Below are 288,358 nucleotides of genomic sequence, written 5' to 3' on the forward strand. Positions count from 1 at the left end.
TAAAAACGTAACTTAAAAAAAATTAACCCAAAGGCTGGGTTCGTCCATATTTGACCCAAATTTGGGGTAAAAAACATAAAACAAAAACATTTTGTGGAGTGTTCCCGGTTCCGGTTGACCTAATTTATGCTGCCTAATAATCTTTTTAAAGGATTTGAATTATATAAATTGATAATGTGCTATATGTAGGCTGGGATAAAGAGATGTGTCTTTAATCTAGATTTAATCTGACAGAGTGTGTCTGCTTCCCGGACAATGTTAGGAAGATTGTTCCAGGGTTTTGGTGCTAAATAGGAAAAGGATCTCCCGCCTGCAGTCGATTTTGATATTCTAGGTATTATCAACTGGCCGGAGCGTTAAGAGCTCGCTGTGGCACTGTGGCAGTGTGAATAAATTGTGGTTTATTTGATTCTCGTTGCTTTTGTAGCATTTATTTGGGTAACACTTTATTTTACAGTTACCATATAAATAACTATGCATAATTACATGCAACTAACCCTCAACAAATCCTAACCTTATGCTTAATATTACTCAGTGCTTAAATATATAATTGCACTGTAACATAATAAAGCGTAACCATTATTTGTTTTGAAATGCTATTTTTGATGCTAAAATGATTTTATGATGCTGTTATAAAATCATTCAATCAGAATCACAGCTCATCAAAACACACACCATTTGCACAACTGCAGTCCATAAATCCATCATTCCCAGAATCCAGAAGAAGACTGAAGCTGTGGATCGATCACACATCTCCGAGACAGCTGTCGTCTCGTGAGGCTGCGGATGTGTGCTTTCAAAGAACATATCAACTGCGAACGACACGCCAAATAAAACCTGTTCCCTCATTTCAGCCGGACCGGTTCACACAGGGACGCCAAACTACCCGTTCTCAAAGGAAGGATGGGTCTGGCCTTCAACAAACACCCACAAGAATCAATCGAAAAACCGACAGGGTTTCACAAAATGAGTGTTTGCACACCCCTGGGGGCTCGTACGGGAACTGCAGGGGTTGGTGAGTCCTAAATAAAAATCGTGCATGTGCGATTCACTTTATTTTATATGCATTTGCATAATTTCCCAAATTTATGTGGACATAAACCGAATTTCACCAGTATTTGTGAGGATTTGAAATGTCAGAAGCTCAAGGAATTTAGGATATAAATATTGGTAAAAATAATATTACTTTATGATCTGTAAATTCTGTAAATTAGGCTACAACAGTAATATATTTATATTTATGAGTTAATAATAATAATAAAAGGGGCCTAATTGGTTCAAGCAGCAGAAATATGAGGCTGTTGTTATATCAAATCACAAAATAATTGTAATACAATTTTTCGGACATATACATATATATATATATATATATATATATATATATATATATATATATATGTAAAACAATCAATATAAAATATTGATAAAAATAAAAATTACATTTTTTAAGCATTTCATTAATTAATAACTAATTGTACATTAAAATATGTCACACAGTCATTTAAAATTCAACAAATGCATAAACACAGTACATATATATCATTATTTTATATTAAAATATTATATTTATTATATATTATTATATATTAAATATTATTTATATATAAAATAATATTATATTAATATTATTATATTTATTATGTATTATTATATATTAAATATTAAAATATTTTATTTTAATATATCATTATTTTATTCACAGTCAATGTGCAAACCACTGAAAATAAGGCTGTATTTTCTTTTTGTGAATTTATAAAGACTTTTTGTGACTTGAGAGTAAGCTGACGTCTATCGCTCACCTTTCTCAACTCTTTGTGCTCACGATCAATATCTTCTCTCTCTCAACGCTCGGCAGAAGAAAGCGAGAGTAGCTGGTATAGATTTATTCGCAGTGATTCTGGTGTTCTGCGACTCATCCCGCAGTGACAGTGATGGACGGCCTATTGACAGCATCTAGTTGTTGCGAATAATTGCAACAGATAGAAGAGAGTGTACAACACTAAAGCGTATAGATTAAGTTGAGCTGGAGTAAAAGAAGGCATCAAGTGGTCTTATCACTTGACCACCAGGATCACGGAGAGAGATTTATGAAGGTTATCAACGCTGACCTCTGTGTAGAAGCCGTTCATCAGTCAAGACGTTCAGATAATCCCCGCCAGAAGGATCTCCATCATTAAGTGTAATGCCACTGGAATTAAACATCTATTACAACTCCAGTACAATAACGACACACGGTTTCACTTGAAAGGACCTCACAACAGAAGCTGCCACTATTAATAAAATTAATAATTTGCCCCAAAAATTCAAGATATGAGGCTAAAATGTTCTTGTTTTTAATATCTATGAGAAATAGCAAGAGTGCTGTTTTCAAAATATCAGCAGCACATTTACAAATGTCATATTGAATTTATACAACAGTTCAATAAACAAGTAGCTCATATTAGGCGACTTACATTTTAGACTGTTTTACTTCTATTTTGCCGAGGAAAATTGTTCCAAACGGCAGATCCGCCGCGCGTCTTCACACAACAGTTCAGTTTCGCTACTGAATGAACGTATTGGTCTTTGAATGATTCAATGACTCACTCATAAAGACAGTCACTCAGAATGAATCAGCCATTTTGAACGAATCTCTTGAGTGAATGATTCAATGATTCAATGACTAACTTGTTAAGACAACAGCCCCTTTCCCGGTAAATTAACGTAAAATCGAAATCAAAATACCGGTAAACTCTCTGATGATGTCATTAACCGGAAGTTTATACCTTGTTCCTGAAGAAGGCTAGTTATTTTATCATACATGACAGTATCGCTAACTGTTCCTCAAAGTTATTGACAATCTCTTCGTCCGCCCGGACGAGGAGTAGCGCTTTAGTTTCTGTCTCAACATTGCCAGAACCATTTTACATTTTACCATTTTATATTTGAAAAGGTCCTGTTCACACATGATCGGTTACCGGTAATTTACCAGTAAAGACTATATGAAAGGGGTTATTGATTTGCCACTCCCTGCTGGTGGTTTTAGTTTAATTTTCATTTTAGCTGAGAGAGTGACGAAGATTCAATGTTGTTGTTTTTTTTCCGGTCATGATTGTAAGAAAGAGATAGAATGCGTTTATAAATAGACAATTGAGCCTTCGTAGGGAGTTTGAATGACAGGCGATCTGACCAATCATAATCCTCCATCTACTGAATCCACCATTTTATCCGACAAAGCCGTCAGGAGAGTTAGTAGATTAACGTTGGAGGATTTAAACTTGACAAACTGTGTGTACTGGCATCTTTCCACGGTTAAAACAACATTCCTTCTGATGTTCATTCGTGTTTATTTGATGCTCTAAAGAAACTAGAACGAAGAGATGATCAGATCACGAGCGGCTTTAACGGAGTGATCTGTCACACACATTAAAGAGACACAAAACGCTATTTATTGTTTAAATGTCTTTAAAAAATTACTCAATTTATCCCTAAAACCGTATTCTGGACAAATGTGGGCAAAATAGTTTTTTATTTATTTTTAAAAAATACTTCCCTTGATCTGAGCGGTACAAGACTTGGCTACTTTTACTAAGTTTGCCTCCTGAACACACTTTTTTTTTTTTGACTCAATTCTACAATGTTAAGTGGGTGAAAAAAACCTCCTTAATCTTGTATTTGGGTCAAAAATGGGCACCCATAGAAATGAATGGGAAAAAGTGTAATTTAGAGCATTCTAAAAGTCACTTCATCTTTAAGGTTTTAGCTCTAATAACTTATTGGAATGATATTTTAATGTAGTTAAAAAATTAAAAAAATAAAACATAAAAATACGCATAATTTGCATAGAAAATATGGTACTTTTTAAAGTAAATAAATTCAAAAATACCCCCCCCCCCAAAAAAAAAAAAAAAAAATCACCAAATGGATAAATAGATAGACAAAATTTTATCGAAGACAGTGATATAACATTTATAATAAATAAATAAAAATTAGGACACCTGAGTCCTCTGTGCCCACATTTGTCCACAATTACAGGATTAAGGGCTATAAAGTGAATGCGGTTTACATGTTGCGACTTTGTTTTATATCAAAAGTATGTGTGTGTTTCACTGCGTGAGAACATGGTGTGTGTGAGAGGGGGCGTGGCTTGTCGGACATAGCAACAGCAACTAAAAGGGGGCGGGTCTTTGCGAACGGCCAATAAAGAGTGAAATTGTTAAATATAACAGTTATAATAAAGTAATTGCAGTCCCACTACTAACTATATGTCTTTGTTTTGTCAACTGTTTCTTTCAATCGCAAAGACCGACCCTACAAGAAGCGTGTGATTTACAATGAAGATTCGTTTCACAGTTTAGGGTCATTGTTGGGAAACAGTGTCTAAAAATGTGTGGCACCATCGTCCCTTCCAATATTTAGATTACTGTTTGAATCTTAGCTTAAAGGGATACTGCACTTTTTTTGGAAATAGGCTCATTTTACTCATCCCTCAAAGTTAAACAGTTGGGTTTTACCGTTTTCCAATCATTTTAGCCGATTTTCTGATATTTTGAAGCATATCAGTAACCAGACAGTTTCTGGTCTCATTGACTTCCATAGTATACTTTTTTTTTTCCTACTATGGAAGTCAATGAGACCAGAAACTGTCTGGTTACTGATATGCTTCAAAATATCAGAAAATCGGCTAAAATGATTGGAAAACGGTAAAACCCAACTGTTTAACTCTGAGGGAGTGGTAAAATGAGCCTATTTCCAAATGTTTGACGTGCTTACAGTATTATTGTTCCCGACTCTAACTCTAAAGTTAAAAACTCTAAAGAGCCACAATATTTCAAGCCATCACCGTAAGTTCCCCCAGTAGATAGATGAGTAAATTGTATGACTCAGTTTCAGTGTGCCGTTAATGAATCACAAAATAGACTTGAGATTATGAACATTTTTGGTTTAGTGTCACAGCATAGACAAAATCTAATTCTCTAGAAAAAAACATAGATGTGTTGAAGCCACATACTGCGAAACGTTCGGGTCTCATCTTTTATTGTAAAACTGGAAGAAATATATATCCCAGGCAACACTATATTACATTATACAATAAAAGTTTCTATACAACCAATGCTAATAAATCACTTGGGTGAACCGGGACCTCAGGAATCTGGATTTGTTTTAATGTTTGTTACAGATACTTAGTTCACTAAAATTATGACATTTCAACTTGGTTCTACATCCCATGAAGCACATCTGTGAATTAAGTAAAGCCACTATCTTTCCGAACAGTGTAACATTTCACAATTTTACAGCAAATCAACACACACACATGAACAGAACATGGTGCCGCTTGACCACGAGACAAGCTGAGAACAAGACGAGAACTTTGCTGGTGTGGTCAGTTTCACGACATACGTGTAGAGAGAGAAATAAAATCATCAAATCATCAGAAAACAAAAGTAGCAATTACTGGGTTGCAAAACGTCAACATTTCAACAGTTATTGCCTTAATGCTGAAAACTGTGTTGCATAGAGATAGAGATTAACCAGCACAAAGACAGCTAAAAGACTGTTATTTCAAATAAAGAAATACAAATCATTGAGTTTAGGCCCTTGGCATTTTGTCGGGATTGAAATGTTGAGAGAGCGTAGTGTGAATTTAATGTCTATATGTGAATCAAACTGAAGAACAAGTGGTGCCAACATACACACACACTTAAGGACCAGGTTTTATTCGCCATACAAAATGTACTTTGGGAGAAACTAATCACATACACAGAATTAAGCAATAAAAGCCAGACCAAATACACCACATGAACATTTTCATTGTTATTATCTGATGCTCGACTTGCCATATTAATTTAGAAAATGCACTTAATTATCAGAATATACTAATCAAAATGAAAAAGATTACAACAACATAAATAAAGCCTTTGGTTCTTGACCTACTGATTGGTAACACATTGAATGAGCCTCAGCTCTTAATAAAGGTTTTCATGACAAACATAAACAGAGGTTGAGGTCTATAACACACTGAAGAAACAAATGTACACGATGAGGACAAGAACAGGCTGAACCAGTCTGGGGACAATAGAGTTTAATGAAGACAAATGGAGGAGGACTTAAATGTGACTCAATGAGGCACGGGATGCTTCAGTTCTGCCTCGTTGGCAAAAGTCAGGCTGGAATTTCAGTGCTAAAAAGAACTGTGAACACACACACACACACACACACACTCTCACACACAATGCAGATAATTTAAAACAATGGCATATTGTGTGCAGGACATACTGTAATATTATATAAAACATGTGCAGCTAGTTTAGTCTTGAAAAAAAAATCATTTTACGTTCACCACTTTTAATGTTGGTCGTTTCTTTCAAGCCATTTCCCTCTTAAATTGGACACACAATGTTCACAATGTTCTTCTCTTACAAGAGCATTAAATTGTTTGTGACTCTGGTTTGTGAAGGACACAAACTCAAATCACTCTACGGTTAATATACGATGAGCACATTTATTGAATGATTGTTAGCCCACTGAGTTTAATTAGGTTTGTTTGGGCCTTAAATTGATCAATGTCCAATGTGATGCTCGTTGCGGTCTAACCATCTGGCTTTCTAAAGTAATGGTGTAGTCATGCATATCTGACTGAGCCTGAAAGCACACTGAATTGCCAATTTAGCCATTTTGTCTCAAACGGGGTGATTTAAAGCTGCGCTTGTGGTCGTCTCAGTAGTGATGATGTGTGTTCAGTGCAACAGTGCTCTAATTTACCTCATGACAGCGTGTTGACAGAATTACTTGCGAGCTTGTGTCCGCCACAGAGTAAAGTCCTAATTATCTTTTTTATTTTTAATCTCACAGCTCTGACTTTTCTTTTCAATTGCAAGATCTTAACTCGCAATTACGAGAAAATGCCAGAATTCAGCTGACTTTATTCCTCAGTATATATCTCGCAATTCCTACTTTATAACGCAGAAGCTATAAAAGCAATCCGAAACAAACGGCGTTAGCTTGTGTCTTCAGTAAACAATAGCTGTCATTTCACAATCTATAGGTTAACTATAGACCCGATATAGTCCGGCTATCGGTAACCCATTTCTAGCCAAAATAACCTTAAATTTGGTTACATGTCGTTTTTGCCAAAATAACTTGCGAGATGTATGATGTCCAATCATATAAGTGAAGTGAACAGTGATTGCAAGGTGATTGGTTTGATTTCTATGACATGTTCTACGCGTAGCCAGTGCGTCTATTCTTGTGTGGTTAGTAGGGTTGGGTATCGTTTGAATTTGAACGATTCTGATTCCGATTGCGATTCCTTGTTTCGATTCCGGTTCCTAACGATTCTCGATTCCGATTCTTTTAAGAGGCAGGGTCAAAAAAGTTTAGTTAACCTTGCCAACCAACGGCCTTTCTGAAGGAAATGATCCTTTCTGAAGGAAATACTCCTTTTGTAAAAATACTCCTTTTGTCACAAATTTTGCATTTTGCCGAGATTTCATTATTTTCAGAAAAGTGAAGCCACACTTTGGATCACCGACGTAAGCTACTCATGTTCGACTCGCGTGGTTATGCCAACACTTCCGGTAGACACTTCTTCGTTGGTGTTGTTCAGCGGTTTCTTCTTCCGCTCGGCGGACTGTTAATATCGAAACTAGGAATCGAAATTTTAACTTTTGAACGATTCCAGGAAAAACGAAAAGTTAGTCTCGGTTCCAATCGATACTCGATTCTCGATACCCAACCCTAGTGGTTAGACGTCCAAATTTTACATAATTTTAGCCTGGACATCAGGGATGTGTTTGGACGGCTATTAGACACCTTTTAAATGCAAAATTGTTTGCTGGGATTGTAGATTGGGGTTGGACACCATGGTGCAGGTGTGGCTACGTATGTACGCCTTTCCTGAATTGCTATTCTCCTGGTAGTTCTAGAGAGTTTGCCAGTTGGCCAGGCCGGTATGGTCCACGGACCTGATGTCTCTCCCTGGGAGATTCCCATCAGGAAGGACATTCTGTCATAATCGGCAGAAATATGGAAGCTGAGGATTTGGTCACTGAGATGAACCAACTCTTGAACTCTGGTCTCTCAACCGAGCTCATTGAGACCATCTTAAACTCAACAAGGAAAATTTATTCCTTTAGACTTTTCACTTTATGGTGGAGAGAAAACCAGTAGGACCTGCTAGACTATCCCCCTCCACGCTTAAGGTTTACAATATTTAGCTTCCCAGTTGGCAACATAGTGTCTGCCCAGATCTGGTACGCATTGAATCGACATGTACCAGATGTGGGCCGGATCTGGGCACTATTTTGCTGTCTGGGTTACCATGCACCTTTGGGTGTTTGATCTTTGGGGAGACCCTGTGGTATCTTGTTTCCTTGTTCTAGAGGCTGATATTCATGCGAGAGTTCCAGCCTGGTATTTGCCTGTGATTTTAGAGTGATTGTCCCTGGCACCATTTGAGCCCATTGAAGCCGTTTCAGAGAAGTTCCTTGTATTCAAGACAGCTTACTTGATTACCATCCCCTCTCTTAAAAGGGTAGGAGATCTGCAGGCCCTCTCTGCTGCCTCTTCCTGCCTAGAGTTTGCTCCTGATGGGGTCAACCCTAGACCGGGAACACAGCATGCTCAGTTGTTTTGCACACCTTTTATCGTCCTCCATTTCAGTTGGTGCAAGAGAAACTAAACTTGGTTTGCCCTGTTAGGGCACTAGAGTGTGGTTCACCCAGACAGGGTTCCCAAAGGATAAGCAAGTGGATTAATGAGCCTATTACTATGGCTCTATAGCTTACGAGGCACGTGACCTCCCTTCGCCTCTAGTCATAAGGGCCCATTCTACTAGGAGCATGCTGGCCTCTAAGGCTTTATTGTCAGGAGTTTCCATCTAAGAGACAGTGTTGTAGTCGAGACCACCTCACTCGAGTCCGAGTCGACACCGAGACCAGAGAGAGTCGAGTCCGAGTCAAGACCGAGACCAGAGACGGTCGAGTCCGATTCGAGACCGAGACCAGTGAGGGTTGATTACCTAATTTACTTTTATTTACTTAGAGAAATCCTTTTTTTTTTTTTTTTTTACTGAATTTACTCGAGTTTAAAAAATATGATCAGTTTAGGGTAAAAAGGCCACATAGTAGGTGGTGTTAAAAGTAATTTTATTACAATTTGTCATGCGCAGTTGCGCACTAAAATCACCAATCACTGGGTGTGTCAATCAATTTGAAGAAATATTTTATTAACATACATTAATAATCATCAAAAATATTTTTAATTGAACTCGAGTGGACTCGGGAATAATTCCGAGTCCTAAAAAAAAAATGTTCGAGTACGAGTCAATTCCGAGTCCAAATGGACACGAGTCCATGACAAGACCAAGACCATTAAAATATGGTCTCGAGACCGAGTCCGAGTCTCGAGTACTACAACACTGCTAAGAGGTGTGCGATGCGGTGGGCTGTGCCTCTCCGCACACATTAATCAGATTCTACCTAGACAGAAGCATAGTGTCGGCCTAGATCCAGTCCACATCTGGTACCAAATGTGGCCGGATCTGGGTACTGCCTGGATTTGGATTGCAGTGGGTATTAAACGTTCCCATAGCGTCAACAATCTGACGAAGCATTGAGTTCTCTCGAAAGGGAAAGTCTCGGTTACAACTGTAACTCTGGTTCCCTGAAAAGGGAATGAGACTCCCCGAATGTCTGCGATTGACTTACTTCAGTCAATCAGAAGCTGACGCTGTTTGTTTCAGGAATCCTTTATAGCTTCAGAGAAGTTCCTTGCTTTCTTGCTCACTATCCCCTCTCTTAAAAGGGTAGGAGCTCTGCAGGCCCTCTCTGTTGCCTCCTCCTGCCTAGAGTTTGCTCCCGATGGGGTAAACCCTAGACCAGGTTACTTGACTAACATGGCATGCTCAGTTGTTTTGCACGCCTTTTATCCTCCATTTCAGTTGGTGGACCAAGAGAAACTAAACTTGGGTTGCCCAGTTAGGGGACTTGAATGTTTCGTCCACCGCTCTGCCCAGTGGCGTAAGATTGACCAGCAGCTGGTATGCTTTGACAGGGTTCCTAAAGAATAAGCAAGTGGATTGTTAAAGCTATTACTCTGGCTTATGAGGCACGTGACCTTACTTTGTCTCTAGTTGTAAGTCCCATTGTACTAGGGGTATGCCTGCCTTTAAGACTTTATTGTCAGGAGTTTCCCTACATCAGATTCTACCCAGACAGCAGCATAGTGTCGGCTCCGATCCGGCCCACATCTGGTCCGTGTTGAATCCATGTGTACCAGATGTGGCCCGGATCTGGAAACTATGTTGTTGTCTGGATACAGCCTGGATATTAATGTTCCCAAAGTGTCAACAATCTGACGAAGCGTTGAGTTCTCTCGAAAGGGAAAGTCTCAGTTACAACTGTAAGAGAAAGGGAAAGGCTTACGAGGCGCCTTCCTGAAAAGGGAATGAGACTCTGTGCTGCCTTGTCATACTTCCCGCATGCCTGCATGTGACATATTTCAGCCAATCAGAAGCTGTCGCTGTTTGTTTCAGGTATCCTTTATAGCTTCCGCGGTACGCTGCCTTGTGTCACGGGGTCACGTTGCACCAATGAGATTAAGATGATTCAACACGTGTTTTAGATGGCTTACAAAGAGGAAAATGCTAAATGTTACCCTAATATGTTTATTATTAAGCGTTGTACTAATAATACTAAAAACAAACGGACAATAAGCCGTTGAAACGTGAAGCCCGAAACACTGGGACGATGCAAACAACACAATCTTTCTACATGGACATCAACAGACATGGCACTGATGGACAGTGACTGTATATCACAAGTGAACACAATGAAAAAAGAAAAAACTTAAAAAAGCATTGTGCATAGTTCAGTCATCACCTAACCTTTCTGCTGCTTAACACTATTTCTGCTAACAACGAAGTGCAAAAAATGTACATCTCTCATTAAATTAGCTCACTGTTGCACTGAAGGGTGTTCCATTCATTCGTTCCCTTGTTCTATAAGGTTTGTTGAATATGTGTGCATGTGTGTGTACTTATACAGAAACCCGTGTTCGTTTTAACTCACTACTAGGGTCAAGTCCATTGGCATCCCTTAAAGGTTTTCCCGAGCTTTGGCCCAGTCGGCCGACGCAATCCTCTGCAGAACCGGCCCGCGGTACGCCACTCATACCTCACCCACCCACACCACTGTGTTCCCTCTCTTGATGTCTGACACCTCACAGTGAGGGCCGCTCTGTTTGCCGTCCAGAACGAACAGGGACTCGGTCGACGACGTGACCAAGTAGCGTCCAAACACCCCGCTGGAGACCACCACCCTATTGGTGTCTCCCCAAGGCCAACTTGTGGCTGGAATCGGATCCTTGACATTCTGAAGGGCTTTTTCTCTTCCCGTCGCCAGGTCCGAGAAAACCAGCTCCGAGCCCTGAGCCGAAGAGGTCACGACCACGTACTGGTTGGCCTCCGTGAAGGAGGGCTGAAACTCCAAGTCTGCGAGTTGAATCGAGACATCCACTTCATGGCTGATCTGCAGCTCACCGCTGAAGGAGACGGTCTGGACTTGGAGTTTGCCACGCCGCTTATCCACGGAGACGACGAAACGCCCGTCTGGAGAGACGAACGGCTGGCCGTTGATGTTGGGATTGGGCCCGATGACTGTGTCGCTTACGCTGTCAATGAGAAGCTGTGAGCTCGGAGACGAACTGTTCTGGACTTGGCACTCGATAAAATAGTAGCCGCTTAAATGTGTGTAGGCCATGCTGGCGGGAATACAGCTGTAGTTCTTCAGACTGATGGTCTTGACGAGGCGGAGGGTCTCAAGGTCGATTTTATGCACCGCAGGCTCCCGTTTTAAGTAGACAAAGCCAAACCTAAGATGACAATTGTCAAAGACAGGTTAATGATCTTTTTGGTGATTTATTAAGTGCTGGCCTGTTAATTACAACCATCATTTCACTCACTTCCAATTTTTGGAAGAATTATGTTGAAAATCGGACAGAGGTCAGACGATGGTTTCGTACCTTACGTGGGTGATAATGAGGTTGGTGGGAGGGATGTAGAAATCCTCCACTCTTTCAAACGGAGTGTGAAGGATCTGACGCTGCTCCACTGCACTCGCAGACGTGATCACCTCAGAAACAGAAACAAGAGAAACTAATATTACAATCATGTAGACTGTCTTAAATCAGACCGGATGAGCAAAGATCTTAAAAGAATAAACAACATATTCTGTTGTAATATAACAAATGAAATAATCTATGAAAACAGTGTGCTTTCAGTAATGATGCTTTGATATTTTATCTGAATTTACTCTAGATAGTGCTGTGAAACTGCCCGTGATGAGTGTTTAATCATGCTCATGGTGTTTTCCCAACTCCCTTTACAGTTAATCATCATGTCTAATTGTATAATACTGAAACAGAATAATTTAAAACATAGCTACTCCTCTAGTCAGTATTCAATCAAATTTAATTCATCTTTAATGGTAACACTTTAGTTTAGGATCCAATTCTCACTTTGAACTAGTGGCTTATTAGCATGCATACAGCTCAGACCCCATTGCAAATCAGGTTTCCTGACAAAATGAACCGAATTTTAGTAGTTTGCAATGAACAAATCAAGCAAAAGTAATTGAAATAGCTCAACACAACAAATGCTTCAAGTGCTTTCCCCAAATTCAACTGACAATGCAACGTTTGATGACTTCTGCAGTCTCAAAATGATTCAAGTCGCCTGACTTGATTTCCCCCCATCCGGGTTAGTTTTTGTTTTATTTTTTGCCCTTCATCTCTGTAAAATTGAGTCCACGCCTCATTCCTTCACCCAACCCTGACAATATCTGCAAGTAAAGTTCTTTAAAATTTCTTTTAAGATTTAAAGTGCACATTCAATACAATTAAGTACACTTTCATTTCACAAGGGTATAAAACCGAGCCATTCATCACACCAAATTTGTATTTATAATATGTGTAACCCCTACACCCGGGTCCTACGCGACCTGCTCCGAGCGGGCCTCGAACGCGCGTCTCTGGCGTGAGAGTTGGGCGCTCTAATGCTACGTTCACACCGAACGCGAATAGTGCGTCAAATTCGCGTCTACCGTGTCTAGTTTGACGCTTGACCATTTTGAAGCGAAATTTACGCGCATCTCACGCGTCAAAATCGAAATCTGTTGTCGGCCATCTTTTTTTTATGTTGATTGAGCATTCATCGAGAGATTCACTTTATTTCCTCTGGGGAGCTAGAACAGCGGCGTGGGGATCATCGTCGCCATATTTGTGTCCGCCGGACTCTTCAGAGGCGAACCGTTTGCAGAGTTTCACCGTTTGCTCGCTCCAGGAGCTGCGCTGGATGACGGCCGCTGTCAGTGGTACTTCCGCCTGTCCCGCGCCCAGTTTGATGACCTGTTGTCCCGCATCAGAGCGAGGATCACCCTCGCCCTCATCCATCTAATCTAGCTGTCATTTAATTTTGTTTTGATGATAAATAGAGCCAGCCTCCAAAAGTTATTAACCGTGATTTTTTTCTCTCTCACGTCCAGACACGAACTTATGCACATGTATGTTGGTTGTCTTTACATCATAAAACTATTTCATATAATCTAGATATGGAATGAATAACATTCAATACAAAAGGAACATGTCTTGTATAATGAAATAAAGTTTTAATGCCCTGTTTACACAAGAACGCTCGCGGGTGAAAACGTAAAAATATTTTATCGGATGTGCCTTTCGTTTACACGCCAACTGCATTTTTGAGCCTCAAAAACGCCAAAAAAGTGAAACCACCCTCCAGAGTGGAAATCTTAAAAACGCTCCACCGCCGCGTTCCCGTGTAAACGGTAAAAACGCAAAAGTCTGCTTGACGGTGAAAGTTGTACGCAGGCGCGTGGGACTTGGTGTTGTTGTAGTATGCAGTCCTAGCCGTCTGAAGTGCATACTGCATTGAATTTCACACACTTTTGCGTCTCCGTTTGCACGCGGATTTCCCACACAAAACGCTCGTCTAAACGCAGAATAAAAAAAGATGACGCAACGCCACTTTTGCGTTTTCTCTTCAGAATCGTTTCCGTGTAAACATAGCCTAAGTGATAAAATATTTGCTATAAGAATCCCACCATGCATTTAGTCATCATATTACAAAATAATTTATTGAAGCATCCAGATTCTTCATCACGTGAGAAAGCAGCAGGCTCCTGATTGGTTAACGCGGCGCGAATTGACGCCAAAGTTCAGATTTTTCAACTCGGGCGGCAGACGCGTGAATGCACAAATAGCACTAATTAAATCATTCGTGCTTAACGCGCCAGATGCTCAATTCGCGCAAACTTGATGCGCGAATGAGGTGTATTCGCGTCTTCCGCGCCGCGCTCTACGACTCATTCGTGCCGCAGGAATTTTTTACGCGCGTAACGCGTCTTTGCATTGACATCTTTGCGCCTGAAGCGCTATTCGCGTCCGGTGTGAACGCACTATTACAAAGAGGCTAAAGACTGCAGCTGCTAGTGTCTGTCGCTAGAGTGCTGATTGAGATCAGAGGAGTGAGGTTTACTTGCACAGCAACTACCAGCTGGCCTCCGTTACATTTGTCATAGGATATTTAGCAGCTTAATTCACAAGGATTATTCTGAAACCGCTTGGAAACTACGCCTCTAGAGAAAACGCTGTTTTCGGCTTGTTCATAAGTGGCCAGCGCAGCTGATTATGAAGGCAAACTATGAGTTGTTGGTTTGTGATCAGTGTGATGAGAGCCGGATCGGAGCCAAGCGCACACTCTCCTCAGGCCTAATTTGTTTAATCTAATGAGCTGACAAGCAGGTTCAGATGTTTGACTAAGAATATTGAGCCATTTAAAAAAATGGGTTTGATATTTCACCTCTCGAGCTGGGTACTGCCTCCGGGCCCGACAAATTGCCCATGCCCGGGTCAATTGCACGCATTCAAAATGAGTTGAATATTATCAAGCCATTTATTTGTGGTGTGGATCCATATCCCCTGCAGCCGATTATGCAGCTTCCCGTTAAAAGTGCTCTTTAGCATTTCTGAGTGATTCATAGCAAACGTCTTCATTATTCCGCGTGGCATGGCGCTCATGCTGAACAAGCAAATACACCTGAGGACTTTACCGCTATTTAATAAAACGTGAATTATTCATGTGTATGGGGGCTGGAAATACACATTGTTTGTAAAAATAAAAAGCCTTTCATTTGCTCTGTCTTTGAGGGTGTGTGTTTCTCAGACGTGAGGACGGTGCTGATCAAACCTGGCGGAGAAGAAAGTGGATATTTCTACAGCGTCTCATTTGCATACAGTTCTAGTCAAGGGGTCTACCTGACGGGGAACTGAAATGAATATGCATGCAAAGACTGTCACACATTTACACCTAACCTCAAGCACCACTGATTGAACTCTCAGGCTAAACAACATGAATGTGTGAGCTTTCTCATTTGTTTGAGAGTCTAAGCTCACCTGTAGCGTGGAGCGGGACTTCAGCAGGTCTCTCCAGCTCAACACCCACAGCTGATCGTGAGATTTGTCGTAGAAGAGTTTGACGGGCATGGCGTCTGTTTCCACAGCCTGTCATTCCAACAGAGAGAGAGGGAAATTCATTCACTTGCTTGTCAAGAGCAACTGCGGATTTATTCTGGCAAGTGACCAAATAAAGGATGTGGTTTCGGAATAAATGTGAGCATGAAGCAGAACCAGAACTCTCCATGGCCCGGTTTACAGCTGGTATTGAGATGTGTTTTGGGGGATCGGATCACAGGTAGACGTGGAGAATTTGTTCGAAATTTTCCATGCACTTAAATATGTTAAACTGCAGTTCATTAATTTGTGTTGAAGCTACTCTAAAAAAACTGAAACTGCACATGTTGAAACTGAAATGCATGTAAAAGAGACTAAGCTGAAAGATTTCAAGTTCTTTAACTTGCAAAAGAAACAACTTCTCTTTAGATGCAACAGAGATCTCATTAGTAGTTGGACAACACTGGATGTTGTTAGCATGATTGTCGGGATCATATGGCGTTGTCTGTTCGTCGCTCAGTCCCTGTGATCATGTTAGAGGGATTTATCAGGCATGACCCAGTGACATCCACACGACCCTCGACACGCTCTGCTTTCTGAGAGCGCTTTCATCTTACGCTTTCCATTGTTCTGTTGCTGTGCATTATTGATTCTTCATTCATACAAGAAAAAAACATTCATTTATTTTGCAGCATTGGATAAGAGAACGAGTAAAATCTGAGGAGAAAACATGATGTGACAAAAAAATCTAGTCCAAAATCTTAGTCGATTCCCTTGAAACAGAGGAGAACACGACTTTTGCCAAATTAGCGTCGGCCCAGATCCGGGCCACATCCAGCACAAAAGCGTACCAGATGTGGGCCGACAATATGTTGCTGTCTGGGTCTCATATGATATAAATCGATATAAATATGAGACAAAAATTCATAAAGGGAAGTGTGTCGTTCATGAACCCGTTCATTGCGTGTCACATGACAAATGAACCAAAGTCTCCGAAGGTAAATTAATATTCTTAGGTAATTAATATGGTCCCTGTAAATTATCTCTGGCTGCATTATAATGATTTCTTAATTAAAAGATAGCATACGTGGATGTTTTTGTGGAACTTGGCTGTGAAAAGCATAACATTTGAAGCCACATAAATGAACGAAACGACTCGAATAAAGATTGATCAAACGAACGAGAGAGTCAGTAAAATGACCAATCCCCATCACTAATACAGGGGCATTTTAGGGTCATTACAGGCCACATACACATAACTGGGTATTTGGAGAAATTAATTTCCCTTAATTTCCATTTTCAATAATAACATCATGCACAAAACATTGTTTTCAAAAAAGTTGTAATTTACATCACTCGCATAAACACGCCGTCTTTGATCATAACTCTGCCGAACTGGGCAGTCACATGACGTGAAGCATTTTCTGGCACATAATGTGACGTTTGAGAAGCTAAAACCCCAGCTGTGTCCGAAATCGAATACTTCCCTACTATATAGTATGCGAAAAACAGTACGCCAGCAGAGTAGTATGTCCGAAATCATAGAATTAAAAAAACAGTACCCGGATGACCTAATACTCCCGGCGAGATTCTGAAGTGCGCATACGATGGACACTTTACTACCCCATGATGCCACGGGAGAGGAGTTGTTGTCATTATATTTGAAAATGGCGGAAACCGGAGACGCGGCTGTAACGTTAGCAGATAAACACAGACACACATGCGTATCTCTATTGATTCATTCATGTTTATTTATCGATGGTAACATCACAAGCAAATAATTGGCTTCTTCCTTGCCAAAAATCAACATCGTCATTGTTCATAGGGGTTGTGTGTGTGTTTTATGAGGTAAAATTTATTAGGTAAATAAATGTTATTTGAGAAATTCCGCAAAATACGTAATCCGCGATCAGCTGACCGACGCCTCCTCTTGATTGTCGGCTCGGACCACGTAAAAACAGATGAAAACAGGAAGCAGAACTAAAAACAGCGCGACGTTACGTCTGTTATGACAGCGTATGTCCTACTCTATTCAAGACTAGGGTTGGGTATCGAGAATCGAGTATCGATTGGAACCGAGACTAACTTTTCGTTTTTCCCGGAATCGTTCAAAAGTAAAAATTTCGATTCCTAGTTTCGATATTCACAGTCCGCCGAGCGGAAGAAGAAACCGCTGAACAACACCAACGAAGAAGCGTCTACCGGAAGTGTTGGCATAACCGCGCGAGTCGAACATGAGTAGCTTACGTCGGCGATCCAAAGTGTGGCTTCGCTTTTCTAAAAATAACGAAATCTCGGCAAAATGCAAAATTTGTGACAAAAGGAGTATTTTTACAGAAGGAGTATTTCCTTCAGAAAGACCATTGGTTAGCAAGGTTAGCTAAACTTTTTTGACCCTGCCTCTTAAAAGAATCGGAATCGAGAATCGTTAGGAACCGGAATCGAAACAAGGAATCGGAATCAGAATCGTTCAAATTCAAACGATACCCAACCCTATTCAAGACCAATCCGTACGAATTCGACGAATGATTAAAAAGTGTCTAATTCGTACTAATCCGTACGACCTCACTCGTACGAATTCGTACGATTTGTCTAAACCCATGTGATGGGTAGGTTTAGGGGCGGGGTCAGGGGTAGGTAATTTGTACAAATTCATACGAATTGGCCAATTCGTAAAATATGTACGATTTAGCAAAATCGTACTGATTCGTGCGAGTAAGGTCGTATGAATTGTTACGAATTAGACACTTTTCAATCATTCGTCGAATTCGTACGATTTGGCCGTGAGATCGGGTTGGTCACACGATAACATCATGGTGCATGTAGTACGTCCGGACTCATTGATACTAGCCAAATCCTTACTATATAGAACGTACGAAGTACTTATTTAAATATAGTACCTACTCGCATAGTACGTGATTTCGGACGCAGCCCCGTTTCTCTCAGTCGACACGGCCACACAAAGCCGGCGTTATCAGAAATCTTTTTAGAAATAATTGTGATAAAATTGTTTCTTTGATAAAAACGGGGTTTTCGTGTAAATGAGAGGCCAAACCGCCGGGAAATATCTGCGTCTTCTCTTCGTGTAAACGGGGCAGTGGTGGAATGTAACGAAGTACAAATACTTCGTTACTTTACTTAAGTACATTTTTCACGTATCTTTACTTTACTTAAGTAGAATAAATAGTGCATACTTTTTACTTTTACTTCGTTACATTTTGCAGCAATTATTCTACTTTCTACTCCACTACATTTCTACAACTTCTGATCAGTTTTTCCCCTGCCAAAACGTAATCTGACCGTCCGTTCGTTGCACGTTTGTCTCACCAGTGACGTTTGGTTGCCATGGATATATCAACCCGGTCACACTAAATGCGTCTCGCACGCAGTGCGTTTATCGTGCAATTTATACGCGAAAATTAGTTTTTACGTGCATAGAAAACACACCGTGTGTAATATACGTTTGGTTAGGATTATGGCAAGCCAAGAGGTTCAGAATTACACCATAAATTAATCGCTTTTACTGCCATAGTTATTAACATATAGTAAGGATAAGCATGATATTGCCTAATTGCAAGCTTGTTTCAGAAATGGTGACAACATTTTTTTCCATCATTATTGAACATCATTATAGGAGTATTAGGTTGAATGAGTTAGAATTAAATGTTTTATTAATCATTAGAAAATAGACATTAAGAAAATAAATTATGCAAGTACTTTTACTTTTAATACTTAAAGTACATTTAAAATCAGGTACTTTTTACTTTTTACTTAAGTATGGTTGTCATTGTGTTACTTCTACTTTTACTAAAGTAAATATTCATCTGGTTATTTGTACTTTTACTTCAGTACTGAGATTCTGTACTTCCTCCACCACTGAAACAGGGCAATAGTTGTTTTCTAGGCTTTATCATGCAGTGAGGAACACAGTGTCGGCAGAGATCCGGCCCGCATCTGGTGCGTGTTGATTCCACACGTCCCGGACGTGGGCCGGATCTGGGTCGGATCTGGGTTGAGAGATGGGAAAGCCGGATACGCACCTGCACGACTCTCTGCGCCTGTGTGTCGATCAGCAGGAGTCTGTTGTGGAGCGGCTGGGTCACGTACACGTACTTCTCCCTCACGCTGACCGCGGACGCCCACACACACTCGTGTGGAGAGACGCCCACGCTTCTGGGACACAGCTCGTCCTGCAGGGACATATGGACACACACACGTTTGCATTATAGGAATATTTTGATCATTCACTCATCCTCCACGTCATCCGAGATGTTCATGTCTGGAAATGAAGGTTTGTGAGGAACACACTCCAGGATGTTTCTCCATATAGTGTCTTCAATGGGGTCCAACGGGTCGAAGGTCAGATGTGAGTTTCAAAGTCTCGACAGGAATAAGAGTCTGATCTGTGCTTATTTTATAAACAAAATAAAAATTAATATAATTATTTTTTTACCACAAATGAAATGTGTTCCTCAAAAACCTTTAAATCTTTTCCACTGAAGAAAGAAAGACATGAGCATCTCGGATGACGTGTGGGAGAGTAAAGGATCTTTTTAAGTGAAATACTTAATTCTTATTTCTTCCCATTGTTTTGAGGCCAGGACTTACATCACTACCCAGAATCCTCTCTGTCCGCGCGATGCGTCTGCGGATCTCACAGTTGCCAGGCTGCAGTATAATGATCCCTTCGCTGGAGAAGATGTAGAACATGTTCCCCACACTGAGCCCTTCAACAACACACAGGTGCATTGATCACACACACACACACACACACACACACACACACACACACACACACACCATTACTCGTCTTCTAAGAGAAAACAACACCATTCCTAACAATCTGGCTGTCACACGGTTAGACAGCAGAAAGTGCATTTGCAGGTCTGTCACCGGGCAGAACACACCAGCTGCTAATGAGTGTGTGTTCACGTGATGCTCTCAGAAAGCAGAAGGTGTAAAAACACACACGGTTATGCTGCGTCTGACCAGTGTTAGCGCTCATCTCGAGGACTGTCGTGCTACTGCAGTCTAAACCCTCTTGTGTTGAGCTTCTTTACAATTGTTTACTTCACTGGAATGGTACGAAACTTGGTAAAGGTTTTAGCACTTGCTGTGTGAAAACACACACACACACACACACACACAATCATGGACATGATTTGAAAAGGTTAAATGTTACTGTTAAAAATAGTCACACTATTGTCAAAAACATACATTTTCTGAGATATCAACCTCGGATTCGGAACAAAACTCGCTTAGATTTATGGCTTCGGTTTTCTAGCAGTTTTAGAGTACAACAAAAATGCTGGGTTGTTTTATTCCAATTTTGGGTCAAATATGGACAAACTCAAACATTGGGTTAAAAATGTCATTTAAAAATGTAACCCAATGGCTGGGTTTGTCCATATTTGAACCAAAATTGGGTTAAAACAACCCAGCATTTTTTAGAGTACATATAGAAATTTCATAATATTTCATTAAAAAAAAAAAAAAAAAACACATAATTTTTTAAGTTCACTTTTTAAACTTTTTTTCACACAAAACTTCTGTCTGTCGCTCTAAAGCATTCAAGATTTATGACAGTTTAAGTTGGACATAACATTTTTAGGTCTATGCTCAAAAAGTGAATAAATGTATTATAAAAACAGTGTAAATACAATTTAGTATATAAAAAAAATACCCTGAAAATACCAAATATTAATAAAAAAAATTTATCAAACTAAAATATAGTGCAAAAGTCATTTTATACAGTTAAATGAGGAAAGCATCAAATAGAAAAAATAAAAAGTAGCTTTAGAAAGAAATAATTTATTTGATCCAACATAGAATTTATTATTAACGGCCATGTAAATGATGATTTTTTTTTTTGTGAACTATCCCTTTAATAGGTATTTATTATTATAGACGCTTAATCCATCATGTTTACATTGAAAACTCTGTGTGAAACGTTTGTTCTGTGTGAAACGTTCAGTATCCTAATGACTGGAGCTGGAGACACACACACACACACACACACACACACACACACACACACACACACACACACACACACACTGGATGAACGTGACACATTAGGGCTTTCCACACTTGTAGCAGTTAACCCTGGGTCATTCTGAACACTGGCTAATATGGAAAAAAGTCAGAATTATCTTTTTTTTTTTTTATTCTGTGGCGAAAACAAGCTTTCATTCAAATGAGTCAATTATTGACATAAAATGTAAGTTGTGGATCAATGCTCAGGTTATTAGCAGGAATGAAATCTCTGACTTACACAGATTGAGACACTGTAAGGACAGATTAGTGTTGTTTTTTTCCAATGAGAAGGCAAGCTGAATTGCTCTCATTTGTGTCTCTTCTCTGCACTATGGCCAGGTACGACACACACAGAGAGAGAAACGCCCTTTGCCGTGGCAGGATCGGATAAGAGATCATGAGTAGCTCATCGCTTCATGGTAATGACTAGGGGTGTAGCGATCCCCTCATGTCACGATTACATATTATTGTAATATTCCAAGACAGCACAGACAATAGAGACACCAGAATAACAATATTCATGATTCTGAAGCTGAAAATACTGAATTATTGTAGATGAATATGATGATCTCTGTCACTGACTAGACATATTTAATATAATGGAGGACACTTTTACTGGTAACATCAGACATCTGGCATTATCAGGACACAAATAGTCCCCCATTGCATTATTATACATTAAATTCAACATTATACAGTATACTGACACTAAAACACTGTAAACTTGAATCCACAGTACATATCGTCACTATCATCGATCCATATTGTTGCATTTTTATTATGACACGCATAGTAATGATATTAAACTAGTCTTTCACCAAATAATACTTCATTACCCAAACAGCAAACAGATCTGGCCCATATCCGGTACACATGTGTACCAGATGTGTCCCGTATCTGCAGTCTGGGTAACTTAAAGGAGTAGTTCACTTAAAAAAAAAACAAACAAAAAAACAACAAACTTTTGCTGATAATTTACTCGCCCCCGTGTCATCCAAGATGTCCATGTCTTTCTTTCTTCAGTCGAAAAGAAATGAAGGTTTTTGATGAAAACATTCCAGGATTTTCTCCATATAATGGACTTCAATGGGGACCAAACGGTTCAAGGTCCAAATGAGAGTTTCAGTGCAAACTGTTCAAAGGGCTTTAAACGACACCAGACGATGAATAAGGCTCTTATCAAGCGAAACGATCGCTCATTTAATAAATAAATAACAAAGTTTAAGTTTTATAAGCTCAAATGCTCGCCTTGCTCTGTTCTGTGATGCGCGTTCGTGACTCTCCTGTTCGAAAATGAATCTTTTTCCGAATCAATTGGTTGATTCAACGAACGAAACGAACAAATTGACTCGGAAAAAGATTTGTTAATTTTGAACGAGTTCGAATCACAGAACAGAGCAAGGCGAGCATTTGAGCTTATAAAACTTAAAACTTGATTTATTTATTTATTATTAAATGAGCGATCGTTTAGCTTGATTAGACCCTTATTCATCATCTGGAATCGTTTAAAGCCCTTTGAACAGTTTGCACTGAAACTGTCTTTTGGTTCCCATTGAAGTCCATTATATGGAGAAAATCCTGGAATGTTTTCATCAAAAACCTTAATTTCTTTTCGACTGAAGAAAGAAAGACATGGACATCTTGGATGACACGGGGGTGAGTGAATAATCAGCAAAAGTTTTTTATTTAAAAAGTGAACTACTCCTTTAACTTTATGCTGTTACGACACAGTAATACATGTTTCAGATATGCCAGGATTTGTTCATTTCAGTAAGAACTTATTCAATCCATGCACACAGTCTCTCAAAATGTTTTTTTCTTCAATAAAATACATTAATCAGACATATAATCAGACGTGTATTTACCTTCCTCCCTCCAGAGAATGTTGGCCACTGGATGGACAGCATGAGGAAACACAGAGCAGAGTTAGTGCGTGAGGAACGCAATGATAGTGATTTACATTAATAAGATCCCCATAACAGATCTGCTAATAAAGGCCCTGAAGGTGGAAATGTGCTGCTGGATTACAGGAACTTCATTTCAGTATCACCCTGTCCTGAATCTCTGAGATTCCTCCGTCTCACTTTACTTGAAGACTATAAGGGGTGTGCATAAGACAATTATGACATTTTTAATGGAAATATGACATTGTTTGAGATGTCTTTGTCATGACACCTTGACATAAACCAATACATCATAACCTGTCAGTGTCGTTGTCATGACAACATGACATTACTAAGACAACACAACCTGTCATAAACATGACATAGCAGATTAATGATCAAACTTAAGAAAGCACCATCGCTTTATGGGTTAACATTACATTAAACAGTCAGGTGGTTGGTGATCCTGAAATATTAAAAGTGAAACTTTACACTTTATTTTCATAATAACCTCATGAAATATCATCCTGCTTCATTTTTCGAGATATTAAATTGGCCTTGAGGTCTCTCCGCTCCCAAACACGAGGGTTAACATATAAAAGGCTTATTCAAAGGTCTTATCCGAGATGATTTGAATGCAAAAATAACCAGCCTTTGTCCTCTTCGCGTGGGACTCGTCACCTGTCTTTTATGAGGCCCTTTATATTCAACAAAGACATTGTGTTACAGAAAATATGACGGATGGACATTTTATTATAACACTCTGATGGAGCTCATGGACAGAAAACACTACTTTTATTCCTTAGTTTTATCTGATGCTGATGCAAGTCTTACTGACACGTACTACTATCATAAAGAAATAAGGCACTGATGCATGATTTACACCCCTTCGGTAATAATGTCGGGTTAAGGTTGTATTGTATTGCTCCACTAAGGCCATTTACTGACATAATCAGATCTACAGACCTTCATTTCACTGTAATTGAACACTGTAAATTTAACAGTCCAGAAAATGTCTATAACTTTAGAAACAGGGCTTGGCTTATGAACACCAGAGGGTTGTTCACATCTGTACGACCATTAAAACCGTATTAATGACAAACTGCCCTTCCCGCATTGGTGACTTCATTACACGTGTAAACCCTTCACCAGTATAATGACTGAACCAGCAACCCATACGATAGTGTGCAAGAGTTTACTATAAAGAGCTTTTTCTCCCTGATTTAAAGGGATAGTTCACCCCAAAATGGAAAATGTGTCATTTACTCACTCCTTAAGGAAGCAAACACACTCTAGACTCTTTAACCTAGCGTAAACTTAACATACTATCAGTTAAATGATTGTTAGGCTGCATAAATAAGGTCAGCCGGAACACTTTGCATATTTAAACATTAAATTACAGAAAACTTGCTTAACCCCTTAAGTGTCACCCCCCCCCCCCCCTTTTTTTCAAACTTAAATTGTTGTAATTCAAGAATGCTTTGGAATATAGACATAAAAATGGTCTCGTTTTAAAGAAGACATTTGGCAGATTTTTGTAGAAGTGAAATAAATTAAGAATGTGAAACAGAAGAAAAGTTATGGAAGTTTGAGTTTATGAAAATGTAGAATATAAAAAAAATTTAATTATTCATATTTTATATAAAATATATTTTTTCAAAACCTGGCGACTCTAAAACTACTAAAAAAATCAGTTGCAAAAGTTGCGTTTCAAATTTTAGGTTGATATCTCAAAAAATGAGCTTTCAGTGAGATTTTGTTTGGGCGCAGTACCGAACGCTTCCACTAGGGCACAACCAGACTCCATTACTGCCCATATAAGGGCGTCTCCATTTCCATATGAAATAATAATTATTATAATTATAAAATAATTGAATGGAGGCTTTCTTTTGAACTCTTGGCGTGAAAACAAACAGGTTTCTACCCTTCTTTCATGATTTTTCACGTTCGTCACAATTTCAAAATAAAGGTCTGAACACGCCTTAGAGTATGAAAATATTCTTGTTGCAAATTGATAAATTACGGCTCCTGTGTAATACATTTTGAAAATCAATCACCATATATGAAAACTAGAGATAAGCTTTCAAATGATATATAGTTTTTCAAGATTAGTTTAGGCTTAGATACTGTTTTAAAAATGTAATGGATTTGGGCCCCCCAGTGGGCCCGTGACACTTAAGGGGTTAATGTATGTAATCAACTGGGAAAGTTTGATGGTGATATCTGAAGTATCTCGCCTTAAATATGACCTTTTTTAGTGTAAGCTCCAGAGCCGGACAGTATCGGAGTACATTTACTTTAGTACAGTACTTAAGTACAATTTTGAGGGATCTGTACTTTACTCGAGTATCATTTTTGGGGAGTACTCATGACTTTACTCAAGTATATTTGAGAGGGAAATATTGTACTCTTTACTCCAATACATTTCTATCCATAAGCGTGAGTAAAAAGTAACTACTTTTAAAAAAATAATGGAAATAAGAAAAATCTCGGAAACCCTCAGATTGCTGTTTCCCTCTCAAACGTGATTGGATTGTGCAGCTGCCACTGATTGGGACAACCTATCAGCAATCACACTTCAGCTTTCCGCCAAAGTCAACTCCATGGTCAGATTTAGATAAGAAACCAATGGATGAAGACGCAGCAGGTCCATCCCGGGAATCTCGCCAAACTATTTCAATTTTCTGAATTTTCTGAAATGTTAAATAAAGCAACATGGTAAAAAGATGAATATGACTTGATTTTACTTTCAATTCCTTTTACATTCTTCAAGGTATAACTTTAACATTTTTCATAACTCCAAGTAGGACGTTTCTGTTCATAAATGTAAGCACTGTGGCAGTAGTAATGCAATATTTAGAAAATGTACTCTTATACTCTTGATACTCAAGTACTTTAGTACTTTTACTCAAGTACACATCTGACTGTAGTATTTAGCAAGGGGTATCTGTACTTTTACTCAAGTAATAAAGCTGTGTACTCTGTGTAATCTTTTGCTGGAACAGATTCTACATCATCACTCACGTGTCTTACGCGCCGAATCCTCCACAAACAGAGATGAGATGTCTTCATCCACGCCGACCTCGTTTCTGGCGATGCATGTGTAAGCCCCAGTGTCTTCGTAACGCACACTCCCGATGTGAAGCTCACTGCCATTCGCTGAAGAAACACAACACAGAGTTAGATGAGCCAGTGCATTTACTGCGTAATCTTATATTCCCCATCTCTTCCCTGCTCAAACATCCAGCATAGACCGGCTCTTACCAGCATAAACCAGCCTGGACCAACACAGGACTCATGCTGGATTGTTAACACTAGGAGTGTGCAGCAGAGTCAGTTTAACCCTCAGGTGCTCTTCGTTTCAGAGTCACACTTGTTATCTTCCCGGTCAAAAGTGACCGAACACCTAAAAATTTAATTTCCTCCATCCCAGTAAAACCAATGCAATTTATTTTTGTTCTATACTATTTATTCTTCGTAATTTAGTATTTTGATTGAATTTATTAATATTTATGCAATATATTAATGGTCTATTTTTGCCATGGAAATATATATATATATTTCTATATATATATTATTTTTTTCAAAAAATTATTCATGCAGATTTTTAGTTTAATATAGAGTCTAGACCTTCAGAAAATTAGGACCATCTGGTTACAGTATAGAGAAAAAGCGTAGAATCATGGTGTAACCCCTAAATGGCATGTACAGCTCGTGGAGAAGCATTTTTTTTTTTTTTTTTGGTGGTGGATTTGAATATATAGTTGAAACAATCTCAAAAATTATTTTTTATTTAAAATTTTTTTTTAAAAAAAATAAAATTTTTTTTTGAAGTTTTGTGTTTTTGTCAATTTCGCATTAATTTCCTAAAGGGGGTCATTTTTGACCAAAAACCACAAGTGTGACTATTTTTTTAAGACCACTTAGCCTGCTCGGATCATGACTTCATTTTTTTTTTTGTATTCACATACATAATGCCATAAAAGTCACCAAGTTTTGTAACATTCCGATGAAGCTGTGATTTTTAGAAATTTCAAAACAGAAAATGTTTCAGTCTTGACCAAAGAGCACCTGAGGGTTAAATAGACATATAGTTGTAAATGTGTATGAAGTGGTGTTTTAATTAATATTACTCTGGCAGGCTCTGACACACAGAGATGGCCAATTCAGAAAAAAATTCAGTTTGCACTCATTCATTTTAGTGATTTTACAGGATTATGTAAAATATTGTGCTATGAACGCCTGGCTCAGCTGTTATCCAGCAAACGGGAAGAGTGAGTGTGTCTTCCTATTATTCGCTAGAATTCATTATTCAATTTAAAGCCATTATCCGTGCCTTTCTGAATAAGGTTTTTGGCTTCGGGCACATCCCTAGTAAACACACACACACACACACACCAAAGAAAAAGCGCCTCCAACAAAATCAACAAGCACCTACAGGGCAATAACATAAATCTCAAAAGTAACTTCGAAGTGTTTGTTCGTACGGTCCACCAATAACATTTTTCATTGGCAGAGCTTTTGGGTGAAGGATTCCTCAAGCCCATAAAGGCTTCCCTGTGGTGCTGCTAATACTGCGCCCAGTTATAAAGCCCAATACTGGGATTTATTGACTGTTTGTTTTTCAGCAGAAATGTTTCTTTCAAAAATGACCAAAGGAAGGAAAGTTGCCATGACTTGAACTTTTTCTTTTAAATTAGGTTTCTTTTGTCAAGTAACCTAAAAATGTGTTTCATGTGGTGGCATCTAAATTTAGCCAAAGTAAGATGTAAAACTGCTGAATAAACAGATGAGAATGATGCGTGGCACAGGATGAGGATTATCAAATGAACTTTAAGAAACACTCCACCACAACCGTGTAGCCCTCAAACCGTATTTACTTTATAGCCCTTAATCCTGTAATTGTGGACAAATGTGGGCACAGATGTGATCCTAATTTTTAATTATTATAAATGTTATATCACTGTCTTCGATAAAGTTTTGTCTATCCTTTTGTGGTGTTTTTTTTATTTTGGGGGTATTTTTGAATTTATTTACTTAATAAAGTACCCTATTTTTTATGTAAATTATGCTTGTTTTTATTTTTTTTTAACTACATTAAAATATCATTCCAATAATTTCTTAGAGCTAAACCTAAAGATGAAGTTACTTTGCTGTCGCCGGCTGTCTTATTTTGTAAGGCTCTAAATTACAGTTTTTCCCATTCATTTCTATGGATGACCCAAATACAAGATTAAGGAGGTTTTTCACCCAATTAACATTGTAGAATTGAGTCCAAAAAAATGTGTGTGTTAAGGAGGCAAACTTAGGAAAAGAAGCCAAAACTTGTACCGCTCAGATCAAGGGAAGTCTTTTTTAAAAATACTTATTTAAAAAAAAAAAAAATACAAAATTTAGAAAATGTATATATTTATATCATTTTATGTAGTTAATCAATATCACACGAAGAGTGCCATTTCAGTTTTTCTTCTCCAAAAATCAGCATGTGATATTAACAGTTTAATAAACAATAATTTAATTACAACTACAAAATGTCGCAGAATAATGTAATATATGAACGAATAATAGCCTATAAAGAGCCTTTGTGCCGGAAGCGAAAGGCTTCGTTCTTGTCATTATAGAATCTTTTTTAGCATAAAAGGTTCTTTAGAATTGAGTAAAGAACTCTATGCTTCATATATACACTGTAAAAATGAATACGCTTTATCTAATCAATAAAATTGTGGCAACAAGCAATATAATTAATTAAACTGAACAAATTCGAATTGAGTAATAATTAATCAAATTATTCCTTAAAAGTTAACCATTTAAAATGAGTAAAGTTTACACCAAAAAATATCTGAATAACAGACAGACGTCAAAGATTAATTAGGAACTGTTTATTTTATATTGCCAACATTGAAGACTCCTGATGTTAACAAGCTGAATCGCTGAAGGAGAAACCTAAAACAAACACCGATCACCATAATGGCGACTTTTAAGGAATTAATTTGAATAATTATTACTCAATTCTAATTTGTTAAATTGATCTGTTGCCCCATTTTTTTAAAGCGCATTCATTTAATGAACCTTTTTTTTTTCTAAGAGTGCACATATAAAGTGGGATCACAGTTTTTACTTTGTGCTTTGTGAGATTTGAAGGCTTGTTGGCATATTTTTGAGCTCTCTCTCTCTCTCTCACACACACACACACACACACAAGATGCTACAGTTCATGATGTTACTTTGATGATGTTCTGCTTTTATTCTTATTGAGCTTTGATGCTAATTAAATTCAGTTATAAAAGCATAGCAAATGACTCCCATTACCAAATGGATTTCATGAATGAATAATTCTTCAGGGTCTCTGACAACATTTCGGTTGCAGGATTGCTGTGTCTCAGTCGTGATGGGACGCACATCAGTGTCCACCCAAACCACATACACACCTCTGCACCTGCGAACACTGGCGACATCACCTTCATGACATCATCCATCACTTCATCCCCCGACGACGCTGGGATTCGGGCACCGAAAGATTCAGCGTTTGAAGTAATAATGAGCATGACGATAATAACGCTGCTTTATGGAGGAACACACAATCTCCAAATCAAAGCGGTGCTTGTAAACTGAGAACGGCTGATGTTGTGTGTGTGTGTGTGTGTGTGTGTGTGACACCTCAGGACGACCGCTCTCGAAGTTCAACGCGTCTCAGATGCTGTCTTGATCACAACACAAGCGTCTCTGAACGCTGTGTGTGTGTGTCACTCGAGCGCTTTCATGTGCCAAAGATCACACACACATGCAGCGGAGTTCTCTCTCTCTCTCACTTCACCTTTATTCTCTCATCTCTAGCACTCCACTTTCCTGTCCTTCTATTGATCTCCTCCTATCTATCCTCCAATCACAGACTCCATTCAAACTCGTCATATTTCCACATCAAATGTACTGCAAGTGGATTATAGACATGAAATTATAATTAGCCTTTTGCATAGAATTATTATGCATGCTGTATTTGTGAGCTCATATTAATTCAGAGCCTTTAAAACATTCATTTGTCACACCGCAGGGGCATTTCAACTCCACAAGACAAAAGAAATTGCCACCATTTCCAAGTCCGCATATTCAGGATATGCATTTTCTTTCATACAGTATATATTCATATTCAATTCAATCTCACAAAAGTAATGTTACATTGATTTGTGCACTGAATGCTGAGACAAGATTTACAGCTAAACCGAATGAGGAAATATGAGGCGTGATCTGTGATGAAAACAACAATCAAGGTGAATATCTCTATTTATTATGCACAAAAAGTGAATATTAGAAATGTGAAAAATATAATTTCCCCCACTAATGCTATTGACTACAATATATGATGTCAGAGATATGGCCAGTGAGATGTGTTGATCAACTCACAGTTTAATGCAGTTTAATCGCATGTGTGAAATGTAATTTTTAGATTTTATCATCGTTATTTAGTCAACCTTGTCCTGTTTTTGTTTAGTCAGACTTTAGTCACATTTTCGTCATGGTTCATAATGGTTAAATTGATAATCACTAGGGCTGTCAAGTGATTAATCGCGATTAATCGCATCCAAAATAAAAGTGTTTGTGTTTACATAATATATGTGGGTGCGCTTTGTGTAATTATTTTGTATATATATATATATATATATTAGGGCTGTGCAAAAGTTAATTGTGATTAATCGCATCCAAAATAAAAGTCTGTGTTTACATAATATATTTGTGTGTGCTGTATATAATTATTTTCTACAAATAAATACCTATGCATGCCATGCATGTATATATTTAAGAATTATTTGCGCTTAAATTCTGTATATATTTATAAATACATAATCTATATTATTTAAATATTTTATATATGAATAACACATTTTCTTAAATATATACATGCATGTGTGTGTATTTATATATACAAAATAATTATATACAGCACACACAAATATATTATGTAAACACAGACTTTGATTTTGGATGCGATTAATCGCAATTAATTTTTGCACAGCCCTAATATATATATATATGAAGAGTTCAGATGCAAAAGCCTCTAAATGCCATTTGAAATTTTCTTCTTTAATGATGATTTTTATCAAAATTGTATATTTAAGTTCAGTAATTTCACTTAAATGGCAATGATAATTACCTATTAATTGTTATTTAAGTGAAATTATTGAACTTAAATATACAAGTTTCATAAAAATCATCATTAAAGAAGAAAATTTCAAATGGCATTTAGAGGCTTTTGCATCTGAACTCTTCATATATATATATAAAAATAAATACACACATGCATGTATATTTAAGAAAAAAAATTATTTATATATAAAATATTTATATTTATATATAATATAAATTATATAAATATACAGTATACACATGAAAATATTTCTTAAATATATACAAGCATGTGTGTGTATTTATATGTATACAAAATAATTATACACCATGCACCAACATATTGTATATTATGTAAACTTTTATTTTGGATGCGATTAATCGCGATTAATCGTTTGACAGCCCAAATAATCACAATTATTTTGCACAAATATTATAATCGCAACGATTGTTCTCATTTTAGTTTGTTTGTTTTTACAAATCAAGAGAATGTCGACTCATATCCCAACCGCATCTATATATTAAAGACTATTTATTATGTAAATGAACACACTTTTTCATCATAGTCTTCGTTAACAAAATGAAACATGGGAGTTTATTTCCTAAAAGGAGAAAGTGCCTGTAACCGGAAAAACACACCAAAACAATATTAGTTTCGTTAACCTAAAAATATCTAAAATATTTGAATTACCTTACATTAATGTTTCAATAATTTAGCAACACATATTTAATCTTTATTTAGTGTTGAAGTGTTTTATTTTGATTGTTTTCATTCATATTTTAACGATTTAATAATTGTTAGCTTTTCCTCGAGTCGAACCCCAGGTGATTGTTGACCTCGCTTTATCTACGAGTTTAAATCACGACTCGTTACAAGTCTATCCATCTTTCCAGAAATACTCATTTGACACAAAATGACACACTGTGTGTCCGCACTGAGCTGGGCCTGTCGTCAGTCATACTGTGAAAGTGATCTTTTATCTCGATGTTGTACATATTTCTGTGGACACAAACAGAAACAGGAGAGCTTTAAAAGAACACAATAAATTATTAATGTGAGCATGAAAACCAAGTGAAATGAAAGCAGACAGAAACACACACACACACACAAGAGGATAATGAATGGCCAGAGAAACACAAATGCTCATCTAAACCACTTCCACTAACATTCTGCGTTATATTAAATCTCTTAAAGAATAAATAAATATCCAGAACCGCTGGAAAAACGATGGAGCTGAAACAAATAAATGAGAGAAATGAGACCTTGAAGCTCTCGTCTTTTTTATCCAGGACTTGAGCAGCACAAACATCTGATGCAAATAACAGCCTATTACAGGGTGTAATGGACCGCACTCGACCAATAAAGTGCTCTAATAAGGGCTAGTCTGTAAACAATACTGCACTCCTGCTGGAAACACACACCTCTTCAGAAGAGCGTTTGCATGCGCCCGCCATCGTCATTTCATGCACTGTTTTTATCATCATCATCATCATCATCATCATCGCCCTACAGGATCCGCAGGTTCACTCCCACAGCGCGCGAGCGACGACTAGAAATATTCCTGTATTTATAAAGACTCATTGCATTATAAGAACAGCGATCGGTACATTTAAATTATTTTTACTCAAGCATTTGCTTTTTCAACGTGCATGCTCATAATCAATTATAGACTGATTTATAAGTGTTCATTATTCAGTCAGAAGGTTCAATTAATGTATCTATAAAGATGCAACCTGAATTGCTATAATGGTATTATATTATAGTTGCAATGACTTTAGTAATTATAACTTATTTCTGTCAAATAAGTCAATATATAGTTATTAATAGCCACGTTGTGTTCTTATAAATACCTATTGTGAGTAATAATACAGTTACTAATCTCTTTAATTGCATCATTGATGCTTTAAGTAAAATGAAAATGCAATTTTCCTAAAGCGAATGATGTTCCCATACATTTTAAGTAGGGCTGTCAAACGATTAATCGCATCCAAAATAAAAGTTTGTGTGTACATAATATATGTGGGTACACTGTGTATGATTATATATATATATATAAATACACACATGCTTGTATATATTTAAGAAATATTTTCATGTATATACTTATATTAGTACTTATATTATATATAAATATTTTATATATAAATGATATTTTTTTCTTAAATATGCATGTGTGTGTATTTATATATATACAAAATAATTATACACCGTGCACCCACATATATTATGTACACACAAACTTTTATTTTGGATGCGATTAATCACAATTAATCGTTTGACAGCCCTAATTTTAGGTTAAATGTTACTAATGTAACTAATGGACAATAATAAAATAATTAAAAAAAAAACATAAATTATAAATACAAATAGTTGAAAAAAATCTATTTTCAATCTTAGCAAAACACTGCAACAATATTTTTTAAAGTATAATTCCAAACGGCTATAAGCAAAACCATTCATAAATCAAAATGAGCATTCATGACCTCTAATGCAAACATTAGCCATAAAGACATAATTGATAACCATTTGGTACAGCAAACAAGTGTTTTTGGGTCTATTTGATCTTTTATAAATCAGTGTATATTATGAACATGCACATTGAAATAGCAAATGCATGACTTACTATAAAAATAATATAAAAGGTCATACTGAGTCTTTATAAATATATATATATATATAGAATAGTAATACTTATAAATAAGTATAAATGATTTATTATATGGTCTTCATAGAAAGTGTTACCAAATATTTTTTTTCATACGCCGCCCATTACACATCAGTCTGTTTATCTCCCCGTCTGTGTTTATCTGATTCCCCAGAGGAAGGGCAGAGGGTCGTACCGAGAAGAGAGATCTGCTTGGATGCGTGTGGCTGCAGGTCCAGGCCGTTCTTCAGCCAGGAGAGTTTGGGGTTTGGAAGACCGTCTGCATGGCAGTGCAAGCTGGCAGCGACACCGGGTTCCTGGGCCTGAGTCTCCGGGTACACCAGGATGACTGGAGGCACTAGAAGGACAAAGAGATAAAAAAAAGAGACTGTGAAACAAAAGAGAAAGTCATTCAATTCCAGAACAATTGCTTTGTTTTGGATTCCCTGCTTTGTGTTATTCAGAAATGGTCATTTAATGACACGAATGAGAGATGAGGTTGGGGGGGGGGATTGAGCAACAAACACGTCCCGCTCAAGGCTGCTCGTTCAGCTGTATCTCTCTTCAATTAGAGCGACTCTACTGACAAAACAAGCTTGCGAACAATCACATGTATTGTCCCCGTTAATTGAAAATTCTCCCAGTATTTTCCTCTCACGAATATATTAAAGGATTTTTATCTTTGTTTCAATACAGGGTTTGTTTATATCCCTTCATCTCCCTGAGTGAAAAAATATGCCTAAAGGTTTGAACAACCTAAAGATAGAAAAAACTATTTCCTTTATCAACACAATTTCAGAAAAGGTTTGAAATGCTACAAATTCATAAACACTCACGATTGAAGGATTAAGGATATTAGGAACGCCTGTTCGATTTCTCATTAATGCAATTATCTAATCAACCAATCACATGGCAGTGTGTTCAATGCATTTAGGGGTGTGGTCCTGGTCAAGACAATCTCCTGAATGGCATCGTCAGAACGGGAAAGAAAGGGGATTTAAGTGATTTTGAGCGTGGCATGGTTGTTGGTGTCTGAGTATTTCACAATCTGCTCAGTTATTGGGATTTTCACACACAACCATTTCTAGGGTTTACAAAGAATGGAGTGAAAAGGGAAAAACATCCAGTATGGGTCAGTCCTGTGGGCCAAAATGCCTTGTTGATGCGAGAGGTCAGAGGAGAATGGGCCGACTGATTCAAGCTGATAGAAGAGCAACTTTGACTGAAATAACCACTCGTTACAACCGAGGTATGCAGCAAAGACACAACACACACAACCTTGAACAGCAGAAGACCCCACCGGGTACCACTCATCTCCACTATAAACAGGAGAAAGAGGCCACAATTTGCAAGAGCTCACCAAAACTGGACAGTTGAAGACTGGAAAATGTTGCCTGGTCTGATGAGTCTCGATTTCTGTCAGAATTTGGCGTAAACAGAATGAGAACATGGATCATCATGCCTTGTTCCCACTGTGCAGGCTGGTGGTGGTGGTGTAATGGTGTGGAGATGTTTTCTTGGCACACTTTAGGCCCCTTAGTGCCAATTGGGCATCGTTTAAACGCCACGGCCTACCTGAGCATTTTTTCTGACCATGTCCATCCCTTTATGGCCACCATGTCCATCCTCTGATGGCTACTTCCAGCAGGATAATGCACCATGTCTCAAAGCTGGAATCATTTCAAACTGGTTTCTTGAACATGTCAATGAGTTGACTGTACCAAAATGGCCGCCACAGTCACCAGATCTCAACCCAATAGAGCATCTTTGGGATGTGGTGGAACGGGAGCTTCATCCCACAAATCTCCATCAACTGCAAGATGCTATCCTATCAATATGGGCCAACATTTCTAAAGAATGCTTTCAGCACCTTGTTGAATCAATGCCACGGAGAATTAAGGCAGTTTTGAAGGCGAAAGGGCATACCCACGGCTAAAGCAGGGTTCTCTTTCTAAAATGATATGCTAGTTTCCCAAACTCTCTGTAGCCATCATTGCTGCATGAATGCTTCTGGGTTTTTCAATATAAACTTTACAGCTTTACATCCTATCTGGACAACAGCTCGTAAGCGGCACTCTCCTCACGCTGTGCCGTAACCAGCGGTGTACCACAGGGTTCAGTCCTGGGCCCGCTGCTCTTCTCCATCCACTCCAATAGAGGCCAACAGTGATGTCCAGGGGGGATATTTTGTTTCTAATATGAGAAAAATATTTTATATTTTCGAAACATTTTTAAATACTCAAGTCGCAAATACAGATTGTTTCAAAGCAGCTTTACAGTGATAACAGGAAAATAATGCAACAGAGTTTGTTTCTGTTGTACAGCAGACCTAGAAGAGAATAGCGTCTCATTTCTGTTGTATAAAAAGTTATTAATTTAGTTAATTTATCTATACCGCTGCTTAAGAGAAAACCGTGATGTCATCGTCCAGCTCAGTTCAGTTCTTATATAATGGTGCTAATACAGAAGATCAATAATATTGTTGCCCAAACTAAGCAAGTTAAGCCCGACAGTGGCAAGGAACCCAAACTCCATCAGGTGGCAGAATGGAGAAGAAAAACCTCGGGAGAAACAAGGCTCAAATCAATTTAATCAAAAAATTTGGTTAAGGTATTTATCTGACAAAAGCAGCTACAGCTTTTATTTTACTATAATCAGTTATGCATTCATAATTTATTTTTATGACAGCCCGGCCACCAAAAATGATCTGCACAATTTGGTATGTTTCAGTGCGTTGTTATCACAAATGAAACAATCGACTCCATGTGCAAATATGCTTACAAAATCAACATTTCTTTTTTTTAACATTTGAAAAATAAATAAATTCCTAGGTCGGACATCACCCTTCGGCCACTACCATAAAATGTAAGTCCTGGAACGTTGTTCTTCTGATGAGATGTAAACGCAATGTAAGATGAAAATGAACACATGAAAAGATGTGTTTTCAAATCAATCTGGATTGCAATGTGCATCATACTGTATTACCGCCACGCTTAACCTTTAGATTGTTTTTGTAATGACTACAGTGATTTATGGTTGCACTTAACAGAATGTGCACTTGTGTGTACTTACATAAGAAAGTACTGGTTAATGTAAGTCAACTACATGGGTTAAGGTTAGGTTTTTACCCAATTACTGTAACTACTATAATTAGTACATAGTATGTAGATAGGGAGAACAGGACTATAAAGTAAAGTGGACAGACATTGAAACAGCGTTCATGAAAAGCAAAGGTGAAATATGAAAGAGTCTACTACTAACCATTCACCTGGAGCACGTGGGTTTGGGACAGATCCTCATAGCCGTACGCGTGACAGCTGTAGTTCCCCATGTGAATCGTAGTCACCTTAGTAATGTAGAGCGAGCCGTCGTCGCCAAAGTCCTGGTTGAACGGGAATAAAGAGACGGAGAGTAAAACAGCAGGAAGGCATGGGATGAATGGACTATGAATCAGCGGCGTCCCATGAGCGAGCCGGAGAAGGGGTTTGTTCCTCACTGTCATGCTCTCTCAGGCTGATAAATGGTAAGGGTTAAAAATATAGCCAGCATTAGCGTGATTAATGAAGCCTGTTGTGGTTTTGTGAGGATGCGTCCCCTCATCTGGGGTTTTGGGCCGACTCGAGGGGGATTAAAACACTAAACTGTTTTGTAGTTATATGAGTTTGGCGAGGGTAAATGATTTAAGGACACGAAATCTCGCTCTTAAACCCTAACACACCTGCAGCTTTATAGGGCTCGGGAACAAAACCGCGATTTGTTTGTTTAGGAGGTCGTCCCTAATCCAGCGAGATGGATGATCAGCTCCTGGAAAAACACTCGTTTGCCTCCGAGTGCTGAAGTTTTAGGATTATGAAGAGGGCAGAAGTGACTCTCTTCCAAGGACACGGATGCTCTTGGAAACCCAACCACAAAAACTAATGACTTTTTTTATTAAATATAGATTATGTGACCGATAACACTTCACCGATATTGTGCCGCGTAACGGATTCCATCACTGTGTTGCCCGCCACTTTCTGATGAAATGTAATTAAGAGTTTGTCATTCAAATTTTTAAATCAATGTCTCGTGATGAGGTTTAACCGAAATAACAGCACCACGACTACAGTTAATAAACGCCTAATTAACACTGGGGAAATTTAGCTGGCATTAGATTCGGAATCGGAGATGAGTGTTCGTCTCACAACTCTGCCAATTTATCTCTGGTGCGGTACTGAGGGAGCTGTTTAAACGAATAAAACATTAGATACGCTTTTTATTGGCAATTTCCTCCACTAAATGTTTCTGAGCTGCATTCGCACGCTTCAGATCACACAACAGACCGCAGGTGGATTGAGGTCATGACACTGGCTTGAGCGTCTTCTGTTTGAACCCTCAGCAGTTCATTTACTCCTGTGTCAGTGGTGTGTTGTGTTGCGGAGATTCACATCCCACAGGATCCCCTGAAAAACATCTTCACTGCTTCAAATGTGTGTATTTCAGAAACATATATGGCATTAAAAACGTTTTGATTTGAGATTAAAATCAGGACACTTCTAAGACAACAACCATGCGTGGAATACGAGCCCGTTCTCATCCCAAAGCGCCATATGGGACGCTTTTGCAAAAGCGTAAATATCCAACGCACATGGCACCCTTTAACGTAAAATGAGACGCAGATATATTTGGGCAGAAGGCGCCCCCTAGTGGTCTAACCCTTACCCTACACCATACCTAAACTTAACCATAACCGAAGCGTCTCATTAGACGTTAAAGGGTGCCATGTGCGTTGGATATTTACGCTTTTGCAAAAGCGTCCTATATGGCGCTTTGGGATGAGAACGCGTTGGGAATACACACATGTGGCCCGTTGTTCTGCCAATTTTTGCAGCCTTGTCGAAAAATGCTACCGTAGCGCGAATTGATCACAGAATGCCGATTAAAGTCGTATGAAATACAATTATAATACAATTCTAAGTTATGAGTAGCTACTGTGGACTACTGTTTTTATTTTTAAAACAGTGTGAAAAGTAAAAATGATCATAAAATATTCATCTTTGACTTGTCAAAGTACACCTTTCCTCATAGTAACTGAAACTTTCAGCTATTCCTTTTCAGCTGGCTGACTGTACAAATATTTATATGATAGTAAGCATTTTTTAAAGGGAAATTATACATTATGCCAGGAAAATTTACCTTTTGTAAAAAATAAAAAAATAATAAGTAAAAAAATGGAGTCTGCACATACGCATGACTGGTAAGTAGCAAATCTCGATGGGTAGCATGAATTGTCAGAACACCGGATCTGAGCCGACACCGTCTATGTTGTTGTCTGGGTTGTTCAGTCTACATTAAGATTTATTAGACATTCATTGAAATTTAAATATGCCTTTTTCTCTGAGAGGTACAAGACGCATCTGCCTAGAGCTTATGAAAACCCCAAATTCAAAATTAGAATATTGTGAAAAGGTTTTCATAAGCCATAATCATCAAAATTATAACAAATAAAGGCTTAAAGTATCTCAGGGGTTGATTCAGAGAAGACAGACGAAGAACGTGGTAAACACTTTCTTTAATCACAGAGACTCGGGACACACGGACAATGAACTGAATGCAGACAGGCACTTAAAAACACAGTGATGATGATACATTAACGACAGGCAGCTGTGAGGAAGGTGATTAGTGTCCATGGAAACAGATTGTGGCGGGAAACACACGTGACAAATCAAAACAAACTGAAAGTCAAAAGAGCCTCTTGTAATGAGTCTATATAATGTATTAGTTTCAGCCTTTAAGTTGAATTACTGAAATAAATGAACTTTTGCATGACATTCAATTTTTTTTTTAGTTTCACCTGTAAAATAATGCTTTTAATAAATAGTAAAAAATAAATAAATAAATGCAACATCGAAATGTAGCACTGTGTAAACTTCTCAAGCATCGTTAGCCAAATATGGTCTTAAGTTCCGGCGTTATCAGCATAGTTAAACGAGTCGGTGTTTCCGGAAACCATCGTTCCAACGAACATCGCAAAGTTGTGTGGTTTGAACGACAGCTCTCGACCTGTGGTTAGAGGCATCGTTTCTATATTGCAACACATTTGGAGGTAATAAATCCTTATCTTGAGCAAAATAAGCAAGCTGACATTCAGTACAACCGGTGTCTTTTATTTAGAATACTTACAAATGGAATTTACGTCTTTTAGTTTGTCAAAAGATTTGAAGTAACGTGTTTGAAGAGTGCGCGTGTGCGAACGTGCTCTACTATGTAAGAACGAGCCAAATATTGAGTCTGGTAATAAAGCAAAACAACTGAGAAAAATCTGAAATAGTCCTCAGATGACATGTTTGTAATTTATATTAAAAAAACTCTACCGTTAATTGGATCTCAAACAGTTTCATTAAAAGTAGTTATTACTCCACCACGTGCGAAACCAACGTGGCTGAACGATACTTTGCGACAATGGGTTTCGGGAAACAGTCGTGATTTCTCCAACTACTATGGTAGTGCTACGTCGTTGTACGGGAAACGCACCCCTGGATATCAGCTCATAAGCGGCACTCTCCTCACGCTGTGCCGTAACCAGCGGTGTACCACAGGGTTCAGTCCTGGGCCCGCTGCTCTTCTGCATCCACTCCAGTTCCCAATTACAATAAAGGCCAAAAGTGATGTTTGGAAGGGATGTTTGTTTTTATGACCCTACAAGTTTGAATAAACCATTAAAAAATTCAGAACATGTTTTAAATATTAGGGAAGGACAAAACACTGATCTTGGTTGAGATATTTATCTGACAAATTGACTGAAATCAGCTGGACTGACACAAACTGTAAACGATCCAACCCAGACAGAAACATAGGGAATCAACGTGTACCAGATGTGGGCCGGATCAGTCAGGGTACTATAACGCAAACCCTAAAACTCTAGTTACTATACAGCTATAAACAGGCACCTCATTTTAAAGAGCATTCAACAGCAAGAAGCATGTAGAATAAATTCTTCTTTTCCCCTGGGAAACCGTCTGAGGAATCAGACGCAATCAATGCCCTCACAAATCAAACACAGTTACACATGCTGAACATCAGGGGCAAGACACAATCACGTATTTACAACCAAAGTTTATGTAGACACCTTCAACATTTCTCACATTATTATCAGTTTATTCTCTATAGTTATGATGAAAATGGTGATAAATATGAGCAGAACTCAGTGGATATTGGACTGGTTTTGTCCGTCCTTCTGTTGGACTCTCACACATGAATTATGTTGAATATCTGTTCAATTTAACTACACAATTCGATAATACCAGTTTAGCTCAACCAGTGACCAAGCAATGCTTCATAGGGAGGCGTTTTGCATTCAGTTGAAGAAGAAAAAAAAAACAACTACTCATTTTCATGAGAAAAAAGTTTTTGCTCTGTTTTTCTGAATTAATGAGTTAATTTTTCAAGGAAATTTTTTTCTGTGTTTTTCTGAATTAACGTTAATTAAGAGCAAAAACTTTTTTTCTCATGTAAAATTAACTCGTTAATTCAGAAAAACAGAGCAAAATCTTTTTTTCTCATGAAAAATTAACTCGTTAATTCAGAAAAACAGAGCAAAAACGTTTTTCTCATGAAAAATTCACTTGTTAATTCAGAAAACAGAGCAAAAACTTTTTTTCTCATGAAAAATTAACTCGTTAATTCAGAAAAACAGAGCAAACACGTTTTTCTCATGAAAAACTAACTTGTTAATTCAGAAAACAGAGCAAAAACTTTTTTTTCTCATGAAAAATTAACTTGTTAATTCAGAAAAACAGAGCAAAAACGTTTTTCTCATGAAAAATTAACTTGTTAATTCAGAAAACAGAGCAAAAACTTTTTTTCTCATGAAAAATTAACTCGTTAATTCAGAAAAACAGAGCAAAAACTTTTTTCTCATGAAAAATTAACTCATTAATTCAGAAAAACAGAGCAATTTTTTTTCTCATGAAAAATTAACTCATTAATTGAGAAAAACAGAGCAAAAACTTTTTCCATGAAAAATTATCTCGTAATTCTGAGATAATTAACTTGTTAATTCAGAAAAACAGATTAGATTTTTTTTCTTCAAGTGAATGCAATACGCCTCTGTAGCTTCATGATTCATGAGCAATTACAGAAAACATGATCAGCTCAAAGTGGAGGAATCATTTTTGGTCCCAAATGTTGGTATTTTTTACTGGTAGTCACTGTTTGAAGAATATTTGTGTAAAATATGTTGACCTTATTTTGCTCTCCACAATTAACTATATTGTCCTGATCACACTAGTAAAAAAATAAAAAACATTCCATCTGGTGTCTGAATCATTTTTGGTTTGTCTGCGTTTACTGTAAAGAACACAATCGTCTTCCGCAGCGTCCCTCTCGTTCAGCACTCTTCACCGGTCCTCGTTGACCCGCGCGTCGCCGTCGACTGGGTCAGTGTTGCAGCGTTCAGCAAACACTTCATTAACATGCAATTAGAGTATTGTAATGAGCGAGCGCAGAAACACAACCCCATGCTGTCAGGAACCCAGGTGAGCTAAACACAAGCGAGACACAGCTCATTAAACACTACGAGCATGTCCGCTTCTCCAAACCTGCAGTCCTTCGAAATCAGCACGACTCCTGAGAACTTATTTACAATTACATCATGATAAAATGAAGTGGAGGAAACACAAATATGTTTCGTAATTGCAAACGGAAAGTGTGCCTCAGAACGCAGAGCATGTGTCCTGATAATGAACATTAACATTTGTAATTTGTTTTGGCATGAGCTTCAATTCTCTAACGTTCTGATTAATTGGTGAAAATCAATGCAACCGGCCCCGACTGAGCCTCGTGCTCCGGGTGATTATCAGATATGCAGCAGCTGCCCAATTAACAGGAGGATGAAATCATTTCACATCAGGAAAGAAACTCGGCATGGTTTCTCACCTTGAGAAGGTGTTCTTCTCGGTCCCACAACATTAATCTGAGGCCACGTTTACACAAAGCAAAACGAATATTTCCCCCTTCTCCATTTTCAAAAATAACATCGTTCACACACCCGCATAAATACGCCTTCGAGCGCCATCATAACTACGCCAAACCTATTGGCGGCAGTGTAGGGGTTAAGCCACGCAAGCCAATCAGAATCCTCAGAATCGTCAAGAGAGAACCTAAAACGCCGTTTCTCCCAGTTCACACGACAACACATAACCGGCGTTTTCAGAAATCTCCACTTTGGCCGGAGTTTTTAGAAATATCGTTTTCCGTGATAAAAACGGGGTTTTGGTGTAAACGAGAGGCCAAACCGCGGAAATATCTGTGCTTTCCCTTCGTGTAAACGGGGCCTGAAATACGCCATTGCATGTAGGATGCATTAACAAAGTTATGCTGTACATAAAGCACAAGACGTTATGCAGGGTTTCCAGAAAGGATCAGGTCAATATTTCACGTACGTAAGGGGCTCCGGAAAGATGTCATTGTGTTTTGTGGTGTATTTCTCTAGCAGTGATTATTCATGTTGAACCTCTTGAATTAGAATAATCTTTGTGAATTTGGTCTGCCACACCATTTTTTCTCAGCATACATTTAGATAAGAGTCAACAACACAGAACAACGAAAGACGGTTTTAACTGAAAGGTTTTTTTTATGACTACGTGCACTCTTATAACGCGATTATCAGTCCCTCCAGAAAAACGCGATTATGCGATCACTGAATTCAATGCAAAATCAGCCAAAGACCGCATATTTATGCGGGGGCCGCATTTTTTCAAATACGCCGCACTTTCGCCGCATAAATTGCCGATTTCTGTGCAAAATATGCGGGGTTTGCATAATTTCATAATCCTCGCATTTTCGTTGCAAAAAAAGTCACATGTATCTTAGCAGAAAGTTGAAAAATGTTGCGTTTGCTTCACACAAGAGCAGCCATTTCCCCCTGTTTCCATGGGAACGTTATCAAGTGACGCAATTACGCGACGCCGGACAGACTCACGAGGCGATTGACGTCTCACAAATCGAACTCGTATAACTGTCTGTCACACGTTCTACCGTCACATCGTTACTTAATAAACAACATAAGATAAAAGAAGTAGCATCAAAGAGAAATTACCCGCACACATGGGGTGTTCGACAGTTTAACAGGGAGCGCGCAGCTCTTAAAGGGGCCACACCTTATTTACACTCTTACAGTCTGAAATAAAACAAGATGAGAAATTAAATATTCCCAGCACTTTCTATGATGTAGTATGCTTGCTTATCAAAGGAAGTAATAAGAAATGACTCTTACATTAGCCTAGTGACAACGGGATGTTGGGGGAATCACTTTTTTTTCTCTTTTTCATCAAACTGCAACTTTTTGCAAGTTCCCTCAATTTTTGCAAATTCCTGCAATTTCATCGCATAAAATTGCATAAATTTACGGTATGATGCTGGCAACCACAGCTGCCAGTAGTTTACCGCCTAATCCATCAATTTTTGCCCGCAACAATCACAAAAAAACTCCGCAAAATTTTTGGAAGGACTGAATACTATTATGGTAAATGTTATATATAAATCGCACATTTTTTCACAAATTTTTGGAAATTACCACCACAAAATCAGTCATTTTGATCGCAAAAATCACAAAAAAAAAATTGTGAAATCCTGGAGGGACTGGATTATAGTGTGATTTGGGTAATCGTCAGGGTTCTGTTTCCAGTTTGCACGAGACGAACGCTCTCCTGTTTTACGCGAGTTGTTTTGCAGTGTTCGGATGTCGGCACTTCGGTCTAGTCTGGTTGCATCTTGAGTCGTTTACTTATGCCTTGCAGTACCTAAAATCTGAAAGGTAACATTGCGATTAATCTTAACCTGATTTTAATTACAACAAAAAGGCATGGAAACACTTTAATGGCATGTATTTCACTTTGACTGTGCATTTCAGGGGTGCTGAAGAAACCGAGTTAATATTGACAATGTTGAATATAATGCGGTATATTGGTCAAAAATATTGGTCATCATCAGTGGTGGGCACTATGAGAATATTACCGGTAAAAATAACCTTGATTCTTAGCGAATAATCAGAATGGTGACCTCTTACTGAGATTAAGCCTTTATATTACTCTGATTATTGGAAATCATCACATTATTGGTGCTCTCAGCTTTTAAATGTTGTTTTATACCATAACTGATGGCCAAAACTATGTTTCCCATCCCCGGTTTACTCGTTCATTTAGCTTTATATATATATATATATATATATATATATATGAAGAGTTCAGATGCAAAAGCCTCTAAATGCCATTTGAAATTTTCTTCTAGAATGGTCATTTTTATCAAGCTTGTATATTTAAGTTCAGTAATTTCACTTAAATAACAATTAATAGGTAATCTTCATTGCCATTTAAGTGAGATCACTGAACTTAAATATACAAGCTTGATAAAAATGATCATTTTAGAAGAAAATTTCAAATGGCACTTAGAGGCTTTTGCATCTGAACTCTTCATATATATATATATATATATATATATATATATATCAAGTGATGGATGTAATCATTATGTTCTGGGGTATTTGAGGAAATAAGTGTCTACGTTTACCACCTTATTCCAAAGGCAGGCGTATTTATGTTATATTTCATATATGTTATAATCTTATTAAGTTACAGGTTTGTTTTATTATCATCCCTGGTCTCCAGACTGTGTGTCTGTGTATGCTTGATTAGTCACAGTGTGCAGGCATCACGCCTTTAGGTTTCATTGTTCATTCGATTGATGCGCAGGACTGGTATGCCTTTAGTGACTATAACCTAGCATTGCTATTAATTCAGATCAAGAATTAATATCACATGATTTTGTGATTTCATTAGTTCATTTTGGTATTTGATTTGTGTTTTCATTGCAGGTTTACAACCGAACTAACATCCTAAATTACGTCACTCATATCCAGCTGACAGGCTAGCATAGCGGTAGCATTCAGGCTACCTAGTTTGTAGATGATTTTGTAGTATTGTGCATGCGTGACTCGAGTTGTATCCGCTGTACTTGTCCTGAAACCCTTCCAGTGGGGAGTTTATTGAGTTATAGCAGGTAGCTTAGTTAAAGGCCTGGACACTCACATTGATGTCCTCTAGATCCAGGAAGTTGAGGATGATGCCGTTCCTCTTCCAGATGATGGGGGGCCTCAGGGTGCCCTGGATGGCACAGGACAGCACCGCGCTCAGGCCCACGGTCACTGTTGTGACGCTCAGACGCTTCTCGTCCGCTAGACTGAGCTGGACCACCTCTGCAACACACAACAACATCATAACCATCCACAGTGTCAAAAAATAAAAATATTTTCTTTCTTCACTTAGTTTGTCTTAAAGCAAATAATACTCCACATAGAAAAACTAAATAAAAGAAACAATTTTGTTTAAAAAGTATTTTGGCTTGACACCAGAACAAGCTTGTTGGTGTTGTGTCGGTGTTGTGTTTGCCTTGTGTCAGTGTCTGTGTTGGTGTTGTGTCGGTGTTGTGTCAGTGTCTGTGTTGTGTCTGTGTTGGTATTGTGTAGGTGTTGTGTCGGTGTAGTGTCGGTGTAGTGTTGGTGTTGTGTCTGTGTTGTGTCTGTGTTGTGTCTGTGTTGTGTCTGTGTTGGTATTGTGTAGGTGTTGTGTCGGTGTAGTGTTGGTGTTGTGTCAGTGTCTGTGTCGGTGTTGTGTCTGTGTTGTGTTAGTGTTGTGTCGGTGTTGTGTCAGTGTCTGTGTCGGTGTTGTGTCTGTGTTGTGTCAGTGTCTGTGTTGGTGTTGTGTCTGTGTTGTGTCGGTGTAGTGTCGGTGTTGTGTCTGTGTTGTGTCTGTGTTGTGTCGGTGTTGTGTCTGTGTTGTGTCTGTGTTGTGTCTGTGTTGTGTCTGTGTTGTGTCGGTGTTGTGTTGGTGTTGTGTTGGTGTTGTGTTGGAGTTGTGTCGGTGTTGTGTCAGTTTTGTGTTGGTGTTAGTGTTGGTGTTGTGTTGGTGTTGTGTTGGTGTTGTGTAGGTGTAGTGTTGGTGTTGTGTCTGTGTTGGTCGGTGTTGTGTCGGTGTTGTGTCGGGGTTGTGTTGGAGTTGTGTTGGTGTTGTGTCAGTTTTGTGTTGGTGTTAGTGTTGTGTCGGTGTAGTGTCGGTGTCTGTGTCTGTGTTGTGTAAGTGTCTGTGTCGGTGTTGTGTCTGTGTTGTGTCTGTGTTGTGTCAGTGTCTGTGTTGGTGTTGTGTCTGTGTTGTGTCGGTGTAGTGTCTGTGTTGTGTCTGTGTTGTGTCGGTGTTGTGTTGGTGTTGTGTTGGTGTTGTGTTGGAGTTGTGTCGGTGTTGTGTCAGTTTTGTGTTGGTGTTAGTGTTGGTGTTGTGTTGGTGTTGTGTTGGTGTTGTGTTGGTGTTGTGTAGGTGTAGTGTTGGTGTTGTGTCTGTGTTGGTCGGTGTTGTGTCGGTGTTGTGTCGGGGTTGTGTTGGAGTTGTGTTGGTGTTGTGTCAGTTTTGTGTTGGTGTTAGTGTTGTGTCGGTGTAGTGTCGGTGTCTGTGTCTGTGTTGTGTTGGTGTTGTGTCGGTGTTGTGTCAGTGTCTGTGTTGTGTCTGTGTTGTGTCTGTGTTGTGTCGGTGTTGTGTCGGTGTTGTGTTAGTGTTGGTGTTGTATCGGTGTTGTGTTGGTGTTGGTGTTGTGTCTGTGTTGTGTCTGTGTTGTGTCGGTGTTGTGTTAGTGTTAGTGTTGTGTCGGTGTAGTGTCGGTGTCTGTGTTGTGTTGGTGTTGTATCGGTGTTGTGTCAGTGTCTGTGTTGTGTCTGTGTTGTGTCTGTGTTGTGTCGGTGTTGTGTTAGTGTTGGTGTTGTGTCGGTGTTGTGTTAGTTTTGGTGTTGTGTCAGTGTCTGTGTTGTGTTGGTGTTGTGTCGCTGTTGTGTCAGTGTCTGTGTTGTGTTATGTTAGTGTTGTGTCTGTGTTGTGTCGGTGTTGTGTTAGTATTGGTGTTGTGTTGCTGTTGTGTCAGTGTCTGTGTTGTGTTAGTGTTGTGTTGGTGTTGTGTCGGTGTTGTGTTAGTGTTGTGTTGGTGTTGTGTCGGTGTTGTGTTAGTGTTGTGTTGGTGTTGTGTCGGTGTTGTGTCGGTGTTGTGTTAGTGTTGTGTTGGTGTTGTGTCGGTGTTGTGTTAGTGTTGTGTAGGTGTTGTGTTAGTATTGGTGTTGTGTCGCTGTTGAGTCAGTGTCTGTGTTGTGTCTGTGTTGTGTTGGTGTTGTGTTGGTGTTGTGTCGGTGTTGTGTTAGTGTTGTGTAGGTGTTGTGTTAGTATTGGTGTTGTGTCGCTGTTGAGTCAGTGTCTGTGTTGTGTCGGTGTTGTGTTAGTGTTGTGTTAGTGTTGTGTCGGTGTTGTGTCTGTGTTGTGTCTGTGTTGTGTCGGTGTTGTGTTGGTGTTGTGTTATTGTTGTGTCGGTGTTGTGTCGGTGTTGTGTCTGTGTTGTGTCGGTGTTGTGTTGGTGTTGTGTCTGTGTTGTGTCGGTGTTGTGTCGGTGTTGTGTTAGTGTTGTGTTATTGTTGTGTTAGTGTTGTGTCGGTGTTGTGTTGGTGTTGTGTTAGTGTTGTGTTGGTGTTGTGTTATTGTTGTGTTAGTGTTGTGTTAGGTGTGCTGACAGCAGTGTAAACATCTGCATGCTGGTGTCCGTCTGCGTTCTGCTCTCTGGAGCGCGCTCTTTTGAGGGATCTCCTGACAGTTGCAGGTTGCTTTAATGCCTTCAGATGAGAAGAGGTCATTTGTGCGATGTGAAGCAGAGCACTGTGGAGCTGAACACATCGATTTGCTCTGGTTAGAGGGAACACCTGCCAGTCAAACCTGAGCGCGAGAGGAACGTCCCAAACACGCTTTACACACGTCACGTCCTCCACTGAAGCTAATGCAGCATTCGCCTCACAGACCACTGCACTGACTCAGCAACAACTAATGCTCTTCTGCATCACTGAAAACTGGCCAATGCATTTTTATATGGTTCTCTAGAAAACAATATCCCTGTCTTCATTTATAGAACATAAGGCCGGTTTCACAGACGAGGCTTAAGATATGCTATAGGCAAGCTTGTTCCTGCCACAGAATAAAAAATAAAAGGGTAAGATCTCACAATTTACATCTTGTAATTCTGACTTTTCTGAGTTGCATGATATAAAGTCGCAATTGCGAGATATAAAGTCAAATTACCTGTGAAATCAGTTTCAAGTAAACTGTGCTGCGGATATTCTGTATCATAACAACGAAATCTCAACGGAAAAAACGCTGCGCTGCCAAAACACTCTTAAGCGTCTTCAGCAGAGCGTCTAGTGTTTTCAGCAGGCTATAAACACTTTGGTGGACACTCGGCCTAAGAATAGCATGTCGTCAGAGGAAGTTTTACAAAAGAAAAGACAACTGCGCACAAGTTCTTCTCAGCCCTCAAACCCCATAAACCCCCAAACAGCTTTACAGAAAATACAAAACCTAGCGTCTCCCTTTCATGATTCAGCAGATGCTTCTCGCTTTACTTCTCATTTTTAGCCTCCAGCAACAAAATAACTCTCCATTTCCCAGGAACCATGTTGAGTTTTTTCCCAACAGAAGAGGCCCGGTTTAAGATTGTTTACCACAGTCTTTCTCTCTGTCTCTCTCCCACACACACACACACACACACACACACGACTCCCGCTGGATAAGGTTGACATGACACTATCTCTGCAATGATTCTTTGTGTTCCTCTCGCTCCAAAATAGGTCCTCCTCACAAATTATCGACTTTCTTGGGATTTTCAAAGTATCGATCCATCAGAGCTGTGTGTTATTGCAAAGGCAAGGCTGCTCGTTTCCCACAGAAATGAAGGATTCCTGCAGAGTTTGTTTTTTTAGATGAACGCTGAACACAAGTCAGAGAGGAAACAGCCTGAGTGTCTTTATACACATACAACATCATAGCAGAAGAAAAATCTACAGTGAGATAAAGTCCCTGTTTTCACGACCTAAGCTCATGGTCTAAAGCGCATGGCTCGAGTGCACTTAGAGCACGTCCGGATCCACTTCTGCTAGTTTATCAGCCGGACAAATGGTCGGCACTCCCGGTGCATAGTCTAAAACCAATATATAGTTGAGGAAACCAATGTATCTAAACCAATATATAGTTGAGGAAACCAATGTATCTAAACCAATATATAGTTGAGGAAACCAATGTATCTAAACCAATATATAGTTGAGGAAACCAATGTATCTAAACCAATATATAGTTGAGGAAACCAATGTATCTAAAACCAATATATAGTAGAGGAAACCAAAAACCAGTATATAGTTGAGGAAACCAATGTATCTAAAACCAATATATAGTTGAGGAAACCAATGTATCTAAAACCAATATATAGTTGAGGAAACCAATGTCTCTAAACCAATGTATAGTAGAGGGAACCAATGTATCTAAACCAATGCATAGTTGAGGAAACCAATGTATCTAAACCAATATATAGTTGAGGAAACCAATGTATCTAAAACCAATGTATAGTTGAGGAAACCAATGTATCTAAACCAGTATATAGTTGAGGAAACCAATGTATCTAAAACCAATATATAGTTGAGGAAACCAATGTATCTAAAACCAGTATATAGTTGAGGAAACCAATGTATCTAAAACCAATATATAGTTGAGGAAACCAATGTATCTAAACCAATATATTGTTGAGGAAACCAATGTATCTAAACCAATATATAGTTGAGGAAACCAATGTATCTAAACCAATATATAGTTGAGGAAACCAATGTATCTAAACCAATATATAGTTGAGGAAACCAATGTATCTAAAACCAATATATAGTTGAGGAAACCAATGTATCTAAAACCAATATATAGTTGAGGAAACCAATGTCTCTAAACCAATGTATAGTAGAGGGAACCAATGTATCTAAACCAATGCATAGTTGAGGAAACCAATGTATCTAAACCAATATATAGTTGAGGAAACCAATGTATCTAAAACCAATGTATAGTTGAGGAAACCAATGTATCTAAACCAGTATATAGTTGAGGAAACCAATGTATCTAAAACCAATATATAGTTGAGGAAACCAATGTATCTAAAACCAGTATATAGTTGAGGAAACCAATGTATCTAAAACCAATATATAGTAGAGGGAACCAATGTATCTAAACCAATATATAGTTGAGGAAACCAATGTATCTAAAACCAATATATAGTTGAGGAAACCAATGTATCTAAAACCAATATATAGTTGAGGAAACCAATGTATCTAAAACCAATATATAGTTGAGGAAACCTATGTATCTAAAACCAATATATAGTTGAGGAAACCAATGTATCTAAAACCAATATATAGTTTAGGAAACCAATGTATCTAAAACCAATATATAGTTGAGGAAACCAATGTATCTAAAACCAATATATAGTTGAGGAAACCAATTTATCTAAAACCAATATATAGTTGAGGAAACCAATGTATCTAAACCAATATATAGGAGAGGAAACCAAAGTATCTAAAACCAATATATAGTAGAGGGAACCAATGTATCAAAACCAATATATAGTTGAGGAAACCAATGTATCTAAAACCAATATATAGTTGAGGAAACCAAATATATCTAAACCAATATATAGGAAAGGAAACCAATGTATCTAAACCAATATATAGTTGAGGAAACCAATGTATCTAAACCAATATATAGTTGAGGAAACCAATGTATCTAAACCAATGTATAGTTGAGGAAACCAATGTATCTAAACCAATATATAGTTGAGGAAACCAATGTATCTAAACCAGTATATAGATGAGGAAACCAATGTATCTAAACCAGTATATAGATGAGGAAACCAATGTATCTAAAACCAATATATAGTTGAGGAAACCAAATATATCTAAACCAATATATAGGAAAGGAAACCAATGTATCTAAACCAATATATAGTTGAGGAAACCAATATATCTAAACCAATATATAGTTGAGGAAACCAATGTATCTAAACCAATATATAGATGAGGAAACCAATGTATCTAAACCAGTATATAGATGAGGAAACCAATGTATCTAAACCAGTATATAGATGAGGAAACCAATGTATCTAAACCAATATATAGTTGAGGAAACCAATGTATCTAAAACCAATATATAGTTGAGGAAACCAATGTATCTAAACCAATATATAGGAGAGGAAACCAATGTATCTAAAACCAATATATAGTAGAGGGAACCAATGTATCTAAACCAATATATAGTTGAGGAAACCAATGTATCTAAAACCAATATATAGTTGAGGAAACCAAATATATCTAAACCAATATATAGGAAAGGAAACCAATGTATCTAAACCAATATATAGTTGAGGAAACCAATGTATCTAAACCAATATATAGTTGAGGAAACCAATGTATCTAAACCAATATATAGTTGAGGAAACCAATGTATCTAAACCAATGTATAGTTGAGGAAACCAATGTATCTAAACCAATATATAGTTGAGGAAACCAATGTATCTAAACCAGTATATAGATGAGGAAACCAATGTATCTAAACCAATGTATAGTTGAGGAAACCAATGTATCTAAACCAGTATATAGATGAGGAAACCAATGTATCTAAAACCAATATATAGTTGAGGAAACCAAATATATCTAAACCAATATATAGGAAAGGAAACCAATGTATCTAAACCAATATATAGTTGAGGAAACCAATGTATCTAAACCAATATATAGTTGAGGAAACCAATATATCTAAACCAATATATAGTTGAGGAAACCAATGTATCTAAACCAATATATAGTTGAGGAAACCAATGTATCTAAACCAGTATATAGATGAGGAAACCAATGTATCTAAACCAATGTATAGTAGAGGGAACCAATGTATCTAAACCAATATATAGGAGAGGAAACCAATGTATCTAAAACCAATATATAGTAGAGGGAACCAATGTATCTAAACCAATATATAGTTGAGGAAACCAATGTATCTAAACCAATATATAGGAGAGGAAACCAATGTATCTAAAACCAATATATAGTAGAGGGAACCAATGTATCTAAACCAATATATAGTTGAGGAAACCAATGTATCTAAAACCAATATATAGTTGAGGAAACCAAATATATCTAAACCAATATATAGGAAAGGAAACCAATGTATCTAAACCAATATATAGTTGAGGAAACCAATGTATCTAAACCAATATATAGTTGAGGAAACCAATGTATCTAAACCAATATATAGGAAAGGAAACCAATGTATCTAAACCAATATATAGTTGAGGAAACCAATATATCTAAACCAATATATAGTTGAGGAAACCAATGTATCTAAACCAATGTATAGTTGAGGAAACCAATGTATCTAAACCAATATATAGTTGAGGAAACCAATGTATCTAAACCAGTATATAGATGAGGAAACCAATGTATCTAAACCAATGTATAGTTGAGGAAACCAATGTATCTAAACCAGTATATAGTTGAGGAAACCAATGTATCTAAACCAATATATAGTTGAGGAAACCAATGTATCTAAACCAATATATAGTTGAGGAAACCAATGTATCTAAACCAATATATAGTTGAGGAAACCAATGTATCTAAAACCAATATATAGTAGAGGGAACCAATGTATCTAAACCAATATATAGTTGAGGAAACCAATGTATCTAAACCAATATATAGATGAGGAAACCAATGTATCTAAACCAATGTATAGTAGAGGGAACCAATGTATCTAAACCAATATATAGTTGAGGAAACCAATGTATCTAAACCAATATATAGTTGAGGAAACCAATGTATCTAAACCAGTATATAGATGAGGAAACCAATGTATCTAAACCAATGTATAGTAGAGGGAACCAATGTATCTAAACCAATATATAGTTGAGGAAACCAATGTATCTAAACCAATGTATAGTTGAGGAAACCAATGTATCTAAACCAATATATAGTTGAGGAAACCAATGTATCTAAACCAGTATATAGATGAGGAAACCAATGTATCTAAACCAATATATAGTTGAGGAAACCAATGTATCTAAACCAATATATAGTTGAGGAAACCAATATATCTAAACCAATATATAGTTGAGGAAACCAATGTATCTAAACCAATATATAGATGAGGAAACCAATGTATCTAAACCAATGTATAGTAGAGGGAACCAATGTATCTAAACCAATATATAGTTGAGGAAACCAATGTATCTAAACCAGTATATAGATGAGGAAACCAATGTATCTAAACCAATGTATAGTTGAGGAAACCAATGTATCTAAACCAATGTATAGTTGAGGAAACCAATGTATTTAAACCAATATATAGTTCAGGAAACCAATATCTAAATCAATATAGTTGTGGAAACCAATGCAAATTTGAGGAGCCCAATGTTTACTTGAACAAACCAGTGTATAAAGGAGCAAACCCATGTACACTTGATCGGACCGATGTATCTAAACCAATATACTGTATATGTCTGATTATTATACTATTGAATTATAAACCAATGCGTTTGTCATCAAACCATACATTCAACCACTAGACCAATCCATATTCACACAACACACATGTATTATTTCCTGAACGGCTTCCAATAGTTAAGATATTACTAGTCTCACATTTATAGAGTGTTTATATGAGGTCTCATGAGACACACGAGAGCTGTCAGATCTCTCGCACTCACACGGATTTATTAAAGGCTTTCAGTTTCTGTGCCTGAAATAAGATTAAAAAAATATCACACCAACTCCCCCATAAAGCACAACACCTGCTGGCTGCAAACACTACTAAAGAGTGCAAACAGCATAAGTGCAGCACTGCTAACACACACACACACACACACACCCGCCTGCGCAGAACAACTTCTGTCACACTGAACTGCTCTTATTTCTTTATATAGTTGTGTAGATTTAAACATACGTTCATGCCTCTGAGGAAATATGAACATATGAAACATGCTGAGATTTGTGGTGTACAAACACACACTCATACACTCGCATACACACACACACAGACACACACATATTTTAAACTTGATAACATGACTTGATTTACTTGGTTGTGGTTGGTCACTTCATCACTGGCCAGTCAAAAATCTTTGCATGCTGAGGCTAAACTGTTCATTTATAATCACCAGTATCATTCATCCCATGCTAATCGTGTCTCTGTTATTAATCAAATCTGAACAGCTAACTGCAGTCCTGCAGATGCCTCAGAAGTCTCTGGGAGTGTAAAAAAAAAAAAGGAAATTGGTAGTTTATCTCTCAGAAATCTGAAATTGCTAGTTTGTATCTCACAATTTTATACTGAAAAAAGGAGACCAATTCTAACTTTATTCACAGAATTGTAACTTTATTTCTTATAATTGTGATATAAAGTCACAGTTCTGTGAAATAAACTAGCAAATGTAAAACAAAATCAGCTCATAATTCTAACATTTTTTCGTTCTTAGAACATTTTTTCTGTTCTTTCTTAGAACTGTAATGAGAAAAAAGTCAGCTCACAATTTATAACTCACAATTGACTTTATAACACACAATGGCAATGCAATTTGCGAGTATATATGTTTTTCTTTAAGACATAAACTGACTTTATATCTCGCAATTGCATGTTTATATCCACACAGTGGCGGCATTAAGCATCTGGGGGCCCGTTTCAATAACTAATATGGGGCCTTGCCCACATAAAACATAAACTTAATAGAGCAGAAAAAGCAAGGGTTCCTGTTGGTTTGCATCAATGGTGTATTATTTTATTAAGTGCACTTTAGCTTCATGAACAGGCAGCTCAACATAGAAATAATCCAACCTTATTTGATTAAAACAATATATAACTACACTCACCTATAGGATTATTAGGAACACCTGTTCAATTGCTCATTAATGCAATTATCTAATCAACCAATCACATGGCAGTTGCTTCAATGCATTTAGGGGTGTGGTCCTGGTCAAGACAATCTCCTGAACTCCAAACTGAATGTCAGAATGGGAAAGAAAGGAGATTTAAGCGATTTCGAGCGTGGCATGGTTGTTGGTGTCTGAGTATTTCACAATCTGCTCAGTTACTGGGATTTTCACACACAACCATTTCTAGGGTTTACAAAGAATGGAGTGAAAAGGGAAAAACATCCAGTGTGCGGCAGTCCTACGGGCGAAAATGCCTTGTTGATGCGAGAGGTCAGAGGAGAATGGGCCGACTGATTCAAGCTGATAGAAGAGCAACTTTGACTGAAATAACCACTCGTTACAACCGAGGTATGCAGCAAAGACACAACACACACAACCTTGAGGCGGATGGGCTACAACAGCAGAAGACCCCACCGGGTCCCACTCATCTCCACTACAAATAGGAGAAAGAGGCCACAATTTGCAAGAGCTCACCAAAACTGGACAGTTGAAGACTGGAAAATGTTGCCTGGTCTGATGAGTCTCGATTTCTGTCAGAATTTGGCGTAAACAGAATGAGAACATGGACCCATCATGCCTTGTTCCCACTGTGCAGGCTGGTGGTGGTGGTGTCATGGTGTGGGGGATGTTTTAATGGCACACTTTAGGCCCCTTAGTGCCAATTGGGCATCGTTTAAACGCCACGGCCTACCTGAGCATTGTTTCTGACCATGTCCATCCCTTTATGGCCACCATGTCCCCATCCTCTGATGGCTACTTCCAGCAGGATAATGCACCATGTCTCAAAGCTGGAATCATTTCAGATTGGTTTCTTGAACATGTCAATGAGTTGACTGTACCAAAATGGCCGCCACAGTCACCAGATCTCAACCCAATAGAGCATCTTTGGGATGTGGTGGAACGGGAGCTTCATCCCACAAATCTCCATCAACTGCAAGATGCGATCCTATCAATATGAGCCAACATTTCTAAAGAATGCTTTCAGCACCTTGTTGAATCAATGCCACGGAGAATTAATGCGAAAGAGTGTCAAACACAGTATTAGTGTGTGTTCCTAATAATCCTTTAGGTGAGTGTATACAGCGTATAAGCCTCGTCCTTTAAAGCAGGATAAGTTCACAGTTATATTTTCAGCTGTCTGGGATGACTTAAAAAAAACAGCTCAAACATCCCCTCAACTTGAGTGAGAGCGACCCGGACGATCAGCGAATGCTGAGATATTCAGCTCAATAAAATGATCCTGCCAGAAGAATTGCGTGATGTCTTGATCATGGCCTGTATCATCTCAGTGAGCTTCATGAGGGGTTACACATGCGCTATAAGGTGAATTTAATGTTTTCCAATGTCTGAGAAACCGTATCCGTATTAATGCAGCATCTTCTCTCTGTGGATGTGCTGACCAGCAGAAGGAGATCCTCACGAGGACGAAGCTCTGAGATTCTGGAGGAGAATATCACATTGGTGATTAAACACTCACGGGTGTAAAGACGAGCACACGCAAGGAATGCTGACACTTCTCCCACCATCTCGCCCAGAAGGGCCAACTCAATTATCAAGCGAATTCATTTTCATTCTATGAAATAAAAATGACATGACACTAGCAACACTAGCGAGTGTGTTCTTGGAGACTGCATTTAAAAAAAAAGAAAAAACATGAATATAAATGTCTTAAGCTGGATGCCCTGAAATGCTTTTTATCCTTTTTTCCCTTCCCTAATCCCTCTCTTCTCATAGACGAGTGCAGCAGGTGAAGACTGATAAGAAAACTGTTGCTCCTCGTCCTCCTACAACATGCCTCCGAGACACAGAAAACTGACTGAAGAACGATGGCACTCATAACAGCGATCCCACGCTCACTGAAAACATGGAGATTTTTAAACTGTTGTTGTCCAGGCCCGGAAAAGTGGAAAACGAATATACATTAGTCAAACTATAGTGTGCATATACACTACATACAGTCCATGGACTTTGTTCCAATTTATTCCAATCAACCAATCAGGGGTCGTGCTTCACTATCACGGTACGCCATCGTTGAAGGATCCACTAGCTCGTCACGACTGATTCCCCAAACCATTTTGTCGCCAATTGTCGCCGTTGGTTAATGACGTCATGCAGGTGTTGGAGTGATAACTACTGTTAATGAATCTGGTTGAGATTAATGCGAGATTAACACACTCCGTCGCTCACACACACCTCTGAGATGCTGTTTGCGAATGTTCGTTAGAACGATGGTTTCGGGAAAGACTCGTTGAACTGATGATAACGATGGAACTAGCGACCAAAGTTGGCGAACGATGCTCTTGCAAAACACACTCTTTTTAAAATTAGTATTGTTGCGTTCAGGACTCAACAAACTATATATTCATCAGGCTAATGTGGCATTAACATCTGCTCTGTTCTATAGGTCTATCAGATGGGCAGATGTTCACGCACAGATGCCACAACCAATAAAACGTCTTGACCAAGAAATTGTGGCAATATTTGGATAAAAGCTTCTGAAAAATGACTAGACTCTTCAGGTGAACAGTATTTATCAATACCAACACCTTTCCTCTGATCACTGTTGGGACACTTATTTCCCGGAAGTTGAACTTTACCAAAACATTTCCCACGATATAAGTCATTTTCAACCACAGTGAAGAACGGCTACACATTACTGCCTGAACTCAGAGATGCTACTCTCAATAAAAGTGTAAATGTTTAACTCACATCAGACTCTTATTATTCACTGAAGACAACTGATCGTATCTTCATTGATGTCTTATGAGAATTGTTTACTTTGCTTACAACAACAAACCCAAATATTATCTAAATCTCTTGAATTATCCAATCATTTCAGACTTTTCACCTCCGATTTCACATTTAAATCTCTTACTGTAACAAAACCGACTGATATTTTTCAATCCGTTAATTGTAAAATATAACATAACTAGAAATACATCCGCATATCATCATTATATGAAATCTTATCGCCCACTAAAACTGGCTCTATGGTAAGGCATCAAGTCAGTCAGTCATATTTATTTATAGATCACATTTCATAGACATATACACTAGACCTCACCTTGGGGTTCTAAGCATGCGTCAAAACCGCCGCCATCTTGAAACAGGGGTCTTGTTATAGGAAGTAGCTAGGTAACGCTGCTATCTCTGCCTTTACTTCGAATTCATTGATGGTGGCGGACTTTTGTGCAGCGTATGATGTTCACGGATGAAATTTGAATGAATGTTTTTTTTTTTTTTTAAATAAAAAAAATTATTTCTGGAATCAATGATAAATACATGTCTGACCGTTGGAACAAACCAAAAAAAACAAACAAGAAAAATCGCATTCATGATGATTTATGGTGATTTATTTCCGTTAGACCTGTGTCTACTACATTGACGCTGATGCATTAAAGTGGAGGGGCTCCCCTGTTCAAGATGGCGGCTCTATTGACGCATTCGTTCCAATGAACTGCCGTATCCAAGGTGAGGTCTAGTGTATATGTCTATGATCACATTTCAGAACTACAGCTGTTGGCCAAAGTGAGGTACACAGTCTATTTGTATTTTGCACAGCATTTTGCATCAAGGCATTATAGACATAACAGTTTAACTTTCTGTAAAGCTTCTTTAAATCAATGTGTATTGTGAGAGTTATAGAAATACACTTGACTTGATGCCCTGCAACAGCTCACACATCCACCGTTTCCAATAGCAGAGTGGGCCGATTACAGTCTCCATATTCCATTATCTTTCCAAACGAATGAAAACAGACTCCGGGTAAATTACCATTGATTATTTTATTATAAACACTCTTGGTCTGACAGTAAGCAGAAATGATGTTTACCGGCACAAAATGCTTAAACGAGCCAGCGTTGAATGACCATGAACTGATTCTTTCATTTCCTGCTCTAATAAACTGCTCTCGCTGCAATAAAGACTTTCATTACCAACCAAATAAAAAATATGAGTGTGTTCAATGCTCAAACACAACAAAAACATATACTTTGTAATGAATTGGACACTTATCTCATTGTGTGCTGTATTCACAGTTTATTGTAATACTTGTTTTCAATGCATCCGGCTTAAATTGCCATTTTTACTCCTCTACTTTAACAATACATTCTGGGCTCTATCTTGCAGACGGCGCAAATGACTTTATACACTGACGCATGTATCATTCGAATTTTGCACATGTGCAAAGTGGGCTTTTCCCTATATTTTGCAGTTCCAGAAAACAATTGCGCCACATCAGCAATGGTGGGGGGGGGGGGGGGGGATGGGGTCTATGCAAATAGGGTGGAGTCTGTCAGCAGTGGTGGGGCGGGTCTATGCAAAAAGGGTGGAGTCTGTTAGCAGAAGTAGGCGGAGTATATGCTAATAGGGCGGAGTCTTCTACAGTGGTGGGCGGGGCCTATGCTAAAGGCGGAGTGTGTAAGCAGTGACGGGACGGGTCTATGAAAAAAGGGCGGAGTCTGTAAAATCCACCAACAGAAATAGGCTGATTATATGCTAATAGGGTGGAGTCCGTCAGCAGTGGTGGGCGGGGTCTATGCAAAAAGGGCGGAGTCAGTCAGCAGAAACCAATACATAGTTGAGGAAACCAATGTCTCTAAACCAGTAAATAGTTGAGGAAACCAATGTATCTAAACCAGTATATAGTTGAGGAAAACTATGTATCTAAACCAATATATAGTTGAGGAAAACTATGTATCTAAACCAGTAAATAGTTGAGGAAACCAATGTATCTAAACCAGTATATAGTTGAGGAAACCAATGTATCTAAACCAATATATAGTTGAGGAAAACTATGTATCTAAACCAATAAACAGTTGAGGAAACAAATGTATCTAAACCAGTATATAGTTGAGGAAACCAATGTCTCTAAACCAGTAAATAGTTGAGGAAACCAATGTATCTAAACCAGTATATAGTTGAGGAAAACTATGTATCTAAACCAATATATAGTTGAGGAAAACTATGTATCTAAACCAGTAAATAGTTGAGGAAACCAATGTATCTAAACCAGTATATAGTTGAGGAAACCAATGTATCTAAACCAATATATAGTTGAGGAAACCAATGTATCTAAACCAGTATATAGTTGAGGAAACCAATGTATCTAAACCAATATATAGTTGAGGAAACCAATGTATCTAAACCAGTATATAGTTGAGGAAACCAATGTATCTAAACCAATATATAGTTGAGGAAACCAATGTATCTAAACCAGTATATAGTTGAGGAAACCAATGTATCTAAACCAATATATAGTTGAGGAAACCAATGTATCTAAACCAGTATATAGTTGAGGAAACCAATGTATCTAAACCAATATATAGTTGAGGAAACCAATGTATCTAAACCAATATATAGTTGAGGAAACCAATGTATCTAAACCAGTATATAGTTGAGGAAACCAATGTATCTAAACCAATATATAGTTGAGGAAAACTATGTATCTAAACCAATATATAGTTGAGGAAAACTATGTATCTAAACCAGTAAATAGTTGAGGAAACCAATGTATCTAAACCAGTATATAGTTGAGGAAACCAATGTATCTAAACCAATATATAGTTGAGGAAACCAATGTATCTAAACCAATATATAGTTGAGGAAACAAATGTATCTAAACCAATGCTAACAGGGTGGAGTCCGTCAGCAGTGGTGGGTGGGGTCTGTGCAAAAAGGGTGGATTCAGTCACCAGTAGTGGGCGGGGCCTAATCATATGTGACTTCACAAACGCAATAATCAGCAAACAGCTTCTTTTGAGACACTGCTTATGATTTATGGGGATTAAAAAAGAGGAGTTGGTGGATTTTAAGCATTATAGGGTGGTTGTGTCCCCTTTAAGCAGTATTTTTATTTTTTTTTCCTCACGAGTTTTTTTTAGAATTATTAAATGACTTCCCCATGAGCCTTTAACACAGAACATCACACACATTAGCAGCAGCGTGTCAGGGATCAGCAGGGTCGTCTCAGGTATCATGTTGTGTCAGGCTCGCGTGGCAGATGTCATCACTCATGATACCCGACAGCAGTCAGGTGACTCGTACAGATGTTTATGAACACACTAATGCGATTGCTCAGGGATCGCTTCTGTGCGTCCTGAACAACGGTATTTAGACCAAGCACATTAAGGGTCTGAACGCAGCAGATTGCACTGGGGAAACAGACACGATAGATTAGAGATCATGGTTTAACAGCAGCCCACCGCATTCTCCTGCACAGGCACTAACAGAAAACCAGCTATGTGTTTTCCACAGTTAATCAGTTTTTGAAAAGCGCAATATCAAGAGAAAAGGTCAATCTAACCTTGCTCTAGGAGTTTCCTCTTCTCTGATCAAATATAAGGTCTAAAAACCATTTTGTTGCAATATGACAGCAGAAATCCCTTCCTCCGCCCGGCTTAGAGCGGGTCTCAGACGTAATGACAGAGCTGGATACACTCAAATGCAGGAGATTGCTTTTTGTTGCTTCTAGACCAAACACTGCGTTAATCGATACAATTCCAGATCCGCTGCATGAAGCGTAAACAATTAGCAGTGACGCCTGTCATGTGTAAAATTAACAGGGAAAACCACATCAAACTCTCGTTTCAATACGTACAGTGTGCTCCATCCATTAATGACCATAAAAAGCTAAATTTGATTTTTTTTTTCCATTTTTCTGATGACGAGAGAACGCTAAAAAGTTTAGGATTTTGAAAAATTAAATTCCTAGACCTAGAAATATTATAATGTAACATGAGGCTGGTCATATAGATAATCAGGTTTACAGTAGTTCCAGTGCTACTGTAAATCGGAAACGAGAAATTCATGTTTTCCTCAGTTTGTTGCGGAGTTACTGTGTTTCGGGGTCCCGAAAAGGGTTTTTGAAAGCGATATTGTTATTGTCTCTGGGTAAACTACAAACATGTGAATGCCGCCATCTGTATGTGTGTTATGTGTTCTGTCTATAGCGTTTCTTTACAAAATGATATCGCCATCTACTGGCCTGGCAGCAGAATACAGCGCTTATTGTCGTTTTCGTGGATTCGTGCGAACGGGGATCGTTTTACAATGTTGTCGTCTGTACAAGAAAAACACAAAGGAATACGTTTTCTGTTTGTAGTACATTGTTGTCATGTAAACACTAGGGTTGGGTATCGAGAATCGAGTATCGATTGGAACCGAGACTAACTTTTCGTTTTTCCCGGAATCGTTCAAAAGTTAAAATTTCGATTCCTATAGTTTCACATTCGATTCACAGTCCACCGATTGGAAGAAGAAACCGCTGAACAACACCAACGAAGAAGCGTCTACCGGAAGTGTTGGCATAACCGCGCGAGTCGAACATTAGTAGCTTACGTCGGCGATCCAAAGTGTGGCTTCACTTTTCTAAAAATAACGAAATCTCGACAAAATGCAAAATTTGTGACAAAAGGAGTATTTTTACAGAAGGAGTATTTCCTTCAGAAAGGCCGTTGGTTAGCAAGGTTAGCTAAACTTTTTTGACCCTGCCTCTTAAAAGAATCGGAATCGAGAATCGTTAGGAACCGGAATCGAAACAAGGAATCGGAATCGGAATCAGAATCGTTCAAATTCAAACGATACCCAACCCTAGTAAACACACCCAAAAAGTTCACAAAACAGAGCAATACACCAATACACGTACTTGGGGGGAAAGAAAACACCATCAACAATGGTGCCGAGTGAAAATACCATTATAATACAGAATGCCATTTATTCTTGTGATCAAAGCTGAATTTTAAACTGTGATATATTTTGTTTTTCAGGATTCTTTGATGTTCAAAAGAACAGCATTTATTTAAAATATAATATTTTGAAGGATTCAATGCGTTCCAGATGTGGGTCGGATCTGGGCCGACACTAATGTTGCTGTGTGGGTTTAAATGTCTTTACTGTCACTTTTGATCAATTTAATGTCTCCTTGATGGATGAGAGTTTTAAACTCTTTGCATTGTAAATGCATTGCATGAAATTACTATTTAAAATGTTAATAGATGATACTTAAAGACATGTGATAATAAAAATAAAAAAGTGGGTCTGGAGTCCACTCTACGTCTTAAAATTGCATGTTCTTTGAACAGTACAGTATGGTAAAATACAGTTTATACAGAGAGTTACAGCATTTCTCATATAGTAAAATGTCTGACCTCAGCTGTTTAATGACTATAATAACAGATAACATGACCACACCGCTCAATGCAATAATCATAGAATTTTGGTTTAAAATAAAAGTGCTATCAAATTTGAAAATATCTTATATTTTGCTAGAAGCCAGTCAAATTAGACAGCTTGCTCTATTCCTAAAAGCAAACATTCAAAGACAGTAGGAGAAAACACTGCAGCGCAATTATGAAGAGGAATTAGATGATACTGAAATGTGGAGCTAACTGATTCGATATTGTGGAAATATGATTTGCGTCACACAGTCAAAACAATGTGGAGATTTATGAGCAGTGGTGTGGAGGAGGGTGATGTGACGGCAGTCAAAGTGATGTTGACGTCTCACCACACTCGTGTCAAACTCAATCAGAAGTGCTGACAAGCTATTATAAACCTGTTGGCAGTTTGCATTAGATTCACAGCTATAATGGGATAATGAGCGGCCCGGGGTTTTCACTTAATTACATGTCAGCAAGGATGCATTGTGTGATAGCTGCTAACCTCAAGACATATATGACGATCTTTCACACAAACTTGACACGCATCACAGACAATACTCTTTTAGTGTATTTGGACAAACGTCCTGCTTCAGTGTGTTTCTAATGTCAAATCTGCACTGATTTTATCAAGTAAACATGAGAATAACTTTGATGTTGTTAGTCATATTTCAGCATGAACCCGTATTGGACTGAACTAACTCAGGTTTACTTGATTATCCAGACATTATTTATTTTTTTGAACAATCATGATTATCATGCTTTGTCCTCTCAATCATTGCATTAAAATTACAGAGCTTTGATCATAAAACTAAGCATTTAAATATCATCTTACTAAGACATTTTTGGCAGATATCGATATTTATATGTATTTTATGGCAGTATCTGCTAAATATCTCATAGATTTACATCACATGCATCAGCATTTGATCTCAACTTTTGTCCATATTCATATCAGCATCTGCACTAAATTGCATATTTTTGCTCAGATTGAGCCTTTGAATAAAACAGAGCTGTTTTTTCCCTTCATGTTATAAACTATGTAAGCCAACAAAATGAAATATGAAAGCGACTTTCACTGTACTGTCAGAGGCCCAATTAAAGCAACACTGTAAGTCTGAACACTGCACAATCAATCAGCCAATAATCATTGCTCAAAACGGCTGAATTATGGAATAATCAGTCGGGCAAAGTGCTTCTCGAATTTCTCTCCACGTGCAATCAAGCTGGACTGATTGCTGATTCACTTAAGGCATTTTCCCATCCGGGGACTCGTCTAACTAAAGGGATCATCTTCGACCTGTGGATGTGTGGTATCAGCAGCATCACCCAGTTGCCACAGCAACAGCTATGAATGCATGATGCTTTTAGACTGACATGCCATGATTGTGTGGTTCGAGAGGTGCTGATTGTTGTCTGTGGTGCTCAGATGTCTGCGTTTTAACATCACACTCACAGTACAAAAGCACACTCACTATTTAAAGCAATAAGACTTGTCCTGCCATCATTTACTTTGAAACATTTTTGAATAATTTGTTTTTTAAACTAATTATTCAGTGTATATCAAACTACCAAAGTCATGTGATTCCAGTAAACGAGGCTTGGTTATATCATAACTGTTTAAAAATGTTTAGAAATGCCAATGGCTCGCGATCATCTCTGTGAACCCATAAAACATTGCTTAATAAAGCATCATAAATTTGTAGACATTTTAATGACATAATTAAAAGGAACAGTTTCAGCTCATAGAAACACACATTAGCTTATAGTATGCCCGACAATTTAATAAAATAACACACATTCTGTCATATTTAATAGTATTAAATGATTTGTTAATTGCATTTTAATATTACACGTACATGAAAATATTTGTAACTTGTAAAAGGCATTTTTATGGATGTTTGGGCTTTTTGTGCGTTTCCAGTATTTCGAAACAGTGAATCATTTTGTGAATTGATTTAAAGTTTTGAAAAGCTTTGTTTCTCCCATCACTATCAAAAAGCTGTCTTTATCATAAATCCACAACACTCAGGAGATCTCAGGAGAAAATGTAGGGAAAAACGCAAAAAAACACAAAACTGACAGAACATGACTGCGAACTAAGCGCTATATTAACACACAGCAAGCGAGGAAACACAACGACACTCAGGCCAAAGTTACGGGTAACTACAGTATGGACACTAATGAGGGAGTAATAACTATGAAAACCTAAACTAAGAGTGGAAAAAAAGGATCTAAAGAAAAAAAAACATAACAGAATGCCAAAATAAAAACAAACTGCGCCACTTAAATATTAAAATCTTATGTGTTTGGTCAAAACATGAGGAATATTGAGGATGAAATGTCATATCGATCACAAGTTCAGTATGGAGTACCACAAGGCTCAGTACTAGGACCGTTGCTCCTTTTGGCGCAAGGCAAGCAGTGAAGGATTGCAATCGGATCATTAAGAAAAGAAATACTTTCTGAGATGGACTGGCCCTTTTTGACTAATAATTTTAAGTGGCTAAGCAAATCAAATCACAGTTCATAATCATTTGTTTTAGGGATGGAAGGAAATGTTCTGTTTAATTTTGATGCACCCAATGAGATTTTATTAAGTTGAAATTTACCCTAGTATTTACTGATCTTGTGTTGAATAGCTCACCAACGTGAGTTGCAGCAGAAGAAAGTATAGTAGAAACGTTCGGCTGTCGTGTTCCTTAAACAAAAGTAGTTCATAAGCAACTAAAATAAAAATATATCATCCGATTCCCACACACAAAGGCTAGAGCCACATGCTATTAGCAAACTGTACATTCCCATCACCAGGGAGGAGGAAAAAAAGGTGAAAGCCTTTGTTACACATCCTATTCTCCTTGTTTCAAAATTATTCTACAGAAATGTAGATGCAAATGTAAGGTTTGTTATTCTACAGACAAAAAAGCATGACTTTACGACGGCACTGATCTGTTTATCAAATTTTAAGTGGTCAAACAGAAACCACTTAAAATTTGTAAGTGAAGTAAATCTGAGTATCGTCAGCATACAACTGAAAAGATACTCCGTGTTTGTTAAAAATAGTAGCCAAAGGTAGCAAATATAGAATAAACAATACCGGCCCAAGGATTGATCCCTGTGGGACTCCGCAGTTCAGAGGTATACTAGAGGAGGATTGATGCCCGATACGGACACTAAAACACCTGTTGGTCAGATAGGAGCGGAACCACTGCAAGACTATGCCTCGAAAACCCACAGATGTCTCCAGACGTCGCAGCAGGACCTTGTGATCAACTAAGTCAAATGCAGCACTTAAATCTAATAAAACTAGAGCCAGTGATTTCCCAGAATCAGTTGCAGTGAAAATATCACTTGAAACTCTTAAGAGAGCAGATTCGGTACTGTATAAAGCTTCAAAACCAGATTGAAAAATTTCATGGAGAGAATTTACGGATAAGTATGATTGTAATTGAATCAGCACAACTCTCTCGATGATTTTCGAGATAAAAGGTAAGTTAGAGATAGGACGAAAGTTACAGAGATTTATATTGTTGAGAAGTGGGTATATGGTTAGGGTAGGGGTTGGTTACCCAGACAGCAAACTGACATTGAATCAACGTGGAAACGACGTCTCTCATGACATCGAAACAACGTTGATTTTGCTCATCGAATTAACGTTGAACCAACGTCAGACGCGGCATTCTTCAAAGCTAAATGAAATCGAAAATTGGTTTGCTTTCATAACGTTGAAACAACGCGTTGATTTCAAGTTGATTTTCCGTTAGTTTTGAAAGAATGACGCGTCTGACGTTGGTTCAACGTTAATTCGATGAGCAAAACAATGTCAGATCAACGTTGTTTCGATGTCATATTTCCACGTTGATTCAATGTCAGGTACTCCGAAACATCTATGGAAGTATAAATATTCATAAAGTCATAATATTGCATTTCTATTTTTACAATTGCATGCAAAAAATGAAATGCGTCTTGATCGGATGAATAAAGCAAACAAATGAAAGTAACGGCGTACACTGCATGTCGAAAAATGACTCTAAAGGGCTCCTGAGCGCTGAAAAGTGACCACAGGTCTTAACCAAGCGTCAATATGTGTTGAGTTGGGATTGAGAATGTGTTGCTGTGGTAGATATTTACATCTGACTAACAACACAACAACACTTCAACTACCACTTCACCTCGTCAGTTCAGTCAGTGACAAGGAGAGAGATGCAGTTAGAGAGTCAGAACAGTGCTCAGAGTTAAAGTGAAAATTAAGCTTTTAATGTTGTTTATGCGTCTATGTGGTGTTTTTAATACGCTTTAACACACACCATGTGTAAGTTCATAAGTCGACAGCATTGCTGAGTGTTTTGAACCAAAGACAGTCTCAAACACACGGTGTGAAATCGCTGGTGTTTCTGACGTCACAAACCAACTTCGTCAAGCCGCACATACTAAATGAGGCAAGGGTGTCGAGTTACATTCAAGATATTTTAAGGCATGAAGAATTTATTTCAAGGAAAACCTTTTTAAATTTCAAGGAAAACCTTTGCCAGCAGCCATATCACCCTGTAGCCCAAGACTGGTTGCCCACTAAAGCTAAGCAGGGCTGAGCCTGGTTAGTACCTGGATGGGAGACCTTCTGAGAAAACCAGGTTGCTGCTGGAAGAGGGGTTAGTGAGGCCAGCAGGGGGTGCTCACCCTGTGGTCTGTGTGGGTCCTAACACCCCAGTAAAGTGATGGGGACACTATGCTGTCAAAAGAGCACCGTCCTTCGGATGAGACGTTAAACCGAGGTCCTGACTCTCTGTGGTCATAAAAAATCCCAGGATGTCTTTCGAAAGAGTAGGGGTGTAACCCCGGCATCCTGGCCAAATTTTCCCAGTAGCCTCTGTCCATCATGGCCTCCTAATCATCCCCATATACACCAATTGGCTTCATCACTGTCTCCTCTCCACCAGTAAGCTGGTGTGTGGTGAGCGTTCTGGCGCAATATGGCTGCCGTCGCATCATCCAGGTGGATGCTGCACATTGGTGGTGGTTGAGGAGATCCCCCCCTCTATGTGAAGCGCTTTGAGTTTCCAGAAAAAAAAAGCGCTATATAAATGTAATGAATTATTATTATTATTATTATTAAATATGTCATTTTGGTGATCAAAGATGAGTTTGAAGGAAAGTACAGTATCTGCCAGACCGTGAAGCGTTGCATCATGACCATTTTCTGCCTCGGTGACAAGAGGCTGAACACTGAAGCCTTTCAGCAGATTAGAGAGTCTTTCTGCTGCCAGTGTGTGTGTGTGTGTGTGTGTGTGTGTGTGAAGGTGGCGGTGCTAGGAAGAGCTGAACAGTCCATCGCCTGAAGCATTTGTTTGAAGTCAGACTCTAGCTCAGGCCTGCAGAAGGAATAAATCAATGCAGCTACGGTAATGAATTATTTCCTTCTTGCAGACCAAGTCGGAGGCTGGGATAAAAGAAGCCCACATGCGGAGCCGCCAGCAGCCGGGAGCCGCTCCTCGGTCATCAGAATGCTGCGCTCGTGAGAGAAACTGCCGACCCTCCACTAAACGCTCTTTTCTGCGCTGTCAAAGATCACATGCCGAATAATAATGACTTTCTTAAGCGCTGGAGTCATCAAGAACGCGGTATAACTTGAGAAATTACAAACTTGACCTCCATTTTGGTCAATCTACAGGAAACTAGGAGTTAGGGTTATTAAAGTTAATTGAAACTAAAAGCCAGTAAAAAAAATTTGTAGCGTGAAGTAAAGTAAATGTTAACTGAAGTTAAATAAATTTAATAAATAAAAAAAACGTGAACTCCCTCGTAATCTTTTTTGGTCTTTTCCAATCCACCAATAGCGAACCACATCCATCCAACTATCCAAAGAATTCCCCATGGATAAAATCAAGATACTTTAGGGAAGAAAAGACGGTTGCAATGTCCCTGTTGCGCCGATTTTTAAAGGATTAGTTCACTTTTGAAAAAACTTTTGCTGATAACTTACTCACCCCCATGTCATCCAAGATGTCCATGTCTTTCTTTCCTCAGTCGAAAAGAAATTTAGGTTTTTGATGAAAACATTCCAGGATTTTTCTCCATATAATGGACTTCAATGGGAACCGGATGGTTCAAGTATCAAAAGACGGTTAACAACAGTTTCAGATGGAGCTTCAAATGTCTTTAAACGACACCAGACGATGAATAAGGGTCTTATCATGCGAAACGAGCGGTTATTTCAAAACTTATTCCAAAAATTGCTCTATTCTGTGAGGCGCGTTTGTAACGTCACGTATTACGTAATTAAGTTCAAAAGGTCACGGGCGACGTAGCCGGAAGTTCAGAATCAAAATCGTCCGACATCGTTGTTTTTCCTTTTAATTCCTTTTTTTGTAAACGCCGTTTGAGTTAGTTTGCACGTTCAACCTATGCGTTCAACTTGTAAACACTGACTCTGTACTTCCGGCTACGTCGCCCGTGACCTTTTGAACGTAATTACGTAATACGTGACGTTACAAACGCGCCTCACAGAATAGAGCAAGGCTAGCATTTGTCCTTAGAAAAGTTACATTTTTGGAATAAGTTTTGAAATAAGCGATCGTTTCGCATGATAAGACCCTTATTCATCGTCTGGTGTCGTTTAAAGACATTTGAAGCTGCATCTGAAACAGTTTTTAACCGTCTTTTGATACTTGAACCGTTTGGTTCCCATTGAAATCCATTATATGGAGAAAATCCTGGAATGTTTTCATCAAAAACCTTAATTTCTTTTCGACTGAAGAAAGAAAGACATGGACATCTTGGATGACACGGGGGTGAGTAAATTATCAGCAAAAGTTTTTTTAAAAGTGAACTCCTTTAAACTGTCTCTTTGCAAGACTTGGATCAGGAGTCAATGTTCAATTACTTGGATTTAGGGCAAAAACCTTGATCGATACAACGCTAAAGATTATCTTCCAATAATGACTCTTTTCAAGACTTGGCAAGCAGAGCACAAGCCGTTTTTTTGTGTTGGTATAGCCTATTTTGGAGCTCGACAGCTGTGACAGGACGGAGAAGAGCTATATACAAACCTGTTCACACACACACACACACAGGTTTGAGAGTGATAAAGCAACGGCAGCATTTCATCTTTGAGTCAACTATTCAATATCATTTAATCTACTGTAAGCATGTCTCCAGATATACTGTAAGTGTGAGACCCAGCACAGCTCTCCTGATTCGAGGAATGATTCATGAATGACTCAAACTGACAGTTTACAAAGATGCAGCAAACATGTGCTTTTATCAAACCTTTTGCCAGCCTGTGAAACACGTTAAGCTTTGGGAGAATTCCCACACACTTGCCCTGATCGCGTGGCACACACACACATCAGATCTTTCCAGAGACTCTTCCGGATGACTCACGACGTTACAGCGCGCATGGCTGACTTTATTCTGGCTGACAGCTGGCTCTTCACATCGGGCCACAATAGATTCAGGACAGGACATGACTATATCAGCAATGACAGCGGAGGCTTGTGTCCATCTGTTATCAGGACGAAAGGGGATTAAAACTTAACGCCGCCTCAAGACGTGCTGAAATTAATTCAACTCGCGTGACTGGCCTGATCACAGGAACGCTTCAGGTGCAATTATACGCAAAAGCTGATTTAGGTGAACAGCAACTTCACAGAACAAGAGCTCCGGGTTCCTGCCAGAGTGAATACACACGTCTCCTAAAGCAGACGAGAAAACCAAACCACAAGACAAACGTGCGTCTCAAACTCAGACTGGAGTGCAATGATTACTTTATTCACGAACACAGATCCTTGAGCTTAAATCTGTTGAATGCACACTTAACTTCAACAATTAAAAGTACATACTAAACTAACATGTTGACTAACATACTAAAGCACTTAAAGTAATTTTAACTTTAGTGTGTTATTCAATATTAGATTTAAATGTAATACATATCAAGTGTGGTACTGTAAATTGCATCTTCATCTTTAACCCTCTGGTGCTCTTCATGTGGCGGGCAAAAATGACCAAATGTACTATATTGTACTTTTAAGTTGGATAATGTTTTTTATTTAATATTTTGAATTCATTTTATGGTCCTAAATTATAGTTATAACCCATTTATTCACATTTTGATCATATGAAAAGTAACTTATTAAAACTTATTACAAAGTTCCCAAACGCTTCCCCTAGATGAAATTCGTCTCCCAATTATTGACAGCAAACAATACAATTATGACTTTTTTTTTTCAGGACCATTTAACCTTTATCAGATCATGTCGATGATTTTGTGAAAAAAAAAAAAATACTTTTTGTCTCAGAATTGCGAGTTTATTTTTTTTAACTGGCTTATTTCTTGCAATTCTGAGACAAAAAGTATTTTTTTCCCCTTAGAATGGGACTTTATTCTGAGAAAGTGTAAGTCAGAATTGCAAGAAACAAGCCAGTCCAAAAAATAAACTTGCAATTCTGACTTACACTTTCTCAGAATAAAGTCCCATTCTAAGGGAAAAAATATTTTTTGTCTCAGAATTGCGAGTTTACATCTCAAAATTCTGACTTTAAAACAAGCAATTGTGACTTTACATCATGCAATTCTGAGTTTCTATACTACATTTGCGATTTATAAAGTCAGAATTGCAGATATAAACAAGCAATTCTGAGAAACAATGTCAGAATTTTGCAATTATTGTATTATCTCTCACAACTGAGAGTATTTATCTCACAATTCTGACTTTCTATACTACATTTGCGAGTTATAAAGTCAGAATTATAAGATATAAAGTCGCAAATGTGTGTTATAAAGTCAGAATTTTGCAATTATTGCATTATCTCTCACATTTGTGACTTTATATCTCACAATTCTGACTTTAAATCTCAATTCTGACATATTTTCTCAGAATAAAATCCCATTCTAGGGAAAAAAAACAACTTTTTCTCAGAATTGCGAGTTTATATCCAAAACTTCTGACTTTATAACACGCAATTGCGACTTTACGTCATGCAATTCTGAGTTTCTATACTACATTTGCGATTTATAAAGTCAGAATTGCGAGATATGAACATGCAATTCTGAGAAACAATGTCAGAATTTTGCAATTATCTCTCGCAATTGAGAGTATATATCTCACAATTCTGACTTTCTATACTACATTTGCGAGTTATAAAGTCAGAATTGCGAGATATGAACATGCAATTCTGAGAAACAATGCCAGAAATTTGCAATTATTGTATTATCTCTCGCAACTGAGAGTATACTGTACATCTCACAATTCTGACTTTATATCATGCAATTCTGACTTTCTATACTACATTTGTGAGTTATAAAGTCAGAATTTTGGCATATAAAGTCACAATTGTGTGTTCTGAAGTCAGAATTGCACAAGTATTGCATTATTTATACTTTATATCTCACAATTGAGACTTTAAATCTCAATTCTGACTTTATATCTCACAATTCTGACCTTAAATCTCAATTCTGATATATTTTCTCAGAATAAAGTCCCATTCTAGGGAAAAAAAAACAAACTTTTTGTCTCAGAATTGCGAGTTGCGATCTCAAAATTCTGACTCTATAACACACAATTGTGACTGTATATCATGCAATTCTGACTTTCTATACAACATTTGTGTGTTATAAAGTACGAATTTTTAATTATCTCTCGCAATTGTGACTTTATATAGATACAAGGTCAGAATTGCAAGATTTAAACTTGCAATTGTGATAAAAAGTCGCTATTGCCTTTTTAATTTAGCGTTCTGCGGCGGAAACGATCTTCCAGGGTCCTGTTTGCGTTGCCGACGCCTGTAGGTTTGTTCTGCTGATCTGTGGATGTGACTCGGGGGGTTTTCATCTGACACACACCATCTGAGGAAACACATTTACTGTTGTAGTGTCTTCAAATCCCACTTATCATTAGTCTTGGTTTCTGCGACTGTTGTGGTATTTCTGTCTTGGAAACTGAGCCTTATCGTTGGGCTTATATGTTTTATTTCTGGTATAAGCACTGAAATCCAGCACTGTCAGATTAGTTCAAGCTGCAGTCTTTTCAGATTAATATTATATGAGCGATTTGGCACTTTATTAAACCTAATGCACAAACTCTAACGTGAGGTGTATTGAACAAGAGCTACAAAGACTCAAGCTTTGCAGACTTTTTGACAGATGACTTCTCTAGATGTGAATGTTGGCTAATGATAGGAATCTGGCCACATAGCCTACTTGTGTTTTTAAAACACCTTCTTTGGCCCAATCGGGCACCATTTTATGAATGCAATCCCAGAATGCATTCTGACAAGCTCAGTGACAGATTTGAGAAAAAGCGGTTTATCCAACTTATTTTTCACGTACTGTAAGAGCAGGACGGACATTTGTGACACGGGTGTTTCTGGTAGTTCTTTTACCTGCACAAAAACAGCTTATTGCAAACTGGTATTTGTTATCATATTTAAATCTCATTATCATAAATACACTGGTTTGTAGCACAAATACTTGTAATATTTCCCTATAGCACCTAATCAAGCAGAAATCTCGCATATTTGCTAAAGGTATAAATAAGGTCACTCGATAGCAAAAAGTGTAAACAAAAATAGTAAATGTAATCTTTTGGACAATTACTTTGTTAAAAAAATGTAATGTTCATTAGATTATTAGCTTGATGTTTATTACCTTTTTTGTAGTACAATTTTGGTTTATTTATTTAATCGTTGGCTTTTAAGCATAGATGCATTGAGCAACAGAATTCAGTGTTTTTAATGACAACTGTCTTCAAGAACACGTGACAATGCTGAATGCTCAATACATCTCAAAACTCATTATTGTGTCTCTAAAAATTATTATGCATGACATGCCTTTACAGACTCTCCATAACCAGTGAATGACTGGGTAGTAACCAGCTTGAGTCCACTTACCACCTGAGACAACATGAAAACTTCCCATAATGAACATAACGATGACGTCTAAACGACAGAACGACCAAATATGTGCATGTTTCCTCTCAAATATCACAGCATAGGAAAGTTGAATAACACGTGTAAAGCAATTTTGTCAGACAAAAAAAAAAAAAGTGTGTTTCTCTTACAAGCAACCAGAGGAGCATGAAGTGGGATCTCCTCAGGGATGTGTGTTTGCACGGAAACAATTTCAGCAATGATCCTTTCTCACGAGATATTCCAGATGACATCCCAGCGCAGCAACACGGTTAACCTTGAGAAAAACTCGAGCGATGCCATGTGTTATACCAACACTGGCCAATGGACACTTAACACTCATCATTACACAGGGAAATGACTGGCGCTGGTTAATGGAGTCGGATCTTAACGGGTCACACATCACCTCTAACACCGTGATTTATATCCGCGTGGAATGGATGTATAATTTTAGTTCCAGTTGCTGATTGGGGAAGCTGAGACTGTGAATTGCATTGCCAATTCCTGAAACGAATGAAACGAGAGCATTTGCTTTATGCGGCGTGGGACGATGGATGATACGAGATAATCTCGGCTTGCCATCTCATCTCTCTTTCCCGCCAAAAGCACTCATCTCTCATCATCGGGCCTTGATTAGCATGCATTGGCCAAAAGGATCAGGTGCAGATGTGTTTCAGAGAGCGGTGTAATGGAGAACCCTGCGGACACGGGGAGAGAAGGCCGGTGATGGACTCACGGAAAGCGGTGTAGAGCTCCTGAAGGGTCAGGTGACCGTCGTTGTTGTAGTCGTCGTAACGCAGGAGGTCCTGCATGCTGCACTCCATCAAGATGTTTTCCAGATGCTCCTTTATGGAGATCTGTGAAAGAACAGGAGTTGAACAGCGTTATTGATCAGCTCTTGTCTTATAGCTCAGCCTAGATGTTCTTGATGCAGATTGGTTTGAACACATGCTATGAGTGTTAACCCTCAGGTGCTCTTCGTTTCGGAGTCACACTTGTTATCTTCCCGGTCAAAAGTGACCGGACACCTAAAAATTAAATTTCCTCCATCCCAGTAAAACCAATGCAATTTATTTTTGTTCTATAATATTTATTCTTTTTAATTTAGTATTTTGAGACAATTTGATTGAATTTATTAATATTTATGCAATATTTATTGTCTATTTTTGCCATGGATATATATATATATATATATATATATACTAATTTTTTCAAAAAAATTATTAATGCAGTATTTTAGTTTAATATAGAGTCTAGGCCTTCAGAAAAAAAATATTTTTTGAAGAAGATTTGAACCATCTGGTTACAGTATAGAGAAAAAGCGTAGATTTTTTTTTTTTTTTTGGTGGATTTGAATATATAGTTGAAACAATCTCAAAAACGATTTTTTTTATAAAAAAAAAATAAATAAAAATTTGTGAATTTTTACATTTTTGTCAATTTCCCATTCATTTCCTATAGTGGTCATTTTTGACCAAAGACCACAAGTGTGACTATTTTTTTAAGACCACTTAGCATGCTCAGATCGTGACCTCAATTTTTTTTTTTTTTTGTATGTTCACATACATAATGCCATAAAAGTCACCAAGTTTCATAACATTCCGATGAAGCTGTGATTTTTAGAAATTCAAAACAGAACATTTTTCGGTCAGAAATGACCGAAGAGCACCTGAGTATTAATGGAAGAAGCTGCAAAACCAAGAACCAAGGAGGAAGCTAGCAGAAGCTGAACAAAAAAAGGGTAAGTTCTAAGTTAACTGGTTTAATTCAAAGCAAATCCACTGAATCCACCTCAATACATTTAATTATATCAACAAAATCATTTAATTGTGTAGAAATACCCAGACCATTCTCATCCCAAGGCGTCATATACAACGCTTTTGCCAATGCATAGACTTCCAACACACATGGCGCCCTTTAGCGTCAATATGAGACGCAGATATACTGTATAAGGGGCAGAAGGAGCCTCCTAGTGGTCTAACCCTAACACTACACCACACCTAAACCTACCCATAACCAAAGTGTTATGTTGACGCTAAAGGGTGCCATGTATGTTGGATGTCTACGCTTTGGAAAAATCATCAGTATATTGCGCGTGTTACAAAGAGAATGCGTTGGAATAGCTCTCCAATGTAAGAATGACACGAAACCTCTTTTTACAGTGTGTGACTCAATTACTGTACTGAAGAAAAAAACCAGAGGACTTCAGTATCAATGCACTGTAATATTGCTTCAACGTTTGTTTTCTAAAGCCCTATTCGCACGGGATTAGTACAGTATTACCTGGGGACCACGTGTGAATTTGAAATCACCCACATCTGAATTTGATGTGGCGCATTCGCACGGGATAAGCGAAGCCTGTGATTTTACTCGAATTTACTGACTTATCCCACGGATATGATGTCATTAGGCTATAGCTTTGAAATGTCTTGTCATTATTATGTTGTATATAGCCTAATAAACAGAAGAATTGTCCTTACCGTATGCTGCTAAACATGTCATTCATCTCCATTTATTTGTTCTTTTTGTTTTTGCTCTTCTGATGGTTTTCAGCTTTCTCTTTCTGCAAATTGTAGCCTATACCCGTATTTTCCGCACTTTAAGGTGCAACGGATTATAAGGCGCACCTTCAATGAATGACCTATTTTAGAACATTTTTCATATATAGGGCATAGCGGATTATAAAGCGCATGAGATGAATGCAACGACCCGGTTAATGTGAACGGGGTGCGCTTTATGAACGCAAGCAGTGTGTTTGTTCGTGTGTATAAATCGCTCCGGATTATAAAGCGCACTGTCGTTTTTTGAGAAAATTAAAGACTTTATAGTGCCAGAAAATATGACCCCGCACCCAAAATACTATCAAAACACTCCAACTCAGCCTCTATTCTTCGCGTAAGATGGATAAAAAGAAGCCGATGAAACAAAAACCTTGAAAAAGTGATTTACGATCCGGCCAAATCACAGAGATGTCGATTCGCACGGGAGTAATATCATCACAGGACCTCGGTGTTCGGCGAAATATAGTAGGTAATTTGCAGGGGAATTTTTACTTTACAAATTACAGACATAGCCGATTCGCACGGGATTAAGATCTCAGACAACCTCCGCAATTATTACTAATTACTACAGGTCACCGGATAATACTAATCCCGTGCGAATAGGGCTTTAGTGGATGATTTAAGATAATATGCCGGTAAAATTGTAAAACTCAAATGAATGTGCATGTGTGTGTGTCTCAGAATAACCCCCTTCGGGCTGATGAAGAGCTGATCCTGATCACCCCGGCCGTCGGGTTTATTCTGAGATACGATCCGGCTGGATGTCCATCATGGCTTCCACCCGTTCAGAGTGAAGGTGCTCTCACCTCTGCCAGCTCTTCACTGCTCAGACGGCCGTCCTGGTCTCGGTCGATATACTTGAACATGGTGTCCACCAGCGCCCTCCTCTGGTCCATGGCGTCCGGTTCCCCGCTCGGGGCGGCCCGGGGCTGCATGTCCAACAGCATGTTCTTCAGCTTGTTGTACTCCGCCATGGTGCACGTGTCGCCTGCAAACACACACCACAAGAACGTCATTATCCGGATGCGAGCGAAGGCGAACGAGGAGCCGATTTGCATTTATGCACGGACGTTCAACGTGGGGGTCCCGATTAATTGACTGTAATCCTGCGATTTACACTGAAAAACAAAAGGTGAACGTTCTCCCTCCGACACTTCAGCTGTATCGCCGTCGAGGAGGGATTAACAAGCGTGTTTTAAACTGTCACATTAATTCCCACGCGGCTCCGCAGCACTTATGTCGATGAAAGACGGCGGGGAGAATGAGAACCGTGATTAATCAAGTGTGCTAGTGACTGTTTACGCCTTACTGGCAATAAAATTATGCAAACACAGCCCACCCGCTGAGCCGCTCTCTAAGACCCCGGAGTGGGAGGGAGACGGTTTGGTGTATCCGGCAGCGGACGGAGGCGGCGTGCACAAGGCTTTGCTCGACTGATGAGAAGAGGAAATATGATATGAATAAGTCATTAGGAGACATCCCTCTATGAGGAGTCTCACCGCCGCGACGATGGCAGTGACTGCGGGAACGTCTGATCACGGCGGGAGGATTCGATCTTCACCGTCTCAAACACACACGAGTCTTTGGATCATCTGAACCCAAGGCCACGCTCACACTTTAATCAGAGCAATGCAGTCTTCTCCTTTCCTTAATTATTTAGCAAACATTTGTGACAATCATGACAAATGTTCTTTATTATTAATGCCACACAGACTTTTTTTTAATTATTATTTCCTATTTTTTTCTGTAAATATTGGTGGATTTGAAACTTCTTGGGGGGCTTCTTCACTATTCGTCAAAGCCGGGGACAATTTTTGAAACCCAGTATAATAACTACATGCTAATAAGCATGAGTAAACAGTTAGTTCGTCATTTATAAAGCATTAATAGACATTAATAAGCAGTTTATAAATACAGCTATAGATTTGATTTAAAAGCATATCTATAATTTGTTTAATAATTGTATTTTCATCCTTTATTAATGATCAATTTATGATTTATAAATGATGAATTGGATATTTTTTAAACCAGATACAGTATTTAAGAGTTGTCAGTGGTTCATAAGATTACTTAGAACGTGTACGTAAATGATTAATAAACGCATTCATACAGCTTATTATTCAGACATATAGTGTTGGTTACTGAATGTGTCAATAAATGCTTTATTAACATGTATTTATGCTGTAATTCAGGGTTAATCCGGGTAGTTATAAAGCATTTAGTAGTGGTCAGTTAACGATGTTTGTAAGCTCATCTAAAGTGAGGACTATTCATGCCTTGTAAAGCATTTATAAAGGAGATTTAAAGGCTGTTAAATATTTCTATGTTCTTCTGTATCACTGTGTTGTGTTTGGTACATTTTACTGTTTAAAAGATTGATGAATCCCCTTTATAAATGCTTAATAAGTCATAAATAGTCCTTACTTTAGATGAGATCACAAAATAGTTAACTGACCTCTACTAAATGCTTTATAGCTACCTGCGTTTACTACGTTTACTTATACTTTCTAAGTGATCTTATGAATGACTGACAACTCTTAAACAACTGGTTTGTTAATAATGCTATACTTCATTTAGAAATTATTAATTGATCATTAACAAAGGATGAACATACAATTATTTAACATTATAGATATGCTTATAAATCAAGAAGAAAAGCATTTATAGCTGTATTTGTAAACTGCTTATGAATGTCTTTTGATGCTTTATAAGTGATGAATTAACTGTTTACTCATGCTTAACTAATGATTAATGGTGTGCAGTTATTATAAAGTGTAACCATGATTGTATATTTCTCATTTGGTCCTTTTGTACAATTTCACCTGGTCCATAATGTCAAGTTTGGCTAAAAATCAGTAACTGCAAACTTGAATCTGACTGAATAAATTGTTATTTTTGTGGTTTATTTAATTATTTGTGTGTGTGTGTGGTTGTGTTTGGTGCTGTCCTGTGATTGTACTATTTATTTGTCTGTAAAACTGGATGGGATATATAAAAACAACTACAATAAAAATATTTGTCTGGGTCAAATATGGACAAACCCAAGCATTGGTTTACATTTTCAAGCGGACAGTTGGGGTTGTCCATATTTGACCCAAACATGTGTTGAAACAGGCATTTTTAGAGTGTATGTAGTATTTTATTTGACTCATTTAAAAAAAAAAATTGAATTTAGCTCTGCTAAAACTTTCAGTAGCACCTCAATGCAATACAGATGCAATACTTAATTCTGACTTTATATCTCGCAATTCTGACTTTATATCTCTTAATTCTGACTTTATATCTCGCAATTCTGACTTTATATCTCGCAATTCTGACTTTATATCAAGCAATTCTGACTTTATATCTCGCAATTCTGACTTTATATCTCACAATTCTGACTTTATATCTCGCAATTCTGACTTTATATCTCTTAATTCTGACTTTATATCTCGCAATTCTGACTTTATATCTCGCAATTCTGACTTTATATCTCTTAATTCTGACTTTATATCTCGCAATTCTGACTTTATATCTCGCAATTCTGACTTTATATCTCGCAATTCTGACTTTATATCTCGCAATTCTGACTTTATATCTCGCAATTCTGACTTTATATCTCGCAATTCTGACTTTTTATCTCACAATTCTGACTTTATATCTCGCAATTCTGACTTTATATCTCACAATTCTGACTTTATATCTCACAATTCTGACTTTTTATCTCACAATTCTGACTTTATATCTCTTAATTCTGACTTTATATCTCGCAATTCTGACTTTTTATCTCACAATTCTGACTTTATATCTCGCAATTCTGACTTTATATCTCACAATTCTGACTTTATATCTCACAATTCTGACTTTTTATCTCACAATTCTGACTTTATATCTCTTAATTCTGACTTTATATCTCGCAATTCTGACTTTTTATCACGCAATTCTGACTTTATATCTCACAATTCTGACTTTATATCCCACAATTCTGACTTTATATCTCACAATTCTGACTTTATATCCCACAATTCTGACTTTATATCCCACAATTCTGACTTTATATCCCACAATTCTGACTTTATATCTCGCAATTCTGACTTTGTATCTCACAATTCTGACTTTGTATCTCACAATTCTGACTTTATATCTCGCAATTCTGACTTTATATCTCACAATTCTGACTTTATATCTCGCAATTCTGACTTTATATCTCACAATTCTGACTTTATATCTCGCAATTCTGACTTTATATCTCACAATTCTGACTTTGTATCTCACAATTCTGACTTTATATCTCGCAATTCTGACTTTATATCTCGCAATTCTGACTTTATATCTCACAATTCTGACTTTATATCTCACAATTCTGACTTTATATCTCACAATTCTGACTTTATATCCCACAATTCTGACTTTATATCTCAAAATTCTGACTTTATATCTCACAATTCTGACTTTATATCTCGCAATTCTGACTTTATATCCCACAATTCTGACTTTATATCCCACAATTCTGACTTTATATCTCGCAATTCTGACTTTGTATCTCACAATTCTGACTTTATATCTCACAATTCTGACTTTATATCTCGCAATTCTGACTTTATATCTCACAATTCTGACTTTATATCTCTCAATTCTGACTTTATATCTCGCAATTCTGACTTTATATCTCGCAATTCTGACTTTATATCTCTCAATTCTGACTTTATATCTCGCAATTCTGACTTTATATCTCATTAGAGGATTAGTAGACTGTCAGCTTAATATCTGCTAACACTTTATTTTGTTGGTCCCTCAACAGACATTCAACCGACTATAAGTAACTTAGCGACTACAAGTAAACTAATTCTACAAACCCGAACCCTAACCCCTAACCATAACCCAACAGTCTACTGTAATATACTAATACTCTAATGACAGTTAGTTGACATGTAGTTGAAAGGTTACTTATAATTATTAGAACGTCTAAAGTGACTATCGAAATAAAGTGTAACCAGTGAATCTGGAAATAAAGTAAAATAACTGAGAAAAATGATAGTCGTCATATTTTGAATTAATAGCAAAACATCTTAAACAGATTGATTCCCAGTAGTTATTACTCCAACACCTGCGTGACATCATTAACCAACACGGTTGAACGACCAATTTGTGACAATATGGTGAAACATTCGTGACGAGCTAGTGGATTCTTCAACGATGTCACACTGTGATAGAGAAGCACGAGTTACAGCGTTTTATAGGAAACACACACCCCAGAACGAGAGATCACAAGCTCTTCCGATTTCTCTGGGTTTTCTGACCTTCAGCTCATTTCTATTTGCATCTCTCTTCTACCAAGAAAGAGCAATTCATTGGCATTTAGCATGTCTATCGGAGACTTGATGGGAATGTAAAGATGTTATCTAATCAAACGGCAGTTTAATCATCAGGAGCTCTTGTGTTCCCGTACGTGAGGTCGTGGAGATAACTATTCAGCAGCTCACTAATGATTATATGTAAATCCACTTATTCATACAATACATAGACTATTCGGTACATCAGTTCATGAGACGACAATGAATTAAAGACTGAATGCCACATGGAGAACAACTGCTTCATTGAGATGCTAATGAATCAAAATCATTCGTTTCTCCCATCGGCGTAGCTAAGATCATATTTTGGACTTGAATAAACCAGTTGGGATGTGATTGTGATTTTTTCTCAGTGGTAATCGCCGAGAGCAAAGCATGAGAATGAATCCTCTTGAAGTTAGAAAGGAGCGTGCATTTAGTTCAGTGTCTGTGTATTAGTGGCCGTTAACAGTCAGACAGTCAGTTTCTGTACATCTATAAGGTTATGAGCAATACGGCTATAATCCCTGTGGATAAATGTCACAAGCGCTGAATATATTTCGGTCTCAACTAGTGGTTGCAATTATCCTGTCCTGTCAGCCATGGCATTTAAGATTAAAACACGGCATTCGCAACTTCAAATGTTAAAAGCATGTCATAAATGCCAAATATGAATGGCCTCGTCTCAGTTAATCTACACCTGAGCGATGCGTGCGGTGACACCAGCTACGGGGATCCTCTGGACAACTGGACAATCCCGCAAACGCACAGACTCCTGACCTGTCCAGAACTGACATCTGAAGGGTTTGTAGGGACAGTAAATGGATTAAGAGGACTTTATTACACTGCAGGACCGTGTGTGTGTGTGTGTGTGTGTGTGTGTGTGTGTGTGCACTTCAGTCAATAGAGCCTTTGGCCTTTGGAGACCTGTGGGTTTAAGATGGACTAACTACAGTTGCTGGATTCAGAGGCTCACTCTGTGGATGAGAAAACACACACACACACACACACCTATCAATCATGATGACCAGCGAGTGAGAAAGACAATACACACCTCCAAAAGAAGCACTTACTATAGAAATAATGCACTTTAAAATTACTGCTGGGCAATGATTAGTCACAATTAATCGCATCCAAAAGTTTGTGTTTACATAACATATGTATAATTATTTTGAATATATAAACACACACACATATGTATATATTTAACCCTTGTGCTGCATTAGATTTTTAACACCGTTGAGTGCATTAAGGACCAAAAATGGCCACATATTAAACATTGCCTAAAATATTATATGTTATTATTATTTTCCACTTTTACCAAGTTAAATCTTTTAACCAGCATCAGTCCTCATCATAACTACCAAAAATGTATTCAATTTCAGGATTTTAACCCTTTAATCACCAGTTTTGTTTGCGAAACCATCGATTTGTATAAGAGGAAAAAACACAAAAATTCAATTATTTTCAATAAACTAAATGCAAAGAGAAAACTTTAGATTTGGATTATCACAGTCCCACTTTGCAAAAAATCCCACTTAGCGCGTTAGAGACCAAAAATGGCCACCTATTAAACATTGCCTATTGCCTAAAATAAGGTGCATTTCCACCCATAGGGAATAAATATGTAGTGACGTCATCACTATATAATGCAAATATAATGCTTTTGCTTCAAAATGAAAGGATGTTTGTGCAAAAATCATGTTTCATGTATTACTGACAGCCTCAGATTTAAACAACGTTTTAATGGGTTTCAATGGGCCATTTTTGGTCTTTATGGTGCTGAGTGTTACTATTTGATCTACACAGTGTGTGTTATACATATTTTGCAAAATGGGATCACATTTTTTACATGTATCCAAAAAGTCACAATTTTGCCAAATTTCATACCATTTGCATTAAAACAGCCAAAATGGTCAAAGAAATTAAACTGCAAAAGACCAAAAATGTCCCTAATGCAGCATAAGGGTTAAGAAAAAAATGTTATTTATATAAAACATTTATATATAATGTATACATATATACAGTATATACATGGAAATATTTCTTAAATATATACATGCACGTATATAAAATAAAAATATAGATATACACTCCAACCAGCTGTTGGGTTAAATTGATAGATTACATTTTTTTAATCCAACAATTGGGTTCGCCCATATTTGACCCAAAATTGACACACATATTATGTAAACACAAACTTAATCACGATTAACCATTGCCCAGCACTATTTAAAATATTACACTCTAATGAGTAATACTTTACAATAAAGGTAATCATACTAATAACTGAATTAATACTTAGTGGACTGTAAAAAATGCTGGGTTGTTTTAACCCAAAAATGGGGTCTAATATGGACGAATCCAGCCTTCGGGTTAAATGTTTAAATTACATTTTTAACCCAACGTTTGGGTTTGTCCATATTTGACCCAAATGTGGGTTAAAACAACCCAGCATTGTTTAGAGTGTATATGATTAGTAAAGATATAATCTACTCATGAGGCAATGAAGAGCTATCCTGGAGTCATAAAGATGAATAAAGGCAGCCTTAAAATATGACAATAATACATTTCAAAGTCAAACTATTTCCCATTCCTTGTTACAGAGCCTGGTTTATTTAAGTAAATGTTAACATGTACTAGATCCTCCTCCTTATCCAATAAAACAATAAACACTAATAATCTGTTCTATATTATTGTCTTTCCCATCAAACTCAACCTATACTGTGACTTACTAGTACATGTTTGATAGATATGCATTGCTAACATTTAGGGGTTACCTAAATAAACTGGACGCCATAACAAGGAACAAGATTTTTTTTATTTGTATTATTGTCATATTTGCAGCTTCGTCATAAACATCACTGAAAGGCACAGGATTAGTTTGTCATTATTTTCACTGACTCCTTATCCAACACTAAATCCACTAATAATTGATCTTTAAAGGTCTTAATCTGTTTTTGCGATATCAAACTCAACCTACTGTGACTTGTACATGATATCAGTGTAGCAATTACTATTACTGTTCAATCAAAGCTCATTACTTTCTAACTCTAAAGTACCGTGTGTGAATATTGTAAATGTGTGATCATTTACTCACACTCATTCCAAACTCATAAGACTTTAATAATATCTTGATTTGTGTTTGAACGATTAACACTGAAATCTGAGAGATAAACCAAAGTCTCGTAAGAAGACTCGGATTCAACCTTCTTTATTTTAAGATCTCTTTACGAATGTTTTGAACCCTCAGAGTTTAGTGGAGGGACAGAAAGCCCTCAGATTTCATTAAACATCTTCACTGGTGTTCTGGTCTTGTAACGACACGAGGGAGAGCAAATATTGAGCGATTTTTCCTTTTTAGGTGAACTACCCCTTTAAAGAAAGCAAACAGCAATATCAGACACATGTTTCTCTCAGCGAATATCGTACTCCATCATCATTATCAATAGCAGGACTGTTGCTCTCGAGTCACTCTCACTCCCCCATTCACCCCTTAGGAACCACTTTACAATATGCTAGACAAAAAAATAAAGAGAAAAAGCAATAAACTCAGAAGTGCAATTCCATTGTCAAGGTGAGAGACATCCGAGAACAAGCAGGACACCACACACACACACACACACACACACACACACGTTGATTAATCTGAACGCTCTTCACCACAGTAGTGTGTGTGTCCCGATGCGATCTCTTTCCTCGAGGGCTTTCTAGACTGATTTACAGAGCCAGACTCGCTCAGGTCAGCACAGCTAATGAACGATCTCATTACCCAATCAGCATTCAGCTCTCAACAATCGAGTCTCGTTCATTATTGTATCTGGGTCAAACGTGTCCCTCAGCGTCGGACAAACCCTCACAGACACGCACAGTTATGAATCAATGGAAGCTGTGTGAATTAACCGTTATTGTGTTTTACGGGCGACGGAGAACAACATTTCAGCAGTTTACGGTTTTCGTCATACTCGAGAATATGAGTCTGAATCTCCTTCGCTGGGCTTTGATTATGAGGCGTGTCGTAACCGAACCAGGACAAAAAAAACAACCTCTGCACTCAATTGGATAGTCGGTAGACCTACCAACCAATCAGAGCAACGCATAAGTCAACTCCTTTGCATAGCGCAGTTTTCAAATACAGAACGCAGCCTAACTTTATTTATTTTAGAAGTTAAATAACGAGTGTTGCTTCTTTTACTTGCTTCTCCATGAGTGCCACCAAAGGAGAAACCACAACGACCACAGGCTTTTCATTACGTCCCATCTTCTTAACGACCGTCAGAGCCAGCTGATAAGTTACACTTTTGCCGAATCATGTTGGAAGGACGCCAAAAATATCTTTCCGATCGACAAATGCCTTGATTGCAGTTCTCTGTTTGTCTATTAAAATGAATGCGCTGTCGATTTATTTTACAAAAGACGCGACAGCGTAATCTATACATCTCAATTCTCCCGCTGCAGTCATCTCTGACAAGCGCTCTTTGATAACGTGATGATTACGTCCCTGCAGATCATCTGTCCATCATCGTATAAAGCCCGCCCTGGCAATTTGATTGGCCTGTTCATTTCTTGACTGATCATAATTTCTCCTCAATGGAGCGAGTCCTACGGAGGCGTATTGCATTCACTTGAAGAAAAAAAAATCTACTCTGTTTTTATGAATTAATGAGTTAATTTTTCATGAGAAAAAAAATTGCTCTGTTTTTCTGAATTAATGACTTAATTTTTCATGAGAAATTTTTTTTTCTCAGTTTTTTCTGAATTAACGAGTTAATTTTTCATGAGAAATTTTTTTTTTGCTCTGTTTTTCTGAATTAATGAGTTAATTTTTCATGAGAAAAAAAATTGCTCTGTTTTTCTGAATTAATGACTTAATTTTTCATGAGAAATTTTTTTTTTCTCAGTTTTTTCTGAATTAACGAGTTAATTTTTCATGAGAATTTTTTTTTTCTCAGTTTTTCTGAATTAATGAGTTAATTTTTCGTGAGAAAAAAAGTTTTTGCTCTGTTTTTTCTGAATTAACTCGTTAATTCAGAAAAACAGAGCAAAAAAAAAAAAAATTCCATGAAAAATTAACTCATTAATTCAGAAAAACAGAGCAAAAAAAAATTCTCATGAAAAATTAACTCGTTAATTCAGAAAAACAGAGCAAAAAAAAAAATTCTCATGAAAAATTAACTCGTTAATTCAGAAAAACAGAGCAAAAAAAAAATTCTCATGAAAAATTAACTCATTAATTCAGAAAAACAGAGAAAAAATTTTTTTTCTCATGAAAAATTAACTCGTTAATTCAGGAAAACAGAGTAGATTTTTTTTCTTCAAGTGAATGCAATACGCCTCCGTAGAGTCCAGACCGAACTTCCCGTCCAAAAAATGTTGTGGGCGGAGTTCTGGCTGGCATCCAGGCTACTCAACACCTCCATGATGTGACGTATTTCAGACTTCAATAATGGGAAGGTTTGGCGTTTCTCCTGGTGGACTGATGTGACGTGTTACGCGTGTTTCATACATGTGTTTCGCTGAACTGATGAGAAGTGCACATTACTATCATTATGTTTAACATCCACAAAGACTTGTAAACACGGTACAGTCATGAATGTGCAACAGTCGAGCTCCAGAAGTAAGAACAACCCTTTGTTTGGGTAGTTTTCTTGTGTTACCCAGACGTAACAACCCAGTGTTTGGGTAGTTTTGTTGTTTGTTTTATGCCATTGTTGACATAACTATGGGTAGTATAACGGCTAACTAGATGTTCGTTTTGATTAGGGTTGGGTATCGAGAATCGAGTATCGATTGGACCCGAGACTAACTTTTCGTTTTTCCCGGAATCGTTCAAAAGTTAAAATTTCGATTCCTAGTTTCGATATTCACAGTCCGCCGAGCGGAAGAAGAAACCGCTGAACAACACCAACGAAGAAGCGTCTACCGGAAGTGTAGGCATAACCACGCGAGTCGAACATGAGTAGCTTACGTCGGCGATCCAAAGTGTGGCTTCACTTTTCTAAAAATAACGAAATCTCGGCAAAATGAAAAATTTGTGACAAAAGGAGTATTTTTACAGAAGGAGTATTTCCTTCTGAAAGGCCGTTGGTTAGCAAGGTTAGCTAAAAAATTTTGACCCTGCCTCTTAAAAGAATCGGAATCGAGAATCGTTAGGAACCGGAATCGAAACAAGGAATCGGAATCGGAATCAGAATCGTTCAAATTCAAACGATACCCAACCCTAGTTTTGATACAGTAAATTGTAACCGGATACGTTGACTGCCTGTTGCTATGGTTACTCACTGCTGATGTCGCCCATAGCTGTCAACCCTCCCGTTTTTTCCGGGTTTCTCACGTATTTTATCTCTGTTCCCGCTGTCTTCCCATTTTAGTATTTTTATAAAATATCCCGTATTTTTACGCTCTGATTGTGTGAGACGTACAAGCTCGGACCTATTCGGCTTGAAGTCGTTCATACTCGGATGCAGGCCGCGCGACCGTTTTTATTTTAATGTCTATGGTTTTTATTTCGACTCCCATGTTAACAGATTAGAGCTTGCACAGTGCCTGCGTGACACGCGCAAACGTGTGAATGCTAGAAATAGAACCAGAGATGCCTATTTTTCATGTGACACGCAAAGCGTGTTGGAAAAAAAACAAAACAAACAAAAAAAAAAACGAAGTTTATATGTCAAAAATGTCCATTATTTTTGCCTATATATATTTTCATGTCATTTTTTTTAAAACAATCGAGTCCTGGTGTCCACTACAGAGGTCATCGCATAACATAGGAATAAAATATCTTTTTTTTTATATAAATTTCTTATGCTCTTAATAATGAAAAAAAAATCCCTTATTTTGTTGATGGATTCCGGGAAATCTCCCTTATTTTCACTGTTCAATGTTGACAGCTATGGTCGCCAGCGCATTTATTTATTAATTTCGAACAGTCCTCTATAACTTTTTTTAAGGGAAACCCTGCAGCCAATCAGAATCGAGAATTCCCCCAGACCATGGTATAAATGTAAGATAATGTAGGACACTCCTACTGGTGACATCATCAGACATTTGGCATTATCAGGACCACAAATATTCCCCCATTGCATTATATAAAGTAGTTTAATGTAGTACTGACACTAAAACTCGGTGAATATATACTGTCACTATCTATAATACATATTGATGCATTTTTTCCTGTTGCAACATGATCATTAACACCCAAAAGGATATAAATCCAAACTGCCTAATGTTACCGACTGAAATGTTGAACCCATGAAGAGGAGACGGACTCGTTGATGGACTCCATCTGGGTTTTTATCATCGTTCCATGGATGAAATATGTGACCACAAAAACATGCGTATTGCATGTTCAGATATATTTATACAGCAAAATATTTAGTGGGCCAAGAAAGTTTTGTGATAACTGCTGGAAACTTAAAAAAAGCAAACACTGGTGGGGAAAGAGTGCAACACCCACTGTGTGTCAGGATCACGAGCTCGTTCCTGTCGCCCGTCGAGGAGTAAACTATAAACTCAGGACAAGCTCTGCTTTTATGCATTGTGCAAATGTTATGCCAAAGCCTCCATTTTTTTTTTTTTTTGTCTTTTTCAGTTCCTTCCCCTCCTTCAATTAATATGCCGCCACAAAGCGTGCTCCATTACCCAGAGAGACAGTGGGGGAAATGTGCTTTGACTGATAATACCAACACATGTTTCCCCCGGAGCAGCTTCATCTCCCACAATCCTCGTCATCGCTCGGCTGGCTAATCTCAGCACAATGAGGGAAGTTGAGCTCCATTGACTGAACTCTTAATTAAAACCCAGACAAGAGTATCTCATTCTCAACACTTCCATTAGGCTGGAATGAAAGGATCTGAGCGAACACACACACATGCACACACACACACACACGCAATTTAATGAGGACATTCCATAGACATAATGGTTTTTATACTGTACAAACTGTATATTCTCTCCCCTTACATTAACCCTACCCAGCATATAAAACTTTATGCATTTTTACATTTTTAAAAAGTCTTAATTTTTATATCAGATTTATAAACGAGGACATCCCTAAAGGAAGGTTTGTGGAGATTTTAACAGGATTTTTGTCACTTCTGGGAACAAATTTGTCTCAAAAATATAATAGCACACACAGACACAGACACACAACACACACATATAAAAGGCAACATTACAGATAGCTGCTAAAGGACTAAACTGCCATTTTTGAGATATAATAACCAGACAAAAGAGCCAAGGAAGTCAAGCGAAACTCATTTGGAAACATTCGTCTGTCAAGTAACGGTTACTGCACATTTCTGTCGTGTCCATTTGCGTGATGTCAGTGTATCCATATGCAAAAGTATGCACACAGTGTGTTGGGAGTGGGGTAAGATGAGCCGGTGGGTAAGTTGACCCACCCCCTTTATCTCGGCAACTGTACACTTTTATTGTCATGTGACCATATATTTTGGACCCACCCATCATTTCTGCCAGACTGTGAAAAAGAGAAACCCATGAGAGGAGTGGAAGGCACCCATAAACTTAAAGAACTTAAACATTTATTTAAAAATGCCTTTGGCTGGTCAAAGTACAATTTTAGCATAGCATATAGACTATATACAAATTTGTTCAGGTTTAAAAATATTTCTGATGTATATTGGTGATTTTGCAACGTATAAAACCATGCAAATCCTTTAGCTAAATATTAGTCTGAATAGGTAAGATAGCTAGTTTTGTCCAAAAAGGCAGCTATGGGGCGAAGTGAACCAAATACTGTGGGGTAAATTGAGCCAGTGTTTTAACTTACCCCACCATATGACACTGTACTTAAAATATCTGAAGTATAAACTGGTATAATTTCAATGTGATATTGTACAACTGGTTTATTTTTTCAGTTTAAGTTTATTTGATAGGACCAATGTACAAGTTCACCAAATCCTTCTCTAAAAAGAACCAAGAAATGGTTAATCATATATTAAATTAGTTTTAAAAAGAGTACATTTTGGTTTTGATTCAGATTCAGTCGGAGGGCCAGCTTACACCCAGATGGTGCAACTTACCCACTGACTCGGATCAACTTACCCCTAGCCTGGGGTAAATTGAGCCATACAGGAAAACTTTTTACAAGAAGCCATATTTTTAGAACCGTTTCTCATAGATGTATTCTGATCTGAGAAGTAAAATATGGCTCATATTACCCCCCCGCCCCCTAATTATTTGTTATAATTGTGATTTATTATAATCAAAATAACAAATAAAGGCTTGAAATATCTCACTTTGCATGTAATGAGTCTATATAATATATTAGTTTCACCTTTTAAGTTGAATTACTGAAATAAATGAACTTTTGCATGATATTCTAATTTTTCCAGTTTCACCTGTATACACACACACACACACACACACACACACACATAGACCCTCTGAAAGTGAGTTGTCACAGCGAAGGCACAAATGAAGTGTTGGAACAAAAATACAGATGTCAAACTCAGTCTGTTCTGGTTTTCACAAGCTTCCCACGGCCCTGAGTTTCTCGACAGGCTGTCAATCGCTTCGCCACAGTCGGTCTCGCGGGACTGCAGTTTTCACTCAATTATTCTGAAGGGAACTCGCTACATGAAAACACACATCCAATTAGCACACCGAACAGAAAACTCATTTTACAGGTGTTTGGAGCGATGAAACTCCATGCATGTATGTTTCGACAGCAAACACACGCAATAAAACTGAGCAACATTTCCCAAGCCACTTCAGATAGCAATACTGCCCCAAATATAGTCAGCTCCTGCAACACACCTTATTATCTTTAAACCTGCAACTTTTCATGCCTCATTACTTACATGCGTTAGAACTACACATAGAAACGGCCCATTGTGGTGATACGGGAACATGTCCTACTTGGGTAGATCACATCAGCAAGGACATAATACATAAGCACACGTCAAACTCAAGAGTGCTTTGGACCTTTCTAAATGGAGCAGAACTGCCAAAATATAATTGCCAGTCTCCTGTGCAATATTACACATGAAAAGGTCTGTCAAATGTGTAATTCCTCTCCGAGTTCTGCTCAGAGATGGTCTTAGCCACAGGGAGGAGATCAAAATGTGGATCATGTGAAATCAAGGCAAGCTGAAATGTACGGAGGCCCACATGCATAGACACATGCATACGCTGTAAAAAGTATCCGTGATTTTAACAGTAAAAGACTGTAAAAATGCTACAGTGCAAAACTGTTAATTGGTGAACAGAAAGTTTCCGTACTTTATACGGTAAATAACTGTGATATAATTTTACAGTAAAATACCGTTAAATTTACAGTTTTTGAAAGTGAAAAAGAACAAATCGTTGTATAACTTACAGTGAAAAAACGTAAATTGACATTCCCACAATTCCCTGTGTGACACTTCACATTTGATGTATTTTTGTTGAAATAACTATACTTCCTCATAGATTTATTGTTTTTTTTCTAATCTGTTATGTACATTAGAGTTTTATGTTACATTTAATGTTGTTCAATTAATGTTTATTGCATTTTTTAATTTCATGTGTGTTACCATGATGGTGTTTAATGTTTGTGTGAATAAGTAATCACTTATGATGAGCTGTAACTCTCATCACTGCTGTGATGATTGATGGTTGTCAGTGTACTACAATGGTCTAAAACAGATATCAATAAGTTGGTAAATCAACATTTTATCAGAAAATAAAATACGGTTTATTACTGTAAATTTTAAGTTAAGTCTGTAAAACCATTAACGTTCCTACCGTATTTTTAACGGTAAAGTTCTGACAACCACAGCTGCCGGTTTTTTACCGTAAAATTTACCGTTTATTTTTTACAGTGTATATACTGTATCACGGTCATGGATTAAGATTTCATTTAATTGTTTGGTCCCACTTTATATTAAGTGGCTTTAAGTACTATGTACTTACATTAAACAATAAGTACAATGTATTATTTTGTTCCTGTTGTATTGTAAAACACTTTTGCTGCTATTGAGCTGTGATGGGGGTAAGGTTAGGGACAGGTGTGGTGGTATGGGTCGGTTTAAGGGTAAGTTAAGGTGTGAGGGGAGGGTCAACTGTGTAATTACAAATGTAATTAAAATAAAGTAATTATAGCTGTAATTACATGCTGGTATTTTTAAAATATAAGTACAATGTAAAAACATGTATGTACACAATAACTCCATTGTATCAAATTATTAATTTCAATGTAAGTACATAGTACTTAAAGCCACTTAATATAAAGTGGGACCAATTGGGTCAGTAAATTGTATGGGAGTGACAATGTATCACAATATAACGCAATACAAAAATGCTTGAATATGTATCGTGGACAGCGAAAATATGTATTGAGTATAATTTGAAATTCAAAATTGAAATTTCTGTTTGAGAAAACATTCAAGTTTTCAGAGTGTAGGTGTGAGTACTACTGTACATTAATCTACTATATATAATGTTGAATTTAATGTATAATAATGCAATGAGGGACTATTTGTGTCCTGATAATGCTAAATGTCTGATGTTACCGGTAAAAAAGTCCTAAAAAATATTAAATATGTCTAGTCAGTGACAGAGATCATCATATTCATCTACAATAATTCAGTATTTTCAGCTTCCGAATCATGAGTATTGTTATTCTGGTGTCTCTATTGTCTGTGCTTTGGGTCCAAGACTATTCATTTACACACACAATGTAACACCAGATTTAGCATTTTAATCAACAGTTAATTTTTAGTTAACATTTTATCATATGTCTTGGAGTATCGCGATAATATCGAATCCTGAGTTCAGTGTCGTGGCATGTGACGAATCGTGACGGGATCGTTAAACCCTTACTAAATTGTGGGTGACTCTTGATCAGTGTTGGGTGTAACTAGTTATTAAGTAATTAGTTACTGTAATTTAATTACTTTTCCCTTGAAAATGTAAAGTAAGGGATTACTCTTCATTTAATTACAGTTACTTCTGATGTAATTGAGGTAAATACTGTGTATAGATCAATCCGATCTAACAGCGATTCGTATGCATTTTATGAGGTGTCTAAATATTACGACCGCACTCGTACAAATTCGTATGAATTATTGTAAAATATGTATGAAAAAAGTGTGAAATGTCATGAGATCAGACATGGGTTTAACATCAAAATGTATTGTCTGATGCTAAAAAGTATGTTTTTATAATGGTCAGTTTAAGGATAATTCATGCAATTTTATAGTATTTATTTGAAAGAATTAAAACAGATTCATGTCTATCCTTGTATTATTCAGCTGGTTGAGATTGATATGGGATTTTGAAAGTAATTAGTAATTAAAAGTAATTAAATACTTTTTAGAGAGAGTAATCCGTACAAGTAATCTAATTACACTGTTGAAGAGGTAATTAGTAACTAGTAGTTAATTGCTTTTTTAGAGTAACTTACCCAACACTGCTCTTGATACAGTGTGTGTCATGGCGGTTCGGGTGACCTTTGAAACAGTGTGTGTTACGCCGGTTCTGGGAAGGACGCTGAGAGGCTTGTTGAACAGTGTGGATTAGTGTGTGTGATCTAGTTTCTTCATCAGGGTCTACGGATACCTGTCATCTCTGCCCTCTCGTGTCTAACATCATGATGATTTCCTTCTGTTCCAGCAGCTGTGGCTTTCAAACTCTGTCACCTTACATGAACACCAGCGTGAGCGCGGTCTGATACCAGCGGCCCGTCGCGCCGTGATTTAATAACCCAATGACACTTTCACTTTGCTGCTGTTCTTCCTGAAACAGATCTCCTCCTCACAATGAATTTAGCAGTATGGCAGGCTGATAGCAGGGGTTGTGCCAACCTCAGACAACACACACACACACACCAGTGAATAATGCAAATCTCAATAAGTAATGTACTTGCGACCCAGAGGGAATATGACCAGATGCCTGAGCACCTGCTGAAGCATCTAGTTGTCACGCTTGTTTGCTTTCATTTACGAGTGCAAGTAAACAGCTTTAAGAATCATATTTGACGTGATGATCCACCTTAATTCCAGACTTGCTTAGTAATTCAAGCTGTTTTGTTGTGTTGGTAAACTAGTGCACATGAATGCTGATGCTGTACTTTTAATCTCTGGCAGCAATACTTCAGTTCATTATGAAAATATTGTCAATAAGAATCACGGCATAAAGCAGTCCCTCCAGGATTTCACGATTTTTTTTTTGTGATTTTTGCGATCAAAATGACTGATTTTGTCGTGGTAATTTCCAAAAATTTGTGAAAAAAATGTGCGATTTATATATAACATTATACTATTACCATAATAGTATTCAGTCCTTCCAGAAAAACGCAGAGTTTTTTTGTGATTGTTGCGGGCAAAAATTGGTTGATTACACGGCCCGTTTTCTTTAAAAATGCGATGGAATATATATTTATATTTATGCAATTTTATGCGATGAAATTGCAGGAACTTGCAAAAATTGCGGTTTGATGAAAAAGAGAAAAAGTGATTCCCCCAACACCCTGTTCTCACTAGGCTAATGTAAGAGTCATTTCTTATTACTTCCTTTGATAAGCAAGCATACTACATCATAGAAAGTGCTGGGAATATTTAATTTCTCATCTTGTTTTATTTCAGACTGTAACGAGTGTAAATAAGGTGTGGCCCCTTTAAGAGCTGCGCGCTCCCTGTTGAACTGTCGAACACCCCATGTGTGCGGGTAATTTCTGTTTGATGCTACTACTTTTATCTTATGTTGTTTATTAAGTAACGATGTGACGGTAGAACGTGTGACAGACAGTTATACGAGTTCGATTTGTGAGATGTCGATCGCCTCCGTGAGTCTGTCTGGCGTCGCGTAATTACGTCACTTCATAACGTTCCCATGGAAACAGGGGGAAACGGCTGCTCTTGTGTGAAGCAAACGCAACATTTTTCAACTTTCTGCTAAGATACATGTGACTTTTTTTGCAACGAAAATGCGAGGATTATGAAATTATGCAAACCCCGCATATTTTGCACGGAAATCGGCAATTTATGTGGCGAAAGTGCGGCGTATTTGAAAAAATGCGGCCCCCGCTTTGGACTTTGACTTTGGCTGATTTTGCTGATCGCATAATCGCGTTTTTCTGGAGGGACTGATAAAGTGTGTATCATATGCACGCGACAACTACGTAACATATACACGTAAAAACTGTTTTTGCCGTATAAATGGCACGAGGAACGACTTCCGTTGTATAGATAGGCACTTTCATATATTAAAATATAGTTAACAAACTTTCTCTGTCCTGTCATCATTTTGAAAGCCAAAAGCACCTTCTGTTTCTGCAACAACGTCCGAGAGCCAAATGACACCAGCTGCTCTGACAGCCCAGGCCACGGGGAACAAAGGGCTTTTGGCAGGGGTCCCCTCTCGATAATGCACAAGAAATAGCCACTTTATCTGGAGGAAGATGTAGATCTCGGACTCAATGGGAACAATCATGGGCTCTTGAGACCTCACCTGACCAGCTTGTGCTATTTTCACAATCCTTGAGGAGAAGGATGGGTTACGTCAGGGGTGATCCTCCTTCTCTATCCCTCATCACTCCTTCAGCCAAAGCAAACCCAGACACACTTCATGCGCCACAGCTACCCTTCACTAATATCCACCTCAAAAATGCTTGTTCAACACAATCCTTTATAATTTCTCTGTTAGAGAATGTCCAAGTCAAAAAATAAGATTAATTGATACTGTTTATTAAAGAGAGTAATATTATAACATAATAGCACTATCATGTGCATTATATTTATTCAAATAACTGCAGCCTTGAGTAGGTATGCAGTGCAATGCATTATTGCTGTAAATGTATTGATAAAAGTAGTGCATTCAATATTTAGATTCATATATACACTCTGAACAATGCTGGGTTGTTTTAACCCAAATTTGGGTCAAATATAGACAAACCCAAATGTTGGGTTAAAAATGTAATTTAAAATTTCAACCCAACTTCAACTTTCGCTTTTAACTGTACATTTTTTTTTAATTACATTTTCAACCCAACATTTGGGTTTGTCCATATTTGACCCAAATTTGGGTTGAAACAACTCAGCCTTTTTAGAGTGTAACATAAATTATGTATAAATATATGTGCAATATACACTCTAAAAAATGCTGGGTTGTTTTAACCCAATTTTGGGTCAAATATGGACAAACCCGAAGTGTTGGGTTAAAAATGTAATGTAAAAATTTAACCCACCGGCTGGGTTAGTCCATATTTGACCCAAAGTTGGGTTAAAAAAACCCAGCATTTTTTAGAGTGTACATGCAAATATTTCTTAAATGTATATATATATATATATATATATATATATATACACACAAAATAATTATACACAGTACACACATATACTGTATATAATTTAAACACAAACACATTCATTTATAAATTGGTTTATTTACATTTTTACAACCGATTAAAAAGTGCTAATCATGTTCCTTCATAACAGACATTCCAAAAGACAATGCCAATTATCATTATAAATGTGGATATCATTTATTATATCAAAAAAGCACCCAGAATACTGAGACTGAAATGGCGAGTAAATGATTTGGTGAAGTAATACTTTTTAAGCACTGAATCTAGCAGAAACGCCAACATTAACAGTGGATTTAGAAATGGTTCTGGCAGACGTCGCAGGTTTGGCTTCGGCTCACAGAGATCGACTGTAATCTGACAGGTTTTCCGCTCGTCTGCATGAAGTTCAGCAGTTTGATCCAAATGGACACGCATTATTAGAGTGGAAAATACTGTTTACACAACTTCATCATAAACACAAACATACTTCGTTCATATTGTACCAAAAAAATATTAATTTTTTAATTTAAATATTTTTTTAAATGGCTAAATATCTCAAATAATATGTATGCATATGCCATACACTGTCGCTCAAAATTTTGGGATCGGTAAGATCTTTTATGTTTTTAAATGAAGTCACTTCTGCTCTCCAAGGCTGCATTTACTTGATTAAAAAAAATAAAAAAAAATTAAAATTAAAATAATAATATTGTTAAATATTATTAAAATTTAAAATAACTCTTATCTATTCAAATTAAAGTGTAATTTATCCCAGTGATCAAAGCTGAATTATCAGTATTATTACTCCAGTCTTCAGAGTCACATGATCCTTCAGAAATCACTCTAATATGAGGATCTGATGCTCAATAAACATTTATGATTATTATCAATGTTGAAAACAGTTGTGTTCATATTTATTCCAGGATTTTTGATGAATATAATGTTCAAAAGAACAGCAATTATTTAAAATAGAAAGCTTCTGTAACATTAAACACTACCGTTCAAAAGTTTGGGGTCAGTAAGATTTTTTTGTTTGGAAAGAAATGAAAGAAATGAATACTTTTATTCAGCAATGATTTAGCAAACATTTATAATATTCAAAAGATTCCTACAAGTATAATTCCCTTCTGAAGGGCCGTAACTCCTTCATCTGAGATGAATTATAAGTATTTCCAGTTAATTAGGTGCACTTTCCCCAGTTCTCTCTCTCAGGCCGGCTGTAGGAATGGAAGATAATCCCTTAAATCCAGTGACAAGAAACCATGCGATCCCAATTATCTACGAAGCAAAGGGTGAATGAAAAGAGAGAAATGGCTTCGGTGTTGACATCCATCACAAGCACTTTCTGGAGATGCGTGAACATGTGATGACTGTAATTATTGTGGCGCTCCTCACGGCAAACCGAAGGTGTTTGGGGAAATAGGAGACAGATTGTAGCAAAGGTGACAGAAGTATTGATCCCAATCTAAAGTGTTTGACCAGCGCTGGCAATCCTCCCTCTGATGAGCGATTCTCCAGCGTAACTCAAACCTCTCAAACACAGAAATGTAATTGCAGGATGTCCCAGTGATCGGAGCGATCCGATATCGGGAACGGTTAGGGCTGAAGTACTGCCAAGGCACGCTTTGAGAGCGAGAGGAGGGAAAACTAAATCAATGACTACTTTTTTTTTTCTCCCCCAGGAGTTACAAAATGACAAATTACAGATGAGATGTTATTCTCTATACTCTACATGGCATTTCAATTCTTCAGATCAATAATAATAAAGCTAATTCATCATACACTAACTTAAAGGTGCAATGTGTAACATTTTTGAGTGTCTATTATCGGAAATGCAATACGACATCCATAACTATGTTTTCAGTGGTGTATAAAGAACTTACTTAATAAACCGTGATGTTTTTATTATCTTAGAATTAGGGTTGTCGCGGTAACCACAATATTGTAGTACCGCGCGTCTGATAAGTCAACCGCAGAGGATTGCACGTAACCGCAGCGACCGCGATATTCACGTTTTTTTTTTTTTTTTATAAGGCTATACCCTTCTTGTTTTGAGCTTAATGCATGTGTATTGAATGTTAAACAAGTTCATAATGATAACAAGACTGTTTATCAAGGTGATGTGTAGCCTACAGGCTTCACACAGACAGTGAGTGAGAGAGATCGGCAGAGCGCGTGCGATTACCTGCGATTATCTGTCTTTGAAGTCGTGAAAACCTTGTCGTGTCAAAGGGAAGCGAAATATTTGTCGCATCATCATTTTAACAGGTATTTCCCCATAAATGCAGCGCTGGTCAGCATCCCACAGCACAAGGAAGCCGCGGGGAAATAAAATCAGTGAGTCACGCATTGAATCAATGCTAATATGGGTCTCTAATAAGTGAAGCATTAGCTTGCGACGCATTGCTGCTCAGCTGAGCCTTGAAAAGTTGAACCTCAAAGTTAAAAATAATTAACATCTTGTTTCTTTACATCTCTTTTAATGAATCAGCTTTTTTAAACGTGTTCGTTGAATGAACGGTTCAATGACTCGCTCAAAGTCCGTTGTCATAACAATATGCGCGCTGAGTGAAAGTCTTTCAATGCGCATATGTGTAGACGCTGTTTAGTTTCGGTTACTGAAAATGTCCTCGTTTTTGTCCACATCGTAAACTTTATTTATATAGCAACAAATACATATAAATTAAATAAATAAATAAATGGCGGTAATACCGCATATCGCGCTATTGAGCCACTCAACATTACCGCGGAAAATAAGGGAAATTCCATAACCGCGACAGCCCTACTTAGAATGAGACATTTATAACCGCGGGAATCCCCTTCTATGGAGGTCCATATACTGTGACGTCATGTTTCTACCGTAGCCAAACACTAACACACAGCGCTAGTGCGTTTCGTCGCTAGCTTGAAAGAGAAGCCGCTGAAAGCTAGAAGCTAGCCATAGACACCGCGAGTAGTGACTTTACCCTTTCAAGTGTAAAATATGTAGTTTGATTGTTTCATGTAACTTCGATCTTCTCCCTCGCTGTGTTATTTGCTATGTGGCGATAAATGTGCTGGTTACGTATCAGCTGATTAGCACTCATGTCATTGACCGTAAAACAGTAACGTTACAGGAATCACTAACCCGTCGATCGCGGTCAACATTGAAAGCATTTTAAGTCGATCGCGAAGAGTTTTCAAAATCAGAGAAAAAAGCCTATTGTGTGTAGTAAACGGTGTCTAGGGGATGCGGAGGCGCGCGCGCTGTTACATTCATGTCGTTTTTGCCGCGCGCGATTATAAAGGCGTTACGCTTTAACCAGCTCAGCTCAGCTCAGACAAGAAAGTAGCTTTCATTGGTGTAGCTCCAGATCAACACTTTCCATCTCTTATCCGGTGACGTTACACATGAACTCTTTATCAAATCCGAATGCTCGACACTAGCTGGAATTAATTTGATTAATTATTACTCAATTCTTATTTGTTAATTTTGATTAATAATATTGCTTGTAATCTGTTGCCACAATTTTATTGATTAGATAAAGTGTATTTCTGACCACGTTGTCAGATATATTTTCTTGTTTTAAGCATAAAGTAATTCATTTTGATTCAGAAAACCGTACGTAATATCTTAAATCAGTAATGCGTCTTGATTTTAGAAAGTGTCCATGAAAACAAGACAAATACACCGAGGAAGAACAATGTTTTTGCAGTGTTGATTTCCTGAATAATGTCCACTAAATCCCTGTTATCAAAGATTGCATTTCTTCCAATCAAGTTTCTATTACAACACCTCGGATATTTCTTATCCGGTGACGTTACGCATGAACTCTTTAGCTCGACACATCGCCGTGAAGTAAAACGCAGTCTATTTGATGTGTTTGATGTGTTTGATCCGCTGAACTGCGATGTCTTTCGCGCTCTCGTCTGCAATCCCTCTGATAGTCCTGATAAATCAGCATTTATAATGCACTTCATACAATAAACTGCAGTTTCAGAGGGGAAATTAAAATTCCTAATGCAGTGATAACGCTGGCCTTTCGCAATAATTGAGGCTTCAAGGATGGTAATCACAGGCGAGAGAATCCCTCCAGACACGGCAAAGCTTTTCATAATCGCAGAGACATTTTCCTCTCAAATGAGGCTTATAGAAAAACAATCCTGATTATACAACACATTCATTCAGAGACGGAAACATTTCTGCCTGTTTGACTCGACGCTTTGGAGGCGGTAATTAAAAATCACGCAGTATAATAAAGAAGGTCAGAAGCCCCAATCTCATTCATTTATGGCCCATCAGGAGTGTTAGTTAGTGGATAGTGATGGTGCGCTATAATACACATACAGCAGAACTACAATATGAAATAGTGCATAGGCTTTACACCATTACAAGTGTATATGAAAAGAGCTCAGAGTTCACACAGAGACACACAACACACAATGCCCACTAAAAGCCTGAGACTGGAAGAGTTTGCCACCGTGATGCACTTCAGTTATCCTACTTACTGAATATTTAACTGCAGGAGAAAGTGTTTTAACATCAGCTTTTAATACGCATTCAATCACTCGAACGGCAGCATCGCAACCAGGACACGATTAATGTTGCAAGAGCAATTCCAGTTATGATCGGTTATGGCACAGGGGATCGTTTATGATCTAATTAAAGGAGAAATGAACCTTTGGTCTAATTACACATTGTTACCTAGTCAACCGTTATCTGAGATTTGTTTTCATGATTGCCGAATGTAAATAGTTTTATCTCTAAAAACAGTTAATGCTAGTATATAGGGCATAGAGTAATGACAAATAAAAATCGCTTTTTATTACCACTAACAAGGCTCAAAATAGCCCCACACTAACACGGCAACATAATAAGGGTCCCTACATTCAAACCGAAGCATTGAGAACTTTGTCAGTGTCCATACAGTTTAATAAGAAGATATTTTATACACACAGTCTCGACCAGTCGATCTACGAGCGCCGATCCAAGTGCGCTGAACTGTGCAGAATCTCATATGGTCCGTTGTTTCCGGAAAAAACACAAACACGAACCGTTTACTTCTCTTCAGTATGTACATGTAGACTACTGTTCACGCTCACCTTATCACCTTATTCACATCTCACCGGCGCACTTGGATCGGCGTTCGTAGATCGACTGGTAGAGACTATTTTTCAAAGATGGCTTCTTCCTGTATTCGCGAAGTTGACTGTGTGTATAAAATATCTGCTTATTAAACTGTATGGACACTGACAAAGTTCTCAATGCTTCGGTTTGAATGTAGGGACCCTTATTATGCTGTCGTGTTAGTGTGGGGCTATTTTGAGCCTTGTTAGTGGTAATAACAAGCGATTTTTATTTGACATTACTCTATGCCCCAAATACTAGCGTTATACTAGCGTTATAGGCTAAACTGTTTTTAGAGATAAAACTATTTACATTCGGCAATCATGAAAACAAATCTCAGATAACGGTTGACTAGGTAACAATGTGTAATTAGACCAAAGGTTCATTTTGCGCCGGAGTTGTCCTTTAAAACACACAAGGGTCAACAGTGTCAATGAGAGATTTACATTACACATCTCAAATGCAGCGGCTAAACTGAGACATTGCTCAAGTCTAGTCACTTCATAACAAATGATCGTACGTCAAAATGAGCACAACCCCAGAAATATCAACATATATGCGACAAATCCTCCGAGCAGCTGGTCTCAGATCAGAGTACGTCACATAAAGGTTAAACACTGTAACCTAAGCTTGTTTCCGCCACAGAATAAAACATTTTAACAGATAATTTGGATTTTTTCCCTCAGAATTGCATGTTTATATTTCGCAATTCTGACTTTATAAGACACAGTTGCAACTTTACATCATGCAATTATAACTTCATATCTCCAAATTTTGAGTTAGAAAGTCAGAATTTCAACATATAAACTCAAAATTTCTACTTTTTTTCTCAGAATTGCATTTTGCAATTATCACGCAGTTGGCACTTTATATCGCGCAATTCTGAGATAAAAAGTCGTAATTACCTTTTTTTATGTCGTGACGGAAACAAGTTTTTAATAATGATAATGATGTTCCTCCGAAAACACACTTTTTGAATCTATAACTATGCATTGTATTCTCCACACTGCATGCAAAAAATAAAAAAATAAATAAAAAAAAATAAAAAATAAAAATGTATTCAGTATTTTGTTGTTTTTAGTTTTCCAGTACAAATATCATCACATTCTTAAATGAAAATACATTTAAGTCTTGTATTCGGAAAAAAAAAAAAGAAGAAGAAGAAGTTGGCAACTTGTTTTCACTGTGATTTAACTTTATATTTCTGACCACGTTGTCAGATTTATTTTCCTGTTTTAAGCATAAAGTAATTCATTTTGATTCAGAAAACAACACTCAATATCTTAAATCAGTAATGCGTCTTGATTTTAGAAAGTGTCCATGAAAACAAGACAAATACACAGAGGAAGATCAATGTTTTTGCAGTGTTGATTTCCTGAATAATGTCCACCAAATCCCTGTTATCAAAGATTGCAATTCTTCCAATCAAGTTTCTATTACAACACCTCGCTATTACAATTTCTCAATGACTCCCACCTTTTCAATTTGCCTATTTTCAGATGTTTTTCATAGCCTTGTAGAAACCCAATGAGATGTGCACTAATGTTAATGGCTTATCAAGTCTTCCATTACAATTTGCCTCTTTGTCTGGACAGACTCAATTTTGAAGGCCAATTACTTTCCGAGGGGGATAAAACAGTAACCTTTGAACAACCTCGTTTTCCAATTCAGACAGCCTTAAACTCGATTTACAAATCTCTTAAATCCCACTGTGGATGGCCTTACGTTTATACGATGGTTGTTAGAGAACAGCCAGTGCCAGGAATCAAACAGGTTTCTCCTCTGAATCTCAAATGTCTTCGCTTTGCATTTGATATTCACAGCCAGATCCTCTTTTCTATCAGTGTAGAAGTGTAGATACAAACACAACACACAGTTCTTTCCATTCCAGGAGTAATTTGTGTGTCGAGAGAAAAGCAGAATCCCTGTCTCATTGTTTCCTCAGCATCCGCACGAAAACACACTCACCTGAAGACCCTAACGCCACATCGAACACTGTGAGTCCTGATCAGTGCTGGGTCTAATGTATTACAAGTCTTATATCTAACATGATGATGATGTGTGTGTTTGTGTGTGTGCATGGATAGCAGAAACAGATATCTATATATACTTATAGGGTATCTTTGGAGATTTGGTCCATTTCTTTGTGTATTGACAGCGCCAGCATTCAGTGAATCTGAGTTTGTTCGTTTCGAGGTATAAAGCATTATATTTCACACTCCTCAGCGAGAGTATAAGCATGTGACCTGCTCTATACCTGTAAATCAGCAAGATTTTTAATTAGTTTTTTTTAAATTCAATTTATGAATGTGCTGTAAATGTGTAATCGTTACATATTCTATCATCTATATTGTATTTTCATCAAAATTAATTCGCAACTCAGAGGAAACACGACTATGTCTAGCTCCAAACAACATGCAACATGACTTCTTCCTATTCAGTATAAGTTTATTACTATGAAGCCATTTTTGTACTCGGTTGAAGTCAGATTGTAAGCAGGTCTGGAGTTGGATGTGTAAAAAACCGCGTGATCAGCGTATAGATCGGAAATAAGTCGTTAATAAAAATAGTAAAAAGAAGTGATCCTAAGCTGGAAATACTGTATTCAATCCATTTATGACATAGCCAGTTCCCTATATTTTCTTGATTAATTAAAAGATTAAATAAAGCAAAACATAAACAAATAATATCATAAAATTGTAACACAACTATGAAACCAAATAAATGTACTTAAATGGCTATAACAGTTTCATTCATTTCAACAAATGTCCCATCGGTGCAGTCGCTGCATTGCATTTGTTGCGTCCTCGATGAAATTTTCCCAAAATCAGAAACTCTGGGCTTAAAGAAAGTCACGAGTTTATATATAGTGCGTTCATATACATCTGTTAACAGTGGTCTTTCTACGCTATCTCACGACCAATTCGTACGAGTGATTCAAAAGTGGCTAATTCGTCCTAATTCGTACGACCTCACTCGTACGAATTCGTACGATTTGTCTAAACCCACGTGACGGTTATGTTTAGGGGCGGGGTCAGGGGTAGGTCATTCGTACAAATTTATACGAATTGGTAAATTCGTAAAATATGTACGATTTAGCAAAATCGTACTAATTCGTACGAGTGAGGTCGTACGAATTGTTACGAATTGGCCACCTTGTAAAATTCGTACGAATTCCCGCGAATTCGTGGGTCTTTTCAGTGAGTATGTGGACAATATCTGGATTCAGGTTTCATGGTGAGTAAAAACGTTTGGACCACAACGTGTTTATTCTCCAAACATATATTTGGGTTAGTTCATCTCTGTCCGGCTTTAACGTAGACAACATGTCCGATACCCGATCGATATTTACACCACTGTCAGTTCAGGTGGGAACACACTGTAACTGAAGACTGGGACAAATGAAATAACAGCTAATTAACCTGAGAAAAACGCGACCCAAAACCAGCCAATTTGTTCGAATTCATACGAGTGATTCAAAAGTGGCTAATTCGTCCTAATTCGTACGACCTCACTCGTACGAATTCGTACGATTTGTCTAAACCCACGTGATGGTTATGTTTAGGGGCGGGGTCAGGGGTAGGTCATTCGTACAAATTTGTACGAATTAGTAAATTCGTAAAATATGTACGATTTAGCAAAATTAGCCACCTTGTAAAATTCGTACGAATTCCCGCGAGATCGGGTTGGGTCTTTTCAGTGAGTATGTGGACAATATCTGGATTCAGGTTTCATGGTGAGTAAACACGTTTGGACCACAACGTGTTTATTCTCCAAACATATATTTGGGTTAGTTCATCTCTGTCCGGCTTTAATGTAGACAACATGTCCGATACCCGATCGATATTTACACCACTGTCAGTTCAGGTGGGAACACACTGTAACTGGAGACTGGGACAAATGAAATAACAGCTAATTAACCTGAGAAAAACGCGACCCAAAACCAGCCAATTCGTACGAATCCATACGAGTGATTAAACAGTGGCTAATTCGTACTAATTCATACGACCTCACGAATTCGTACCCCTACGTGATGGGTAGGTTTAGGGGCGGGGTCAGGGGTAGGTCATTCGTACAAATTCATTTGGTAACTCGTAAATGATATACGAATTGGCAAAAATCGTACGAATTAGCCACCTCGAATCGCCGTGAGATCGGGCTGAACCAGCAGAACGTGCTCTGACTGTGGCACTGCGGGAGAAGACACATCCCTGTGTGAAAGTCATACAGAGGAAGAGTGTTTTCAGTTGTGCTGCGCTTGTGTGATTGAAACGCTGCCCTCAGTAATGAGCTCACAGAGCACAATGTCACCAGGTATTAGTGCTCATTTTTCTGGCTGGGCCAATAGGGACGGATGAGGCGACGCTGCTCTCTGTGGAGGGCATTAGACACACTCTCTGAGGAGTGTGTGTTGTGCAAAATCATGTGGAGAGTGATAACCACACTAGATATAGTCTCTAATAGACAAGCTTCAAGACATACGGATGTTAGGGGTGTCGAAATTAATCGCGTGTGCTTTGTCGCGGTAGCGTACAACGGCAGAGGCGAGACGCGAGCGTGAGTGAGTTTACTCTAAATACTTTAAAAGCCTAACGTTACATCTGGGCACATTTCGGCTGTCATGAACAACCAACCAGATCTCACGACCAAATCGTAAGAAATCGAAGCATGAGTAAAAAGTGTAAATCGTACGAATTAGTACGATTTTGCTAAATCGTACATATTTTACGAATTGGCCAATTCGTATGAATTCGTACGAATGACCTACCCCTGACCCCGCCCCTAAACCTAACCATCACGTGGGTTTATACAAATCGTACAAATTCGTACGAGTGAGGTCGCACGAAATAGTACGAATTAGACACTTTTTAATCATGCGTCAAATTCGTATGAATTGGTCGTGAGACAGCGTAGGAACAACCTGGTAAGAGCTGGAGAAGACACGCGCTGTGTGCGCTCATGTCACACACACACACTAATAGAACACACTGACCAATTCGCATTTCCATTTTTTGGCATGCTATCAACACGCATAATCGTTTTTCAGTGTTTTTATGAACGCCGTTGACTTAACATTTCATTACTGTATATACGACTTACCTCAACCCCGTCCCTAAACCTACCCGTCACTGGGGTTAATAGCATTTATGAGTCTTCCCCTGCCATCCTAGGAAAAAAATATCGCTCACCTGATGTAGATCTACATTTTGCATGCACCAACGCTACAGTTCTAAATGTTACTTCAATGAGCTCATTGTTTCTGCCTTAACTTATTACATTGTTTAAATAAAAACATTTTTAGCTAACTGTGATTTTGTATATGAAATGCATAACTTAGACAGTCTCCTCTGATAACTCTTCGCTTTCTGCACTTTCTGTAAAGCTGCTGTGAAATGATGTGTATTGTGAAACACATGTGAATTGATCTCTGTCAACATCTTCCTGCAAGTATGACCTTAACTATTAGAAATGATCACATTATTGGTGCACATGTTGTTATAGTCATTGTTTTGAGTTTTATGAAGGACAACCCCTTCGGATAGAAAAAACACAAAAGAGATTTCCACAATATCTCAATTGTTTCACAATCAAGACAGATTCGAGATAAAAACGATGAGCCAATAGAGCCTCGTGCATCACCAAAAAAATGAGACCAAAGTCCTCAATGAAATTCTCATCAAATGATGTTCATATCATAGCTCTATGGATCTACAATGTTCCTCATTGACCTCATGACGTTCAACGAGCAAACTCCCGGATAAATATTCATGTAAAAAAAAAAAAAAAAAAAAAAAATCGAATCCCAAAAGTTACAATTTCCCCTATCCGGTTAAAAATAGCATTTTAATTTCACCGTTAAAACTCGTGATTTAGTGTTTCTAATTAAATAGCCCGGGACTAAAAGTATTAGAGCTCATTTGGGTGAAAGCCATCGCTTGAAACCCAGAGCAATACGTCACGAGTGAGAGGCATAGAGAGAGATAACCGCATTATACAAGCACTGTCAACGTCTCCAAAGCGGATGCGCGGATGCGCTTTCAGACCAGATTATTTTGGTTTTTGAGCTGATTGGCGTGTGTTAAAAGCCGCAGTCTGAACTGAGCATGCTCTGTCTCTTAAAGCCTCGTATGATGATAATACACAACAAAGCCTAATGAAAAAGCAGTTGTCCTAATTTGTCCTTTTGATGCAAATTCTTCACACACAGTTTTACTTATTAATCAGAGCTGCCTCCACAAGTGTGTGTCGAGAGAGAGCTGGCGTGGCTCCAAAAATATTGAGATTTACATGTGAATGTGGAGAAGGGCATAATCTTGTGTTTCTGCTCTTATAGACGTGAGACCAGCCGAACGCTGCGAGTGTGTGTTAGAAATCAGGATCACTGTGTTTGGTACCATTTCCCTCTTCAAAGCAAACGTGTGTCTTCAGCTGATAAAGTTTAAACCCCGTCTGGCTAGATCTCTATAATGTTCACTCATTATTCAGGAGACGGGGAGAAGACGCTCTTTTAGTGTCTGTTTGAACACATGAGCGTTTACACTACGACAGAAATCCGCTCGAGTGTGTTTTCAACTGGAAGTGGACGAGCTCAAAGCGCTTTAGACCCGTTTACACACCAGTGTTTAGTGTTTAACATCATACACTCCTGGTTTGGTCGATCGGATCACATCTTTTAACACCAGGGCCCAGTTTTTCAAAAGTAATCCACTAGGATTTTAGAGAACGGATTGGATCAAATCTTGAAAATGGGTTTTTCAAAAGAAAAAAACGGATTACATAATCGGATTAGATCACGTAATCCATTCTTGGTTTTGATCCGGATCAAACCTTTAGTTTGGGTTTTTCAGAACTTTTTTGTAGGATTTGGATCCCTTTGATCCTACAAACCTTGATTAAACTGATGCCATCAGAAGGGTGGATTAGGCGTGGATTTCATGCCCAAAATGTAATGAAAACTTTAATTACATCCGGATTTAACATTTTAAAAAACCGGGCCCAGGTGTTAACAGGGCTATAAATCATAAATGGTTATAAATTGTGAACCAATGAGATTTATGAAAAACTTGATTATCATAAACATAGTTTTAATGAGAAAGAACATCGCATTTACATCCAAATGCTAATTAATCTACATGGAATAGACAACAAACCCAAAACCGGGGGTATGAACTGCTTTTTTGCTAATTAAAAAAGTTTGACAAACAAAGTCATGACACCAATTTTAATAAATATTATATTTATTGATAAATATATATTATAAAATATATAGGCTACACTCTACACTAGTGTCACGAAGGCTACGCGTGGTGTGAAGACAGAAAACTACACTCTAAAAATGCTGGGTTGTTTTAACCCAACTTTGGGTCAAATATCGACAAAACTAAAACGTTGGGTTTGAAATGCAATTAAAAAATTGAACCCAATGGCTTGGTTTGCTCACATTTGACCCAAAGTTGGGTTGTAACAACCCAGCATTTTTCAATTCACAAAATGACAAACTGATCACGTGTCAACGACAACTGACAAACCAGGGCTGTGTCTGAAATGGCTCCATGGGTGTCGGCCATTTTGTAGTGGTGTCCGAATTCTGAGCGAACGACATCGTTCCCTACATTCGTTCACTGCTTTTACCCACAATCCTCTCTGGTTTTGAGTGTACATCCAATGTTGGAGCGCCGTTTCCCAAGATCCAAAGCAAGAGCGCGAAAGAAAAATAAAGATGGCGGACGGCAACACCAGAGGCGAATCAACTTTTACAAACTTTTTATTCATTTAAAAGACTTTTGTAACGATATTTTACAGGTTTATTTGTTGGTACTGTAATTTGTCACTTTTAGTGCTGAAACTCTTAAATAACTTAAATTGGTCGATTGTTCTCATTTCCGTTAGTGAACTCTGATTAATGACACACAGCTGATAAACAAAAACTAATAATTACAGCAACCATGGTAACTAAAAAGTGGCGGGAAATTCAATGGAAGGAGCACATGTGACTTATGAAAAGAAGAGAAGCGTGACATCTAAACATGTCAGTTTTATAGAAAAATCTGTTTTTATTCTAAATTAGAGTGGGACAAACCCTGTTAAAGTATAACTAAAAAAAAAAAACACATTTATTCTAAAAAGTAAATTTTTCCCAATATTTTGAAATTAAGCATAAAGTAAGGTGCTATGATCCACGAGCCCCAGTCCCACCTCTCCTCCACAAATGATTTAAAGCGCATCATAAAAAGTAAAGTTAATACACTTCGTGCTCTGTGTTGTAAGTCTTGAAGCCATAAAACAGCTCAACAGTGATCACCTTCTGTTCTGCTCCGCTTGTGCCAACACACCCGCGAAAGACGAGGAGAAACTGCACATCAGCTTCACTGCACCTCTGTGTTCATCGTTGTACCATCATTTGGAAATGCAAAAAAATGATGATGAGAACTAAAGGTTGTCAATGTCCATATTGAAAGTGAAACACAGACATAAATGCAACACGAACTGCCCGTACAACATGGACATGAAAGGTTGTGTCTTTTAAGTATGCAGGTGCAGTGTATGATTTGTGTGTGTTATAAATGAGCCTAAAGCACTGCTGTCCTTCTTTCCCCATGGTGGACACACTCTCTAGTCCGTCCGGTCACGTGGACACTTCATTACCTTTATTGCTCCCGAGACGAGAGATTCATCACATTAAAGTATATGCTATTTGAAATTTATAGGCAAGGCAAGTAATTTGTTTAGGCATGGTTTCTAGGGACTGACAAACCTGCACACATATGTTCAAACGCACATAGAATCAGTTCTTTATGCGCATGTGAACGCCATTATGGCTTACAGCTTTTGAAAACACCAAAGTCACAATTAGAATATTGTGAAAAGGTTTTCATAAGCCAAAATCATCATAAAGGCTTGAAATATCTCACTTTGCATGTAATGAGTCTATATATTAGTTTCACCTTTTAAGTTGAATTACTGAAATAAATGAACTTTTGCATGATATTCTAATTTATCCAGTTTCACCTGTATGTAAAAAAAAAAAATCTTTTTTTTTTTCATTTCGACGGATATTTACAAAAAAATAAAAAATAAAAATAAAAAATCAAATAATTCTAACGGCCAACATTTATTTGCATGTATTATACCGCATATGTTTCTTCTTTCTGTTGGTCTTAAATAACCTTTCCCCAAGAAACAGTCAAGCATGAACTTGCCACCCTCCATGATTCCTTATTCTCTCCAACAACAAACCTGGACCTGACAAATCAGTAATTACGAAGTGGGAAGTGGGAAATTTCCGACAGCACGGGAAGACAGCATAAATTACACCTAATTATACTTAAGTATACTTAATAATTATACATATTAAGAGCATACTCTATACACCTAATTATACTTAAGTACACTTAATAATTATACTTATTAAGAGTATACTCTATACACCTAATTATACTTAAGTACACTTAATAATTATACTTATTAAGAGTATACTCTATACACCTAATTATACTTAAGTATCCTTATTAAGAGTATACTCTATACACCTAATTATACTTAAGTATACTTAATAATTATACTTATTAAGAGTGTACTCTATACACCTAATTATACTTAAGTATACTTAATAATTATACTTATTAAGAGTATACTCTATACACCTAATTATACTTAAGTATACTTAATAATTATACATATTAAGAGCATACTCTATACACCTAATTATACTTAAGTACACTTAATAATTATACTTATTAAGAGTATACTCTATACACCTAATTATACTTAAGTACACTTAATAATTATACTTATTAAGAGTATACTCTATACACCTAATTATACTTAAGTATCCTTATTAAGAGTATACTCTATACACCTAATTATACTTAAGTATACTTAATAATTATACTTATTAAGAGTGTACTCTATACACCTAATTATACTTAAGTATACTTAATAATTATACTTATTAAGAGTATACTCTATACACCTAATTATACTTAAGTATACTTAATAATTATACTTATTAAGAGTATACTCTATACACCTAATTATACTTAAGTATACTTAATAATTATACTTATTAAGAGTGTACTCTATACACCTAATTATACTTAAGTATACTTAATAATTATACTTATTAAGAGTATACTCTATACACCTAATTATACTTAAGTATACTTAATAATTATACTTATTAAGAGTATACTCTACACACCTAATTATACTTAAGTATACTTAACAATTGTACTTGAGTATACTCTATACACCTAATTATACTTAAGTATACTTAATAATTATACTTATTAAGAGTATACTCTATACACCTAATTATACTTAAGTATACTTAATAATTATACTTGAGTATACTCTATACACCTAATTATACTTAAGTATACTTAATAATTATACTTATTAAGAGTATACTCTATACACCTAATTATACTTAAGTATACTTAATAATTATACTTGAGTATACTCTATACACCTAATTATACTTAAGTATCCTTATTAAGAGTATACTCTATACACCTAATTATACTTAAGTATACTTAATAATTATACTTATTAAGAGTATACTCTACACACCTAATTATACTTAAGTATACTTAATAATTATACTTATTAAGAGTATACTCTATACACCTAATTATACTTAAGTATACTTAATAATTATACTTATTAAGAGTATACTCTATACACCTAATTATACTTAAGTATACTTAATAATTATACTTATTAAGAGTATACTCTATACACCTAATTATACTTAAGTATACTTAATAATTATACTTATTAAGAGTATACTCTATACACCTAATTATACTTAAGTATACTTAATAATTATACTTATTAAGAGTGTACTCTATACACCTAATTATACTTAAGTATACTTAATAATTATACTTATTAAGAGTATACTCTATACACCTAATTATACTTAAGTATACTTAATAATTATACTTATTAAGAGTATACTCTATACACCTAATTATACTTAAGTATACTTAATAATTATACTTATTAAGAGTATACTCTATACACCTAATTATACTTAAGTATACTTAATAATTATACTTATTAAGAGTGTACTCTATACACCTAATTATACTTAAGTATACTTAATAATTATACTTATTAAGAGTATACTCTATACACCTAATTATACTTAAGTATACTTAATAATTATACTTATTAAGAGTATACTCTACACACCTAATTATACTTAAGTATACTTAACAATTGTACTTGAGTATACTCTATACACCTAATTATACTTAAGTATACTTAATAATTATACTTATTAAGAGTATACTCTATACACCTAATTATACTTAAGTATACTTAATAATTATACTTGAGTATACTCTATACACCTAATTATACTTAAGTATACTTAATAATTATACTTATTAAGAGTATACTCTATACACCTAATTATACTTAAGTATACTTAATAATTATACTTGAGTATACTCTATACACCTAATTATACTTAAGTATCCTTATTAAGAGTATACTCTATACACCTAATTATACTTAAGTATACTTAATAATTATACTTATTAAGAGTATACTCTACACACCTAATTATACTTAAGTATACTTAATAATTATACTTATTAAGAGTATACTCTATACACCTAATTATACTTAAGTATACTTAATAATTATACTTATTAAGAGTATACTCTATACACCTAATTATACTTAAGTATACTTAATAATTATACTTATTAAGAGTATACTCTATACACCTAATTATACTTAAGTATACTTAATAATTATACTTAAGAGTCTACTCTATACACCTAATTATACTTAAGCATACTTAATAATTATACTTGAGTATACTCTATACACCTAATTATACTTAAGTGTACTTAATAATTATACTTGAGTATACTCTATACACCTAATTATACTTAAGTGTACTTAATAATTATACTTATTAAGAGTCTACTCTATACACCTAATTATACTTAAGTATACTTAATAATTATACTTATTAAGAGTCTACTCTATACACCTAATTATACTTAAGTATACTTAATAATTATACTTGAGTATACTCTTATACACCTAATTATAGTTAAGTATACTACTATTAAGTATGAAGTATACCTCAGCACTGGGAAGTCATTTATATAGTGAATACACATGGCGTTGCACACCTCCACGACTGTGAGCGATCATTAGGAGTTATGTCTCTGAAACACCTCCCAGCGCCCCTCGACCCGCCAGAGACTCATCTCTACAGCTCTCAGTGTTTCGGCGGCGGGCGTCCCGCTGTGCGGCGGACATCAGTCAAACACTCGCACACTTTGTTGTGGCGCTACAGAGAAGAAAGATGCCTCTCCACTGCAGTGTGTGGTTGTAAGAGAGAGTTGAGATCAAACAGTGAGTTGAACAGTGACCCGAGGAGGCGTCTTTCATTTCACTGACAGGCATGAACAAAGAGATGCCCTTGTAAGTGTCCGTATGTCTGTGTGAGACCAACAGATAACAAACCCTTTTATTTCTTTAGTGATAACCTTTGTAAAGGGCTGAACTGTGTGTGTGCGGCCGTCTACTGTAAAATAACGGTCCTTGCACACTGTGTCCAATATTGTGTCTGTCCACATTAGATGCAACGTGACTTTAATTTAATTAATTAACTTTTTTAACCCTCTGGGGTTGTTTGTTTTAGTGTCACACTCGGGGTGTTCGGGTCCAAATGGACCCAAAGGGCGGGATTCATATTTAAAAAAAAAAAAAAATACTCGTTTTTTACAATAATTTTTAATTTTCTTTTTTGGTGTTTTGAGAAAATTTAAAAAAAAATATATATATATATAATTAGTATTAATGCAATAATTATGACAAAATTTCCCCCCATTGAACATAATAGAAAAAATATTTTTTTTAAAATGTAAAAAAAAAATTAAAGCTGTATTTCATTTTAGAGTCAAGCCTAGGCCTCATAAAAGATCATTAAAAATGCAAAACACATGTATAATCTGAATTTTTTGGGTGTGTTTGTGTATAAAAGTGTGTTTGTGTGTGTGTGTGTGTATCTAGATGTGTCTGTTTTGCACTCTTGATGTTTTATAGATTCACCCCTTCACTGTTGTGTGCTTTTTTTCAAGATCGTGGCTGATTTGTAGATTGTACGCACAAAACAACTCAGTATTTTCACATTTTTGCCAATTTCCCGTTCATTTTCCATGCATGTCCATTTGGACCCGAACCTGACTATTTTTTTACAACCACTTAGACTACTCACATCAGGTCCCCAATTTTTTTGGGTGTTCAAATACCAAATATCAACAAAAGTCACCAAATTTTGGAACATTCAGAGGAAGCTGTGATTTTTAAAAAAAAAAATGTATTTAAATTCTTCGGGTCCATTTGGGTTAATTTGTCGTTTCCGAGTTTGGTCTTATTTGACATCTCTGCTGTTTACATTCAGGTCTAGTTGGGTCTAAATCTATCGGGTTTGCCTCGGGTCTGGTGTTCATCTTTTTGAAAATGAATGCATGTATGTCGAGTCCGAGGGAAGAAGTGACTCGGGTCGGGTACAGATTTTAAGACCCCAGCTCAGAATTCCCGAGATAATTAACGTCTGCAATCAAAGGTCAGAGATCTGCATATGAACTCTCTTCACAATCATTTTGCAATCCACAGTCATGTTATAGCTTCAAAATACACATTACAACAGAAAACTAACGTTATAATTCCTAAAACCCTTCAGGATTAAAAACCCCCCTAAAAGCATGCAGCAGAACGCCTGACACATGGCATTAAGTATAAACACCGAAGTCTCGAGTCCACCGTGACATTCAAAGTGACGTCGCTCACGTCTCCTGTTCTCCCTGCCCTCTGTAAACTGGATTAAAGCTGCATCTCCTTGTGCTGTTTGTTGAGGTTATTCTTTCCCTTCATGATGTGAAATACTTTATAGCTCAAACTGCTGGATCTCATCAGACCGCACAAAGGCACGGCGCTTTATTATTATTTATGAGGTGGAACATTGTCAAGTGCTTTAGAATGACCTTCATTTAGTTGGAGACCATAAACCTTGACCGTCTTATCAGGAGGAATATTCCCATCACAGCAGCACAACAGATCACAAGAACTCCAGTCATGTCTAGAGATGATCAAGATTCGCCGTGCTGGATTAGATGTTTTGGCTTTGAACTGAAGAACGGAGCGTAAAGCAGCATGAGGTCTTGTTTCTGCCGGTGTGGGCTCGTACAGTGCTGGTCGAGCTGGAGACGCACATCACGCTGTTCTCGTCCAGCACTCCCGCTGCCCATGCGGGTCCCAGCATGCAAAACACACCGCATTCTGGGGTTTTCAGCAGGCCGTGTAGTGTACATACACATATCTGCATTTTTTATGGACGCGAACCTCACAGCTTGAGCTGATGCATGTTTCATGACTGCTTCTGTGTATTCCATGTATTTATTTAAAGTGCCCCTATTAGACTATTTTAAAGAGTCCTAGTTTTGTTCTGGTCTCCTACGATGCTTCCAAGGCCAACAATGAACATTTCTTATAATACACACTGCATCATCAGTTTTACTCATTCAATTTCAGCAACATTTCTGAAAGCCAACTCTGCTCTGATTGGTCAGATGACTCAGTCTGTTGTGATTGGTCAACACATTCTCATCCTTGGAATGCTATATGACAAAACGGCGCTATACTACGCACATGTCACCCGTTATCGTTAATATAACACGCGCTGTGATGGGTAGGTTTAGGTGTGGGGTAGGGTAGTCTCATATGACGCTAAAGGATTTATGACGCCTTGGGTTTGCATGTTATATTAACGATAAAGGGTGCCATGTTCGTATAGCGCCGTTTTGTCACATAGCGTTCTATATGACGCTAAAGGATGAGAACAGGCTGGATTGGTCTCATCTGCTCTGATTGGTCAGATGGTCCAGTCTGTTGTGATTGGTCTGCTCTGATTGGTCAGATGACCCAGTCTGTTGTCATTGGTCTGCTCTGATTGGTCAGATGGTCCAGTCTGTTGTGATTGGTCTACTCTGCTCTGATTGGTCAGATGACCCAGTCTGTTGTGATTGGTCTACTCTGCTCTGATTGGTCAGATGACTCAGTCTGTTGTGATCGGTCTACTCTGCTCTGATTGGTCAGATGGTCAGTCTGTTGTGATCGGTCTACTCTGCTCTGATTGGTCAGATGGCCCAGTCTGTTGTGATTGGTCTGCTCTGATTGGTCAGATGACCCAGTCTGTTGTGATTGGTCTACTCTGCTCTGATTGGTCAGATGGCCCAGTCTGTTGTGATTGGTCTACTCTGCTCTGATTGGTCAGATGACTCAGTCTGTTGTGATCGGTCTACTCTGCTCTGATTGGTCAGATGGTCAGTCTGTTGTGATTGGTCTACTCTGCTCTGATTGGTCAGATGGCCCAGTCTGTTGTGATTGGTCTGCTCTGATTGGTCAGATGACCCAGTCTGTTGTGATTGGTCTACTCTGCTCTGATTGGTCAGATGGCCCAGTCTGTTGTGATTGGTCTACTCTGCTCTGATTGGTCAGATGGTCAGTCTGTTGTGATTGGTCTACTCTGCTCTGATTGGTCAGATGGCCCAGTCTGTTGTGATTGGTCTGCTCTGATTGGTCAGATGACCCAGTCTGTTGTGATTGGTCTACTCTGCTCTGATTGGTCAGATGGCCCAGTCTGTTGTGATTGGTCTACTCTGCTCTGATTGGTCAGATGGTCAGTCTGTTGTGATTGGTCTACTCTGCTCTGATTGGTCAGATGGCCCAGTCTGTTGTGATTGGTCTACTCTGCTCTGATTGGTCAGATGGCCAAGTCTGCTATAATTGGTCTACTCTGCTCTGATTGGTCAGGTGACCCAGTCTGTTGTGATTGGTCTATTCTGCTCTGATTGGTCAGATGGCCAAGTCTGTTGTGATTGGTCTACTCTGCTCTGATTGGTCAGATGGTCCAGTTTGTTGTGATTGGACCACTTACCAAACACCCATAAGCATATCTCAATTCCAGCTCTGGATGTTCCTCAGTGTTGATTTGCTTTGACAGCAAAAAACATCATCTTCTCCACAATTCGACAACGCAAACCAAACTAATGTATGCCTCAGCTCTAACTGCAGCGTTTGAGAGGAGAGCAAATGAGACACTATTCACAGCCAGCCAATGAAGATGAGACGCAGGCGTTAGAGCTGCTACTAATGATAATGACTGTTTGTGAAGCTGTTACTTATACATGACAAATGCTCTCTTTTTGCCAAAGCGTTTGATCATACTCGTCAAAGGTTTATTAAACACAAGCCGATCGTTGTTATTGAGATCACGTGAGCGTTTGAATCGAGATTGCGATATCACCGATTAATCATGCAGCTCTATATAGCAGGCATTATGCAAATTTGTTACAAACCTGACTGGTTTCACTTCTATAAAACTTTGCAGACCATTTACATTCACAAACAGCTCTATTACACACCAAAAGAAAAGGAATCTATGAAAAAGCATAACTTGGGCACTTTAGGAATAAATATCAACGTGTAAAATTGAATCTTAACAATATTTTAACGTATATGCTGTTTAATTTTTTAATTTTCCCATACATTTACGTAAATTACATATGCTGTCGATAAAGCTTAAAGGGTTAGTTCACCCAAAAATGAAAATTAAGTCATTAATTACTCACCCCCATGCTGTACCAACCCCGTAAGACCTTCGTTCGTCTTCGGAACACAAATGAAGATATTTAAGATTAAATTTGAGAGCTGTATAACTACCACATTGGCTGCCTAAGGGACTGGCTCTTGACGGCCCAGAAAGTCAATGAAGAAAATGTTTAAATATTCCATGTGACTACCGTGGCTCAACTATAAGTTTATCAAGCGACGAGAATACTTTTTGTGCGAAAAAACAAACAAAAATAACGACTTTATTCGACTATTCCTTTTCTTCCTTGTTGGCCTGAAACGAGACTTCCTTATAGATTTCCACGACGCATGCGCGAGAATTGCGATCTCCTTCAACTACTTCAGTTCAAGTTCAGTTCAAGATCGTGCCGCTCACCTCTGAAGAAGCAGTCTTTGCTGTGGACCACATAGATCCTCCTGCGCTGCAGGCACGCGGTGCGGTACAGCTCGCAGTGGTTCTCGTAAAAACGTCCATCGGAGCCACACACGGGAACAAACGAAGTGTGGCACCTTTCCTGACACACACACTCGACCCGGCCCGTCACATTCCTGACCACACACTCCCGACCCCGGCCACAGTACGTCCTCCGGCACGGACCCTCATCTGGAGAAAGAGAACGCTCAAGGTTAAAATCAGCATTGTTTTGTGTACAAGTCATTAGCTTTTCTTTTCTGACACCTTTCATACACAGACAATAGACCTATTCGCACGGGATTAGTATTATCTGGTGACCTGTAGTAATTTCTAATAATTGCAGAGGTTGTCTGAGATCTTAATCCCGTGCGAATTGGCCATGTCTGTAATTTGTAAAGTAAAAATTCCCCCACAAATGACCAACTATATTTCGCCGAACACCGAGGTCCTGTGATGATATTAGTCCCGTGCGAATCGACATCTCTGTGATCTGGCTGTTTCATGTGCGCCTTTTTATTCATCTTTTGCGAAAAAAGGAGGCTATGTTGGAGTGTTTTGATAGTATTTTTGGTGCTGGGTCATATCGCTATACTATGGAAGCTTGTTTCCGCCACTGAATAAAAAAATATAATAAATAATTGTGACTTTTTTTCTCACAATTGCGAGTTTATATCTCACAATTCTGACTTTATTTCTCAGAATTGCCTGATATAAAGTCACAATTGCGAGTTGTAAAGTCAGAATTGTGTGTTATAAAGTCAGAATTGCGAGATATAAAGTCACAATTGCGTGATATAAAGTCGCAATTCTGAGAAAAAAAGACAGAAGTGTGACTTTTTTTCTCACAATTGCGAGTTTACATCTCGCAATTCTGACTTTATAACACATAATTGCGAGTTTATATGTCGAAATTCTGACATCTTTTCTCAGAATTGTGAGATATAAACTCGCAATTGCGACTTATTAGGCCAATTCTAAGAATAGTTTAAATCTCACAATTCTGACTTTATAACATGCATTTCTGACTTTATAACACGCAATTGCGACTTTATATCTCGCAATTCTGACTTTATAACTCTCAATTCTGACTTTATATCTCGCAATTCTGACTTTATAACTAACAATTCTGACTTTATAACTAACAATTCTGACTTTATATCTCGCAATTCTGACTTTATAACTCGCAATTCTGACTTTATATCTCGCAATTCTGACTTTATAACTAACAATTCTGACTTTATAACTAACAATTCTGACTTTATATCTCACAATTCTGACTTTATAACTCGCAATTCTGACTTTATATCTCGCAATTCTGACTTTATAACTAACAATTCTGACTTTATATCTCACAATTCTGACTTTATATCTCACAATTCTGACTTTATAACTCGCAATTCTGACTTTATATCTCGCAATTCTGACTTTATAACTAACAATTCTGACTTTATAACTAACAATTCTGACTTTATATCTCGCAATTCTGACTTTATAACTCGCAATTCTGACTTTATATCTCGCAATTCTGACTTTATAACTAACAATTCTGACTTTATAACTAACAATTCTGACTTTATATCTCACAATTCTGACTTTATAACTCGCAATTCTGACTTCATATCTCGCAATTCTGACTTTATAACACGCAATTGCGACTTTATATCTCGCAATTCTGACTTTATAACTCTCAATTCTGACTTTATATCTCGCAATTCTGACTTTATAACTAACAATTCTGACTTTATAACTAACAATTCTGACTTTATATCTCGCAATTCTGACTTTATAACTCGCAATTCTGACTTTATATCTCGCAATTCTGACTTTATAACTAACAATTCTGACTTTATAACTAACAATTCTGACTTTATAACTCGCAATTCTGACTTCATATCTCGCAATTCTGACTTTATAACTCGCAATTGCGACTTTATATCACGCAATTCTGACTTTTTATCTCGCAATTGTGAGAAAAAAAGTCAGAATTGTGAGATAAAAAGTCGCAATTATTTACTTTATTTTTTTATTCAGTGGCGGAAACAAGCTCCCATACTATACACAGCTACACAATTTGCAGAAAATAAAAGCTGAAAATCACCAGAAGAGCAAAATCAAAAAGATTGATTAGATGGAGATGAATGAATGTATAGAAGCATGTGGTAAAGCTAGACCTATAATGAAAAGACATTTCTAGTCTATTGACAATCATATCCGGAAGATAAGTCAGTGAATTCGAGAAAAATCACAGATGTGGCGGGATAATTTAGAAATCACACGAGCTCCCCAGATAATACTAATCCTGTGCGAATAGGGCTAATGTCCACCATTTTTTTCCGAATATCCTGTTTTGATCTCACATTATGAGAGTAAAATGAGTTTATATATGAAGAGCTCTTTTCCAAAACGCGTTAAACGACATTTTTAAAAAAAATGAGTTTGTCGTGTCATTCTGCTGCGGACAGAACCCTTTCACTGCTCTATCAACGTTTCATGCCGAATCGCTATATTTCCGTGTTTAAAATGTACTGCAAGATACAGTTTCTTCCCAAGCCGCGATAAGCACCAGCCCTGTTTTTAGCCTAAACACGATAAATCCTCAAATTCAATGAGCGCTCTACACAATCCAGCACGGCGGCACTCTGAACAGAGGTTTATTATGTTCATTCATTCCTCAAAATGAGTCCTAGTTTTCTAGTCGACTAGTAGTAGATCATTTAAGCCATTTGTATTATCAGTAATCACATTTATTGATTTAATTAAATGGGAGAGAAACCATATGAGCGTTTTTAATTGCATATTCCGCATCTCAACGTATGCATAAAGCTTGCCACAAAGAACCGGCAATATAATGATTATGCATGAAACATTTGAATTGTTTATTAATAAACTAGTGTTTTCTGTCAGTGTCAGCAACAAAGATAAAGTTGATGATGCTTACTCGCCATCTTCGCAGTGAACGCGCATAGAGAAACGCATACTTCGAATTAGCCTACATACGCAGAGAGTTGCCAATTTATTTTAGTTTTTAATGGTTTTGTTTAAAAGTAGATATTTAAAGCTTTCTGTAGCTTAGTTCTCAGGCCTGTGTGAGGCAAGCATCGCGGTGTTTCGGTTCATATTATGAGACGCGCTCCGGTTCACCTGCGCGCCTCTGTGTCCTGATTATATTGTCTGATATTTACTTCTAATGTATTAATCCAGTCAATTTGTCGATGAAACATTTATTAAAATGAAGATACAATTTAAATGAAACGAAATTTACAAGCTTTCTACAAAACAAAACTTAATAAGTGGTCAAAATCATGTCTGACGCACTCCAAATATTTTCCGATATTGGGCAGCTTTTGAATTTTGATCCTATCTTACTCATCTCATGCGGTTCCCTTTTCATAGCCTACTCAACATAGATGAAATAATAAAAATAAGTAATGTAATATTATTAAAAACAAATGTGAAATGTTTATTTATTTTTTTTTTTTAACTTATATTTAAGCGTCATGCTGCTCCGCTTTGCTCACATGTTATGTAGCCTGTGTGTGTGTGTGCATGTGCTGGAGGGGTGCCCATCCCTTTTTTGAATATCGTTATCATATATTGATCATTTTTAATAATTCGTTTTTTCATGCATATGTTGAAATTGGTATTAATAATTTGTTTTTTTTTCATGCATATGTTGAAATTGGTACTATTTGTTTGAGGTTTATTTCGATTTATAGCGTTTTGGAAAAAAATAAAATTAACTTTTAAATTATCATTAACAATATTGTTGTTTGATTTAATAATTATTGTTCAAAATGTTCAGACTGAACCAATAAAACATTTAAACAGGATAATTTGAATATTCACAAAATGTGTGGGTCTAGGTAAAAAATGTAGTTTTCCTGAAAACTATTGAAATGGATTTATAGCGTTTTGGAAAAGAGCTCTTCATATGCTCTGCTATGATTGCAGTAAAACAACGACGGAAAAACATTGTTTGTAAAGCATTTTGGACGCACTGCGGTCCACACTATCCCAGAGAATATGTTTAAGTTTCTCCAGCCAAGTCTGAAAGCCCACTCCCCGTGGATTCTCTGAGTTGGCGCTGGGAAAGCTGCTGAAGTCTGGTTCACTTTTTCCAGAGCCGCAGGAACGCAGTCGGGGAACTCCTGCTGGGGTCACGCGCCCGAATCTCAGCCTGTGCATCGTCCATGCCAGCTTTAGTACTTTCTTCGGGCGACAGCTGGTAGGTAGGAAATGATTCCCAATTAATTCTGGACCACTGACTGAGACCACTGGAGTGGCATCAAACCCGGATCGCCACCGGCCGCTCTGTTCACCGCATGCAGTAAAAGCTGGCCGTGTAAACTAAACTGTGTACAGATGAGGACTTCAGTGTAGACCGCAGCATATCTCAATTATCATGGATTATGTCATACACTTTTCCAACAAAAATCACTATACTGCGTTTAGGGTCGGACATCGAGAACACGTTCCTTTTTATATCCGGTTTCAAATTTCTGAGATTTTCAACAGATAAGAGATGCAAAGCAGAACACAAAAATGCACAAATACACATTCCTCTTTCATTTTAATGGACAAATACACAGCAAACTATGATCAAATATCCTAACACAATCAATTTGGGCTTAAACAGTTGAGAAAGAAAACGCATATTGCACCCGTGCATTCGCTCTTAAAGTGACAGCAGCCTAATAAACCTGCGTCAGTCTGTTTTTAATGTTAATCAAACAAAAGACAAAGAGAAAATCACTCTTGACTTAATCATTTTTGTAACTTTGATAAGGATTCATCTATATTTTATTTATACAAAGAAAACTATGAAGTGTTATTTTAAAATTGATCACATTTTATTTCAATTTCTTTGTTCATTTGTATTTATTTGTGCTATTACAAGTTATATACTTGTTCTTATTTAATTATTGACTGTTTACTTGTCTTTAATAATGTTTGAAATTTAAATTAGATGTTTTTTATTAAAACCACTGGCAAAAGTTCATTTAGGCGGCTCTTTTTTGTAAACGATACCCAACCTTAGCGTGGTCTGTCTGAATACTCGATTGTGATTGTCTGGAAGGTGTGCATTAAACTCATTACACACGATTTATAGGCAGAACGCCACATGCTCTCTAATCAAATCAAAATGTTACGTTTTTTAGTTCTTAGTATGAATATGTTAGCCCTAAAGTTATGAATAAACTGGTGTGTTGCAAAATAATGACAACATTCATATTCAGGAGACATAAGCGTTCACAACTAACATCTCTCACATCTCCACGGACTTCAGCTTCGAATCACATCCGTCCAATCTGAAGCTCCGCCCCCTATGCTATAAACATCACCTGGCCAAATGTTGCTGTCAAAACGCTAAATGCTATTGGCTATTTGAAAAGGGGGAGGAGCCAATCAATATTTCCCGCCTGAGCTTCCTGTTTCAGTGGAAATGACGAAAGCCGCACGATCCGAGGCCTTTAACACTCTTCGGTTGAGTCTGACTAGCAGTAATGGTGATGTTTGCCTGGCTAGATGTAATATAATCTGATCAACAGGGCAGAACGAATATGTGCAGCCCCTCCAAGTCGTTTGGCTTACAAATTATTTACTGAACCTTCATAAAGCAACAGCAACACCGTGACCTTCCTCATGCGTGTCAAGGTTGCAGACGATTACCAGATCATTTGTATTCCCTGAGCATTGAAGATTAGGCGCTTATAGCTGAGCTCTGCTTCCTGCTCTTCTTCGGTCCGACCATCTCTCGTCTTTCTAAACTCTTTCTCTGCTCCAAGCTGAAGGATCAAAATGCTCCTTGTACAACACTATTAGCAATTCTGCAGAGATGTCATCCACTTTGCAATCGTGGCATGTGCTCTCTGACAATTCCCACCCGCACTCCGCTGTGATTTACTTAAGAAGCCAAAGACTTGATTTGTAATCCATTCAATGTGGGCAGCGAGACAATGGGAAACATGAGTCTTAAAGGTTCCAGCGAAAGCTCTCCAACTCTGCCAAGCCGCTAATGCGTTTGTTTATCGCGGCCATTCTCGGGACTGTTAAGAAGCTGCTAAACGTTGCTTGTCCAACTCAGCAATCACTCCAGGCCTGGACGGACATTTCAGACGAATCCCCCGTGGAATCACAAAGGCGATGTTTGTGGCTATTGTTTAGTTGCCTACGGATCATTGTCTTCAAGTTAATGTGACTAATTGATTCCTTTCAAAGGGAGTCACGCAGAAAAGAGCAACAGTGGTGTAATCCTTAAAAGCTCACATCATATGAACGGCGTCCGTTCTGAAATGAACTGAGACCACCACTGGGCACATTCAGCCAAAACTTCTGCCAGAAAACAAGTCCACAAGTCTATCAAACAGTCACTCGTAACCTCTGGAGCTCAAAAAGAATCACGTTTTTTATTATTATTATTAATTTTTTTGTCAATGAAATAAATGTACAATATTTTAGTTTGATATGGTTTTTAATATTTAGGGGATTTCTTTTATACTAAATTATATTTACGCTGTATATGCAATCCATTTATAGACCATTTGACCATTTCCAACTTAAACTGTCGTAAATCTTGAACGCTTTGGAGCCACAGACTGAAGTTGACACTTGGCAGATTATGGCTGAAGCAAAAACAAGTTTTTAAAAGAATTTAACGTTTATTGCAACGCATTCTCATCCCAAGGCGTCATATACGACGCTTTTGCCAAAGCGTAGACATCCAACGCACATGGCGCCCTTTAGCGTCAATATAACACACTTCGGTTATGGGTAGGTTTAGGTGTGGTGTAATGTTAGGGATAGACCACTAGGAGGCGCCTTCTGCCCCATATATATCTGCGTCTCATATTGACGCTAAAGGGTGCCATGTGTGTTGGATGTCTATGCATTGGCAAAAGCGTCAGTATATGACGCCTTGGGATGAGAACGGGCTGTTGTAAAATGTGTGCATGATTTGAAAAAATGGTCCTGAAAAAAAATATTCGCACTTGTGCTCCTCGCGCACTGGAATTGAATCGGAGACGAATTTCATCTATTGGAAACTTTTGTTTGGCTGACTTGTTTGTTTGACTTTTGATTCTGACTTTATATCTCACAATTCTGACTTTATAACACGCAATTCTGACTTTATATCTCACAATTCTGACTTTATATCTCGCAATTCTGACTTTATATCTCGCAATTCTGACTTTATATCTCGCAATTCTGACTTTCTATCTCGCAATTCTGACTTTATATCTCACAATTCTGACTTTATATCTCACAATTCTGACTTTATATCTCGCAATTCTGACTTTATATCTCGCAATTCTGACTTTATATCTCGCAATTCTGACTTTATATCTCGCAATTCTGACTTTATATCTCGCAATTCTGACTTTATATCTCACAATTCTGACTTTATATCTCGCAATTCTGACTTTATATCTCGCAATTCTGACTTTATATCTCACAATTCTGACTTTATATCTCGCAATTCTGACTTTATATCTCACAATTCTGACTTTATATCTCACAATTCTGACTTTATATCTCGCAATTCTGACTTTATATCTCGCAATTCTGACTTTATATCACGCAATTCTGACTTTATATCTCGCAATTCTGACTTTATATCTCACAATTCTGACTTTATATCTCACAATTCTGACTTTATATCTCACAATTCTGACTTTATATCTCACAATTCTGACTTTATATCTCGCAATTCTGACTTTATATCTCACAATTCTGACTTTATATCTCACAATTCTGACTTTATATCTCACAATTCTGACTTTATATCTCGCAATTCTGACTTTATGTCTCACAATTCTGACTTTATATCTCACAATTCTGACTTTATATCTCACAATTCTGACTTTATATCTCGCAATTCTGACTTTATGTCTCACAATTCTGACTTTATATCTCACAATTCTGACTTTATATCTCACAATTCTGACTTTATATCTCACAATTCTGACTTTATATCTCGCAATTCTGACTTTATATCTCACAATTCTGACTTTATATCTCACAATTCTGACTTTATATCTCACAATTCTGACTTTATATCTCGCAATTCTGACTTTATATCTCGCAATTCTGACTTTATATCTCGCAATTCTGACTTTATATCTCACAATTCTGACTTTATATCTCGCAATTCTGACTTTATATCTCGCAATTCTGACTTTATATCTCGCAATTCTGACTTTATATCTCACAATTCTGACTTTATATCTCGCAATTCTGACTTTATATCTCGCAATTCTGACTTTATATCTCGCAATTCTGACTTTATATCTCGCAATTCTGACTTTATATCTCACAATTTTAAAAGAATTTAACGTTTATTGCAACGCATTCTCATCCCAAGGCGTCATATACGAGGCGTCTCGCAATTCTGACTTTATATCTCACAATTCTGACTTTATATCTCGCAATTCTGACTTTATATCTCGCAATTCTGACTTTATATCTCGCAATTCTGACTTTATATCTCGCAATTCTGACTTTATATCTCGCAATTCTGACTTTATATCTCACAATTCTGACTTTATATCTCGCAATTCTGACTTTATATCTCGCAATTCTGACTTTATATCTCACAATTCTGACTTTATATCTCGCAATTCTGACTTTATATCTCACAATTCTGACTTTATATCTCACAATTCTGACTTTATATCTCGCAATTCTGACTTTATATCTCGCAATTCTGACTTTATATCACGCAATTCTGACTTTATATCTCGCAATTCTGACTTTATATCTCACAATTCTGACTTTATATCTCACAATTCTGACTTTATATCTCACAATTCTGACTTTATATCTCACAATTCTGACTTTATATCTCGCAATTCTGACTTTATATCTCACAATTCTGACTTTATATCTCACAATTCTGACTTTATATCTCACAATTCTGACTTTATATCTCGCAATTCTGACTTTATGTCTCACAATTCTGACTTTATATCTCACAATTCTGACTTTATATCTCACAATTCTGACTTCATATCTCGCAATTCTGACTTTATATCTCACAATTCTGACTTTATATCTCACAATTCTGACTTTATATCTCGCAATTCTGACTTTATATCACGCAATTCTGACTTTATATCTCGCAATTCTGACTTTATATCTCACAATTCTGACTTTATATCTCACAATTCTGACTTTATATCACGCAATTCTGACTTTATATCTCGCAATTCTGACTTTATATCTCGCAATTCTGACTTTATATCTCGCAATTCTGACTTTATATCTCGCAATTCTGACTTTATATCTCGCAATTCTGACTTTATATCTCGCAATTCTGACTTTATATCTCGCAATTCTGACTTTATATCTCACAATTCTGACTTTATATCTCGTAATTCTGACTTTATATCTCGCAATTCTGACTTTATATCTCACAATTCTGACTTTATATCTCACAATTCTGACTTTATATCTCACAATTCTGACTTTATATCTCGCAATTCTGACTATATCTCACAATTCTGACTTTATATCTCGCATTTCTGACTTTATATCTCGCAATTCTGACTTTATATAACGCAATTCTGACTTTATATCTCGCAATTCTGACTTTATATCTCGCAATTCTGACTTTATATCTCACAATTCTGACTTTATATCTCACAATTCTGACTTTATATCACGCAATTCTGACTTTATATCTCGCAATTCTGACTTTATATCTCGCAATTCTGACTTTCTATCTCACAATTCTGACGTTATATCTCGCAATTCTGACTTTATATCTCGCAATTCTGACTTTCTATCTCACAATTCTGACTTTCTATCTCGCAATTCTGACTTTATATCACACAATTCTGACTTTATATCACACAATTCTGACTTTACATCTCACAATTCTGAGCAATAAAGTCAGAATTGTGAGATAAAAAGTCGCAATTACTTTTTTTTTATTTTTCATTCTGTGGCGGAAACAAGCTCCCATACAAAACCTTTACCAAGTTTAAGTAAAAATAAATAAATAATAAAAAAATAGTAAAATATTTTGTTATAAAAATGACCAAAGAGCACCAGAGGGTTAAAGATAGAGACTGTCCATTGATGGTTCCATGAGAGTGGAAAAATATAATTTAAAGGGATTGTTCACCCAAAAAATACAAACATGTATGAGTTTCTTTCCTCATGATTTTTTTGAAGAATGTTGCTAATCAAAAGCAAAAACTTGATGGGCTCAACTGACTACCATAGTATGAAAAAATAAATAAAAAATGGGACCAGAAACCATTTGGACAGCAAAATATCCTCTTTTGTTTTCAGCACAAGAATGAAATTCATACAGGTTTGGAACAACTTGAGGGTGAGCAGATGATGACAGAATTACATTTTTTGGGTGAACTATAAAAAAAAATGTTGCACTAAGAACTGTTCTATGGGTAAACAAACCAGTCACATTTCCACAAAAGCCTCGTTTTGCAATATTGTTAAGTCTAATCACCTTAATTATCAATGAACTATTCATGAGAACTGCTTTCATGGGACCTGAGAGAGACAGGACAGGGAAATGTGTGTCGGATTGCTTAGTAAAGTTAAGTAATTATTTGCATGCACAATTATTTGCGACCGTTTAGCACCTGATTCACTAACTGAAATATGCAGATGAGGCAGCGATGCTAACGTGTCCAAACATCTGTGCTGGCGCACGCACACCAGTATAATCTCTGAAATAATGCCGAGTTATGGCGCGCTTCTCCATCATCTGACGCTTCCCTGTCGTCATGATCGCTAGAAAGTGCACATAAAGATAAATGCTCAGTCACTTAGACAAATAACATTCAGCTTTACGCATAAATAACAGTCTGTAATGAGTCTAATTTACATAAGGAGGGCATGTTTGCATGGAAATGAATACTCAAGATGCAGTGCTATTTGTGTTGTTTTATTTTTTTTATTTTTTGGGTCAGTAAGACATTTGAAATAGCATGTGAATTTGCCCCATTCAAGCTATTTTTACTAAGAAATTGCTAGTGATTTTCATAAACAATTAACATTGAATTAATTCCAATGGATTTACAGTGTCATGACTTTCAAACATCAATAAATATCTGTTCACAAAGACGCCTGAATGATGAATGACATTTGCGGTTGTGGTTCTGATAATCTGGTCACATGACACTGCCCTTCTCAACACATAAACACAGAACACTGATTGGTCATCTAGTCTGGAGGGATACTGCATGTGTTGTGAGGCAGATGAGCGTGATTGTCATGATTGAGAATGATCCGCACAGTCGACGTCTGAATATCAATGCGAAGCGGGTCAAACGTGTGCTGGGTTAATTCTCCGATCATCTTCCCTTTCAAAAGTACAAGAAGATCGTTCGTGTTTTTGAGATTGTTCCTCTAATCACTCAGAAAGAGATCAGAAGCATCTTTCACAGATTCTCTCAGCCCTTTATTTCATTATCCACACTGCAGAAAGTCCCATTCTCACATCGGAAACAGAAGTACGCCGATGTGAACGTTTAAACGTTTGTGTTGTGAATGTGGATGTTTTCTCAGAGGATGAGGTTTTTAATTAAGAAACTCTTTTTATTCCACACCATTCCTTGCACAAGTACACTGTTATGAGCTCAAAACACTTTCGTAAACACGTTTTAAACACGTGTGTTTGTGTGTGTTTGACAGGTTGAGTGTTTCAGATGTAAACACACGAGCACAAAGCCAGCGTTGGACTCACTGGGCGGCCTGATAACAGTTTATCGATCGTCAGATTCCCGCTCCGTCTGTTAGTGGTGTGTGTGTGTGTGTGTGTGTGTGTGTGTGCAGGGCAGTTAACAGCAGCAGGTGTAGAGGAATGAATCAAAAAACACACTGAGATGAGAAGTTACTATAGGGAAAGACTAGTTGTTGTACAAAGCTGTGGTGACCGGTCTATTTGTCAAACGACAACATTTCCTGGTTTACAGGAGCTTCACGTGTTCATCGTCACAGAGGCTTTCCCTGATGCTCAAGATCAAGAACTAACCATTTGCCAGTAAGGTAAGAATCAAGCTTGATGGTAAAAATATTTCTGGGATGAGAGTAAAGCTGTAAAATCTATACGTAAAAGCAGGGAGAAACTAATCAAATATAAATGATGAAGGCATGAGGTAAAGAACTTCCCAGAGTTGTGATGTGATCTTCATATAACAAAAAGCATTATGGCGGCTTCATACTTTTAGGTTGGGCAGATTCTGGGTCTTATTGCCAGTTTATGATAAGCTTTATTATATTGTAATCGCTGAACACTTTTGGCAGTGGTTGTGTTATTCAGCCTGAGGGTGGCGCTCTAATGTTGATTGACAGGCTTTAAGCAGCCTACACACTACAAACGCATAGAACGATACATGGTGTTTGAACATAAATGTGTTGGCAGTGTAAACCACCTTATAATGTTAAAACCCACCCACTCCTTTTTGTCATTTACTACTGACTACTGACTGACTCCACCCTTTTAGCATAGACCCCACCCATCACTGCTGATGGACTCCGTCCTATTAGCATAGACCCCACCCACCACCGCTGATGGACTCCGCCTTATTAGCATAGACCCCACCCACCACTACTGACTGACTCCACCCTTTTAGCATAGACCCCACCCATCACTGCTGATGGACTCCGTCCTATTAGCATAGAGCCCACCCACCACCGCTGATGGACTCCGCCTTATTAGCATAGACCCCACCCACCACTACTGACTGACTCCACCCTTTTAGCATAGACCCCACCCATCACTGCTGATGGACTCCGTCCTATTAGCATAGAGCCCACCCACCACCGCTGATGGACTCCGCCTTATTAGCATAGACCCCACCCACCACTACTGACTGACTCCACCCTTTTAGCATAGACCCCACCCATCACTGCTGATGGACTCCGTCCTATTAGCATAGACCCCACCCACCACTGCTGATGGACTCCGCCCTATTAACATAGACCCCGCCCACCACTACTGACTGACTCCACCCTTTTAGCATAGACCCCACCCATCTATGCTGATGGACTCCGTCCTATTAGCATAGACCCCACCCACCACTACTGACTGACTCCACCCTTTTAGCATAGACCCCACCCACCACTGCTGATGGACTCCGCCCTATTAACATAGACCCCACCCACCACTACTGACTGACTCCACCCTTTTAGCATAGACCCCGCCCACCACTACAGACTGACTCCACCCTTTTAGCATAGACCCCACCCACCACTACTGACTGACTCCACCCTTTTAACATAGACCCCACCCACCACTGCTGATGGACTCCGCCCTATTAACATAGACCCCACCCACCACTACTGACTGACTCCACCCTTTTAGCATAGACCCCGCCCACCACTACGGACTGACTCCACCCTTTTAGCATAGACCCCACCCACCACTGCTGATGGACTCCGCCCTATTAACATAGACCCCACCCACCACTACTGACTGACTCCACCCTTTTAGCATAGACCCCGCCCACCACTACGGACTGACTCCACCCTTTTAGCATAGACCCCACCCACCACTGCTGATGGACTCCGCCCTATTAACATAGACCCCACCCACCACTACTGACTGACTCCACCCTTTTAGCATAGACCCCGCCCACCACTACGGACTGACTCCACCCTTTTAGCATAGACCCCACCCACCACTACGGACTGACTCCACCCTTTTAGCATAGACCCCACCCACCACTGCTGATAGACAAAGATCTATTAGGACAGATCCCGCCCTATTATGGTTATGGTTATTTTATTTATAAAGCACTTTACAACTGCACCTGCAGACCAAAGTGCTGTACAGTCAACCACATAAAACAAGCAACACATAAAAACAACAGGCAACTTACAAATATCAATACTAGCCCAACCTCTCAAAGGCTAAAGACATGAAATAATTTTTAACACTGGTTTTAAAAACATTTAACGAAGTGATCTCTCTTAATTCAAGAGGCAGACTATTCCAAAGCCTCGGACCCGCAACAGCAAAGGCCTGATCTCCTTTTGACTTTAAATGAGTTCGATAGACTGAGAGCAATGATTTATTATTTGATCTTAAAGACATTGGTGCTTGGTGAGGAGCAATAAGCTCAGAAATATAAGCAGGAGCTATCCCAAACATACAGCAGGGTTTTCTATCTTATCCTGAAATCCACAGGTATCCACCTGAGAGATGCTAAAACAGGAGAAATGTGATGACTTTTCTTAGCGTGCCGCCGCATTCTGAATTAACTGCAAGCGTGATATAGTGGTCTGACTGGACCCTACATACAAAACATTACAATAGTCATAGTCAAAGGCATTAATAACCTTTTCTAAATCGTTTCTCAACAGAATAGGTTTTAAGCGTGCAATGGTCCTACTCTGGAAAAACAACTCTTAACCACAGCATTGATTTGCTTGTCAAATTTCAGCTCTGGGTCAAACACTACACCTAAGTTTTTTACTTGGTCATGACAATAATCTAGCCCAAATATGTCGCAATGTCAAGGCATATTCTGGCAGGGCCAAAAAAACATAATCTCAGTTTTACTTTGATTTAACTGAACCAAATTATGAGTCATCGAGCTCTTAACCTCCTCCAGACATGCCAACAGTAAATTAGAACTACAATTCTCTCCTGATTTCAACGGGAGATAGATTTGTGTATCGTCGGCATACAAATGGTACGACATGCCATATTTTTTAAAAATCAAACCCAGGAGCAAAGACCACTTCGATACGCTACTCCACATAGGAAGAACAGACATGCCAACTAGTAACAGGCCTAAAGCAAACTAATATTGCATGGGTGAGCACAAACGGATGAATACAGTTCAACACCACGCTTTAATAATAAACCACAGGAAAAAGGCTCAAACGACGGTAGAGAACGCAAACAAGAATCAAACAGAAGGAAAGGAAGAGCTTAAACACAAGCCAAATGAACGATATAACGATAAACACCTGTGCTGATTAAATAAGTAACCATGACAACAGAAGAGTGGCGGGAAACTGAACAAAGGAACGTGTGTGACTGGAAATAACAAAATAAAAGTCCATGAAAACAGAGACTAGCTGAACATAACTGTGACAAATACACACACATCTGAAGCGGGCGGAAATGGTCTCGAGGTTTACGTAAGATAATAAATGTAAGTCTGCGGCGCGTAGTAGAAGCCATCCCAGACAGCAAACTGACATTGAATCAACGTGGAAACGACGTCTCTCGTGACATTGAACTAATTCAACGAATTAACGTTGAACCAACGTCAGACGCGGCATTCTTCAAAGCTAAATGAAAATCGAAAATTGGTTTGCTTTCATAACGTTGAAACAACGCGATTTTCCGTTAGTTTTGAAAGAATGACGCGTCTGACGTTGGTTCGACGTTAATTCGATGAGCAAAACAATGTCAGATCAACGTTGTTTCTATGTCATATTTCCACGTTGATTCAATGTCAGTTTGCTATCTGGGATATTATTCTCAGTATAGTCTTGAAAATACGAAAAGTATTTGTTGCAGAAAGCTGAACACATTTATAATGTACAATTAATTCAGCTTATTTAGGTCTATGAACATTTGGGCTCTTTCCACCTGGCCTTACAGACGACCCCCGTCTGACACAAAGTAATATATATTTTAATAAAAATCAACCACCAGAGACACAACAGTGGCCATAGCTGAAGAAACATCCATATATGTTGTTTGCCTCACTTGTATTTTATTGAAGCACAAATTAAAAAGGTTTTTATTATATGTGCACAAACTCAAACTATACGCAGGCTATTAGTTCTTACACTGCAACGCAAAAACATATATTTGTGTCTTGTTTCCCAGAACAAACATCTATACATTTTTAAAGCAAGATGCATTTACTTGAGAAGCAACATTGCAGGAGATATTACCTGAAAAACCTTTCATAATTACTAACCAATAAGGTCAGAAAAACAATCTTGTTTTACCTATGAATTCAGTTTTGGCATATATATATATATATATATATATATATATATATATATATATATATATATATATATGAAGAGTTCAGATGCAAAAACCTCTAAATGCCATTTGAAATTTTCTTCTTTAATGATGATTTTTATGAAACTTGTATATTTAAGTTCAGTAATTTCACTTAAATAACAATTAATAGGTAATTATCATTGCCATTTAAGTGAAATCACTGAACTTAAATATACAAGTTTGATAAAAAATCGTCATTAAAGAAGAAAATTTCAAATGGCATTTAGAGGCTTTTGCATCTGAACTCTTCATATATATATATATATAAACTTATTTTAAGTATAAACTTAATTTTGATATTGACAGTCAAACCAAAATCTATTCAGACACCTTCAACATTTCTCAAATTATCAGTTTGGTAATAATATGAACAGAAGTGGATATTTGACTGGTTTTGTCCGTCCTTCTGTTGGACTCACACATGAATTATGTTGAATATCTGCCAGTAACTACACAATTAGATAATACCAATTACTTTTACATTTAATCACTTAGCAGACGCTTTTATCCAAAGCGACTTACAAATGAGAACAATAGAAGCAGAGAAACTAACAATAGGACAGCAATATGCAAGTCTTGTGACCCTTCCCAGTTTAATCTCATGCATACTTTTTATTCATTTATATTTTTTTATAAAGATAATAGACCAACCATGTTATTCAGTGGAAAAAGAGCATTAGGAATTACAGAATACACACACATGCAGCAAACATCATCAGCTCAAAGTGGAGGGTTCATTGTTACTGTAGTCACTGTATGAAGAATATTTTTTGTCACAGCTTACTTCATTTTGCTTTCCTCACTTACATTAGTGAACTATAGTGTCCTGCACACACTAGTTACCAATATCAAATATTATATCTGGTGTCTGAATCATTTTTGGTTTGACTATGTATGAAGAGTTCAGATGCAAAAGCCTCTAAATGCCATTTGAAATTTTCTTCTTTAATGATGATTTTTATCAAGCTTGTATATTTAAGTTCAGTAATTTCACTTAAATAACAATTAATAGGTAATTATCATTGCCATTTAAGTGAAATCACTGAACTTAAATATACAAGCTTGATAAAAATGATCATTCTAGAAGAAAATTTAGCACTTAGCACTTAGAGGCTTTTGCATCTGAACTCTTCGTATGCTTCTCATGTAAATGTCTCTTGATTTAAGAATGCGTGTGAGATTTGTTTTATTGCTTTTGTTGCAGTGTGTGCTAATAACTCCGTCTGTACCCGTTTGATGGTGGTTATTTATGTGTCCTTGTAAACCGGCTGGTCACTTTCTATCAATTGATCAGCCAGAGCGCTGACACAGCAGCTCCTCTATCAGACACACAACTATCTGTCGAACACACACACACACACGTCCCGCACCAAACGCACACGACCGCCTCTGCCCAGGACACACCACGCGTCTTTACACAATATTAATATCATCTGCTGCTATTACAGGCCCGCTGCACACAAAAGATAATCACTATAGTCAAATTAGACCGAATAGCGATTTGCTGACTATTATATGACGTTAAAGGATGAGAACGGGCTGATTAATCATGTCAATGTGAGTCATTTATCATTATCAAGCCAAATGCAAAAGGAATTTAACCAAATGATCAATTATTTTATTAAAACACGAGGGTCACGTTTTTGCGAATGATCAATGGCTCTTGTTTTCAGTGACTGATTTAATTAATAAAGCTAATATATTTACAAATGCAGTGTGTAAGGGAAAGTTTAGAGGTCGAATTAAACCACTGACACTCAACAAACAACGGCAGCGACACAAGCTAACGTTTCTATAATTCATGGTTACACTTTACTTCGATGGTCCGCTTTAGACATTGTACTCACTACAAGTAACTCTGCAACTACATGTCACTCACTGTCAGAGTATTAGTAGACTGTTAGATAGGGTTCAGGTTAGTAGAATGAGTTATTGCTCGAGAAAGCAAGAAAGAAAGTATGGTGTTTGCTACTGTCAACACACACACACACACACACACACTGCTGTGAGCAAGACCTACTGCGTCTGTACAATAATATAGCATACATGAATCACCTGTTGTGCTTAGTTTGAGTCAAATCCTGTTCCGGAAAATATCAGATTTTTGATTTTCAAAAATACATTCAAGCATATTTTCATTTTCCATATCCAGGCGTTAATTTGTTGGTGTTTCTGATCAAAAGATGTCCCGAAGATGGAACTGCTAATAATAATCTGGAGTGTGTTTCCTGAAAGCATTGTTAGCCAACTTTGATCGTTAGTTTTGTCGTTATCATCAGTCCAACGAGTTTGTGTTTCCCGAAAGCATCGTTAGCCAACTTTGGTCGCTAGTTCTGTCGTTATCATCAGTCCAACGAGTCTGTGTTTCCCGAAAACATCGTTAGCCAACTTTGGTCGCTAGTTCTGTCGTTATCATCAGTCCATGAGTTTGTGTTTCCCGAAAGCATCGTTAGCCAACTTTGGTCGCTAGTTCTGTCGCTATTAGGGTTGGGAATCGTGAGAAATTTTCCGGTTCCGGTTCCGATTCAATTAAAAATATTAGTAAGAGAAAAATCCACAATCCTTTTCGTGTTTATTTCTTATAGTACTTGACAAATTAGTTTAACAGACTGGTAATGTAAACAAACTCAAAATATTATTAAGCAATCTTTGCAAAAAAAAAAAAAAAATTTATATATATATATATATATATATATATATATATATATATATATATATAAGGAAATTAAAAAATTCTGCATTCTCTATAATAATTTAGACCTCTCCTTTATTGTATCTCCAACAGTGAAGAATACCCTCTCAGAAGGAATAGAATATGCTTTAACACACATATGTGTGTAGAACAGATTATTTTTTAAAACGGTTTGAATGATTGATTCATAAAGACTTTACTTATTTCATTACTGGATAAATCGGCGCTCTAGCAGTTAATAAACAGAACTGCATGCGTCTTGCGGAAGAACATTGTTGCCGGAGCTACTTCTCTCTGTTTATGTCCATGACGAGTCACGCAGGCATTGGGCTACTCCGCAGCAGCTGCGATCCGCCGGCCAGTCTAAACAAGAAGTCCGAGAATTAACGCTTATTACAGGCTTAACGTAGTGATTCAAGATAAGACAAAAACACGGTTTGAAAAAAAAAACATTATGATGCACTCGCTCATTGTATATATTTTGTAAATTCTGAACACAAAAAATATACGGACTGCATCTGTTTTGACCACTACCGTCAATGTTTACTCAAACTATAATCTAACTAATTCTGTAACGGAAATCATTTGAATATGTGAAACAAATAAATATTGAGACTGTGTGATTGTAAAGCAGTTTCATATCGACAACTGCTCTCTCTCTCTCTCTCAGCGCAAACAGATTTGAATGTAGGCTAGAGAGTGACTCGGCGGTCGGCGCGCGCAGCGTGCGTGTGTCTGTGTGTGACAAATGCAGCGCGTGTGAGAGCAAATCGCAACTTCAGTGGTGAAGTTTTTGTCATTTAGGAATAAGACGGCGTCTTCTACTCCCAGCACTTCGCCCACATGATGATATCGCATCGGCATCAGAACCGTTTTCGGAACCGAAACTTAGGAATTTTGCACGGTTCCGGTATTTTTTCAAAAACACAACCGGTTCTGGAAAAGAACCGGTTCTCGGTTCCCAACCCTAGTCGCTATCATCAGTCCAACGAGTCTGTGTTTCCCGAAAACATTGTTAGCCAACTTTGGTCGCTAGTTCTGTCGTTATCATCAGTCCAACGAGTCTGTGTTTCCCGAAAACATTGTTAGCCAACTTTGGTCGCTAGTTCTGTCGTTGTCATTGGTTCAACGAGTTTGTGTTTCCCGAAAATATCGTTAGCCAACTTTGGTCGCTAGTTCTGTCGTTATCATCAGTCCAACGAGTCTGTGTTTCCCGAAAACATTGTTAGCCAACTTTGGTCGTTAGTTCTGTCGTTCTCATCAGTTCAACGAGTCTGTGTTTCCCGAGAGAATCGTTAGCCAACTTTGGTCGTTAGTTTTGTCGTTATCATCAGTTCAACGAGTCTGTTTCCCGAAAGCATTGTTAGCCAACTTTGGTCGCTAGTTCTGTCGTTATCATCAGTCCAACGAGTCTGTGTTTCCCGAAAACATTGTTAGCCAACTTTGGTCGCTAGTTCTGTCGTTATCATCAGTCCAACGAGTCTGTGTTTCCCGAAAACATTGTTAGCCAACTTTGGTCGCTAGTTCTGTCGTTGTCATTGGTTCAACGAGTTTGTGTTTCCCGAAAATATCGTTAGCCAACTTTGGTCGCTAGTTCTGTCGTTATCATCAGTCCAACGAGTCTGTGTTTCCCGAAAACATTGTTAGCCAACTTTGGTCGTTAGTTCTGTCGTTCTCATCAGTTCAACGAGTCTGTGTTTCCCGAGAGAATCGTTAGCCAACTTTGGTCGTTAGTTTTGTCGTTATCATCAGTTCAACGAGTCTGTTTCCCGAAAGCATTGTTAGCCAACTTTGGTCGCTAGTTCTGTCGTTATCATCAGTCCAACGAGTCTGTGTTTCCTGAAGGCATTGTTAGCCAACTTTGGTCGCTAGTTCTGTCGTTATCATCAGTCCAACGAGTCTGTGTTTCCCGAAAACATTGTTAGCCAACTTTGGTCGCTAGTTCTGTCGTTATCATCAGTTCAACGAGTCTGTGTTTCCCGAAAACATTGTTAGCCAACTTTGGTCGCTAGTTCTGTCGTTATCATCAGTTCAACGAGTCTGTGTTTCCCGAAAACATTGTTAGCAAACTTTGGTCGCTAGTTCTGTCGTTATCATCAGTCCAACGAGTCTGTGTTTCCCGAAAACATTGTTAGCAAACTTTGGTCGCTAGTTCTGTCGTTATCATCAGTCCAACGAGTCTGTGTTTCCCGAAAACATCGTTAGCCAACTTTGGTCGCTAGTTCTGTCGCTATCGTCAGTCCAACGAGTCTGTGTTTCCTGAAAACATTGTTAGCCAACTTTGGTCGCTAGTTCTGTCGTTATCATCAGTTCAACGAGTCTGTGTTTCCCGAAAACATTGTTAGCAAACTTTGGTCGCTAGTTCTGTCGTTATCATCAGTCCAACGAGTCTGTGTTTCCCGAAAACATCGTTAGCCAACTTTGGTCGCTAGTTCTGTCGCTATCGTCAGTCCAACGAGTCTGTGTTTCCTGAAAACATTGTTAGCCAACTTTGGTCGCTAGTTCTGTCGTTATCATCAGTCCAACGAGTCTGTGTTTCCCGAAAACATCGTTAGCCAACTTTGGTCGCTAGTTCTATCGTTATCATCAGTTCAACGAGTCTGTGTTTCCCGAAAACATCGTTAGCCAACTTTGGTCGCTAGTTCTGTCGCTATCGTCAGTCCAACGAGTCTGTGTTTCCTGAAAACATTGTTAGCCAACTTTGGTCGCTAGTTCTGTCGTTATCATCAGTCCAACGAGTCTGTGTTTCCCAAAAACATCGTTAGCCAACTTTGGTCGCTAGTTCTATCGTTATCATCAGTCCAACGAGACTGTGTTTCCCGAAACCATCGTTCTAATGAACATTCGCAAACAGCATCCCAGAAGTTTGTGTGTGAGCGACAGATCTCGAGCTGTGTTTAGAAGCAGAGTTTCTAGTGTTCATCTTGAGCAAAATAAGCAAGCTGACATTCAGTGCAACCTGTGTGTTTCATTTAGCACACACACAAATTTCATTTACGACTTTGAGTTTAAGATTTAAAGTGTATTTTGTGAAGAGTGCGCGTGTGTGAACGAGCTCTAGTATGTGAGAATGAGTCTATAATCGAATCTGGAAATAAAGTAAAATAACTGAGAAAAATTAGAAATAGTGATCGTGATTTTCAGCAAAACATTTCGCATTAATTCGATCTCTAACAAATACATTAACGGTAGCTATTACTCCAACACCTGCGTGACATCATTAACCAACACAGTTGAATGACCAAATTTGTGACAATATGCTACAAAGCTAGTGGATTTCTTCAACGATGCATCACACTATTAGCCCACCAGACGTTGCATTCGCACAGGGTCTGACCTCGCTCTATTGGCGAGCGTTAACTTCCTTGAAGGTGGCCCTCAGTTGAAGTTTAAAACTATTGGATCTGCCTTGAGTCACTCTGGATCTGACATAACCAATTGCTGACGTTTGGTCGTGATATATGATGGCTTAAAGGGTTAGTTCACCCAAAAATGAAAATTCTGTCAGTATTTACTCACCCTCATGTTGTTCCAACCCCGTAAGACCTTCGTTCATCTTCGCAACACAAATTAAGATATTTAAGATATTAAGATCGCTCCTGTATACTAGTCCATAGGCTTCTTGAGGGACTGGCTCTTGCTGTCCCCGAAAAGTCATTAAAGACATCGTTAAAATAGTCCAAGTGACTACAGGGGCTCAATCTTAACTTTATCAAACGACGAGAACACTTTTGTGCGCAAAAAAACAACAAAAATAACGACTTTATTTCAACTGTTCGTTTATTTCTCCCTCTGCGCGAGTCAGGTTACTACTTTAATAGCGTAAGCTTCTGTTATTGTACGTCACACGCATCACACACACATGACCAGCGTCGGCCAATAGTGAGCCTACGTGTGACGTAGCTCTACGCAATCACACTACGTTAACTGACTACAGGCCCATGGAGAAGGAAGTGAATAGTTGAAATAAAGTCGTTATTTTTGTTGTTTTTTTGTGTACAAAAGTGTTCTCGTCGTTTGATAAACTTAAGATTAAGCCCCTGTAGTCACTTGGACTATTTTAACGATGTCTTTAATGACTTTTCGAGGCCAGCAAGAGTCATTCCCTCAAGAAGCCTATGGACTAGTATGCAGGAGCGATCTTAATATCTTAAATATCTTAATTTGTGTTCCGAAGATGAACGAAGGTCTTACGGGGTTGGAACAACATGAGGGTGAGTAAATACTGACAGAATTTTCATTTTTGGGTGAACTAACCCTTTAAACTAGCGCGCGACATCAACCTCATCGTTCTCAGACGCTCCCTCTGTTCGCTGAATGGACCGGTAAAAAATTGACTGGAGAAAATCAATGAATACACCACAATGACACAATGAACTGAAGGAAAATGAAAACTGAGTGGAAGTACATAGGAGGGCGAAGCCGCGAGTTACGGCGCTGTACGGGACACACACCGCTGGATCACTGTCTGCGCTCATTGGTAGTCTCCGCATCTGCATTAGCTGAACTCTGCTCTGGGAAGAGGCCAAAGACGTCCTCACACTGAAGGAAACGTTTCTGTTGATGCGTTTAGAGCGATTGTAAAAGCATCGCTAATGTTATTAAAGTCATTATTTCCACATATGTTAATGAGGGACACTGGTTTTGTGGAGCGCTCCACACACTGTCTGTGCGCATTCATGTTGTTCAGTCTATGGGCTGGATTGCACAGTTCCTCGTTAATGACATTTCCCCAAGCGCTTAAGAGAAAACTCACAATAATTAATAACAGCGGACAGCGGTTCAGAGGCACGCTGATCCCGACCATATCTTTTCTCATTATACCGTGTGCTCCTGTAATAATTATGTTACAGAATTCCTCTAGTGATCGCGTTTCCATTCCTGCACCGCTACTAAAAATACACAGAGACCGAGCACATCATCTCCTATAAATATAACTCTCAATAAATGACTCGCAGGGACAGAAAATCGAGGGGATGGCTCATCTCTGGAGAGAAGTGAGAATATAATTGATTTTCAATATATGAATACTGCAATCAGCACTTATGGTTTTGCATGTGTGTGTGTGTGTGTGTGTGTGATAGGTCACGGCGTGTGAAACATGTTGTTCTGTAAACAAGTGCAGAGAGCAGCTGTGTTCTCAGACAGAAAGAAACAGCACTGCACTTCTTCTCAAACACATCAGCAGACTATAAATTGGCCCAAAGTTTGTTTCTGTGTCTGATCTTATAACCATAGAAAATATTAATGCTGCAACGAGCACGTGTGGGATGTAGGCCAGCAAAGTCACACAACACACTGCTCATGCAATATTCAATTTAGGATTTAGACGCATGATGGTAGAGGTGGACGACATAAGCGAAAATAGATATGACGGTATACTTAAAATTCTGTTTGATACGATAAACATTAGAGGTCAACCGATACATCGATTTTATAGATTAAAGGTGCATTGCGCAAGTCTCTTTGCAGAACTACGCCCCCTCTGGAGACAAGCGGAACTGCAACCAGAGGTGTGCATGCTCATGGACCAATTCTGTGACAATATAAACACTTGTGCGAAAACAAGTCATTGCGATTGCCATTCTGACTTTATAAGTCACAAATCTAAAAAAATAAAGTCAGAATTGTGTGACGTAAACCTGCAATTGTGACATAAAAAGTCACAATTAACTTTTAAAATGTTTTATTCTATGGCTGAAACAAGCTTCCATACATTTCAATAAGTAATTACCCCTTATTTCCAGGATGTGAGCGCTGAGATATGGAGTGAGGAACATGTTGTTTTATAAACTGAAATCAGAGTTGTAGTTTATTCAAGACGTTTAATGAACCGTCCCTCAGACACAACAAAGAGTTGTTTCATTTCTAAACTGACACTGAAGGTGGGATGTGTGCTAGAAGTGGGTCATGGGACTGATGAACACATAGTAAAATTGCCTTGCTATAATTTAAAGGCATATGTATTTCCCAATGGTGCAAAAGGGCAACCAAACCGACCACAAGCCTCAGAAGCATTTCCCTCGGTCGTCTTCAGAACACGCACCACCAATCCCAGAGAAACAGCGGCTCCGTCCTCGAACACCTGACCTGAGCCGTCGTCATGTGATGAATCACTGCTGTGCCACTGTGATCTCAGGAGAACTCACGTGTGTTTCTGTGCTTTCGTACGACTACTCGCGTATGCACATGACCGTAAAAGCATACATTATTTAACTACGGTAAAGATGCACAAATGTGTATGAATACTTATTTATGGATCATCAGTCATATCAAAACTCCATCCAATGAGTTCAAGAGATCACACAATCATCACAAACTGGGATATTGGCTCAAAATATCGGTAATAAACTGTAAGTTTCTGCTTTGTGGCTCCTCCTCCCTCCATCATAAACGAGTGTGTGTCGAGCGTCAGACGAAACACAGCAAACGCTGTCGTGTTCTCTCGGGAACACACTCGTGTGTGTGAGGCCCCGTCCACACTACTGCGTTTTCGTTTAAAAACGGAGAATTGAAACAAATACGATCCAGCGTTTTATCTGCGTATTAGAAACGATCTCCGTCCACATTAAAACGACTGAAAACGCGGATCACGTGACCAATCACCAACACTGGGCATGTGCGTGCCGGTGTGAACAGTGGTCGGCGAATCAGGGAAGGATACGTCATGACTAATAACACCCAATCATAGAGCCGAGCGTCAGCGTTCCTGAAGTCCTCCGTTTTGTGTCGTCTACACTAAAGCGCCCTCTGGAGATTCAAAACGCAAAACGCAGCTGCAGCGTTTCTAAACTTCTCCGTTTTAGGTCTTCGTTCTTCCCGTTTTAGTCTGGACGGGAGGTGCAAACGTAGCAAAAGGTCTTCGTTTTTAAACGAAAACGCAGTAGTGTGGACGGGGCCTGAGACGCTTCTTAAACCAGTCCCTCCAGAAAAACGCGATTATGCGATCGCTGAATTCAATGCAAAATCAGCCAAAGTCCGCATATTTATGCGGGGGCCGCATTTTTTCAAATATGCCGCACTTTCGCCGCATAAATTGCCGATTTCCTTGCAAAATATGCGGGGTTTGCATAATTTCATAATCCTCGCATTTTCGTTGCAAAAAAAAAGTTACATGTATCTTAGCAGAAAGTTGAAAAATGTTGCGTTTGCTTCACATAAGAGCAGCCGTTTCCCCCTGTTGCCATGGGAACGTTATGAAGTGACGTAATTACGCGACGCCAGACAGACTCACGGAGGCGATTGACATCTCACAAATCGAACTCGTATAACTGTCTGTCGAACGTTCTACCGTCACATCGTTACTTAATAAACAACATAAGATAAAAGAAGTAGCATCAAACAGAAATTACCCGCACACATGGGGCGTTCGAGGCGCACATATAACACTGCAGAGAGCTCTTAAAGGGGCCACACCTTATTTACACTCGTTACAGTCTGAAATAAAACAAGATGAGAAATTAAATATTCCCAGCACTTTCTATGATGTAGTATGCTTGTTTATCAAAGGAAGTAATAAGAAATGACTCTTATATTAACAGGATGTTGGGGGAATCACTTTTTTTCTCTTTTTCATCAAACTGCAATTTTTGCAAGTTCCCTCAATTTTTGCAAATTCCAGCAATTTCATCGCATAAAATTGCATAAATATCCCACATATTCCATCGCATTTTTAAAGAAAACTGGCCGCATAATCAATAAATTTTCAAAAAAAACAATCACAAAAAAAACTCTGCGTTTTTCTGGAAGGACTGAATACTATTATGGTAAATGTTAAATATAAATCGCAAATTTTTTCACAAATTTTTGGAAATTACCACCACAAAATCAGTCATTTTGATCGCAAAAATCACAAAAAAAAATCGTGAAATCCTGGAGGGACTGTTAAACCCAATCATTCAACTCTCAGAAACACCAGACTGACATCAAACGCTGCGACGCCATTGGTCCGCTGGTTACTCCAGTTATCCAATCCCAGCTGACGCTGAGGCAAAGTCACGTGTGTTTGAGGGATTTATTCAGTAAATGTGTTTCCATCGTAGATTATGCACGTGTTTTCTTATGGAATACAAATTGTTTTATATAGAGTTGTAGTTCTATTCTATTTATAGAACAAATGGTTTTTAATGCGCATTTGTACAGTTTATGCACATCTTTGGATAGATCCTTCATATCTAATAAACACATTTACATTTCACATTTAATAAACGCAGTTTATGAAATTGTAACAACACGTCTTTTCTGTGACTCGTTTTGAAGGATTACATCATGTTAAAACAAGCTCTGTAATCGTTTTAGACATTATTTATCATGCCATTTTTTTTTTTCGTATAGTTCAATTAAACCATAAAACACACCAAAAGTGTGCTTTATTCCAAATCTTCCAAAGTCATTTTTTGCAATTAATAAATTATTGCTTAAATTTGTTTAAATAACATTTTGGCTTGAAACCAGATTGTTGTTTTTTTTTTCTGTAAATTGCAGAAAATACGATGAATATTTTAAAAAGACAAAAAATGTCCCTCTATTAATTGTATTAAGTAAACTAAATTAAACAATGACTAATTAAATGTTTCTTAAGTGAAACAATCTTAGGTGAAAATTATATTATAGCTGATTGAGATTCTATTTATAGTGAAATAAAAAAATATTTATATTTACCTGCAATGTATTTTCCCGCCATTGACAGAATTGTACGTATTTTCCGAGTTTTCGCGGTTATACGCTATTACACATCTTCTGAACGAGTACTGAATCTCCTGATCAAAACACAGGTGAAGAAGAAGCACATGACAAGAAAAAGCTTCTTTATTTTATTGTTTAAAAGCAGAGGGTCTCGATATATTGTGATATATTGCATGTTCACATATTTATACACACACGCAATATTCTGGGGGCCATGACTATTTTGAGAAAAACATTTTACAAAAGCTGGCGCTGACTAGCTAGTTTAAAATAAATAAATAAAAGAAGCTGGTGGGGAAAGAGTTAAAGTAATTAAGTATTTTTTCTCTCCTGTGTTTGATAGTTGATTCAGAAACTAAATTAAATGGGTCTTCGACCGCTAAATGTAGAACTGGAGATGTGGTGGAAATGGCATTTTTCTCAAACGCAGCACAGACTTTAGTTTTTCTGTGGACGTGGTTCAGGCTTACGTTTATGTCCATGTAGTATTGCTGATGAATATTTCAACCTCTGACAGGAGCTCGGTGTGTGTGTGTGCGGTCCGGTGCTCTTCCGGCTGAAGCGCGGCATCACAGGGACCGTCAGACAGAGTTCACATCTGTGTGAGAGGACATCAGGGGACGACACTGACACACACACACACACACACACAAAACACTCTATCCATCTTACAAACAAACACTGCTCATGCCAGATTCAACCCGGCATCAGCACGACTGTTTTTCACGACTATAAGATGAACACTGTGGGAAATAAAAGTGGAAAAGTGGTTTGATTTGTCTAAAAATGGTATTGTATGAGGCGTTGGTTTACCTCACACTCTGATACTGATACTTTAGATAAAGACAGGGGTGCTGCCAGAAATTCTGGCCCCCGACATTTTTTACAGATAAAATTTAACCCAATAATCATGCCCAGTATACTTTAAAAAAGACACTTAGCACAGTTAAATGTTTAAAGACTAGTACAAAGCCTACAAAAACAAGAAAAATAGAAATATCTATTTGTTTAGCCTACATAAAAGGGAGTCTGAATCTGTCTGAGACATGATTATTTATTTATTTATTTATTTATTTATTTATTTATTTATTTATTTATTTATTTATTTGACAGGGACAATGCAAACAAACATAGTGTCAAGATCAAGCATGTCACTGAAGTGTTGCATATAAAGTTTATAGCTATAGCTAATTTTCAACTCCTGTCCCTGGAAGGGCTTTTATACACAATCAAATTTACATGATTAGCTACTTCAATAATAAAAAATAATAATAATAATAATAAAAAAATAATAATAATAATAATAATAATACTAATAATAAAAATACTAATAAGCATACATACATATCATATACAACTCTAATAATTAAATGTAGTTAAAATGAGTACAGTTTTGGTTTATTTTTAACCAATTTTTCAGCCTGGAACTGAACATCTTAAAGTCTGACACAGTCTTGACTACAAAAGGTAAAGAGTTCCAGAGTTTAGAACTCTTTACAGAGAAGGTTGTCTGTCCAAAACTGGTCCTGCAGTATGATATTTTACAGTCAAGATTTGTGGAGCTCCTAGTGACTCGGATGTTGTCCTGTCTCACAATAAATGTACTTAGTGGCTCAGGTGCTAGATTATTAATGCACTTATAAATTAGTTTAAGAAAGGAAAATTTCATAAAACTATCAAAATTCATTAAATTATATTTCTTAAAGATGCTGCAATGATGATAACCAGCAGAGATCTTATTATTGTTGGATGTAAATCATAATTCAGTAATTATTTTACTAATCTAGCTAGATAAAAGCAGTATTTTTTGACTTTCGGGTATTTTCAGGGTTAAATGTAACACGGACCGTTTACATAGTTCGTCAGGATCAAGCCGGCTGTCTTTCCGCTCTTTTTCTCTTGCTGCCAGAAGACGGTCTCACGCGAATTTGCGGAAAGTTTTGATTATATTTCGTGAAGATACTGGACAAAGAGTGTTTTGACACCATGCAAGTAAATTTTTTCATCATATGTATTTTTTTTTTCCGGTTTCTAAGTTGGGTGTATACGTTTCCAAATCTAACTTTATATTGCCTTAATCACTGTCTTGTTGGCTCAAACACAGCACCGTTTTGAAACTCGTCAGCAATTCCTAGCGACTGTTAGCTTTGTTTAAAATATATAATACACCGCGGGGTTAGTACTAACACAGTGTTACAAACAAGCCGACAAGTGTACAATGATAATCAAATGAAAACGGAGCCACACAACTTTTCAGGTTTGAGTGTTTATTTATACATTTAACTTTATTGGACGTTCACAAACAATGTTGGAATTTAAAATGTTTAAAATGTAGTGTACTATGAATGATAGCTTGTTTAATTATTAAAAATATGGCCTGTTTTTAATGCAATAAACCCTTTAAATTTTTATTCTAAGCTCATTTGTATTATTATGACTGTTATTATTCATAATAATAATTATAATTGTACATGCAGCTGCCACACACAAATCTAATTTAATTGCAATTACAATATTTTATAATTTTATTTATTATTATTTATCGCAAAACTGTGCGGCCCTTTTCTATGTCTCTATCCATGATATTGATCCACAATAGACGGATGATTGGATGAGGGATGGATGTATGGATATCTGTCTATACAGATGCACAAACAATATCAAACTATACAAATAAAATAGTCCTGAATTATGTCTGTTACAATTAACCCCGCATATGGGGTAAGTTGTAACATTTGCACTTCTGTCACTTTCAGTGCAACTGTACGAAAATGGTCGGTCCTAGAAAAAAAACTTTAAGTGGTCATTTGTAGCAGAGATGTGTATGTTGCTTGTGTAAAAATAAATATTAATCTAACCTAATTATTTTTTTTATTAATTGAGCCAAAACCAAAATGCATTAGGTTGTGCCCAGCTCTCCCCTATGTTAGTTTGTCCTGATGTTGCTCTTGGATAAAAATGAACAGATCATCCATTTTTTAAGTTTCTCTAAAGTTACTTCTGTAATAGTTCACAGTTGGCTCTTTGACGAAAGGCATTGTTCACTTACTCACAGGTTCATGGAAGGCCAGCAGAATGTGAAATCCCTCTCTCTCTCAGTCGAATCACAATCCATTATAGATGCGGCAGTAAATAAGTGATGAGAGATCAGCATGAGAGCATTACACCTGATCTAAAAGAGTCTGGACTGCCGCTGTAAACCCACACTGCAAAACGACCTCCAGACGGACGAACACGGAGAAAAGTCCAACACAACAACTCTCACAAAACGAACGAGTGACCACACACACGTCCAAAGCGCACCGCGGCTCAGGAGCTGCTAATGGACGCTATTGAAATGAAAGCTTTCAGCAAATGCAAGGCATTTGTCATCAGTCACACATGATTTACTTCTCTTTGGCCCACACAATTATTTTGTAGAGCACATACAAAACCTCATAAAAAAAAAAAACATCCTAATTTTGGCTGTTACTCAAAAACGCCCCTGCTACAAATTAGCAACAGCTGTCTGAATCACACGGCCAAACGCTGAAGCGCTCTCATTAATGGCGCGCGTGTGTGTTTAGTCAAGACTAGTCCGCTAAGAGCTGCTTCAAAGAGCGAGCTAATTTAATTACACCTGAGTTGATTGGCTGGGCTCCATTTTAACCCCACCTGCCTTTGACCAATCAGACGTGATGTGTGTGACAGACGAAAACAAAAGAACGATTGTTATTAGCACTCAGCGAGAGTGATTCAGCACTACTGCGTCTTCTCTCTCTGTCTGTAGCAAGACTTTCTCTCGCCTGATCAGTGTTGCATCGCTACTTAAGTTTATCACATGCACAGTTTGGAAATGTAAACATTCAAGAGATTTAAAGCATTCATTTCTGAGAGACTCCGAGCACGCACACAGTATTTTTCACAGATTATCGAGTTTAAACGGTCAGGAACGCACAAAATTACGTCAAAATGCTGGTCCTGGTGTGTATCCACATAAACACAGTCAGAGAGGTCTTGAGAGAACAGAAACAGCTGAGAAAGAAAACACGTGTATCAGTATATCAGACCCGTGCATTCGCTCTTAAAGTGACAGCAGCCTAATATTCCTGCGGCCGTCTGTTATTCATGCTAATCGAACAAAAGATAGCAAAAATAATTAATCTGGATTTAATTTATACAATTAAACATTCAATTTGTTCAATTTCTGTAGTATTTCTGTACCTGAAGACACTTGCCTGAAAACCTTAAAACACTCAGCTTGAAATTAGTTCATTTGTTCTTTACTGGGGTTTCTCATTGTAAAAACATGAATGCATTAAATGAGTAAATATTTTAGGTGAGATGCAGAAAATTGGTTCATTACAAAACTGTGGCCGAACAGATTTAACTATGGTGGGTTATCATTGTAATTAAATCAGATATAGACATGTGATATAGAGTGCAATAAAGCAGGATAATTAATCAATTTAAAAAGGCGATTATTCACCCGTATGAGCTTGTCTGTACGTCCTTTAATCATCCGTCGATCTCTTCTCTGTGAACTGTAAAGATGTGTGATGTAACGATAGATGATGATGGTAATGCACAATTTCAGCATGTGATCTAATAAGAAGAATAATAATAATTTTAAGCTACAGAAAGATGTATTTAAGTTAGTAGTGTTGCTGCTTTTTGTTAGTTACTCCCCAACACTGTGTTTATACGTGTTTATAAGTGTGTTTGTAAGTGTGTTTATTAGTGTGTTTGTAAGTGTTTAAGTGTGTTTGTAAGTGTGTTTATAAGTGTGTTTAAGTGTGTTTGTAAGTGTTTTTATAAGTGTGTTTATAAGTGTGTTTATAAGTGTTTGTAAGTGTGTTTGTAAGTGTTTATAAGTGTGTTCATAAGTGTGTTTATTAGTGTGTTTGTAAGTGTATTTGTAAGTGTATTTGTAAGTGTTTTGTAAGTGTGTTTGTAAGTGTATTTGTAAGTGTGTTTGTAAGTGTATTTGTAAGTGTGTTTGTAAGTGTTTTTGTAAGTGATTTGTAAGTGTGTTTGTAAGTGTATTTGTAAGTGTGTTTGTAAGTGTGTTTGTAAGTGTATTTGTAAGTGTGTTTGTAAGTGTGTTTGTAAGTGATTTGTAAGTGTGTTTGTAAGTGTATTTGTAAGTGTTTTGTTAGTGTATTTGTAAGTGTATTTGTAAGTGTGTTTGTAAGTGTTTTTGTAAGTGATTTGTAAGTGTGTTTGTAAGTGTATTTGTAAGTGTATTTGTAAGTGTGTTTGTAAGTGTATTTGTAAGTGTTTGTAAGTGGTTTGTAAGTGTTTTTGTAAGTGATTTGTAAGTGTGTTTGTAAGTGTATTTGTAAGTGTGTTTTGTAAGTGATTTGTAAGTGTGTTTGTAAGTGTATTTGTAAGTGTATTTGTAAGTGTTTTGTAAGTGTATTTGTAAGTGTGTTTGTAAGTGTGTTTGTAAGTGGTTTGTAAGTGTTTTTGTAAGTGATTTGTAAGTGTTTTGTAAGTGTATTTGTAAGTGTATTTGTAAGTGTTTGTTAGTGTATTTGTAAGTGTTTTGTAAGTGTATTTGTAAGTGTATTTTTGAGTGTATGTGTAAGTATGTTTGTAAGTGTGTTTGTCAGTGTATTTGTAAGTGTGTTTGTAAGTGTATTTGTAAGTGTTTTGTAAGTGTGTTTGTAAGTGTATTTGTAAGTGTGTTTGTAAGTGTGTTTGTAAGTGTATTTGTAAGTGTTTGTAAGTGTATTTGTAAGTGTGTTTGTAAGTGTATTTGTAAGTGTGTTTGTATGTGTGCTTGTAAGTGTGTTTGTAAGTGTATTTGTAAGTGTATTTGAAAGTGTATTTTTGAGTGTATGTGTAAGTGTATTTATAAGTGTATTTGTAAGTGTTTTGTAAGTGTATTTGTAAGTGTGTTTGTAAGTGTGTTTGTAAGTGTATTTGTAAGTGTGTTTGTAAGTGTATTTGTAAGTGTGTTTGTAAGTGTGTTTGTAAGTGTATTTTTGAGTGTATGTGTAAGTATGTTTGTAAGTGTGTTTGTCAGTGTATTTGTAAGTGTGTTTGTAAGTGTATTTGTAAGTGTTTTGTAAGTGTGTTTGTAAGTGTATTTGTAAGTGTGTTTGTAAGTGTGTTTGTAAGTGTATTTGTAAGTGTTTGTAAGTGTATTTGTAAGTGTGTTTGTAAGTGTATTTGTAAGTGTGTTTGTATGTGTGCTTGTAAGTGTGTTTGTAAGTGTATTTGTAAGTGTATTTGAAAGTGTATTTTTGAGTGTATGTGTAAGTGTATTTATAAGTGTATTTGTAAGTGTTTTGTAAGTGTATTTGTAAGTGTGTTTGTAAGTGTGTTTGTAAGTGTATTTGTAAGTGTGTTTGTAAGTGTATTTGTAAGTGTGTTTGTAAGTGTGTTTGTAAGTGTATTTGTAAGTGTATTTGTAAGTGTGTTTGTAAGTGTATTTGTAAGTGTGTTTGTAAGTGTTTTGTAAGTGTGTTTGTAAGTGTATTTGTAAGTGTGTTTGTAAGTGTGTTTGTAAGTGTATTTGTAAGTGTATTTGTAAGTGTGTTTGTAAGTGTATTTGTAAGTGTTTTGTAAGTGTATTTGTAAGTGTGTTTTGTAAGTGTGTTTGTAAGTGTGTTTGTAAGTGTATTTGTAAGTGTGTTTGTAAGTGTATTTGTAAGTGTATTTGTAAGTGTTTTGTAAGTGTATTTGTAAGTGTGTTTTGTAAGTGTGTTTGTAAGTGTGTTTGTAAGTGTATTTGTAAGTGTGTTTGTAAGTGTATTTGTAAGTGTGTTTTGTAAGTGTATTTGTAAGTGTGTTTGTAAGTGTATTTGTAAGTGTTTTGTAAGTGTATTTGTAAGTGTGTTTTGTAAGTGTGTTTGTAAGTGTTTTGTAAGTGTATTTGTAAGTGTATTTGTAAGTGTTTTGTAAGTGTGTTTTGTAAGTGTATTTGTAAGTGTGTTTGTAAGTGTATTTGTAAGTGTATTTGTAAGTGTTTTGTAAGTGTATTTGTAAGTGTATTTGTAAGTGTTTTGTAAGTGTGTTTTGTAAGTGTATTTGTAAGTGTGTTTGTAAGTGTTTTGTAAGTGTGTTTGTAAGTGTATTTGTAAGTGTATTTGTAAGTGTGTTTGTAAGTGTATTTGTAAGTGTGTTTTGTAAGTGTGTTTGTAAGTGTATTTGTAAGTGTATTTGTAAGTGTGTTTGTAAGTGTATTTGTAAGTGTTTTGTAAGTGTGTTTGTAAGTGTATTTGTAAGTGTATTTGTAAGTGTATTTGTAAGTGTGTTTGTAAGTGTGTTTGTAAGTGTATTTGTAAGTGTGTTTGTAAGTGTTTTGTAAGTGTGTTTGTAAGTGTATTTGTAAGTGTATTTGTAAGTGTATTTGTAAGTGTGTTTGTAAGTGTATTTGTAAGTGTGTTTTGTAAGTGTGTTTGTAAGTGTATTTGTAAGTGTATTTGTAAGTGTTTTGTAAGTGTATTTGTAAGAGTATTTGTAAGTGTATTTGTAAGTGTATTTGTAAGTGTATTTGTAAGTGTGTTTTGTAAGTGTGTTTTGTAAGTGTTTTGTAAGTGTATTTGTAAGTGTATTTGTAAGTGTATTTGTAAGTGTGTTTGTAAGTGTGTTTGTAAGTGTATTTGTAAGCGTATTTGTAAGTGTGTTTGTAAGTGTTTTGTAAGTGTGTTTGTAAGTGTGTTTGTAATTATGTTTGTAAGTGTATTTGTAATTATGTTTGTAAGTGTATTTGTTACTGCCAGAGAGATTGATGGGAAACTTTCAGTCACTCAAGTCTGCGTTGATCAGCTATGGTTTAAAAGACGAGTAAGACTCAGTTATTATCCGTTTATCCGCACTGACACTATCAGATGAGAACAAAATATGAACTGAGTTTGAACTTGCTTCATAATTGATGAACTTTACACAGTTTATTAAAGTGAACTGAATCAACCCTGATCTGAATATGACTTCTGTAGAGCTGCTTCACAGTTGAAGTTGAATTTGTTTCATAATTGATGAAGTTATTGAAGTGAACTGAATCAACACTGATCTGAACTGATCTGAATAATGACTCTATTGTCTTATGTAGAACTGCTTTACAGTTGAAACTGAATTTGTTTCATAAATTGAAATTTTTTTTAACGTTGACACTTTCTTGATTATCACCATAAAGCCATCCTTTAATATATGACGACCTATTGAACTGCATTTTCCGACAATCTTCATCAACCATTTACAATCTAAACAATCTAAAAAGCTTCTTTCATTTGTGTTTGTCACATAAATACGATCGTTCTGGCCTGATGTGAAGGTGTCGTGAGACTGAAGCGTCTTCATCACAAACCCCGCAGAAAGAGTGACCGGGGAATCTCTAATGGCCGAAACACAAATAACTGTCGTTCTGTTCTGTATGTCTCTCTCTCTCTCTCACTCACACACACACAAATGCATTACTTTGGTGAAAGTCGTCCAGAAAGCTCCAGTCTATTCTCCGTCTGCCATGATATTATGAGTGCACTTCCCGGATGGAGCCGTCATCAGGGAGCACTAAAAGCAAATTCTGACCCTGTTGATCATCAATAATGCATAAGAAACCAGGGTTAAAAGAAGTGCACCGGCGAGCAAACACATAATTCATCCAGAAGGCATGGGGAGAACGGCACGCTCTTGTCTTATAAAGTTTAAATGAGCCTGGAGGCTCGTCCGTGTAGCTGTCCACATGCGTTACGGCATTAGCTCAATTACTGATGCCTGGGACGCCTGACTGCGTATAGAGCGACCCGTCGGACCGAGGACGATCTGAGGCCACAGAAGAGGTACAGTACCAACATGTTCTGTGGTCATGGCATACCTGGATGACCTGTTGTATTCATCTAAGGCCTTGTCCACACTAATACATGTGGGTTTGAAAACGCATCTTATTCTCTCCGTTTTGGCCTTAAACCCCTTTAAAATGCTCAATTTAAGCTACGTTTCATTGTTTCTACCACATTAAAATCTACCGAGTTCAATTAAAATGTACAAGTGTATGATTATAGATGTTAATGGCTTTGCAATGTAGCACGTTAGCATTTAGCATTTTCTGAGGAAAAGTTGGGATCTAGCACCAGAATTTTGTCATGACCCCAATGATATTTGGTTGTATGAATATGTAAACAGTCAATATGTGAAAAGAAGGAGAAGGAGACAACTACAAAAAAGTATTCTAGCTTCTTCCATTCTTGATTGTAGGTAAGTTTCATAAAAAACAACAACAAAACGCTTGAGAAAATGTCTCCTTTAAGTCCTGAATAAAGTTAAAGACCCCTGGCTTGACTCATTCATCAAACGGGAAATGAAAGGTGAAGTCAAGTGCAAACTGACTATTCAAATCCACGTAAAGATGTTTTGAAGTATTAAAAGACGCCTGAACACATTGCCACTCTTCTCTATAGCCCCACACCTATAGCCAGTGTGTCTTCTTCTCACAAGGTACTGGAGGGCAAATCACAAATTCTGACAGTTTGTTAATGAACTGTCCGTATTAATATTCATTACCTGACTACAGATGTTAACACAGCCTTGAGAATGCACTAAAACTGAGAAGTATCTCACACTGATGAAGAAAGGCCCTGTACATCCAATGAAAGCGAGCGTTTCAAGTCTTCAGGCGCGCTGAATTTGCATTCATTCAGAGCTGTCAGAATTTAAGTGTCTTGTATGTGAACTAAGGGCCGCTTTATATGTTTTAAGACCCCCTGCGGTGCGCCGAGCGATCAATGACACGGCGTACGTGCCGGTGCTCAGCTCGGGGAGGGGGTTTCATAATGCTTAATGCAGACACGAATAAATCAATACGGCCTTTGAAACACAGCTGAGGGACGACAAACTTGTTTATCAAAGCAAAACCAAGCGTTTTTCCAGCAAAACGAGCACAATGAGCTAAGCTGCAAACATCGTCAAGCTGCGCTGAGAGCGCGGTACACATTTCCTAGCGTGACCGTGAGCGGAGAACCATCCCATCACACACACACACGTACACGTCTGAGCAGGATTTCAGGAAAACACAGATACAACGTCAGAAAGATAAATATCAAGAGAGAGGTTGTCTGTTTGTTGAGACCTTGTTGTTAAACTATAGACACACTGCACATTGTCTTGACATATCCTTGAAGTGTAAATGAAGCAGTCAAGTCAAGTTAACATTATGTAGAAAATGGACTTCTACTCTGATCAAAAATATGGTTATACTTTACTTTGATGCTCCCCTTTAGGCGTTCTGTTGACTATAAGTAACGTTACACCTCCATGTCAGATAACTCTCAGAGTATTAGTTCAGTATTAGTAGAGTGTTTGTCAAAATGTCTGTTTATCCATGAACATCATCACTGTTTGATGTACAGTCCATAGGCTTCTTGAGGGAATGACACTTGCTGGCATCGAAAAGTCATTAAAGACATCGTTAAAATAGTCCAAGTAACTACAGTGGCTCAATTTTAACTTTATCAAACGACGAGAACACTTTTTGTGCGCAAAAACAAACAAAAATAACGACTTTATTTCAACTATTCACTTCCTTCTCCATGGGCCTGTAGTCAGTTAACGTAGTGTGATTGCGTAAAGCTACGTCACACGTAGGCTCACTATTGGCCGACGCTGGTCATGTGTGTGTGATGCGTGTGACGTACAATAACAGAAGCTTACGCTATTAAACTAGTAACCTGACTCACGCAGAGGGAGAAATAAACGAATAGTTGAAATAAAGTCGTTATTTTTGATTGTTTTTGCGCACAAAAAGCGTTCTCGTCGTTTGATAAAGTTAAAATTGAGCCACTGTAGTCACTTGGACTATTTTAACGATGTCTTTAAAGGGTTAGTTCACCCAAAAATGAAAATTAAGTCATTAATTACTCACCCCCATGTTGTACCAACCCCGTAAGACCTTCGTTCGTCTTCGGAACACAAATGAAGATATTTTTGATTAAATTTGAGAGCTGTATAACTACCACATTGGCTCCTAAGGGACTGCCTCTTGACGGCCCAAAAAGTCAATGAAGAAAATGTTTAAATATCCCAAGTGACTACCGTGGCTCAACTATATGTTTATCAAGCGACGCGAATACTTTTTGTGCGAAAAAACAAACAAAAATAACGAGTTTATTCGACTATTTTTTTCTTCCTTGTAGGCCAGAACGAGACTTCCTTATAGATTTCCACGACGCATGCGCGAGAATTGCGATCTGAAGTGGTGTAAGCTGGTGTACGCAGATCGCAAATCTCGCGCATGCGTCGTGGAAATCTAAGGAATTCTCGTTCTGGCCTACAAGGAAGAAAAAAATAGTCGAATAAACTCGTTATTTTTGTTTGTTTTTTCGCACAAAAAGTATTCGCGTCGCTTGATAAACATATAGTTGAGCCACGGTAGTCACTTGGGATATTTAAACATTTTCTTCATTGACTTTCTGGGCCGTCAAGAGGCAGTCCCTTAGGAGCCAATGTGGTAGTTATACAGCTCTCAAATTTAATCAAAAATATCTTCATTTGTGTTCCGAAGACGAACGAAGGTCTTACGGGGTTGGTACAGCATGGGGGTGAGTAATTAATGACTTAATTTTCATTTTTGGGTGAACTAACCCTTTAATGACTTTTTCGAGGCCAGCAAGAGTCATTCCCTCAAGAAGCCTATGGACTGTATGCAGGAGTGATCTTAATATCTTAAATATCTTAATTTGTGTTGCGAAGATGAACGAAGGTCTTACGGGGTTGGAACAACATGAGGGTGAGTAAATACTGACAGAATTTTAATTTTTGGGTGAACTAACCCTTTAAATGAATGTTCCTCATAATCTTGACTGAGAATATCTTGCAGCATCTCTTCTTTTCTCTGATGATGTGGGCGGGGCTATAACCTGTCACTCACATGAGATCAGCCAATAGCAAACCACAACCATCCAATCAATTCCCCATGGATCAAATCAAGCCCCGCCCACATTTGTCCATACACTTGGATATACGGCACAATAGGGAATAAAAGACGAGCGTAACTTGACTTTTCCCGACTTTAAAGGTGCGTTTAGTAGTTCACTAGCCAGCATTGGTGATGTCCACGTACTTTAAACACAATAGTGCAGCATCTATAACCAGATATTTGGTGTATATGATTGTGGAGTGCTCATGATCTGGTCTCGAGTCCCACGGAGGAGCTCCGGAAGGATAGGAGGACTGACAACAGTGAAGGGAGAGAGAGGACGAGGCCTGGACTTTATGTTGTTGTTGTTTTGTCTTAGTTTTGTTTTCTCGTTTGTTTATTTTGTGATTAATATTTTACACTGAACTTCACCGCCCCTTCTTCCCTGAACTTGATCACTGATACAATGACTATATTTATTATAATCATAAATGGATGCCGCCTCATGGGGACATTACTTGTCAAAGTTCCTATACCCACTTTATTCCCTGTATTTTAAATGGCATTTCTGATATTTTCTAAATGTTTTAATTCAAATAAGCTGATATGCGATGGGAAAAGAAAGAAGAATGGTTGGTCACATCAAAATCCACGGCACTCAGCTTACTCTCCACACCACTGCTCCTGTTATTATCACACAGGTTTGTTTTGTAATTACGTCAGACGAATAGCCTCTGCCAACAAATCAATCTCTTTGCATTTGGTGTCAATAGACACTTGGAAAAACCTTTTAAAAACCAAAACACATGATATGTGGCAGTTACGTGTTTTGTATAGTTTTATGTTGAAAGACGGTTAGGTACATTATACATTACGGTATATCTACATTATAGTGTAGGGCTGTTGGAACGAATTCCGAAATTCGAATATAATTCGAATATTAAAAAAATCGGTCCCACTTTATATTAAGTGGCTTTAAGTACCATGTACTTACATTGAACAATAAGTACAATGTAATATTGTGTTCCTGTTGTATTTTAAAACACTTTTGCTGCTATTGAGGTGTGATATGGGTAAGGTTAGGGACAGGTGTGGTGGTATGGGTTGGTTTAAGGGTAGGTTAAGGTGTGAGGGGAGGGTCAACTGTGTAATTACAAATGTAATTACATAAATTAATTATAGCTGTAATTACATGTTGGAATTTTAAAATATAAGTACAATGTAAAAACAAGTATGTACACAATAAGTCCATTGTATCAAATTATTAATTTCAATGTAATTACATAGTACTTAAAGCCACTTAATATAAAGTGGGACCAAAAAATCAATACTATTGGAATGCTAAAGTTACTATTCGAATATTGCTTTTATATATATTTAAAAATACATATACTTCCGAAGTGACCAGGTGTAAACGGCCCCTTATCGCTTTCTTATTAACAATAGGAGACTAGCTTTCGCGTGGCGCATTCGCAAGGTCTCGTTCACTATCTCTCTGCCATGCACGCGCCGCCGCGCTATGTATGTTATGCGCAGATTCCGGGAGATTTTAACTAATTTGCGGCCATCAGGGAGACGCTATCAATAGGCGGGAGACTCCCGGAACTTCCGACGCGATATGACGATCACATCACCTCAGATCTGAGCCCCTATTCATCAAGCCAACGTGCCGCAATCTATCGCAAATCAAAGTGAAAGTAAGTCGCAGACGCTTAACACTACCATCTTCATTAAAAGTAAAGAAATGAAATATTACCAGGGCTGTTGCCGCTCTCCCTTATTGCTGTCTTTGCTGATTTTGAAATTAGCCGATGATCAATAAAATGCAGCTCAAATCTGTTGCTTTCGGTGACGTGCACTTCATTACATCTGTTTATAGCGCGGGAATTGAAGATCGGATTTATATCTGTTTTGCAAAAACACATTTATGTAAATGAAATCGTTTTGATAAATCAGAGCTATCCTATCTGAGAAAACGCATGAAGTGGCCAGGTGTAAACAGCCCCTAAATGTTTATTGTAGTAATGTTAGATGTCCCTCTAGTGGGCCGGACGTGTAACAACAACCACAGGCTATAGTGGCATTGACGATCCATCAGAATGTGTAATGTCGTAAATATTAATAGTAGGATAAATTTGAGCATTTATTATTCGAATATTACATAAAATAAGGAATGGTATTCGAATAGTATTATAGAAGAAGATTGACAGCCCGATTATAGTGTAATGTAAACAAAATCATTGAATCATTGTTTGCAAATACAACATGTAAAATGTCTCAGGACATTTATTAGCACACGTTTTAAAGAGTCTGACTGATCATGTCCATGGTTGTAGACTGTCTGCACTCATCCAAATCACCACATACAATCTATGACAGTCAAATTATCAAGACCATCAGTATTCATAATTCCCTTCCCAGCTCAAAAATACTACTGTGTTAGAATAAGCTTGGATATAATGTCGCGAATAGAGTGAGTTCTCACACACGAGATCCACAAATATGCAATTGTAAATAGACACAGAGGACTAATACTATTTACACATGTTTTCTTCTGCTTTTATGTCACAGTGAACTATAATGAAGTGACTGGTGTCGTCAGAACAGCTCATTCAAACATCGTTAGTAACAGTGAACGCTTGACTTGTGTTTCTCATTATGTTGCTTTATTTCCTGTTTTACCGTGGCGTGTGATTAATGCACAGGTAGCCGTGAGCACACGTCAGAGCAGCGGTAATAAACAGTGTGTGTGTGTGTGTGAGAGATCTCATGGTGAAGCTGTTCATCAGCACATGCAAACTCACGAGAGACATGCAGCAAACACACCAAAAAGTTGAGGAACTTAAAGAACCTATAACAATCAATTTAAGGTCCCTCAGTGGTGTAAATCCAGCTTTATGCGTCTATGTGGTGTTTTTAATCCGCTTTAACACACACCATGTGTAAGTTCATAGGTCGACAGCATTGCTGAGTGTTTTGAACCAAAGACAGTCTTTGAAATCGCTGGTGTTTCTGACCTCACAAACGACCTTGTAACCAATCAGATCAACGTGTGATCGCCAACCAGTGGATCTCTGAGCGAGGGAGTGGGGGCGGGGCTCATTTGCATATTCATAGAACCACACATACTAAATAAGGCAAGGGTTTCGAGTTACAGTCATGATATATGCTGTATTTTTGTAATTCCGCTATAGAAAATACATACTTGATAATTAAGAAAGCCATCAGTAACGTCTACAAGCTCATATCAGGGTTCAATGCTCAGCCATATGAGCTGCATGACGCCTCAACTAATCGGCCCCTTATCTGCCTTATCGGCCCGGTATCTTCCTATAGGGCAACAGAGACGGATGGACCTCGTGACTGTAAACAATAGGCCTCCGCTGGAGCGTGTGACATGAGATAACAGCAGATATTATCAGCAGACACCCTGTTTCCCCCACAGAGCACGTCCACATCATCACATTCACGTCTGGAGGTGCTGTCGCTCGCCTTCAGGCTTTGAGCATCGACTGCTTTGCTTTTCTTCATCTGTGTGCCGGTCTTCACGATGCTCATGTAATGAAGAACATTAAGGGAAACACAACGAGTGCATTTCCAAACCCTGAGAGGCAGCATCCTAGCTCAAACATAGATTCGACAGACTCCTACTTGCCGAGATACTGATAATATATATGCAAATACACACTACGCATAAATGCTGGGGATAATAGTGTATCTGTAATTCAGCCGAGTTCATTGGTGCTGAAATCATCTCTCTGAGCTTGTCCATTCGTGTGATGCCTTCACATCAGGATAAGAGCTGTCTATCTATCTATCTATCTATCTAATCCATCCATCCATCTATTGTCTGTCTGTCTATCTATTTATCTATCGTCGGTCGGTCGGTCGGTCTGTCAGCGCTGGTGCCAGAAGTAAATTCCCCATTCATTTCTCCCAATGACATTTTGTAATGTCATACAAACTAGAGCCAGACCGATATTATCGGCCGATATTAGGCATTTTCCATAATATCGGTATCGGCAGTTATAAATGGCAGATAAACGAATATTTAAAAAATAAAATAAAAAAATGGACGAAACACGCTTTAATCATCTCTCCTTGGCCTGTTATATTGAAAATGTATGTTTTACAATTTGCAGTATGATGTTATCTATTGCTAAATTATGGCTCATCATAAGACTAGCTAACCACAAAGCTAGCTAATGCCACTATCATCAGTGGAAGACCGCTAACGTTAACATTAATGAGCTTGGAAACCACTATGAACTTTTTATGCCTAAATAAAGTAATTATTACTGTATTTATAACTCGTATATCTCTAGTTACAGTCCTTGCGTTGTAAAATGTAAGTTATACTTGCGAGGAGTGAACATTTAGACATAGAGAAAAAGCATCAAACGTATCTTGTGCAGAAAAGTTAGCTTTTCTTTTACACGTGTGTGAAATCCAACAATATTTAATAATAAAAAAAAATATCGGCCGATATATCGGATTTTAAAACCCAAAAATATTTGTATCGGTATCGGCCTTCAAAATCCTTTATCGGTCGGCTCTAAAACAAACCATGCTCCCGTTCTCCAGTCAGAAATGTTCATCATAACATAATATACATCAGATATATTGATATATGTACTCAATTTTCCCTGTCCTCCACGTGCACATGGTTTGTCTCAAAGCACATTAAGAACACCACATAGACTTTATTTTCATCACAGGACTTCTTCATTAAACAATCAATGCCAATAAACTATCTTAATTGTTAAGAGTGTAATTCTTAATTTTTTTGCAAACACAAACCTTAATTTGGTGGTTCACAGCTAAAAAAAATAAGCTTTTTTTCAGTTCTCAATGAGTTATCCTGCGAGATGTTGAAGCAAGGCCTTCTGCTTTATACATCACTGCAAACTAAACTGATCTGCTTGAAACTAAATAAATGCACTTGAAACGCAAAGAAAGCTGCTTTTGTTTAAAGCATAAATATCCTTCAGCTTTGGTAGATTAATGCTCAATAACACAAGCCTAATTAAGTTGGCTTGAGAAAGCCAACTTACTGAAATCCTATTTAAACTTATTATTATTATTAAGTTGGCTTGAGAAAGCCAACTTACTGAAATCCTATTTAAACTTATTATTATTATTATTCTTCTTACTCAAAATTTTCTGACTCTAACTCCTCCTAGAGCTTTAACTCTACAAACTCCAAACTCGGGTCAGACTTTCAGACTGTTCTGACTTAGTGTGCTATATCTTTTTAGACTGATTCGACTTTCAGATTTCTTAAAAATTAATATTAAAAATCATAAAAATCCCATTGACTTTCATTGCAGCATGGTCAAATTGAGCCAAGACTACGGTGGCCCAATAGCGTACAACAAAAACTCAAATCTAAATTCCCTGAAGCCCTAGACTCAATTAAACTACCATTCTATATGAACTAATGAACTATCTATCTATCTATCTATCTATCTATCTATCTATCTATCTATCTATCTATCTATCTATCTATCAAATCTATCCATCTTTCTTTCTAACAAATCTATCCATCTTTCTTTCTTTCTAACTAATCTATCCATCTTTCTTTCTAACAAATCTATCCATCTTTCTTTCTAACAAATCTATCCATCTTTCTTTCTACCTAATCTATCCATCTTTCTTTCTAACAAATCTATCCATCTTTCTTTCTAACAAATCTATCCATCTTTCTTTCTACCTAATCTATCCATCTTTCTTTCTAACAAATCTATCCATCTTTCTTTCTACCTAATCTATCCATCTTTCTTTCTAACAAATCTATCCATCTTTCTTTCTACCTAATCTATCCATCTTTCTTTCTACCTAACTAATCTATCCATCTTTCTTTCTAACAAATCTATCCATCTTTCTTTCTACCTAACTAATCTATCCATCTTTCTTTCTACCTAACTAATCTATCCATCTTTCTTTCTAACAAATCTATCCATCTTTCTTTCTAACAAATCTATCGTTCTTTCTTTCTACCTAACTAATCTATCCATCTTTCTTTCTAACAATTCTATCCATCTTTCTTTCTAACAAATCTATCCATCTTTCTTTCTAACAAATCTATCGTTCTTTCTTTCTTTCTTTCTTTCTTTCTTTCTTTCTTTCTTTCTTTCTAACAAATCTATCCATCTTTCTTTCTACCTAATCTATCCATCTTTCTTTCTAACAAATCTATCCATCTTTCTTTCTACCTAATCTATCCATCTTTCTTTCTACCTAACCTATCCATCTTTCTTTCTAACAAATCTATCCATCTTTCTTTCTACCTAACTAATCTATCCATCTTTCTTTCTACCTAACTAATCTATCCATCTTTCTTTCTAACAAATCTATCCATCTTTCTTTCTACCTAACTAATCTATCCATCTTTCTTTCTAACTAATCTATCCATCTTTCTTTCTAACAAATCTATCCATCTTTCTTTCTACCTAACTAATCTATCCATCTTTCTTTCTACCTAATCTATCCATCTTTCTTTCTAGCAAATCTATCCATCTTTTTTTCTAACTAATCTATCCATCTTTCTTTCTAACTAATCTATCCATCTTTCTTTCTAACTAATCTATCCATCTTTCTTTCTAGCAAATCTATCCATCTTTCTTTCTAACAAATCTATCCATCTTTCTTTCTAGCAAATCTATCCATCTTTCTTTCTAACTAATCTATCCATCTTTCTTTCTTACAAATCTATCCATCTTTCTTTCTAACTAATCTATCCATCTTTCTTTCTTACTAATCTATCCATCTTTCTTTCTAACTAATCTATCCATCTTTCTTTCTAAATAATCTATCGTTCTTTCTTTCTAACAAATCTATCGTTTTTTCTTTCTACCTAACTAATCTATCCATCTTTCTTTCTAACAATTCTATCCATCTTTCTTTCTAACAAATCTATCTATCTTTCTTTCTAACTAATCTATCCATCTTTCTTTCTAACAAATCTATCGTTCTTTCTTTCTACCCAAGTAATCTATCCATCTTTCTTTCTAACAATACTTTCTTTCTCTTTCTTTCTTTCTTTCTTTCTAACAAATCTATCCATCTTTCTTTCTAACTAATCTATCCAGCTTTCTTTCTAACAAATCTATCCATCTTTCTTTCTAACTAATCTATGCATCTTTCTTTCTAAAAATTCTTTCTTTCTCTTTCGTTCTTTCTTGATGCTAATAACATGCTAATCATGCTAGCTTTCTGCTAATCATGTTAGCTTCTTGTTAAAAACATGCTAGCATGATGCTAGCTACATGCTAATCATGCTAGCATGATGCTAGCTACATGCTAATAATGCTAGCTTCTTGCTAAAAACATGCTAGCATGATGCTAGCTACATGCTAATCATGCTAGCATGATGCTAGCTACATGCTAATCATGCTAGCTTCTTGCTAAAAACATGCTAGCATGATGCTAGCAACATGCTAATCATGTTATTATGATGCTAGCTACATGCTAATCATGCTAGCATGATGCTAGCTACATGCTAATCCTGCTAGCTTCTTGCTAAAAACATGCTAGCATGATGCTAGCAACATGCTAATCATGTTATTATGATGCTAGCTACATGCTAATCATGCTAGCATGATGCTAGCTACATGCTAATCATGCTAGCTTCTTGCTAGCAACATGCTAATCATGCTAGCATGATGCTAGCTACATGCTAATCATGCTAGCTTCTTCCTAAAAACATGTTAGCATGATGCTAGCAACATGCTAATCATGCTATTATGATGTTAGCTACATGCTAGTCATGCTAGCTTCTTGCTAAAAACATGCCAATCATGCTAGCTTGATGCTAGCTACAAGCTAATCATGTTAGCTTCTTGCTAAAAACATGCTAGCATAATGCTAGCAACATGCTAATCATGCTATTATGATGTTAGCTACATGCTAATCATGCTAGCTTCTTGCTAAAAACATGTTAATCATGCTAGCTTGATGCTAGCTACATGCTAATGATGTTAGCTTCTTGCTAAAAACATGTTAGCATGATGCTAACAACATGCTAATAATGTTATTATGATGCTAGCTACATGCTAATCATGGTAGAATGATGCTAGCTACATGCTAATCATGCTAGCTTCTTGCTAAAAACATGCTAACATGATGCTAGCAACATGCTAATCATGCTAGCATGATGCTAGCTACATGCTAATCATTCTAGCTTCTTGCTAAAACATGCTAGCATGATGCTAGCAACATGCTAATCATGTTAGCATGATGCTAGCTACATGCTAGTCATGCTAGCTTCTTGATAAAAACACGTTAGCTTGATGCTAGCAACATGCTAATCATGCTATTATGATGCTAGCTACATGCTAACAACATGCTAATCATCTTAACTACATGTTAATCAAATTAGCATCAAGCTAGCTACATGCTAATCATGTTAGCTTCTCGCCAAAAACATCTATCTATCTATCTATCTATCTATCTATCTATCTATCTATCTATCTATCTATCTATCTATATTTCTTTCTAACTAATCTATCTTTCTAACTAATCTATCCATCTTTCTTTCTTTCTTTCTTTCTTTCTTTCTTTCTTTCTTTCTTTCTTTCTTTCTTTCTTTCTTTCTAATTAAGTTGGCTTGAGAAAGCCAACTTACTGAAATCCTATTTAAACTTATTATTATTATTATTCTTCTTACTCAAAATTTTCTGACTGCTACTCCTCCTAGAGCTTTAACTCTACAAACTCCAAACTCGGGTCAGACCTTCAGACTGTTCTGACTCGAGTTGCTATATCTTTTTAGACTGATTCGACTTTCAGATTTCTTAAAAATTAATATTAAAAATCATAAAAATCCCATTGACTTTCATTGCAGCATGGTCAAATTGAGCCAAGACTACGGTGGCCCAATAGCGTACAACAAAAACTCAAATCTAAATTCCCTGAAGCCCTAGACTCAATTAAACTACCATTCTATATGAACTAATGAACTATCTATCTATCTATCTATCTATCTATCTATCTATCTATCTATCTATCTTTCTTTCTTTCTTTCTTTCTTTCTTTCTAACTAATCTATCCATCTTTCTTTCTACCTAACTAATCTATCCATCTTTCTTTCTAACAAATCTATCCATCTTTCTTTCTAACAAATCTATCCATCTTTCTTTCTAACAAATCTATCCATCTTTCTTTCTAACAAATCTATCCATCTTTCTTTCTAACAAATCTATCCATCTTTCTTTCTAACAAATCTATCCATCTTTCTTTCTACCTAATCTATCCATCTTTCTTTCTAACAAATCTATCCATCTTTCTTTCTAACAAATCTATCCATCTTTCTTTCTACCTAATCTATCCATCTTTCTTTCTACCTAATCTATCCATCTTTCTTTCTAACAAATCTATCCATCTTTCTTTCTACCTAATCTATCCATCTTTCTTTCTAACAAATCTATCCATCTTTCTTTCTATCAAATCTATCCATCTTTTTTTCTAACTAATCTATCCATCTTTCTTTCTAACAAATCTATCCATCTTTCTTTCTATCAAATCTATCCATCTTTTTTTCTAACTAATCTATCCATCTTTCTTTCTAACTAATCTATCCATCTTTCTTTCTAACAAATCTATCCATCTTTCTTTCTAACTAATCTATCCATCTTTCTTTCTTACTAATCTATCCATCTTTCTTTCTAACTAATCTATACATCTTTCTTTCTAAATAATCTATCGTTCTTTCTTTCTAACAAATCTATCGTTCTTTCTTTCTACCTAACTAATCTATCCATCTTTCTTTCTAACAATTCTATCCATCTTTCTTTCTAACAAATCTATCCATCTTTCTTTCTAACTAATCTATCCATCTTTCTAACAAATCTATCGTTCTTTATTTCTACCCAAGTAATCTATCCATCTTTCTTTCTAACAATACTTTCTTTCTCTTTCTTTCTTTCTTTCTTTCTTTCTTTCTTTCTTTCTTTCTTTCTTTCTTTCTTTCTTTCTTTCTTTCTAACAAATCTATCCATCTTTCTTTCTAACTAATCTATCCAGCTTTCTTTCTAACAAATCTATCCATCTTTCTTTCTAAAAAATCTTTCTTTCTCTTTCGTTCTTTCTTTCTTTCTTGATGCTAATAACATGCTAATCATGCTAGCTTTCTGCTAATCATGTTAGCTTCTTGTTAAAAACATGCTAGCATGATGCTAGCTACATGCTAATCATGCTAGCATGATGCTAGCTACATGCTAATCATGCTAGCTTCTTGCTAAAAACATGCTAGCATGATGCTAGCAACATGCTAATCATGTTATTATGATGCTAGCTACATGCTAATCATGCTAGCATGATGCTAGCTACATGCTAATCCTGCTAGCTTCTTGCTAAAAACATGCTAGCATGATGCTAGCAACATGCTAATCATGTTATTATGATGCTAGCTACATGCTAATCATGCTAGCTTCTTCCTAAAAACATGTTAGCATGATGCTAGCAACATGCTAATCATGCTATTATGATGTTAGCTACATGCTAGTCATGCTAGCTTCTTGCTAAAAACATGCTAATCATGCTAGCTTGATGCTAGCTACATGCTAATCATGTTAGCTTCTTGTTAAAAACATGCTAGCATAATGCTAGCAACATGCTAATCATGCTATTATGATGTTAGCTACATGCTAATCATGTTAGCTTCTTGCTAAAAACATGTTAGCATGATGCTAGCAACATGCTAATCATGCTATTATGATGTTAGCTACATGCTAGTCATGCTAGCTTCTTGTTAAAAACATGCTTATCATGCTAGCTTGATGCTAGCTACATGCTAATGATGTTAGCTTCTTGCTAAAAACATGTTAGCATGATGCTAACAACATGCTAATAATGTTATTATGATGCTAGCTACATGCCAATCATGGTAGCATGATGCTAGCTACATGCTAATCATGCTAGCTTCTTGCTAAAAACATGCTAGCATGATGCTAGCAACATGCTAATCATGTTATTATGATGCTAGCTACATGCTAATCATGCTAGCATGATGCTAGCTACATGTTAATCATGCTAGCTTCTTGCTAGCATGATGCTAGCTACATGCTAATCATGCTAGCTTCTTCCTAAAAACATGTTAGCATGATGCTAGCAACATGCTAATCATGCTATTATGATGTTAGCTACATGCTAGTAATGCTAGCTTCTTGCTAAAAACATGCTAATCATGCTAGCTTGATGCTAGCTACATGCTAATGATGTTAGCTTCTTGCTAAAAACATGTTAGCATGATGCTAACAACATGCTAATAATGTTATTATGATGCTAGCTACATGCTAATCATGGTAGCATGATGCTAGCTACATGCTAATCATGCTAGCTTCTTGCTAAAAACATGTTAACATGATGCTAGCAACATGCTAATCATGTTAGCATGATGCTAGCTACATGCTAATCATTCTAGCTTCTTGCTAAAACATGCTAGCATGATGCTAGCAACATGCTAATCATGTTAGCATGATGCTAGCTACATGCTAGTCATGCTAGCTTCTTGATAAAAACACGTTAGCATGATGCTAGCAACATGCTAATCATGCTATTATGATGCTAGCTACATGCTAATCATGCTAACAACATGTTAATCATCTTAACTACATGCTAATCAAATTAGTATCAAGCTAGCTACATAATAATCATGTTAGCTTCTTGCCAAAAACATCTATCTATCTATCTATCTATCTATCTATCTATCTATCTATCTATCTATCTATCTATCTATCTATCTATCTATATTTCTTTCTAACTAATCTATCCATCTTTCTTTCTTTCTTTCTTTCTTTCTTTCTAATCTATCTTTAAAACTTCATTCAAACTTCAAAACTTCAAACGCTCTGGTCCGGCTTTCTCAAGCCAACTTAAAGTTTGTCATCAAACTTTTTTTTCTAGTCTATCTTTAAAACTTCATTCAAACTTCAAAACTTCAAACGCTCTGGTCCGGCTTTCTCAAGCCAACTTAAAGTTTGTCATCAAACTTTTTTTTCTAGTTATTATTATTCTTCTTACTCAAAATTTTCTGACTGCTACTCCTCCTAGAGCTTTAACTCTACAAACTCCAAACTCGGGTCAGACCTTCAGACTGTTCTGACTCGAGTTGCTATATCTTTTTAGACTGATTCGACTTTCAGATTTCTTAAAAATTAATATTAAAAATCATAAAAATCCCATTGACTTTCATTGCAGCATGGTCAAATTGAGCCAAGACTACGGTGGCCCAATAGCGTACAACAAAAACTCAAATCTAAATTCCCTGAAGCCCTAGACTCAATTAAACTACCATTCTATATGAACTAATGAACTATCTATCTATCTATCTATCTATCTATCTATCTATCTATCTATCTATCTATCTATCTATCTATCTATCTATCTATCTATCTATCTATAAATCTATCTATCTATCTATCTATCTATCTATCTATCTATCTATCTATCTATCTATCTATCTATCTATCTATCTATCTATCTATCTATCTATCTATCTATCTATCTATCTACCTAATCTTTCTTTCTTTCTTTCTAACTAATCTATCCATCTTTCTTTCTTTCTAACAAATCTATCCATCTTTCTTTCTTTCTAACAAATCTATCCATCTTTCTTTCTTTCTAAATAATCTATCCATCTTTCTTTCTAACAAATCTATCCATCTTTCTTTCTAGCAAATCTATCCATCTTTCTTTCTACCCAACTAATCTATCCATCTTTCTTTCTAACAAATCTATCCATCTTTCTTTCTAACTAATCTATCCATCTTTCTTTCTACCTAACAAATCTATCCATCTTTCTTTCTAACAAATCTATCCATCTTTCTTTCTAACTAATCTATCCATCTTTCTTTCTAACAAATCTATCCATCTTTCTTTCTAACAAATCTATCCATCTTTCTTTCTAACAAATCTATCCATCTTTCTTTCTACCTAATCTATCCATCTTTCTTTCTAACAAATCTATCCATCTTTCTTTCTAACAAATCTATCCATCTTTCTTTCTACCTAATCTATCCATCTTTCTACCTAACTAATCTATCCATCTTTCTTTCTAACTAATCTATCCATCTTTCTTTCTAACTAATCTATCCATCTTTCTTTCTAACTAATCTATCCATCTTTCTTTCTAACAAATCTATCCATCTTTCTTTCTAACAAATCTATCCATCTTTCTTTCTAACTAATCTATCCATCTTTCTTTCTATCAAATCTATCCATCTTTCTTTCTATCAAATCTATCCATCTTTCTTTCTAACAAATCTATCCATCTTTCTTTCTTTCTAACAAATCTATCCATCTTTCTTTCTACCTAATCTATCCATCTTTCTACCTAACTAATCTATCCATCTTTCTTTCTAACTAATCTATCCATCTTTCTTTCTAACTAATCTATCCATCTTTCTTTCTAACTAATCTATCCATCTTTCTTTCTAACTAATCTATCCATCTTTCTTTCTAACAAATCTATCCATCTTTCTTTCTAACAAATCTATCCATCTTTCTTTCTATCAAATCTATCCATCTTTCTTTCTATCAAATCTATCCATCTTTCTTTCTAACAAATCTATCCATCTTTCTTTCTATCAAATCTATCCATCTTTCTTTCTATCAAATCTATCCATCTTTCTTTCTAACTAATCTATCCATCTTTCTTTCTAACTAATCTATCCATCTTTCTTTCTAACTAATCTATCCATCTTTCTTTCTATCAAATCTATCCATCTTTCTTTCTATCAAATCTATCCATCTTTCTTTCTAACTAATCTATCCATCTTTCTTTCTAACTAATCTATCCATCTTTCTTTCTAACTAATCTATCCATCTTTCTTTCTATCAAATCTATCCATCTTTCTTTCTAACAAATCTATCCATCTTTCTTTCTATCAAATCTATCCATCTTTCTTTCTATAAAATCTATCCATCTTTCTTTCTAACAAATCTATCCATCTTTCTTTCTATCAAATCTATCCATCTTTCTTTCTATCAAATCTATCCATCTTTCTTTCTAACTAATCTATCCATCTTTCTTTCTTTCTAACAAATCTATCCATCTTTCTTTCTTTCTAACAAATCTATCCATCTTTCTTTCTAACTAATCTATCCATCTTTCTTTCTATCAAATCTATCCATCTTTCTTTCTTTCTAACAAATCTATCCATCTTTCTTTCTAACAAATCTATCCATCTTTCTTTCTACCTAACTAATCTATCCATCTTTCTTTCTAACAAATCTATCCATCTTTCTTTCTAACTAGTCTATCCATCTTTCTTTCTACCTAACTAATCTATCCATCTTTCTTTCTACCTAACTAATCTATCAGTCTTTCTTTCTAACAAATCTATCCATCTTTCTTTCTAACTAATCTATCCATCTTTCTTTCTACCTAACTAATCTATCAGTCTTTCTTTCTACTTAACTAATCTATCCATCTTTCTTTCTAACAAATCTATCCATCTTTCTAACATCTTTCATGATGCTAGCTACATGCTAATCATGCTAGCTTCTTGCTAAAAACATGCTAGCATGATGCTAGCAACATGCTAATCATGCTAGCATGATGCTAGCTACATGCTAATCATGCTAGCTTCTTGCTAAAAACATGCTAGCATGATGCTAGCAACATGCTAATCATGCTAGCTTCTTGCTAAAAACATGCTAGCATGATGCTAGCTACATGCTAATCATGTTATTTTGATGCTAGCTACATGCTAATCATGCTAGCATGATGCTAGCTACATGCTAATCATGCTAGCTTCTTGCTAAAAACATGCTAGCATGATGCTAGCAACATGCTAATCATGCTAGCATGATGCTAGCTACATGCTAATCATGCTAGCTTCTTGCTAAAAACATGCTAGCATGATGCTAGCTACATGCTAATCATGCTAGCATGATGCTAGCTACATGCTAATCATGCTAGCGTCTTGCTAAAAACATGCTAGCATGATGCTAGCAACATGCTAATCATGCTAACATGATGATAGCTACATGCTAATCATGTTAGCTTCTTGCTAACAACATGCTAATCATGCTAGCATGATGCTAGCTACATGTTAATCATGTTAGCTTCTTGCTAAAAACATGCTAGCATGATGCTAGCAACATGCTAATCATGCTAGCTTCTTGCTAAAAACATGCTAGCATGATGCTAGCAACATGCTAATCATGCATCTTTCTTTCTATCAAATCTATCCATCTTTCTTTCTAACTAATCTATCCATCTTTCTTTCTTTCTAACAAATCTATCCATCTTTCTTTCTTTCTAACAAATCTATCCATCTTTCTTTCTAACTAATCTATCCATCTTTCTTTCTATCAAATCTATCCATCTTTCTTTCTTTCTAACAAATCTATCCATCTTTCTTTCTAACAAATCTATCCATCTTTCTTTCTACCTAACTAATCTATCCATCTTTCTTTCTAACAAATCTATCCATCTTTCTTTCTAACTAGTCTATCCATCTTTCTTTCTACCTAACTAATCTATCCATCTTTCTTTCTACCTAACTAATCTATCAGTCTTTCTTTCTAACAAATCTATCCATCTTTCTTTCTAACTAATCTATCCATCTTTCTTTCTACCTAACTAATCTATCAGTCTTTCTTTCTACTTAACTAATCTATCCATCTTTCTTTCTAACAAATCTATCCATCTTTCTAACATCTTTCATGATGCTAGCTACATGCTAATCATGCTAGCTTCTTGCTAAAAACATGCTAGCATGATGCTAGCAACATGCTAATCATGCTAGCATGATGCTAGCTACATGCTAATCATGCTAGCTTCTTGCTAAAAACATGCTAGCATGATGCTAGCAACATGCTAATCATGCTAGCTTCTTGCTAAAAACATGCTAGCATGATGCTAGCTACATGCTAATCATGTTATTTTGATGCTAGCTACATGCTAATCATGCTAGCATGATGCTAGCTACATGCTAATCATGCTAGCTTCTTGCTAAAAACATGCTAGCATGATGCTAGCAACATGCTAATCATGCTAGCATGATGCTAGCTACATGCTAATCATGCTAGCTTCTTGCTAAAAACATGCTAGCATGATGCTAGCTACATGCTAATCATGCTAGCATGATGCTAGCTACATGCTAATCATGCTAGCGTCTTGCTAAAAACATGCTAGCATGATGCTAGCAACATGCTAATCATGCTAACATGATGATAGCTACATGCTAATCATGTTAGCTTCTTGCTAACAACATGCTAATCATGCTAGCATGATGCTAGCTACATGTTAATCATGTTAGCTTCTTGCTAAAAACATGCTAGCATGATGCTAGCAACATGCTAATCATGCTAGCTTCTTGCTAAAAACATGCTAGCATGATGCTAGCAACATGCTAATCATGCTAGCATGATGCTAGCTACATGCTAATCATGCTAGCTTCTTGCTAAAAACATGCTAGCATGATGCTAGCAACATGCTAATCATGCTAGCATGATGTTAGCTACATGCTAGTCATGCTAGCTTCTTGCTAAAAACATGCTAGCATGATGCTAGCAACATGCTAATCATGCTAGCATGATGTTAGCTACATGCTAGTCATGCTAGCTTCTTGCTAAAAACATGTTAGCATGATGCTAGCAACATGCTAATCATGCTATTATGATGCTAGCTACATGCTAATCATGCTAGCTTCTTGCTAAAACATGCTAGCATGATGCTAGCAACATGTTAATCATGCTAGCATGATGCTAGCTACATGCTAGTCATGTTAGCTTCTTGCTAAAAACATGTTAGCATGATGCTAGCAACATGCTAATCATGCTATTATGATGCTAGCTACATGCTAGTCATGCTAGCTTCTTGCTAAAACATGCTAGCATGATGCTAGCAACATGCTAATCATGCTAGTATGATGCTAGCTACATGCTAGTCATGCTAGCTTCTTGTTAAAAACATGTTAGCATGATGCTAGCAACATGCTAATCATGCTATTATGATGTTAGCTACATGCTAATCATGTTAGCTTCTTGCTAAAACATTTTAGCATGATGCTAGTAACATGCTAATCATGCTAGCATTAAGCTAGCTACATGCTAGTCATGCTAGCTTCTTGTTAAAAACATGCTAGCAACGTGCTAATCATGCTATTATGATTCTAACAACATGCTAATCACGCTAACAACATGTTAATCATCTTAACTACATGCTAATCATATTAGCATCAAGCTAGCTACATGCTAATCATGTTAGCTTCTTGCCAAAAACATCTATCTATCTATCTATCTTTCTTTCTTACTAATCTATCTTTCTAACTAATCTATCCATCTTTCTTTCTTTCTTTCTTTCTTTCTAATTCCATCTTTAAAACTTCATTCAAACTTCAAGATTATTCAAACGCTCTGGTCTGGCTTTCTCAAGCCAACTTAAAGTTTGTGTCATCAAACTTTTTTTTCTAGTTATCTTTTGCTTTAGTAATTAATTACTTTTAGATTTCTTCATTTAGCAGACGCTCTCACCCAAAGAAACAAATGCGGAACATCACGAGTAATTTGTCATAAGACTCAACAATATTCACAGTACACAATGCCAAGGTTTGGAGATGCCAAGAGTGTAAGACAGATGAGTAGAAAGAAGAGAAAGGATATTTTAGTTTAAAGTTAATAAGTGTCTTTGTTGAGAGTTGTGTATTAGTTACAGCGAGTGCTTGCAGAGAACGAGCTTGCATCGATCTTGTTTTAAACGTGCTAATGCGATAAGAAGAAGCTGAATTTATAATGTTCCCGAGACCTTTCACCTCATCCATCCCGCAAAATCTGTGTGCTTGTGTCCTCTTGGAAATGCTATACACTCTTCATATTCTGCATTGGACTCTAAAGGTCAAATTTAAAGGGATAGTTCACTTTGAAATTCATTTTTGATATGTTTTATCTTACCTCAAGGGCATCCAAGATGTAGGTGTCTTTGTTTCCACAGTAGTTTCAATTTTAAGATTTTTAGGTCAAACCGTTGTTGTCTATCAGTCATACACTGGAGGCTAAGGGGGTCCACCAAAGAGCAGCACAGAGAAGTCCAAATTAAACATGATTTAATGACTCGTAAATGTAAGGACACATTGATGGCCTAAGACACGAAACGAGCGGTTTGTGTGAGAAAACCAACAGTATTTATATCGTTTTTACCTCGTGTAATCACAGCCACTGACGGCACGGGCGCTTCGGTCTGGAAGTGATCGCTTGCGCGCCGACGTCACTCTTTGTTTATACAGAGATTTCCGAAGTTTTACCTTTCACTAAACATATTTAGATATACGGGAAACCGCAATGGAAGACGATTTCGGTATATCTAAATATTAGGGCTGTGCAAAAATTAATTGCGATTAATCGCATCCAAAATAAAAGTCTGTGTTTACATAATATATTTGTGTGTGCTGTATATAATTATTTTGTATATATAAATACACAGACACATGCATGTATATATTTAAGAAAATGTGTTATTCGTATATAAAATATTTATATTTATTTAATATAGATTATGTATTTATATATATACAGAATTTAAGCGCAAATAATTAAAGAGTTCAGATGCAAAAGCCTCTAAATGCCATTTGAAATTTTCTTCTTTAATGATGATTTTTATCAAACTTGTATATTTAAGTTCAGTGATTTCACTTAAATGGCAATGATAATTACCTATTAATTGTTATTTAAGTGAAATTACTGAACTTAAATATGCAAGTTTGATAAAAATCATCATTAAAGAAGAAAATTTCAAATGGCATTTAGAGGCTTTTGCATCTGAACTCTTTTTAATTCTTAAATATATACAATACATGTATGCATAGGTATTTATATATACAACATAATTATATACAGCACACACAAATATATTATGTAAACACAGACTTTTATTTTGGAAGCGATTAATCGCAATTAATTTTTGCACAGCCCTACTAAATATGTTTAGTGAAAGGTAAAACTTCCGAAATCTCCGTGTAAGTATTGAGTGACGTCACACGCGAGCGAATCACTTCCGGCGTAACATTGAACTGATTCAGTTCGGTTCAGTTGGACATTGAACAACTGATTCAGATCACTGTGATTACAAGAGGTAAAAACGATATAAATACTGTTCGTTTTTTCACAAAAAAACGCTCGTTTCGTGTCTTAGGCCATCAATGTGTACTTACATTAAGGAGTCATTAAATCATGTTTAATTTGGACTTCTCTGTGCTGCTCTTTGGTGGACCCCCTTAGCCTCCAGTGTATGACTGATGGACAACAACGGTTTGACTGAAAAATGTCAAAATTGAAAATACTGTGGAAACAAAGACACCGACATCTTGGATGCCTTTGAGGTAAGATAAAACATACCAAAAATGAATTTCAAAGTGAACTATCCCTTTAAATACCCGTTTATTGCCGACATGAGAAATGTCACATTTATAAGCTGATTTTGTGTCTGATTTTGTGTCCAATCTATTTTCTAAAGGTAAGAGCGTCCTTTCCATCCTCACACAGCGTAATGTGACTGTAGAGGACTTATCGAAGTCAGACGGACAGACGTGTCCCGTATTTTCTGCTCTTCTTCTCTTGTTGTGGTCTGTCACAACAAATGCTGCCGACGGCACAGAGTTCGCTCTTTCCAGAGAGGAATCATTAAAGCAAACAGCGTGGAGGGAAACGCACAGAAGCTCTTGAAGCACGAGCCGAACACCAGCACTGAAACAGCTATAAATATCAGTTATCACACACAGAGAGACGCATCATCCCAGACAAATGGCTTCCATCAAACGGACGGGTGATTTTTTTCCCTTGCACATCTGCCGGCAGGAAAGAAAAGAAATGTGAATATGGAGCTTTTATGGGAACAAAACCAAGTTCTAACACACCCGGGCTTCTCTATCGGTCACCTGACTTCAGAAGGATTTGTTTGGCCAATCACATGAGCCGTAAATATCATGTGACTCAATTCGCTCAATTTATGACATTTTGAATGCAAATATGACATTGTTTGAGATGTCTTTGCCATGACACCTTGACATAAACCAATACATCATAACCTGTCAGTGTCTTTGTCATGACAACTTGACATTACTACGACAACACAACCTGTCATAAACATGACATAGCAGATTAATGATCAAACTTAAGAAAGCACATAGTGCACATAGTGAATATTTTTCTTGACCTCAACTACAGTGGTACACATTGATTTCGTAAAAATGTTATAATGGCTTTATGACAGTCGTCATAAACATGCATAAAACCTCCTTCATATTCATGACATGTCGTGTTATGATTTATGAAGGGCTCATGTCAGTCTTAGGCACACCCCTTCAAGTAAAGTGTTGCATAATATAATATAATATAATATAATATATTGTAATATAATATAATATATTGTAATATAATATAATATAATATGAGTGCTTAGAGTAAACTTTCCATGACAGTTTCTGAACACACTGTAAGTTATTACAACTTTGTAATATTACACTTTGTAAATGTTAGTCTAAACATAAATTGGTGTGTTTTAAATGCACAAAAAACATATTTATGTTTAGACTAACGTATTAAAGCACATGTGAAGAACTTTATTCCAATTTTAACTGTTGTGTGGTATTTTTTATTATATTTAAGCTAATATATTTTAAATGTACTAAAATGCAACTTTATTACAAATGCTTACTATAAATATATTTAAATACAAGGTTCTTATTTTATATTTTTATATTTTAGTTTACCATAAACACTTGTCTGTACATTAACTATATTTCTATGACAACACAATTATGAAATCACATATAAAGATGCACTTAAGCATTTGCATTTAACATGCATTTAAACTATTATACATGTTCATTTAATTGTAAATGACAGCAGTTAAGTCTCCAATCACAGTATATTCTTTTAAAGTAGCTTTTTCCAGAAGTTCTCTTTTTAAAAGTATGCTAAAGTGTACCAAGGTGAGCTGCGATGCCTCTTTAATCGACACTGACATTATGAAACGCGACGCCACATGACGCTGAGCTCGCGTATCCAGAAGCGTTTGCATTCATACTCTTCACGGCGATGAGAACTGTAAAGTCTGCGAGTTCCCCTCTGTTCGGGTGTTAGCAGCGTCTTCTGCACACACACCCCAGAGTGAAATAACCCTGGATTAGAGAGTGAGTCAGTGTGTCTCTCAGCGTGAGGGTCCGTAAGCCGTCCCGTAAACCCAGCGGTGTGTGTGGCCGTCTGCGTCTCACACACACACCTTTCAAATACAACCTGGACATACAAAACAGTCTTGCTGCAACTTCACCTTACATAAACGTCTTTTTACACTACAAAAAATTCTTGTTTACTTAAAAAAATGTTGTTTATGTGTCTATGAGGTGTTTTTAATAAGACAAAGCATGTGTAAGTATATGAGTATTTTGAACCAAAGACAGTCTCAAAAACACGCTTTGAAATCGCTGGTGTTTGTGACGTCACAAACGACCTTGTGACCAATCAGATCAACGTGTGATCGTCAACCAGTGGATCTCTGAGCGAGTGAGTGGAGGCGGGGCTCATTTGCATATTCATAGAACCACGCATACTAAATGAGGCAAGGGTGTCGAGTTACGTTAAAAATATATTTAAAGGATTTTTCAAGGAAAAACATTTCATTATGTCATTCTGGTGAGTTTTAAGCACCAATCACTGGAAATTACAGTCATTTTGTAGATGATTTCACCACAGGCATGTTTGAGTAGCATGTATTATATTAAAAGTCTATTGTCCTTGAGATAATACATAAAAAAAGTGAATTTTAAGTAAAGATTTTGTTCAGTGAGTTAGTGAGCCGTAATTTTGTGTTGAAAAATGCCTAATGACATTAATCTGTCATATTTCAAGTCATAATCGTGCCACAGTTTGCAGCAGAAGCGCTGTCATTATTCACAGCCTGAGAAGAAAGAGACTAAGGAGGACCCGAGACAGTTTTGAGGCTCGCCGTCGTCTCGGATGGCTGTCTGCACCTCAGGATATTCTCTCGACAGCAGAGAGCGATTTATCTCCAGCTAATAGACCGTGTCCATTTATTTCACACTCCAGAATCACAGAAGTGAAGCGCTCCCGATCCCCTCAGATGTGCACTTTATCCAGGAAAACATCCATAGGCAACATCACTAAACAAGTCGATCATTATCGAGCATTGAGCTACTCGCTTGAATTTAATGTTCATATAATCATGTGTAGTCATACATAAAAATAAGCACCTAAAATAATAATTGTGAGGTACTTATTGTGTTCCATAAAGCTGTTATTGAGCTGGATAGGGGTAAAGTTAGGGACAGGTGTGGTGGTATGGTCAGGTTTAAAGGGCACCTATTATGCCCCTTTTTACAAGATGTAATATTGGTCTCGGGTGTCCCCAGAATGTATTTGTGAAGATTCAGCTCAAAATACCCCATAGTTAATTTACTATAACCATTTGAAAAAGTCATTTTTGGGGCATGTTTAAAAATGAGCCGTTTTGGTGTATACCACCTTAAATGCAAATGAGCTGCATATCCCCGCCCTGCCTTTGGATGAGGGCGTAACTTGATGCCTATGGCAGTCGGTACTGAGAGAGTGAGAGACCCGCTGTTTTGAATGTCATTCAGTCGTACATGTTTGAATCGGAATAAATAAATAGTCTCTGATCAGACCCAGATGACGAAGAGACTTCGGACGAATAAACACAAATGGGAATGGACCAGTACATCTCGGTATGGTTATTTGATACATTTATGTACTTAAACAGTTGTAATCGCGTCCCCTTTGAAATTATGGATGTGCAACACACACACACACACGCACACAAACACTAACGTTGGCGCAATTTTTTTAACTAAATACACATTCTGTGATAAAGTTTGCTACGTACAAGCGAAATTACATTTATGCGAGGGACCTGTTGCGTCATGTTTACATTACTTGTCATACATTACAAGTGTTTCTGTTGTAATTAAATGTGAGAAGATGGCTAACTTACAGGACAAGAACATATATGCAGTTTTAAATACAATATCTTTAAAAATATAAATATTTATAAACGTGTGTTTACACACTATACAAACAAGGTTTAAATTATATACACAGACATTCTACGATGACGACGACAACAACTTTAGACGCATTTGTTGTTGAATTGGCTGACATCGACTGAAATGACTATTTGCCCAAAAATCATAAAACACACTTACTGTTACTGGAGGTGAAGGTTGACGATCTCACAAATTGCAAAATAAGGGCCCAGAAACACTTTTATGTTGCATACAAAAATGCAGCAATACAGTGTGTATTGTGGATAGTTCACCCAAAATAAAAATCACTGTGTGAGAAAAAAATGACATTAAACCATGTATAATGATGAATACAATGTATAATAATGGAATGGGGATGCCAGATGTCTGATGTTACCATCAGTCAGTGACAGAGATCATCATATTCATCTACAATAATTCAGTATTTTCAGCTTCAGAATCATGAATATTGTTATTCTGGTGTCTCTTTTGTCTGTGCTTTGGGTCCAAGACTATTCATTTACACACACAATGTAACACCAGATTTAGCATTTTAATCAACAGTTCATTTTTGTTAACCTTTTTATCATATGTCTTGGAGTATCGCGATAATATGACGGGATCGCAACAACCCTTGATATCATTAAACAAGGTCTAAATGAACATTCACTCCATTACTTAAGATGCATCACTCACCCTTTTATGCAAATAAGAAAATATGAAGAATAAAACCCATTTTATCCAGCTCAATCCCTCCTCTGGACAAATATTAAATATTTATACCACCATGAGAAATTACATGAATGAATCATGTGAAATACCCAATCCCAAAAAATCTCCATATATTTCTGTCCCTGACTAAATAATATTGAGATATGATATCAATTATGAATGAACGTAATTAAGCGCCGCACATTGGTTCTGTAATGAATGGGACGGGACGCGTCTGAATAAATCCCCCAGGATGACCCGATGTTGGAGGGAGCGTGCCGAGAGCATCTCTTCAGACATCTGTGAGACGTATTCTGACACTCGTCACTGTTATCCGTCAGCATGAGTCTCAATACGAAAGGAACGAGTCATGATGAGCATCGATGCATGGGACCATGCCATTTAACCATTTAAAATGAGAAAAACTTAAAAGATAAAAAAAAAATAATAAAAAACATAGTTTTAAGTCACCATTATGGTGATCAGTGTTTGTTTTAGGTTTCTCTTTCAGTGATTCTGCTTGTTAACATCAGGAGTCTTCAATGTTGGCAATATGAAATAAAGAGTTCTTAATTAATCTTTGAGTCTGTCTGTTATTCAGATATTTTTGTTTAATTTTTTGGTGCAAACTTCACTCATTTTAAATGGTTAGCTTTTAGGGAATAATTTGATTAATTATTACCCAATTCTAATTTGTTCAGTTTAATGAATAATATTGCTTGTAATCTGTTCACAATTTTCATAAAATTGACTAGAAATCACAATAAAATCACACAAAAAATCAGAAATCACAATAAAATCACAATTTTATTGACTCGAAAAAGCGTATTCAGTTTTACAGTGCATAACGCATTATGAAAATACAATATGAGACGTTGAAGTTGAGATCTGTATCGCAAACTCCTCCATTTATATGAACCATATAGTTTGCAATCTGAATCACATATTCAATCACACGCACCGGACAAAACTCCAGCACCGTTCAGAAAAACAACACTGCAATTACGTCACCGGAGCTACTTGAAGCATTAATGCTGTTTTGGTCTTGATGATGTATTTAAAAAGAAAGCTGACATTTGTGAAGAGGTTTTTTAATTAATATTAAGTAAATATTCAGTCTCCTCCACTAACACAGTCTCATCCCAAAAAGTCATATAACTGACGTTTTGGGACGTATTTTGACCATACGTCAATATCCGCCTTTTTAGGGCCCCCTTAAACGTCGGTAGATGGCGATCCCGGGCCGTCATACAACTGACGCTTTACCTTTAACGTCAGTTAGGTGACGGGTTAGGTTTAGGGTTAAGTTTAGGTATGGGGTAGAGTTAGGATCCCATAACCTCATCTACCGACGTTTAAGGGGGCCCTAAAAAGGCGAATATTGACGTATGGTCAAAAGACGTCCCAAAACGTCAGTTATATGACTATTTGGGATGAGACCGGGTTGCCTCCACTGACTCTATGACCTATAACGTCGATTTGTTGCCGAAAGGTGACAAGTTTGCATCCCTGCACTTCAGTTCTTCCACATCATCGAACAAAACTCATTAAGTTCACCACAGGGACGTTTAAAGACAGGTAAGCTCTTGCATTTTGCATTAATTAAAGCAAACGAGCCGAGGCACAACCAGCGGACAAACAGGACCAGTGTATCTCTCCATCTCTCTGTCTCTAAACACACACACATCCATTCTTATTCGACACTGAACTACATTACTGTTGTGTGTGCATGTGTGTACAATACATACTGGTCCTCACTAGTTAAAAAAGCATAATAAATTGGCCACAAGTTTTCATTTAAACCGAGTGTTTTGCACATGATCTAGGCAGGTGGTGCTGGGGAAGGAGGGGGACGATACGCTCACAGTGACATCAATGGTGGATGCGCATCGATAATTTTACAAATACTACTGTTATTGTGTCACGGTGAGAATGTAGTCATTTAGACCTCAAATATGCAATTTATTTATAAACATAATGCCTGTTTTGCTCGATCAGCGCTCGCTTAAGTATAGAGCTGGTAAGTCCCGCCCCTTCCGCTAACCCCGCTGGACCTCTAGGTTGAAAAACCGTCAATGCAAGTGAATGAGAGAAAAAAAATTATTTTCTAATCCCGTTTGAATTTTGCAATGAATGTGAACATGTGTTGTCTGTGAATTTTTTTGATAATTTTTCGTGTAAATAATGCTACAATTTAGCGGGTAGAATTTTCATACGGTTAGACTTTGTGTGAGAGCACTTTGTGGACTACAACTTTTTCGACGTGTTTGATATACGTCACCCCCACTGGCACACGGATCATGCTAAACATGCCTGTGTCTTTGGTGCACTTCACCGCCTTCTTTCAGGGTGAGGACAAACTAGTTGAGCGTGGTGAAAACCATGATTTGTGGAGGGAAAATGATTGAGAAATGATTGAGAAATGATTGATTGAGGAATGATTGATTGAGGAATGATTGATTGAGGAATGATTGATTGAGGAATGATTGATTGAGAAATGATTGATTGAGAAATGATTGATTGAGAAATGATTGATTGAGGAATGATTGATTGAGAAATGATTGATTGAGGAATGATTGATTGAGAAATGATTGATTGAGGAATGATTGATTGAGGAATGATTGATTGAGGAATGATTGATTAAGGAATGATTGAGAAATTATTTATTTAGAAATGATTGATTGAGAAATGATTGATTGAGGAATGATTGAGAAATGATTGATTGAGGAATGATTGATTGAGGAATGATTGATTGAGGAATGATTGATTGAGAAATGATTGATTGAGGAATGATTGATTGAGGAATGATTGATTGAGGAATGATTGATTGAGGAATGATTGATTGAGGAATGATTGATTGAGGAATGATTGATTAAGGAATGATTGAGAAATTATTTATTTAGAAATGATTGATTGAGAAATGATTGATAGAGGAATGATTGAGAAATGATTGATTGAGAAATGATTGATTGAGGAATAATTGATTGAGGATTGATTGATTGAGGATTGATTGATTGATGAATGATTGATTGATTGAGGATTGATTGAGAAATTATTTGTTGAGAAATGATGGATTGAGGAATGATTGAGAAATGATTGATTGAGGAATGATTGAGAAATGATTGATATAGAAATGATTGATTGAGGAATGATTGAGAAATTCTTGATTGAGAAATGATTAATTGAGGAATGGTTGAGAAATTATTGATTGAGGAATGATTGAGAAATGATTGAGAAATTATTGATTGAGGAATGATTGATTGAGAAATGATTGAGAAAGGATTGATTGAGAAATGATTGATTGAGAAAGGATTGATTGAGAAATGATTGAGAAAGGATTGATTGAGAAATAATTGATTGAGGAATGATTGAGGAATGATTGAGAAATTATTGATTGATGAATGATTGATTGAGAAATGACTGATTGAGAAATAATTTATTGAGGAATGATTGAGAAATGATTGATTGAGGAATGATTGAGAAATGATTGATTGAGGAATGATTGATTGAGAAATGATTGACAAAGGATTTATTGAGAAATGATTGATTGAGGAATGATTGAGAAATGATTGATTGAGAAAGGATTGATTGAGAAATTATTGATTGAGGAATGATTGAGAAATTATTGATTGAGAATTTTTTTGAATGATGAATGATTGAGAAATGATTGATTGAGAAAGGATTGATTGAGAAATTATTGATTGAGGAATGATTGAGAAATTATTGATTGAGAATTTTTTTGAATGATGAATGATTGAGAAATGATTGATTGAGGAATGATTGATTGAGAAATGACTGATTGAGAAATAATTGATTAAGAAATGACTGCCTTATTCAGTCGAGCGTTAGTCTGAAGCCACTGCCGTGCATGCGTTCACTCCCTCCACCAAAGCCCTTATCCAATGACACAACTAAACATTCTGGCGACCCACTTCTGAAACTGATGAGACGCCTTCTCAGGGGTCCACACCACCTTGCCCACCATTACACATGACATTTGCACAAATTGCCCCGTTTGTGTTTGAATATGAAGTAGATTTTTACCAAAGGTATTTCCCAGGGGCCTGAAACGATAGATGAGTGTTTCTTCACACTGATTTCCTTTCCTCCACTAGGAACGCTGGGCTTTGAGATTCTGCACCCTATCAAAGCCTTTAAACATGTTCAGAAAGAGGGATGTGCTTCACCAAACGGGTGTTTCATCAAACCTGCGGGTGTGTGAACGCTTGTTAGAGTTCATGTATTTTAGTAATTTAAATTAAAAGGTGAAACTAACATATATATATATATATATATATATATATATATATATATACACTACTACACTCTACACACATAACTACACTCACCTAAAGGATTATTAATAGGGTTGGGTATCGAGAATCGAGTATCGATTGGAACCGAGACTAACTTTTCGTTTTTCCCGGAATCGTTCAAAAGTTAAAATTTCGATTCCTAGTTTCGATATTCACAGTCCGCCAAGCGGAAGAAGAAACCGCTGAACAACACCAACGTAGAAGCGTCTACCGGAAGTGTTGGCATAACCGCGCGAGTCGAACATTAGTAGCTTACGTCAGCGGTCCAAAGTGTGGCTTCACTTTTCTAAAAATAACGAAATCTCGGCAAAATGCTAAATTTGTGACAAAAGGAGTATTTTCTTCAGAAAGGCCGTTGGTTAGCTTAACTTTTTTGACCCTGCCTCTTAAAAGAATCGGAATCGAGAATCGTTAGGAACCGGAATCGAAACAAGGAATCGGAATCGGAAACAGAATCGTTAAAATTCAAACGATACCCAACCCTAATTATTAAGAATACCTGTTCAATTTCTCATCAATGCAATTATCTAATCAACCAATCACATGGCAGTTGCTTCAATGCATTTAGGGGTGTGGTCCTGGTCAAGACAATCTCCTGAACTCCAAACTGAATGTCAGAACGGGAAAGAAAGGGGATTTAAGCAATTTTGAGCGTGGCATGGTTGTTGGTGTCTGAGTATTTCACAATCTGCTCAGTTACTGGGATTTTCACACACAACCATTTCTAGGGTTTACAAAGAATGGAGTGAAAAGGGAAAAACATCCAGTATGCGGCAGTCCTGTGGGCCAAAGAGCCTTGTTGATGCGAGAGGTCAGAGGTGAATGGGCCGACTGATTCAAGCTGATAGAAGAGCAACTTTGACTGAAATAACCACTCGTTACAACCGAGGTATGCAGCAAAGCATTTGTGAAGAAGACACAACACACACAACCTTGAGGCGGATGGGCTACAACAGCAGAAGACCCCACCGGGTACCACTCATCTCCACTACAAATAGGAGAAAGAGGCTTGGACAGTTGAAGACTGGAAAAATGTTGCCTGGTCTGATGAGTCTGGATTTCTGTTGAGACGTTCAGATGGTAGAGTCAGAATTTGGCGTAAACAGAATGAGAACATGGACCCATCATGCCTTGTTCCCACTGTGCAGGCTGGTGGTGGTGGTGTAATGGTGTGGGGGATGTTTTCTTGGCACACTTTAGGCCCCTTAGTGCCAATTGGGCATCGTTTAAATGCCACGGCCTACCTGAGCATTGTTTCTGACCATGTCCATCCCTTTATGGCCACCATGTCCCCATCCTCTGATGGCTACTTCCAGCAGGATAATGCACCATGTCACAAAGCTGGAATCATTTCAAACTGGTTTCTTGAACATGTCAATGAGTTGACTGTACCAAAATGGCCGCCACAGTCACCAGATCTCAACCCAATTGAGAATCTTTGGGATGTGGTGGAACGGGAGCTTCATCCCACAAATCTCCATCAACTGCAAGATGCTATCCTATCAATATGGGCCAACATTTCTAAAGAATGCTTTCAGCACCTTGTTGAATCAATGCCACGGAGAATTAAGGCAGTTCTGAAGGAGAAACACAGTATTAGTGTGTGTTCCTAATAATCCTTTAGATGACCGTATATATATATGCATGAATACACTTTTCAAAGGGGCGACCTTTCTGTACTTAAAATCATCAAAAATTTCATCAAAATTTTCAAGTTTCATCTGTAAATAGAGACGTCCTCCTTTCAAATTAGTCATAACGTGTTGGTATAAAAAGACTTTCATATAACAGACACAACAATTGAGTGTCAATAAAAGGCTCTGTGCCAATTCAAGTCGATGATGAGCAGCAGTGCATGCTGGGTAGCAGTGCCATTTCATAACACCAGTGGCCTTTCCATTTGGAAAAGATCGTTTTTAATGATTTTTATGACTTTTTTCAGCCAGAGTCTTTGCTAACAAACTGTGTTTGCCTTCTCAACAATAAAGTTGTGGTTACACTGGTTCTGATGTTCATTTTAGGCGTTCTGTTGACTATACGTACTGTAACTTTGTCCACTAACTCTCACTAGAGTATTAATAGACTGTTAGGTTCGGGTTTGGGTTCGCAGGGTAAACTGACATGTAGTTGCAAAGCTCGAAGTATGTCTAAAGTGGACTATTGAAATCAAGTGTTAGGCAAGAGTAGAAGGTTTAGTTAGTTCAAACACACAGAGTTTATTAGCAAGTCAAATTCACTTTGCTGTACAAATATCAATCAAATATCAATGTAGAATTGTCCCCTACTGACAAGCCTCTCAAAATATGACCAAGTACAAAAGTAAAGAGACACTTATTTATCCTTAAAAGTGCATAATCTTAAATATTACTTCTTTAAATTGATTTCAATAAGGAGTTCTGATTATGCACAACTTAAGTTGTTTTAATAAAATATCATATGCTCTAAAAAGATTTCTAAACATTCATTTTCTAACCACTGCATTCACATTTTTTTAATTGTTTCATGCATAATAATAGACGAATGAATTTCTATAAAACAGATCTAGTATGTACAGTAGTTTACACTTAATTCAAGATATAAGATATATTATCTTAAGTTATTCTAGTGATTATAGTTTTGAGGATTATAATTAAATTGATTGTTTATTTGAACATGTTCTTGTGTGTTCACCTTGTCAATCAGTGTCTCTAAGCCAGGTGAATTATTAACATTAGACATGAACTGTGATGAAGCTGACCTGAAAGAGACACCTAGCCGGAGAACAAGACCGTTTACAGTGATTCTAGAGCTGTTATTTTATTATTGTTTATGTATTTTAAAGGGGCCGTGAATATTAATGGACATCTTAGCTTTACAGGAATGTAAACATGCCAGAATCAGTCCAAAGGCTATTTTACACATGGAAGAAAAAAAGGAGAATTAGCTCTATTAATGACAGCAATTCAACAGCAGTTTAGTGATCATATTTGTCAAAAATGCAATGAAAGCATAAAGGTTTATGGAAGTTGTGTGAGAAAATAAATGGCATCAATGACGTGAAACCTGGTGGAATTGTGTTGTGGAGTCACACAATTATAGAATATTTAGTAGGTAAAGTTAACCCAGAAACTCACAAGTATGGAAAACAAGCCCAGATACAGCTATACCTGCTCACTCAATCAAGAGAGAGAGTGTGTGTGTGTGTGTGTGTGTGTGTTGGTTCAGCTGAGCCAGATTCACATTTGCTCATCAATAATTCATTGTATTAATACAAGCGACACTACAACAAAACAGCCCAGCCCGCACTCACGTCTCTGTTGTTATTTTGGTGTGACAGTCTGAACACACACTCTATGAGGGTTTCTCACACAGGACTCGGTCCCGCTCCGCGCTCCATCATTTTGAGTGTTTGCAGAATAAACACGAGCTACTTATTTAAAATCAGAAATCACCACCGCCAAATCAAAATCGACAAATCCGCCCAATGTGTCATCATGGCTTAGTGACCTAATGATGTTTCTAAAAACTGAAAAAGTTCAATATTCTCTCAGGGGATCAACCAGAACATTTTACGAAACATGGGGCCCTTTAATAAATTATTTTATTATTTAATTTGAGGACCCCCTTCCTTGATTTATTTATTTATTTACTTATTTAAATGTGTTTATAGGTGATTTTTTGTTTTTTAATTATTAATATTATTTTTCTTTTTTTTTTTCTTTTCTTTTTTTTTGGGGGGGGGGGTTTGAAAAAGCAAAAGCTGTAATAGTGTTATGTCACTGAATACTGTCAATGTACCTTGTTCTGATCAAAATAATACAAATTTTGTTTTGTTTTTAATTGGAATATTGCAGTATTTATTATACAGGTGAAACTGGAAAAATTACAATATGGTGCAAAAGTTCATTTATTTCAGTAATTCAACTTAAAACTAATATATTATAGACTCATTACATGCAAAGAGATATTTCAAGCATTTATTTGTTATAATTTTGATGATTATGGATTACAGATATGAAAACCTTTTCACAATATTCTAATTTTGAATTTGGGGTTTTCATATACAATTATAACAAATAAAGGCTTGAAATATCTCACTTTGCATGTAATGAGTCTTTAAAATGTATTAGTTTCACATTTTTAAGTTGAATTACTGAAATAAATGTACTTTCGCATGATAATGTTTCGAGTTTCACCTGTTCAGAGTGATCTGATAAAACAAATGCATTAAAAATGTTTTTTGTACTTTGAAAAGAAGCTAAAATAAATATCAACAATAATCGAATACAAATAATCTGAAATTAACAGGAAAATTACTAAAACTGAAACAAATAGAAATAAAAAAACAACTTAAAATTAACTAATATTAAAAATAACTAAAAAAATTAAATAAAAAAGCAAATTAAAAATATTAATAACTTCTATAAAATTGCATATAAATAATAAAAAAGATATATAATTAATACGGAATGACGGTATGTGCTTTTATATGATTTAAGTGGAGTAATGATGCTAAAAATTCAGATTTGACACTTAAAAAAAATATAATAATATTTCATCATTTTACTGTATTTTTAATCAAATAAATGCATCTTTGGTGAGCAAAAGACACTCTTTCAGAAACATAAATTTTGCCAACCCCAAACTTCAGAACAGCTTAATCCAAAATCATGCAACACATCACACACACACTTAGACCCTTATATAGTGCATTTCTGCTCATGTGTCAGACATTTTGTGGTGGTTTACGAACACATGGACACTAGTACACTGATTCAATCCCATTAATATGAACCACAATAAGAAGTGTGTAACAATTAATTTTACATAAACAAATGAAAATGCTCATAAGGTCTTGATGCCCTGAACGCACTGGCCGACTTAAAACGCTGAATGTGAATAATAATGCTGCAGTCCTAAAGCAGCAAATGAAGATGCTGGTAATTGCCTGTCAAAAGCAGAAATGAACAAAGTGACACACTGAAAGGCTGTTCTGTGGCGTGTGTGCTGGATTTGCATATCTGTGAGGTGTTCGCAGACAGCCATGAAGTCCTGCAATAACACAGATATATACTGCATGTCTTCAGGGAGGTTTAATGAGGCTCATGCCATATAAGTAACAAGACAATACGTTTATTCTGTTATTCCACTGTCTCTGACGTGCTGTCGTCTCGAAACCGAGTTTAGCTTCAGATCAGCCATTCGCAGCCTCACAAACATCAGTCATTGTTCACTTGTAATGTTCTCCTCCACTGGATATTCAGATTTAACATCAGGATGGAAAGAAGTTCAATTACAGCAAGGTCAAACTGAGAGCCATCAAAATTCAAGAGATATTGAGAAAGCAAACACTTAGGCGATGGACACAAGCCTGTTATTGTTGAGGAAATAAAACCCTGTGTGTCTGTTAAGTGTCAGTCTCCTGTTTTAAAATGCACATTTCAAACTTAAATGGTTGTAATTCAAGAATGCTTTAAAAAATACATGTAAGATTGGTCTTATTTTAAAGACGACATCTGGCAGATTTTTGAAGAAGTGAAACTTGAAGTTTGAGTTTATGAAAATGTACAATGTAAAAAAAAAATAATGATTCATATTTTATATAAAATATATTTTTTCAAAACCTGGGCGACTCTAAAACTGCAAGAAAATCAAAGAAAAAACTCTGAACAAGTTGTGTTCCAAATTTTAGGTTTATATCTAAGTAAATTAGCTATCAGTGTGTGTATGTGTGTATGCAGTACTGAACGCTTCCACTAGGGCACAACCAGACTCAATTACTGCCCACATAAGGGGCCGCCATTTCCATATGTCTTTGAGTGATATGAGGCATTATTTCCACAATTTATGAAGTACACATCTATTCAGAAGTAATATGAGAAGTTTGGCAGATTTTTGTATGAATTCAACCTCTAATAATCACATAAAAATCTCGCTGCCACATCACAAATGGTAAATGTAAATATATTTTTCTTTATATTTAAAAACAATTCAGAGCTTTTTTTTCTAAAATAACTGAATGGATGCTATCTTTTGAACTCTCGGATTTCACGATTTTTCATCTTCATCCCTATTTCAAAATAAAGGTCCTAATATGCCTTTTAGGAGTATGAGAATATTCGTGTTGCAAATTGATAAATTACGGCTCCTGTGTAATATATCTGGAAAATCAGGCACCAAATATGGAAACTAGCGATTGTAAGCTTTCAACTGATATATGGTTTGTCAAGATTTAGGTTTAGTATAGGATATTACTGTTTTAAGGGGTTAAGTCGGTACCATTGTATATGTGCGGGACAGGACACACACTTTTTAAGACCAATGCTATTAGATCCACTCACTTTTACCATCTCTAATTCAGCACATTCAGAGCCGTCAGTCAAATCCATTACACTTGAGGAATGCCCTAATATACTGCATTTCTGCGGAAAAATTATATTTCTCAACGACAATAACCGGCCATTGGCCCCTTCCAGTCAGATATTGCATTGCAAACATCAATAACAGCGTTATTTTGTTAGCGCTGGCATGACCATGGTATCAGCAGCGGGATAATCCACGGATAGCTGTGCATTTAAAGGAGTAGTTCACTTTTGAAAAAACTTTTGCTGATAATTTACTCACCCCCATGTCATCCAAGTTGTCCATATCTTTCTTTCTTCAGTCGAAAAGAAATTAAGGTTTTTGATGAAAACATTCCAGGATTTTCTCCATATAATGGACTTCAATGGGAACCAGACGGTTCAAGGTCCAAATGAGAGTTTCAGTGCAAACTGTTCAAATGTCTTTAAACGACACCAGACGATGAATAAGGGTCTTATCATGCGAAACGATCGCTTATTTCAAAACTTATTCCAAAAATGTAACTTTTCTAAGGACAAATGCTAGCCTTGCTCTATTCTGTGAGGCGCGTTTGTAACGTCACGTAATACGTAATTACGTTCAAAAGGTCACGGGTGACGTAGCCGGAAGTACAGAGTCAGTGTTTACAAGTTGAACGCATAGGTTGAACGTGCAAACTAACTCGAAACGCCGTTTACAAAAAAGGAATTAAAAGGTAAAACAACGATGTCGGACGATTTTGACTCTGTACTTCTGGCTACGTCGCCCGTGACCTTTTGACCATAATTACGTATTACGTGACGTTACAAACGCGCCTCACAGAATAGAGCAAGGCTAGCATTTGTCCTTAGAAAAGTTACATTTTTGGAATAAGCTTTGAAATAAGCGATCGTTTCGCATGATAAGACCCTTATTCATCGTCTGGTGTCGTTTAAAGACATTTGAAGCTGCATCTGAAACAGTTATTAACTGTCTTTTGGACCTTGAAGCGTTTGGTTCCCATTGAAGTCCATTATATGGAGAAAAATCCTGGAATGTTTTCATTCCAAGATTTAAAAAAAAAAACTTTTGAAAAAAACTTTTGCTGATAATTTACTCACCCCCATGTCATCCAAGATGTCCATGTCTTTCTTTCTTCAGTTGAAAACAAATTGAGGTTTTTGATGAAAACATTCCAGCATTTTCTCCATATAATGGACTTCAATGGGGACCAAACGGTTCGCCAGTGTTTTTCTGACGAGATTAACCCTGACTAACCTAAACAACTATTCGGCTTTGGGTTATAGCACAGTGTGGGAACTACTCAGACAAAACCAGGGTCATTTCGTGCATACGGGTCTAGCGTGGCCATTCCTGACCAATTTAGCTGAAGAAATGGACACTGTCGTGAGTTTGACTCAATCCTATCTTGTCATTGTTACTAAAACACATTAATAAAAAATGAGCGTTTTGGTTTTCATTGGGATTGGGGTTGTTGAATCCTAATCCCAGGAACCAGGTTACTGCGCCCACATCATTGATATTCATTTTAATAAACCAGGCTTTCAGTTAACACACTTTTGATACACACGCTCAGTACAGTGATTCAATACATGAATAGACATACAGGATATCTGGAATCAAGAACCCCAGGCATTTTGTTTTACCAAAGAAATAAAGACATCATCGAAGTAGTCCATGTGACACAGAAACAGAAGACAACACAATGCTGAATAAAGTCGTAGTTTTTGTTATTTTTGGACCAAAATGTATTTTCGATGCTTCAACACATTGTAACTAACCCACTGATGTCACATGACTACTTTGATGATGTCTTTATTTCCTTTCTGGACAAGGACAGTACACCATACACACATGTTCAATGGATCTAAAATATCTTAAACTGTGATCTGAAGATGAACGGAGGTCTGAGTCATTAATGACATCATTTTCACTTTTGGGTGAACTGACCCTTTAATGAAGCGATTATACAAGATAGGAAAGGCTTGTGTTGCTGGATTTGGTATTACCGCGCAGGCTCTGTTTACCGAGTCATGTGACCCGGCGGATTACATCCCAGAGATATGCAAATACAGTGTGTCCTCTACAGGGTGACAAAGGACTTTCACAGCCATGACTTATGATCCCACTGCTCTCGGAGAAAGATGTTCAGCTTATAAAACAGGCATCGGTTAAGATAATGGACTGCTTTCATCTGTATCACTTCTTCTGATTCTCTGACTGGGTAAAACATAGAGATGAGTCTCAACTCACAGCATAGTGCCACGATAGCTCAAATAACGGCCTATTGAACACCAGGGCCCGCATTCATGAAGAATCCTCTCAGAAACTCTTCATTTAGCTTAAAAACGTTTACGTAGGAGTCTAAGCTTGAGAACGATTCGTGAGCGATCTGAGAGCAACGAAAACTTTCATCTTAGTGAGGAGGCGGGGTTGACCCCGTTGCTATGTGTTACGCAATGTTTTGAAGACAGTTGCTTTTTTTATATAAATGACTTCATTTAAAAGAAGAGAATTTCAGCTCCATAAAGAGAGATCTTTCGTGTCTCTGTGACAAGTATTTAATGAGTTACAGCTCGTTTCAGATGGAGACAGGAGACAGAGTGAGCTCAAAGCGCACCCTGTTTATTTTATTTATTTACACAAGGTTTTGATATTAATAAGAGTGTACACAAAAAAAGAAGACCCTCTATAGTTTATAATCATGTATTGATTTTATTTATATGACCATTAATGACGGAGTATTTTAAGTTTATGTTGCAGCTATGTGAAGAAAAAAAAAACGATCAAAACTCGGGGACGCGTTTTTAGTCCCTATAGGGTTAAACCTCTTAACCCTTCGGAGTCTTGGGCTATTTTGGCCCTTTTTGAGTACTTTTTTATTTTTTTAATTTTGCGACATAAACAAATGTTTACCATACCAATTTTTGGTATCATTTTTTTCAGCATACTGGACCCAAAATCACACAAAAAACACAAAATATGAATAGAAATATTATAGCTTTAAGGTTTAAAATGTAAACACAAGTTGTAAACGTCAAAATATATAGGTAAAATTTAGATATAATCAAGCTATATACAAAAAAATATGATTCACAGAAAAGCGAGTGTAGCAATAGGCTTTTTTTTTCTTTTTTTAAATTGTGCACACAAATATACAGAGAGCTATATTTAAGGCATTGCATTCCCAGAGTATGAGGGTTTCCAAATAGTACAAATACAACATAAAAAAGGTAAAATTGAGATAAAATGAAACTACAGCAAAGCAGGTGTGGCAATAGGCGTTTTTTTTTGCTTAGAAACTACAAAACACTTCATGTACAATTACACAGCTAGCTACATTACAGGGCTTTCATTCCTTGAGTAAGAGGGGTTCCTCAATAGTGCAAATATACCACACAAAAGGTAAAATGAACACATTCAAACCATACATTCAACTATTTACAACAAATATCAGGTGTGTTTATTTGTTTTTGTTGTTTTTTTTATATCTGTGCCAATCCTCAAAACAGTTTTTCTAATCTACTCCTAAACTACCCAAACTACTCCTAAACTATCTACTCTACTCCTAAACTACCCAAACTACTCCTAAACTATCTACTCTACTCCTAAACTACCTAAACTACTCATAAACTATCTACTCTACTCCTAAACTACCCAAACTACTCATAAACTATCTACTCTACTCCTAAACTACCCAAACTACTCCTAAACTACCTAAACTACTCCTGAACTATCTACACCACTCCTAAACTACCCAAACTACTCCTGAACTATCTACACCACTCCTAAACTACCTAAACTACTCCTAAACTATCTACACTACTCCTAAACTACCCAAACTACTCCTTAACTATCTACTCTACTCCTAAACTACCCAAACTACTCCTAAACTATCTACTCTACTCCTAAACTACCCAAACTACTCCTAAACTATCTACTCTACTCCTAAACTACCTAAACTACTCATAAACTATCTACTCTACTCCTAAACTACCCAAACTACTCCTAAACTATCTACTCTACTCCTAAACTACCCAAACTACTCCTAAACTACCTACACTACTCCTAAACTACCTAAACTACTCATAAACTATCTACTCTACTCCTAAACTACCCAAACTACTCCTAAACTACCTACACTACTCCTAAACTACCTAAACTACTCATAAACTATCTACTCTACTCCTAAACTACCCAAACTACTCATAAACTATCTACTCTACTCCTAAACTACCCAAACTACTCCTAAACTATCTACACTACTCCTAAACTACTCCTAAACTATCTACACTACTCCTAAACTACTCCTAAACTATCTACACTACTCCTAAACTACCCAAACTACTCCTAAACTATCTACACTACTCCTAAACTACTCCTAAACTATCTACACTACTCCTAAACTACCCAAACTACTCCTAAACTATCTACACCACTCCTAAACTACCTAAACTACTCATAAACTATCTACTCTACTCCTAAACTACCCAAACTACTCCTAAACTATCTACTCTACTCCTAAACTACCCAAACTACTCCTAAACTATCTACACCACTCCTAAACTACCTAAACTACTCATAAACTATCTACTCTACTCCTAAACTACCCAAACTACTCCTAAACTATCTACTCCTAAACTACCTAAACTACTCCTAAACTATCTACTCTACTCCTAAACTACCCAAACTACTCCTAAACTATCTACACCACTCCTAAACTACCCAAACTACTCCTAAACTATCTACTCTACTCCTAAACTACCCAAACTACTCCTAAACTATCTACACCACTCCTAAACTACCTAAACTACTCCTAAACTATCTACACCACTCCTAAACAACTCTCAAAATCTACTCAAACTAGCAATAATTTCTATATATATATATATATATATATATATATATATATATATAACGCATATGTCTCTCTTTGTCTACTCCGTAAATCTCCTGCCTTTCACTTTCGCGTCTTTGCTCAGTTGGCTCCTCCTTCATTCAGTGAAATGTGCAGCCTGAAGAGCAGAGTCAGCAGATTCACACATTTTTCTCCGTTTTGTTTTATGACAAAAACCGATCTTGCGTTCTTTTGCGAATGCATCAATATACCCGTACATTTTTTTAATATAAATTTTAAATGATCATCTCCATCTATCAACACAAAACAAAAAGTAAAATAGAGTTTCAAGTCAGCACTTTCGACAGAAGTGGACGGCAGCGCTCAACGTGACTTTATTTTTATGCTTCGATCAGTGTTGTAGTACTCGAGACTCGGACTCGTCTCAGACTCGGTCTCGAGACCATATTTTATTGACTCGTACTCGAACATTTTTTTTTTTTAGGACTCAGACTTATTCCCGAGTCCACTCGAGTTCAATTAAAAATATTTTTCATGATTATTAATGTATGTTAATAAAATATTTCTTTAAATTGATTGACACGCCCAGTGATTGGTGATTTTCTAGTGCGCAACTGCGCATGACAAATTGTAATAAAATTACTTTTAACACCACCTACTATGTGGCCTTTTTACCCTAAAGTGATCATATTTTTTAAACTCTAAGTAAATTCAGTAAAAAAAAAAAAGATTTCTCTAAGTAAATAAAAGTAAATTAGGTAATCAACCCTCACTGGTCTCGGTGTCGACTCGGACTCGAGTGAGGTGGTCTCGACTACAACACTGGCTTCGACGTCTTAAACTGGATATGTGACTTGAACACGCCGGCGTGATCGGCGACCCCGAAGGGTTAAAGTCCTCGTCCACACTCCTAACAATACTGACCTTAAGACCTCTTTTAAGGGTTAAGATGCTTTCTGAATTACTTTTTTCTTGCCTACTAGGATTCTTTCTTTAATTAAGAGTAAATGTAGGATTTTCTAAGAATTGTGTCACTAGGAGCGACTGTTTGCATTGAGATTGTTTATGAATACGGGCCCAGATGCCGCCGTCAAACAGTTCCTTCTTCTCCGAGATCACTCATCAGAAACGGTCCCGGCTCTGTTAGTGTGTAACGCACCACTTCACTCAACAAAAGCATCTTTATCTTGTCAAACTACACTCCACAGTTTACGAAAATCATTCAGCTGGTTTTCTGGATTATGCTTCCAAATGAAATCCTGTTTTCGCAGCTACATGTTTTATTGTCTTCATAAGTTGGATGGAAAATAACTGCAGGGCTCATATCTACTCTAAATATTCTGTGCTCTTCTAAAAATACACCGTGAGATATGACTTCTCAGTCTGGTTAGCTCGTACTTCTCCTCCTCGCAGTGTTCACTCATTAGGTGTTGACTAGAGACTGACGTTCACCATCTGTTTCCCACTAAATATGGTCATTTACAAAATCTGAGAGTTCATTTATGACTTACGATCTTCAGATAAAGACTGCCGTTCATTGCTCTCAATACACTGATCTAAAGAACTGTGTAATACTCAATGTAAATACTCCAGAGTTGTTAATTGTACTAGTTCTTTTGTAGTAAAAGGTATTGGAAATGCATTTAATTAACAATATTGTTCATGCTTAGATATTAGCTGATACCCAGGGGGAAAAAAGTGTTCTTTTCATGTCATCACATTATTTTAGAGCATAAGATGCAAATGGTAACAAAAAACATTTTTGAAAAACGTATATGTCCTCTGTAGCGACACCAGGACTCACACACTAAACACACATGAAATTACATCTATAGGAAAAAAACATTGAGATCATTCATTTCTTTCATTCAGCAATCAATTTTTAGGTTTCAGGATTTGATTTTAACCAAACTTTGCATGAAGATGATTCTCACCTATGTTATGGAAGATATGATTAATTGATGCACCATTTTACTTTATGCAATACGGAAGTAAAATGGCCATATATTGTTTTTCCCATTTAATACAATGTGTCTGTATCTAATCTGCACATGAATGTGTTATTGGGGCAACATGTAATGAAAAAAGAAGTGTAATTGGAGTAATAATTGGCAATATTTGAAAAATAATATCCAATATTTAATAATATTGCTGTATAATGTCTTTCCTTAAACACTTGTTGCGTCTCCCAGAAATCCTGTTGTCTCTGCAGTGTTCATGTATATGCAATGTTTTATAACAGAAAGTCATTTTTTTGATTAGAAACCTCATAATGTTTTCCTGAGATGTTGATTTATAAAACACAATTAGAAAATTAATTATAATTCCAAAATGATATTACATTTCCATAAGAATGATCTAAAAAAAAAAATCACATTTATTTATTTAATGAATCATTTTAAGTTGCAAACATTATTTTGATGAGTTTTGTTGGTAGCACTTTATTTTACAGCCCTGTTCCACATATTCACTGTAAAATAATATTTTCATGATTTGTAATCACAACATTTTTTCTGTTGTCAAATCAACTTTATTGATAATTTATGAAGTTCAGATGACATAATATTTTGAGTTTCTGGTGATTAAATCAATCTCCATCATTGTATTAACTCATTTTTTCCATTTCAATGAACTTAAAATTTTAAGGCAACCAGGCTACTTATTTTTTTTAAGTTAAACCAACAATATTTTTTACAGTGTGTATGTACTTATTACAGTAATTACAGTAATTACAATAACTGAATAATAACTTAACCCTGATTCTACCACTCAGCTTGACCCATGTAGTTAGCTCATATTACATGTACTTTAGGTAAATACGCTATTACACATACTAAGGGCAACCGTTGTATCGACTTAAAGGTACAGTAAGCGTTTTCTGAGAAACACTATTCAAAAAAAAAAAAACACACACCGCTCTCTTAATTACTACACCCCAAAAATGAAAAAATGGATGTCAAAGTAAAATAACAATCTGTGAAAAATAAGACGCAGAGCGTTTGATTGACAGGCGATCTGACCAATCATAATCAAAGCCGTCAGGAGAGTTAGTAGATTAACGTTGGAGGATTTAAACTTTAAAAACTGTGTGTGTTTGATGCTCTAAAGGAGCTAAAAGGAAGAGATGATCGGATGACGAGCCGCTTTAACTGAACGATCTGTCACACACATTAAAGAGACACATTTATTGTTAAAATTTCTTTAAAAAAGGATTAAATTATAAGTTGCGACTTGCATTTCAAAAGTAAGCTGTGTGTCCTGTGTCAGTGTGTTGTCAGTGTCCCCTGCTCCGCGATGTGTGTTTCACTGCGTGAGAACATGTTGTGTGTGAGAGGGGGCGTGGCTTGTCGGACATCGTAAAAAATATTTGATTTTTTATCATAACATATTTTCTTTTGTCAAATCAACTTTATAATAATTTATTTAGTTGAGATATCTTATTATTTTGAATTTCTGATGATTAAATCAGTCTCCTTCATTGTATTAACTCACTTTTTTCCAGTTCAATCAACTTAAAATTTTAAGACAACCCAGGTTACTTACTTTTTTAAGTTAAACCAACAATATTTTTTTACAGTGTAACGTCTCGGTTACGTATGTAACCCTCGTTCCCTGACGAATTGGGATCACACTAGGGAGCCTAATTCGTCAGGTAACTCCCCGACGACACGTTGGATTTCCCAAGATGAAAGGGAACTAACGGGGGCGGGTCTTTGCGAACGGTCAATTACGCAATATGCTTCCAGTGTGTTGAAGTTTGTGTGGTTTATGTTACAAATGACAGAATGTTCCTCTAACTTATATATTTTCAATTGTATCGATGCAAACAGTTGCATCAATTGTGGTTTTATTGATCCAAAACATCTGTTTTCAGAGTGTAAACACAGTGCAGTAAGACTCCTGAAAGATTCTCATCCCCGGCCGTCATAATTCAACATTATGATGTGTTTCTGATGGCCCGCTGATTTTGGTTCCTGAATTTTATGGACTGCGAGCCGTGAAAACTTTATTGGACCTAGGAATAATATAATTACACTCCTCTGGAGAGTTATTCTGCCGTAATCTGACAGTGACGTATGACTGAGGCTGCACAGTAATATCAGTGTGTCGCTCTGAATGTGAAGAGGCTGTTTGGGAAATAAAGCCTGCGCAGCCTGTGGGATTGTTAACTCAAATTAAAAAACCTTTCATTTACACTGGTGTATTAATGTAACACGCTAATAAATACAAATTAACCCCTTTTACTCTGGACCATTTTAGTTTTTACGTGCATATGATACACTTAATGGCGTGTAATACACACGTACCCTACTACTAATCCAACGGGTTTTATCATATAAACAGTGCACGTCAAAACGTGCATACATTGCATGCTATATACACTCTCAGAAAAAAAGGTACAAAAGCTGTCACTGGGGCTGTACCTTTTCAACAGGTACACTTTTTCCATTTTACGTGCTAATATGTTTTTGCATTTTACGTGCTAATATGTTTAAATGTTATGTTTAATATTTTTTAGGTGCTAATATGTACATTTTAGGTGCTAATGTGTACATTTTAGATGCTATTGTGTACATTTAGGAGCTAATATATACATTTTAGGTGCTATTATGTACATTTATGTGCTATTATGTATATTTAGGTGCTAATATGTACATTTTAGGTGCTAATGTGTACATTTTAGGTGCTATTATGTACATTTATGTGCTATTATGTACATTTAGGTGCTAATGTGTACATTTTAGGTGCAATTATGTACATTTTAGGTGCTAATGTGTACATTTTAGGTGCTATTATGTACATTTATGTGCTATTATGTACATTTAGGAGCTAATATATACATTTTAGGTGCTATTATGTACATTTAGGTGCTAATATGTACATTTTAGGTGCTAATGTATACATTTTAGATGCTATTGTGTACATTTAGGTGCTAATATGTACAATTTGGTGCTAATGTGTACATTTTAGGTGCTAATGTGTACATTTAAGAGCTAGTATATACATTTTAGGTGCTATTATGTACATTTATGTGCTATTATGTACATTTAGGTGCTAATATGTACATTTTAGATGCTAATGTGTACATTTTAGGTGCAATTATGTACATTTTAGGTGCTAATGTGTACATTTAGGAGCTAATATGTACATTTTAGGTGCTATTGTGTACATTTAGGTGCTAATATGTACATTTTAGGTGCTAATGTGTACATTTTAGGTGCAATTATGTACATTTTAGGTGCTAATGTGTACATTTAGGAGCTAATATATACATTTTAGGTGCTAGTATGTACATTTAGGTGCTAATATGTAAAATATTAGGTGCTATTATGTACATTTTAGGTGCAATTATGTACATTTTAGGTGCTAATGTGTACATTGAGGAGCTAATATATACATTTTAGGTGCTATTATGTACATTTAGGTGCTAATATGTAAAATATTATGTGCTATTATGTACATTTTTAGGTGCTAATATGTAAAATATTATGTGCTATTATGTACATTTTTAGGTGCTAATATGTACATTTTAGGTGCTAATATGTACATTTAGGTGCTAATATGTGCCATTAAGGTAACAATATGCACCCTTTGGTACAAAAGTGTTCCTTTTGAAAAGGTACAGCCCCAGTGACAGCTTTTGGACCTTTTTTTCTGAGAGTGTAGACTCGTTTCATGAGATCGGGTGGTGTATATGTCAAACTCGAAAAATTAGAATATCATGCAAAAGTTCATTTATTTCAGTAATTCAGCTTAAAATTCAGCTTTTATTCTGTATAAAAGCCCTTCCAGGGACAGGAGTTGAAAATTAGCTAAACTTTATATGCAACACTTCAGTGACATGCTTGATCTTGACACTATGTTTGTTTGCATTGTCCCTGTCAAATAAATAAATAAATAAATAAAACTAATATAATTATATAGACTCATTACATGCAAAGTGAGATATTTCAAGCCTTTATGTGTTATGATTTTGATGATTATGGATAACGAAAACCTTTTCACAATATTCAAATTTTGAATTTGGGGGGTTTATAATCTGTATAACAAATAAAGGCTTGGAATATCTCAGTCTGCATGTAATGAGTCTACATAATATATTAGTTTCATCTTTTAATTACTGAAATAAATGAACTTTTGCACCATATTAAATTTTTTTCCAGTTTCACCAGAAGTGCCCAAAGCTTCTTCACATCCTTGTGTGTTTGAGATGGAAAACTGATAGGCAATTGAATTGATAGAATTGATTTACCGCAGTGTGTGTGTGTGTGTGTGTGTGTCCTTTATAACGCAGGTAACGTGTACAGCTGTACATCAGGACGTTACGGAGGCGTTTGGTCACGAGTGATGTGGATGTGACCGAAGTGATTGCTTTATTAGTTCAGGGCTGGGGACTGAGACAAACAAAACCATCCGAAACCTTCAATCCATTACAGACGGCCGTGACCCAGAGAGCCAGACGAGCTGCTCCTGATTTCAGGCTAATGAATCCTGGCGGTTCGGATGTGATCTGATCGTGCATTGTTTCTGCCACGAAAGAGGCAAGCGTTCGCACGTCTTTCTTCTCGAGTGACCTTTTCGGCAGGCTGCCGACGGCGTGTGATTTATTTATGATTTGTGAGGAAGGCAAAAGGCTGTCAGCCTGCCCTGTTATCGTTTGGTCATCCACTCAAGTGTCTGGGTGGTTGGCGTTCAGAAACTGGGGCAGTCTGATTAATGTCAGCGTTTCCAAGCCAAACTCACACACACACACGACAACAAAGAGGACTCGCTGGACGAGAGGCAAACGGAGATAACACAGACACGCGCATGACAAGACAAATCAAACCTGCCATTGCAAGTTTTGTTAAGTTTAGGCCGAAGCCAGGGAATAATTAGTCCCTGCGGGGAAATCAGCGTCTCATTTGCATATTTCTGACACTCTGGAGAGGCCGTCAGCCACAAAGGAGGGGAAACTTTTTCCTCTTGTTATGGTTTTGATCTGCCATACATTTTACATGCTGTAAATCCATAAAAGTCAGATTTCCGTTCCGAATCAGCACACTACAAGATTAAAAACAGCTTCTTCACCGTTGCCTTGCAAACGAGACACTAATTTAGTCCTAAACAAGAAGTCTGGCATTATTTACTCGCCCTCGCTCACTCATTTACTCACAAACTGCATAATGTCTCACGTTAATGTTGAAGTTAAACACAGGGTTTGTTTAATTCCTGCATTAAAACACAAAACCTGGCCTTTATTGTTGTTTAAATGTATATTTAATGCAACATTAGGTGTTTTTTGAGCCACTAAGTATCTCCATATGAAATTTCATTGTCTTTAAAATAAGGTTAAAGTGTTCTGATGAATGTTGTGACAAACTTTTATGGTAAACTCAAATATGGTTAAATTCCATTTCCATTGAAACTTACATGTCATGTATTTAAATATATGTGCAATGACTTTAATTCAAGTATGTACTATGGAAGTCAACACGTCAAACAAGAGCATTTCTTTAAAGCATGACAAAAAACGATTATTAAAACATAATCATTTTTAAAAATGACTATAAAAGTGTATATATGTAAAGATAAAGATTTTAAAAAGTACACTGTAAAAAATTTGGAGTAGGATTTACTTGAAAAAAACCTTGCTAAACGATCTCACTCAGAAAATGCTAGTAAATTTACAAAGATTTGCCGAGTAAAAACCTAAACATATTTATCGGTAGCTTTAATTAGAAATCTTTAAGTTAAATTTACTTGGAATGTGGAGTTAAGTAAACTTTACAAAAAATAAGTAATTTTAACTCGGCTTGTAAAAGGTTGATTAATACCGATTTCCTTTGCCTTTGTATTACACTTCACTAAAACAATTATCTTGAATTTTATTAGTCATTTATAGTATGTTCTTTACTTAGATCATCTAAGTAATTTATATATATATATATATCATGTCAGACTTTAAGCCTTATGTGAATGCAAACACCTCAATACTTGGTAGACAATACACAATGGTGGTAATATTTGATGGATCGTTTTTGTGTTTGAATGTGTCGTTTTAAGCAAAAAATTTACTCGAAATGTCACAAAATGGCAAATACTGAAAACAAAAATCAATGATAAAACAGTGTAAATACAGCTGGAAACCAGTGAAAAATGAACCTCATTAATTATTCAAGGTCCAGTGCATGATGGGAACCCCAGTATCAGAAAAGTTGAGTAATTTTTACTTAATTTTATTGAGTTGATATTACACTTTCATTTATACTCGCTTGAAATAAATACTGATATGGAATTTACTCAGTTTTTTAAATTCTTGCCTGAACTAACTTTTTCCAAGTAAATTACATTGGGTTTTTTCACTAGTATTTACTTAACCAAAAAATCATTTTTTTACAGTGTATGCAGTAAGTGCACATTCAATACACTAACAGTTTTTCCAAGGTTGGCAACATCAGATGTTAGTTTGCTATGGTATCTCTCAGACCATCATTGCATTCACATTAAATGGCCACAATGATGTGCAAAGGTTATTTCTGATTCGGCAATGTCAAAGCTCCACAATCAATACAGAAAACACATCATTACTGCTCTACAGCACTACAAGCCCATCGCATGCATTCAACACACAGCAAAACCGCACAAGAACAAACCAAAAAAATTAATCAATCTAACTAACAAAGAGACTACACACTCACATAGACTGTTAACCAACACGCAGTATATAATCGTAAGGTTATAAGGTTTAAGGTATAATTTGAATATTTCACAAAGGTAAAACCGAAACATAACAGAAACCTCTATAAATCTCCAAATAATAGAAAATTAACACTTTCGTCCATATTTAGATCCCTAAAGCCCAAAGTATGCTTTGGTTTTCCCAACGGACAATGCCACCGAACACCAGAAGCCGAAGCTGATCTGACCTGAAACGCGCTGAACTCTTGGAAAATCATCTATAATGATCCCTACAGGGGTCGAGACTCAATTATAAAGAACCCTTAACGTATGTACAGTATAGGAGACAAGTTAAAGTATAAGTATAAAGTCTTTAAAGTATGTTTCATTCATACAAGTGCATTTAAAAAAAAAAAAAAAGTACATTTTAAATGATTGAATTAAAACTAAATCCATAAACCCCATGATGGGAATGCGTAACTCAATGCAAACTGCATTAGCAGGTCTGTTAATGAGTTAAACACAGCGGTTCAACCAACGGCATAAATATATGAAGTTTGGGCTTACTTGGCTTGACTTTATGTTCAACTCCTCCATAGTTCTGCAAAAGAAAAGGGAGACAAAAATTAATATGCAATCCATAACTGTGGGCTTTATTCCCAAAAAGACCTAGTAAAACAAAAAAATGTCGACTGTTAGACATATTTTTATTGTAAACCAGACGGAAAAGTTAAGATAAGTGGACTAAACCACCAGAAAGACGTCTGTAAGTTCACCAGAAGATCCAGTTATGACATTTTGATCACAAATTATTATTTTTTAAATAAAATATTCCTCAGTAAGATTAATAACATGCATTTATTGTTTATTCTTCCTTTAAAGGGCATCATTCTGCATCTAAGATGCACATAAGCGTTTCTGTGCAACAATCCATCCAATCAGAAACTGATGATTTATTTTTTTCTTTTTTCAATATTTACTCTGATACGACCTCGAATTCGTACGAACCCACGTGACGGGTAGGTTTAGGGGCGGGGTCAGGGGTAGGTCATTCGTACGAATTCATACGAATTGGAAAATTCGTAAAATATGTATGATTTAGCAAAAATCGTATTAATTCGTATGAGTCAGGTCGTACGAATTGTTACGAATTAGCCACCTCGTAAAATTCGTACGAATTCCCGTGAGATTGGGTTGGAGTATCAGTCCAACAGTTCCTCTTTAATTCACAGTTCCCCATTGCATCGACATGAGATACACCGCTTAACAGTCGTAACTAGGGTTGGGTATCGTTTGAATTTGAACGATTCTGATTCCGATTCTTTGTTTTGATTCCGGTTCCTAACGATTCTCGATTCCGATTCTTTTAAGAGGCAGGGTCAAAAAAGTTTAGCTAACCTTGCTAACCAACGGCCTTTCTGAAAGAAATAATCCTTTCTGAAGGAAATACTCATGTCACAAATACTCCTTTTGTCACAAATTTTGCATTTTGCCGAGATTTAGTTATTTTTAGAAAAGTGAAGCCACACTTTGGACCGCCGACGTAAGCTACTCATGTTCGACTCGCGCGGTTATGCCAACACTTCCGGTAGACGCTTCTTCGTTGGTGTTGTTCAGCGGTTTCTTCTTCCGCTCGGCGGACTGCGAATAACGAAATAGGAATCGAAATTTTAACTTTTGAACGATTGCGGGAAAAACGAAAAGTTAGTCCCGGTTCCAATCGATACTCGATTCTCGATACCCAACCCTAGTCGTAACCTGAACTTTAATTAAGAAACTCCTCACATCAAGCGACCGAATGACCAAATATGTCAAAGTTACAATCGTTGGGTTTCATTAGTAGTTTAGGCCATGAAAAGATTTTGTGTTGCTGTTTTTATCATCTTTTGGGACCCTTTATTGTTTTAACCCAAATGTGATAACACTGAAAGCATTTAGTTATCACTTTTGTTTTCAATTGAACACACACACACACACCACTCCACTCAAACCGTGAGCATAATACACTTCTGCTGTTGATAAACGAGGACGAATCGATGAGTCTGTGACATGCTTTCAGACATCATTCAAAAGTTATTGAAAAACTGCACAAATGTAAGAAGATAAACAGATGTGTCATTACTTCTTACTCCGTTCACATTAAAGATCTCATCATGTGAAATTACAAATGAACAACCAAATATTTGTATGATACAGCAAATCGAGCCACTTCAGTTCAATTAGTCATTAGTCATTCAATTAGACTGTTTAACCCTTTCTGTTTTACATTTCATGAACAAGAAAACTCATTTGAGGAGAAAAATATGCTTTTCAAGGCAATTCAATAAATAAAACTGTGTTGTTGGCGTCCATGATTAAAGTTCCTCTCAGATATACACTGTAAGCCCGGATAAGTTGAATTCACTTAAAAAATTTGAGGAAACCGGTTGCCTTAAAAACATTTAGTAATGGGTTATGAAAACTTGTGTGCATTTAACTTAAAATAATAAGTCCACCCTTTCATTAATGCCAAGTTGATTTAACTTGCAATCTCTTGTAATATTAATTGCCTTGTCAAATGAACTCCACTTACTATTTTAAGTTAAAGTAACCAAACCATTGTATTCATTGAATATAGTAAACTAAAACATCTAAATTAAGACAAATACGCAATATAAAAGTCATTTTTTACAGTTTTATTTGAAAGCAGACATCAGGACTGTGTGTGTGCCACAACACCTCCAAAACTATAACATACACAGCGCAGTATTGTGTGTCGGGTCACAGACGTGCTCAGTGTTAATAAGAGTACATGAATTCTTGCACACTGAGAATCTCAGCAACACAACATGTAAACACGCTTAGAAAAAAAAAACACGGTTCAATGTTTTATACACACTCTAAAAAATGCAAACCCAACTTTGGGTCAAATTCAGACAAACCCAAATGTTGGGTTAAAAATGTTATTAAAAATGTAACCCAATGGCTGTGTGTCCACATTTGACCCTGAAACAACCCAGCATTTTTTGCCAGTTTCTTCACCCATTATTTAAGGAGAAATGTCTTAAATGAATACTAGATTAATGGAATTAAATGTTGTCTATGTTCGTGAGCTTTTTAATTAAGAATTAAGTATTCAAATCCGTAAAATGATCCCGTGATGGGAACCCTTAAAATGTTCTACACTCTAAAAAATGCTGGGTTGTTTTAACCCAATTCTGGGTAAAATATGGACAAACCCAGCCATTGGGTTACATTTTTAAATTACATTTTTTACCCAATGGCTGGGTTTGTCCATATTTTACCCAAAATTGGGTTAAAACAACCCAGCAATATGAATTGCCCGACATGACGTTATTTTCTTCAAAGAGTCGAGGAGTGTTTGCACTCGTGATGCTGGCGCCAGAACCCCATGCATATTTAATATCTTAACATCTCTGCTGAATGAAGCGAGTGTGTGTTCTTGGGGTGAGTGTGTTAACACGAGAGATTGACACGACGCTGGGTTCAAGCTAAGGGCTTCTTATACGCACCACTGGACACACTATATATATTATAAAAAAAATACATTTTGGGGAAAGGAAAGACTTTTTTTTACAGTGTCCTTGTTACATGTACTTACCATATTAATAACAGTAAATTATGCATAATTACATGCAACTAACCTTCAACCTAACCCTATAGTAACTACATGTAGTTGCTTAATATTACTCAGTACTTAAATTTATAATTACACTGTAACACTGACACCTTAAAATAAAGTGGAACCCATTTTGGAATATATATATATGAAGAGTTCAGATGCAAAAGCCTCTAAATGCCATTTGAAATTTTCTTCTTTAATGATCATTTTTATCAAGCTTGTATATTTAAGTTTATTTACTTAAGTGAAATCACTGAACTTAAATATACAAGCTTGATAAAAATGCTCATTCTAGAAGAAAATTTCAAATGGCACTTAGAGGCTTTTGCATCTGAACTCTTCATATATATATATATATATATATATATATATATATATATTATACAGGCACAAATATTTAATTTCAAAAAACACCTTGTATGTTATTTTCCACATCATCTGAAATGGTAAGATCATACTGAGAGAGGAACCGAGTTATAGTTATAGTTCACTTTAACTCTCAAATCTCTTTCAGAATGAAACTGGAATCATATGAAAAAGCAAGCTGATGGAAAAGCAAATATAGATTATATGCGAAAGAGTGTAACACAGATTAGACGTTATGGTGCTTTTGTCGTGTCTAGTTGTGGCCTTGAGTAAAACAGTCAAATAGAGTGAACAGAAAACACACAGATTCAACACTAAACAAGAGTATGCTAGATGTTTTGCACGATTAATAAGCAATGAGGGATTATAAAGAGTAAATTAGGGCCGCTCGGCTGCAGTGTGCAGAGAATATGAAACGTGTTTGACCCCTCCATGACCTTCAGGACTGGCGATGGGAATGTGCTGACCCGAATCTCACAGGACCAACACCTGATTATTCTAGACTCAAACTATATATTCCAGGCACGACACTCGCTTTAACACTGGCCAAGTTTGACATTTGGGGCTATTTTGTCTCTTTTTTTCTTTAAAAAACAAATAAAACTTAAGTGTGTATTTTATCGCTCTTTATTTGCACCCATAGATGTCAATGACAGGACATACTGTATCTGTACAGGTTACAAATCTCCACATCAGGAGCTTTATATACTTTACAGTGTTATTCTATACTCGTATCTATCGAACATTTCCTAAAAACATGGTGAAAATATATTTTTTCTGTCTAAGTGAAAAAAAAAAACTGTTAAAGTCTAACAAATAAACTAAATAAAAAAATTACATTTGAATCTGGTTTTATCCCATGCTTAAATTTCAGGTCTGGAAAGTTATACAATTAAAGCATATTTATTTAGATAAGAGCTAATTTGTAACGGTCACCAGGTGGAGTGCCCTTGAGAGTCACCAGAGGGCACTCCACACCAGATGTTCATGTTTCCCTCACAACTACATTTCCCAGAACTCACTGCCCGGACTCATCACTGATCACATTCACCTGTACCTCATTCACTGATTGCATTCACCTGTGTCTCATCCTGTTAGTGTGTCTATATATACCTTGTGTTCACATTCAGTGTTTGCGAAGTCTTGTTTAAATGTTTCACTGCAATTCTGAGCATTCTTATGGTTTTCTGGTCTCTTGGTTTTGGATATCTTGCCCTGTTCCCTGGATTACTCTCTTGCCTCTGGTCCCTGCCTGTTTTGTTTGTTTCTTTGTTTATCTGTTTTGGACTGCCTATCTATTTATGACCCTTGCCTGTACATTGGATTACGCCTCTGGATTGCCCTCAAATAAAGCTGCGTTTGGATCTCATCTACAAGCCTCAGAGCAGTTCGTAACATAATTTACATATTAAAACATAAGAAAACTTGTTATACATCTTTTTTTTTTTTTAATGAATCACCTGCAGACGTGGTGAAATCTATTCATTAATCTTTTTACGCTTCTCACCGAGTGTGTCCTGCCTAAAATATAACTAAAACAATGACTTAGTTGAACCATATTGATGGTGAATTGCTGAGCTAGTGTTTTGAGAGTGTGTGTGTGTGTTTGTGTGAGCACATCATATCTTTTTTAATGTTCCCGGTAATGTTGACTCAGAATCAGTTCCCCTCTCTTCTTGGATGATGTGGGCGGGGCTATAACCTGTCACTCACAGGAGATCAGCCAATAGCAAACCACAACCAATCAACCATCCAATCAATTCCCATAGACAAAATCAAGCCCCGCCCACATTAGTTCTTGTTCCTGAAGCGTTTCACTCGCATATACGACACAAGAAGAACCTGTTTAACCCAGCTATATATTTCATGATTTATGTGTGAATTAAATGATGAATTAAGTGAATTAAATGATTCTGTGTGTTGTGTATGAACTCTTTTTCTTCATATAGTTTGGAAGAACTACTGGTCTTCTAGCCCTGTTAACATCCACTTACACCCAGAGATACACACACACCAAAGATAGCTACAGATTTAGATGTAAAGTGTTTCTGTACTTATGATTCTGTTAAGGTTTTAACTACTTTATAGACATATTCTGCACTATTACTCAAACATTATAGCTCTGAGAGCCAGAAGAAAATGTGACTTACGTCTTCCTGAAGTCTCTTTACCGTGTGTCCAGTCCCGGCGCCGGCTCGGACTCCGTGAGCGAGCCGTAGTGAAGATCCCAGCAGAACGGACCAAACCCAAACCCACAGCCAGCCCATCAGCGCCAGTCTGTCAGGAGGAGAACCAGCAGATGATGAGCCTCACACACACACACACACACACACACACACCTGTCAGAGCACCTCAGCAAACACATTAATCTCTATGTTTATGAGTCTGAATGAAGCTTTATGTTCAGAAGTTCCCTCTGTGTGTGTGTGTGTCGCTGTATTTCAGACTAGCAGATTAAACTCCACACACTGTCTAAAATATTTGCTTATCTGGTTCGAATTGAATGACGATAATAAAAACATCACATCTGTTTGATATCCTTATACATCAAGTTTGATATTTTCATCTTGTCATTCATTTCTAAGCAGATTTGGTTAGAACCAGAGTTCAACATTGAATACAAGAAGATGCATGATGTTTAACTCTTTCCCCGCCAGCGTTTTTTATCCTTTTCTCAAAATATTCACGGCATATATATCTGAACATGCAATATATCAAAAGACAGAACAGAGCCTCTGCTTTAATATATATATATATATATATATATATATATATACATTAAAAAATATTCTAGATTCATGCATTCTTTTATTAATTTATACTTGAATTTGGGTATAAGCTCACAGTCTTTACATTTATCAGTAAATATATAATTCCCTATGGAGAAAATGAGTTTGACTTCTGGACTTTACGTAACTAAAAAATGCAAACGTCACTGTACTAAACAAATTATCAGAGCAAGTGTCATTTATTGTAAAGAAACTTGCACAAACCCAATGTACAAATAAAACATTGGGCTAAAAGTCAAATTTGTATGGAAGCTTGTTTCCGCCAATGAATATTTAAAAAAAAAAAATAATAATAACTACGACATTTATCTAACAACTGCGATATATGAAGTCAGAATTGTGAGATATAAAGTTGCAATTCTGAGAAATTAAGTCTCAATTGTAATTCTGACTTTATATCTCGCAATTCTGACTTTAGATTTCGCAATTCTGATTTTATATCTCAAAATTTTGACTTTATATCTCGCAATTCTTACTTTATATATCACAATTCTGACTTTATATCTCACAATTCTGACTTTATATCTCACAATTCTGACTTTATATCTCACAATTCTGACTTTATATCTCGCAATTGTGACAAAAAAAGTCAGAATTGTGAGATAAAAAGTCACAATTACCTTTTTTATTTTTATTCTGTGGCAGAAAAAGAAAAGAAACTTGCACAAACCCAATGTACAAATAAAACATTGGGCTAAAAGTCAAATTTGTATGGAAGCTTGTTTCCGCCACTGAATATTTAAAAAAATAATAATAATAATTGCGACATTTATCTAACAACTGCGATATATGAAGTCAGAATTGTGAGATATAAAGTCGCAATTCTGAGAAATTAAGTCTCAATCGCAATTCTGACTTTATATCTCGCAATTTTGACTTTATATCTCGCAATTCTTACTTTATATCTCTCAATTCTTACTTTATATCTCGCAATTCTGACTTTATATCTCACAATTCTGACTTTATATCTCACAATTCTGACTTTATATCTCGCAATTCTGACTTTATATCTCACAATTCTGACTTTATATCTCGCAATTCTGACTTTATATCTCACAATTCTGACTTTATATCTCGCAATTCTGACTTTATATCTCACAATTCTGACTTTATATCTCACAATTCTGACTTTATATCTCGCATTTCTGACTTTATATCTCGCAATTCTGATTTTATATCTCAAAATTCTGATTTTATATCTCGCAATTCTGACTTTATATCTCACAATTCTTACTTGATTTTACAGCATTTTTCAAGATGATTTATAATTATTATGTGTGTGTTTTTATGATTGAGACTTTACACAGAATATTTGTTATAGCCTACGTTTTTTTCCTTGCACATCATTTAAAATGAACATAAAATCTAGATTATGCATCATCATATTCATACGCAAACAACAGCATTAGAGGCATGCAGAACCCGCAGACATTGTGTTATTGTGACAAAGATAAGGTTATGAAGCATAATTTCCCACACTAATACTGAGATGATCTGAGAGCGGATGCGTTGTGTGTTCGGTCTGAGCTGAGTTATGGTTTATCTGGAGCGACACATAGAGAACTGCAGTCCGAGCCATTGCTTCACTAACGTTGCACTGAGATTACAGTTTTAACGTCTCTCAAACGTGTCTCCATGCCATCATGTGTTTCTGAACAGCTATGTGGAAAAAATAAACTAAATACATAAAAAAAAATTTAAGGAGGCTTACTTGTTTGTATGGAGCCTATTGTACATATATGTGGTGCTTTTCACCATCATATGTGAAATAATAAAATATCTAAATATTCTGGATATAAATATTCAACAAAAATTCCTAGAAACTTATAAAATTATATATTAAAAATATGTACATTTATACATTGTCTCTCTGAAAATCACGTTATTTTACTGCTAACTAATTTTAGGAGTCATAACAGGACGTTTTGATTTTGTCTCTTGGAAATGGACAGTAAAAAAATTGATTAAATTAACTAATTAACTAAATTTAAATATTCCACGTGTGCGACTGAGTTAGAACTGGACAGCCCTCGCTTCTGTTAAAGTTTTGCTCATTAAAATGAATAATTTTATCTTACATAGTATCATGCATTTGAAGATCATCCTAATGCCGAGTTCAGACTGCATGATTTTCAAAGTAGTCGGGTCGCTGTTCTTGTATCTTGGCCAGCATTCAGTCACTGCTGTGTTCACACTGGACGATTGATCGGTGACAGAAGGTTTCACACTGCATGACTTTACAATGGGAAAAATCGCCGACAGACTCTGTCTAGCACGCTGCGCGCAAACTACGTTTCACTATGAGGCGCCGGACTGGACAAAAGCGAAGCGAACTGCGCGAGAGAGAACGAGCGTTTCAGTGCGCGCGCGCGAGAGAGAGAGAGAGGCCGAGCCGAGCGTTTCAGTGCGCGCGAGAGAGACCGAGCAGTGCGCGCGAGAGAGGCCGAGCGTTTCAGTGCGCGCGAGAGAGACCGAGCAGTGCGTGCGCGCGAGAGAGGCCGAGCGTTTCAGTGCGCGAGAGAGAGACCGAGCAGTGCGCGCGAGAGAGGCCGAGCGTTTCAGCGCGCGAGAGAGACCGAGTGTGTGCGGGCATTAGTACGTAGTAGCCTAATTAATTGTACATTATATAATTACTATATAAGAGGCATGGAAGTTCGATTTATGGACAACAATAATCAGTACAAACGTCTTTTTTAACTATAGCCTAGTGTTTAATTAACATAAATGATTCGAGCAGATAAACTTTCATAAGGAGGATTAAATAAGATTGAATTTATGTAGCCAGTAAGATTTCATAACTAATCACTGAACCATAACCAGATTTTTCGTTTCTTGGGCGTCAAATAAAATAGCTGGTAGGTTTAGGGGTGGAGTTAGGGATCAGGGGGAGATGGGTAGGATTAGGGATGCGGTTAGGGATCAGTGGGTGGAGATGGGTAGGATTAGGGGTGGAGTTAAAGATCAGGGGGTGGAGATGGGTAGGTTAGGGCAGTGTTTCCCAACCCTGTTCCTCGCGGCACACCAACACTGCGTGTTTTCTTTGTCTCCCTTATCAAACACACCTGACTCAACCCATCAGCTCATAATCAGGTGGGTTAATGAGCTAATGGGTTGAATCGGGTGTGTTTGATTAGGGAGACAAAGAAAACACGCAGTGTTGGTGTGCCGCGAGGAACAGGGTTGGGAAACACTGGGTTAGGGGATGGGGTTAGGGATCAGGGGGTGGAGATGGGTAGGTTAGGGGATGGGGTTAGGGATCAGGGGGTGGAGATGCGGGTGGATCAGGGGGTGGAGCTGAACCCTAACCCTAACCCAAAAAATATAAAAGTGCTTAATAATATGCACATTCAAAAGTTTGGGGTCAGTATTTTCTTACTTTCTTTTTTTGAAAGGAGAATACTTTTATTCCCCAAGGATGAGTTAAATTGATAAAAAGTGATAAAGATGTGTATTGTTAGAAATGTTTTTTCAACTATATAACAACTGGGTATCAAATCGTCATATTAGAGTGATTTCTGAAGGATCATGTGACACTGAATAAATCATATTTTAGAGTATATTAAAATATAAAAAACATTATTTTAAATTGTAATAATATTTTCTTTATTTTTCATCAAATAAAATCAGGCTTGAGCATAAAAACCCTTTCAAAAAGCATTAAAAATAGTAATGTTTCCAAACATCTAACCCGTCCTGTACATTAAAGGACACAACGATTGCCCCTTTTTACAACACAAAATAAGTCTGTGATGAGAGTGTATGTCAAGTTTCAGCTCAAATTACCCCAAAGATAATGTTAAATATAGCATATTAAAATTGCCTTTTGATGTGTGAGCAAAAACGCTGTTTTGCGTGTGTCCCTTTAAATGCAAATAAGCTGCAGCTCCCCGCCCCCTTTCAAGAAGAGGGCGGAGCTTCAAGAGCTCATGCAACAACTCATGCTCATGAGTTTGAGCAACTTTGAGCTCATGCTCAAAACAGGACAATCTCATCTTTGTCAATCTCATCAATCTCATGTTGTCATCTTGCTTTTATCCACTACAAGCCAGTTGTAGCAGAGTAGACCCTGTCCGAATGATGGACAAAACTTCACTGATGAGTTTTAGGAAGTTTATTGTACATCACACAGAAGATGAAGCGTCCAGAAAGTGCACAATAAAGTCTTATCCATAAACTCTCTCTCCGTTTCATCATCATACACAGTGAATCACACAAAAACACTCGTTACAGCTAACAGGAAACAAATATATGCAGACCCTAATAAACCCTAACAAACGTTATAACCGAAAAACAAATCCTATGAACTCCTTTTCATTACTCCCATAACACTGGCTGAAAGGACTAGTCCAGAAAGCAGTCTGGAGTCAAATAATTCACACACACATTACATCAAATGAAGACTCTGGTGTCGCTCCAGCACAGAGAACAACTGGCTGAGGGCGGGGCTATGCTAATAATGGACTGGGCGTGGGCGGAGCCTGGACAGTGTGATGTCAAAATGCTTGATAAATGAGACTCTTTTGTTTCGGCGGGATAAAAAAAAGGGCTAATTGTCAATCGTATTTGACGATAGTGGTCCTGACAGAAACAGGCTGGTGGTGTCCACACACACCTTACACACATTTGTACACAAATATTAATATACAGCATGAAAAAGTGAAATTTGCATCTGAAAACACAAAACCTGTAGATGTGCCTTTTTTCACCAAATCATTTTGTCAGATAAATACCATTACCAAGTTTAATATACGATGCAATAGTAAATGACTCTCAGCTCACATGTTCAGCATATTATTATATTACAGTTCATTATTTCTTTGTATCTTTTGCCAGAAATGACAACCATTAATAAAACGAAGAAAACGATGAAGTCAAATAAAACCATTCTGCAGTTTACACATTTTTTAATAATATTTGAATAAAAGACAAACTGCATCATTCCTAGGCCGGACATCAGCTTTTGTAGATTCAGAGAGCGAAACAAAGTCATTTCCCTTGTTTTCCGTAAGAAACTATGTTGGTCACACACTGAAGCTGGTCAAACACTGCTGTATTCATCAAACACACACACACACTCCTGTTATTCCACAAGTTTTTTTTCATGTGTCAATGTACAGTAACATTATTATGTGTGTGTGTGGTCATAATTGGTTTGATTTATAACAAACGCAATAAAATCCATCTAGAGATGAAATGTTCAATCAACCCGAGTATAAAAAGCTGTGCGTGATGAAATAGTACGCATTGCATCAGTGAAGTCCTCTTGACACATTAATTCCCAACTAGCTAACTATGAATGAGTTCACGTTGGTTCGTCTGTAGATTTAAAGTTGTAATGTGAAACGGCTCGAGATGTGTTAGCCTAACACAGTCTCATCCCAAGAAGTCATTTAACTGACGTCTTGGGACGTCTTTTGACCATACGTCAACATCCGCCTTTTTAGGGTACCCTTAAACGTCGGTTACATGACGATCCCGGGCCGTCATACAACTGACGCTTTACCTTTAAAGGAGTAGTTGACTTTTGAAAAAAACTTTTGTTGATAATTTACTCGCCCCCGTGTCATTCAAGATGTCCATGTCTTTCTTTCTTCAGTCGAAAAGAAATTAAGGTTTTTGATGAAAACATTCCAGGATTTTCTACACATAATGGACTTCAATGGGGACCAAACGGTTCAAGGTCCAAATGAGAGTTTCAAACTGTTCAAAGGGCTTTAAACGACACCAGACGATGAATAAGGGTCTTATCAAGCGAAACGATCGCTCATTTCAAAAATAAATAACAAAGTTTAAGTTTTATAAGCTCAAATGCTCGCCTTGCTCTGTTCTGTGATGCGCGTTTGTGACTCTCCTGTTCGAACTCGTTCATCAAAATGAACAAATCTTTTTTCGAGTCATGACTCGAAGGGTCCTAGATAAGACCCTTATTCATCATCTGGTGTCGTTTAAAGACATTTGAAGCTGCACTGAAACTCTCGTTTGGACCTTGAACCGTTTGGTCCCCATTGGAGTCCATTATATGGAGAAAATCCTGGAATGTTTTCATCAAAAACCTTCATTTCTTTTCGACTGAAGAAAGAAAGACATGGACATCTTGGATGACATGGGGGCGAGTAAATTATCAGCAAAAGTTTTGTTTGTTTGTTTTTTTTAAAGTGAACTTTAACGTCGGTTAGGTGACGGGTTAGGTTTAGGTCTTGGGTAGGGTTAGGATCCGATAACGTCATCTAACCGACGTTTAAGGGTACCCTAAAAAGGCGGATGTTGACGTATGGTCAAAACACGTCCCAAGACGTCAGTTATATGACGTCTTGCGCTGGTTAGCCTCGCGTGTCTCTAATACACTTCCTCTGCTTCTCAGATCATACTCACATTTTAGCTGGCATAAAATAATTCTGTTTTATGCTAATTATGCTCGTGTAAACTGACAACAACAGCGGCAGCACACGAGTTGCGTTGAGTTGCCCTGAATATTCCCAACACAAGTGAAAAGAAACGTTTACAGAAAATCTGAAGGATTCATCTGGACGCCTAATAACAACAGCAGTAGCCTACTGAACAAACTTCAATAACAGACTAAACAAATCACAGGCTAGCCGTTCATCCAGATTGAGGGTTAGCGTGCCATGGTGAACACACACATCGCATTAAACACTCTCCAAACACCACAAACCAGTGCAGGAGCGTGAGTCGCATCACAAACGGGAAACATAACTTTTCAAGAGAACATGAACCACAGCTGAGCAATTCTCCATCCGGATTGATCCGCAAACAAGTCCAAACAATGAACAGACACCGGGAATGACATTCACACACACTGCATGAAGACGACATCAATGATCACGTCAGGCACATTCTCTGCTTGTGTTTATTAGAACGATATAAAGCATCATCATCGAAACACATCGTGCCTTCATCATAAACTCGCAAGTGTGTCAAGGAATGTTTCACAACTAACCACATATTAACCAAATATTCTTAATAAATAAATAAAAGGATGTTAAAGGTTGCACGTCCAATCAAATCCGACAGCATTTTGGGGCAAATTCATCCGTCAGCTTTAATACTTGAGTTCAAAAACCATACAAAATGAAAGAAAATATCAAACCACTGCTTACAAAATTGTGCACATTCACCCTATAGTTCATGCTAATATCATTTTTATTAGTTTTGTCCAGTAAAGCGTGTTCAGTCCTGAAGCTGAAGCACTTCTCACACAACACAACAATGGCCGCGTTTACATGTGCGCCGATAGTGGGATTATTTCTAATAATCAGTGATCACGCAACATTGAAGCAGAACTTTACACGCGATTTACATTATTCTGATTAGTATTCTTATACCACACTCATGTTACCGCCTATTACGGCCAGATGTCAGAGGTAATAACAACATTAGCATTACGTTTAAACGCTATTTTGTCAAATGCACGCTGTATTTCCATTTGTACGATACAATGTCGAGAAATATTTCGTTTTTACAGTGAAATCTGAATCTGGTTGAACATTACATTACAAAATACAATGATGCCGTCACCAGCAGTTTATATAAGCGGATATATATTAATAAGTTATATTAATATATGAATTAAATCTGAAATTAGATGACAGATAACACAGAAGGCTGAGTTTAGTTTCACCAACACTGATTGTCTGGATAATAAAGCATAAAGACAGATGACAAATAAACAAAACTGAACAAATACACTAAATCAGATGGTTTGCATGGATAAATTATGGGAAGAAAGATTCATACAGTTTACTTAGCTATATTTTACATGTAGCCTATTGTCTTCTAATAAAATATCACGGTAAAGTTTAACCAAATTTTTGTTTTACTCTTGAATGTTTACATTCTTTTCCTGTTACTAACACAAATGTAAGACTTTAATTAGTTTCTATACTCACTACAGTAATAACAACAGTAAATCTGCATAATTGCGACTATAGCCTACATCAAATCAAATTGTGTGATTGCACGTAGCCTAGCCTATATATCATTTTTTATATTGCCAAATAAATAGGCTACTGAATATCTTGACAATGTTTAATAAATTGTTTTATAAACCCGTTAATACGGCAGAGTGTTATATTGTTAGCGATAAAACAACAGCGTAACTCTATAACACATGAAGATCATTTCTGATGAAACAGAGCTGGCTGTCTAAGTAAAGGTCCTGATGTTCCCGTGTGTGTGTGTGTGTGTGTGTGTGTGTGTGTGTGTGTGTGTGATCGAGGTGTAACTAGACCGCATGTTTGGGCATCATCACTCCCGCTCCTCGCGCGCGCGCCACTGATGCCCAGAAGTGCTGTCTATGAAGGCAACGCACTAAACATGAGGCATAGACCCCGACTGCACACACACAAACACACACTACAGTGTAAACTCTTGCTACTCGATACAAACCAAATGCAGATATAATGCACGTATGTAGCCTAATTCGAGTTCGCGCGCAGAAGCGACGTTATGATAATAATCCTAATGTTTATAATGAGACGCGACCAGCATCACAGAATAAAGTGAGAAAGGCTCATTCGCCCGTGGTTTACCTGTCGTGTTCCTGCGCCGAGACAGAAATACTGCGTGCAATGTGCGCTTTAGCTGTCCAGAGACTCACAGATCTACAGAAGAACACACACACACACACACACACACTCACTCCATCCTTCAACTGAGTGGCCCGATATTCCAGCTCACCCTATATCAGCTGCTCTCTCTCTCTCTCTCTCTCTCTCTTTCGACGTCACACAGCGCATATAACACACACGCACCGAAGATCCCCGAGTCTGCTGCGCTACTGCCACACACTTCACTACAATCATCATATCTGTAACACTACTGTATAATAAACATAATAATCACTAAAAACAAGATGCTCGAAAATGAAGCACGAGTCATGGGAGAAGTGAAGGTGTGCCGTATGATTGCAAAATCAATCTGTTTTATTGAACATTGATGGAGCAACAGATTTTGTGTGAGAAAAAAAAAATCATAAAAGTGCTTTATTTTGTTCACAAATCTTATAAATGTGAGTTGTCAAGGTGTTTTACTGCAGACACACAGTACTGATGCAAAAAAAATATGTTAATAATTTCTACCTGTTCAAAACCTTCTCAATCACTTTAGGAAAGTTTATATTATTTTTGGTTATTTTGATTTTAAAAAAGTATTAATTTTTTGTTCAGTAAATATACTGTGGTTAAAATATGCTAATTTTAAAAATTCAGAAACAAAATTATTTTGTAATAAAAAAAAGTAAAGATTCTGAAAGCATTGAATGAGATCCATAATAAAGCTTTACACTAGTAACAGAGAAATATGATGTTTTATTCTTAATATAATATTTTTTAATATGATGGTTTCATTATAAATATGACACTCAGCTAAATATATGATATTTTTCATCTGAATCAAACCATGTCATGTCACCAAATGTAAAAGTCAGCCGGCTGCTTATTGTCATGTTAATTATTGTTGTTCAGACTAAATATACCATCCTTTTACATATTCGTCAATTATTGAAAAACTGTTACATTAATAACCTTCAACAAAACCTGAACATCATTAACAAGACCTTTGTGTAAAAATATATTTCAATAATTTTAGTGATTCTCATTTTGTTACAATGAGGACACAAACGCTTTCCCTTGGTGAACGGAAGGCCAAAATGGAGAGAGTTTTCAAACATATTTTGTATTTTCAGGGTATTTTATGGTACTAAATAGTTATAATCCGTTTATTCAATTTTTGAGCATAGACTTAACTCAGACAAACTTAAACGGAAGTCACTCTTGAATGCTTTAGAGCAACAGACTTAAAGCTACAATACCTAAGATTTAGATGCCACTAGAGGGCGCTACATTCAAAACAACAACAACGGCTTTGCTTGATGACGCCGTGGAGGAACACGGAATGATGGGAACTGTTGTTTTCAACTCCACCGGGGATAAATCAGTCAGACGGGAATCGGAAATTAGTTGTCATGGATGAGGTAAAGTTAGATTTCTATAAATGTTGCGTTTAATGACATGCTTGTTTTTCCTTAAACTGAAATAACCGCAAGAGAAGTCAGGTTTAAAAGTAAATTAGTTATCACAGATGTTACCGTACGAGTCACTGGACGAAGCTATGGTGGAGAGGTTTTGAAGGGGCAGGTCTCTTGCAAGGAGTTGACATGGCTGGTCCTCCTTTTTGATAACTTTATAAAAATAAAAAATCATGTACATTTGACACATCTTTTCATGTCGTGTAAGTATTGAGCCACAGCTACAGTTTCACAAAATTACCGTTAAGGGGGTCGCACACCGGACGAGAAGCTCAGCGCCGCGTCGCGCCACATATTTAAAATTCGAACACATTATTATCTATAAGTGTACACATACCGGCGGCGCCCAGCAACACCTCGGGACCGTGTTCAAAATCCTGCTGCGCCACAGAGCGCCATTTAAATAGTTTTATATAAAATTTTTATTATTTTTGTCTCAAATCGTTGCTAATGGATCCTGACTTCGCCCTATGCTTCAATATGCATTTAGTTTTGCATTCATTTACAGAAATCAGCTGCTTGAATGACAATTGCTGATTTTTCAGGTGAGATTCTCAATTCATTCAGTGAACGGATGCTCTGAGGTAGTTTTCAGAATGCAGACTCAGCAATGATTGTATTTAATTGTACAGTACAATCATAACTTAGAACAGACATTATCTTCATTTCCTGTCATTAAACATAACAATATTGCTGGCCATACACTGATGAGAAAGTGCGCGCCCGGTGTTCGATAACGTTACTGTGGAGTTGTCCTAAACGTGGCGCGGCGCTTCTCGTCCGGTGTGCGACCCCCTTTACAGACAACAGTTCACATTCCCAGAATAAATGAAAAGAATAATTGTGCTCAACTACAACTACCGCATTTGTCCAGGACTACACGTAGTACGAGCGGAAACCGAGGTAAGCGGATATGACGCGATTGACTCGCGACTCCCAGCTCACCCCTGCTCACACGCCCCGTTTCCTTGGTTAAAATCTCAATTTTCTCGCGATTTAAACATTGTTTGGAACATTATTGTAAGTTATCATCTTAACGAAATATATAACACTGGCCTTGTGATTTTGGTATATTTTAATGCAAAAATCTTAGGTATTCCACCTTTAAGTTTGGTCTCTTTTTAAAGACGACACTTGGCAGATTATTGCTGAAGTGAAAAAAGTTACAATTTTTGCATTTATTGTTGTGAAAAATGCACAAAAATACCGTTTTCAGTTTGTATATGAAATCTATATTCTCCAAAGCAAAAACAGCAAAACAAAAAATCAAAGCCATGAATCTAAACCAGTTGTGTTCCAAATCTGAGGTTGATATCTCAGAAGACCAGGCTTTCAGTGCGAGTGTGTCCGGCTGCAGTACCGGTCGCTTCCACAAGACGAAACTCATCTCTTATTCATTTGCAATGGCTCATTTTTTAGCCTGGCTCCGCCCTCCTACGTACTTCTGCTCAATTTTCATTTTCCTTTAGTACGTCACCTGTTTTTGTGGGATATTTGCAATTTTTTCCAGACAATTTTTACCTGTCCAATCAGCGAACAGAGGGAGTGTACGCTAGTTTAGTCTGGTGGGACCCGGCCACTTATTTTTGAATGCGAACAATACAAGTCTGACTTTTTTTAGGAACATATAACCTTTTCTAACCATGTCCATGATTTGTGTGTGTGTGTGTGTGTGTGTGTGTGTGTTCACACAGCAAGTGCCAAAACCTTTACCAAGTTTCGTACCATTCAAATGAAGTAAAAAAAAAAATCTGTCAAAAATGGCCGAACAGCACCAGAGGATTAAGAGGGTTTAGAACATGGTATTTGGAATAAATCACTTTTGACTAAAAAAGGGGCTATAATTACTGAGATATACAGTATGAAACCCTTGCCCTGTTGTCTCCAGTAATTGACCATGGAGAGGGAAATAAATAAATAAATCCCTCAGCAGAAATATAATCATTTAAAGTAATGGCACAAAGAAATAACTACACAAAGAGTCGCATCATACGACAACTCAAAGAGTTTTAAAGAGCCTTTGAGTGTACATACGCAACAGAAGAGTGTGTCGCTCGGCTTCAGCTTCACGGTTTCAAAGGCAGAGAGGAGGTGACACACTTACGGGCGATAATACAGCGTGAGCATCAAAGTTGCATGTGTGCCTGAAATATTTATGGCCAATGTAACATTCATCACAAAAGAGAAAAGAGCTTTATTAGTGCAGCAGCCAAATAATGATCCCCCCGAATAATGCAAACGGCAGAGCAAGTGATGCAAGTGATGCAGTCACAACACACGAAGAGATCGCAGTTAACCGCAACACTGCCAAAAACATGCATTAATAACACACTAACAAACAGATCTGCAGTTCTTCACTGCATTCGGCCTCGCAGGTGTCGCAGATGCCGCAGATGCTGCAGATGTCGCAGGTGTTGCAGGTGTTGCAGATGTTGCAGATGTTGTCGGAGGTTTCGCAGTTGTCGCAGCTGTTGCTGATGTTGCAGATACTGCAGATGTCGCAAATGCCGCAGATGTCGCAGATGTCGCAGATGCCACAGATGCCGCAGATGTTGCAGATGTTGCAGATGTTGCAGGTGTTGTAGATATTGCAGATGTCGCAGATGTTGCAGATGTAGCAGATGTTGCAGATACTGCAGATGCCACAGATAATGCAGATGTCGCAAATGCCGCAGATGTCGCAGATGTTGCAGATGTCGCAGATGCCACAGATGCCGCAGATGTTGCAGATGTTGCAGATAATGCAGATGTCGCAAATGCCGCAGATGTCGCAGATGTCGCAGATGCCACAGATGCCGCAGATGTTGCAGATGTTGCAGATAATGCAGATGTCGCAAATGCCGCAGATGTCGCAGATGTCGCAGATGCCACAGATGCCGCAGATGTTGCAGATGTTGCAGATGTTGCAGGTGTTGCAGATGTTGCAGATACTGCAGATGCCACAGATGCCGCAGATGTCGCAGATGTTGCAGATGTCGCAGATGTTGCAGATGTCGCAGATGCCGCAGATGTTGCAGATGTTGCAGATGTCGCAGGTGTTGCAGGTGTTGCAGATGTTGTCGGAGGTTTCGCAGTTGTCGCAGCTGTTGCTGATGTTGCAGATGCTGCATATGTTGTAGATATTGCAGATGTTGCAGACACGTCGCAGATGTTGCAGATGCAGCAGATGCCGCAGATAACGCAGATGCTGCAGATGTCGCAGATGTTGCAGATAATGCAGATGTCGCAAATGCCGCAGATGTCCCAGATGTTTAAGGCATAAAAAAAATGTTTTTATGCCTTAAAATATCTTGAATGTAACTCGACACCCTTGTCTCATTTAGTATACGCGGTTCTATGAATATGCAAATGAGCCCCGCCTCCACTCAGAGATCCACTGGTTGGCGATCACACGTTGATCTGATTGGTTACAAGGTCGTTTGTGACGTCAGAAACACCAGCGATTTCAAACCGTGTGTTTGAGACTGTCTTTGGTTCAAAATACTCAGCAATGATGTCGACTAAAGAACTTACACATGGTGTGTGTTAAAGTGTATTAAAAACACCACACAGTAGGGGTGTAACGGTACATGTATTCGTATTGAACCGTTTCGGTTCGAAGCTTCCGGTTCGGTACGCATACAAACCGAACGATTGCTTGGACCATTTTTCCTGCCGGCAAAATTCGTGCTGACGCGGCCAACACAACGTTGCGCAACATCAAATGGCAAGCGTAATGAATGCAGAACGAAACTGCGCTATAAATGTGCTTCACGGATCGTTTATCAGTTCGGACCAGCAACATCTGTGCAGCGCGAACCGATCTCGATCAAGCAACACTGTTACCACACCGCGCTAAGAGATCCGGTAAAGAAAACATTTGAATTCGCCACTGAGGTAATAACATCGCTGCGAGATCTAGTGAGATGCATTCACATTTCTCCGTTATTAACCGTAGATCTCTATTAGATCAAACAGCGCTGTCATGGAAACCAGGAGAAACATTGTGCCGTGAATGAACTAGTACTTTACGTCCACAGACCAGCAACATTCACCATGGATTTAATATAGTAACACTAACTGGAACCAGTTTGGCTGGAATGGAGAAATGCTTTCAAGTGCTTCACACATCTTTTACCAGCACTTCAAAATTCAAATATTATATAAATAAATATATATTTAAATGTTATTTTTAATGTGATGACCAAAACATTATTTGTTCATCCTTCAAAGATGACCCCCATTTATAAACCTGAAAGTTTCAAGATCTAGGAAAACTCACACTTATTTTAAAAATATTTTTTTTCTTTAAACAAATAGGAAATTTCTCTGGCATTTCTTTCTTTTTGCTGTATCGAAAACGTACCGAACCGTGACTTTAAAACCGAGGTACGTACCGAACCGTGATTTTTGTGTACCGTTACACCCCTACCACATAGACACATAAACAACATTAAAATCTGGATTTACACCACAGGGGGACTTTAAAGGAATTGTTGTCAAATGTATTTGCCGATTTACAGTAAATTAAATGATTGATCGCGTGCCAATGAACCGTAAATGAATGTACTTGCTTTATTTAGTGCCATCTAGTGGCCAATATTCATCTGGGGGGGGGAAACACGGCACATCCCAGATCTCCAGATGACTGTCAGGTTGCTGTCGGATGTCTTAACTCTCACACACCGCTCTCTTGACAAGCTCAACCAAAGGAAATTTCCAAAAGAACAAGGGTTTAATGGGCTTCTCATCCATAAAACGTCCACAGATCTGTTAGTCAACTGCTGTTCAAAGTGCGCGAGTTAAATCCTTTGATATCGCACAAAACTTACAAGACTTTCAAGCCTTGCTGATGAGAACAGCCTGACAGTCCTGTCCCGAGATCGCTTGACGAGGCTTTTTTCCTAAACTTTCAGCAAACTTTCCTGAGGAAGTTTCTCGCAGGTTTCCGACTCTTCTGAAGGGCTGATTTGACAACGCCACAACATCCCGAGATGTGAAAGACTGCGCCTTTAAAGCACGAATGAGGAAGTCAATGATTTAGGCAACTTGGCAATTTAAGGTCGGATATATGAGGTCGGGTGTGTAATGTAAGGTGAAGAGGATAAACGGTGGTGTGATGGTTGTCCTCACTTAGGTTGAAAATGCTGCGATTTGTGCTGCAGAGGTTCGAGATGACCTCTCAGAGATAAAGGCTGGACAGTTCATGGGATAAATGGTGCAAAACACACTAAACCCTGTAGCATTGCTGTGAAACTGGTGTAAGGAGCTCACACACACACACACACACACACGGGAGCTGCACTGCTATGCATGGTTTTCAAAGCACTCCACGTGTAATTCAACATCTCCAATTTACTGCAATGGACAATCTTTCCTTTATTTGATCGCAGACTCGGCACAGGTCAAGGTTTCTTTGATTTGACTATGAGTGATTCCCGAGAGGTCACAAGGGTTATGGAATATATAGACTTGTAAAAAAGAATTTTGTTTGAATTAAAAGTACATAGTTGTCATGTTTTGTCATTGTCATGTGATTCCCTGTTTGTCATGTGTCTTGTCATTGGTTAATCGCCTGTCCCTTCCCTTATGAAAAATAAGTTTATTCAAGTGTGCTATTAAAATACTTGTTTTAAACTAAAAATAAGAGAGTGTGCTTTCAGTCTACTTTCAATATACTTTTCAGATATATACATAGCAAATTATACTTAAGTATACTTGGCTTATACTGACAAGTATACAGAAAAGTCTAAGTACTTAATCATTTGATCAAAATATACTAAAGAAAAGTATTCTTTCTGAATACTGAAAGTTTAAGTGTACTTGGCTTGTACTTGTGTTTACTCTTTTAACCTTATTAAATAATTTTCACATGCAAGTTAACATCAAGTCTGCATGCTTAAAGTGCAGTTAATGGTTTATTTCAAGCATAAATACTACTTAGTAGTATACTTTAAATGCAGAAACTAAAGAAGTACAACCTGTTTGTGGGTAGTTATGTATGTGTTCGTACTGTGTTGCCCTTTGTTTGAACTGGGCATCCAAAACAATATTTGTTTGAAAACTTTGATTTATAAAGTAAATGACTTTTTAATTTTGACTCCTGAGTTTGTCTTGTGAATATTTATGTTTGTAGTCCACTGGTAGAGTGAGTTAACATCAAGGGTACATAAAGTACAGTAAAAGGTATATTTCAAGTACAATATGTAAGTAGTAACCTATTAGTACACAGCGCAAAAAATAATATATAAATAGTAAACTATAAGTATGATGTTAAGTTCACTGAAAGAAAACTTACAAGTACACTTATAGTATAAAAACTATTAAACTAGTAGTTTACTGAGTAGTATACTTAAAAGTGTACTTTCATAAACTAAAAATCCAGGCTAGAAGTATATAACTAGTAAACTAGAAGTATATCTATAAGTTCACTTGTGTACAAAATAAAACTTTGAAGTAAACTAGTTGTGAACTCAAAGTTTGCCACTTTTACACTTTAAGTATACTTAAAAGTATACTTTTATATACTAAAACTAAAAAGTGGGCCAATTCAGTCCTAAGAAGTATTAAATTAGTAGGCTACACTTACAATGCTACTAGTACTATGATCTTAGTATACTTAGTATGTACAGTATACTTTGGAAAAATAGGCTACTTGAACGTTACTTAAGTTCACTTAGTTAAATAAACTTGAAGTATACTTTATTTTGGTAATGAACCCTCATAATAAAGATGGCTCTGCGGAGGCGTTTGACTTCTCATTTTAGACACACACACACACACACACACACACACACACACACACACACGCACACACACCTCTGAATGGATAGAAAAGTCCTCGGGATACCGCAGCAACTTGGATTAGTTGTCAACAAGGCGAAGTCCACCATAATCCACTTCTTGCAGCTCTCAGGAGAAAATGTTTGCAGCACACACGATAGTTTAGATCATAGACTGTTTAGATGTGTCAAACCAACCGTCCAGAGCCACAGTCTAGCCCTGGCAGCATCGCGGGGAACATATTCAACGCACTTTGCACCATGAAAACAAATAGTGTGCGTCCCATGATTGCGTCTCTGCGACCGACCGATCTAACAGTTCGACATGTCTGTCGTTGGAAAGATCCACGTGGTGTCATGAATAATTAAGAGACCGTGTCTTCTCATAGGATAAGAAAACTCAGTCTCATTAATAATTATTTGACACCAATCGTCGTCAACGCACTCACAGTGCACGTCCACGTAGACACGATGAAGATTTTAAACCCGGAAACCCATTTAAGTGGCTTTTATTAATATGCCTTAGGGGGAAAAAAGTGCAAGTTGCTTTCAGTTAAATGACCTCAAACATGTAGGCTGTTATAAAACGGTCCAGTCCTTGATTCTGATTGGTCAATGGCTGATTTATTCACGATAAACCGCATCACTCAATGGTTCTCTGTATCACTACACAACACCCTTAGCAACCACTCTTAGCAACGTAAACAAATGTTGGATCTCACTGATATTGTTCATTGAAGCGAATTTTGTGTGCCTAGTGAACTATTTTTTTTTTTGTGAACTAGAATTTTGTGAACTAGTGTGCTTTTAATAATCCTCCCTTTCATTATTTATACAATTATTATATTGTTTAGTATGTCATTGCTCTTTTTTTTATCTGCTTTCACAAGGCTTTCAATATAAAGAGGCTAGAATGTTCCTAAGACACTGGGACATTGTCTGATCAGTGATTACATTTGCCAGGGGTACTATACACACACACACACACACACACACACACACACACACACACACACACGATACCGACGAGCGTTCTGTGTAGGCTGCCATCTTGTGGCGACGCCATTACTGAGCTGTTACCGGTGTGTAAACAAACCTCTACAGCCAGGCAGAATGACTTCTTGGGTTGATGATGTTAGACAGTGGCCTCCAGTCACAGATGAATGTACAAATGATCTTACAGATTATTTATGAAAATAGCTTGGCAAGCTGCCCAGATAGCAAACTGACATTGAATCAACGTGGAAATATGACATCGAAACAACGTTGATCTGACATAGTTTTGCTCATCGAATTAACGTTGAACCAACGTCAGACGCGTCATTCTTTCAAAACTAACGGAAAATCAACTTGAAATCAACGCGTTGTTTCAACGTTATGAAAGCAAACCAATTTTCGATTTTCATTTAGCTTTGAAGAATGCCGCATCTGACGTTGGTTCAACGTTAATTCGATGAGCAAAATCAACGTTGTTTCAATGTCATGAGAGACGTCGTTTCCACGTTGATTCAATGTCAGTTTGCTATCTGGGTAGCTAGGCTAACGTTACCTAACGACGAATCTAAGATCTGTCCATTTGGCAACAATAAATAAATGAATGACATCAAATAAACAAATTCATGTTTTTCCATTTGTGTCCATTATTTATCTCATTTTCACATTACAAAAGGCAAGGTAAGGTACAGCTAGAAAGTATACATAATATCGACCAATTAGCAATTAGCACAAAAGCAATTATCTGTGTGTGTGTGTGTGTGTGTGTGGGCCCGTCGCGATAGTCGATAAATGGATTAATCACACAATAAAAAAATGAGATAGTTAACAGTGGTTTGTGTGTTAATGCTTTAAGAACAGATCATGTAGGGTCGGGTTTTGTTTACATCAGTTTTATTTATTGTTTTTGGCATTTATTCAAGTGAATTTTTCGTTAACAGAGAGTTTTGTTCTTTTTGGTTGTTTTGTTTGTTAATTGTGGATTTTTACAATATTTTTCATTTTCTGTGTTAAACGTCTTTAGAAATAAAAGTTTATTGATCTTTGAAGTTTGAAAAGGTGTGCCAGTGCCTGCATTATTATGCCATTAGCATTATTTTAGATGTAAATGGTCTCGGAACGACAATATTATTGTTTATCGCAATAATTTATTGTGACAGGCCTATGTGTGTGTGTGTGTGTGTTGTGCGGGACGGGTAATGACGGCGCAGGGCAGTGTTGGACAGCTCCAGGATAAAGCCTCATCTCCTGATGTGATGCACAGTCGCAGTCTCTGCTTGAAGCTCCTCGTTCCTTTTGTTTCTCTTTCTTTTGCCTTTCTGATTTGATGGCTTTTGGACCCCAGATGACGACGAGATGAAAGCAAGGGCCTGATGAAACACAATGCTCCTGCGGCTCCGTCTTGTGGACGATATGTCACTCTTATTCTGGTCCCGACCTGCACACATAAACACCCTAAAGCACACTCGCCTTTTGTTTCCATTGCTTTGTTTGCTTATATCTCGCCGTTTTATGTCCCCACATCCGTCACATTACCGATTCCCTTCGCCTTTCTCCTGTTTCATCTCTATTTCCCGCCATTTCTCCCTGTAGCTGCCATTAACCTAGAAAACCTATAGCAGCTTCCCAAAATAATCGGATTTCATTACAAACCAGCCTAATGCATCTTTAGAGGAATCCATATTTAACACGGTTTATCATGTTTATTTGATGGAAGAGTTGCAGATTCATGAAATGAGGAAAAAAAATGAGTAAGTGGAACGTTAAACCGGACGCTATCGCGTTAAACCGGACACTATCGCTTTAAACCGGACGCTATCACGTTAAACCGGACACTATCGCTTTAAACCAGACGCTATCACGTTAAACCGGACACTATCGCATTAAACCAGACGCTATCACGTTCAACTGGACACTATCGCATTAAACCAGACGCTATCACGTAACCAGACACTATAACGTAACCGGACGCTATCACGTTAAACCGGACGCTAGCATGTTAAACCGGACGCTAGCATGTTAAACTGGCGCTATCTCCTTAAACCGGACGCTATCACGTTAAACCGGCGCTATCACGTTAAACTGGCACTATCACGTTAAACCGGCGCTATCACGTTAAACTGGCACTATCACGTTAAACCGGCGCTATCACGTTAAACTGGCACTATCACGTTAAACTGGATGCTATCATGTTAAACTGGCACTATCACGTAACTGGACGCTATCACATTAAACCAGACGCTATCACGTTAAACTGAACGCTATCATGTTAAACTGGCACTATCACGTAACCAGATGCTATCACGTTAAACCGGATGGTATTATGTAACCGGATGCTATCACGTTAAACCGAACGCTATCACGTTAAACTGGCACTATCACGTTAAACCGGACGCTATCACGTTAAACCGGACGCTAGCATGTTAAACCGGACGCTAGCATGTTAAACTGGCGCTATCTCCTTAAACCGGACGCTATCACGTTAAACCGGCGCTATCACGTTAAACTGGCACTATCACGTTAAACCGGCGCTATCACGTTAAACTGGCACTATCACGTTAAACCGGCGCTATCACGTTAAACTGGCACTATCACGTTAAACTGGATGCTATCATGTTAAACTGGCACTATCACGTAACTGGACGCTATCACATTAAACCAGACGCTATCACGTTAAACTGAACGCTATCATGTTAAACTGGCACTATCACGTAACCAGATGCTATCACGTTAAACCGGATGGTATTATGTAACCGGATGCTATCACGTTAAACCGAACGCTATCACGTTAAACTGGCACTATCACGTTAAACCGGACGCTATCACGTTAAACCGGCGCTATCACGTTAAACCAGCGCTATCACGTTAAACTGGACGCTATAATGTTAAACTGGCGCTATCACATAACCGGACGCTATCACGTTAAACCAGATGCTATCACATTAAACCGGACGCTATCACGTAACCGGACGCTATCATGTTAAACCGGACGCTATCACGTTAAACCAGACGCTATCATATTAAACCGGACGCTATCATATTAAACCGGACGCTATCATATAACCGGACGCTATCACGTTAAACCAGATGCTATCACATTAAACCGGACGCTATCACGTAACCGGACGCTATCATGTTAAACCGGACGCTATCACGTTAAACCAGACGCTATCATATTAAACCGGACGCTATCACGTTAAACCAGATGCTATCACATTAAACCGGACGCTATCACGTAACCGGACGCTATCATGTTAAACCGGACGCTATCACGTTAAACCAGACGCTATCATATTAAACCGGACGCTATCACGTTAAACCAGATGCTATCACATTAAACCGGACGCTATCACGTTAAACCGGACGCTATCACGTTAAACCAGATGCTATCACATTAAACCGGACGCTATCACGTTAAACTGGACGCTATCATGTTAAACCGGACGCTATCACGTTAAACCGGACGCTATCACGTTAAACCAGACGCTATCATGTTAAACCGGACGCTATCATATAACCGGACGCTATCACGTTAAACCAGATGCTATCACATTAAACCAGACGCTATCACGTAACCGGACGCTATCACGTTAAACTGGACGCTATCATGTTAAACCGGACGCTATCAAGTTAAACCAGACGCTATCGCGTTAAACCAGATGGTATTATGTAACCGGACGCTATCACGTTAAACTGGCACTATCATGTAACCAGATGCTATCACATTAAACCAGATGCTATCACATTGAACCGGACGCTATCACGTTAAACCAGACGCTATCATGTTAAACCGAACGCTATCACGTAACTGGACGCTATCACGTTAAACTGGCACTATCATGTAACCAGATGCTATCATGTTAAACTGGACGCTATCACGTTGAACCGGACGCTATCACGTTAAACCAGACGCTATCATGTTAAACCGAACGCTATCACGTAACTGGACGCTATCACGTTAAACTGGATGCTATAATTTAAACTGGCACTATCACGTAACTGGACGCTATCACGTTAAACCAGACGCTATCATGTTAAACCGGACGCTATCACGTAACCAGACGCTATCATGTTAAACTGGACGCTATCACGTAACTGGACGCTATCACGTTAAACCAGACGCTATCATGTTAAACCGGACGCTATCACGTAACCAGACGCTATCATGTTAAACTGGACGCTATCACGTAACCAGACGCTATCATGTTAAACTGGACGCTATCACGTAACCAGACGCTATCATGTTAAACTGGACGCTATCATGTTAAACTGGCGCTATCATGTAACCGGACGCTATCACGTTAAACCAGATGCTATCACATTAAACTGGCACTATCATGTAACCAGATGCTATCGCGTTAAACCGGACGCTATCATGTAACCGGACAATTTCACTTAAAGCGGACGCTATCACATTAAACCGGACGCTATCATGTAACCGGACGCTTTCACGTTAAACCGGCGCTATCATGTTAAATCGTATGCTACACTTCTCTTGCTTGATTGTGTTGTTCATTTTGGAAATGCTTTTTTTTTATTTGAATTTTCCACTCTCATTGGCACTTTTCAGCAAATGTTGAATAAATCTGGCCCCAATTATTTACTTGTGTGTGTATACGAAACTCAGCCAAAATGTATATGAAATATGATCTGGATCTGGTCGTGTGCAATGCCCACGTGTTCTTCATAGAACAAATAAAGGGGACTCGGGGAAAAGTTTGCGGGTCATTTTGTGGATGCGCAGGTGTAAGAGGAGGCCAGTAATCAGTGGCATTTGAGTCTGCAGGGGTGTGATGTGATTACCTTATCTTCACACTCACTAACCCATCTAATTACACAACTCCAGTGAAAGGCCACGCGTGCAAAAAAAGGTTAATTGCTTAATTTTCCTACCATATGTACACCCAGTTCATAAGTCAAGTTTTTATTTAAAACACACACTGTTTCAAAACTGCTTTGGCTTTTCTTCTGGATGTGAACTGGGGACAGAAGCGGGGGTCCGAGTCTTCCAGTTGTACCACTGCACTTCATACAGAGGTCACGCTCTTCACGGAAGGACTCACAAAAAGGTCATCCGTGTCTGGATGCGCATCTCAAGCCAAATAGCGTCGCGCAGAGAGAAAAACATCCGTGGGGAAAGCAGAGACATTACACGGATCATTAGCTCCTGATATAGGAGAGCGAGCGCTGACTGGCTTAATGATGCTTTGATAAGCTGTTTTCCGGAGGTAAACATAATCTGTTATCTTTTCAACACTTTTTTTTTTGAACTTGGAGCAATTTTTTTGCTGTGAAACGAAACTGTCATTTGCTTGTTTGCAGAACAATACACAACTGCATTTGTTCATGCAACTGTCTTTGTGCTGCTTCATGATGGAAATGTGCAGTAATTAGACTTGTGCTCTGTTTTACAGAAGCCCAACTATGTGCGTTTGCTTTATTATAGAAATCAATTCATTCAGGGAAGAGTTCACCCCAAAAAATGACAAATTATCTCATTTTCAACTGGTGAAAATGTTTGTTGATCCAGTCAGAAAGACCTAGTGTTTAAGGGTTTAATGTTTAGTTATGTTGGACATTCAAAAGAGTTTATAGAAGTTATGAGGTTTTTGCTGTTGTGAGCAGAGCGAGATCATGAATTCTGGGAATTATGAGATCGTCTGATTAAAAGGAGCAGGACTGACGGCTAAAAAGAGAGAGCAAAACAGAGAGAGAACACAATTTGTTCAGATTTTTGGCTTAGATTTTCTTGCAGTTTTGGAAAATGTATATTATTTTATATAAAATGTATTTAACACAATTTTTACATTGTACATTTTCATAAACTCAAACTTCACTTCACTATAACTTCACTTTCTTAATTTATTTCACTTCTACAAAAATCTGCCAAATATCTTCTTTAAAACAAGACCAAATGCCTCGCTTCATTTCAGAAGGCCTTTATTAACCCCCATAACACGTGGAGCACTTTATTAGGGAAAGATGCACTTTTATGATGGATAGATGCACTTTTATGATGGACAGATGCATTTTTATGATGGATAGGTGCACTTTTATGATGGATATGATGGATAGATGAACTTTTATGATGGATATGATGGATAGATGAACTTTTATAATGGATAGATGCACTTTTATGATGGATAGATGCACTTTTATGATGGACAGATGCACTTTTATGATGGACAGATGCACTTTTATCATGGATAGATGCACTTTTATGATGGATAGATGCACCTTTATCATGGATAGATGCACTTTTATGATGGATAGATGCACTTTTATGATGGACAGATGCACTTTTATGATGGACAGATGCACTTTTATGATGGACAGATGCACTTTTATGATGGATAGATGCACCTTTATCATGGATAGATGAACTTTTATAATGGATAGATGCACTTTTATGATGGACAGATGCACTTTTATGATGGATAGATGTACTTTTATGATGGATAGATGAACTTTTATGATGGATAGATGCACTTTTATGATGGATAGATTAACTTTTATGATGGACAGATGCACTTTTATGATGGACAGATGCACTTTTATGATGGACAGATGCACTTTTATGATGGATAGATGCGCTTTTATGATGGACAGATGAACTTTTATGATGGATAGATGCACTTTTATCATGGATAGATGCACTTTTATCATGGATAGATTAACTTTTATGATGGACAGATGCACTTTTATGATGGACAGATGCACTTTTATGATGGATAGATACAGTTTTATGATGGATAGATGCACTTTTATAGTGAATAGATGCACTTTTATGATGGATGCACTTTTATGATGGATAGATGCACTTTTATGATGGATAGGTGCACTTTTATCGTGGATAGATGCACTTTTATGATGGACAGATGCACTTTTAGGATGGATGGAAGCACTTTTATGATGGATAGATGCACTTTTATAATGATAGATGCACTTTTATGGACTTAAAAACAAAAACAGCCATTTTAATTTTGGGGGAACTATCCCTTAAAAAAAAGGATCTGCAGGAAGATGTTATACAACATGTTGTTTGCCAAGCCACTTTATTTTGAATTTGCCACCACACCTGTGTTGTTACTATATCACCTGCATTATCATCAACTCTGCTTGTTTGTGACACAAGTGAATTTGCATTGCCATAGGTAGATTGTGTTGGTCATTATGTAAATGTGTTCATTTATTTGCGAATGATCAGTAGATCAACCGCAGAAACTTACATTCCCATTGGCACTTTAATGAGATTGCACTTTCACGCTAATCTGCCCTGTTTTGTAAATCTGGCCCATCATGTCATGATGACAACATTATTCCCCATTACATAATTTCATCACAATAAAATGTCCATGCCCTTTGCATCAGTGCAATGATGCCGAAGCTTTCTCATTGAAATCAATGGGTCGGTGGCCGTGTCCCAATAAAGATACTAGAGGGCACTTTTGGCATCAGCACAATGATGTGCATTTCTATTGGACTTGGGAGTGAGATCCGGTTACTATTGTGAAGCTTGAATACTTCAGTCTCCATTCAACTGCATGGAAAATCTTCTCCTTTTGCGTTCCAGTTACTCATCCTCAGCCTCATAGGCCAACCGTATGTGATGATACATTACAGTATTTGCTATGATCTGTGTTTTACCAGCTATTTAGCTATATTTGCATTACTGAGATTATATCTTCAATATTATTGCGCCAAATTGTTTCAAAATGACAGATTTTGTCGTAAAGTTTGACTTAATGGGTGGTGTAAGCGTTGATGAGTGGTGGAAACAGATGGACAGAACAGAGAAAGAAGATAGAAAATAAAGCAGACACTCTGGAATTAATGAGAGCGAGAGAGAGAAAAATAAAAGAGAAAAGTCGAGAAATGAAACTGGGACTGTTAACCCTCTGGGATCGGCTATCGCGCCGCCGCTATCACTGCAAAAGAGACTCAAATTACTGCACTGTAAAAAATATTTTCAAGATTTGTTATCACAACATATATTTTCTTTTGTCAAATCAACTTTATAATAATTTATTTAGTTGATATAACTTATTATTTTGAGTTTCTGATGATTAAATGAATCTCCTTCATTGTATTAACTCACTTTTTCCAGTTCAATCAACTTAAAATTTTAAAGCAACCAGGTTACTTACTTTTTTTAGTTAAACCAACAATATTTTTTTACAGTGTAGTAATCACAACATTTTTTCTTTTGTCAAATCAACTTAAATATTTTATTTAGTTTAGATAACATATAATTTTGAGTTTCTGATGATTAAATCATTCTCCTTCATTGTATTAACTCACTTTTTCCAGTTCAATGAATTTAAAATTTTAAGGCAACCAGGTTACTTACTTTTTTAAGTTAAACCAACACTATTTTTTACAGTGTGTTGATTTTGATCACACACAGGTAAGTGTTTTACATCATTCAGTCCTGTTAAGTGTCTTTTTTGTGCGTGTTTACTCACAATAAAAACAAAGTCTACTGCTTTTTGTCAGATAAAGAAAAATAAACATGATGCTAATTTTGCGTTCTCTCTGTCAGTGAAGTTCATTCTGAAACTCGTCCAAAAATGAACTGTAACTCACTAAATACTTGTCACAGAGGCATGAAAGATTTTTCGTTATGAAGCTGAAATTCTCTTCTTTTAAATTAAGTAATTTAAATAAAAAACAAATATTCTCAGTTTTTGTAATCTGTATGAAAAGAGATATCCTTTCAGCTAATTATAACGTATGACGTGTTAGACTATGTGGTCTGTTCGCTGTTTTCGGAATCGGTGTGCCGAGAAATATCTGGTTGTTAATTTCAAAATAATAACCAAAATTAACCAAAACGAGGCTCTCCGTCAGTGACTCTAATGACTGTCATTCAATGAATGCACAAAAAAAAAAAAAAAGAAACAAAGAAAGCGTACGTGGATTAATGTTTGAGCAGTCAGGGCTCATCTGTGTACTGTCGCCTCATTGGAGAAATACCTCGCATAACTTTCTCCTAGTTATACCCTAGAGCCTGTGGGAATGAACTTTCAGTGTTGCCACAGGTTTGTAAAGCAGCTGCACTGAGACAATCTCCACCAACTCCTGCTTGCGAGCACAACGGTACAAAAACTTTCTGACGCTGGCTTAGAAGCGAGAGGAATCATGCCAGTGACCCTGCAGTCTTACTGGCGTCCAACTACACGGAGAGACCACGCTGGAGCGATGTTGGCACTGCACAATTACAGCACACATGTACAGCGTTAAACACTCCTCAAAGAGTATTTGATCAATGCTTCAGCAATTGCACAATTAAAGGAGTTAAAGGACTCACCCCCGTGTCATCCAAGATGTCCATGTCTTTCTTTCTTCAGTTGAAAAGAAATGAAGGTTTTTGATGAAAACATTCCAGGATTTTCTCCATATAATGGACTTCAATGGGAACCAAACGGTTCAAGGTCCAAAAGACAGTTTCAGTGCAAACAGTTTTCAGTTCATTCGTGGCTCTGTTTGAACTTGTTCATCAAAATGAACAAATCTTTTCCACAGTCAACTCGTTCATTTCGTTCGTTGAATGAACCAAATGACATGAAAAAAAGATTTGTTCATTTTGATGAACGAGTTCGAACAGGAGAGTCACGAACGCGCATCACAGAACAGAGCAAGGCGAGCGTTTGAGCTTATAAAACTTAAACTTTGTTATTTATTTATTTAATGAGCGATCGTTTCGCTTGATAAGACCCTTATTCATCGTCTGGTGTCGTTTAAAGCCCTTTGAACAGTTTGCACTGAAACTCTCATTTGAACCTTGAACCGTTTGCTTTGGTCCCCATTGAAGTCCATTATATGGAGAAAAATCCTGGAATGTTTTCATCAAAAACCTTAATTTCTTTTCGACTGAAGAAAGAAATACATGGACATCTTGGATGACATGGGGGAGAATAAATTATCAGCAAAAGTTTTATTAAAAGTGAACTACTCCTTTAATGTTTCAAATATCCAGATAAATGTTAAGCACCCCAATCTTTAAGCATGTCTTTCACTGTCTTTGTTGCTGCTCTTTTAAAATGTTCTGCTACTCAGACAATTGTAGTTACACTGCAAAATAATATGTAAAAATATTGAAATATTCCCCAGTTTACCTCACAGGCAGATCTGCATGAATGGTTCGTTTAAAACAATTACAAATATTTAGAAGGGGTACAAATGATGTTCAGCTCCCATAATGGGTGGAGCTTCACCTAATTAGGTTGAGGGTGTGTCTGGACCTTCAAGCTCCACCCATTACATCAAGAGAGGCGGAGCCAGACATCAAGCTCCACCCATCGGCTCTGACTGCCGTGAGCAGCCTCTCAATATTTTGCCAATGGGAAAGAACAAGAGTAATAGAATTCCGTAAAAAAGTATTAAACACAAATTTGCCAAAAATGTATTTTGTTATACATATATATATATATTTTTTTTTTGTAAAATAAGAATATGAGGATGATTTTTAGCACAAATGTATTTCATATGATCCTTGCGTCTTTAAACACAATAATATCACATGGATGAGAATATGCATATAGAAATGATAGTGTTGTAAGCTATATGTTTCGGGAGGAGACGGGCTGGGAAATATGATCATCAAGTTACGACAACATATGTTTTATATTGTTTTAACTCATCAAAATAAGTTAAAAAATGTGTCGAAACTTGTATAATTTGTAAAAAAAAAAAATACTGAAAAATAATTTAGTCAGTTTAATGTAATTTAATTTGAAAAGACTTAAATTTTTAAGTACAATCAACTTGGATTTTTAAGGTAGGTTTTTTTTGTTGTTGTTGTTTCCAGTGTATGCAAACATGCGAAATTTGCATAGGTTCTGATAAGGGCAAATCTGAAAATATTCATACTTCTTATGTATACACCCAATTTTAAAATGTAAGACACGAGACTTCAGGAGATCACGGAGACGTGAGAGAGACTCTTTCATGCCAGGCAGGAAGAGATGCCCCTGAACACCTTAACTATATATCACTAAATACTTTTGAAAGTCACGGTTTCTCACTCTCATTTACTTCAGAATATGTGATGTAGATTTCCTTTATTTTTCCATGAAATTGCACAAGGGCAAATCCACCAAACTGAACTTGGCTCAATAAAGCAGCTGAATCAGTTCCCTCTATTGCTCTTCCACATGCAATATAACTCAGCTTCACACATGGCTGGCCTTTAGTGACTCAATTCAGCTCAGTCACATGAGACGAATGCCTTTCTGTCCATTTCTCAAACATTACAGTCTTCTGACGACTCCAAGACAACTTCATTCTTGAACTCTTTAAGACTTTCATTTGGTATAGGACCTAAGAATTTATGCATTTAGACGTATTGTGGGACAATAACTGCGAATGGGCTAAATACGTCTATATTAAAGGACATTTTTTTTTTTGTTAATACCAAATTTGCTGATTGCAATTTCTTTTACACTGTTGCAATGCGATTTCATTAAAGCAGTCTTTAAAAGCCAGAGATTCAGGCTGGAAATTGAGCTTTAACAGATCACATTAAAAGCAGTGTAAACATGAACTGATCCAGTTTTAATCATATTTCATGCAAAAACGTTTTCAAAATGTAGCGTGTGTTCAAAATATTACAATTAAAATAATAATTTATGTAATATTACAGTGAGATTAGGAACAAAATTATATCCATGTTTTTGTGCATCACAAATTTTGGCAGATGCGCTCAAAAATATTTCTTAGAATCACTATAATATGAAAACAATAAAATATATTTAGTTAAAAAGTGGAACAAACAATATTCATTAGTTAAAAAATTTGATTTATTGATAACATATATATAAACCTTACATTTATTTGTTAAACCTGTAAATTTTATAATTTTATATGCAATTCAAATACATAAATCTTAAAATTAAACATAATTTTCATATATATATATATTCTTGTAGAGTGCTTTTATCCAAAGCCAAACCCATGACCATAAAAAAGCCACACAAATGACATCCACACAAATTTTCAAATTTAGCAATGTAACAATGTGTGCATGCAAAAATATTTATAAAGGTTTTTTTTTATTTGTGTCTATTATATGCATATATAATAGACACAAAATAAATATTATAAATATTAATATGCATGCACAAAAAAATATGCATGTGCATAGTCATGTGCTCTTGAAGCGCAATCCCCCAAAGAGAAAAAAACGAAAAACCCCTGAAATAACTACAGAAGGGTCAGATATTTGTACCTTGATGACAAAATGACAAGTCTATCAATCATCCTTATCCGGGGAAAAGTGGAGGTTGGGTACAGCAATCAATAACGTCACAATTAGTCGAATCACAGAATCATGCACAGCTGGACTGGAGCTCCGCTTGGCCTGCGTCGTGCCAGATGCCCGTCCTGACATTAGCCAGCTCCTCCTGGGACGCGCTGACATTTCTCCAAGCTCACAGAGGCGACGTGTGTGTGATGGCGAGTGTGTGTGGGAAGCTCACCTTGACTTAGTGACCTGGAACTGCATCCAAGCCGTGGGAGTCCCGGAGGAACCCGAGAGAGCCACGTGAAGGGATGAAGTCTAGATGTCTGTCAACACTCATCAGTGTAGCACTGAGCTAATGACAAGCAAAGAGGCTCTGTGACCCGGGATGCTTCGGGGAAACTGGGACGCACGCGTGACCGGAGGTTGGCCGATGTCTGCTTTGACCGCCAGCAAGAGCAGATTGCCAAGACTGACTTGTGAAATGTGAAATTTCAAGCTGTTTTCGGGAACTTACTGCAATGTGGCGTCCTGTAATTGATCTAAAACTATTGTAAACAACAGTTAAAATCATCCATAATACCTATTGTGATATGCAATATTTATGACCTCATATTAATTGAGAAAATTGCAAAGGAAATTGTGATATACACTTATATAGAAGTCATGTTACTGTACATAAATCAATGTTTTTAGGATGATTCAAAGATTTTTTACAGTCAATTTTTAAATGAACAGTTACGTTTTTCAGTTTAACAGCGTATTTCAGTCTATTCCAGTTTTATTTTAATTAACACTTTTTTTAAAATATAGTTTTAGTGTATAGTTTTCACTAAAAATATAGTTTTATATATTTTATTAAATATAGTTTTTTATAGTTTTTTTTATATATATATATAGTTTTCCCTTTCAGGTCACTAATAATACAAATTATACAGTTTTAGTGTCACATTTATCCACTGGAGGCAAGTTTGCAGAACCCAAATGCAGTTTAATGTTATTCAAAACAAGATCAGGCATTGCGTGGCACGAAACTCAAAAAATGGACACTAAACGAGACACACCTGTGAACATGATTTAGACAATTAACCAATGCCTACCAAACACAAGCACATGGCAGGATCACATGAGGGCAAGGGAATCACATGACAAGACTTGAAACATGAACCAAAACACGTAACATTTAGATTTAGTTAACAATAACAAATCTGCTACGTAATGCTTCAATTGCTCAAATGGTAGGAAAATCCAACCCGATCTCACGGGAATGCGTACGAATTTTACGAGGTGGCTTATTCGTAACAATTCGTACGACCTCACTCGTACGAATTAGTACGATTGGTAACACTTTACAATAAGGTTCATTAACATTAGTAAATGCATTAACTAACACGAACTAACGATGAGCAATGCATTAGTTACAGTGTTTATTAATCTTTGTTAATGTTAGTTAATACAAATACAGCTGTTCATTGTGCGTTCATGTTAGTTCACGGTCCATTAACTAATGTTAACTAATACAACCTTTGATTTTAATAACTTATTAGTAAATGTTGGAATTAATATTAACTAAGATTAATAAATGCTGAAGAGGTATTGTTCACATATTGTACATGTTAACTAATGTAGTTAACTAATGTTAACTAATGAAACTTATTGTAAAGTGTTACCGTACGATTTTGCTAAATCGTATTAGCCAATTCGTATGAATTCGTACGAATGACCTACCCCTGACCCCGCCCCTAAATATAACCATCACGTGGGTTTAGACAAATCATACGAATTCGTACGAGTGAGGTCGTATGAATTCGTACGAGTTAGCCACTTTTGAATCACTTGTACGAATTCGTACGAATTGGTCGTGAGATAGCGTAGGAAAATCTGCTATTCTATAAAAGGGTCGGGAGGCACAAGAAATTGTTCAATATTTCTATTACTTTTGTAATAATTTATTGCATCATACTGTACAAAATGAAACTTAAACCTGAAAGCATCTTAGGGTTACGTATGTAATCCCGGTTTCCGTGAGAAAGGAACGAGACGCTGTGCTTGTTTCTGGCGTGATGGGGGAACGCGTCTCGTTTAACTCGGTATCTGAAGCAAGTATTAAATCATGAAAGTTTTGGAGCCGGTGTGCAAACCCGAGGTCGTATTTCTTTTCTAACTTACAAAAAATTTAGACTCAGTGTGCAAGGACTTTAAGCCTCGGCTAAGTCCACAGTACTAACCAGGCAATAGATGAAGTGTGGAGTCGCTTACAGCAACTCTGCAGATTATCAAAACGCCCACTAATACATGTTTTAGCCTTAATGAAGCGGCGTACTGAATTTCCTCAGCTTCTATGTTTTACCCAGTCTTAATAAAGAGAATGGATCACTAACCACGGTACAGATTGTCAAAAGCCCTGCTCTGACCTTTAACTAGCCCTGAATGGGCATCAACCCATAGCTCTGCTTTATTAACCCAATCAGATAAACTGGCGAGGGCAACCGATGAGAGAGTGTGGGCTGCTCATGGTCCCTTTCAGCTCTTATCTATCTACATATAACAATGAGTTTTATGTTCATATCGCAGATATTCATAAGGAGCATAGCCCTTCTTTAATACCCAATCTGAGAGAGGGAAGAACAGGGGAGTGTACCGCCCAGCTTCAATGGCCCAATCTGATCATTTAGGAGCCCAATAGGTGATATAAAACTACAGTTTTGAATAACAAAAATTGGATTTGTTGGAATGTTGAAATGTTCTATACATGCTTAAAAAAAATAGAACCCTGGGGTTCCATACTTGGCCAATAGAACCTTTTACCAAAAAAAATGGTTCTATATAGAACCATTTTGGAGTTCCATATTTGAAGCGGGGGATGGAACCATTTCTGGTTCTAAATAGAACCATTTCTTCTAAGAGTGTATGTAGGTTTCGGTTTTGATGAAAAAAAAACCCCTATAAGTGTGAATTAGAACCCAGAACCTCTGACATGCTCGGCAAAAGTTCTATACCATGTGACTTCATAGGAGTGATAATAGAGAGCCTAAGTCTCTCCCCTTCCGGTCGACCACCATGGGACCTTATTTCGGAAAAAATATTGTATGGTAGTCAATGGCGAGAGACAACAAATAGTTTGATCTGGTTTGAATTGTGCCCTGAATTACACATATGATGTTTGTCAATTTAAAAGATACATTTTAAAGTCAAGAAAGTCGCAGTTTGATGTAAAACCGTTGAGGTATAAGACTGTGAAAATACGTAATTACAAAGACTACAAACCCCAAAGGCGCACATTTTCTCTCAATGAATGAAGCTAAAGCTAACTTTACTGAGGCTAATGTCTGTCATTGTTTCTACAGTCTTACGTTATAATCGTAACGTTACGCCGTCATACCCGAGTGTTTTGAACCAGACTGCACACACACGAGCAGCGGATCTCGTTTCGCTTCCCGGGAGATGTAGTTCACAGAGCGATTTTCACATAAAACTAAATGTTACTCTTCTGTTTTATGACAAACCGCGACGTTTTTGACTTTCAGAATTAACTTTTAAATTGACAAACATCATATGTGTAATTGAGGGCACAGTTCAGACGGAAGAAAAAGATAAGTTGTCTCTCGCCATTGACTACCATTCATTTTTTTTCCGAAAAAAGGTCCCATGAGCCGGAAGCGGAGGGGCGGTACTTGGGCTCTCTATAGGATATACAGAAATATAGAAAATAATATTATGGAAACAAGACCAAGATGACAAAATCCAACCTAGACTAAACATGCGCTAAAGAACAAAACATTGAACTGCCAGTTATTGATTGCACTGAAAGTCCTCTGAGATCTTCACGCACATATTCCACAGTTATACATTTGTTAAATGAATTTCTTCCACAATTACACATAATGAGAAATGGTTTCCAAATGAATGGTGTCACACCAACATGTTTCGCCAAATTGTACAGCATGTACAGCTTTCAGTGAAAAATAAATTAAAAATGGTGATAACTCAAATGAGAAAAAAAAAAACATCACAAACTGAAAAAGATAACTGCCTTTAAAGCTGGAGAGAAAGTCTCATGTCCCCATCTCTCCTCAATACATGCTGATGCTAATCGCTTCTTTATGATGACAGATATACTGACCATCACTCTACGAGTCGGGACGTAGACCAACACACACCACCTTAATAGATACTAACATGTTCCTCTGCCCACTGTAATTTATTTCCTAATCCCTGAAGGAACATGGGGTAATAACATCTTTATAATATCGTGCTTTACGCTTGGGGACGTTCTTTTTTTGTCTGACGAATGGTGTTTATGGTGATAAGTCAAGCAGATGCATTACTAGCAGCTGTGAAACACACTGTTTAGAAGAGCTCCTGGATTCTGGGATCATTTGTGCCGTCGCGTTACAGCGTAAACACTAAATCATTGGCTCCATAAGAGAGATTGGAAACACACACAAAAATAAGGTCTTAACTAAAATGAACTAACACGGAGCTATTCCTTTGTTACAGCATTTATTAACGTTAGTTCATACAAACACAACTTTAGTTGCACAAATGAACTGAGGTCATATTTAGGTTGGTGATTATTGAATATTTTTTGTGTTTTTTGTTATGGTTTTATAATTTTTGGGGATTGAATTTGTAACATTGTGTGATGTCTTGTAGCATATTGGGGGATATTTGGTAGTATTCGGTGTTTTTGTCATGTGATGAATTATATGTAGGATAGTGATAAGTGCCATTTGAAATTTTCTTCTAGAATGATCATTTTTATCAAACTTGTATATTTAAGTTCAGTGATTTCACTTAAATGGCAATGATAATTACCTAGTAATTGTTATTTAAGTGAAACTACTGAACTTAAATATACAAGTTTGATAAAAATCATCATTAAAGAAGAAAATTTCAAATGGCATTTATATTAGAGGCTTTTGCATCTGAACTCTTCATATATATATTTCATTTGTGTGGGGATTTTATCGTATGTATGTAAGGATATTTAGATCTTTTGGTATGTAATGTGATTTGGTAGTCTCCTGCCCAGGGACAGACATTTTTTTTTACTAAACAAATAATAATAATAACATAAAAATTGATTTTAATAATGTAAGTGTTGAAATTAAATCAACTATATATAATTTTCTGTATTTTAGTGTGTATACATGCACGTTCTTAACCCTTAAAACACTTGATGCTCAATACGCAGATTGCATGTTTCCTTTATCAGAGTTATAAACGGTTCGAATTTTGCCCATATCCTCAATTTGGCCCGGTATGTAAACCCATTAACCTGCATTATGTTGGCTAACTGAAGTGTGCATTTGTGAAATGTGACAGGGAAGCATCCTTAAAGTTCAATTACAGTAGCAATCTATTCCTCTATTCCTTATATGACCTTCTGGGGTCATAGGGCTGGAGGGAAATCACCCTGAACCAGATGGCCAGTCCATCACAGGGATTTTACTCTCAAAATCACACACACGTGGGACTTTGGTCTGTGGGGGAAACTGGAGGAAAGCTGCGATAACATGTGGAGAACATCAAGAATGAGACAGATGTTTATAAATGAGTCATTAAATCTTTGACTCAACCGATTCCTTCAAAACGCCGAATCATTCAGAACATGATTGAGTTGCTGTGGGACACGCTATGCTGTGATCTTTGGTTGGATTGAAACTATTTTCGCTGCCAAAATAAAACAAAATTGTCAATATTTCATCTAAAATGTAAGTGACTTAAAAAATTAGTTCACTTTTGAAAAAACTTTCGCTGATAATTTACTCACCCCCATGTCATCCGAGATGTCGACGTCTTTCTTTCTTCAGTCGAAAAGAAATGAAGGTTTTTGATGAAAACATTCCAGGATTTTCTCCATATAATGGACTTCAATGGGGACCAAAAGACAGTTTCAGTGCAAACTGTTCAAAGGGCTTTAAACGACTCCAGACGATGAATAAGGGTCTTATCAAGCGAAACGATCGATCATTTAATAAATAAATATCACAGTTTAAGTTTTATAAGCTCAAATGGTCGCCTTGCTCTTTCTGTGATGAGCGTTCGTGACTCTCCTGTTCGAACTCGTTCATCAAAATGAACGAATCTTTTTTCGAGTCATTTGGTTAATTCAACCAACTTAACTTAAGATTTATTTTTATTTTTCTTGATATATAAGCTTGTGTCCAATAATTGTATTTTCATACTTTATTAATGATCAATTTATCATCTTTAAATTATGTATACATTGTTTACAAACCAGTTATTTAGGAGTTGTCGGTGGTTCATAAGATAATTTAGAAAGTGTAAACTATTTAAATGTATACTTATACATATTATTTAGAGACAGTAATAGCTTTTAAACCTCCTTTGTATAAGTTTTCCAAGGCAAAAATAGTTCTCACTTTAGCTGAGCTCACAATAAATAGTTAACCGACTAATAAATGTTTACAACTACCCGAATTAATCATGTATCACAGTAGGAGTATGTTGCACCCCTGGAAAGGGGGAAAATAGACATCATTTGTTATGCGGCAATGCGTAACAAATCAATGTATCACAACAGTCACCATAACTGTCATTTAAATACAATTTTATACCATCACTTGTGTAACTATGAATTTATACATGCACTGAACCTAACATCGAGTCATTTATACCTTTCTTTAACCAATAAACAGATTAACCATGAAATGGACCATGTTCCACATAACATTTGCTCATTTTCCCCTAAACTTTCAGTTAATAAATGGTATACATTTACATTACAATTAGACAAGGACATTAGATACGTTCAGTTTTACCCACCATTTCCTCGTGGTTAGCATGTAAAACGATAATTAAACCATTCTCACCTGTTTGGAGAAATAACCATCTTTACAACCACTGTGTAGTCTTAACTCATTACAGAAATGCATTAATAAATAGTCTATACCTGGAAAAGGGGGGAAATGGACATCCGTGAATGAGAAGTCGACTCGTTGTTGTCTGTGCGTCGAGCTCTACTGGCTGTTTGTGTCAGCTACTGCAGCCTTTGATTTCCCCCTAGTGGACATTTCTTCAATTACACTACATTTTTTCTTCAGTTAACCTTGCATACTATATTGTTTAGTATTGCATATTGATCTTATTGATCGCTTTAGCCACACTACAAATAGGCTACATGTAAATAAAGCATCTATTAACACCGTGAGTAATTATTACTAAATGTCAGCCATTGTTATATGATCATTGTTAATGTGAGCCATTCAACACATGACTCACGTGTGTGGTAACGGCAGGTCATGATGTGACCCGGCCTTATGTAGAGTAAAACAGATCTCATGTGAGTGCACGTCATTTAAACACACTCAACAGGCGTACACACTAGCGGTTTTAGGCACGGGCGAACCAGGTGGCATTTCTTCATGTCACATGGGGGGCGGCACAAGCAGTTAAAAAAAAAACCCTCTGTGCCGCGAAGGTTTTCTATTTTTTTTTTTTATTAATTTCGATTCAATTATTGGCAATGGCGCCCCAGCTTGCTGAGAAGGTGCCGTGCACAGAAGCGATGTCAAGGGGGTCTCCGATTAGTTCACGTATCGCGTCTTTTGCGTGCTCGAGGTGGTTATTTCAAATAGGCGCACGGCAAAGTGCGCTCATTAACTTTTCAGGATGGGTGTTTTTTCTCTTCTCCGTAAATAAATCTTTTAGCAGAGCTACAGCAAGCGTTTTTCTGTGGTGGAAATACATTCGCTACTAAATGCATGCCTGTATAGCAACGACAGCCATGGGCAAATCGGTCCGAATCTTACTATTAATAATAAAAAATAAGCTAATGTGCATTATAAATGTCAGGAATGTATCTTTATTGACTCATTCATTTTTATATAGATGATTTAAATGCTGAATGCCTGAGGTTTATCTTTATATAAAACCTTTTTTGTCAAAAGTTTATTTGAATGTGTGCATGTAAGTAGGTAACATAAAATACACTCCTTAAAAAACAAATCTTTAATGATATTATAGCTTTGTGTATTGATTTCATTGTGTATTTGGCTTTTTGGCCACTATATTCATGAAATGAAAATAATTTTCATAATGATCAACTAAAATCAACTTTGGTAACACTTTATTTGAAGGGGTGTGCATAAGACATAATAACACCTGACATAAGACATAATAAACATAAGACGTAATAAACATGACATAGCACCTGTCATAAACATGAAGGAGTCTTTATGAATGTTTATGACTGTTGTCATTAAGTGTCATTCGGTAAATTATGACACTTTTAATGCAAAGTTGACATTGTTTAAAATGTCTTTGTGATGACAACTTGACATTAACCAAGACAAAAATGTCTTTATTATGACAACTTGACATTAACAAAGATAGAAATGTCTTTGTTATGACAACTTGACATTAACCAAGAAATCATAACTAGTCCAACGTGTTCCACTTTACTTGAGGTAAGGGGAAATATTAATGACACTGCTGTTAAAGCATTTGACAGTGTAATAACCCTTAATGACATCTTTATAACTAGTACAATGTGTTCCACTTTAATACACAAGTAAAATATTCATGTCACAGTTATAACTTATGGATGTCATGACAACCAAAGTTAAAACCAACCATGACATATGACAGGATAATGTAATGTTAACACAAAGCTAAATAACTTATTTGAGTTTGAGAATTAGACCTGTTATTACATATTTGTGACAGGTTGACAGGTTATAATTTATTGGTTAATGTCAAGTTGTCATAACAAAGACATTTTACACAATGTCAACTTTGCATTAAAAGTGTCATAATTTACCGAATGACACTTAATGACAACAGTCATAAACATTCATAAAGACTCCTTCATGTTCATGCCAGGTGTTATGTCATGTTTATGACAGTGTCATGTCAGTCTTATGCACACCCCTTCAAATAAAGTGTTACCTCAACTTTATTTGTGTGTTTTTACAGTATAGCCTATAATATGCAAAGTGCAATGTTCTATTTTCTAAATAATCTCTCATTCTGTCCTTTTCTCTGACATTTTAAGAGTGACATAGGGCTACAGAAGCTATTTTAGGTCTATAACAGTTTGGATAGTTGTTAATATGAGAGCTGTTCGAAATTATTTAAGAGATAGCCTAAGTATTGTGTTACTAAATAAGTATTACTCTGACCCTTTCACTTTTAAAAACTCCATTTCGTGATATGTACAGAATTCAAGGCAGTAACCAATGCACTAATGTTTCCTCCCTTGAAAGTTAGATTAATCTAGCAAAATAACTGGAATCTATTAACTGTGTTTTTCAAATGTACGGTATTTTGATTTTATTGTTGGGTGGTTGTTTGTTTTCTTTAGGTGGGAAGGTGGGGCGCTCGAAGGGGGTCTCGCTCTCGCTCAGGGTGTAATTCAAAGCAGAACAGTATCATTCATTTCTCTATCAACCCTCACTCACCTGGAAGAACGCCAGAACATGCTGATAAAGGTGATAAAAACACCTTTACGTGAACAGACTTATTTGACATTTTATGCAAAACAAGACTGCCGTGAGAAAAACGGATGTTTGGAATTATTACAGGTCTTATTTTGTTTTTGTCATGAAACAGAAGGATTCACACAGGTAAGGTAATCAACAGGTTTATTTGCAGAAGTATGTGATCGCACTGATGGAAACAGGAGAGTAACTGATGAATATAGCGTTCAGGATGGATATCTAGATGAGTAATGGTCTTGTTCTGAAATGGAGATCGAGGCAGATGACTGAAGACAAATCATTCTGGTAGGTATCGTGTCAAGTCAAGTCAAGTGATCTTCATTTATATAGCGCTTTTAGCAATGTAGATTGTTCCAAAACGACTTTACAGTGATAATAGAAAATTAAAGTAACAGATTGTTCAATGCTTTGGAAGTAATCAGCAATATTTAAAAATGAATTTGATGTCTGCCAATGCAGTGTTGACAGAACCGGGCTAATATAATATTAATACTTCCTGGTTCTGGTAAGAACTCGAGCTGATGCATTTTGGACCAGCTGGAGTTTGTTTATTAAGCGTGTGGGGCCAACCCCCAGTAGAAGAGCATTACAATAATCTAGCCTTGATGTCATAAACGCATGAACTAACTGTTCCACATTTGTCAGTGAGAGCTTTAGATATGTCTTGTGCAGGTAAGGAGTCAGGTAATGCTGGGTACACACACCAAAAGATTTTTTACATCTTATAAGATTTTCAAAACGTGATAGACCACAAACATGAGGACAAAAAAAATACAAGATTTAAAGGAGAACTCCGGCGCAAAATGAACCTTTGGTCTAATTACACATTGTTAACTAGTCAACCGTTATCTGAGATTTGTTTTCATGATTGCCGAATGTAAATAGTTTTATCTATAAAAACAGTTTAGCCTATAATGCTACACTGTAAAAAAATATCCGTGATTTTAACAGTAAAAGACTGTAAAAATGCTACAGTGCAAAACTGTTAGTTGGTTAACAGAAAGTTTCCGTACTTTATACGGTAAATAACTGTGATATAATTTTACAGTAAAATACCGTTAAATTTACAGTTTTTGAAAGTGAAAAAGAACAAATCGTTGTATAATTTACAGTAAAAAACCGTAAATTGACATTCCCACAATTCCCTGTGTGACACTTCACATTTGATGTATTTTTGTTGAAATAACTATACTTCCTCATAGATTTATTGTTTTTTTTTTCTAATCAGTTATGTACATTAGAGTTTTATGTTACATTTAATGTTGTTAAATTAATGTTTATTGCATTTTTTAATTTCATGTGTGTTACCATGATGGTGTTTAATGTTTGTGTGAATGACACTGTGCAGCTTCTTTATATAAGTATTACTTAAATAAGTAATCACTTATGATGAGCTGTAACTCTCATCACTGCTGTGATGATTGATGGTTGTCAGTGTATTACAATGGTCTAAAACAGATATCAATAAGTTGGTAAATCAACATTTTATCAGAAAATAAAATACGGTTTATTACTGTAAGTTTTAAGTTAAGTCTGTAAAACCATTAACGTTCCTACCGTATTTTTAACGGTAAAGTTCTGGCAACCACAGCTGCCGGTTTTTACCGTAAAATTTACGGTTTATTTTTTACAGTGTAGTATAAGGCTCAAAATAGCCCCACACTAACACGACAGCATAATAAGAGTCCCTACATTCAAACCGAAGCATTGAGAACAGGCATTAGACGTTGCCTGACGCCTCAGAAAATTCGATCTGCCTGTTTACATGACAGTCGTATTGGCACACATCTGATTTATATCTTATTTATTAATCACCTCTTATTTATACCACAAATGAATGTATTTTTTCCCTGTTTACACATTTATACAAATAGGCCACATTTACACATAGCCGGATATTTAGAGAAACAACAATTTACAAAAGTTGTCAACATCACCCGCATAAATACGCCGTCTACGATCATAACTCAGCCGAACATGACGTGAAGCATTTTCTGGTGCATAATGTGACGTTTGAGAAGCTAAAACCTTGTTTCTCCTAGTCGACACGGACACACATAGCCGACGTTATCTAGAAATAATCATTTTCTGTGATAAAAACAGGGTTTTCGTGTAAATGAGAGGCCGAACCACAGGGAAATATCTGTGTCTTCCCTTCATGTAAACGGGGCAATAGTACACATCCGATCTGTGTCATATATGAGCAAAAAATCTGATTTGGGTCACATTTCACTGACAGTGCAAACAATGCCTTAGTGTGTTTCTTGCATCACTTAAATGACACAATCATTCTCACCTTTGCATGTTCAAGTCGGTTAAATCGTGGACTTTGAAAAATGAGCCTAACATAAATCAAATGTAAAAAGACAACAGCTTTGTTGACTGAATATAATGCCCGTGGAGTGCAAAAGTTTTCTAAAATAAACATCATTTGTCAAGTTTCAGTAGTTTGCCACTTTGGAGACAGATGTAAATGGATGAAATAGAAGTTGCTTGAGGCGTGAAAAGTGAGAGCTGATCAAAATCAAAAGGCAGAATATAAAGTTGACCTGAGTTGTCCTCATATTCAAACTCCAGAAGGATCCATCAGGCCTTTGGCAAACATCCATCACCGACATACTGTCATCTCAGCATTTAGCCTCGACCCGTTCTCATTCTCACAAGAAACATCGAGGAGAAGGGAAATCTCTCCCAGGGCTTTGAAAACCCCTCCAATTACTCCTGCCAAGAGCCCACACATAATTGGCAGTGTATTAACAAGCAAATTACATTAATTAGTGGGTACAAATGGCTGAGGAATGATTTGCGCTCAGACGCTGCATCATTTGCATGTCTTCAGTGTGCTGGAATAATGGAAGCAAATCACAGGACAGAATTTCAGATCTTCACTTTCAGCAAAACCGTGGAAATAGGACATGCGGAAAATGAACCATGATGTTCAAAACCACCTAGTCTACGCTGAGGCCGGATCAATTATAGGTTCACAATCATTGTATCGTAAAAAAAAATATTTGAAGGATGCAGTTTCAATGTAGAACTTCTTTATCGGTCTTTAACTTTGAGTTATTTGTAGATTATTCAGCGACTTGATTTCATCCACAATTGGCATTCAGTATCTTACCAGAATGTAGCCACACTTTTTATTTAATAAAAGATCATTTAATCGAATGAGTGCACCCGATAACGTCCACTATGGTTACGGACACCACTACAAAATGGCTGCCCCCTCAAATAGTGCCTTATTTAAGGGAATAGAGGTAGATTTCGGACGCAACCATGTCCTTATGCCCTTTAATCGCTAACTTCACCATTGTCTCGTGGACGAGTGCCCACTACTGGCAGAACTCGTGAACTCGGACATGGTTCTAAGATCTGTTCTGAGATTCAGCGCTTTGTGACGTAGAATTGATCAAGGGGTTTGATTGACAGTGTGGTTGTGGCATAGACCCCGCCCTCGGTGATCTGTACACCATCCTCCATTGTTTCAACGACAGCCGGTAATGTCTCTTGGAAACATAAGTGTTCTGTTGTGGGTTAATCCTGTTGTTAAAAGTTAATCCTCAAGTGTGGATCTTCTACTGTTTGCGATCCAACATCACCTCCAGTAAGTGTATTTTAAAACAAATGAGTCTAAAGTTGTTGTTGTCGAAGGATGTCTGTGTTTATAATGTGTCCAACCACACATTTATAAATATATATAACGTTATATTTTTAAATATATTGTATTAAAAACTGCGTATATGTTGTTGTTCTGTAAGTTAGCCACCTTCTCACATTTGCCACAGAAGCACCTGTATGACAAGTAATGTAAACATAACTCAACAGGTCCCTCACATAATGTAATATCGCTTGTACCAAACTTTATCACAGTATGTGTTTGTAGTTTCAAAAAATTGCGCCAACTTTAGTGTTTGTGTGTGTCTGTGTGTGTTGCACATCCATAATTTCAAAGGGGACGCGATTAAAACTCTATAAGTACATAAATGTATCAAATAACCATACCGAGACGTACTGGTCCATTCTCGTTTGTGTTTATTCTGCCGGAGTCTCTTCGTCATCTGGGTCTGATCAGAGACTATTTATATATTCCGATTCAAACATGTACGACTGAATGACATTCAAAACAGCGGGTCTCTCACTCTCTCAGTACCGACTGCCATAGATATCAAGTGACGCCCTCATCCAAAGGCAGGGCGGAGATATGCAGCTCATTTGCATTTAAGGTGGTATACACCAAAACAGCTCATTTTTAAACAGGCCCCAAAAATGACTTGTTCAAATGGTTATAATAAATTAACTGTGGGGTATTTTGAGCTGAAACTTCACAAATACATTCTGGGGACACCCGAGACCAATATTATATCTTGTAAAAAGGGGCATAATAGGTGCCCTTTAAAAACAAAACAACTTGTCTCAAGAGTCACTTGAGTTTGTAACTTTATGTAACCTATACTTATCAGTCACATCATTTGTGCATAAAGAAAATATATATTTATGCATGCCCTATGTTGGTTTCAATATATTTGGATGGTCCCTTTAACACATGACTATAAGTAACGTTTTGCCTACATCTCTACTAACTCTCACTAGAGTATTAGTAGAGTATTAGTAGACTGGTAGGGTTAGGGATAGAATAAGTTGACATGTAGTTGCAAAGTTGCTTAAAGTCAATATAATGTCTGTTGGGGAGCATCACAATAAAGAGTAAGCAGATATTAAGCAGACAGTCTACTAATACGAGTTAGTTGACATGTAGTTGCAAAGTTACTTATAGTCAACAGACTGTTCAAAGGGACCATCAAAATAAAGTGTTACCCAAATGTTATATTCATGTGACAATTTGATGCATTCAGCTACCAGAAACTCATTTTACAATGTTTCACTCCATTCTGCTGATTTTCTTGATTATGAATATGGTGGCGAATCGATGCATGTAGTTTTAGCTGTATGAAGATATGAAGCACACTGGAATGGAAATGCTGACGTGACAATGTGAACTAGGCCATTGGCGTCTCTGCACATTAGTTATACACACACGCGCACAGTGATGGATGAAATGTTTGCACTTGAGAAATACATTATGAGAATCATTTCACCTCAATGCTTTAACAGCAGGAGTAAAGCAGAGGGAGCGGATGCTGTTAAACGAGAGGTTAGTGCTTATAATGCAGCCATTTATAACTAATAAAGTGTTTGGACAGAGAATCAGCCACTGGTTTGATATCACAGCTGAAAAACGACATCATTGCATTCTGGTATTGTGTTTAAGTCCATCGGTGGTGTAAATCCAGCTTTTAATGTTGTTTGTGCGTCTATGTGGTGTTTTTAATACGCTTTAACACACACCATGTGTAAGTTCATACAGTAAGTCGACAGCATTGACATTGTCTCAAAAACACGGTTTGAAATCGCTGGTGTTTCTGACGTCACAAACGACCTTGTAACCAATCAGATCAACGTGTGATCGTCAACCAGTGGATCTCTGAGTGAGTGAGTGAGTGGAGGCGGGGCTAATTTGCATATTCCACATACGAGGCAAGGGTGTCAAGTTACATTCGCTATTTTAACCTCTTAACTGTCACCCCCCCTTTTTGAATAGACATGGAAATGCTCATTTCAAACTTAAATGGTTGTAATTCAAGAATGCTTTGGAATATAGACATATGATTGGTCTCGTTTTAAAGAAGACATTTGGCAGATTTTTCTCGAAGTGAAATAAATTAGGAAAGTGAAACAGAAAAAAAGTTATAGAAGTCTGAGTTTATAGAAATGTACAATGTAAAAAAAATAATTATTCATATTTTATATAAAATATATATTTTCAAAACCTGGGCTACTCTAAAACTGCAGAAAAATCAAAGCCAAAAATCTGAACAAGTTGTGTTTCAAATTTTAGGTTGATATCTCAAAAAATGAGCTTTCTGTGAGATTTAGTTTGGGCGTAGTACCGAACGCTTCCACTAGGGCACAACCAGACTCCATTACTGCCCATATAAGGGCGTCTCCATTTCCATATGTGTTTTGAGTGATCTGAACCATTATTTTCACAAATTTCACACAATTTCTGAAGTAGAGATCCTATTCAGAGGTAGTATGGTTAGTTTGGCAGATTTTGATATGAATTCAACCTCTAGGAATCACATACAAAGCACACGCATGCGCGTTATAGCTTATTGCCATAACACAAATGGTGAATCAATTTTTTTTTTCGTAATATTTAAAACATTTTCAGACCTTTTTTTCTAAAATAATTGAATGGATGCTATCTTTTGAACTCTTGGCATGAAATCAAACTAACTTTTTTTCATGATTTTTCATGTTCATTGCTATTTCAAAATAAAGGCCTAAACACGCTTTATGAGTATGAAAATATTCTTGTTGCAAATTGATAAATTACGGCTCGTGTGTAAATTATTTTGAAAATCAGTCACCAAATATGGAAACTAGAGATTGTAAGCTTTCAAATGATACATAGTTTGCCAATATTACTTAAGGTCTTTTCTAAGATATTATTGTTTTAAAAATATAATGGCAAGTGTCCCACCTGTGGGATGGTGACAGTTAACTGGTTAAGGAATTTTTTTAAAAGAAAAACGCTTAAATGTGTAATTTTGATGATCAAAGATGACTTTTAAAGAATAAAATGACTGACTGGGCGTTTTAAACAATTCTTTTGCCAAGTAACATCATTCATGAGCTGAACTACCGTTTAATGTAAAATTGATATGCAAATTCTGTCTATTTTAACACAATGGCAATTCTATCAAAAGCTTTACGTCAGATCAGTCATGTCAGGAGTAAAGATAGCCGATGTCGTGAGATGAATGGAAAATGCTAATGGATAGCTTTCTTTAGGTACCTCGATTCAGTTTTGACTAAGGTAATATCTTACGTATGTATGTTCTTTTGTTTGGCACTTTGAACTTTTAGAGTCTTCTTCTGTAGTATACATAGCACATGTGACGCAGCCCACCCGCCAACAGCACAAACGTTAAACATTAAAACAGGTTTCGCTTGTTTATTGTAAGCCCATCTGTTTGTCAGCATGCCATCATCACCGCCAAACCCATTAGACAGCGTGCAGGTATCGGTGTTAATGAAGTGTCAGAGTCTCTCTCCTTGTTAGTGTGCTTACACTCCACTGCATCTTAATCTGGTGTGAGTCGCTGCACGGGAAGGGGAAGGGTTTTCTTGCGTGTCCCCTCCTGGAGATACAGGCGAGGTGTTACAGACTCCAGCAGAAAAACTGAACTTGTTAAAGACTTGTAATTGGTTCAGTACAAACCTATCGCATGTTCTTGTTTTAAGTTTGTCTGTGTGTGTTGTTTTATGTTACCTCATTTAGGGGACAGAGTCTGCAGTTCTCTTTGAATATTGCAAACCTAATCAGCCCTTCACGGTTTTTGGTGTAGTGTGGGTGATTTTGTTGCATTAGTGGTGATAATAGTTTGGTGTCGTTAGTATTGTGATTTCTAGACTAGGTTGCATGGAGTATTTCCTCTAAAGTCGGAATGAAATGGAAGTTGCAATCATCATTTCTTCCCTATTGAACAAGAACAAATGTGGGCGGGGCTTGATTTTGTCTGTGACGAATTGATTGGATGGTTGTGGTCAGTGATCATTACGGACAATGTCAGTGAAGATTACGGCGACTTTTGCCGTCTGTATAAAGGTCCAGAAAAATGACCTCAGGTAATGCTAATGTCGTGCGAATGGACAATAAGTTTATTCAAGTGTGCCATTAGTATACTTCTTTTAAACTAAAAATAAGAAAGTATACTTTCAGTGTATTTTTCCTGTACTTCTCAGAAATATACTTCAAATTACACTTAAGTGTACTTGACTTATACTGAGAGAAAAGCAAGTATATTTGTCCTGTTCTTGTACTCAATCTTTTGATCCAGAAATACTTATTATTAGTACAATAATACGTAGGCTATAGAATAAGTATAATTAAGTATTCAAAGTATACTTGTATAAGTATTACAGTAAAAAAGTAAACTACTAGTATACCCATAAATTTAATTGCAGTACACATGAGATACATAATTATGAACTACAGTAGTTGTGCACTTACTGTTACACTTAAACATATACTTTTATGTACTAAAAGTGGGCCAATTTAGTCCCAAGCGGTATCAAAATGGTACACTTACAAGTTTACTGTAATGTAATGTATACTTCAAAATATACTTGAACATTACTTAAGTATACATAAAATGAACTTGAAATATACTGTAAATATCTACGTAAATATTTAGTCATTTCCTTCTTTAAAATAGTTTTCTGCAGTTTTTCAAGTCTGGAGACGCTTGAAAAAGCATTTAGTTGCGTTCTGCACGCTGGGAACAAGTCTGTGGCAAAACTCGTGTTTCACACACACCATTCAGATCAGAACTAAGAAAAGCACTTGTTAGCGTTACACAATCCAATATGATGTTAATTATATATATATACTGTATAACAATATATATATATAAAACAACCTTCTGTATATGAAGAGTTCAGATGCAAAAGCCTCTAAATGCCATTTGAAATTTTCTTCTAGAATGACCATTTTTATCAAGCTTGTATATTTAAGTTCAGTAATTTCACTTAAATAACAATTAATAGGTAAGCATCTGAACTCTTCATATATATATATATATATATATAGGTTGTTTGCGCACATGATATCAGCACATGATGCGCAAATCGAGTTATTCTGCTAGTTTAACTGAGATCTCTTATCCACAGCGAATTGGCCATTAATATTACAGACGTCCTGTGGTAAAATTGCTTTACTCCATCTCCCCTTGTAAAGTTAATCCCATCCGAAAACGGATTTAGTGATTAAAAGCAATATCAGAGTTTGGAAACTCAAACAAAAGACTTGTTTCAAACAATAAAACTAGATGTTTGACATTTGCTGAGGAACGGTGAGTGGCCTATAGTGTCTGTGCAAAACTACCCACAATTCTAGGTAGTGCTATCCAGGGCTTAATGATAAATCGGATAATTAATGGATCCTATAATAAGATTTGATATACATAATTCATTTGTCATACATTCTCAAACAGGCAAGTTGAACAGTTCATCCTGAAGACTGTAAGATTGTTGTCAAGTCAAGTCCCCTTTATTTTATATAGCGCTTGATTGTTTCAATGCAGCAAAATGACACAATGACGCAAACAGTTCATTTCGTAAAGCTGTCGTGAGGTCAGTGTTGTTTCAGTTCCATTATAATAAAGATCATCAATTATTCAACTGGTTAATTTCATCTATAACGCAGCTCTGCAGAAAAGTGATGTCATCGTCAAAGTTCAGTTCAGTTCTCATCCAATAGTGCCAGTGCAGTCAAATTATAACATTGTTGAATATTACGTGTCAATTCTTTTTATAAGAAATAGTTTTTGAGATTGTTTCAACTTTATATTCAAATCCAACAACAACAACAAAAAATGTGTTCATAAACAGCTGGAGAATGCACATGCCTCTCCATTGAGAGCTGTACATGTCATCTAGTGGTTACACCATCATTCTACGCTTTTTATACTGTAACCAGATGGTGCTAATTTTCTTCAAAAAATATTTTTTTCTGAAGGCCTAGACTCTATATTAAATTTTGGAAAAAAAAAATATATATATATATATAGAAAAACATATATATATATATATATATATATATATAGAAAAATATATATATATATATTTCCATGGCAAAAATAAACCATAAATATTGCATAAATATTAATAAATTCAATTAAATTGTCTCAAAATACTAAATTAAAAAGAATAAATATTATAGAACAAAAATAAATTGCATTGGTTTTACTGGGATGGAGAAAGTTTCATTTTTAGGTGTCCGGTCACTTTTGACCGGGAAGATAACAAGTGTGACTCCGAAAGGAAGAATTAAAACCTCCTTCGTATTCTTGATATATGATCATGAGGGTGTCATGTCAGTCTTAAGCACACCCCTTCAAGTAAAGTGAGACCAAATGTTCTTACTTTGCCTCTGTTGATCAGTATTACAGACCTCATTGGTTTGAACATGCTTATAATCCGCTCTTTTAGATCTAAAGCATTGAACGAAAAGATTCTTCTAAAGCTTAAAACAGCTCTAACCGCTGAGACTGTCAGTCAGAGCCCTGATTTCCAGCTGGATTGGACAGCAATAAGTGGTAATGGTCAAAATAATCGTGAAATGGCCAATTTCTCAATTGCTGGGTTCCTCAATCACCTTGATTGCTGTTGCGGTCCACCTTTCTGATGCCACATGTGTGCAAAACACATCCACGTTTTTCCTGAGCAGCCCATGATCGTCAACATGGCAGATGCGGTGAGCACTAACACGCATCAATTCAAGTCATCAGGATAAACTGGTCTGGTTACTCTGCAGTTATAATTGCATTTGAGGTTATTATGTTTAATTTAACGCTGCTTCAACACAGAGTGTCAAAATGCATTGATCTGACGATGAAAATCCAATATCAATCAAATAGGGAATTTAATCATACATTACAATGAGTATAATAAACATTGGCCACTTTCACACATTAATCATGATCACAGAGATAAAATGGTTGGATTGATTTTTTTTTTCTGGTAAATGCACCATATCTTACATTCACACGAGCAACAGCTTAGCGATTTTTATTTATTTATTATAATAATCAGAAAGGCTTGTATAAAAATACTGCACTCGTGCATACGATCCTGGGTAAACGCGATGGTTTAACTTGAAAAAGTAAGTAACCTGGTTGCCTTAACATTTTAAGTTGATTGAACTGGAAAAGTGAGTTAATACAATGAAGGAGACTGATTTAATCATCAGAAACTCAAAATTATATGTTATCTGAACAAAATAAATTATTTAAGTTGATTTGACAAAAGAAAAAATGTTGTGATTACTACACTGTAAAAAATATTGTTGGTTTAACTTAAAAAAGTAAGTAACCTGGGTTGCTTTAAAATTTCAAGTTGATTGAATTTGAAAAAGTGAGTTAATACAAAGAAGGAGATTCATTTAATCATCAGAAACTCAAAATAATAAGTTATCTCAACTAAAATAATTATTATAAAGTTGATTTGACAAATGAAAATATGTTGTGATAACAAATGAAATGAAAATATTTTTTTACAGTGCAGCAAGGAAAGCAGCAATGGAGCAAACGTGTGTTTGGTGTCAGCAAGACACTGGTGAAGGACTGGCGTACAGGAGAAACAACTCTTTAAAAGAAGACAACACTCACTTACACTCGGAAAAAGTGCTGGGTTATTATTTTTAACCCGAACGCTGGGTTCGGCCTGCTATGTCATTTTATTTATTTATTTATTTATCATTTGCGGAGTAGTTTTTCTGTAACTCAGTTGCTGGGTGATTTTTACTGTGATTTATCCTGACGGGAAATTTCCTGAATTAATGAAATTAAGGTTTTTTGATGTAACTTTTCGAACATGAATATATACACTGTAAAAAATAATATGCTATATCTAAGCAATAAAATTGTGGCAACAGATTACAAGCAGTATTATTAATTAAATTAAACAAATTAGAGTTGAGTAATAATTAATCAAATTAATTCCTTAAAAGTTAACCAGTCAAATGACTGTGAAAAAAAATTATAATGTTAAAACATAAACAACACCATCAGATAACCTTTTCTATTTGTTCATCTGACTGTTATAACTCAGGTATATCAGCCAAACAAAGCTTAAATTGAATGACCATGATTGTTGGTGAGTTTCCTCAAATGGTGAGTTGCACCACTAAGGATAAAATTAAGCAAAGAAAACCTTTTTTTTTTAGGTATTCTGTGTTTGGAGAATTGTATTAAAGGAGTAGTTCACTTTAAAATTCTGTCATGTCATTCTTTCTTCAGTCGAAAAGAAATGAAGGTTTTTGATGACAACATTCCAGGATTTTCTCCATATAATGGACTTCAATGGGGTCCAAACGGTTCAAGGTCCAAAAGACAGTGTCAGTGCAAACCGTTCAAAGGGCTTTAAACGATTCCAGACGATGAATAAGGGTCTTATCATGCGAAACGATCACTCGTTTAATAAATAATGAATCTTTTTCCAAGTCAATTCGTCCGTTTCGTTCGTTTAATCAACCTAAAGACTCAGTTCATTTTGATGAACGAGTTCGAACAGGAGAGTCACGAACGCGCATCACACAACAGAGCAAGGCGACCATTTGAGCTTATAAAACTTAAACTTTGTTATTTATTTATTAAATGGTCGATCGTTTCGCTTGATAAGACCCTTATTCATCGTCTGGAATCGTTTAAAGCCCTTTGAACAGTTTGTAGTTTGCACTGAAACTGTCTTTTGGACCTTGAAGCGTTTGGTCCCCATTGAAGTCCATTATATGGAGAAAATCCTGGAATGTTTTCATCAAAAACCTTAATTTCTTTTCGACTGAAGAAAGAAAGACATGGACATCTTGGATGACATGGGGGTGAGGAAATTATGTGAACTACTCCAAATTTTTTCAAGTGCATCATAAGTGATCAAACTGAGCATATTCCTGTTCGTTTGGCCATTTAATATTTAAGTTGCGGCGTGTAACTGTATTTAATCAGTATTTATTTAATGTCAACATTAGCTCAACCAGTCTGTCCAAATGGAAAGTTTTAAAAGTGTAATTTGCGAGACACCAGTAACTCTCAGGAGTAAATCTGTCCTGGTAATGATCGTCACTCATTCACTTGTCAGTGTTTAACAGAGAGAGATTTGTTCTTTAAAGCCCTTCTGGTGTCTTTCTCCCAGCGGCGAGGACAAATCACTCTGATTGTTCCCTTTAGCATGAGCTCATTATTGTAGGCGTGCAGCGAAAGACACACAGACATGCTGTATTTGATGTGACCCCTTAATAAGCCAGTCCCGCAGGCATGATTGAGTAGGACAAACCTTATCTCCATCGGTCAATATCATACACCCACTGTTGCTAAACGATTACCCCTCTCTCGTGGAGATGCTTGTCGAATTGAACGAGTGGCAGGCTATTGATTATGTGATAAGGGTGGCGAGCAAACAAGCAAAGGCATGCTGTTGTTAGGGCTAAGTTCACTTCAGGGCCACACAAAAGTTGAAAACGTCATCGCAACAAGACATTTGCGAACTGTACTGTAGTGTGACCTTGGCTATGGTCTTTGCAGTGCGCTTGACAAGGGTTTGGCAAAATAACAAAGTGTCCTGAACTGTAGTTGAAGGTGTGTGACAAGGTCTTTGGGCTGTTCTGTTTCCCAGCATGCATCTGTGGTGAACCGTGACACGGATTACATTTCTGCTCAACTTCAGTCCTACACCCAAAATGGAAATTGCCGTCATTTACCAAACAATTACACCAAGGTCTGCTTTTAAATTGTCACTTGCCAGCATGTTTGCAGAGCAGAATTGGTAAAAATAATGGTTCATTTTCATTTCTTTATTTAACTATGGGCTGGACAGAGCAACTTATGATGTATTGGTTTATGTCAAGGTGTCATAACAAAGACATCTCAAACAATGTCATATTTGCATTAAAAAAATGTCATAATTGAGCGAATGACACTTAAAGGAGTAGTTCACTTTAAAAAAAAAAACTTTTGCTGATAATTTACTCACCCCCATGTCGTCCAAGATGTCCATGCCTTTCTTTCTTCAGTCGAAAAGAAATTAATTTCTCCATATAATGGACTTCAATGGGAACCAAACGGTTCAAGGTCCAAATGAGAGTTTCAGTGCAAACTGTTCAAAGGGCTTTAAACGCTTCCAGACGACGAATAAGAGTCTTATCAAACAAAACGATCGCTCATTTAATAAATAAAAATCTTTTTTCGAGTCATGACCCAAAGGGTCCTAGATAAGACCCATATTCATCGTCTGGAGTCGTTTAAAGTCCTTTGAACAGTTTGCACTGAAACTCTCATTTGGACCTTGAACCGTTTGGACCCCATTGAAGTCCATTATATGGAGAAAATCCTGAAAAGTTTTCATCAAAAACCTTAATTTCTTTTGAAGAAAGAAAGACGTGGACATCTTGGATGACATGGGGGTGAGTAAATTATCAGCAAAAGTTTTTTTTAAAGTGAACTACTCCTTTAATGAGAGTTGTCATAAACCTATCCATGTGTCCTATATCATGATTATGAAGGGGTCATCATGTCACACCCCTTCAAGTAAAGAGTTACCAAATGACCTGCCATAAGAATCACAGGACGGGAATTCAACAAAGGCTGGTTCACTTTTTAAATGCCCGGGCGACACAAACAGCTTGCCAGTTGGCATCACTAACCCCGGCCAATCGATCGAGTAATGGAAATGCATCGGCTTCCACGAGAGGACATTCGTTTTCATCACCGACTACATCAGCTCAGTAAGTCACGCTCACCTCGACAAGTTGTGAAGAACACGAAGAGAGAGAGAGAATAGAAATGGAGCTGATTCCTCAGCTCCGTGTGTGATGTCACACGTTTGCCATTTCCGTCCTCTCCTCCATATTCATCTTAATCATAAAACAGGAAGTTTAATTGCTTTTTTGGGTCATCCAGATGGTACCTTTGTGAGGAGATTAATTACTCCGTTGGGCAACATTAATAAAACAAATATTTCAGGGAAGTATAATTGTGTATGCCGGCATGGAAGGAGTGAAAAGGTGAGGCGTGTGGAGTCATGCTGAATTCCCTGCAGTGGTGAAACCGGGAGCGGAGGAACGGACAGAGAGACAAACGAGCCGTCGCGCGCCGTGATACCGAGCATACTAAACGCCTCATCGAGACACACTGCTCTCACACTCGGCTTAACTCCGGCGAACAATGAACCTTTGGTCTAATAAAACATCGGTACCTAGTCAATCGTTCTGTGAGTTTTGTTTTCATGATAATCGAATGTAAAGAGTTTTATCTCTAAAAACTGTTTAGCGTATAATGCTAGTAATGGGGGCATTGACTAAGTAAAAAGAAATCGCTAGTTTATACCACTAACAAGACTCAAAATAGCCCCACACTAACACAGTAACATAATGAGGCTCCACACATGCAAAACGAAGCATTGAGAACTTTATAAGTGTTCAGACCGTTTAATAAGAAGATACTTTATGAAGACAGTTCACTTCGCGTAAACAGACAGGAGCCATCTTAAAAAAAATAGTCTGATATATGGACATTGACGGTCACCTCTGATAACAATTAATTGTAATGTGGACTCAAATGCATTTTCTTTAAAACGATATAAATTTGAATGTAATGAAATTGAATATTTGCACTTAGTGTTAATAAACACTGAATATTTAAATGAAATATATTTTTTTTAATTAGATTAATTCACCAAAGGATTACTAAATAATGAAAGTTGCACAGATAATTGGCCATTTTCTAAAGGTATAAATACGTTTAAAGTGTGTCTATGGGCTTTGACGGCGGTTATTGTAAAGAATAACTGTCTAATCAGGATGGCTTTTCTTTAAGGTGACTTTGACGGTAGGTCTCCTGACAAGCTGTGACTGCAATCACGATGCTCGTTTGTCCCCGGGCCCCCGACCACTGCTAATTAAAACCAATGTTTAAACTGGTCACTAATCTATAAGTCATTGAGGCTGATTCCACACGTCCATTGATTATCCTTGTCATTTCAAAGACTGCGGGAAGTTCAGACTAATTGCAGTTTTTTTTAAGTTGCCAAGATTGAGGGTTTTTTTTTTTTTGTTCTACCAAAGGATTTTCTTCAGGAGATGTTGCGTTGCTATGTATTTTAAGAGGTTATAGGTTATGTGAGAACACAAATTTTTTTTTTCTTTCATAACAACATAAAAAGCCAAACATTACATCTCCTTAGGTAATGGCATGCTGGGAATTCCACAATACTGCATAAAAATATCATACAATGTAACATGATGGTTCCAGTACAATAGTATGTAAACTGAGAAAGTTCTGTAGAGTGAATTTTAGCATTCAGCTGTTGAGCACCAGATTCCCGTCCTGTACTGTTTCTCTCTATCAGTGGCGGTTCTACTTTGAATTACACCCAGGGCGAGACCCCCTTCAGTGACGTAGTCGAACGTTGAAATCCAACATGGCGGCGCCCGTGTAACAAAAACAACACTTTCAATGTACCATTTTATCCCTTTTAACAAATTCTGCCATTTTAAAAATTGTACCAATGAGAATAAATAAAATACATCTGTTATATCACCTTTTCTCAAATTTCAGTTCAGTTCATCTTTAAAACTACGTAGGTAACACAATTAAGAAAAAAAAAACATAACAGACAGATACATTTCACAATAATTTATTTATTTATTATTAACATTACCAAAAGTCGTTCACATGATGATGTGTTGCAGTCGCAGTCCTCTGGCAGTATTATAGTAGTTGTGTATGAGGTACAGATCAGAATTAAAGTTATTAACGTTAATCCAAAATGTTAATCTGATTTCGGTTCGCTCTCTGTCTGAAGGCGCGCGCTCTTCTCCATTTCAAATGTGAATGTACTACACCGACTGAAACACGGCATGTCGCAATCTGTGACGAAGCAGGCGAGGGCCAATGAGCGTTTGATATCACTGCCGTAAAACATGTCGTAACGCTTCTTGAAGGCGCATTATTTGAATTTGAATTAATCACCAGCGCGGATTTGACGTTTGCGGTCGCTGCTGAGAAATGAAGATGAAGATCACTGGATAAAAGGCTGGATTTGGATCTGTTTCTTGCAAACAACGTATGGATTCTAGGATTTGGTTTACATCAAGCTAATAAAATGTATGTCTTTTGTGAATGTATCAGTGTGTTGTGTTTTATTGGAGAAAATGCTTTTTATATATTTATGAGTAACGTTGGTCTATTATATTAATAAATGCGAAAGAAAACTTAATTGATATGACAGTTGAATGCAAAAGAGTCAAAATTTTAATGCCACGATTATGCATAAATAGTAAAGAAACCTGCTTGGATGTATTATGTTCAGGACAAACGTAATAGCACTGCTTATATGTTGGCATGTAACGTAATTACGATTTGCAAAATAGTTTCCTCAGAACGTATTTCGTGTGATACACAGTTGCAACACACTGCGCTCTCCAACGACAAAGCAGTTTTAGTAGCTAATGTATTTCCACCACAGAAAAACGCTTGCTGTAGCTCTGCTAAAAGATTTATTTACGGAGAAGAGAAAAAAACACCCCCAAGTGTTTGGGTGCACGTGCACTCCCATACTGAAAAGTTTATGAGCGCGCTTCCCGTGCGCCTATTTGAAACATAGAGGATTTGAAATAACGACCTCGAGCGCGCAAAAGACACGATACGTGAACTAATCAGGAGATCCCCTTGACATCGCTTCTGCGCACGGCACCTTCTCAGCAAGCAGGGGCGCCATTGCCAATAATTGAATCGAAATGATAAAAAATAGAAAAACTTCGCGGCACAGAGTATTTTTTTTAACTGCTCGTGCCGCCCCCCACGTGACATGAAGAAATGCCGCCCCGGGCGACTGCCCGGTTCGCCCGTGCCTAGAACCGCTACTGCTCTCTATACCGCCACCAGACGTTTCTATTGTAAGTTAAATGAAACCGATTAAAATTGACTTTCGTGAGTTTTTCTCTCAGCAAGAGACAATCCTGGCATTCCTGTTCTTGAGTCTCAGGGTTTGAATGAGTTATCACTCTCAGTTTCAATACAGGTTTCCTAAAGGGGTGTCACGATTTCGGTATTAAATCGAAATCGATCGAAATTAATTCAATGGTATCGAAATCGAAATAAAAAATGGTATCGTCGATACTGCCACGCCCCATGTCGCGTCCGTGATGGAAAGTTCAGATCGTTTTACTGTCTCTATTGTTCAATCTCGTTCATCAAAATTAACTAAACTTTTTTTCTAATCATTTCAGGGGCTTTAAATGTTATACTATTAAGTTATGTTACTTGTTTTTGTTATATTTTAAATTTGGCAATGGTGTAGTGTACATTGTGAACAAATTTATATTGCATAATGCATAAATGTGTAGTCTAAAAATTGCATAGCAATCTGCTCTTTACATTTTTTTTTTTAAATCGAGAATCGAATCGTGACCTTAGAATCGATAACTTAATCGAATCGAGGATTTGGAGAATCGTGACACCCCTAGAGCTATACGAGTTTGCTCCACCTTTACGTAAATCCCTCCACTAAACATGTATATTGCAATGTAAAAGTTCCCTTAGTCAGACGAGATTGAGATGCTACAGCGATGCAATGAAGAACTTCTGCTTGAAAGATACCTCAACGTCTCCTGGTCTGAGCTTCTGACTTTTCTACAGAAAAATAGGTCACAACAACGTTTGTGTGCGAAATGAAAGATACAGGTTGCATGTCAGCTTGCTTCAGGATTTATTGAGTCCACATTTGCTTCTAAACACAGCTCGAGATCTGTCGCTCACACACACACCTCTTCGTTGGAACAATAGTTTCGGGAAATACAGACTTGTTGAACGGCTGATAACGACAGAACTTGTGTCCATAGTTGGCCAACAATGCTTTCGGGAAACACATCCACGTTAAAATTCTCCAGAGCCCAGAAACCCTAACCTGAAACACACACAGGCTGGTGTCGTCATAGTGGAACAGATGTTGAAGGTCCAGTAAAGCCTGTGTGTGTTCCTCTAGGGATCGGTTCCCCTGCGAGGATCTAAATGCAGCATTCTTCATTTTATTAATAAAAGGAGCTCAGAAACAGTCAGACCAACCGACCTGAACTAGAACTGACCTTAAAGAAACACAGGGCTTAAATAGACAGAACAAACCAATCAAAGAAACGTGAAACAACCAGTGTTGGGTAAGTTACTCTAAAAAAGTAATTAATTACTAGTTACTAATTACCTCTTCAACAGTGTAATTAGATTACTGTACGAATTACTCTCTCTAAAAAAGTATTTAATTACTTTTAATTACTTTCAAAATCCCATATCAATCTCAACCAGCTGAATAATACAAGGATAGACATGAATCTGTTTTAATTCTTTCAAATAACTACTATAAAATTGCATGAATTATCCTTAAACTGACCACGGTGGAGAAGGTTACATTATAAAAACATACTTTTTAGCATCAGACAATACATTTTGATGTTAAACCCATGTCTGATCTCATGACATTTCACACTTTTTTCATACATATTTTACAATAATTCATACGAATTTGTACGAGTGCGGTCGTAATATTTAGACACCTCATAAAATGCATGCGAATCGCTGTGAGATCGGATTGATCTATACACAGTATTTACCTCAATTACATCAGAAGTAACTGTAATTAAATTACAGATAAATGAAGAGTAATCCCTTACTTTACATTTTCAATTAGTTACACCCAACACTGGAAACAACTTAATTAAACATTTGTAATCTAGGAGACTTGAGGCGGGCATACACTGCGATTTCAGCAAGGTGCCTACTCACACTGAACGAGTACATCACATGCGATGTAAATCAAAGCTCAGGATTTATTTCGGTGGTCCGATCACCGAGCTTCACTGCTCACTATACGTGTGAAATAAACCCCTGGATTGTGCTTATAGACAATATCATGTATCCAGAGATATTGTCAAAACAACATTTTATTAGCATTTATGCATTAAATTATTATTATTGTATTATCATTATTAGGGAAGGCCTAGGCTAATTTTATTATTAAATTGATCTGCTATTATAATTAATTTGCCACGCACACAATTTCACAGCACATCCTACCCTATCTCACGACCAATTCGTACGAGTGATTCAAAAGTGGCTAATTCGTACTAATTCATACGACCTCATTTGTACAAATTTGTACGATTTGTCTAAACCCATGTGACGGTTATGTTTAGGGGCGGGGTCAGGGGTAGGTCATTCGTACGAATTCATACGAATTGGCTAATTCGTAAAATATGTACGATTTAGCTAAATCGTACTAATTCGTACGAGTGAGGTCGTACGAATTGTTACGAATTAGCCACCTCGTAAAATTCGTACGAATTCCCGTGAGATCGGGTTGGCACATCACCGCATAACCAACGCGCATGTCCACAGAACAAGAGTGTGGTGAGCAGGACGGCCGAGGGACGTGAGAGAAAGTCGCGAGGCCGGTGTTGCGATTGCTAATGAGCAGCACCTGCGAAGCACACCGGTCTCGCATCTCTCACGAAGGAGCGGAGCCATAAAGGGGGAGCGACGGAGTGGATGATCGAGAGAGGAACAGGCCTGCTTTTGTTTATATTTTATATTTTATTTGGTAAGCCAGCAGTCGTCCGTGAGGGGCTGCTGGCAGGTAATTTGTTTATTTTGTTTAAATAAAGTTTTATTTTTGAATATTATCCGGTTCCTGCCTCCTTCTTCCCTGAACCTTGTTACAAAGAGCCTGCTAGCTTCTGGTTTGTTCTATTATACCCAACGAACCGTCTCGGACCTCGGATTTGACGTCACGTCCACACTTCAAGCGTTCTATTATGTTTTGCGTGTCCGAGTCGGAGAAAAAAATAGACGCCGCACGGAAAGCAGTTATAATGGTAGCGCTGGCCGAGTAACAGGCACTTACATTAAAAAAATATATATTATGACTACACCTTATCAAAACGCAGCCATTGAACTTGAAAATATTCACTTTATTTAATGTTTTTCATGTTAATCTTCTGTTTAGCAATGCTAGCAACGTTGGTAATTGCACTCACAACAACCGATTCCCATACCCACAGGGGACGCAGTAATACGAGTGATTATAATCGTCATTTAAAATACCAAAGCGGTTCAAAAACAATGGAAAGAATTCATTCTTACAAGTCACAGGGCGCGGCCATCTTGAATTCCGAAACGGAATTCTTGCTCGGTGTCCTCACGGACGTCCGAGAGGTGAAATCCGAGGAAAGGGGGCGTGTTGCTAGGCAACGTCTGTCATCTGATTCGGATCTCCGAGACGGATGAATAATAGAACGCACCATATGCTTCCAAAAAAAAAGATGTCCGACACTACAACATGACATCATGACTTTTGCGTAAACATACACGCCACTTTCGTGTCCGAGTGATTCCGCGTGTCTGTACATGCCATCAAATGTCTGCGCGAAACGAAGCAAAATGTAGATCTACATCTGGGGAGTGATCTTTTTTTTTCCTAGGATGGTAAGGGAACAGTCATAAATGCCATTAACCCCAGTGACGGTTAGGTTTAGGGACGGGGTTGAGGTAAGTCATATATTTATATATACAGTAATAACGTTAAGTCAACGGCGTTCATAAACACGCTGAAAAGCGATTAAGCATAGTAATTCGAAAATACTACAGGTTTTCTACTAATGCAAATCTTAATGCTAAATTCTGAAGTATCCATTTAAAGATTACTTCATTATTTTTTTTTTGCTGCAGATTAAATGGTTAAACTTCTGTTTTCGCACACGCACAGTGAAAAAAAAAACGATGAGTTTAGGGCAATCGGTTCAGCTCTGCTAACTGTCGTCCGGAGGAGCGCCCAACATTTCTGACATGATATTAATTTATCCGACCATCCGATTTCTGATCGGGAGAGGTTAATCCCCTCTCGTTTCTCCCTGTACACTGCACAAGAAATGACACACAACAAAACCGAAAATCGGCCCGACCCAAAAAAGATCAGAGTCAGAATTCGGCTTAAAATCGAAACGAAAATCGAAACAGTGTATGCCTGCTTTTACTGAAACACAGAGAAACACGCACTGAGGCACAGAACTGAAACATAATAAAATCCATCCCAACATAACACAAACTTATTCCTAACAGATTAAAATGTATGTTCAACCCAAATAAAGGGTAAATTATGATCTTATTGTATATGGTCTCTTTTACCCACACACTGCCAATGCTCTCTAAGATCGGCTTGGACTAGATTAAAAACACTTAATTAGTAACACTTGGTCCCTTTTGAACATCCTGTTGACTAGAAGTAACTTTGCAACTAGCTTATTCTATCCCTAACCCTACCAGTCAATTAATACTCTACTAATACTCCAATGAGAGTTAGTTAGTCAACTGAATGTGTTAAAGGGACCATCCAAATAAACTGAAACCCAACTTCATGCTCCATTGAGTTTGGAAAATCCAGTAAATGATCAGGATATCTATCCTCCTTTCTGTGAAAAAGGTCCAGATTTTAAAATCATCTTGGCTAGGCTACCACAGCACATTGAAAACATTTCCAGCGGAAACTAGCGAGCCGCATTATTTGGCAACGTAAATACGTCACAAAGTTCAGTGCAATTATTCCACTGGAACAGATTACAGAGGCAATCTGAAGCATGCAACTATTTATGATGCACAAAAGCTTTATGGTACACCTCAAATGACAGGCGATACACATTAAAGGGTTAGTTCACCCAAAAATGAAAATTCTGTCAGTATTTACTCACCCTCATGTTGTTCCAACCCCGTAAGACCTTCGTTCATCTTCGCAACACAAATTAAGATATTTAAGATATTAAGATCGCTCCTGCATACAGTCCATAGGCTTCTTGAGGGACTGGCTCTTGCTGTCCCCGAAAAGTCATTAAAGACATCGTTAAAATAGTCCAAGTGACTACAGCGGCTCAATCTTTAGTTTATCAAACGACGAGAACACTTTTGTGCGCAAAAAAACAACAAAAATAACGACTTTATTTCAACTATTGGTTTATTTCTCCCTCTGCGCGAGTCAGGTTACTAGTTTAATAGCGTAAGCTTCTGTTATTGTACGTCACACGCATCACACACATGACCAGCGTCGGCCAATAGTGAGCCTACGTGTGACGTAGCTCTACGCAATCACACTACGTTAACTGACTACAGGCCCATGGAGAAGGAAGTGAATAGTTGAAATAAAGTCGTTATTTTTGTTTGTTTTTGCGCACAAAAAGTGTTCTCGTCGTTTGATAAAGTTAAGATTGAGCCCCTGTAGTCACTTGGACTATTTTAACGATGTCTTTAATGACTTTTCGGGGACAGCAAGAGTCATTCCCTCAAGAAGCCTATGGACTGTATGCAGGAGCGATCTTAATATCTTAATTTGTGTCCCGAAGATGAACGAAGGTCTTACGGGGTTGAAACAACATGAGGGTGAGGAAATACTGACAGAATTTTCATTTTTGGGTGAACTAACCCTTTAAATGTATTGCACACCGTTGCGTCTAGCCTTGTTTTACTGTTTTGGGAATGCATTCATCTAATTTGTGCTGTTTGTGTGATTGTGTTGGCTGTGTACTCAGTAAGAGAGTGTAATGCACTGTATGGGCAACAAGCTGAATCTCGATTACACAGGTGATGCTGCAATCTCCCTCTAACATTCTCTCTTTCTGGCTTCATTGCCAGAGGAGCTTAATTGTATGGGAGGAAGGCTATTTTCTCTGCTCCATGTCCCTCTGCAGTGGACCCAGTGTCGATCAGTCTCCCGGCAGCGTGTCATGGGAGTTGTTTCAGGACAAAGGCAGGACATGGAGGAGTGCAGCAGAGGGTGTCCACACTTACTCTGAGGAGGTGAGAGAGAGAGAAAGGGGGGACCAGGAATGGGCAGAACAATTGCTTTTGTAAAAAAAGAAAAAAGAAGAAGGAGGATAGAAAAACATCCTGTCAGCCTCCCCCTTGTGTGGTCATTGCTCTAACGGCTGTGGTTTTGGGAGGGTGCAGAGAGGGCCAAGCACACAACCGCATTGATGTTCACTGTAATGGAAAACACTGAGTGAGACCAGACCTGATCTCTTCTCAATCCTGTGGCACAATCTACTCCCTGTTTTCCTACTAAAACACATTACGTATGCTCAGACGTAGTTTGGGGACAATAAACAAGGTTTCTATCCATTCAGGTATTCATGTATTTGAACCTGTTTCAGGGATTGTGAAGGATTACTTCCTTCACTGACATTGAGAAAGACTCTGCAATCTTTAGAAATCACCAGCCCAATCTCATTGGAAAACGTAACTATTTTGCATGTTACGCGAATTGTACAATTCAATACAAACATGTCAAAATAAGACATACTGTAGTTACTTTAGCATTACAGTCCCTGTATGGAAACCACTCAATCAGTTGGTCACGTTGTTCACCCCTGGCCAATCTTTGCTAGACAACAAGTGTAGTGCAAAAAAATGTGAACCTCTCATAAGGACAGAGTTCAAAGCTCACTAAAGGTGTTTGCTGAAAAGCTCAGGCAGGATATCAAGGACATTCAAAGTATCATCAATCATCTTGGCAGGTTTCCAGTCTATAATTGGGCGGCGTTTTCAACTGGCCTCTTGGACTTTTATTTTCCATGCTCGGGTCATGAGAAATTGGTGGAACAAGCAGCTACTGGAGAACGGTAATCCCAGAGACTAGCTCAATACCCACTAATGAAGGTCATCGAGTGTATGAAAGAGCTGTGTTTGAGAAGTATTATTTTTCTACCAAGAATGCAATATTGATTAATTTCCGTTAAAATACAGTTTGCGTGAAGGTATTTCATTGCATGTTAATTAGCAACTGGCAAGGACATATTGTTTTGATAGCATTGCAGAGACTTTGCAAAAGCCTTTAGGCATGTTAGATGCTTCATGTTAAAAGTCAAAGTTCAAGTTAAAATTTTTGTAACTATGCAAGTTGGACTTTAACTTCGCTCTCCAGCGTAGATGAATATGATGGTTTGAGGCATGATAACACAGTCTCATCCCAAGAAGTCATATAACTGACGTCTTGGGACGTCTTTTGACCATACGTCAACATCCGCCTTTTTAGGGTACCCTTAAACGTCGGTTAGATAACGATCCCGGGCCGTCATACAACTGACGCTTTACCTTTAACGCCGGTTAGGTGACTGGGTTAGGTTTAGGTCTTGGGTAGGGTTAGGATCCGATAATGTCATCTAACCGACGTTTAAGGGTACCCCAAAAAGGCGGATGTTGACGTATGGTCAAAAGACGTCCCAAGACATCAGTTATATGACGTCTTGGGATGAGACTGCGCTGTATATTCCAGAAAGCTGGCTAAACTAACAGTCATATAACAGTCATATAAACTCTCGGTTGATTAACCAAAAGAATTAATTAATGAAAAAGATAAATAACCATGGTGTTTTCTTTCTTTGGGCACTATTATGTCTTTGCACAACTGTTTTTTATAAAGCTCAAAATTATGAGGCAGGAGAAATACAATTAAGCAATCCAAAAAACAAAATTTTTTGGTTCTGTAAAGCACTTTGGTCAGTCATTGGCTGCTATAAAATGTGCTATATAAATAAAATGAACTTGAACTTGAACTTGAAAAACAAAAAAAAAACAAAAATAAATAAATTAACTAAAAATGAACACTAAAAAAATACATTAACTTATTGAACCCACCCAACATAAAATTAATTGGTAAACAACAACCAAAAATAATACAAAAAATCCTTATTAATGTAAATCAAGACAAACAAACCACAATAACATAATTCAAACAAACACAGAAACCAAACAAACTTGAAACAAAAACAAACAATAATAAAAAAGAGGCATTTGAAATCAAACAGCCACAAAATCCAACTGAGCGCTTCGTCCATCAAGATCCTTGAGCAGGAGTGTAAAAGTACCTAAGGCAATGGTATTCAGCACGGGGAGATGAGAAGCAAGATCACCAAGGAGGACTAAATCTTAGAAATCTAGGAGAAATCTTAATGCCAAGAACAAAATCAGCGCTATCAACAGCATACAGCTTTGGCATTGTGGACTGGAGAGGGGAGGAGATCAAGAAGATGGACAGGAAGACAAGGAAACTGTTAACGATGCACTGCATGCACAATCCGAAGTCAGACGCAGACCAATTGTGACCATTGCCGGCCTTAGCAAATACATTGACCAAGGTAGCAACAATCTCATGAAGATGGTGAAGACGCATATAAAGTACTCCCTGACGAAGACAGCGAATGAGATCCGCAAACACGACGGTCTTTCCCGGGACAAGGGACTAAAACCGTGGGAGGAAAGTCAAGCGGGACTTCTCTGAATGAAGGTCGAGCAGTGAGAGAGAATATCGAACGAGATCAGACTGAGGGTGTGAAGGAGAAAGCTCTTCAATGACAAGTTCTTCAAATAACTGAACGAGTCGTTTGCAGACAAGGAAGCCAGTCTAGCTTGGCTTCAAAGTCTCGGCCTGAAATGTGGCATGGAGAGCCTGATCGTTGCTGCCCAGGATCACGCACTCAACACCAGGAACCACCAATGCAAGATCCTCAACTTGCAGGTCGACAGTACCAATGTATGGAGTATCTGAGGAAACAGTCAATCAAATAATCTCCTGTTGCTCCCCACTTTCTGGCACAGACTATATGGAATGATATAAAGTTGTCAGTTACATTGGATGATTAGCAGGAACTTGGTGACCGACAAGATTTCTGTGAGGAGAATGAGACTTGCAGGACATTGCCGAAGGCATCGAGAGCTGCCAGCCAGCAAGCTGGTGCTATGGGAACCAACACATGGCCACAGGTCAAGAGGACGCCCCACGCTAACATACGTGGACATACTCAAGAGGGATGCGGGAGCCCAGAGCACCAACGAACTGGCCGGATGCATGGAGAATCGGGATGCATGGAGGCAACGATGGAAGGCTCGTCTGAGGACGACTTAGAGAGAGGTGTTGAAGTGCCCAACAAATGGTATAAAAATGTCCCACAACCAGTAGGGAACAGCGACGGCTGTATCATCATGTGGGACATGGGTGTGTTTACCGACCTGACTACCAGTGCAAACCGCCCGGACATAATTGTCCACAACAAGAAGGACAAGCTGTACCTTCTCATTGATATTGTGATCCCAATGGACCACAACATAGTGGTGAAGGAGACCGACAAGCTCACCAAGTACAAGAACTTAGGAATCGACATCAGCAGATCCTGGACACGAGAACACAGATAGTAGCAGTTGTGATAGGAGCACTGGGATGCATCAAGAAAGGTTTCCAAAAGAAAGGAAGCCAAGTGCCAATCTACCCCCACTTTTTCAATCATTGTCCCAATGATCAACATTCTAAAGTGAAAATTACAGTCTACTCCTTGTTTCAAAATTGAGTTCTCTGCTTGTATTGATCCGCCATAAGATACATTACCTACAAGTATTGTTCAACAGAGGCCTCTCTTGAAGTTGAATTTGAAACAAAGGCCAAGGAGAGAGCACAACCAGGTATCAATAACCACCATCACACAAATATTCCCCAAAATCTTGTCCCTGTAGCCCTAAATAGGCCCAAGTAGTCCAAAGATTCTGAATCTTATTCCGGGCCTCAAACTTCACACGAAATTTGGGTTCTACTACCCAATCTTCCACACTACCCATGGCTGGATCTTCCAACTGTCAATAACCAACATACAGCCACATTCAACCATCTTTTTTTTCTTAACAACAACTATGGGGGAAGAAAAGGGACTACTACTTTCCACCTGACTTCCCAGCAAACACAGAACGTTCCCCTAACGTTCCCGAATGGTCCCATGAGGTTATTTTTTTCGGAACCAAACAAGAACGTTATAGGAACGTTCCATGTAGGTTATTTTTAGGTTCCATTTTTATAACGTAGGGAGAATGTTCCGGGAACGTTCCCGTAACCTTAAGGGAAAGTTCTAGGAACGTTCTGGGAACCAAAAACTAACGTTCCCAGAACGTTCCCAGAACCTAAATTTGTTTGCTGGGTTGCAAGCAATTGTTGCACGTGTTCTTTGACAGAAACATAATCAGAAGGAGGGATGCAATGATACCTGATACTATAGTGGGATCTCATGTTTAAGCAGGTTGATACATCCCGAACCAGAATCATTCGCTATAATTAATACCTATATTTCTAAAGCGCTTTGGTGGCCATTGGGTCTGTGAAAGCGCTATATAAATGCAGTCCATTCACCATTTCACTAACAGACCCCTCACTTGACTCTGCTCCTCTATGGTGAGGGGCTGAAGATCTTCTTGCAGAAGAAGCTCTTTGTGACAGTGGTTACCACAGAGCCCGTATCCAATAGGCATGGAACATTAACCCCACCAAGATTAACTATGACAGAGGGGCAATTACCCAACAGAGTGAAAAGTCGATCACTAATGGGGGCATGAACCATAGAGCCATATATCCCTTCTGAACTGTGGCTCATCAAGTTTTCCATCTGTCCATTAGGAGGCAGCACATTACTGTGTGGCATAGGATGAGCCTGCTGATCTCTAAACTGAGACCAATTCTAAACAATATGTACAGTCTAGAAATGATAGGACCGAGCGCCTAGGGTCGCTTCCCACACTCTGAGACTGGAGTTGCCTTAAAGGGGACATATCATGCAAAATCCACTTTTTTAGCCCTTAAATGCATTTTTTTGTATATTTGGAGTGTTTATAAGTACAGAAAAGATGAAATTATTCTCTTCAGGTGCTTCATTTATAGCTTTATATTCTGTTTTGGTCATATTTTTCAACCTGTTCAGATTTCGTTCAGATCGATGACGTTTTTTGAACTATCACGTCACCGTATTTGCAGCGGAACTGACGAATAAAGACATTGACTACCGGCCCAACACTTCGAGCAATCCGCCATTATTATTTCTCGCTCCGATTTTGTAGTCCGAGCTCAATGATGCAGAAGTTACGAGAGGGCAAGTCAAAATGTTCGGTTGTTGGATGTATGTTAGTTAACTGAAGCACTTCAAGGATTCCCAATTCAACAACCTCCGTCAGTAACGTTATACAGAAGGGTTTGCCGATCGACTTCGTCTGAATGAGAGGTAACATTAAATTCCTTCTATCTTTGGAGACGGCGAACAGAGCATTTCGATAAGCTGTAAATATCGTTAATAAAGATAAAGTACTTTACTTTCTTAAAACACATGGTCGTGGGTCTTTCTTTGTTTTGGTTTTGAAGTAACGTTACACGTCTGCAGTAGTGAGTTTCATCAATGGTCATTTAGCTGCGTTGTTTTCTGATGCTTTTCTAAACGTATCATATTGTCAATACAGATTTTTTTAGTGGTAAGATTAGACCGTAGTCATTTATCTTGTCAGTGTGCTTGTTTTAACAAGAGAAATAGTCGACTTTCACTAATAACACAAAACAGTTAACTCACAAACCAATACATCCATATGATGAAGAGGTTGTTCTGCAGGTTCGTCGTCGTCTTTATCAACTCGCTCGCTCTGGCTCGAATATGTAAGGCTTGATGGACAAGTCTTCTGTTGTTGACATTTTATTAACGTTTTGATTATCTCTAATCAAACTACAATAATGGCCGAACGTGGGGAGTTGAACTGACCGTGAACTCGTCGACCTGGGGAGCGGGTGGGGTGTGACGCATCTCCTTTTTATTTAAAGGGGCCGCTTTGAAACGGGTCGCTCACAGACACACATCAGAAAACGGGTAGAAAAGGGGCTTGTGGAGCTATAATAATGAGGAATTCAGACCCAAGCATTGCAGTTATGCTTTATATAGACCACAACGGTATGATTTATATGTAAAAATGAATGATTTAAAAGCATGATATGTACCCTTTAAACGTTTGAGCAAGTTGATTAAGCTGTTCCCGCTGGGCCCACATCATTCAGTGTGATTTTTTACAGATAAAGATGCTGGCTCTGCTGCCAATCTCTAACGCCGCCTTCACACTGGCAGTTGAAATCAGCTCCGTAATACGCAATACGTTCCCAACGGATGTCGTACTATACACTGAAAAGCGTCGGACGCGGGTAGAATAAAAATGGCGGAGAGATTAGAAAGGTTGATTCTGTCAGTTCTGTATGATCTCTCTGACGAGGGTTAAAGAGATATTAATATGAAGGTGGCTGCGTGAGGAAAGTTGTTCAGGACGTTGACATGTCAGGTCGGCTAAAAATGTGATATAGTGGTCAATAGTTCAATGTCTGGCTATTAACTGCCCTAAAAACGTTAGAAAGTCGTGAAAATAAAAAGTTATCATGACAACTTATCGTTATAAAATCATTTTATTAAACATTTATTAAAAGTTAAAAATTCCGTTTTGTTTATCAGTACCATAGCAACGCTCAACTTCCGCTGGAATTGTCGGATAGGAACCGTCCGTAGCTTTTTGCAAGAGTTCAATTTTTTGAACGCATCCGGATGACCAACGGACACGATTTTCTTCGCACCGCACTCGGTCGGACCCGTTTCGGACTTATTCGCGTGCGCTCTGCGAATCTCCAAAGGAAATGAATGACTTCCGGTCGTTTCGGAGTTTTTTAATGAAACCTGAAATATTTCTGATGAATCCACGTGAATCGAAAGGTTTAATCAAAGTCTTCTGAAGGGACAACAAGAGTGATGACAGAATTTTCTATTCCTTCGATGACTTCTTGATTGCCTAGAGTGAATATTTCGAATGCTCTTTAAACTATCAGTATGTACACAACATGTTTAACATGTTTTAGATGAACATAATTAAGATTTTGTGTACATAAACAATGTCTAGTGTGTGTGTGGTGGGTATGCTAGACCGGAGCACAGTATGGAAAAGGTTAATTGGGTTTGCTGACCATCTGTTTCTCTAACAGCAGTGAGGCCGCATATCAGACGCATGAAGACAGGCCTGCATAATGAACTGCAGAAACCAACATTAAGTAAATCAATTGGCAGGGCTAGCAGGAAGCTGCCAATGGTTTAATGGAGCAGAAGTGTATTTCATCAAGTTTCTTGGCTTTCTCTCCGCCATCTCTTCTTTCCTCAAAGGAAACATATATACTTTGTGTCATCTTTAAACTTTCATGTGAACTGCTGAGGTCCACATGGAGCAATAAAATTAACATGTGAACAAAACAAGGAACGAGTCAGTTTTCGAGATGGAGCAACACAGAGTAAAGGTGACCTCACCATCGTTACAGTTTATGTCAAAATAGACGTCATGTTTAAAGTATTTTTTAGCTTGACCTATTCATTTTCATTTGATGAAATAAATAGCCAGTCCGTTCTTCGATATTTCTCAGAAGACGAAAAAAATCTTGTGAAAATGAAGCAGCATATATTTAAAAAGAATGTATTTTATGGGAACTGCATGTTGCAATCATATGAAAATGTATTTTAGTTTTACTTATATTATATGTTTATCTTTATAAGTATTCTCACATTTGTAATGGTGAAGTAGCAATTTAAAATATTACGTTTAAATGTAAAATTTAATTACATAATAAAGTTAATGTTATAAAAAGGTCTTTGCATGTGCTTTAGTTTGTTAGTCAACACATCGAGATAAGTGTTCTTCCTTTTAAAACATGGATTTTAAACATACTTTAAAGTAAAACCTTTAATTTGACAATACAATTTTTTCTGAATTGCTAAAACACAAAACCAAATTTTCAAACCACATTCAGAGAGCGCTTTAACTCTTCCAGCAAAATCAAACAATTGCCTCAAACCCATTTTATCTGTGCTCAAAATCAAACAGTGTTTTCTATCATACACACCGCGAGGCAATAATATAAATATCACTACAATATCCATTTTTTTGATGTAAAAGTAAACACATTTTGCAATTACTTAAAAAAGTACAGGACTGTAAGTATAGTATTGTATTTGTCCTGAATATTGCATATTGAATGTCTGTATATATTCAGAACTGATACTGCGAAAAAAAAACAGTGACCAACTGCAAAAGCCAAAAAGGTTACAGTAAAAACTTTAAATGAAAAGCATGTTTCAGTCAGTCAGAAGAGTTGTGCAACTGCAGAATCAGCAAGAGAGAGAGATGTGATTCTGCTTCAGCTTCATGTTGGTCCGGCCGGAGGAGTTTCTCACATCTCAGACACCCTTCAAAGGGAAAACCCCTCGAGCAGATCCAGCCTCGACAACACTCTTCCTCGACCTTATTCACCAACTCTAATCCTCATCCTCCCCGCCCTCTTATACTGTGTCCATAAATTGTTGGTATTAACATTCAGTGCAGCTTTTGGGTCAGTTTTGGCTCTGAATGGACTTGTGCAGTTGTAGAGTTGGTTTGGTCAATTGGTGATCAATTTCGAGCCGCTGTGTGTAAATGATGACAACTGTGTTGTAGTTGTGTGTGCTGTGTTTAGTGTTTTTATTATAAGTGCATCACAGTGTAAAATGTTTTTCACTTTTGAAAAAACTTTTGCTGGTAATTTACTCACCCCCATGTCATCCAAGATGTCCATGTCTTTCTTTCCTCAGTCGAAAAGAAATTAAGGTTTTTGATGAAAACATTCCAGGATTTTCTCCATATAATGGACTTCAATGGGAACCAAACGGTCCAAGGTTGAAAAGACAGTTAATAACAGTTTCAGATGCAGCTTCAAATGTCTTTAAACGACACCAGATGATGAATAAGGGTCTTATCATGCGAAACGATCGCTTATTTCAAAACTTATTCCAAAAATGTAACTTTTCTAAGGATAAATGCAAGCCTTGCTCTATTCTGTGATGAGCGTTGAGCGATGAGAGTCAGAATGTTTACAAGTTGAACGCATAGGTTGAACGTGCAAACTAACTCAAACGGCGTTTACAAAAAAATTAATTAAAAGGTAAAACAACGATGTCGGACGATTTTGACTCTGTACTTCCGGCTACGTCGCCCGTGACCTTTTGAACATAATTACGTATTACGTGACGTTACAAACGCGCCTCACAGAATAGAGCAAGGCTAGCATTTGTCCTTAGAAAAGTTACGTTTTTGGAATAAGTTTTGAAATAGCCGATCGTTTCGCATGATAAGACCCTTATTCATCGTCTGGTGTCGTTTAAAGACATTTGAAGCTGCATCTGAAACAGTTTTTAACCGTCTTTTGATACTTGAACCATCCGGTTCCCATTGAAGTCCATTATATGGAGAAAAATCCTGGAATGTTTTCATCAAAAACCTAAATTTCTTTTCGACTGAGGAAAGAAAGACATGGACATCTTGGATGACATGGGGGCGAGTAAATTATCAGCAAAAGTTTTTTCAAAAGTGAACTAATCCTTTAAGTGAGTGTGTGTAGTTTTGCAGAAAGAGTGCATGAGACTTGCAAACAGTGTTTTAACTACCTGAACTTGTTTAATGATTTACAGAGAGTGATTTATTCGACAAATTGGTTTAGGCTATTGGGATTCTGGTTCAGAGAATGGGGTTTCGTGTTTTAGTAATTCAGAAAAACTGTATTGTACGTTATTTTAAAAGTGTGTTTAATAAGAAACATGAAAGTTAACTCTCTGATGCTTCTCATGTGGCAGTCAAAAATTACTGAATTTTTATTCTATTTTAATGAAATGAATGTACTATATTTTAATTTAATAATGTTTTATTGAACACTTTGTATTTTAGGGTATTTTTATGCAGTAGATGCAATCCATTTATTAAATATTTGAGCAAATTTGAGGTTGATCTCAAAAAACGAGTTTTCAGTCAGAGTGTGTTTGGCTGCAGTACCGAACGCCTCCACTAGATGAAATTCGTTTCCCAATCATTTTCGATGTGGTAATGTTTGACCGCGAGGAGCACAAGTGTGACTATTTAACCTTTTCGAATTATGTCCATGATTTTTTGTTTTAAAAAATTATTTTTTTGGTGAAGTAAATACTACTGAATATATATATATATAATTTACATGAAAAAGTTAGTTCAGGCAAGAATAAAAAAAAAAACTGAGTAAAATCAGTACTTAATTCAAGCGAGTAGAAATGAAAGTGTAAATATCAACTCAATAAAATTAAGTAAAAATTACTCAACTTTTCTGATACTGGGGTTCCCATCATTCACTAGACCTTGAATAATTAATGAGGTTCATTTTTCACTGGTTTCCAGCTGTATTTACACTGTTTTATCATTGATTTTTGTTGTCAGTATTAGTAACTTGCCATTTTGTGACATTTCAACGCGATCTCACGACCAAGTCGTATGAATTCGACGAATGATTAAAAAGTGGCTAATTCGTAACAATTCATACGACCTCACTCGTACGAATTAATACGATTTTGCTAAATCGTACATATTTTACGAATTGGCCAATTCGTATGAATTCGTACGAATGACCTACCCTGACCCCGCCCCTAAACCTAACCATCACGTGGGTTTAGACAAATCGTACGAATTAGTACAAATGAGGTCGTACGAATTAGACACTTTTTAATCATGCGTCAAATTCGTACGAATTGGTCGTGAGATAGTGTTGGACATTTCGAGTAAATATTTTGCTCAAAACTACACATTCAAACACAAAAACGACCCATCAGATGTTACTGCCATGTCTACCAAGTATTGAGGTATTTGCATTCACATGATGCTTAACAGCTGACATGATGTAATATAAATTACTTAGATGATCTAAGTAAAGTACATACTATAAATGACTAATACAATTGAATATTATTGTTTTAGTGAAATGTAATGCAAAGAAAATGTCAACTAAATCGATATTGATCAACCTTTTACTAGCCAAGTTAAAATTACTTATTTTCTGTAAAGTTTACGTAATTCCATATTCCAAGTAAATTTACCGTAAAGATTTCTAATTAAAGCTACTGATAAATATGTTACGTTTTTTTACTTGGCAAATCTTTGTAAATTAATTAGCATTTTCTGAGTGAAAAAAGTTGCCTAGCTTTTTTCAAGTAAATCCTACTTCAATTTTTTTTTTCAGTGTAGCAAGTGTCAAAACCTT

At 37.2% G+C, this 288,358-nt stretch overlaps 1 protein-coding gene across 3 annotated transcripts; it reads right to left on the reverse strand.

Moving 5' to 3' along the window:
* Positions 1-4,999: 4,999 nt before the first annotated feature.
* On the reverse strand, positions 5,000-231,392 carry fstl4 (follistatin like 4). Of its 3 annotated transcripts, none has more exons than XM_089124040.1 (16): positions 231,141-231,392; positions 213,659-213,785; positions 208,088-208,121; positions 120,387-120,614; positions 78,447-78,628; positions 75,816-75,936; positions 46,249-46,415; positions 37,448-37,568; positions 34,383-34,544; positions 26,448-26,582; positions 23,406-23,432; positions 20,113-20,231; positions 19,545-19,694; positions 15,448-15,555; positions 12,001-12,110; positions 5,000-11,850 (listed from the first exon to the last, which is right to left on the reverse strand). In XM_089124040.1, the coding sequence occupies exons 1-16, from the start codon at positions 231,212-231,214 to the stop codon at positions 11,148-11,150; spliced, it is 2,568 nt and encodes an 855-aa protein (XP_088980166.1). In that variant the 5' UTR covers positions 231,215-231,392; the 3' UTR covers positions 5,000-11,147. The 3 variants fall into 3 exon arrangements, with proteins under 3 accessions (XP_088980166.1, XP_088980168.1, XP_088980167.1); XM_089124042.1 differs by lacking the exon at positions 231,141-231,392 and adding an exon at positions 222,847-222,975; XM_089124041.1 differs by lacking the exon at positions 23,406-23,432.
* Between the last annotated feature and the right edge of the window lie 56,966 nt (positions 231,393-288,358).

This window comes from Pimephales promelas, chromosome 19, assembly GCF_988280905.1.
Source record: "Pimephales promelas chromosome 19, fPimPro1.hap1.1, whole genome shotgun sequence".
Lineage (NCBI taxonomy): Eukaryota > Metazoa > Chordata > Actinopteri > Cypriniformes > Leuciscidae > Pimephales > Pimephales promelas.

Excerpts from the sequence above, each read along its gene's own strand:
- fstl4 (XM_089124040.1), bottom strand. The coding sequence starts at position 231,214 with ATGGTGGACTTCGCCTTGTTGACAACTAATCCAAGTTGCTGCGGTATC. Across the intron at positions 213,786-231,140 it reads ACTTTTCTATCCATTCAGAG|ACTGGCGCTGATGGGCTGGC; the intron begins GTGTGTGTGCGT and ends TCCTCCTGACAG. Across the intron at positions 78,629-120,386 it reads CAAAGACTGCTTCTTCAGAG|GCGACACGTGCACCATGGCG; the intron begins GTGAGCGGCACG and ends GTGTGTTTGCAG.